This window comes from Oreochromis niloticus, linkage group LG1 (assembly GCF_001858045.2).
Source record: "Oreochromis niloticus isolate F11D_XX linkage group LG1, O_niloticus_UMD_NMBU, whole genome shotgun sequence".
Lineage (NCBI taxonomy): Eukaryota > Metazoa > Chordata > Actinopteri > Cichliformes > Cichlidae > Oreochromis > Oreochromis niloticus.
The window spans coordinates 292,272-565,011 of NC_031965.2; the positions used below are offsets into that span (position 1 = coordinate 292,272).

The 272,740-nt window shown below is 42.1% G+C and overlaps 5 protein-coding genes and 1 long non-coding RNA gene across 16 annotated transcripts; 4 read left to right on the forward strand and 2 right to left on the reverse strand.

The window, feature by feature from the left end:
- The first annotated feature begins 15,383 nt into the window (after window positions 1-15,383).
- LOC100695157 (nuclear receptor ROR-alpha) lies at window positions 15,384-201,492 on the forward strand. Of its 4 annotated transcripts, none has more exons than XM_025903100.1 (12): window positions 15,384-15,896; window positions 149,285-149,317; window positions 182,484-182,569; window positions 185,798-185,939; window positions 189,541-189,797; window positions 189,883-190,081; window positions 193,891-194,012; window positions 194,392-194,524; window positions 194,713-194,820; window positions 197,140-197,250; window positions 197,358-197,470; window positions 200,319-201,492. In XM_025903100.1, the coding sequence occupies exons 1-12, from the start codon at window positions 15,761-15,763 to the stop codon at window positions 200,481-200,483; spliced, it is 1,605 nt and encodes a 534-aa protein (XP_025758885.1). In that variant the 5' UTR covers window positions 15,384-15,760; the 3' UTR covers window positions 200,484-201,492. The 4 variants fall into 4 exon arrangements, with proteins under 4 accessions (XP_025758885.1, XP_025759431.1, XP_005457436.1 ...); XM_025903646.1 differs by lacking the exon at window positions 15,384-15,896 and adding an exon at window positions 146,500-146,616; XM_005457379.4 differs by lacking the exons at window positions 15,384-15,896; window positions 149,285-149,317 and adding an exon at window positions 158,707-158,884.
- On the forward strand, window positions 38,962-46,238 carry LOC112846004 (zinc finger protein with KRAB and SCAN domains 3). Its single transcript, XM_025905215.1, has 4 exons — window positions 38,962-41,319; window positions 41,770-42,125; window positions 43,578-43,635; window positions 43,726-46,238. Exons 1-4 carry the CDS (start codon window positions 41,123-41,125, stop codon window positions 43,727-43,729), a joined length of 615 nt encoding a protein of 204 aa, XP_025761000.1. The 5' UTR covers window positions 38,962-41,122; the 3' UTR covers window positions 43,730-46,238.
- LOC112844225 (uncharacterized) lies at window positions 50,824-68,769 on the reverse strand. 8 transcript variants are annotated; one of them, XM_025904846.1, is made up of 6 exons: window positions 64,187-68,769; window positions 61,279-61,396; window positions 59,697-59,805; window positions 54,018-54,857; window positions 53,701-53,889; window positions 50,824-50,935 (listed from the first exon to the last, which is right to left on the reverse strand). In XM_025904846.1, exon 1 carries the CDS (start codon window positions 67,749-67,751, stop codon window positions 66,669-66,671), a length of 1,083 nt encoding a protein of 360 aa, XP_025760631.1. In that variant the 5' UTR covers window positions 67,752-68,769; the 3' UTR covers window positions 50,824-50,935; window positions 53,701-53,889; window positions 54,018-54,857; window positions 59,697-59,805; window positions 61,279-61,396; window positions 64,187-66,668. The 8 variants fall into 8 exon arrangements, 6 of the variants coding, with proteins under 6 accessions (XP_025760631.1, XP_025760522.1, XP_025760359.1 ...); XR_003218464.1 differs by lacking the exons at window positions 50,824-50,935; window positions 53,701-53,889; window positions 54,018-54,857 and adding exons at window positions 56,827-57,240; window positions 57,327-57,690 and having other exon boundaries at window positions 64,187-64,323; window positions 67,640-68,769; XM_025904737.1 differs by lacking the exons at window positions 50,824-50,935; window positions 53,701-53,889; window positions 54,018-54,857 and adding exons at window positions 56,827-57,240; window positions 57,327-57,690 and having other exon boundaries at window positions 61,279-61,369; window positions 64,201-68,769.
- On the forward strand, window positions 81,395-82,098 carry LOC112846022 (uncharacterized). The gene is made up of 2 exons (XR_003218834.1): window positions 81,395-81,453; window positions 81,789-82,098. It is a non-coding gene; the product is annotated as an uncharacterized LOC112846022 (long non-coding RNA).
- Window positions 201,493-217,760: 16,268 nt separating the features above from the next.
- On the forward strand, window positions 217,761-235,009 carry LOC109202179 (uncharacterized). Its single transcript, XM_025908951.1, has 3 exons — window positions 217,761-218,102; window positions 218,439-218,508; window positions 229,138-235,009. The coding sequence occupies exon 3, from the start codon at window positions 229,892-229,894 to the stop codon at window positions 235,007-235,009; it is 5,118 nt and encodes a 1,705-aa protein (XP_025764736.1). The 5' UTR covers window positions 217,761-218,102; window positions 218,439-218,508; window positions 229,138-229,891.
- Window positions 223,288-237,472, reverse strand: LOC112845980 (uncharacterized). Its single transcript, XM_025905163.1, has 2 exons — window positions 237,468-237,472; window positions 223,288-224,058 (listed from the first exon to the last, which is right to left on the reverse strand). Exon 2 carries the CDS (start codon window positions 224,050-224,052, stop codon window positions 223,402-223,404), a length of 651 nt encoding a protein of 216 aa, XP_025760948.1. The 5' UTR covers window positions 224,053-224,058; window positions 237,468-237,472; the 3' UTR covers window positions 223,288-223,401.
- Between the last annotated feature and the right edge of the window lie 35,268 nt (window positions 237,473-272,740).

Below are 272,740 nucleotides of genomic sequence, written 5' to 3' on the forward strand. Positions count from 1 at the left end.
GGTCCTCTACCAGAGGCCTGGGAACTTGAGGGTCCTGCGCAGTATCTTAGCTGTTCCCAGGACTGCGCTCTTCTGGACAGAGATCTCCGATGTTGTTCCCGGGATCTGCTGGAGCCACTCGCCTAGCTTGGTAGTCACCGCACCTAGTGCTCCGATTACCACTGGGACCACCGTTACCTTCACCCTCCACATCCTCTCCAGCTCTTCTCTGAGCCCTTGGTATTTCTCCAGCTTCTCGTGTTCCTTCTTCCTGATGTTGCTGTCATTCGGAACCGCTACATCGATCACTGCGGCCGTCTTCTTCTGTTTGTCTACCACCACTATGTCCGGTTGGTTAGCCACCACCATTTTGTCCGTCTGTATCTGGAAGTCCCACAGGATCTTAGCTCGGTCATTCTCCACCACACTTGGGGGCGTCTCCCATTTTGACCTCGGGACTTCCAGGTTATACTCGGCACAGATGTTCCTGTACACTATGCCGAACACTTGGTTATGGCGTTCCATGTATGCCTTGCCTGCTAGCATCTTGCACCCTGCTGTTATGTGCTGGATTGTCTCAGGGGCATCTTTACACAGCCTGCACCTGGGGTCTTGCCTGGTGTGATAGACCCCAGCCTCTATGGATCTTGTACTCAGAGCTTGTTCTTGTGCTGCCATGATTAGTGCCTCTGTGCTGTCTTTCAGTCCAGCTTTGTCCAGCCACTGGTAGGATTTCTGGATATCAGCCACCTCCTCTATCTGCCGGTGGTGCATACCGTGCAGGGGCCTGTCCTTCCATGATGGTTCCTCGTCTCCCTCCTCATTTATGGGTTTCTGCTGCCTGAGGTATTCACTGAGCACTCGGTCAGTTGGGGCCATCTTCGTGATGTATTCGTGGATGTTTCTTGTCTCATCCTGGACTGTGGTGCTGACACTCACCAGTCCCCGGCCCCCTTCCTTCCGCTTAGCGTACAGCCTCAGGGTGCTGGACTTGGGGTGAAACCCTCCATGCATGGTCAGGAGCTTTCTTGTCTTGATGTCAGTGGCTTCTAGCTCCTCCTTTGGCCAGCCTATTACCCCAGCAGGGTACCTGATCACGGGCAGGGCGTAGGTGTTGATGGCCTGGATCTTGTTCTTACTGTTCAGCTGACTCCTCAGGACTTGCCTGACCCTCTACAGGTATTTGGTGGTTGCAGCCTTTCTAGCGGCCTCTTCATGGTTCCCATTCGCCTGCGGGATCCCCAGGTACTTGTAACTGTCCTCTATGTCTGCAATGTTGCCTTCTGGTAGTTCAATCCCCTCAGTCAGAACTGAGGGGATTGAACTAATGTATATATACATATATATATATATATATATATATATATATATATATATATATATTTACTGAATGACCAACAAAACATTTTTTCTCCTTAATTTATGTCACACAAGTCTGTATGAAACGTTTCTCGCGGTTAGTATCATGGTTGCTAGGCAACCTGAACAGCGCGACGAAGGCTAGACCGTCCCATTTCACAAGCCTCTCACTTCCGCACTTCTCGTACTTGTAGTACGCACCGTACGTAGTACGCGTAGTGTGCGTACTTCAAGCGTGCAGACCCTGAATTGGGACACAGCCAAAGTGTTAATAGACCTCTCTGCATTGCCACTGTCCTTGCTGCGTGGTTTTTGCCTCCTTGTATGAGCCATAATAAAGGCTCGCCTTTCGTTTAGAGGTCAGTTCCGTCTCCTCGCCTGTGTGTCCTCCTGGGTCCTCCTCACTCGACCCACGACCGTGACAGCCAGATATCTAAATGGAAGCTTTGTACAGCTAAACCCAATAATTAAATCAACTGATTGTATAACTAAAATTGAATTGAATAAACATCAGAATAAAGCTCAGCTAGGAAGATGCAATGAACACACATGTCCGTCTCGTCTGGTACATAACAGCCAGGCTGATAAAAAGCAGAAAGAAAAGGGAAAACTGAAACTCTTCTCAGAATAACAGTGTGTGAGTCATCACTGGACTAACAGCTCAGTTCAATAATTCAATGCTCCTCTGTAAGTATGAATTATTAAGCCTGGAGACGATGTCCTGTGCTGTGAAACCGTTCCAATGAATATTTCTCCTTTTATTGGGAACTGCTGCTTCTTCTTGCGTGATCGGCTTCTGGAGTCGCTGAACTTCAGTGAGTCTGGGAGTTTATAAAGCACATCACACGTCTTACATATGTTCACCACATAAACTGAACACAGACTTAATAAAAAAGATGACTGCGTTTTATCTGTGTGACATCCCAGATGGTTTAAGAAGTAGAAAATGTTAATGCTAGCATGCCACCACCAGGGGCAGCGCTAAACCTAACCAACAAATATGTTTTCAGTCGATACCGTGTGTGTGTGAATGGCTTGAACCACTTGCCAAGCAGACCTTTTTGTTTTTGAACCTTTTAATCCCTACACATGACAGCGGACAGACCGACAGTCTTCAGAGACACTGCCATCACACTCAGCTGTATATATTTTCCTAAATCCGAAGAACAAAAGATTGTCCAGAGGAAAATGATCATCTTTCTTTTAAATCTGCTCCTGGTACCACTGCCTAGTTTTCCACTTTCATCACACTTTTCTTCTGAGCACATTTTTGTCTCTTGTTCCTCTCCATCTTCACCCATGTTTCTCAGAATCATTAAGCGTCTCATTTAAATCTCTACTTCAGTCTTTTCTCCTCCTTCTCATCACATTGTCACCATAGACTGTATATAAAACATATGTAGCTTCCAAGCATAGACAGTAAAAACAAGGGTTTAGCTTTCAGGTTAAAAAAAACAAAGCTGGACGGAAATGCCTCGAGCCTGCTTTTTGAATTAAAGGTCACCAGATGGTGTTAGCTGTGGCTGGGAAAAAAAGACTTCCTGTCAAACAGAACTATGACTTGACCTCTTTAAACACTTTCCTTCTGAGTTTGTATATCAACTTTTTGGGATTTTGTAAATCTCAATGAGACCATTTTTGAAAATGAAGAATTATCTGGGATTATCTGTGAAACTGCACTTGCCAATCACAAAATAATTAACAGTATCAAGCAGTTGAAAAGAAGGAACAGTGCAGACAATGCAATCGACCCAAAGACTCAAGGGGGTCGCTGTACTGCTGTAAACAACATGAACACATAAAGCTTGCAGCTAACATTTCCCCATGCATGCAGAAAGTATAAATATGAAAAAATATATTTATTAATACAATAAATTAATGTAAAATTAAATAATAATACAAATCCCTTAAGGGGAGAGGCGAATGTTGTCCAAGATAAAGATGATGTTGGATAATACCTCCCACCCACTCCATGACATGATGGTTAGCCACAGGAGCAGTGAGAGACTGAGATTACCAAAAAGCACCACTGAACGACACAGGAAATCAGTCCTGCCCGTGGCCATCTCGCTGTACAACTCCTCCATCTAACACACTGTAAACACTGCAATAGTTACATCTTTTTACACACACGCTTTTCTACTCTGGAATATTCCTGTCAACATTCTTGATATTTATTTATAATCACCTCTGTCAATCCTTGATATTTATTATTGAGTGATCTGTATATATTAGTGCTATTTCCTAAATTTCTTAAACCTGTAACATGATGTATTGTTAGTCTGTTTCTGTTACTGTTATTTATACTGGAGCAACTGTACCCTCATAATTTTCTTAGGGATTAATAAAGTATGCTGACTCTGATTCTGAAATAATTATATACCTCTCTGCATTTAATTATTAGTTATTATTAATTTCTGTCTCTCTTCCACAGCATGTCTTTGTCCTGTTTTCCTCCTCACACACCATCCAATCATAGCAGATGGCCCCGCCCCTCCCTGAGCCTGGTTCTTCCTGTTAAAAGGGAGTTTTTCCTTCCCACTGTCGCCAAAGTGCTTGCTCATAGGGGGTCATATGATTGTTGGGTTTTTCTCTGTATGTATTATTGTAGGGTCTACCTTACAATATAAAGCACCTTGAGGAGACTGTTGTTGTGATTTGGTGCTGTATGAATAAAACTGCATTGAAACAAACAATTCTATTGTTTGTTAATTTTTTATTCATGATGAAAGGTGTATATTGAGGAAAATCTACTTAGACTGAAGAATGCATTGAAAATCTTGTGTTTTAACACTGAGTCCACTGTGACAAAGGTGGACTCCACTAGTGAAAATCTCACAAAGTGCAAAAAAACAGAGATAAATCTTAGACAGGGGTTTTAATGCAGTGCCTGCCATTGTTTTATTATTGAATTGTAACAGAGCAGCTGTTAATCTGACAGTGAGATTTTTAAAAAACAAAAAGAAAAAAAAAACTCTGACATTCCTGTAATGAAAGTGAATCATGTGCACACAGTATCTTCCTCTTATCTTCACATGAATCGCTAATAAAGTGTCACAATCATTTCATCACACCCGGCCCTGATGAAACACAAACTACAAAGGCAAGTTTTAAAATTATAATGCCGTGCATTAGCGCTCACTGAATATTTTCTTTCATTTTAGCCAGATGCATTTTAATAAGACACACTGCATAAATTTGCATTTTCTGCAAACTCCTCTCACTCAGTTTGTTGGAACATGGACGGCATTTCAGGAAGTTAGTCGCCAGTTTCAATGAAGACCCTCACAAAGGAACACTGTTCAGTATTCAGCAAAACATGTAAGACAGCACCGGTTAAAGTGAGAGTAGTTTTTACTACTTTGATGCAAATTTATTTCACACTAATGTGTACAAGGAGCAGCCACACACACAAGAGTTCTGCCAACTGAATTCAGGAATTTTTGTTTTTTCATAAAAAACAAATCAAACAAGTATCTAAAGAATCCTAAAACTCTGAGAATGCCTTAAGAAAGGAACACAACAGATCCTTTCTACACTACGGGGGAGCAACGCTAACATTCTGGAGCATTTCCTTAACTGATCTTGAAGAATCCCATGGATCAGGCTCCTGACATTGGGCCTTGTTTACTAATATTTGCATGGAAACTTGTGCAAAAAGATTAGTTCCCTGAAAATTGCAGCGCAATTGCAAAAAGTGATTTCCAGTATTTGCCAAAAAAATGATTGTTGGTATTTAAAAAACTGTAAATCACTTGTCGGCCTATAATCTGTGAAGAGAGAGCTGAACTTAAAAGTAAAGCTGCCGATTTACACCCCTTGAATCGGTCACTAACAACTTCTTGTCTTGAAGAAAGCCGTCTTCAGCCTCAGGCTGCTCTTCATTTAGGGTTTTGCTGAGGTGGGCTTTCTCCACTAGGGGGCAGTTTGCAGGGAGATGCATATTTGTTTTGTCAACGCAAACAAAACTACAAACAAAGTAAAATCTGAGCCATACTGATGACGCTCAGTTTGTAAAGTACAAATAAATAATCTGTATTCAAAGAAAAACACTGGACTGGATCTGATGCAGTCAGCTGATGGTTTTAGTGGAATATGCAAAAAATCACAGTTTATCCAAACTTCATTTTTAACGTTAGGAACTGCCAAAACAGACGCCAATATAGTATATTCTATAAAACAAACTGGTTGACAGCTTAGTTTTTAAGCTCTGTTAAGAACACATACACTGATACACATTTATTTATTTTAGTGGTCAAATAAAGTTAAAAAAAAGTGTATTTTTAATTTTATTTTGCAACTTGTAAAAATTGTAACAAAAATTGTAAATTGTAACAAATTGTAACTTTATTTGTTTTTTTTTAACCCAATTTCTTACACTCTATTACACACAACACAAATGTAACTAAATCTGAATGAAAATGCTTTTTTAAAAACAGCTGTAGATTTTACTGTGTGATTTGAAAAGCTCTGTAGGACTGATGGGGCTCTGAGACTTATGTTTACATTTTGTACTATTTCCAAAAAAGATTTTTGTTTTGGTTCATTTGAACCAAAAGTTGCTCTGGACAGCAGACATCCAGGGTGCTAAACAGGCCTTTAGGCGCAGTCACAGGTAGCATGACTAAAGCATGACTAACGCAGTCAACAGTTTCTCTTTTTTTTGCTGGAATTTGTTTTCAATGAACTATTTAGTGAATCCGTGTGGATTACAGCGCACTGTGGTGGATCTTTTTCGCACTATAAACAATCTTTGGCAGAGGTCAGAGTACAGACAGCTGTGTTGTGTGAAAGCCTCTTTGTGTTTATGAAGACTGTTTGACACACTGACCTTTACAACAACAACAGGCTTTTATTTTGTAGATGCTGCAGATTATCACATCAACTTTTACACTGAGAAAGTTGCTGTTACTGATACACTGATCTAATCTGTCACACTTGCACAGTTTTTACCTCTATTTGCAATCACAAAGTTTTCCAGTTATTTAGTATTTCATAATGTTGCAGCACCAGTTAAAAAAAAAATACCGTTTGCAGGTTATGAAGCACGTATGATTAAAGGAAACAACAGTTTGAAATGAAAAACAGTGACCTCCACATTTAAAGAGTCATTCATCAAGTCCAACCTCCTCTCTGTATCAGCCTGTTTGACTCTAATGCTGAACATTAAAACCAATCATGAATCAGCTTTGGTACAATCTTTGTATCTTGTTTCTAACGGGAGAACAGTCTGGCCTCTCTACATGACTTCAGTAAGGAGTTGATAGTTCTGAGTCAATGCTGAACCACACAATACCAATCAAATCTAAAAAAAAGAAATAGAAAAAATACCACTTGACCCTTCTGGGTTTTTTATTGAGTAACGTGTGTATTTAGCCAAGGTGTGCCAAACTTTCAAACTATGAATATTTCCCACGTTAAAGTCTCTCAGCGTCCATCTGTGGTGGGTCGAAATGAGCAGGGATCACGTTCTGGTTTGGAACAGTCTAATTCATGCAACACGAGAATCACTCAGTTCTTTGTTACGTCCAGTGATTTTAATGCCAACAGGATAAGGCTGACCAAATGGTTTAAATGCACAGTGTCTATTAACTATGGTCTTAATTATCATCAATACAAGAATCGGTACAATAATTCCAAAATAATCTTATTTAACAGTTTGGGAAATGCTAAAATATGACCTGTGGCTATATGGCAATAATACACTTTTTACAGCTTACTGAATTATCACAAACGGGATCAAACCCAAAGGTCTGGTTTAGATTGTGACATGTGGTCATGTGATCATTTTAAAACTTCTGCATGAAACTATCTAAAGTCATTGTTACAGGATAAAAATTGGCATCAAAGATATCACAATTACCTCATGCATCAAGTACATAATTTATAGGTGATTATACCAGATTAATAGTTAAAATGCAGAGCATCAGTGCAATAATCCAGGAGGTTCAAGAGAACTGCTGAATTGTTTCTTTATGAAGAGGAGTAAAATGTATGAGCGTTCCTGAGGCTTTTCACTCTGGGCTAAAAAAAACTGTCAGCCGCTTTTGTCCTCTAAATAATCATAATATTCAGCTTTTAAAAAAAAATTCATCTGAACTAATTAGAGTGATGAAATCTGTAGTAATATTCTCCCTTTAAAATCTTCCTGGCATTGTGAAGCTTTTGGCAGAAAGGAAATCAGTGATAGGAGAAGCTGATGATGATGAAAAGGCAAAGAGGAAGGCAGTAAGACAGCTGGAAGGGTTCACAGAGCGGAGCGAGGCTGCAGGAGGGTCCAGATGAAAGCCCGTCTGTGTTCAATGATCACTATGACCCGGGTCAGACGGCATGCAGTAAATATCCAGTCTATAATATACTGTACAACAATCCTCTTCTCTTGTCAGGGAGACGCTGTTTAGTGGTCATGTTTTTGTCCATCCCGTCTGCATGTACAGTACTTAGTAACTCCATAAAGAGAGACAGCAGATAAAATATAAATGAGATGGACGGACAGAGTCAGCTGGTGATCGCTCTTTTGAAGATGGGATATGAGGAGGTGTGCTCAAGCTTCAGGAGTGTCCATACTCCTTAACCTCCTTTAGAAGGTCTATGCCACCGTACCTGTCTGCCTGTTTGTTGGATCTCCAATTCAAAGGGAACAATAACGTTTTTGTCCCTGTTGTGGAAAACTGGAGCAGGTCTTTAACCTCACATGGATACCAGATGGTGACTGGGAGTTTGGTGGTCTTGAAGAAGGCAAATGATTGCATGCTGTGGTGTTTCTTCCTGAGTGTGGGGTATCGAGCACATTTTACAGCCTTTCTGTCACAGCTGCAGCCCGGTTTGATTTGCTGACAGTCAGATTTGTGCCGATGAGCGTTAGAGTTTGACAGGGCTGCTGGTTTTCACAGATTCGTTTTTTCAACTTTTATGGACAGAATTTGTTGGCAAAGAGTGAAGTTCTCTGGTTTGGTGGCCAAGTTTTAAAGGATAGGTTTCGCTTTTATCCAGGGGCGGATCTAGAGAAATTTTCTTAGGGTGGCATGAGGGTGGCAAAGAAATCAAATGGGGTGGCAAAATCAAGGCTTTTTTTCCCAAACACATATGCAGGTGGTTACATATGGTTAAAATGATTCAAATGCAGTAAGTATACACGTTTTTCATATAAATATAGTCTATAACTTAATTATTGTCTGTAGCCCACATAATTACACACCGTAGTTACATAAAACATGTGAGTTCTGATGTTATGTACTGTACAGCCTGTATAATAAATAAATATGTAGCCCAATAAGTATAAAATCCAGAAAGCTACACAACATGGGGCGGTTCATTTACAAACACAAGTCTAACTTAAGTTTCACTGTTTTTTGTTAGAAAACAATCACATTGTTACAGCTTAAATTACACAAAATGTCAGAAATCTGCACTGTCATGAACAAATATTTTAACCTAATTTTTCATGATTTGTTGGATTAACCCACTGAGGTCTGAAATACAACCGGCCATTTTTGACTAGTTTTGAGTTCACGTTTGTATTTCACCCTCAAATTGTTTCATTTTATTTTTCCCCTTTGCCTTATTTGGTATCATTCTTTTCAGCTCAACTGAATTTAGTTGTTTTTTTCACTGACATACTGCATTAGTATCACTGATCTAAAATCACACAAAGAACTTAAAATCCTAGTAGTATTTTTTACTGTAAAAAAAACAGACATGTTGAGTAAATTTTTATAACTTGAAATGCAAATATAAATTATACATTTTGTAAACATATACAACTATTTATCTAAAAATGCAGCCAATACACCTGCTGTTTTTTCATTTTGTACAACCATTTAAAAATATTACTAAAACTAAAATGAGAGAACAATCAGGTGTCGCAATAAGATGCCCCACAAATGATGTGTGCCAGTAAAAAAAAAAGACAGAGGAGAACAGCACAGGGATAAACCTGCAGGCCTGACAACAGGAGGTGTATCACTCCGCTGGTTTTCTACTTAGTGACAGTGTTTACGTTGCAAATGTGCCTTAGTGACATTCATTAGTGCCCTCACTGACACACAAAACAAAACGACTACACAACAGAACAACTACACAAGACAACACAACACACTAAGTATACACTCCACACTTAACGTCACAAATCTCCCACATCTAAAAACTCTCTCTCTCGCTCGCTCTGTCTCGCTGCCGTTACCATCACTCCCAAAACTTTTCCCTCTTCCTAAACAACCAAATCCCACGTGTTGACTTTTTTAAAAATTGGTCGACATGGTGCATTTTTCCACCGATAGGAAACAGGTGGCTTTTTTTCCTTTCTTTACTGTTTTCGCGCTTTCCTTAGAAAACGCTTAAAACCCACACACACAAAAACGTGACGACAGTATTTAGAAAAAAGCGTGGCTTATATATATTATCATAACTCTGGATTTACTGGCCTGTAATTAAAATTTAAAAACTTTGAAGTCCGAACTTTCAATGTGGGCTGAAATAGAGACTCAGCGTGGCTGCAGCTTTTTTGCTATGTCAGCTTAAAATAGTCATGTGATTTGGAGGTGCAGCGTCTGTGGACCACAGAGGGTTAATAACACTCACCTTCCTTCCATTTCCAGAGTGTAACATCCAACCACCTGTGTAAAATCCGAAATTCCCATGGTGTTATTCAAAATGTGCTCTGGCACAATCATAAGCATGGCTTGCTACTGAAAACAAGAAAAAAGCCGGTCCTGCTATGGGCTGAACCATTTGTTAATGGTGGAGGGGGGGGAACACTATCCAATATATTCAGTTTTAGCATTTATATTCACTGTTGACTGTAACTACGCTCAAATTGTTAATGCTATCTTATTTTAATAAACAACACTGTCATATGCAAAACTGGGGTGGCACTCGGGATGGCAAGGGATCATTTTAGGGTGGCACTTGCCACCCCATGCCACCCTTCTAGATCCACCCCTGCTTTTATCAAGTATGTATTACCCAAAAAAGGTCCCTCATTGCTCCATTTTAATGCAAGTGATAGGGAAGAAACTGCAGTGATATGTTCTGTGTCAGGCACTCCAGCATCCATGTGTGGCGCACTGACTCTTGGTGGCGCTGTCACTTGGTGTTCGCTCGCTTTGTGGTAGAGTATCACTTCCTGTTCCTGCTCAAACACAGTGGTGTTTCTGAGTAGCTTTTCTGCTTAGCAATTTAATTTAAATCTTTTGACACGTCCCTTTTTCATAGTATAATCTTAACGTGCTTCATCTGAATCACCCTTTCTGTGTACTCACTACCTAATTTATAGCCAAAGTATTCACTCACTGTCTCTTTACTGTTTCGCTAGCTTAGCTTAGCTCGTAGCCGACTCGTTAGCACCATGGCTACTTCACCTGTCCCTCCTGCACTTTCCTGCTCATTGTGTCAGATGTTTAGTTACTCCTCGGCCTCCTTTAGCAGTAATGATACCTGTAACAAATGTAGCATATTTGCAGCTCTGGAGGCCAGGATTACTGAATTGGAGACTCGGCTTCGCACCCTTCATTCACCCGTAGCTAGCCAGGCCCATGTAGCTGGTGCAGCCGAAGATAGCGCAGGCCCCGCTAGCTGTTCCCCGGCAGACCCCAAGCAGCTGGGGAAAGAGGGCGGCTGGGTGACGGTGAGGAGGAAGCATAGTCTTAAACAGAAGCCCCAGGTACACCACCAACCTGTTCATGTGTCTAACCGTTTTTCCCCACTCGGCAACACACCCGCCGGGGGTCAAACTCTGGTAATTGGTGATTCTGTTCTCAGACATGTGAAGCTAGAGACACCGGCAACCATAGTCAATTGTCTTCCAGGGGCCAGAGCAGGAGACACTGAAGGAAATTTAAAACTGCTGGCTAAGGGTAAACGTAAATACAGTAAAATCATAATTCACGTCGGCAGTAATGACACCCGGTTACGCCAATCGGAGGTCACTAAAATCAATACTGAATCGGTGTGAAACTTTGCCAAAACAATGTCGGACTCTGTAGTTTTCTATGGTCCCCTCCCCAATCAGACCAGGAGTGACATGTTTAGCCGCATGTTCTCCTTAAATTGCTGGCTGTCTGAGTGGTGTCCCAGAAACGATGTGGGCTTCATAGATAATTGGCAAACCTTCTGGAGGAAACCTGGTCTTGTTAGGAGAGACGGCATCCATCCCACTTTGGATGGAGCAGCTCTCATTTCTAGAAATATGGACCAATTTATTAAACCCCCCAAAATATGACTATCCAGAGTTGGGACCAGGAAGCAGAGTTGCAGTCTTACACGCCTCTCTGCAGCTTCTCTCCTCCTGCTACCCCCCAAAAACCCATCTCCATTGAGACTGTGTCAGCTCCCAAACAGACAAAAAACAAACTAAAAACCAGCAATAAACAACTTAAACATAAAAAATCACAAAGAAAGAACAATACAGTATCCACATCTGAACCAAAGAGTAAAACAGTGAAATGTGGATTATTAAATATTAGGTCTCTCTCCTCCAAGTCTCTGTTAGTACATGACTTAATAATTGATCAACAAATCGATTTACTCTGCCTTACAGAAACCTGGTTGCAGCAGGATGATTATGTTAGTTTAAATGAATCAACACCCCCGAGTCATTCTAACTACCAGAAATCTCGAAGCACAGGCCGAGGGGGCGGTGTGGCAGCAATTTTTCACACCAGCCTATTAATTAACCAAAGACCCAGACAGACTTTTAACTCATTTGAAAGCCTGATGCTTAGCCTCGTCCACCCCAGCTGTAAAACTCAGAAACCAGTCTTACTTGTTATCATCTATCGTCCACCTGGGCCTTACACAGAGTTTCTCTCTGATTTCTCAGACTTTTTATCTGATTTAGTGCTCAGCTCAGATAAAATAATTATTGTGGGTGATTTTAACATCCATGTAGATGCTAAAAATGACAGCCTCAACATGGCATTTAATCTGTTATTAGACTCAATTGGCTTCTCTCAAAATGTAAAAGAACCCACCCACCACTTTAATCACACTCTAGATCTTGTTTTAACATATGGCATAGAAACTGAACATTTAACAGTGTTTCCTGAAAACCCTCTGCTGTCTGATCATTTCCTGATAACATTTACATTTACAATAATTGATTACACAGCAGTGGAGAGTAGACTTTATCACAGTAGATGTCTTTCTGAAAGTGCTGTAACTAAGTTTAAGAATATAATCCACCCACTGTTATCATCTTCAATGCCCTGTACCAACATAGAGCAGAGCAGCTATCTGAACGCTACTCCAACAGAGGTCGATTATCTTGTTAATAATTTTACCTCCTCACTACGTACGACTCTGGATACTGTAGCTCCTGTGAAAACTAAGGCCTCAAATCAGAAGTACCTGACTCCGTGGTATAATTCTCAAACACGTAGCCTAAAGCAGATAACTCGTAAGCTGGAGAGGAAATGGCGTGTCACAAATTTAGAGGATCATCATTTAGCCTGGAGAAATAGTTTGCTGCTTTATAAGAAAGCCCTCCGCAAAGCCAGAACATCTTACTATTCGTCACTGATTGAAGAAAATAAGAACAACCCCAGGTTTCTCTTCAGCACTGTAGCCAGGCTGACAAACAGTCAGAGCTCTGCTGAGCCAACCATCCCTTTAACGTTAACTAGTAATGACTTCATGAACTTCTTCACAAATAAAATTTTTATCATTAGAGAAAAAATTACCAATAATCATCCCACAGATGTAATATTATCTACAGCTACTTTTAGTACCATTGATGTTAAGTTAGACTCTTTTTCTCCAATTGATCTTTCTGAGTTAACTTCAATAATTACTTCCTCCAAACCATCAACGTGTCTTTTAGACCCCATTCCTACAAAACTGCTCAAAGAAGTCCTGCCATTAATTAATTCTTCGATCTTAAATATGATCAACCTATCTCTAATAATCGGCTATGTACCACAGGCCTTCAAGCTGGCTGTAGTTAAACCTTTACTTAAAAAGCATCTCTAGACCCAGCTGTCTTAGCTAATTATAGGCCAATCTCCAACCTTCCTTTCATATCAAACATCCTTGAAAGAGTAGTTGTCAAACAGCTAACAGATCATCTGCAGAGGAATGGCTTATTTGAAGAGTTTCAGTCAGGTTTCAGAGCTCAGCACAGCACAGAAACAGCTTTAGTGAAGGTTACAAATGATCTTCTTATGGCCTCTGACAGTGGACTCATCTCTGTGCTTGTCCTGCTAGACCTCAGTGCTGCGTTCAATACTGTTGACCATAATATCCTATTAGAGCGATTAGAACATGCTGTAGGTATTACAGGTACTGTACTGCAGTGGTTTGTATCATATCTATCTAATAGACTCCAATTTGTACATGTAAATGGAGAGTCCTCTTCACACACTGAGGTCAATTATGGTGTTCCACAGGGTTCAGTGCTAGGACCAATTCTGTTTACATTATACATGCTTCCCTTAGGCAGCATCATTAGAAGACATAGCATAAATTTTCACTGCTATGCAGATGACACGCAGCTCTATCTGTCCATGAAGCCAGGTAACACACACCAATGAGTTAAACTGCAGGAATGTCTTAAAGACATAAAGACCTGGATGGCCGCTAACTTTCTGCTTCTTAATTCAGATCAAACTGAGGTTATTGTACTCGGCCCTGAAAATCTTAGAAATATGGTATCTAAGCAGATTCTTACTCTGGATGGCATTACCTTGGCCTCCAGTAACACTGTGAGGAACCTTGGAGTCATTTTTGACCAGGACATGTCCTTCAGTGCACATATTAAACAAATATGTAAGACTGCTTTCTTCCATTTGTGCAACATCTCTAAAATTAGAAATATCCTGTCTCAGAGTGACGCTGAAAAACTAGTTCATGCATTTATTACTTCCAGGCTGGACTACTGTAATTCTTTATTATCAGGATGTCCTAAAACCTCCCTGAAAAGCCTTCAGCTGATCCAAAATGCTGCAGCAAGAGTCCTGACAGGGACTAGAAAGAGAGAGCAGATTTCTCCTGTATTGGCTTCCCTTCATTGGCTTCCTGTTAAATCCAGAATTGAATTCAAAATCCTGCTCCTCACATACAAGGTCTTAAATAATCAGGCCCCATCTTATCTTAATGACCTTGTAGTGCCATATCACCCTATTAGAGCACTTCGCTCTCACACTGCAGGCCTACTTGTTGTTCCTAGAGTATTTAAAAGTAGAATGGGAGGCAGAGCCTTCAGTTTTCAGGCCCCTCTTCTGTTGAACCAGCTTCCAGTTTGGATTCAGGAGACAGACACTATCTCTACTTTCAAGATTAGGCTTCAAACTTTCCTTTTTGCTAAAGCATATAGTTAGGGCTGGACCAGGTGACCCTGAATCCTCCCTTAGTTATGCTGCAATAGACGTAGGCTGCCGGGGATTCCCATGATGCATTGAGTTTTTCCTTTCCAGTCACCTTTCTCACTCACTATGTGTTAACAGACCTCTCTGCACTGAATCATATCTGTTATTAATCTCTGTCTCTCTTCCACAGCATGTCTTTATCCTGTCTTCCTTCTCTCACCCAGATGGCCCCGCCCCTCCCTGAGCCTGGTTCTGCCGGAGGTTTCTTCCTGTTAAAAGGGAGTTTTTCCTTCCCACTGTCGCCAAAGTGCTTGCTCATAGGGGGTCATATGATTGTTGGCTTTTTCTCTGTATCTATTATTGTGCGATCTACTGCACAATATAAAGCACCTTGAGGCGACTTTTGTTGTGATTTGGCGCTATATAAATAAAATTGAATTGAATTGAATTGAATCCCTGTGGTTGTGTAGATATATACATTTCATACGAAAAGTTTTTGAGTTAAATCAAGTGGAAAACTGCTGATTCTTGAGTGACAGTGGGAAGATAGGTAGACATGAAAGGAAATCCTTCTTCTCTTTTACAGTTTTGCAGTAATTTTGGTTGGATTGAACTGTTTGAGGGGTTCTGGCCCCTGAGTTGTATGCTTGACACCATGGCTTTATAGCAACGAGGGCCTTTACGCGAATTTTCATATGTGGTCACAGCAAGAAAGAACCTTTACTTTGGGTGCTATTTTACTGATAAACGTATAACTTTACCGTTTCTGACAGTCAGGAACTTTTACATGGTTCACACAGTGTGCAGGAGCCCAGCTGTCTTTGCAGCAGAAACACTCCAACCTGCTCGCTACTTTGACACCGCTCGCTTCAAGACTGCAGCCTCCAGGGAGGGCAGCCGAGCTCTCTACAGCGCCGCCCTCCCTCTCTCTCAGCCCGGCTTCTTCTCCTCCAAACGGCGCTCATAGCAGCGACCTGACGGCTGCTCAGCAGCCGCGCTTCTTCCGCTGTTCAAACACCCCACCCCACCGGCCGTTCGTGAGGTTTTATATTTCAGTAGCAGGCACTGACCACAGGGGGAGATCCGGTTCATTTCAGGAAGTTTTTGCTTTCGGTCGATGGATGGAGTCGTCCCCGCAGGATTCAGCGAGCGAGGCGGGCAGGAGCGGCTCTGAGCCCGCTACATCAGCGAGCCTAGAGACTCCGCACCTCACACCGCCCAGGACACACAGCTCCTCCGGCTCCAGCTGCGGCAAAGGTAGGACTGCTAATTCTTAAATGATGATTATTATTATTGATCTCGGCTACATCTGTCACAGCTGTGAGTGTGTTTGAGCTGCAGCAACAACTTCAAACGGTTTGTGGAGCAGTTTGATGTGTCGGAGCGCAGACATCCACTGACTCGTGCACATTAACACCTCCGTGTGAGAACATCACTTTGATGTGAACGGAAACTGTCATGTTCAGTTGAAGGCATTTTATTTAACTTTAATTAATAAATAATAAAATAATCGACTTAAAAAGTGAAAGTGAATGAATGTAATACCCTTCCTGTTTGGCCGTTCTGCTATTTTTTTTTTTTTGGTTGCAGTAAAATGAAAAATGTTTTTACAAGACTTTAGTTTTTAAGACAAACGTGTTCTTACTGTGTCAGCAGCTTGTGTTCACCTTTCATGTCAACAATCACCCCGCTCCGAAAATGAATATTTTTTCTTTTTACAGGTGTAACAAAGAACATGAAGGCTAATGAACAAAAGTAGAAATTGTTTATTCATAACAGGAACACAGTGATTTGTGGCTCTTTTGTGGGGTGGCTGTGGCTCAGGTAGCAGAGCAGGTGGTGCTTCACCTGGTGGTTCTATCCCCGTGTGTCCGTCAGATATCTAACCCCACGTTGCATCCATCAGTGTGTGAGTGTTTGACAGAGAACATAGCAGAGATTTAAATCAGCGACAGTTAAAACAAACAGACTCAAAACATCCACAAAGTCTCAAAATAACCACAAAACAAGTACTAAGAGATTCAAAGTAACAGCTACAGTCTCACAACAGCTAAAACTACTAGAAAGACTTTGAAAACAAGCACAAAAAGACTGAAAACAGGAAAAAAAAGTTAGTGCCAGCTTTTATCTCTGGTTTTAAGAAAGACATTCAGAAACAAACATCTGTCTATAGATACATTTTAAAAAACCCCATTTAAACTAAAAGGATTACTCACATATATATTGATGGATATGTTTTGCAGCAGAATAATTTTTTACGTTTTTATTTATTTGATGGCCACCTAAACAGAGTGTCACGCTCTCACTCGCATGCAGTAATTAATACCAGTGAATGAAGTCATATGTCCCCTGTGAGCAGCTCACGGACCTGACATTAGATTTTCCTGCTGCTCATTATTGGTATGCAGCCTGAAGAGAGAGGGGGAGAGGCGGTCAGATCGAACTTCACTGAGTTTCTCGGAGCAGAGTTGGTTAAGTAACAGCTGTTTGAGGAGAAGGAGAAAAATCACAGTGAGTGTTTGAGCTGTGTTGAAATGGAGACGGGCAGATAGTGTGACTGTTTCTGAGACATGCAGTCAAAGCAGAGAGCCCCGAGGAGCTGGAACCAGAGTAAACAACGAAAGGTAAATAAAGCCAAGTCAGTGGGTCAGATGCTGTGTTCAAGTTCAACTTGTAAAAACCAAGAGGACTGTGGGGTGTGTGAATAAGAAAGGAAAGGTTCCAGGTAAGTCTGGCAGCAGAAGCTGTTGAGATGCAGAATCAGAGTCTTGATAAGGTGATGAAGCTGGTCCTCTATAAAAGAATAGCGACGGGTCCTTTTAGTGCTCAAAGTACAGTTTGTGACTGAATGTCAAACCTGAAATCAGGAGTGTGATTTCTGAATAATATGGATTTCTGGGACTCTCCTGCTGTCCAATCCGAGCACGTATTAATGGCTAAAAACTGGTGTCATAACATTTCACATTTGTTTTGGGAAATGAATAAGCATGTTTGGGATACAATTTAGACATTTTCTCCTGAGCAGCGCATACTGCATATTTTTTACATAAAAGTTTTGCACAGAGTCTTGCTGGTACGCTAGCGCAGCCTTATCCGCCCACAGCTCTGTGTGCATCAGTCAGTGTGTGGTGTACAGTAGGTCTTGGTGCAGCTCTCACTGCTTCAGCCTTCAGACACACCTCTTGCTTAGGCTTGACTGATTGTCAGTGAAAGCCTGGAATAATTCAATAACAACCATGCGGGATCACAACCAGAATCAGCGAGCACATTCTGGATGTACGGGTCAGCGCCTGTCAACAGCACTTACAATAGACTGACACCTTGACTCCTCTGTGCTCACTTCATATATACTGAATAGGCCATTAGAGGTGGCTGGTGATAAAAGCTTCATGCACCACAGGTCCCTGATGATGAGATCATTTTACACTGTGTGCTGAAAAAGATCATTGTTCCAGGTTTTTCCCATGGGTTATCAAATGTCTCTTCTGTGTAACATCACCAAATTATTTTATGTGTTTACTTTGTAATGTGTAGGTATGTCGAGTTTTTAAAAGACATCTTTAGGTTGAGATAAATGCACCTTGGAATTGCTGTCACTGTTTGAGATGCAACTTCTAAACCATAAGTATGTCTGTTTTTCTTTGCATTTCTTTGTCAGGTGGTTCTGTACTCTTGAAAAAAATATAGTTTCAATGCATTGAGGAAATATATTCAATTCAATTTTATTTATACAGCTCCAAATCACAACAACAGTCGCCTCAAGGCACTTTATATTGTACAGCAGATCGTTCAATAATAGATACAGAGAAAAAGCCAACAATCATATGACCCCCTATGAGCAAGCACTTTGGCGACAGTGGGAAGGAAAAACTCCCTCAAGGAGGGGCGGGGCCATCTGCTGCGACCGGTTGGGGTGAGAGAAAGAAGACGGGATAAAGTCTGTGAAGGTTCTCAGTCATCCAGCTCATCGGAATTTGCAAAGAAAAGCGTCTGGACTTCTTTAAGTTGCTTGAAGACGTTTCACCTCTCATCCGAGAAGCTTCTTCAGTTCTAAGGTCAAATGGCCGAGAGTCCCAGATTTAAACCCAGTGGGAGACGGGATAAAGACATGCTGTGGAAGAGAGACAGAGATTAATAACAAGTGTGATGCAGTGCAGAGAGGTCTGTTAGGCTTGACTGGTATACCATATATCTACACCATATTCAAAACCCCAAACTCAAAAATTTAACATCACTATGACAAAGATTCTTTGTGTGATTAAACACTTTAAGGAACCTTCTGTCGCTTTGTCGTCAGCTTCTATGTTAACTCCCTCTGTAAATTTTCTTACTCATTTATCCACAACAGGGTCTTTTGCCTCTTGTATTCACTGTGCAAGAGGCAGAGTACACCATGGACATGTCGCCAATACGACCCAGGGCACAGAGTTACATCCACAGACTCACCATGAACCTAATATGCCTCTGTTTGGACTTTGGAAGAAGCTGGTGTACCTGTAGAGAACCCACATACCCACAGGGAGAACATGTAAACTCCACACAGAAAGGCCTGTAACGGTGCTGACCAATCAGAAATGTCTGGTGAATTGTTCATTTATCAACTAGACAGCTTGGTTTGCAAACTGTAACTGCTAAACAGTGCTGAGTAACAGTCTAATAAAAACATGAATTTTACTCACCAGAACGGCTGCACAAACTTTGTGGATGGCCTGTAGCATGCAGCAGCACATTAACTGTGGTAGTCAGTGCAGCTCACGCCTGTAACTGACGCTTACATAATAACACATCAGTCATGAGATGGTGTGTTAGAGATGGATGATTAAAGCAACTGTGATTTTTAAGTGCGTTATGTGAAATGAATGAATAGCTGTGTTAAATAATTGACATCACAATTACTTGATTGTGGTTTTTGCTGTGTTATCGTGGCTCGTGAGGCGCTTTGACAGTCATTCTGTTCAGGATTCAGTCAGCATGCAAGGAAGAAGTGAAAATAACTCAAGCTGCTTTGGAAACCAAGAACACATGGATATGAGTTTCTTTAATGTGCAAGTTGTAATAGTATGGAATAGAAGTTTAGACATAAAACAATGAGTCTGGGTTTACTAAAAGTCACTTGAAGTTTTACTTGAAAGTTGACTAACAAAATAAAGAGTTAACTGTGTCCCTGGCTCTGGAGACATCTGACCTTTGACCCCAGAGGTGCTGGTAAAGAGACACACCTGCCCTGCAGCATATTTACACAAACACAGTCGAGGTGTGATGGTTCATTTGGGCAGGGTGTTGTTACACTGACTGACAACAAGTTTGACCTTCCACGGCAAAGTGTGAAGAGTTGCAGGGTTCGTATCATTTTCATTTCCTGTGTGGATGCTGATGTAGACTTCATGTCTGGCCTTCACTCCCTTGAAAGGACCTCACAGTATTTATCATACGTTACCATTTATACAGGCTCTGTAATCATTTTTACATTTCTTAATAAATAGTTTTCTTTTATTCTGAGCCTTCTGGCATGTGGGTACTGTGGTTAGCAGGAGTGGTTAGCAAGAAGGTCCTGGGTTTGAATCCAGGCTGGGGGCTTTCTGTGTGGAGCTTGCATGTTCTCCCAGTGTCTCCGTGGGTTCTCTCTGGGTACGCCTGCTTCCTTCCACAGTCCAAAAACATGCATGGGGTTTAGTTAACTGGTGATTCTAAAATTGAGCATAAGTGTGAATGTAGGCGTTAACGGTCGGTCGTGGGTGAAGCCTGCCTCTTGCTCTATGATACCTGGAATAGTTTCCTGGCAATCCTGAAATAACTGGATGGATGTTTTAATAAATGTCAATCACACAAAATCTCAAAATCTAGCTGTAGAGCATGTATGTACGGACATCTATGGAGAACATGTTGTGGATTATAGTGCTGCAGGAATGACCTCCTCTGTGCACACTGAAGACAAAAAGGTCAAATGTGGATTCTTTACTCCATAAACCCCGTTGCCACTAATTTTCAGTCAAGTTCTTGTGGAATATCAAATACATCAGCTTAGTCTTCCTGATTTCCTTCTTTACGGACAGCAGCTCCTCCACTGAGACCCTTTTTCATGTGAACAGCAGACAGACGGTCCTGCGTCAGGTCTTTGCTGAATTTCTTCCTATTCCTTAAGAAGATGACTTTCAGGTATTGTTGATAGCTGTAGATCAGTTTTTAGAACTGATACTGATAATTTGATGTAAATTATTGCAATGTTTTACAATACGTCACTGTAACAAAGTCTCTAAAGATACTATTTAACCCTAGAACACTATCGCTGTAAATAGTAACACAATCACTAATGCCGGGTGATTTTTACCCGATATAATATAACCAATAAAAAGTAATCAAATATATCAAAATATGACAACACATGACAAATTAGAGTGGTCTTCTTTTACTTTCAACTGTGCCGTGTCTAACAAAATGAAAAAAAAAACCTAAAACAAAATGATGACTCTGGAAAGCTGGTCTTTGGTCCACCCATTCCTGGGAAATTTGAGACTTCCCTGGTGAAGGCACAGGCTCCTCGACACGCAAACAGCTGCAGGAGAGAGAAATCATGTAAATGTATTTGCTCGGGTGTAAATCACCTGGCGATAGTGTTCTAGGGTTAAAATGTTTTTGTTGTTAGGTTGTCTGATTTTTTCAGTAGTTTGCCCTTGCATTAGACGCCTTTTTAATGCTTGAGTCCTGAGTCATAGGTCAGTGTTAAGTGGTTTAAAAATCTGAACTGAAAATGAGTGAAAATGCAGCCAAGGTGAAGAAAAAAACGTTGAAAGCCTGGAGAACTACTCCTCAAGACTAATTCAAAAAATACACAAAGGTCTGGCTGCTTGGAAGCAGAACATAAAGACTTGGGCAGTAAAGCAAGTTTAAACAGTTTTACACTCTCAGTCCCTCATCTCAAAGTCATTGTTTGTTGTTTCCTTTTTGTTTTTTTGAATGTCTGAAATAAAATCAGGATTTCTCCTACAAAATAAAACACATAAGCAAGTGCTCCTAAAATGTGAACCTTTTTCTTTTTGGTGTACAGTTTATCTGTTTTTGTTTAGTGTTTGTACAGTTCACTGAGCCCTGCTAATCATTCACAAGATCATACATTTGGCATTACTATTGAAAAAACATTAAAGCAAGTGATAACATATCCTTAAAAAAATGAAAAAATCTAACAAAAATACTGATCATAATATTAGGAAGCAGGCTCCCCCTCCTACCCCTGTCACCATCAGAGGGGCTGACGTGGAGATCGTTGAGGACTACCGGTACCTGGGGGTACACTTGGACTGTAACCTGGACTGGACCAAGAACACCAATGCTATCTTCAAAAAAGGGCAGAGTCGGCTTTTCCTACTGAGGCGACTCAGGTCCTTCAGTGTTGGTAGGAAAATGCTGACCATGTTCTATCACTCGGTGTTGGAGAGCGTTGTGTTGATTGCAGCTGTGAGCTGGGGAAGTGGGGTGAAGACAGCTGATGCCAACAGGCTGAACAAGCTGATTAAAAAGGCTGGTTCTGTCCTGGGTGTCAGACTTGAGAACCTGGAGGAGGTGTCTGAGAGGAGAATGCTAAAAAAGCTTCTTTCTATCATGTACAACCCCTCCCACCCCATGCACGCCCCCATGATGGACCATCGGAGCAAACGCAGCAAAAGACTCATCGCCCCGAAATGCAGAACTGACCGCCACAGTAAATCCTTTGTGCCGGTGGCAATAAGACTGTATAACTCTTCCTCACTCTGTAGGTGATTTTCCTGAGACTATTACCTATGTTATTCTGTTCCTTGTCAGACCGTGCAATATTACCCAACAGTACCTTATTGAATATTTGTTTCATCGCCCCATCACACGCTGCTACTCCCTTTATTCTATTGCACAATACTATCTCACTTTCTAGAACCGCCTGCACTGATAGTTAAGTTATTTATTCTCCAGGATACAGTCATTTATATTACTTCATTAGAGTTATTTGATACTATGTCTTGCACTATCCTACTACTGTATATTACTGTATACTACTATTCTTATTGTATATATTGTATATCTTATTTCTCTGTTCCTCTGTCTCTCCTGCTGCTTTGAGCATGTGCACGACAAAAGAATTTCCCTCGGGATAAATAAAGTTATTCTTATTCTTATTCTTAGACGCTGGCCGGGACATTTCTATGTGAGATGTCCTTTGTGACCCAAAGAGGATTTGTTGCTCCACTACAGTATGGAGGCAACAGCAAACTGTCAAAATCAAGGCCAAAATATTCATAAGATATATGGGAGGTTTCTGAAAAATATTAGTCACATTTAGAAAACAGTGTCTGGAAAATATCAATTTTGGAACCAAATAAACTTTCAGAAGAAACATACAAATTTAAGAAGATTTATGATAATTAAAATTAACTAAATATTTTCCCTTTGCACATAAACTGTGCAGGCCATGACTGGAACAACATAAAAAAATGTGCCCAAAATATGGTTGGAATAAAAAAATTAATTATAATCTTCAATGCCAAGTGAGTGTCCAAAAGTGTAAAGTGTTCAATGTTCAATTCATGTTTGAAAAAGTTAATTTACGTTTTGAAAAGGTCATAAAATGTTACGTATTGGTATAATCAAGGTGCTGCGAATCCAGAAAAGTAACTCAGCTGAAGCACATTTTTCTTATTTAAATCAACTCAAATGAAACTTATGCGTAGTTGAAATAGAAAGCACACACTGCTCAGTCGTACACTCTGGTGGCAGTACTGCTATTTCTGACTGTACTTGAAAGCAGCGGGCGTGTTACCTAACAGGTCACAGGGCACAGAACCAGAGCCTTCAGTGTGGGAGAGTGAAGGCTTCAAAAACAGAGCTGTGAAGAGCCTTAAAGCTGAACGCTAACTTGCTGACGCTCATTTGGGAGAAGAGGAGCAGACTGCAGGGAACCCAGAGCTCTCGTTCTGTGTCTTCTGTCACGTTGATTTCACTTTGTTTTGAGCACCTACTGCTCCTTTGGTCAAGTCCTTCCCAGCTTTTCTGTGTTTCCCTTATTTCTGATTACTTCACACTCATGGTGCTGTGTTTATGCTGTTTTCATGGCTTGTTCATTGGGGCGTCAGAAGGTAGAGCGAGTCGCGCACCAATCAGAAGGTTCGCTGGCTTTTCCGTCCAACATGTTAAAGTATGCTTGGGCAAGATGCTGAACCCCAAATTGCACCTGATGCATTCGTGTTTGTGTTAATGTTAGAAAACTCGCTTTGGTACAGGAAGGGGAAAGAGCTCATGTGATTGGGTGCATGCAGCTTGAGTGCTCAGTTAGAGCAGAAAGTGCTATTACAGTATCAGACTCTTTACCTTTTGTTAATAATGTTGTAGTGTCATACACTTTTTACTTTTTTACTTGTATGCGGTCTCACAAATGAGTAAAAGTGTGTCACTCATTCACTCATGGCCAAAGAGAATGCTGCGTTCGCCTACAGATGATAAAATGTATGTCACATAGACTCGAGTGGACCCTCGTCACGGGTGGGTAATGCAGACCAAGTGTGGGTGCCTGGTCTGAACTGACAAGGGCCTCTTCAGGTAACAGGTAACAGGCAGAATGACATATTCAACTCCTTGTCACAGTCGTTCTGAAACTGCAGGTTTAAAATTCTTAGCTCTCCTCACAAAGCTAGAGGCACACAAATAAAACCACATCTGTTCATAGTTTTGTACTTCTGTAGTTGTTTTGTCCTCATATTTTCAGTATTTGTGGCCACAGAGCTGTGGGACGAGTCAGGCGTCTCAGCCCTGTGACATTTCTGCTACGCCTACAAAACTCGCAAACCTTTCCAGTCGGGTTTAAGATCATTACAAACAATAAACCTGAACCTTCGTCTCCCGCCCTCTATATCTCATATTATATTTGAAGGTGTTTCACAACAACTTAGGGAACTGAACCTGTGCAACTTTTCTACATTGTGTCTACATTGTTATTCATTCATTCACACATTACCACAGTGATCTGGAAGTGGAAATTGATGTAGTGATGTAGTGAGAATATAAATGCTGCTGGGAAAATTCACCAAGCACAGCAGCTTTGTGGTGATGATGCTGAAGTAATGCGACCACAAAGTTTAGATTCACTTGTGTTTGCTATTTACAGTGAGGTCCATAATTATTTGGACAGAGATGACTTTTTTCGAATGTTGGTTCTTTACATCACCACAATCAATTTTAAATGAAACGACTCAGATGTAGTTGAAATGCAGACTTTCAGCTTTAATTTCAATGGGTTGAACAAAAAGTTTGGATAAAAATGTGAGTAACTAAAGTATTTTCTTTAGCACAACCCCTTCATTTTAGGGGCTCAAAAGTAATTGGATAAATTGAATAACTGAAAATAAAATGTTTATTTATAATAGTTGCTTGAAAACCGTTTGCTGGCAATCACAGCTGAAGTCTTTAACTTGGACATCACCAGATGCTGGTTTCCTCCTTTTTAATGCTCTGCCAGGCCTTTATTGCAGCGGGTTTTACTTCCTGTTTGTTTGTTTGTGGGCCTTTCTGTCCAAAGTTTAGTCTACAACAAGTAAAATCCTCAGTTGGGTTAAGATCAGCTGACTGACCTGGCCAATAAAGAATATTCCATTCTTTGCATTAATAAACTCCTGGGGTGCTTTGGCCGCATGTTTTGGCTCGTGGTCCGTCTGTAATATGAAACGCTGGCTAATCAGTCTGACTGAGTTTACCTGGATTTGAGCAGACAGTCTCTGAACACCTCAGAGTTCTTTCGTCTGTTTCTGTCCTGTGTGACATCATCAATAAACACTAATGTCCCAGTGTCACTGGCAGCCATGCACGCCCAAGCCATCACTGCTGACGCCGTGTTGTACAGATGATGTGGTGTGCTTTGCATTAGGGCTGGGCCATATCATACCGTTCACGGTAATACCGGTATAATGTTAGGCAATGGTAAGAAAATGAAATATTGCGATAGAATATGGGTAAAACGCGCATGCGCAGTGCCTTTGTTTACATACGCACATGGTGGGAAAAGCATGGCGGCGACGCAGAATGAGAAGGGCGAAAGCGGATCGTTGAATGAAACGGATGAACCAGAATTGGTTTGTAAAAATGGTGCAACTTCAGTGGTGTGGAACTGGTTTGGCTTTCGTCCGTCAGATACACAACAAAGCACATTTTTTGGTAGAGCATGCAAGTGGGCCGTTGTTATTACCGTGCTTTTCAGAAAATAAGGCACACTTAAAATCAATCCTTTGATTTTCTCAAAAAACGACAGTGCGCCTTATGTATGAATTCTGGTTGTGCTTACTGAAATCAAAAATCTGTCAAAAATGTTTTAGTACTACTTTGCTAAGCTACGAACCCGCACCGCTTGATGGATTGTCGGATCATTACAGCTACCATAGTCAGGAGCCTCGTGGAGTGATACGTACTGTGCTTCTACATAATATTACCGTATTGTGTGTGTATAACCTCTTTTTAAGTTTTGTGGATATTATAGATGGTTACGCTCAGGATATGTCAGCCCATTTCCACTGGAAGTGCCTTTTGGTTATCCCAGCTGGACTTTTGTCAAAGCTGGAAAGACACCTAAAGAAAGCTCCAGCCGATCCAGGAGAGAAGGACAACCGCTGCCTAAACAAAAACCTGTAGTGATCCCATATGTGTCAGGAGTATCGGAGCAGCTCAGACGGATTTTTTCTAAACACCGGGTCTCTGTGGCTTTTAAACCCCAAAACACACTGCGCCAAAAACTGGTCCACCCCAAGGATCGGGTCCCCCGACACAAACAGAGTAACATAGTGTACGCTGTTAAGTGCCAGGAGGATTGCCAGGATTTATACATCGGGGAAACCAAACAACCTCTGGCGAAGCGGATGGCACAACACAGCAGAGCTACCTCGTCAGGCCAGGACTCTGCAGTTTATTTACACCTACAGGCCAGTGGACACTCTTTCAATGATGAGGATGTACACATCCTGGACAGGGAGGAACGCTGGTTTGAGGGCGGAGTCAAGGAGGCCATTTACGTGAAAAGGGAAAGACCATCTCTGAATCGAGGAGGGGGGCCTAAGGGTACATCTGTCATGAAGCGAGATCGATCAACTGCAGATCAGACAACAAACGACGGAGGCTCCAGAAAAGTGCAATCGAACGATGAGTTTATTGACAACGGAGAACAATCATCAGCATATGGCTTATTTGCTCTGACAAAAAATACACTGGGTTCTGGTTTTATAGCATAGAGGATCACACCCCCACATACACGTCAATACAGGTCAAAAATACATTGTGTACAGTCATTGTTTACAGACAAGGGTACATCTTGTACATCTCTAATAACTATAAACAGACATATAACTTCTCTTTTTGATAACATCTTCCTTTTAAGGTAATAACTTCAAGCTTCAGGGCCTCTAAGGGCTAATAATGGACCCTCGTCATCAATCACTAAGTAGACTGAATTGGCGCAGGTCTCAAATAAGAAGCAGAAGACACTTGGGCCTTCGCTCAGGCCTGCTACTAGATTTATGTGTATTGTAAGCATGCATGCAATTAACCTGCTATGTTCTCATCTTCCCTCAACATGTATCACCTGGACACTCTCACCAGTGAAGCTTAAAATCCTCTTGGATGGAACATCAACTCTAAACAAGCACAGTTATGCATTGTGTATAGAATGAACTCAACCTGTAAATAGAAAGGTCAATGTAATGACAAACATATTCAATGCATTATGAACCCTGTAAGAAATATTACTGATAAAATAATACTATAAAACATGTTATTAATGCATTTATCATAAGGCAGAGTATATGGCAGCAATAAAAGAATCTCTGAATCCCAACATTCCCTCTTTTGACATTCCAACAAGGAATGTCACCACACTTCATGTTGTATCACTCCCTGCCCCACTCTATGGGTTCTAGGTTCATCTGGTAGATGGCCTCAACCCAGCCAGGGTTCGCAACCCTCGCCATTACTTTTACCAACAATCCTCGGACACAAGGAATGATACAACATCCAACAATGACCAGTATTCCCAAAAATACAGTCAAAGAAAACATCACTGACATAGCCACACCTTTCCATTGTCCAAACACAGATGTCATCCAGGACGCCAGCAGATTTTCGATACCTGAGTGTTCATGCATAGTTTTAGACAAAGTTTTCAGGCCCTCCAGAGCTCGGGTTACTGAGCCATCTGGGGCAGTATTATTAGGGATAAAAGTGCAGCACATGTCTCCGAACATGGCGCACACGCCTCCCTTCTCATGTCAAGGGCCATTCGATTTCCCATCAGCAAACTCGGACTCAATTGTTCTGCGAACCCCATCATGGCATCCCTGGTTAGGTTAGAGAGTCTCAGCAGATTGCAATGAACATAGTTAATGCGATCAACATTCTTATTAGGTGTCACCCAAAGAAATATACTTTCAAATCCTGCAACTATCGGATTTACCAGCTTGTACTCATCTGGAACTCCCCTGGGCACTCCTATGGAGTCTATCCAGGTCGGAGAGTTTAACCTAGGGTCATATGCATGTGTACCCTGGGTCCCTCTTTTGGCCAAAATATGTCTCTTACATCTGGCGGCTAAGGTACGTGTGTTATGTTGTGGAATAGCCTTTACCTGGTTCCCAATAAGCATGAGCGGAGCTCCCAATCGCACCATCACACATGTCCCTACGCTTCCCATAGGAACACGAACTAACAGAGTATTTTCCCCACAATAATAGTAGAGCCCACTTCTTGCCCATGTTCCAATTACCATGTTTGGGTCGCTTACATTATTGGTGGTTCATCCCTGGAGTGTGACAGCACACCCAGTTGGGTCGATCTCTCCCACCTTGTACTTTTCATTATCTGTAGAAAACTTAAAACATGTAATTATCTCGTTTTGGCATAAATGGTCCCACTGTTGTCTGCTTTGAAACAGGAGGGAAAAGTCTGGACAACAAAGTACAGTTGCCAGTACTCACTGCATTCCTTGTTAGCTGCAACATACAATCATAGCCCCGCTTATCTTCTAAATGCAACGGTGCGGGCTCTGTGAACAAACGTGGCCTAGCTGACGCACAGGCAACACAGTCAGATACATGTTGTTCTTTAGCATTTTGAGCCACCCAATCAAGCCAGAGGTTACTGTCCTTGAAACCGATGGCACGCTCAATCAAATCCTTAGGCTTCAGTCTAGAGTACTCTCCCTTTTGGTTCCTGTTCCTTTTGAGCTACTGTTCTCGAAGTTACCGTCTGATCAGTCAGAATGGTGATTAAGCTTTCTGCGAGCGGCTTAGGCTTTGCATCAACTAAATTTACCCTAAGCATATCACGGGGTGATTGCAGACCTGTACATCATACGCTCTCCAACTACTACTAGCTCCCGTACACTTAATAACGTCACACAAATCAAACGTGAATAAGCTGGTAGACCCTTTAACATAATTCAACTCTATGCCATTATTCATGCTGAGACACTCATCACCTTTACCTGACACCTCGCGCTTTTGTCTTTTTACCGATCCTGTTTTAGCAACTACAGTCTCAGGAAGTGCTGTGCTGGACTGGCCTCCGTGTTCAGACAAGTAGTCCGGAGTGCCCTGCAAAATATAGACAATAAACAACAGAGCCATAGTTAATATCATTGCATACAATAAACATGTAGTTGTAAGGAACATTCTCTGATTCGTGTGTTTGCATCATGTTATATAAACTTTATATCCTGGAATGAAACTCCCCTGCTTTTGTGGAGTCCTCAACTTGTCACCGCTCCTTTCTGCTGGCGTGGCGACCTTCTAAGCTGCTCCTCTTCTTTCTTCGGCCTTCCAGGTAGACTACTGGTTGGCCCGTTGCACAGGTGAGAGGATTTATTCTGCCTCTGCTCGTTACCACCTGTGTTGGGTGTAGAGGAGTTTTCCTCTACCAAACTCTCATGTGCTGGCGCACACTGCGACCAATGATACCAGGTATCGCCTTTCCCTTTTAGTTGAACTGCTGTAGTTGTTCTGGCAATGACCTCGTAAGGACCCGTCCAGCGTGGCTCCTTCCACTGCTGGAGTTCCTCATGGGCTCAAATTCAGTTCCTTGTTTGCAGACTATAGCATAGCCTGCTTTCGATCCTTCTTCATCACGATGACAGCAGCCATCTATGAACCAATCCTCAGCTCCAGGGATAGGTTCTGCTTTTAAATCTTCCCTGACTTTCCCTTCAACTTCTGCTTTCTTAGTACAATCATGAGGTTCTCCTGATCCCATTAAATCTGCCATATTGATTCCTTCATGTGTAAATGTCAGATTTGGAGCATCTAAAACTTTACTCAGTCTCTGTTGTGCTAATGATGTCATAGTGAACGCCTGCGAGTTCACATATGCCACCACACTATGTGTAGTCAGAACTTTTAGTGAGTGTTCTCTCACTACATGTGCTGTTTTCTATATTATTTTGGCAACCCCTGCTGCATGCTGTGCGCATGTAGGGTGCCTTGCTTCTGTTGGACTCCACCTTATGCTGACATACATAAGTACCTGTCTTTCTTTATTCAATCGTCTTCCGGGGGTGAGAGACCTCTGCACAGCTCAGACGCCAGTTGCAAGAGCTCTCTAACATTAGAATCATCAGCTGTAACTTATATGGTGTTATTTCGGTACTTTACACGTCACACAGGCTTGAACGTTGTTTATATGGGGAGTTCCTCTTTTTTGTGTCTATATCTATTAATATGCCTTGTGCACTAAAACTTCCTGTTTTTCAATCTGGCTGAGCACTTGTTTGTGAGTCAAAGGTGGCCTTGCTCTACAAGCCTTCATTATACACATTAAAAATATTTCTTTTATTCCTAACACCAGTCCCCCTTTTTCATTTCTCACTTGAGAAATGAACTAATTCCTAATTTATCACATTAAGTTTACTTCAATACAATCCAATTGAATTTTATTTATATAGCGCCAAATCACAACAAAAATTGCCTCCAGGCGCTTCATAGATACAGAGAAAAACCCAACAATCATGTGACCCCCTATTGAGCAAGCACTTTGGCAACAGTGGGAAGGAAAAACTCCCTTTTAACAGGAAGAAACCTCCGACAGAACCACGCTCAGGTACGGGCAGCCATCTGCTGCGACCGCTTGGCGTGAGCTAACAGAGGCTTTGAAGAGAGAGACCTAATATTTAATAATCCACATTTCACTGTTTTATTCTTCGGTTCAGATGTGGATTCTGTATTGTTCTTGCTTTGTTACTATTGATGTTTAAGTTGTTTATTGCTAGATTTGGTTTGTTGCTGTCTGTTTGGGAGCTGACATAGTCTCTATGGATAAGGGTCTTTGGCGGGGTAGCATCAGGAGAGAAGCTCCAGAGAGGCATGTTCCCTGTTAAAGCTAAAATATAACAAAAGAAATTATGCTAAACAAACAAAACCTTTCAATTCCCCAACCCTATCTGTCTCCTCAACGGGTTGTATGTTTTCAATGTTTCCTTATTATTTTGTCATAAAAATAAATCAAACAAATAACTTAAGCTGTGTGACAGCACCTTGCATTTACGCCAGGCTGTGAGCTGCCCTAAATCTACTTGCTACACCCCCTTTTCACCTAGTTTAATTCTTTCAATCCTAATTTAAACTATTCCTGACTTCCCTCAATGCACACTGTAAAGTGTAAAAGATACAATTAGCTTTCTCCTGGTAAAAGGTCCTACATTATTTTCTCAACCTTTGGAAACATCCTCTGTCGAGTTAACCCATTTCATTTTTCAAACTTAGGCCTGATTTCTTCGCCCCCTTTAACGGGTAGCGCATATCCGGTCTGAACACTGTGTTTGGGCAATTTACGAATTGTTGCAGGATTTTAATGTTATGTAAAGTTCCTCTCATCCCTTTTATGCTTCCATTATAACCTATGTCTAACAAGCTTTTGATCTTCTTTGTAATATAAACAACTAGATGTATTTGTGCTCTGTTTTTCTCCTTTCTCTGGTTGGTTCCGTTCGATCTCAGGCTTCCAGGATTCTTGCCACCCCTGTGGTTGCTGTGATCCTGAAATCTTCTCCTGTAAAGGATAGAAAACAAACAGCCTCTCTCTGCTACACCTCACTAATCTACTATGTTCATCTAAGGTTCCTTTAATCATTCAAAGTTGTTTCACCATATCATGTTCTGGACTCTGTCCTTTATATTAACTTTACTTAATCTCCATGCCCTTCATGTGTGTGAGCAACACTGTTAGCCTTGTTAAACACACCCAGGGTAAGATATAAACCATCACCATCTGAGCATAAAAACAGATCAAAAAGAACATGAGAATAACAATTTCTGCCTCAATTTTACCATATCTAAATTATCAAAAACCCCAAACGTCATCAAGTAACCCTAAAACCCATTTCAAATTAAACCTTAAATCCTGTAACTCCCCCCTTTTGTGACACATCTTATGTGTTACAAACTCAAAATGCTTCACTCGAGCTTAGGAAATTAAAAGAAAAAGGTTAGTTATATCATATTAGATATTCATGCTCCGGCCCTTCAAACCTGTGTTTAAGGAATGAAATCAAATTAATCATTATGTCAAATCTTTTCTTGGCTCCATCCACAGCCTGCATCCTTGGAACTTCCTAGAAACAAAACCTGTGTGTTAACCAGAAGTTCACATTTCATACTCAGTTTTTCCCCACTTATGATCCAACCTGCGTTATAAAAAGAAAACTTAAAACAGAACAGTTATCAGTCATGTGTCTAACCTTAGTCCAGTCTTTATGTCAGTGTCCAGTCGGTCCAACCTATGGTCTGCCTCGTCCGTCCAGTCACCATCCATTTACACACATTCACTCACATGCATTAACATCAGGTATTGCTGACAGTGGAGACTATCTCGCAAATAATCAGTCTTCACTCTCAGCAACATGCGCTCATTCATTTGTTTTATTTTATTTTTAGGAAAATAGTTCTTTCTGCTTTTGGACTGGATTGGCTCGCGGCAATCCTTTTAGACAGAGACTTAGCCTTCTCCTCTGCCCATTGTAATCTGGAGAAGGTCACCTTATATTTGTTCTCCCGAGAATTTTCAGCGCTGTTATTCACTCTTTTGCAGGCCTGCTTAGAACAAAAATGAGAAGAAGAGAGCTGATTATTAGCTCATCAAAACACAAAACAAAATCACCTGACAGGTTTTCTAAGTGCACTGTTACAAAAATGATGGACCCCCTTAGACATGTGCATGTTTGATAAAACTCCCTCTATTAAAATAAAAATAACAACCTCAAGAATCTTAAACAATCCTAAATTTCACCCGTTCAATATACTGAGAACCTCGTCAAAAGCTGCACCGTTTTGCACACAACAATGTTCCCCTCTAAACACTTTACCACACTTAGATTCAGCATAAGCCATAAACCCATTATAACAACGTATCATCACTACAGTATAAATTTCCTGTCCAAATCTGCACCTCTGGACAGACCTGACCACCATAAAGAATCATCCTGTTACTTTACCATTATATATTTCACCGAGTAATCCTCCTCAGTCACTACTCTGTGTCCTCAATTGAAAGCCTCAGTCACATAGACACACAGGAAGCTTCTTTGTCACCACTCACTCCAGCTAATTTACATACTGAATCATATCTCAACTTCAGGCTTTACATGTATTTTATTAAACATTCACACCATTCTATCACTCATAAAAGTAGCAAGCTGATTTTCATTGCATATGTTTGTGTTTTTAGCCAGGTTTAGTCAAGGTCTATATTAATCTTCATGAGCTTGTCTTGTTAATGCATTTTCTTTTGGTGTGTGTGCTTTTGTATATGTTTCTTTTTGTGGTTTTTCAGACCCTTCACAATTCTCCACTTAAACAGTCAGTTTTCTCTCTCCCAAATTTGCTAACCTCAATTTTGATTTCCCACCTTAAATAACAGCATTCCTTGTCCTCAGCCAGAAGTTAGAGCTTGCTTTTCAGGTTCAGGGAACAATTCACCCTGAAAGACAGTGAGTGTCTCCCCTCTTTGGCTCATCACTCGTCATTGTTAATGACATGTTTGTTTAGCATTTCCCCCTCTGCCTCAGCGGCTTTACCCTTGAAGCCCCGTCTCCACCAGTGAGTCCAAGCTCACTTAGGGACTTTAGGGAGCAGTCGTGACTGTGCCTGCCTTAGGTTGTCCCAGGGTTTCGAGGTGGGATCTTACCCGTCATGGGCTATCCAGCCTTCCATGCTCGCCTGATACGGGGGCCAAGTGGGCACGGGTGCTATGAGGGGAGGGGACGCACTGGCTCTGGAAATTAAAGGAGTGTAAGCTGCTTTCTTCATTGCCTGGGTATATTAAGCTATCCCACTTCTGATTGTTTCCAACAATAATTTCACCTGTAGCAATTTGTGTACGTGCGTTTTCTATTCATTAATGTAATTGTCAGTTCATGTATTTTATTTTCTCGGTCTTTCTCTTTTCTAAAACATGTAATTAATATAATTTTATTACTTTTTCTTAAGACATTCAGTCTCTGATTCCTCTGTTTTCATGTTGCAACGTCTTTCACCAGGTATAATCAGACTTCCTGTTTGACGCACACACACTCTCTCAGGCCTCCTCTATTCACGCACTCTCCTATGAGTTATTATTACTTATTTATTATTTTGTACAAATCACACAGAATCATTCAAATCAAGTACTCACAACATTCACACACTTAGAAGCACTCAAAATACGCTTTCCTAAGAGTATTTTATCAAACATGCTTGCTTAGAATCAGAAAGAGGAAGTAGACAACACTCAGTAACTGCGTTTGTCCTCTTAAAAAAGAAGAGAAATGAACACATATGGGACAATTCTCCCCATCTTAACAAAATGTGACCTTAAATGTCCGTTTCCAAGTCATGTTCTTCTCTACACACGACTCTTGGCCTCCAGGGCATAAAACTTTGAGCATAATCTTTTACTTTACCAGAACTAGTTTTTTACCAGAACCCTCATACGTGCAATAAGACTGCTATATGTGCAATTCTTTCTTTGACAAAGTTGTATTTTGTATTTTCTTACTCAGCTGTATATAGTATTGGTATTCTATTTTATTCTATTGTATATATTATTCTATTCTACTTTATCTTATTGCATTCCAGTGTTTTCTAATTTCTGCTGCATAACTTTGCACTTTTGCTTTAACAAAACAAATTTCCCACCTATGGGACTAATAAAAGTCATCTTTATCTTTAACTAGCCCTAATCTAAATCCTGTCTCATCCACTGCTGAAATTCTAGTTCAATGCACACATGTGTTGCAGTTTTAAAATTAAAAGAGGAAGTAACTCACACCCAAGAACTGTGTGTGTGTGTTAATGTCTGTGTCCCTTTAAATGAAAAAAGGTGAACACATGTGGTGAGTTTTCCTCAATTTACACAAAATATGACATTAAATATCCTTTTCTAATTCCTGTTCTTCTTTAAACACCATGAATGACCTCCAGGTCATAACCTTTGGACTTATAACTCTGATATAAGTCCACACAGCGCACCAAGCACAGAGAAAATTCAACCTCAGTGCTTCAGAATTCTCCTCAAAATTCAGAAACTGTTTCTGTCATTTACGTGCCCAAGAACTTCATCATATGGACCTCGCCGGGTCCAGTAATCTTCAGCACATGTACCTCACTGGGGCCAGTGCTGATTTGAAAACAGTTTCTTGTCTCAGTTTACCCAGTATTAACTTATCAGATGGACCGCAGCCGATCCATACATCTCAACACAATTGTGTGTCCACATGTACACAACTTATTATTCACTTGTGTCACAGCAGCACATCTAGTAATATCATCAGAATTACTTCAACATGGTAAACATTGATTTTCCTTTAAAATCAACTTACCCTTAAAACTCAAGATCACAGCTGACTCGATTCTCTGAAATCCTGAGTCAGTTAAACACCTTGCTCAACTCACGGTGTCTTTTTCTCGGACTCCCTCGTCTGAGCTCACTCTTTTTACCCCGGCATCTCAACCGGAATGTTACAAGATCTTCATAAACCCAAAAGTAAGCATATTATTTCCCTACTCAAAAGTGAAGCCGTTCTTCACACAGTAATTCTTAATCCAACAGCCTTTGTGTTTTGAAACTAAAAAGAGGAAGGAACAGCGCCCAATTTAAACTGTGCATGTTGTCACTGAACAACACACACACACAGACCCAGGGCAATTCTTCCTGGATCATTTACCAACACTCAAACCAACACAGTCCGCATTGATTATTTTCTGGACCTCAGCGGATCCACCAAAATTCATGTAAGTATATCAACCATTCACCGATTTATTTCTTTTCCTCAGACCACCAGATCTGTTACTTCAGCACAATAAACACTGATTTTCCTTCAAAATCAGTTTACCAAGAGCCACAAAACCATTTCTGACTCGATTTTCTGAACTTCTGTGTCACTTAAACATCCTGACAACACCAGGTGTTTTCTGTCGGACTTCCTCGTCCGAACTTAATCCTTTTACTTACAAATAAGCGTCTCCCAAAATGATCCTCTTGATCATTAGCTATTCACACTTATTAAACCATAAGCTGACCAATAACTCTTATATTCTTCTTTATTCTTAAACATGCATTGGTCTCTTTTACCATGAAATACCATATAACCTTTTAACTCAGTACTGTCTGTTTCTCAAAGTTTCATTATCCTCACTTCAAAGCTTCTCATTACTTCAAGTTACTCATTCATTACTTCGACGTTTTACTTTATTCTCAAGAATTCAGTTTTACCACTACTGCGCCAATAGTTAAGATCATCTACGCAGCGAACAGATAATTTAGAATTCAGCCAAATTGCACAAATTTGCTTATTGAACAGGTTTGTGCTTACCTTTTAATCTTTTTAGACTGGTCTTCTGTTCGCCTCATATCAGATCCAACCTTCAGCCACATTTGTTTTACTGATCGGCTCGCGGCTGACTTGAATTCTCTTAAAAACATGTATCAAATCCTCGGACCTTCTCGTCCGGTATTTATTCTCTTTCTCTTAATTAAGTGTCTCCCTCACAATGATCCTCTGCGATCACCAGGGCTATATCTGAGGCCACAACTCTCAGCGGGGCCCTCCCCCTAGTAAAATCCTAGGAAACGTCTTTCCTAGGGAGGGAATTCTTCAATTCCGTGACTTTAGACACTTATAATCTCTTTATTCCTTAATCACAACTCAGTCTCTTTTCTCTCCATTTCCTTAACACAACGTCTCTAGTTACTTTTAACTCAGTACTGCTTTTTCCGAGCTGACAGTGAATGCAACACTACTCTTAAGTTTCACTTTTCGTTGCAAACAAAGATTTTCGTTTCAAACAAAACTCAAAACAGAGATCAACGGATGACGACTTGACTACCTGTTTTAGAATTATAATCCACTATAGCACAATTTCTGTTTAAGAGGTTTGTGCCTTACCTTTTTGTGGGCCCAATAGTCAAGCCATCACCGTGACGTCTGCCGTTCGATCACCTGATCTGGCCTCGACCTCTGCCGACAACAAACACCTGTACTTCTTTCTGCTGATCTTTAGTTGCCCGCATCCTCCACCAAATGAAGCGAGATCGATCAATTGCAGATCAGACAACAAACGACGGAGGCTCCAGAAAAGTGCAATCGAACGATGAGTTTATTGACAACGGAGAACAATCATCAGCATATGGCTTATTTGCTCTGACAAAAATACACTGGGTTCTGGTTTTATAGCATAGAGGATCACACCCCCACATACACGTCAATACAGGTCAAAAATACATTGTGTACAGTCATTGTTTACAGACAAGGGTACATCTTGTACATCTCTAATAACTATAAACAGACATATAACTTCTCTTTTTGATAACACCTTCCTTTTAAGGTAATAACTTCAAGCTTCAGGGCCTCTAAGGGCTAATAATGGACCCTCGTCATCAATCACTAAGTAGACTGAATTGGCGCAGGTCTCAAATAAGAAGCAGAAGACACTTGGGCCTTCGCTCAGGCCTGCTACTAGATTTATGTGTATTGTAAGCATGCATGCAATTAACCTGCTATGTTCTCATCTTCCCTCAACATGTATCACCTGGACACTCTCACCAGTGAAGCTTAAAACCCTCTTGGATGGAACATCAACTCTAAACAAGTACAGTTATGCATTGTGTATAGAATGAACTCAACCTGTAAATAGAAAGGTCAATGTAATGACAAACATATTCAATGCATTATGAACCCTGTAAGAAATATTACTGATAAAATAATACTATAAAACATGTTATTAATGCATTTATCATAAGGCAGAGTATATGGCAGCAATAAAAGAATCTCTGAATCCCAACAGTCACCATCTTACAATGCTGTGATTGCAGCCATTCCCCAACTCTCTGTGAATGGGACTCATGGTCATTGATCAATGGTCATGAGAATTTGCAATGATCAAGGAACTGACCTCCCAGCCCATTGTTCCTTCAGTGGTGACAGTTTCAGTCATTGTACAAATGTCCTGTTTATAAGGTTGGGGAAACCTGCAGTCAGCTGAGACTGAAGGAGTCACTTGGATGAGTGACGAAACGTTTCTCCCACTGAAAACATCCAGATGATTGAGCACGCGTCAAGACATGAGTTTGATAATTGAAGGCTTACTTGCACGTGTGAGAAGGAAGGTTTCTGGGAGGGTGGCGGAGTGAGCATCTTGCTGAATATCAGGGTGCGTGGCGGAGAGTTGTGACCTTATATTTCCAACGATCCAAAGGAGAATTATGGGCAGGACGACCCGGGTGAGAAGAGTAGGTAGTTGCGTTTCCCAGGAGTGGGCTTGCAGACTGACACGGTGGGTCTTAACAACAGCGACCAGCATCCAGGAGACTGCACTGCAGGAGAGTCGAGTCGGAGTCTTGAAACTAAAGGCACAAAGAGTATAAGTAAGGTAAGTATAAGGCAAAAAAGACATGAAGGCCTGGTTACCACTGTGAGGTAGCTGAGGAACTGGTGGAGGGTGAAGGGCTAAGCTGGTCTTAAATGCCACTCTGCTGATTGCCAGAATCACAGGTGGAACAAGCAGATAAGGAAACAGGGCTCCACCCATATAGACGGATACAGGAAACTACAGAGCCCAAGTGGAAAAACACCAGACACATATCATAACACAATCATTCGTTTACTATCTATGGTTAACTTAATAAAGTGAAGACATTACACTCACCAGCCACACTTCTCTATTTACAATCCTGCTCTGTGTATAGTTGGGACCGTAGACAGTATAAAAGATGAACATTGTCCAAGTCTTAAAAGTGAAGCAAGCACACCTGCGTTCTTTGTAATGGCAAGCAGTCGGGAATAGCTGTGGTTGCAAAAGGCCTCCCAGTTCTATAGAAACGTACAGGAAAACTGCTGTCAGCCCTGACCTCTGTAAACATTTTCCTGATGAGTTTACAGCCTCAGCCAGACAATAAGTGTATTTTGTAAATTTTGGTTATCCCTATTTAAGAAAGCAGAATGATCAAAGTCAGAATCACACCTTGCTCTGTTATGGCAGTAACGAAAACACATCTCAGAGCTTCATAACAGTACTTTCCAAGTCAATCTGTGACATCTCAATAGCTACATTTTAAAAAAATATCGTTTATGGTTGAGTCATGCAAAGAACTGCTCTGCTCGTGCTCTACATTAGTTTAACCTTTGTTGAGTTTTATAGAAATTTTACACCACCACCATGTGAAGGGCATGGTTGTGTGTGTCTGTCCATGCATGAAGGTTACATTCACAACATCTGTTGTTCATGCTGGATGTGACGTTCAGTGTTTTTATGGAACTGAATGAAACTCCACAGGCAGCAGCTAATGACAACCACTAACTAGATTTAATTAGCCGTTTTGGGATGTTGTCACAGTCTGGCTGAGGCAGACTGTATGTGTTTGCAAGAGAGGACTCAAACGCAGACCAAAAACTGAGCGTGACATGGATTTAACAAAAAACAAGCTGTTTATTGAGGCTAGGAAACAAGGTACAAAGAAAGGGCATAGGTGGAACTAAACAATAACCTAAACTGGGTGAACTAAAACTAAACATGAAAAAACCTTAAACATGGTAAACTGACATGGATACCTGAAGTTGTGATGTGAATGAGCAGATGACCTGACAAGGAATGACTGAAGACACACGGACTAAATACACACAGGAGGATAATGAGGGAAATTGAAACACATGGGGAAACAGCTGATACACATGAACATAACGTCACACGAGGAGAGTAAAACTAAAAACATTGAACATAGGAACACAGGACCCCTTCAAAATAAAACAGGAAACATGTTGAGACGCAGACATGACAACATGAACTTGACAACATAAGACTCACAGACATGAAACACATGAAGGCCAAGGGAGACTTCACAGGGGTTGAAAACACAAGGGGGAACTAATAAGCAAATGAACATAGGAAACCTAATAAGCCTAAACATACACTATAAACATCAAAAAAACTAAAACTCAAAACACTGGGTCAAAAGACCCAGGATCGTGACAGATGTGACCAGCCGCCCTTTTTCCCCCCTTATTTCTACGAAGACGAATTGGGGTTTAAGTCTCTGAAGACTGTTGTGTTCTGGGAGCTTTTTTCAGGGATTTGATTGGCTCGGAGGTAGCTGTGATGGGTTGGTGGCAACAAGAAAACAAAGCTGTAAATTGGCATCCTCATCCTGGGTTAAAAGCATGAGACTGATATTGCTTCCATGTTTGAAAAGTGAAGCCAATGTAGAGATACCTTAAATTAGCATTTTTTAATGGCAAACAGGGGCTGACAGTTGTGTGATGGCATCAGCCACACAGGGGTAAATCAGTCCATTTTTTACTTTATTAGTTTGCTTTGCAGTTTTCTTCATTAATCTAATTCATTAATCATTTGGTTAAACCTAACACTGGTATTATGAGGCGCGCACATAGTAACATTGTATGGTTTTCTAAAATGTTTTGTTATATTAATTATGTTTCTCTCTCTTTGAGTTACCTGGGTTTGGGCGGTGGCTGTTTCCTGTCTGGGCAAAAGGCGTGGCTGAGGACTCTGGGAACAAAATGCCTGCTCAGCAGGACCAACCATGGGCTCACCAGGAGCAGGGGTGTTATGGTTTAGTTAGGTTATTCTGTGCTTAGTTAATATTAGTGTGTTTTGTTTCCTCCCCTATTGTGTGTAAATGGTTTGGCCAAATCATTATAAAAGCTACCCTCATGTGTCTTTGTAATTAGGTCAGTTGTGTCTCATTTTGTTTTGTTTAAGTTAGAGTTATATTTAGTTGACCTCTTTTATGGGCCTGCTAAGTATGTTTTTGAATTTTGTTAATTTTGGACTGTTTTGAGGGTTAAAATAAAGAAAACCCTTTTTGAAGATACTTTTTTGCCTGTGTCCTCTATGCTTTGGCTGCTTGGACCCTCACAAGTGGTGGCAGCAGTGGGATCTGCCAGTTGAGGACACAGTTTTGTTTTTTTTTATTTCTTTGAGGTTTTTTCACCCCCAGAAAAAAGGAAAATGCATCGGGGAGGAAAGGTGGACAAGAAGAAAGGAGTAACTGTTCAGAAGGAAGCTGATGCTGAGGAGGAAATTGGAGTCTCTGAAATGGTGGAGAGCACTGAGGTTGAGGAAAGGGAGCTATCTCTGTCAGATCTGATGTCAATATTGCAAGCTCATATGGGTCAACAGGAGGACAGGAAGCAAGGCAAGAAGAGGTAACTGCACGACAAGAACAAAAATTCAAAGCATTGCAACATCAATTTCAGCTTTTACAGTTAGAGGTGCAGTCCCGGACATCACCAGTACCAGAGCTACCATTACCTATCACAGAGTCACCAGAGTCAAGGGAGCTACCTCACATTTCTAGTTCTCCTCAAGCTCAAGCTGAATCCAGTCAGTTATTATCAGGTCAGTTTTCATTGCATGAACCCAGACTGGAAAAGTTGACTGATAGTGATGATATTGAGCATTTTTTGACTACATTTGAACGCATTGCCTTAGCATATCGTTGGGAAAAAAACAGACTGGGTTTTTCGATTAATACCACTGCTAATGGGCAAGGGAAGAGGGGCATACATTCATATGGATATTGATGACTCTCTCAGCTATGACAAAGTTAAAGCTGCAATTTTGTCCAAGTATGATGTTAACCCTGAGACCTACAGGCAGCGATTCCGTTCACTGGAAGTGAGGCCTGATGAGAACCCTAAGGAGTTGTATGCTCGTCTTAAAGATCTGTACAGAAAATTAATTCAACCAAAAGGTAAAACGAACCAAGAAATTGGTGAAATAATCATCCTTGAACAATATTTGAGAATGTTGTCTCCTGAGCTACAGGTTTGGATTCGAGAGCACAATCCGTCTTCTGCAGCGAAGGCAGCTGAACTGGCAGAAGTGTTTGTAGCTGCCAGGAGGAAAGGACAATCCTGGACCTGTAGTTCAAATAAAATGCCAAAGGAAGGCCCCAAATCAGCCCAGATGTACCATCAAAGGCCAGTGTCAGCTGATAAAACTCCTGCGGGTGAGAACCAGTTTGCTGGCAGACCATTAAAAAATTCAAAAAAGATCTTTTGTTATCTCTGTGGGTTAGAGGGCCACACAAAGCCAATGTGCCCAAAAACTTCAGCTAAGATAGTTCAAATGTGTTTCGTGCCACGTCCACATGCTGAACGTGGGCTCCAGTGTGACCAGACTGTTAAAATGATACAAATTGAAGCTAATGGAACAACTTTAAGAGCTTTACTTGATTCTGGCAGGTCTCGTACACTGATACAGAGATTTTGTGCCCCCCAATATTCTCCATGTTAGTGATACCATCCCCATTTGCTGACATGTACATTAAGGTGAAGGGACAGACTTACCTTTTAAATGATGGGGTGATTGATAACCTGCCTTATTCAGCTATTCTGGGATGAGATTTTCCAGTGCTTTTTGATTTGTTGGAGTCAGACCAGAATCATCAATGCAATGTGGCTGTTACTAGAGCCCAAGCTCAAAAATGTAGTGAAACCTCAGAAGTTTTCAGTGCCTTGCCATTTTTTTTTTTAATGAGGAATGGGAAGCTGCACCTGGGAAGCCTTGGAAAAGTTGCAGACAGAGGAGACAGGAGGAGTTCCAGCATACTATAGTACACCCAGAAATGCATACTGATCCAGACTTACCTTCGGGATTTCAAATTCCTGGCAATATAATAGAGTTGCAAAAAAATGATCCTAGTTTAGCTTCCTGTTTTCAGCGAGCGGTAGATAAGGACCAAGTAGAGGAGGTAGGCATTAACAAAAGTGACTATGTCTTGCAAAATGGCATACTTTACCATCAGGTGGGCTCACTTCTGAAGCTAGTGGTCTCCCAAGAAGTTAGAGAAACAGTGCTTAATTTGGGACACTATTCCCTGGGCTGGCCACCTGGGTAAGCACAAAACCACAGCTCGCATTAAACAACATTTTTTCTGGCCTGGCCTCCATAGAGATGTAGCCTACTTCTGCAAGAGCTGTCCTCAGTGCCAAATGACATCCTCCAAAGTCCCTTCCAAAGCTCCACTCCAACCACTGCCTATTATTGGTACCCCATTTGAGCACCTCGGAATGGATATTGTTGGACCCGTTGAGAAGAGTAAGTCAGGGAATCGCTATATGCTTATAATCACTGATTATGCAACTAAATATCCAGAGGTCTTCCCACTGAAATCCATCAAGGCAAAATCAGTTGCTTTCTGCCTTGTACAGCTCTTCTCAAGAGTAGGGTTCCCACAGGAAATACTGACTGATCAGGGGAGTAACTTTATGTCCAACTTGCTAAAACAGGTGTACAAGCTGCTGGGCATTAGAAGCCTGAGGACCACCCCATACCATCATCAGCCTGATGGGCTAACAGAACGGTTCAATCAGACTCTGAAGCAGATGCTCCGGAAGGTGGTAGATGAGAATGGTGTTGATTGGGATCAGTGGCTTCCTTATCTTCTCTTTGCCTACAGGGAAGTACCACAAGCCTCCACTGGTTTCTCTCCGTTTGAACCTTTGTATGGGTATGAGGTACAAGGACCTTTAGCCCTGTTAAGAAACATCTGGGAGGGAGGCAAGGAAAAGATGGACTCTGTTAACATTGTTTCCTATGTTTTGTAGATGAGGGAGCGACTGCAGAAAATGAGTGAGCTTACTCAGTTAAATATGACCAAAATCCAGCAGAAGCAGAAGTTTTGGAATGACAGAGCAGCTCGTCAGAGGTCTGTTAGTCCTGGACAAAAGGTGTTGGTGCTCCTCCCTACTGACAACAACAAGCTATTGGCTAAGTGGCAAGGGCCCTTTGAGGTTCAGAAGAAATTGGGGTCCACTACTTAATAGGTGTTCATCCCTGGAAAGCCACGCTCCAGCAGGGTTCTGCACATAAATCTTTTGAAGGAATGGGTGCAGCGCCCTGAAAAGACAGCAGAAGTGATGCTCATAAGGGGTGTGCCAGAGGAAGAAGAGGTTGGTGAGCAATACTTACCTTCTGCTGATGCAGCAGACTTTGACCTTAGTCATCTGCCGGATGATAAACGGCTTCAGGTGAGAGCTGCATGCAACCCTGAAGTGTTTAAAGTGAATCCTGGCCGAACAGATATTGTTGAGCATGACATTGTCATTAAAGAGGGTGTCTCAGTAAAGCGTTTGAGCTACAGGATTCCAGAACGTCTGCTGACATCCCTGAAGAAGGAAATTGACCTCATGTTGTCCTTGGGGATCATCGAGCCATCAAAGAGTGAGTGGTGTAATCCGGTGGTCCTGGTGCCAAAGAAGGATGAAAGCACGAGGTTCTGTATAGACTTCAGGTACATAAACTCAATATCACTGTTTGACTCATACGCCACGCCACACATTGATGATTTGCTGGAACGGCTGGGGAAGGCAAAGTATTTGACCACACTTGACCTGTGCAAGGGATATTGGCAGGTGCCACTCACGGAGCGATCAAAGAAGTTAACTGCCTTTCGAACACCTTGGGGGCTCTTCCAATTTACAGTGATGCCATTCTGGCTGCATGGGGCTCCAGCAACCTTTCAGAGATTAATGGACCAGGTACTATGTGGTCTCTCAGATTTTGCATCTGCATATCTTGATGATATTGTCATCTACAGCACCACATGGGAGGAACACTTGGAACATCTGCATGCTGTCTTCGACCGTCTTGGCGCTGCTGGGTTGATGGTGAACCCCTCAAAGTGTGTTTTTGCCTCTGCTGAGACTGAGTACCTGGGCCATGTGATCGGGAATGGGGTGATCAAGCCTCAGGTCAGTAAGATCCAAGCCATTGAGTCTTGTCCTCTCCCACAGACAAGGAAGCAACTAAGATCCTTTTTGGGCATGGCAGGTTTTTATCGTCGGTTCATACCACGATTCTCCACCAGGGCAGCTCCACTAATGGACTTGACAGGCATCAAGTGTCTTAATCAGATTAACTGGACAGAGGAGGCTATAGCAGCTTTCAAGGACATCAGTCAATCACTGAGTAGTGAACCAGTTTTGTACAGTCCATCTCATAGGGGTCTGGGAGCAGTGCTACTTCAAGGTTTGGAAGGAGAACGTCACCCTGTTGCTTACATCAGCCGAAAGCTGTTCCCAAGAGAGGTTCGGTATTCAACAGTGGAAAAGGAGGCCCTTGCCATCAAGTGGGCCCTTGATTCCTTCAGGTACTACCTTCTTGGAAGGGAATTCACCCTGGAGACAGATCACAGTGCACTTCAGTGGATGGAAAAGATGAAAGATAAGAACGGAAGGATCACAAGATGGTACCTTGCTCTGCAAGTCTGCAGTTTGTGAGTTAAGTTGTGTCTCACTTTGTTTTGTTTAAGTTTCTGGAAATTACTTTTCGTAGCGTTATATTTAGTTGACCTCTTTTATGGGCCTGCTAAGTATGTTTTTGAATTTTGTTAATTTTGGACTTTTTGAGGGTTAAAATAAAGAAAACCCTTTTTGAAGATACTTTTTTGCCTGTGTCCTCTATGCTTTGGCTGCTTGGTCCCTCACAAGTTGTATAAAAAGCTATATGAAAATGATCCTTTGCTTGCTCCATTGGTGGTTTTCTGATGGCCCTCTGTGGGCTGTCCACAGAAAACTGTAATGGGGCACCAATGTGGGGTAAAGCAGTTTTGACCTTTTGGGTCTCCATGATGAACATCCTGCCCACACAGCCCCATAGTTAGCATGGCCCATATCAGTATATTTGTGGGACATTATTTAGGGAAATGTGGCTGTTGTGGAGAAGCTGAAATCACAGAACATGTTTCCTTACACTGTCAGACATATTTGTCAGAGAAAAGTTAAACTGGATTTCATTGATACAAGAACTAAAGGAGAGAAAGATATCAGACCACCTTTTCTAAGACAGACTAACTTGTTTGATTCGATTTTTTTTAAATGTTAGTTTTTTTTATTTTATGCAGGAATGTGATCAGTGTTGGAGTAACAGAATATAAGAAGAATCTAGTGATTTCCAATTCCATCCTCATATCACTTATCAATCAGATTCTTCATTGACTGAAAGTCATCAAAGTTAAGCAGCAAATCAATGACATTACATTCCTGCAGATTAAATGTGTCTGTGTGGTCAAAAGGTAACAACACTACAGGTTGCTGTAGTTATAGCTATCAAATAAATATCTGAGTCAAAGAGAAGTACATTTCTTTTGGAAGAAAGTGAAATTTGGAAAGTTGGAAAAATTGCAAAGACTCAAATAACTCAAAACTGCACTTGAAATAAATGTACTTCTTGAGTTAAAAGTATTTAACACAGTGCTTGCACTCCAAGCACACCAATTTATTCATGTGAAACTGTATGTGTAATATGTAAACTCCTGCTTCACCACGCCCAGAGGCGCCCTGCATCAGTCACATCAGCACCACAAGCTCCACCAAACTCTTCTGTTAGCGCTCATTTTAGGCTTTTGTGTTTCACTGTCACTAATTTCACATCGTTGTGAAGTGAAATCTCTGGCTCAGTCTTTTTCACTTTTACAACTACATTTAAATTATCTGAAGGCTTTGTAACTTTCAGTATATGTACTATATGTTAGGCATTTTAATATAACTAGAAAAATAAAACCATGGTATTAGTTCTCAAACACTAATGATCCAGCCGTGAATTAAACCATTATCAAGACTTTAATTTACTTAAAAACCTGTAGTACAAACCTCTAAAATGATCCTGAAGGCATTTAAATTAACATCAGGCGAGTCCAGTTTCTCTGAGTACTCTCTCTGTGTTGTTGTTGTTTTACATTTGAAATATTTTGTTCTTCTCTTGCATGCTGTAAAATACAGGACGAACCTGAAGTAGAAGCTTCCATGAATCCATGGATCTACAATGCATGATGGGGAAGCAGCAGGACTTAACAGCACTTGTGCCTTTGCAGAGTTTTACATTTGATGTGCATTTGCAAGTAAAAATGTCCAAAGCTTATAAGTAACTACAGGAAACAGTTACTGATGCTAAACAGTGGTTCAGTGAGTCCCTCACTTTTTCCAGCATGCTCTATAAGGTTATTACTCTTTTTTGGTTTCATAAACATGTGAGCAGTACAATGTTTTTGGTTTGGTTAAAGTCTGATAATATTTCTCTATAATTAGAACTGAAATGATTCTGTATTGTTATTCAAATTCTCACTGTTTGGCTTTTAACTTACTAGAGTTAGGATCCCAATATCACATCAGGAAACTTAGTTCAAATGTTAATGAAGTTATGGGAGGTGTGCCGCTGTCTCTGTAAATTGCACTTCCTTTCAGTTTGGAGACGAATGCTTCCACTGTGAGATTGTCACAGACTATTATTAACGAGAATACATGTATGTAACTGTTTGACCGGTCAGTGAGTCACCGCATCTGAAAGGAGAGGTTCTGAGGTCAAAGTGTGAGAGCTGCAGCTCTTATTCAATAACAGTGCTGCTGCAGGGGATGTCCGAAGCTTCATGTGTGGGTGAAAATGAATGCATGAATTTGTAAAATAATTTGCAGACCCAGGCTCGCAAAATACACATCTGCAATCTGAAAGCTGTTCTCTCTCCTTATTAGTGAAGATGAGTGTACAAAATACAGCCTGTGCTGGTTATTACTTCAGGTTGTAAGGACAAACTTGTATGTGACGTTAACATCAGCAGCCTCTAACAATAGCTATTCTTAGTATTCTTCTTAGAAAGACAAAAATTACTCTTTGCTTCCTTTGGCCTTGACATCACGGAGGTATTACTTAGTAAATGTGGATGTCTTGTTTTTCAGTTCAGGTCCTGAATTTCACATTTTCAAGTAGTCTTTAAATCCCTGAAAAATGGATACATTTATTAATAGACAATATTGTCTATTGTCCTAATATACATAACCCTTGATATTACCAGTGCTGAAGCTGGTGGTGCTAATGTGGGGATCATACTTTCCCAGCCAGCATTTAAGAACAAAAATAGAAGAAGACATTGCTGTCAGGCAGGGCGGGTGAAAAACACAATTTTGAATTAAAATGTCACTTTATAGCGATGTTGCGATGAGGTCGGGAGGACTCGATTTGAAGGTTTTAGTTTTCATTACCTTAATTCAATGTGGTTACTGAGAGGATGTCAGAGATAATTAACCTGCTGAGGAGAAGCTTCATGACCATCGCTCACTGCCTCAGATACTGTCAGCCTGTAATGATAAAATAATGAGCCTGCTCTGTCTGAGTGATGGGCGACTGACAGCTGACAGATCAGAAACACGTCACACCGCCGGCTAATCCCAGAGGGTCTAACAGGACTCTGTGTGTTTCTGCCTCTATGTTTTCATTAGAGTAAGTTTTACTGGTTAATGAATTGAATTAATTAAAATGTCAAAATTGGGATGATTTCATTTTTGTCTTGCTGATAGCAGACTTAAACTAATTTGGAGCCTGTAGCAGTTTGATCTATTTTTAGAACACGGATTTTACTCCAAAGCATCAAAGTCATGACGTCTCTAGAAGTTCTGTGTTGTCATTGCTTGGGTCAGGATTCGCTGCCTGACTAAATTGAAAGGGCCCAGGCAATTCACCTGAGAGCGGATAAATCCTTATTGAACATTCGTGTATATAAACCTTTTATAGTGGCTGTTATGGAATTTTGTGAACACATAAAGGTCTGCAAAAGCATTTTAAAGTTGCTTGTATCAGGCAGGCGAAAATGAAAGTACCTTTACTCAGAATCTATAATTGTCATTGATGCTTGTCATGGAAAACTAAAGGAAGTGATGATTTGTGACTGACTGGGTAGCGGGCAGTTATTTGGTACATACCTTACTTGCCCTGGAGCAGGCTGGGTGTGCAGCATCACCATAACGATACATTCTGACAAGAAGCAAACCACCTTTTTAACTGACTTACGCCACACAGTGTTCATAGCAGCAGACTTACGATTAATTTACTGTTATGTGTGTTTGTGGAGATATTTGCCCATGGAGGGGTTTTCAACCACAGCTGGTCAAACTGTTCGTGGGGATCAAATACTACAGTATGAAGAACACAGACAGCGGCTCTAGTGGACACTTTGAATAGTTTTTAATACTCAGTTTCACTCCAGCTCTTTGTATATTATAACTTTGCTCTTCTCCACGGCTGAATGATAGAACAACAGCAGAAGCAGCAGTGACCCACTCACTGCTTGCACCACAGATTCTTGACACTGACCCTGCCTAACAGCAGAGCCTGTCTGCAGTTAGACGGGCTGCGTGTAGCTGCCCACAGACCGCAAATATGCCAATGTGATATGTTTTGATATTTGTCATATTCATGCTCTAATTATTAATAATTTCATGAATGACAAAACTTTCAGCTACAGAGCTGTTCGGGCATATTTCTGTATCGATTAGGAAATTGCAACATTGTCCTCTTAATTTGTATTTGTCCCGCGCAGAAAACGTAATCCCCGGTTACACCTTGGCTAACATTTTTTTCCATAATAAGTGCGTAAGTCAAACTGTTTGAAAAATAAAAGTATAGCAGCTGTCATATGCATATGTTCTTTGTTTAATTTGTCCATCACTTTGGTCTGAGATTAAATGTCCTAAGCCACGTGAACAAACACATTAACAGTGAGAAGCTGGTGCTGTGATGTTACCATCGGGCTGAGCGAACAGTCTCACAGAGCTGCTGGCACCGCTGTACACTCTTGTTTCTTAATGTCATTCTTACATAAAACAATGTCAGAAAAATTAATTCAGCACGTTATCAGCAGTTGACTTTTGGAGATTCCTAAAAATTTGTTAGCAACAGAACCACAGATGTATAAAAGACGAATGTAGCTATTGTGATGTCACCCATTGGTTGTAGACTTTGTAATCTAAACCTTTAACTGCAGCACAAACACACATAAGTCTGAATTAGTTCTAAGAAACAGATTCATAAAATACGAGAATTTTACTCACCAACATTTGGGCACGTTCTTGGATTTGTTACCTTTGAAATTGAATTATTAAAGTCAGATTGTGCAGACAGAGAAAACCACTGATTTTTCCTGGTCTTATTTTACTCTGGTAAAGTTAGTGGCTGTCTAGTGCAACGAACAGGTGACCACTGACACTGGAGATGTGACAGCGGTTAGTGTCTTAGTGGAGGTAAAGCCTAGAGGAAAGTGTCAGTCCTTCAGCTACGAACAGCGATCAGCTTCATGTGTGTGAGATGCACTTCATACACGTACACACACAGTTCTTTATTGCCAGATGCCACGTTTATTTTTAGTTTTCATTTGTTGTGACAGTCCGTAGTCTGGACAGCTCCGGTCTCAGCTGATCCCAGCTTCCCCTCCGCTGCTCTCCCGTCTAACTAAATAAGGGGAAGGAAACCGTCATCAGCCCAAACGCCATCAGCTGTTCTCACCTGCCTCTCCAGCACCGCCCCGTTGAGCTCACTGCACCACTCCTCCCCTGCTGCTGCGCCCGGGACCACACATCCGCCACACCCCCCCACCGCCCGACTGAGGCCGGGGAGCCATCCGGCCGAACCTACTCTCCCCCGCGAGCGAGAGAGGAAATCAGCCACAGCCATCTGCGCCCCCGGCCTATGGACCACCTTGAACTTAAAGGGCTGTAAAGCCAGATACCACCGGGTGATCCGGGCGTTGGCATCCTTCATGCGGTGGAGCCACTGCAGCGGGGCATGGTCCGAGCAGAGGGTGAATGAGTGCCCCAGGAGGTAATAGCGAAGGGAGTCGAGCGCCTACCGGATAGCCAAGCACTCCTTCTCCACGGTGCTGTACCATCTTTCACGCTCTGTCAGCTTCCGGCTGATGTAAAGAACGGGACGGTCGGCCCCCTTTACCTGCTGGGACAAAACGGCCCCCAGCCCTCTGTTCGAGGTGTCAGTCTGCAGAACAAAAGGGAGGGAAAAGTCAGGAGTGTGAAGCAGCGGGTCCCCACAGAGAGATTTTTTTATCTGCACAAACGCTGCCTGGCACGGCCCCGTCCACTGAACCAGATCTGGAGCACCCTTTCGGGTGAGATCGGTCAAGGGGCTGGTCAGCTGCGCAAACCCCGGCACGAAACGGCGGTAGTAACCTGCCAGCCCCAGAAACGGTCTCACCTCCTTTTTAGTCTTGGGGCGCGGGCAGGATGCGATAGCTACTGTCTTCTCCACCTGTGGGCGCACCTGCCCGCCTCCCAAGTGATACCCCAGATACTGTACCTCCCTCCGTCCAACCACACACTTTTTCGGGTTGGCCGTGAGCCCCGCCCTCCTAAGGGACTCCAGGACCGCGGCCACCCGCTGCACATGCTCCACCCAGGTGTCGCTGTGGATGATCACGTCATCCAGGTAGGCAGCAGCATATGCAGCGTGCGGACGCAGCACCCGGTCCATGAGGCGCTGAAAGGTGGCAGGGGCTCCGAACAAGCCGAACGGAAGCGTAATGAATTGGTACAAACTGTATGGAGTGGAGAAGGCGGTTTTTTTCCTTGGACTTGGCAGACAAGGGAATCTGCCAGTAGCCCTTGGTTAAATCCCGTGTCGTGAAAAAACGGGCCGTGCCCAACCGATCCAGGAGCTCGTCGACCCGGGGCATGGGATAAGCATCAAAGCGTGACACCTCATTCACTTTACGATAGTCGACAGAGAACAGTATAGACCCATCCTTCTTCACCACAAGAACTATGGGGCTACACCAGGCGCTGTGCGACTCTTCTATCACTCACATTTTCAGCATTTCAGCCAATTTGCTGTTTATGCTCGGGAAGCCTGTAGGGCCGTGAACGGACCGTCACGCCAGGCTGCGTTTCAAAATGATGCTCAATGAGAGACGTTCGGCCGGGCAGGGGGGAGAACACATCAGCAAAACGCTGTTGTAACGCGACAACGTCCGCTCTCTGGGCCTGTGTGAGATGGTCATCACAAGGGAGGGAGGCGGGGATGATGGAGTTTGGTACCTCCGGCGCCAACTCATCTCTCTCCTTAACCAGGCTCACCAGAGAAGCGGTTTCAGCCTCTCTCCATGCTTTAAGGAGATCTGCGGCGCTCCTCCCCTGTCTGACTGAGCGACCTCATAGTCAACGTCCCCAATTCGCCGTGTGACCACAAAGGGTCCTTGAAACTTGGCGAGCAACTTTGAGCTGGAAGAAGGGAGTAATACAAGCACTGCGTCTCCCGGTGAAAATTGCCTGAGTCTAGCCCCTCTGTCATACAGGCGTTGCTGACGCTGCTGAGCCTGGAGCAAATTCTCCCGTGACAACCTCCCCAAAGTGTGGAGTTTCGCTCTCAGGTCCAACACGTACTGAATCTCATTCTTGGCGGGGCTCGGACCTTCCTCCCAGCTTTCTTTAATCAGGTCGAGCACCCCACGTGGCTTCCTGCCGAACAGAAGTTCAAAGGGAGAAAATCCCGTGGAGGCCTGGGACACCTCCCGCACTGCAAATAACAGAGGGTCTAGCCAGCGATCCCAATTGCGTTCATCCTCGTTAATGAACTTACGAATCATGGACTTTAAAGTCTTATTCAGCCGCTCCACCAGCCCGTCCGTCTGAGGGTGGTAGATGCTGGTCCGAATAGATTTAATGCCCAGTAACTTGTACAGTTCCTGCAGTGTGCGAGACATGAACGAAGTGCCCTGGTCAGTCAGTATCTCTTTCGGGATTCCGACTCGGGAGATGACCTGAAACAGTGCCTGCGCCACACTCTTTGCAGAGATGTTGCGCAGTGGGACTGCTTCCGGATATCGCGTTGCATAATCCACCAGGACTAATACAAAGCGATAGCCGCGTGCACTCCGGTGAAACGGCCCGATGAGGTCCGTGCCAATGCGCTCAAACGGGACCTCCATGAGTGGGAGCGGGTGCAAAGGCGCTTTTGGTATGGCCGGCTGATTAACAAGTTGGCAGTCCGGGCAGGACACGCACCAGCGGCGCACATCCGCTCGGATAATAAAATCGGGCCGTTATTCGCTCCAGAGTTTTTCATATCCCATATGCCCTGCCATGGGGTTATAATGAGCCGCCTGGAAAATCATTTCCCGGCGGCCCCGTGCCACCAACAACTGGGCGTGTCTCCTCCGTGCGAGTGTCACGACTCACTCGATATAACCTATCTTTTAATAAAATGAAGCGTGGGTAGGTCCGCACGGCTTCAGGGCGCACCACGTGACCATCAATCTCAATCACCTGGTCAAAGGCTGAGCGTAGGGTGTCATCACGAGACTGCTCCAGTGGGAAATCACCCGTGGGGGGAATTTCCGGAGCCGGCGGGGCCTCCCATGAAGGACCCGTCGTCTCCCCCTCCTCGGAGTCAGTGTCGGACGACCCCGCATCACCGCTGTGCGCCGCGCAGACACTACACGCTACTAAAGGTCGTGATCGCATCCCCGCGTACTGCCCTAACAGATGATGAAACCCCGGCCAATTCGTGCCCAGAATTAGGGGATGCAACAGGCCCGGGCTAACCGCAGGTGTCATTCTATGCGTTTTGCCCTTATACTTTAATAACAGTGGCACTATGGGATACCTGTGAACATCACCATGAACACACTTCACCTCCACCCATTCTGCCTCCAGCAATGCCCCAGGGTGAACCAAGCTTTGGTGCACGAGGGTCTGCGTACAGCCCGTGTCCACCAAAGCATGGCGTATACCCCCTCGAGTCCTTACCGGAATGCTGTACGTCCCTCCTGGACCGGGAGAGAGTGCTGGGGCACCGGCGACGCGGAACATCTGCCCCACTTCCATCAGAGGACAGTCCCTCCTCAGGTGTCCCGGTTGCCTGCACTTCCAGCACTCCTGCCCTGGCGTTTGTGCCGCTCTCCGTGGCTCAGGGGTGGCACTGCTCATTTATGATCCCTGGGAAGGCACAAACGAAGCAAAAGGATTAGTGGGGCTCAGCGCCGGCGCCCTCTCTGCCTGTGCCGGCGCAGGTACCCGGCACCTTGGTGCCGGCACTGGGGCTTGTTTGCTCGGTTTCCGGCTACCTTCCCCGGGCTCCCCCGCTCTGGCGGCGAGATGGTCCTCCACCAATGTTACCGCGACCTCCAGACTCTCTCGCTGTCTCCACAGGCAGCCCCTCCACGAACTGCTCCAGCACCACCTTGTCCACCAGCAGCGTCTCTCCCTCTGATGATCCCGGCTGCAGCCAGCGCACCGCCGCATCGTGCAGCTTCTGGGCCCAAGCAAACGGCCGATCCTCTGCGGTCAGCCGACAGGCCCGGAACTGGCGGCAATGATCCTCAGGGGCGAGTCCCATCCTGTCCAACACCGCCCGGCTCACGTCCTCAAAGAGCCGCCATCTGAGCCTCCCCCGACAGCAGAGGAAGCAAACGCGGAGCCCACTCCACCTGTGGCCACTGGCAGGCCTCAGCCGTGGCGTGAAAAGTCTCCAGAAAAACCTGGGGGTCGTCCCCGTCGCCCATCCGGGGCATCGTCACCAACAGTGGAGGGGCCTTTGGCGGCACAGCGGCTCCAACCAGCCGCTCCAGAACCTGGGTCTGCCGGTCCGCCTGCTCCTGCAGCTTTGCCAGGTGATCGTGCTGGGCAGCCACCTGGTCTTGGCACATCTTCGCCATCTCCGCCAGCATTTGCGCCAGGAACTGCAAAGGCTGGGCAGGCGGCGCAGCATGTGGGTCAGACATCCCCACGCAGACAGGGTTTCGGCACCACTTGTGAGATGCACTTCACGCACGTACACACACACACAGTTCTTTATTGCCAGATGCCACCTTTATTTTTAGTTTTCATTTGTTGTGACAGTCCGTAGTCTGGACAGCTCCGGTCTCAGCTGATCCCAGCTTCCCCTCCGCTCCTCTCCCGTCTCACTAAAAAAGGGGAAGGAAACCGTCATCAGTCCAAACGCCATCAGCTGTTCTCACCTGCCTCTCCAGCACCGCCCCGTTGAGCTCACTGCACCACTCCTCCCCTGCTGCCGCGCCCGGGACCACACCTCCGCCACAATGTGTTAACACATCAGCCACACACCATGACGCCTTATCTGCTGTGATCAGGAAACCTATCCACAGTGGCCCAAACCAGTTTTGTTTCAGGCTGTGAACACGATCTTTGTTGCTGTAAAGCTGGGCCTTTTAACCTGGGAATGCCTCAGGTGGCCATTAGAGGAATTGCAGTTTTTACCACTTTGCTTTATTTCCATCCCGTGAGGTTACAACTTGGGCAGAGCATGTAACTTTCACTTATTGGCTGTGGCGGTTATCTGCACTATTCTACTATGGGTGAATCATTACTCTGACTTTGTGCCGGCACATTAAAGACCGTTTGATGTCTGAAGTGATTGAGTTGGACATTTGTATTTTTACAGCTTTGACAGCTATCCTGCATTCCCACATTTTCCCGCATTTCCCAAATACCACATAAATGCAGTATTAATATTACTCTGATGTTTATGATGTGTGAGCATGTATGTGCTGATGTTCAGGTGAAGTTTCCCTGTAGGATCAGAGTGAACCATTGTTTAACCGATCAGCCGTTTTCTGCGAGGCATGTCAGACGCTGCCTTTGATGTCAGTACATTTTTATTTCCAGCACTGTGGGGTGGTTGGTGGTGGTGGTGGTGGTGGGGGGGTGGAGATGATTTGCATACAAAGCCTCCTCTTTGTTCTTGGACTGAGTGTGGAAAGAGTCATTGTCTTCATTAGTCAGAAGTGTTTATCTCAGTTGTTGGGTGGAGATTTGGCGTGACGTTTGGCAACGCCTGGAAGTAAAGAATGGGAATAATTCTGGATCAGGATTAGTGTTGAAGACAGTCGTATTGTATGCTCAGATCGGTGCTGAATGTCTCACAGTGACGTAGAGAAGATGGCGTGCTAGCGGTGCTGACAGAGTCAGCTGAGGCTCCTCTGACTGAAGCTGCGTAATAACGGCACTACTGAGTTAATAAATCACTTCGCCACATAAATGATCCCTGCTTTCCGATCTTATTTGTGTCTTAGGTGGCCACCATTGGAGTTCTGCACATCTGTAATTCAAATATTTTATTCTAGGCTGCAGAGTGTTGTTTGAAGGAGACTCTTGAACTCATGAGTACCAGCTCCATTAGTTTCAACTAAGACTCTTTATCTAATGTATATCTGAACCTCTGCACAGTTTCGTAGCTATGTTTTCTGACCCACTGTCAGATGATCTTAGAGGTGTGTGTGTGTGTGTGTGTGTGTGTGTGTGTGTGTGTGGATCCCTGAAGACTCTGCAGCCAAGAGAAAAAAAGAAAAATAGAAAAATGTTTTTTGCTATGTGTCTCTGTTAGAAACCACCAGGGAGCAGCATATGATGCAAAGATGTTTGTTTTTCTCACTGAGTTCAAAAGAAAGCGCTTCTATTACTCACACTGTACCATCTGCAGTCTGTTCCAGCCATATGTTCAAGGTGACAAACTGTTATCATCCCAGTGTCTGTGGGTGTGGTTTGTAACGTATTCTGAATACGTTACAAACTATTTCTGAATACTTTGGATATTGTCATGCTTTTTACAACTACATGAATGTACTATTGCTGTGTGATTTATTACTATTATTGAAGGTTACTCACCATACCAATACCAACTAGATGTTTAAATCTTAATATAAAATGAGTAACAGTAGGGTGGACATTAGGTAAGGCTGCACTTTTTGCAGCAATCTCGTATAGAAAACTATTTCTAAATGGTAAATGGCCAGTATTTGTATAGCGCTTTACTAACCCCTAAGGACCCCAAAGCGCTTTACACATCCAGTCATCCACCCATTCACTCGCACATTCACACATTTCTGTATCAGTAATGTGTTTTCTTTCTGTCTGTTAATAATCATGTGGAACTGCGCATGATTATTTGCAGCTAACAGGTTTTTAAACCATCAAGTCTAAAAACAGCATGTTAATACGTGGAGATCCTGAAGGCTGCTCCAAAATGATCAAATTGGATTTTAAATATTTGTTCAGTTCTCTTCCAAAGCTGCTGTCTATTGTAAGTTTGTGTCACAAAACGGCTGGAGGCTGAGTACCAAAGATCAAACCCACGTGCAGAAAACCCAAAGCAGAGACTGAGGAAAGGGTTTAACAAAGGTTTATTAATCAGCACAAGAATGATGTTTACTATGGCACTTGACTTAAGGCTTGACACATGGGGCGTGAGGGTCTTGGCCAGGGGAGAGGGATAAAGAAAGGGGACAGGTCCAAGAAAGCAACAGCAGCTGGCTGGTGATTAGGTATGTACTGGAAGAGAGGAGAGCAGTGTTAAAGCGGTAGCCAATGAGGAGTTCTGGAGAGGGTGGAAGCTATAAAAAAAATCTTCGTCTTACTGTGCAGGTGGGAGATGGAAGCGTTGAAGGAGAGTTGGTGCGGTCCGGGTGGGTTTGGTGGTGTGTGTCAGCTGTCCTGAGCGGTGAAGATCCCGTGGTGGTGTAAGGGCAGGAGGGCAGGCAGGTGAGGCAAGGAGATGATGATGAGTTGTTCAGTGTGATGGAATTTCCAGGAGTAAATAGGGTAGTTGACAAACTGGCGAGGAAGCAGTGTCAGCAAGCAGCTTAAATCTCCAACCTAATTGCCTCAATCAGCTTCAGGTGAGGGAGGCTGTATGCCCTGCCCATGGGTGGATACCAGGGAGGTCCAGACCTTCAGCGGAATTTTACAGCCACACACCCAGACCATGACAGTTTGAGTGTACTAAAATAAAAATAAAAGCGTTCTAACATCTCACTTGTTTGTTTTTATTCAGGCAAACATGTGTAATGTTATTATTGAGACAGACTAAGCTTGTGTTTCTGTATGAAGCTTATTAGACATGAAACAGATGATAGGTAAAAGCGAATTTTGTCAAAGTGCTTAAGATACTCTTTTACATTATCTTTTTTTTCTTAAATAAATCTACTACATCATGTGTAATTTCCATTGCTAATATTAATCACAGTTAAATTAATGGGATGGAGCTGTGATGTCATCATGTACACTGCTGTTCCAATTGTGGAACAATCTCGGGAAGTCCGGACTCCCGTGTGAACTTATGAAGTTCGGACTAGCGAGAACGCGAGTACAAGCTTGCGAGCATGAGTATTTAAAAATGGCCCAACAGTCTGCAGTCTATGAACTAACCTCAGCTAACACCAGCTAACAATGTTAGCTCGGTGGCGAGTAGCCTTCAGTAATAGTAATAAATCACACAGCAATAGTACATCGAAGATACTGAAGTTTCGCCCATCCCATTCTTCTTTTTTTTTTTTTTTTTTTGTCTGTCCCATTTGGTTCTTAAGCCGTCAGAATTGTTGTCTGAAGACCAACAAGGATACCAAATGGATTTATTTTGCCAAATCCCATCCCATTGCCATCCCATTCTTCTTATGAAGTGGTGTCGGAAATGCATTCCTGCCCGTGCACCGCTGGCTCTGGCTCCATCGTGTAACGCCACCAACATTAACAGGACGCTTACATCAGAGCCTCTTATTACATGTTTTGTTTGTGTTTCCAGCAATCAGAATCAGAGAAACTGTATTAATCCCAGATGGAAATAGGGTTTAAAAAAAAAAAAGAAAGGGGCCGCGGGTCGGACTCAAACCCGGGCCGGCCGCTCTCAGCCATGTGATATATGACTACATGCTCAGCCAACTGAGGTAGACCTGCACCCGACTGCATTCAGTCACCAAAATTAGAGAAGGCATAGAGAGGGGACAGCCTAACATGAAACAGGAAATGATTATTGTGTATTCTATTTATTTCAACAAAGTAACTGTATTCTGAATATCACCTATTTAAACAGTAACTGTAACTTAAAACAGATTTTGTATTCTAAAGACGTAAAGCCAGTACATGTACTCCGTTACTCCCCAACACTGGTGGTGTTTGTCATAGCAACGTGTCCAAGCGTCCCAGGACGCAGCTAATATAGGACACGGACACTGAAACAAAGGTGGCCGTTGAGGCAAGAATATACCTGCTGCTCAGCCTGTGGCTTTGCGTCAGACCCGGGGACCGTGGCGTTGTTTTTTGTAGCCATTTCCATCTTTGCTGGGTTTCTAAAATGGCCGTGTTCATTTCAGTGAATGAGACACTATCATGACTCAGCGAGTGATGCTACTGACCAGCCAATCAGTGACATGCAGTCTGATGACATCACATTTTAGTACCTGCTCGGACTGCTTGGAAGCCTAACAGGCACGAAAGAAGTAGCAGGTACTATGAGCTGATGGAAAACCCTGAAAACCATGGCGACCAGCGCCAAATCGATGCAGGTGGGTAAAAATGGAAAGGGGGCTTTAGTTACCAGATATCTCGACTTTTAGCCCCTCTAACTGATCAGATGGGACCTTATCTCTCAACCTGCTGTAGCAGACTAAAATAACCTCCAAATGTATTTTTGCTACTGGCTCTGAGGTTTACTGCTCTTTGTGGATTTAGACAATCTGTAGTACAATAACCATTGTGGCCATTTGGCAACATTATAAAGCTAGTTCAAAGGTTCAATTTGGCAATTGATTTTTTTTCTTGTACTTATTTAAACTCTTTAGTCGTCTCATGTCATCAACACAGAATAATAACATTCAAATTGATTTAAAAAATGTCAGTGAAATAAGACAAGTTGAGGAACCCATGCACAGACACAGTGTCTGATTATGTTTAAATAATTGTCACATTCATTGGTAAGTTTTGATCTTCCAGTTTGATCATTGCTGACTTACCTTTAAAAATAATCTCGTCTGCCTCTCCTGTTCCAGTGATAGAAGACATGCTGGAGTGGAGGTAGATCCCTGGTCCTAACACAGCTGAATACTGTCATTTACCAGCCTGCTAAATGCACAAATACATCAGGCCAAGCTTTAGAAACCTTTGGCTACTGACCTTTAGTCCACTGACCTCCCATATTTTCTGTCATTGACGTTAAAATTATTCAGGGCCAGATTTACTAACGGCGTGCACCAATGTGAACGAAAATTTGGTGTGAAAAACCCCCAGACTGTCAGTATCTGCAAAGAGAACACAGTGACTAGATTGCATGTTTAAAGCTGTCAAACCTTTGCAACTGACACTGTCAAGTATGTATTTATGACAGTTTGGCTACGCTCAAAGCGGCCCGCATGCGCAAAAGAAGACGTCACACACAACGCGATCTGTTTAGACCCAGACCAAACAGTATTGTTTCACCGATGGCCTTAATATAAAGACTTGTTTCAGACTTTACGTTTCACAATTTTGCTTTAAGTTATAATGTTATTTTGTTATTTACATTTCACGTTGTCTTCCCAACAGTTTCACTGACAGCTACACTGGATGGCCAGGAAGCGCTCACGATGTCTTCTCGGGCGCTTCTCCGGCGCTGATAATTGGCGTCTGTCCTGTGTCAGTGACGTAAAAGACGGATTTAATGCGACATGACCGTTCAAACAGCAGTCGCTTTCTAAAACATCGGATATGTATCGGATTCAGTACCACATACGAAAGTGACCCAGATCGGATTTGTGCTGTTCACACTGTCATACCATGATTGGATATGGGTCGCACAGGGTCAAAGAAGTCAGATTTGCAGTGTGAACATAGTCTTTCTTTCTCGAGGCACAAAGTATAGGAGACTTTTGCAACATGCAATTTTATGCTAATTGCGCTGTTCTTTAACACTAAAAAAGCATTTCTTATTGTTTGAGCTTGATATTGACACTGACTGCTTTTGTTTGGAAAGTACAGCTGTTGTGAAACTAACCACGCCTTTGAGCCCTATAGTTCAGGATTGTGCTCACGCACTATTTTGCCCCATTTCATAAACCTGGCCTTCGATGTCCTTACACACCACAGGCTTAAAATCACTGGGAATATTTTTCAGTTTCTTCCTTTACTTGTTTAAAGAGCTCATCACCATTTGATACTGACTTTTCACAGCGCATTTTTCTAGGACAAATTTTCTGCAAAACGAATTGGTTTTGGTTTTTATTACACAACAAGTATAAAAAACTCTGAATTTTGCGTCTTTTTTTTGCAGAACTTTTGGTCTTTAGATTCAGATTTTAATTGTAATTGGTGGACTGCCCCTTTAAATGTAAACCATGATTAATTTAATGTGTAAATTGTTTTGTGAATCTCTCAATTATCTGATCAAATGTCGTTTACCATTTAAATAATTTACAGTTACTGTTGTTTTTCTCCACCTGCACAGTAAATCACCTGTAAACAGCTGATTAGGCATCCGTCTGCCTTTGGCTGTATTAACATTAAGCAGTCACAAGAAGACACTTTGGTCACGTTTTGCATTGATGGAATAAAATGACTGACCTGCATGCGTCCTTGCTAACTCGTCTGTGGGAATCGGTTAAAGGGTTAAAGCAGCGAGGGCCCAACCGCTGATCTCACCAGAGACATCTGTCTGTTTGATTTATATCACAGCACATACCTTCAGAGAGAGAAAGAGCTGAGGGCAAGATGTAACACACACACGTGCACGCACACACACACACGTCGTTCCCTGGGGGTCCGACAGCCTCGTGTCAGGTCACGGTTAGTCTGTTCATTACTGCACACTGAAAACACAGTTTGTTGTCTTCTTAAGAAAAGCAATTATTAGATTTTAGACAATAAAAAAAATACTGCCTTCTTAACCTGTGAAACACGACTCATGCTTCAGAGCAAAGACACCTAACCTAGCCTGTGTGAATAAATACGGTAGGCCATCCCCCCCCCCCGAAGTCTAACATCAAGATTCACAGATGATACAGAAACAGAGAAGCAGGGCTTTGATATTAGCTAAATCTGAACTGCCTAAAAAAATATACCATGTGATATATAAACTCTGAGAGCACATCCAGAATCAATTTATATTTTCATTTAACCCTGAAAACAATCTCAAAATTCTGTGATGTAAAATTGAAAGCTATTTTAGATGCACTGTTTCTGAGTCAGGAATAAAGTAAATTAGTGGTATTGACCACTAATGTGTCTCTGAATTGAGATAATGTTCAGATTTCCTCCATCTCAATAGCCTCCACGGCCAAAGAGCTTCCTTTTGACATGAACTGTTAGGGACACAGAAACATCTACTGCACTAGATTGCAACTCTGCTAACTTCTGCCAATCTTCAGGCAGTGGATCAAACACGAGTCAGAGAGATATGAGACAGACATAGCTCGTCTGCACGTGCGGCACTTTCTCCTTTTAGAAAGAAAGTGAGGATGACACAGATAACCGGACCAGCACAAGCAAATAAGTGAGATTCTGGAATGTGGGTATACATATATATATATATATATATGTATATATAAAGGCTCTGACACAGCAATGACAGATAATAAGGCACAGGTAAACTCTATCAAGACAATAACCGGGGCTGGAAAAAGGATCTAACCTTCATTAAAAAAAAAAAAAAAAAAAAAAAGAAAGCAGGCAGTAATCTAAGATTGAAAACAGAATCTAATGTGTACATTTGGTGCAGTGGCACACTATAAATCCACTTAAAGCTCCCCAGTATCATTTCATCTCTTCCTGGACTGTAGAGACTCCCAACCTCTGGCAGCCTGCAGCTCTTTAAAATGTAAAACTAAACCGCTCAGCTGAGATCAAAGCAGGTGTTTCCTGACAGCCTGATCTGATGTCAGCACGCAGCTCACCCTGCTGCTGCTGCTCCAAACAAGCTGCGCTTGAGTTTTGAGGCCTCGTCAGGCTCGTGACATCTCCTATGAAGAATAGAGTGAAGCGTCTGCAGCCACTAATGACAACATATGACTGCAATCTCATCTTTACAGGAGCCGTCATCGCACCCTGACACTGTAGCTCACAGGAATGCCATGTAAGAATCCCTGTGTGATCATTTAGTGCTCTTTAAATAAACTGGAGTGCATTCATTTTATTCTTTTCTGCAATAGTTCTTAGTAACAGCTGGGCAGCTGTGGCTCAGGAGGTAAAGTGGATTGTCTACTAATTTGAAGGTCAGTGGCTCGATCCCCAGCTGCTCCAGTCTGCCTGTATCAATATCCAGGGTTGGAGTGGAAGTATGTTTGCAAAGTAGAAAAAGTGCTATATAAGTACCAGTCCATTCTACAGCGAAAAGGTCATCAGTAACAACGTTGGGCCTTATGGTTGTAGAATGGCTAGAATAAGAAAATGAAAGAAAATAGTGGAAAAAAAGACTTACAGTGAAAAATAATGGTAAGTCACTGATAATGCAGTTTACAGAATTCTAAAATTCTCAGCTGTCTAGCTCTAAACTGTGATAAAACAGAAGTTAAGTGCAATAACGATAGACCTATGATATTATAGTAATAATAATCTTGCCAGGTCTACAGTGTGTCTTTTGTTGTGATTTGACATTACATAAACCTTGTTTATCGCCGTAGTTACGTTCTAAAAATAACCCTCGATAGGTGATATCTGCGAAGTAGCCAAATTTATTTTTTACAGTTATTATAGATGTTTTAAGGCTGTAAAACTCCTCAGTACACACTTTATACACATTTCTCAGACAGACATGAACATTTTCACACTTTTCTCTTGTGTTTAAACTCTCAAAGTTCAAAACTTCGTAGAAAAATAAGTCCAGCATTATAGAATGAAACCAAAGATCAAACCCTGTTTCAGGTCCAGAACATGGGAATAGAGCAGCTGCCAGAGAATTCAACATTAATGAATCAGTGGTACGGAAGTAGAGGAAGCAAGAAGAATGAGTTGAGTAAAGTTTGACTTATCTGACTGTTTGGTTTCACTTATTGCGCCTTATAATCCAGGAAATGCAGTAACTTCTACCGTCCTTTAGCATGTCCAGAAGTCTGACTTTTTGTGCGATGGTTAGCATCTTCCTCTGCCTTTTGGGAGCTACTGCAGGAGCCTCTGACGGTGCAAAACGTTTCGTCAACATTGTTGTTTGTTGGGGAGAAAACTTACAAACATACAGTGCAGCACTTCAGAGTCACACTGCTAGCATCGAAGATTTATGTAGATTTGACAAACTGAAAGCATTCTGTACTGGACAGGAGACACGGCACGAGATTGATTGACAATGGTCTACAGCCAATCAGGACGCAGAACACAATGTGTTGTAAAAAAAAAAAAAAAAAAAAAAAAAGCAAGCAAAATTGTGCAAAAAAAAATCCACGAAATAGCGAGACCGTGAAAGGTAAACCGCGTTATAGCGAGGGACCCCTGTATATAAATAAAATTGAATTGAACTGAATTAAGGCGGCGCAGTGATTACCACTGTTAGCTCACAGCAAGAAGCTCCTGAGTGTGATTCCACCACCTGGCCGGGTCCTCTCTGTGTGGAGTTCCCCGTGTTTGCGTGGGTTCTCTCCGGGTATGGTAGTTGGGATAGGCTCCAGCCCTCCTGCAATCCTGAAAAGGATAAGTGGAAGAGAATGGATGGATGGATGAACTGAATTTGCATCAGCTTTTTGCTAGTGCAAATGCTCCTACAGTTCCCAAAAGCAAACCGGCACTGAGGAAACTCTAAGGGTTAAAAATGTTCCAAATAAAATGAGTGTGGCTATTCTAAAAGGTTTTACAATAAAGTTCAATGTCCATTTGTGAAAAAGAGAACTTACAAAGTTGAAAAGAGTTACAAGATAGCAGTAAGTTAGTCATTTACATTCAAAACTATAACCCTAGATGTAAATATAGTTGAAAAAATAAATACCAGCAATATTTGGCAAGTTAATGAAGCTTGGCTAGTTGACAACAAGTGATACTAATTATGCTGCTTCGTGGCTAGCTACAGAGCCACACATGGCCTACTGTAAATATGTTCTCAATAAAGTATGTGTAGAGAGCCGCTGACCAGAAGAGAGAAATACATATGTCAGGAATAAGACAGAAAGGGAAAAGAGATGATCCCGTAGTTAGTCAACAACATTGTTATTGTTATTGTAACTTTATTTCAGACATATACAGAAACAAACAATATATACACAAGTACACATACTTGCATTTACAAATACAAATATATATGTAAATACACACACGTATGTGCTCAGACAAAACAAAAAAAAAGAAAATAAATAAAATAAAACAGAGTCTAAATGACATGAAATGACAATTATTAAGTCTGAAATGGAGTAGGAAGAAGTATAACATACTTATTAATCCCTACCCCATGCTCAACATTCTATTGAATCCCACTATTCATTGTTACCCCTAATTCCCATCATCACTTACCCCACACAATAAACAAGGAGGACATGTATAAACACAGCTACAGTGATAGATATAATTTAGATACAATTTAGCATAGTTATATATACAATGGGTGATCAACTTTGTCAGTTTCATATTCTTCCAAAAGCAGTTTTCGAAACATCTTTATGAACTGACTAATGCTTGAACATTGCTGTAGGTCCACAGGAAAACTGTTCCACAGTTTTAACATGATGCTGCATGATTTGAATTATTTCCAAAAAAATAAAATAAATCCTAAGCTTAATGTCCCTGTCCGAATGGCTCAGCTGTAATTCTTTCTAAAAACAGACATAGAGCAAACAAATAGTATGATGGGATACAGACTAATGCAATCTAAAGGTTTAAATAATAATAATAATAATAATAATAAACTTTATTTATAAAGCACACTTAAAAACCAAGGGTATGCCAAGGTGGTTAACAAGTAACATAAATAGAAGGAAGATAATAGAAATAGGACCAAAGCAAGTACTAGGTATGCAAGCAGGTAGCTGTCACTGACACATAGGAAGGCAACAGGTACAGAGCAAACAAGAAATTAAACGAGCATAAAAGTGCATAATATAAAATCATAAAAGAAATATTAACTAGAGGGAAAGGCAAGATTGAATAAGTGGGTTTTTAGTCGTGATTTGAACAGTGCAGTGGAATCAGATGTGCGGAGGTCGAGAGGAAGGGTATTCCACAGTACCAGGGCAGCCAGAGCAAACGCACGGTCACCCCGGGACTTCAGCCGAGATCTAGGTTGCGTCAGAAGTTGTTGAGTGGCAGATCTGAGTGTTCTAGCAGGAGTATGTGGTTTGAGAAGTTCACTGAGATAACCTGGCGCTAATTTATTAATAGTTTTGAATGTGAGGAGTAATATTTTAAATTGAATACGGTACTTTATGGGCAGCCAATGCAAGCTAGCTAGAACAGGAGTAATAGGGCAAAATTTCCTGGTACCAGTCAAGAGGCGGGCTGCTGCATTTTGGACTGTTTGCAGTCTAAGAAGAAGAGAAGAGGGAAGACCGTAGTACAAGGAGTTACAATAATCCAACCTGGAGGTCACAAAAGCGTGAATAAGCTTCTCCAGGTCCTCATGCAGAACATAATGCCTAGCCTTAGAGATAAGGCGCAGTTGGAAGCTAGATCTCACTACAGCAGACACTTGCTTATCGAGTTTTTGAGCGAGCTATCCAGCAGTACACCCAAGTTACTGACATAGTCACAGGAAGAGCTAGCAAAGGAACCCAGGGCAGCACCGAGTCGGGCACGAGGGATTTTACTGTTGAACACCACAATCTCAGTCTTCTTATCATTTAAAACAAGAGAATTGCTCAGGAACCATTCTTTGACCTCCCGCATGCATTCTTGAAAGTAGTGTAGGGACACAGCAAGGTCGTCAGTAAGTTCAAAATAGATCTGTATGTCATCGGCGTAACAGTGGAAGGCGATATTGTATTTTTCAAAGATTGCGCCTAGAGGGAGCAAATACAAGTTTCTTTTTTTAAGAATCGGGTGGACTACAGCATGGAGTTAAAAATTTTAAATAAGGTAGGGGGGTTATGGTCATTGGCCAGGATGATTTTGGACAAGAAAGACGCTTTGGCCGTTTTAGCAGCACTTTGGAATTTTAAGCGGCTAGTCCGTAGCATGTCGTAAGAAACCTGAAGCTTATCTTTTTTCCACCTTCTCTCAGCGCGCCAACACACGCGACGTAAAGCGCGCGTAGTGTCATTAAGCCAACACCGAGAGTAGGTTCTAGGGCGCTTCATTTTAATGGGGGCAACAGTATCAAGGATTGAAGAAAGTAGCGATAACAAGGTATTAGCACAGTCATCAACTGAGCGAAAAGAACAACAGTCGAGAGTGACAGATGCAGAATCCAAGAAAGACATAGAGAAGTTTGACACCGCTTCAGCATTAATTACACGTAGCAGGCGAAGGGGAGCCGCAGGATGTAGTTCATTAGTGCATAAGCCAGTATCAAATATAACTGGGAAATGATCCGAGATCCCAGCGTCACTTATATCCTTGATACAAATGTCCAGACCATGTGAGAGAACCAAGTCCAAAGTATGTCCTTTAACATGCGTTGGGTCATTAACCCACTGAGCCAGGATAAAAGAGTCCGTTAAAGCAAGGAAGTCTTTAGCAAATGGGTCATCCTTACAGCAAGTGTGTATGTTAAAATCACCAACAATGAGAACACAACCACACTTAAAAAGAACGGAGCCTAGGAGATCAGCAAAGTCCGTGATAAAATATTTGCTATATTTAGGCGGTCGGTAAACCACCACGCAGAGTGTGGTCGTGGATGCAGTCATCTTCAATAATTGGACTTCAAAGCTAGAGTAGGTAGGTGAGGGTAGCTGCCGAACCGCATATGAATTTTTAAAGACCGAGGCTACGCCACCACCCCTACCAGTAAGCCTTGGTGAGCTAAAAGCGACACAGTCCGATGGAAGAAGTTCGGTAAAAGGGATAAACTCACCAGGACGAATCCAGGTTTCAGTCAGGAATAAAGCATCAATCCCATTAGTGGAGAGGAAGTCATTTAAGAGAAAAGTCTTATTGACCAGCGACCTGACATTAAGCAATGCCATCCGTATCCTAGGGGCTAAGTTGCCACGGGTGGTGCGTCGTAGGACACTTAGGTTGCTTCGGCAAACGCCGCGTCGGAGCGATGTTATCCAAACCTGAGCAGGAAAACATGCCACAGGAATGGCAGGGTAGACTTCGTGGTCAGCCGAGCAGATCCAACAGTGGGTGAGCAACTTAGCATCAGAGCGCTCCTGGGAGGGAGGGAAAGAAGATTAAATATCCAGGCTGGCATGTGGGTAGCCTGTGGCTGGCTTTAAAGTAGACCCTGAGGCGAACGCGACGGCCGCTCCTTCTACCGCGTTTCCTATAGCGTTTCTTGTGTAGATTCGGAATAGGTAGGTGGAGGAAGCCGGTCGGAGGGTCTGGTCGGGGCGCGGTGGCGTCACCCAGGCTCCAGCAAGGATCAGCCCGAGAGGAATGAGAGAGTCTTAGATTTAAAAGTGTTTGCCTGTCGTAATCAGAGCACAGCCATTAGATGAGCATACAACTAAAAGGATAAAAAAAATACAATGCCAAGGTCCATAAAGAGCGTAGAGGGAGTAAAAAAACAGCGAAGCAGATACAGCCGAGGACGGCAAGCCACGTACACCGGCGCCATCTTAAACAAGTAACAACCAAGCAAACAATAAAGTTCACTGCTTACAGTGCCATATGCACTGCTTATACACATAAGTAATTAGGGAAATGGGAAACAGTAAGGTACACATCTGAACCTAATCAAGAAAAACAAGACAACCACCCAGCAAAACTAAAGAGAACGAAATAAGGAGCTATCAAAGCAAAACATGAAGTAATTAAACACGAGAAGATGCATAAAAAACAAAAATGTAGACTTAACAGAAATGGGGATCTCAGAAGGGCAGGAAAACTGAAACTCAGGGGATTAACTATAAACAATAACTACAATTACAGTTATTGTTTATAGCAGGCTCAGGGGCGATTCTAGGATCAGAGCTTTGGGGGTGCTGAGCACCCAGAGAGCTGCCCATCCAATCAAGGTAAACTTTACTCGTCACGATGAGACTTCTTCCCCGTCTCTGTCAGTCCCTGCATCCTTAAATGTCTCCAGTTGTCCTGAGTTCCCTCTGACTGTCTCCTTGGTGCATTTAAACCCCTGTTCCTCCCTGTCCTCATCCTCTGTTGTCTTCATCTCCCTTATCAGTCATCATAATTTTACCATCTCTGTGCAAGTCTGCAAATTTCTTTATTAAATCATAAGAGTATTAAATTCATCAAGTCTCTCTGTGCCTGGGTCCTCGTCACAAAACATGACATCACTGGTTTGTACATTTTAACACAATTTAATCCCCACATTTGTGAAAGAAAAGCAAAACACTTTTTTGAAAAGTCTGTAACAAAACCATCAAAACTGATAACGGTTATTTAAATGCTGCAAAAGAAGAATGGATTGGAATTTAAAAACAAAATACATATCCTAACCTTAATTGCTGCAGGAGAATAATGAATGATGCTCATAGTGAGTAAAAAGTAAACTGAGTGCATTTTTTGGACAGAGATTCACTTTTAAAGTATATTTATAATATAATACAGATACATAAAAAATACACTCCAAAAATAGAAGAGTTCTTGAAATGTACAAAATATTATTAAAAAATTAGAAAAATAGAGATACCTTGGCCTATGGTACAATGTATACAATGTATGAAAAGGTCTTTACTGCAGATACTACTATGGCTGCAGATTTTTTCTTTTCTTTTAACCTATGTCGCCTCACCTTGAGGTTGGCAAATCTGTCTATCACATTTTGGTGGTCAAATCTGATATCGGCATCAACATTTTTAAAAAAATCAAACTGCTCTTGTGTGAGGTTTCTTCTCCTTTGAATAAGCTCCACTAGTACCATTGCTGTATGTCAACACTGAGGGTGTTTTCACACCTGTGGGGTTTAGTTTAGGTATATGTTGCAAATCTAAACTAGTAAAATCTCCTGTAGCCACATATGCTTTGAATTCTAGCATGTAGCAAGGTACTATAGATGTGCAAAGATCTGTATGGGGTAGGAACTCTCTGTGAAATGAATATAAATTCTCCATGTTCCCCAACAGTACACAATACTGCACCTTCTTTCTGTATTTACTCTGGTTCCTCCTGCCCAGACACATCTGGCTATTAAGCAGATTTGTAGTGATGTGTTTTGATTTGCTTGAAGTTCACTTGGACTTTCCTTGATGTCAAAAAACCAAAAAAAACCAAACCAAAGCTGCAAGTTTACAGACGTATCAACTGATTTGGGCCAGACTAAACAAACTGTAAATGTTAAATTGTCCTTATACACACTTTTGAAGTTTCTTTCAGGGCTTTTTGGTTTTTAAATGCTTCTTTAGCTTGTTTGATACACTGTTAGCACTAGTCAGATTAGCCTTTCCTTTGACAAAGGTTTCCTGATATATAATTTGCCATTGTATAAACGAATGAACAATTTATTCAAATGCTTTTTCCCTCACATTTGAACATATCTCTCCTCGGTACAGCATTTCGAAACCATTTGGAAAAGGTGTTATGTCTTCAGTGTCTCTCAGCACCATGGACAGCTCCTTTCATAACCACTGAGTCATGATTGCTTATCAACATCATGATGCATTCATCATAATAGTGATAATACTAATGCTTTAAGTGCTGAAAGCTTGGTTTGTTTTAAACATCTCTTCTTAAACATGACAAACATCTAGCTTACTCAGAAACTCCAGAGAGCAGCAGGGAGTCTTTTAGCTAAAAGTTGAAATATAACAATAGATCAGGTTAAACCTTTATAGCAGTTACTGAGCACTTTGCCTTGTTTTCCCAGTGTTCACACACCTGGTGAGAGGTTGATGCAGTGCACATTACTCACACTAAGGCACAGCATGGCCTGCTTTCTGCTCTCTAAGCTTCAGGCCAAAACTGCAGAGATCACTTTGATCTACCGCTTTTGTGTCTTAGCTGATCAGGTGCCTGCCGCTGGAGTCAACCACTCACTGTTTCCCTGCTGGGAGAGAGCAGTGCAGGAGGGCCTATTTCATCTCCATCCTCCCATCCACTTCAAAAATATTTTCACATTTCACATCACCAATACCGAGTTTACGTGGATTCTTAGTTGCCTACTACATGTACAGGTGACAGCAGCCAGTATGATAAATTGACTGGTACCTTCATATCACTATTCACTCAATTGAATTCAATTTTATTTACACAGCACTAAATCACAACAACAGCTGCCTCAAAACGCTTTATATTATACAGTAGACCCTATAGAAAAACCCAACAATCATATGACCCCCTATGAGCAAGCACTTTGGCGACAGTGAGAAGGAAAAACTCCCTTTTAACAGGAAGAAACCTCCGGCAGAACCAGGCTCAGGGAGGGGCGGGGCCATCTGCTGTGATTGGTTGGGGTGAGAGAAGGAAGACAGGATAAAGACATGCTGTGGAAGAGAGACAGAGATTAATAACAGATATGATTCGATGCAGAGAGGTCTATTAACACATAGTGAGTGAGAAAGGTGACTGGAAAGGAAAAACCCAATGCATCGTGGGAATCCCCGGCAGCCTACGTCTATTGCAGCATAACTAAGGGAGGATTCAGGGTCACCTGGTCCAGCCCTAACTATATGCTTTAGCAAAAAGGAAAGTTTGAAGCCTAATCTTGAAAGTAGAGATAGTGTCTGTCTCCCGAATCCAAACTGGAAGCTGGTTCCACAGAAGAGGGGCCTGAAAACTGAAGGCTCTGCCTCCCATTCTACTTTTAAATACTCTAGGAACAACAAGTAGGCCTGCAGTGTGAGAGCGAAGTGCTCTAATAGGGTGATATGGTACTACAAGGTCATTAAGATAAGATGGGGCCTGATTATTTAAGACCTTGTATGTGAGGAGCAGGATTTTGAATTCAATTCTGGATTTAACAGGAAGCCAATGAAGGGAAGCCAATACAGGAGAAATCTGCTCTCTCTTTCTAGTCCCTGTCAGGACTCTTGCTGCAGCATTTTGGATCAGCTGAAGGCTTTTCAGGGAGTTTTTAGGACATCCTGATAATAAAGAATTACAGTAGTCCAGCCTGGAAGTAATAAATGCATGAACTAGGTTTTCAGCGTCACTCTGAGACAGGATATTTCTAATTTTAGAGATGCTGCTCAAATGGAAGAAAGCAGTCTTACATATTTGTTTAATATGTGCGTTGAAGGACATGTCCTGGTCAAAAATGACTCCAAGGTTCCTCACAGCATTACTGGAGGCCAAGGTAATGCCATCCAGAGTAAGAATCTGCTTAGATACCATATTTCTAAGATTTTCAGGGCCGAGTACAATAACCTCAGTTTGATCTGAATTAAGAAGCAGAAAGTTAGCGGCCATCCAGGTCTTTATGTCTTTAAGACATTCCTGCAGTTTAACTAATTGGTGTGTGTTACCTGGCTTCATGGATAGATAGAGCTGTGTGTCATCTGCATAGCAGTGAAAATTTATGCTATGTCTTCTAATGATGCTGCCTAAGGGAAGCATGTATAATGTAAACAGAATTGGTCCTAGCACTGAACCCTGTGGAACTCCATAATTGACCTTAGTGTGTGAAGAGGACTCTCCATTTACATGTACAAATTGGAGTCTATTAGATAGATATGATACAAACCACTGCAGTGCAGTACCTGTAATACCTACAGCATGTTCTAATCGCTCTAATAGGATATTATGGTCAACAGTATCGAACGCTGCACTGAGGTCTAGCAGGACAAGCACAGAGATGAGTCCACTGTCAGAGGCCATAAGAAGATCATTTGTAACCTTCACTAAAGCTGTTTCTGTGCTGTGATGAGCTCTGAAACCTGACTGAAACTCTTCAAATAAGCCATTCCTCTGCAGATGATCTGTTAGCTGTTTGACAACTACTCTTTCAAGGATGTTTGATATGAAAGGAAGGTTGGAGATTGGCCTATAATTAGCTAAGACAGCTGGGTCTAGAGATGCTTTTTAAGTAAAGGTTTAACTACAGCCAGCTTGAAGGCCTGTGGTACATAGCCGATTATTAGAGATAGGTTGATCATATTTAAGATTGAAGCATTAATTAATGGCAGGACTTCTTTGAGCAGTTTTGTAGGAATGGGGTCTAAAAGACACGTTGATGGTTTGGAGGAAGTAATTATTGAAGTTAACTCAGAAAGATCAATTGGAGAAAAAGAGTCTAACTTAACATTGATGGTACTAAAAGTAGCTGTAGATAATATTACATCTGTGGGATGATTATTGGTAATTTTTTCTCTAATGATAAAAATTTTATTTGTGAAGAAGTTCATGAAGTCATTACTAGTTAACGTTAAAGGGATTGTTGGCTCAGTAGAGCTCTGACTGTTTGTCAGCCTGGCTACAGTGCTGAAGAGAAACCTGGGGTTGTTCTTATTTTCTTCAATCAGTGATGAATAGTAAGATGTTCTGGCTTTGCGGAGGGCTTTCTTATAAAGCAGCAAACTATTTCTCCAGGCTAAATGATGATCCTCTAAATTTGTGACACGCCATTTCCTCTCCAGCTTACGAGTTATCTGCTTTAGGCTACGTGTTTGAGAATTATACCACGGAGTCAGGTACTTCGGATTTGAGGCCTTAGTTTTCACAGGAGCTACAGTATCCAGAGTCGTACGTAGTGAGGAGGTAAAATTATTAACAAGATAATCGACCTCTGTTGGAGTAGCGTTCAGATAGCTGCTCTGCTCTATGTTGGTACAGGGCATTGAAGATGATAACAGTGGGTGGATTACCTAAATGTGACACACTTCACGTCATTGAGTATCTTGGATGTTTGGAATCAAGTGAGAAAACAGTACTGTGACTCATTCTGTCGACCTTCTGATTGGTAGATGACAAACTAGATGTAGATGATAGGCCATACAAGTCTCCAAAGTCCACAAAACAATCCGTACTGTCATGCTGGCTACATCCATCTTTTATACTATTCTGTCATGATGAAGTGTGATGTGACTATAAGCACAGTTACACTGTGTCACAGAGAGGGAGAGGAGAAGATTCAGTGGGAGAAAGGCACAGAACATACAGGGGGAAAAGTAGATACTTCATACTATCATACGTGTATGGACAGCACTGTCCACATAATGTTATGATTTATGGTTTTGATAGGTTTTTTTTCTGTCCTATTTTGCATTCGGTTTTTCAAGGCACTTGGCAGATTGGTTGGGGTCAAGCATCTTGCAAAACTTGACACTTCTATGGATTCATGCAGTCTGACTGGCTCAGACTGAAAGAGGGTTAAACCCTGATGCTCACTGTGTTTTAGCTTTTCTCCTCTTTGGTTATTATTTGTTTTTATCCCCAAATTCCTGCAGTTTTTCTTTAATATATCTTCAATGACTGCTGGGATTTGGAGAAACAATATTTTTGAAATGCTCTGTTGGAACAACTTGTTTTGAGGGGAAACGTATCACACTTTAAGAAAGAAACAGGATTATGAATCTTTTTTTCATTAGTACTTTGAGAGCCTTAATGAGCGCTGAAGCATTTGAAGCATGCTTCCTCCATCAGGTCCCTCGATGGAGACTTTGCTCACCTTGACCCTGCTTGTGTTTGAGAATCTCTGTGAAGGACAGACGGCGGCCTTCTTATACTATGAAAGTGGGACAAAGTTTTAACAGCTGTTGATTGATGAGGAAGTTTCTCTCATCTTTTATACCAGCAGGTCTGAGCTGGTATTCTTAGACTGACCTGATACACACACACACGCACACACACACACACACACACACACACACACACACACACACACAGTGTCGTCTTGGTGTAATCATTTTTCTGAAGGAGGTCGGTGGGTCTTTTTACTGTGTCGTGATGGATCAACTTTTGATGCTTTATTTGTCTTTGGTAACTTTGAGCAAAGTTAACCGAAGTGAGTGAAAGTGATGTTTCACATTGCTGGAGGAGTTTTTTTTACTATTATTTTCATCTTCTTCTCTCTCGTTCACCTTGAGGAGCTTAGCAGCTTATCATAATGATTTACTTCTGTTTCCCAGATGAGATATTTAGGGAGAAAACCCGACATGCAGTCTCACAAAATGATTGACAGCACAAAGTGAAAACAAGCTCAGGTGTTTTTTTAAAAGACGCCAGGGAACTTTTCTCCTCAGGTGACAGAACTTTGTGGAATATTAAAGAGCATTAAAAGCAATTTGATTTTATCAGAAGACAAAGTTAGATATTTTTACTTCTCTGCGTCTTAGAGTTAACAGACTAAGATCAATTTGTAACTGTCTAAGACTGTCTTCTCCAAAAGTGCTTAATGTACCTTCAAAGTAAAAATTTTGAGTTGTTTAAGGCACACAGAAAAAAAAAAACATGAAAAGACCTAAGTACATGGTGGAGTTACACAGTTTTTCATAATTGTTGGTGAGAGCTTCCTCACCTCTCCATGGACGATGCCATCACCATCACCCTTCACAGAGCACTGAGCCATCTGGAGAACAGGAAGAGCTACGCGAGGATGCTCTTCATGGACTACAGCTCAGTTTTCAACACCATAATACCAGACATCCTCACCACTAATCCTGGATCCCTGTGTAGGGCTGCATTCTCTACGGTATGGCCTGTACACGTATGACTGTGCACCAACCCACCCAACCAACAGCATCACTAAGTATGCCAATAAAACCACTGTGGTTGGGCTCATATCTGATGGAGATGAGACAACATACAGGGCGGAGGTAGAGAACTCATCCCACTGGTGCTCAGAAAATAACCTGAAACTGAACGTCTTTAAAACAAATTATTATACTGGACTTCAGGAGCCACAGACAGGTCCACTCACCTCTTTTCTATCTACTCTATATGATTAGAGAACTGGCAGAATCTGTCTCCACCTTAAGATTTCTGGGCATCCACATCTCCGCTGATTTCACCAGGAACCACAACACCAACGCCCTGGTAAAGAAGGCCTAACCTCAGCTACATTTCCTCCGAGTCCTGAGGAAGAATAACCTGGACTAGAAACTGCTGCTGGCCTCCACAGCGTGCTCTCCTACTGCCTGGGTGTTTGCTACGTAGTTCGCTCTGTGTTGTAGCGTATGGATGATACCAAGTTTGTGCTCCATTGGATGATGAGAGTCAAACTTTTAATAGATCTGTATGTGTTAGTTTACGGTACACATCAACATTTAAATGTCCCCCATTACTGATAGGAATCTTCCAGTCTAAGAAGGCTAATCTGTCATTTTTCCTATCCTCCCGGGTGAACTTGATATGCTGGTTCAACTAGTTTATGTGGTCGGTGGTCGTTATTCCAGAGTGGACGGTTAGCACAAGTGCTACATGAGTTTGAGCGATACCCGTTGGACATCCTGGGCCTGAGCAAGGTAAGATGGACTGGAAGTGGGCAACAGCGACAAGAAGATCATACTCTACACATCACCGATCACATTAAAGGCGTGGGATTACTCCTATTGGAACGAGCGGCGGCCGCTCTGGCCAGTTGGCGACCAGGCTCTGAACGACTGATCGTGGCGAGATTTATTTCCGCCCATGCGAAAACCACCGTGATTATTGTTTATGCTCCGACCGAGGACGCTGATGACGTTTACAAGGACGCCTTCTACGATGAGCGTCAAACGGTCCTGGATGAGGTGACCTCGTCACACTCATGGGCAACTTCAATGCACAGATTGGACCTGATCGAGATGGCTTTGAGCAGGTTATTGGCCCGCATGGATCTGCCGCAAACACCAACGACAATGGCCTGCGATTGATTAGCTTCTGTGCGGCGAACAATCTTTGCATTGGGAACTCATACTTTCGTCATAAGCAAATTCATAAGACGATGTGGAGAAGCCCGGATGGTCAAACAACAAATGAGATCGACTATGTTTGCATATTGAGGCGATGGAGGTCAGCTACCGCTGACGTTGTCACTCGGCACGGCGCGGATGTTGGGTCTGACCACTATCTCATTATGGCAAAGATCCAGTTGCGGCTCAAACGAACAAGACAAGACGCTTGCCGCATGCGCCCTTTTAACATTGCCAAGCTCAAGGATTGCGATCTCTGCGACCAATATAGTGTCGAGATCTGAAATCGCTTTGCCGCCTTGGAAGAAGCCAAAGATCTGGAGGCGCACTGGGAGTGTCTTCGAACTGCCGTGGCAGTCAGCACCGAGAATGCCATCGGTCGGCGAAGAGGGGCCTTCAAGGAACGTTGGATCCAAGATTGAACATGGCAGCTAGTTGATGAATGACGAAGAGCGAAAATCGCCTGGGATAAGACGACATCAAATGAACCACAGCAAGGTGCAGAGGAGCAGTACCGACGCCTCGATCGGCAGGTGAAGCGAAGCTGTTGAAGGGATAAACGCGAATGGCTCGAGTGGAAAGCGGAGGATGCACAGGAAGCTGCTGATTGGAACGATACGAGAACGCTATTCTGGATCGTGCGCTTTTCGTTGAGCACTGCTGATGCTGAGCACAAGGGTTCATGTAGAGGTCCACGTGCCTGACTGTTTTTTGGGAAAGAGGGCTTGGGAAGAAGCGCTGTACAACAAATAAATGAGGCCAAGGCATGAGCCTGAATGAGCCACAACCCTCCTGTGGACTCATGATGAGCAAGATGGTGTTCCACAAACTGTGGCAGATTCAGTGGCTCTGGAGATAATGGCCAGAGTCCATATGGAGTAGGCCTGATTTCAATTAGCCAACATTTTATTTGGTTAAATCTCTTTGAAGTGATGTTTTTGTCTGCCTAACTTCAAATTAACTTTGTTCTACCCTTACCTAAAGTTAGCCCAATAATTCTAACTTGCACCCCAGTTTAAGACCCTCCATGGATTAGGATTAGGTTTAATTGATTTTAACCAAACCTAATCCTAATGCAATGTTAATCTAACCTTATGCTAAACGTACCTAATACTTAGCAAGTGTATTCTGGTCTACTCCCACTAACCCTTATTTGCATTTATGTGACTTGATTTTACAAAAAGGAGGCTGAGCCTCCAAAATCTGACTGTGCTAACGGATTTGTCCCCACAGTGTCAGTAATACAAGTGCTCACCAAGGCCAGTGCGTGTAAGTTATCTCCCAACCACATGTGAGAGCAGGAGGCTGGCATTTCCAACCCCATTTAAATTCCAATATCAGGTCTTGCAGCTTATCATTCACACCACAGTCTGACAGCTGTTTTCTGTATGTCGTTTATTCACAGAAACTAATTAGACCAAGTTGTTTGGTCAGATGTCAAAAAAACTTGTCATTACACCATGAAAGTGTGTGAGTTTTTAGTGGTTTATAGGGACATTTAAATAATAAACTTTTTTCAATTGAAAAATGTTTTACAAAATAAAAGCTTGTCCTCATTAATATTCTCAGTGTCACCTCTCCTCTGTCACCTCTCACTCCTGCCGAAATTAAACTCAGATTGGATGCTTGCCTCCCCGCTTGGAGGAGTAAATTAACTCGGGGAAATTGAATTTTTGGGGTCTGTAATATTTCTGGCCGATCAGTTGATGATTCGTAGGTAGGATGGGTGGTGCGGTATCAACTTCAGCTGTACAGCACCGGGAGAATCATTTGGTTCATTAACAGCCCAATATCACAGAGATTGTGATTAATCATTTAAAGGATAATGATAACCACTGATAACTATTTCATTCCACCTTAGTTATGTACTGCACAACAAAACATGCCCCCGTCAGGCAGTGGAATGTACTACAAGCAGGTTATATTTACATCATTAAAATTAGCTTAGAGGGAAATCTCAAAATCTCACAACATCTGTTGTTCTGTTCTTTATTTCTTTCTCTGTGTCCGTGCATGCGTGTGTGTGTCTGTGTGTGTTTTAAAGATTCTTCTTTCCTGTGCTTCCCGTTTTCCCTCAGTCATTGTTTCAATGTTGTTCTCTGTATTAGTTTATTCTTGTTCTAGCCCAGCCACTTGGGGGCACGGGCATGTGGGTGGTGGAAGTGGTCAGGCTCAGATAAATGTGGAGGGGTGTGTGAGGGAGAGGAAGATGAGAAGAGAAGGCAGTGAGAAGATGGAGGGGTACTTTAAGGAGTTCATGAATGTAGAAAATGAGAGAGAGAGAGAGGATGAAGCAGGAGGACAGTCAGTAGGAACAGCAGTCCCCAACCTTTTTTGTGCCACAGACCAGTTTATGTCCGACAATATTTTCATGGACCGGCTTTTAAGGTGTCGCAGATAAATACAACAAAATAAAACCAGTACTGGTACCAAAAAAAGAAGATTTATTCATAACATACGAGAAAAGACCCAGGGAAACAGAGTTAACAATAAAAAAATAATGATTAAAAACCCTGAAAACCATAAATTTCACACCCGAGCCTCAACTCTCGTGGCCCAATACCAAACGACTCACGAACTGGTACTGGTCTGTGGCCCGGGGGTTGGGGACCACTGAGTAAGAAGGAAGTGAGGACAGCTATGAAGAAGATGAAGAGTGGAAAGGCAGTCCAGATGACATACCTGTGGAAGTGTCTAGCAGATTGTGGAGAATGAGAGGAATGCCTGAGGAACAGAGAAGGTGTACCTGTGCCGATTTTTAAGAACAAGGAGGATATGCAGAGCTGTAGCAACTACAGAGGGATAAAGCTAACGAGGCATACCATGAAGCTAAGGGAAAGAGCTGCTGAAGCTATGAAAAACTATTTGCCCCCTTTGTTCTTATTTGTTTGAATATTTATTGTAAATTACAAACACATTTTAATATCAAACAAAGAAGAAGCTATCTAAACTGCCCCTACTGCAGTAGAAACCTAACTAATTGCTGTGCCAGCCTTGAGGCAAGAACTGCAATCAAGCATCTGCGACGACTGGCTGTGACTCTTTAATATCACTGTGAAGGAATTTTGGCCCACTCTTCCTCAGAGAATTGTTTTAATTCAGCCTCGTTGGTATGGAGGACCACAAGAGCCACGCGCATCGAAATAAAAAATTCTGTGCTTAATTTTAATAAACTGCATTTCAAAATCCTTTTTCGAATTCCACTTTAATAAAAACATTTTCGAATTGCACTTTAATAAACTGCATTTCAAAAAACATTTTCGAATTGCACTTTAATAAACTGCATTTCAAAAAACATTTTCGAATTCCACTTTAATAAACTGCATTTCAAAAACATTTTCGAATTCCACTTTAATAAACTGCATTTCAAAAACCTTTTTCGAATTCCACTTTAATAAAATCATTTTCGAATTGCACTTTAGTAAACTGCATTTCAAAAAACATTTTCGAATTCCACTTTAATAAACTGCATTTCAAAAAACATTTTCGAATTGCACTTTAATAAACTGCATTTCAAAAAACATTTTCGAATTCCACTTTAATAAACTGCATTTCAAAAACCTTTTTCGAATTGCACTTTAATAAACTGCATTTCAAAATCCATTTCCCTTTCCTGTTCGCTCAGGGATTAACATGTGGATTAGCAGTTGGATTAGCAGTTGGATTAACAACTTCATTTTAAAAATCCTGCTGCTATTCAAATTAGCCACACCGTGGGATGTAAGGAGCTCTCTGATTGGCTGGTCAGACAGGCTGTCTGCCAGCCTGGATTTTTCTAGCTCATAGCTTCGCCCTGCTACGAAGCGTGTGTGCTTGTACAAAGGCCGTTCAGCCTCGGGATTTACACTCGGCTCGACACGGATATGTGAAGAATGAAGGGAGCCTGCAGCGAAACGGAGAGCTAACCTCTGACTGAGTGCCCGTTTACTCAGTCTGACCACCTGTTGAAGGTAACGTGCTAACATGGCTAACGCTAGCATCACCACACGTAGCCCCGTTATTTTAAGGTCATTTTAGCTTATGAAAATTTTACGTCGCAGCTGTACGAGCTCGCTACGTGTTTTGTAAGCTGCTGTGCTCTTCACAAATAAAGCTGGAAGCAGCTCAGACTGTTAGAACCAGCACTGAGGCCTGTTACATTTATACAGTGTTAGAGCAATGGCTGCAACCTACAGCCTTTAAACTAGCGATTAAAATGCTGACAGTAAACTCGTCAGTCCAGGTGTTACCACATTACTTTGTGATACTTAGAGTTAAAACAACTGAGACAGGCTGATTAAAATAACAGCTGTCAGTTCTCTCATTCCTTATATCAAGACTGGAGATCACACTACTGATTTCAGTTCATTTAATATGTGAGTGCACAGATTCATTCTCAGCTAGACATAAATGATGATCAAAGGTTGTATATATGATGAATTCATCAAATCCCAGCCTCTAACACAGTGCGCTGAATCTTAGCTTTGAATGTCCAGTATATTCTAATCAGTGCAATTTAAGCATTCACTGAACCTACAATATCTACACCTGTGTGGCAAATATGTGGTAAAGATACAGATAATGAAGTTTAATTATTAATACAATATACATCATGAGAAACGAAAGCTGAAATTGATTCAGTTTAGTACTTTTCTCTGTATGTTCTGTGATTATAAAGGCCTTAAATTCTGTGATATATACTGTAAATGATTTTCACAGAGGTCTTAAAGTACTTAAATCACTGCTGATAGTCTGGTTGTTTATATTTTCATGTTTTTGTGTCTGTAGGGCTGTTTGATGACGATTTGGACTCCTCTGGGTGATGAGGACACACCCACATCTGTTCCATACTGCAGCCATGGATGGTGTTACAGCTCTGAGTCAGCTTTGGGCCATCAGATGCACACACTGGAAAACCAGCGCCTGTACTTCATGCAGGAGAGATGACCTCAGTGATGTAGGTTCATAAGCAAGTTCAAACATTTCTGGCCTCTTATCACTTAGATTTCTTAATCTTAAAAGTGAATGCATTTAAAGCAGGAACTGCACACCTAGCCATCAGAAGTTTGGCAGCATGAGTACTGTAAAGTTTTGTAGGGCCCTTGTTAAAAATTCCACAAGCACCACACCACATTTGTCATATACAGTTCCATTTTGTACAGTACATTGTTGAAATTATAAACTATATATTCTAGTTATCCACTTGTCAGTAATTTTTGAGTAAATGGATGTCACTGATAAATCAGTGGTGATTCACCTGCAAATGTTTTTAACAAACTTTGTTTTTTGTAGAATTCATCAGCAGCTGTGAAGAGATGTATTTGAATATCTTCTGGTTCCACTTTTCTTAACCTGGAAGCTGAGGATGGCTAATTCCTGACAAGGACACACACCTCAGCGCTTATCATGGGTGTTACATCCTCTGCGCAGCAATTCCAGAGAAAACGAGAGAGCAACGACCACACATTAAGACCAGACAGAAATCTGTCACTTTCTGGCAGCTGTGAAAACTTCCAATAAGAAAGTTTCTTAGAACAATGCTGGGTCATGTGTGATGTGTCATATGAGGATATTACATTTTGACTTAATTCTGCTCAATTAAGTGTTTTGTTCGTTGATCCAATATGGCAGCTTTTTTATTGTGCTCCAAGTTAAAACTCATTGTCCTCATGAGCACAGCATCTAACAACTCTCCTTAAAAAAGTCGATTGACTTTAACTGGACACAATGGTTTCCAGTGGGAGATACATTCATCACTCATCCGTGACACTGGAGAAGTCACCTGAGTGAGTGATAAAGCAATTTTCCATGGAAAATCCAGAGGAACTAAACTTTGTTGTTGTTTCTTTGGGCTCAATTTCAGCTCTAGCAGCATCTCTCAGAAGAAAACCGTTTTGCAAATAATCAGATAAAAAGATTGTTGAACTAGGTGGTATTCTCTGGAGTTTAAGACCAAAACTGAACTCAAACAGTGAATTGACATTAGACTGGAATTCATAAGATGAATAGAAATACTGCTGAAGCTGAATGATTCATTCATGTATATATATGACTTTTTTTCCCCCCAATTCACCAGGTCTGTAAAGTTCAGTATGACTGTGGTACATGATACAAAAGAATAAATACAGAAGAATAAAAACTTTGTGAATAACTTTACTCTTCTTAAAAATAACTCATAAAACAAGTAAAAGTACAAATGTGTACAAGTTAGAGACTTCCTCAGTAAGTTTACACTCTTTTGGAGTGATTTTAATTGTGTGTTAAAGAGAAAGAGATTAGGAGGTAAAGTAGAGGATGCAGAGTCAATCATCACTGAGGTCATCTCTCCTGCATGAAGTACAGGCGCTGGTTTTCCAGTGTGTGCATCTGATGGCCCAAAGCTGACTCAGAGCTGTAACACCATCCATGGCTGCAGTATGGAACAGATGTGGGTGTGTCCTCATCACCCAGAGGAGTCCAAATCGTCATCAAACAGCCCTACAGACACAAAAACATGAAAATATAAACAACCAGACTATCAGCAGTGATTTAAGTACTTTAAGACCTCTGTGAAAATCATTTACAGTATATATCACAGAATTTAAGGCCTTTATAATCACAGAACATACAGAGAAAAGTACTAAACTGAATCAATTTCAGCTTTCGTTTCTCATGATGTATATTGTATTAATAATTAAACTTCATTATCTGTATCTTTACCACATATTTGCCACACAGGTGTAGATATTGTAGGTTCAGTGAATGCTTAAATTGCACTGATTAGAATATACTGGACATTCAAAGCTAAGATTCAGCGCACTGTGTTAGAGGCTGGGATTTGATGAATTCATCATATATACAACCTTTGATCATCATTTATGTCTAGCTGAGAATGAATCTGTGCACTCACATATTAAATGAACTGAAATCAGTAGTGTGATCTCCAGTCTTGATATAAGGAATGAGAGAACTGACAGCTGTTATTTTAATCAGCCTGTCTCAGTTGTTTTAACTCTAAGTATCACAAAGTAATGTGGTAACACCTGGACTGACGAGTTTACTGTCAGCATTTTAATCGCTAGTTTAAAGGCTGTAGGTTGCAGCCATTGCTCTAACACTGTATAAATGTAACAGGCCTCAGTGCTGGTTCTAACAGTCTGAGCTGCTTCCAGCTTTATTGTGAAGAGCACAGCAGCTTACAAAACACGTAGCGAGCTCGTACAGCTGCGACGTAAAATTTTCATAAGCTAAAATGACCTTAAAATAACGGGGCTACGTGTGGTGATGCTAGCGTTAGCCATGTTAGCACGTTACCTTCAACAGGTGGTCAGACTGAGTAAACGGGCACTCAGTCAGAGGTTAGCTCTCCGTTTCGCTGCAGGCTCCCTTCATTCTTCACATATCCGTGTCGAGCCGAGTGTAAATCCCGAGGCTGAACGGCCTTTGTACAAGCACACACGCTTCGTAGCAGGGCGAAGCTATGAGCTAGAAAAATCCAGGCTGGCAGACAGCCTGTCTGACCAGCCAATCAGAGAGCTCCTTACATCCCACGGTGTGGCTAATTTGAATAGCAGCAGGATTTTTAAAATGAAGTTGTTAATCCAACTGCTAATCCACATGTTAATCCCTGAGCGAACAGGAAAGGGAAATGGATTTTGAAATGCAGTTTATTAAAGTGCAATTCGAAAAAGGTTTTTGAAATGCAGTTTATTAAAGTGGAATTCGAAAAAGGTTTTTGAAATGCAGTTTATTAAAGTGCAATTCGAAAATGTTTTTATTAAAGTGGAATTCGAAAAAGGTTTTTGAAATGCAGTTTATTAAAGTGGAATTCAAAAAAGGTTTTGAAATGCAGTTTATTAAAGTGCAATTCGAAAATGTTTTTTGAAATGCAGTTTATTAAAGTGGAATTTGAAAATGTTTTTGAAATGCAGTTTATTAAAGTGCAATTCGAAAATGTTTTTATTAAAGTGGAATTCGAAAAAGGTTTTTGAAATGCAGTTTATTAAAGTGGAATTCGAAAATGTTTTTTGAAATGCAGTTTATTAAAGTGGAATTCGAAAATGTTTTTTGAAATGCAGTTTATTAAAGTGCAATTCGAAAATGTTTTTATTAAAGTGGAATTCGAAAAAGGATTTTGAAATGCAGTTTATTAAAATTAAGCACAGAATTTTTTATTTCGATGCGCGTGGCTCTTGTGGTCCTCCATAGTTGGAGAGTCTTGTGTCATAGCCCAGCACAGATACTGTTTTGCTTGAAGGCTCTAACTCTGAGACCAGGATGGGTTTAGCGGACCTTTCTCCCCCCGTTGGGTCGATCAGGGACCTCCCACACTTCAGCCAGACCAACTGCACCTCAGAATGGACAGGATTAGAAATGAGTATGTAGCCCAGCTGGAGAAACGGGTTAAAATAAGATAAGCTTTATAAGGTATTTGTTTAGTTATACAATTGTTCTTTTATTTGTTTATTTTATTGTCACAAGAGGTGATAATGTGAAAAAATGTGTTTATTTCCACACTTTCTGCTGTGCCTAGCAGGAGCTTTTATTTTGGAGGTTCACAGGAAGTTGTGTGTTTACATGGCGTATCATTACCAGCCATTCGAGGAAAAAGAAAAATCCGACGCGATCTTGATTAGCAGCCGAAACTGTCTCGTTTACAGAAGCAGAGCTTCATGCAAGTTGTTAAAAAGTGTTCAGAAGTTATCGGCTAACATTTCAACAGTGAGGCGAATGACAGAGCTGCCGAAATCAGCAGAGGTGGCGGCTAAGTTAACGCTGTCTCGGTGAGCTAACTGACTTACCTTCTGTGTTCAGTGATCACAACGATGATGCTAATCATAGTAGTTGATGCATATTTTTCTACTGTATGGGTCATATAAATGATGTGTGTTTGTGTTATGAGGGAACAAATGCAATTCGATAGTTTTTGTGCCGAATTTAATGTAACATATGTTCTTAAGAAATCTTAAGTTTTAACATTTGTATTTTATTTGTCTAATAATTGTGTTACGTGTGTGTGTATTGCAACTATGTTGGTTAGACAGAAGTTCTAATACGAGTTACAATTTAATCTGTTAACTGAAGAGTGCCACACTTTTTCAGGATGTAAGTAATTGCAAATTGCAGTTATTGTTGTTGAGTTTATGATTAATTTGAATGCTGAAGAAAGTGATAGATCAGAGACTATAGACCTGTTTCTAAATACAGGTCAGGTCTTTTAGTGAGCTTTGAACTCCACGAGAAAAGACCAGTGATTCCAGTTGATGGCGAGCCTCCCAGTGTGATTTCCAGGATCCAGATCTGCACAACCAATCAGACGGCCAATGGTTTATCTGATTTGTGGTAGGATTCCACCAGTCACCCCAACTGGCAACAGTGAACAGACAAAAAGAGTGCACTCTAGACTATAAAAACACCAAGTGTGAAACTTCACTAGACTGTTTGCTGACTGACAGATCCTTACAGATCAGTCCCTCATCCGATCTGTGCTTTGACTTGACTGACCCTCTACTCTATAAACTCTGAGGTATAAACTGAACTATAAGGTTGCAACTAGAGATGGCACGATACCACTTTTTTATGTCCGATACCGATACCGATATCATAAATCTGAATATCTGCTGATACCGATATGAATCCGATATAGTGTGTTTTTTAATCAATAAAACTGTTTTTTTTAATATCTTGCTGCATTTTGTATAAGTTCATACTCAAGTTTAAATAAACAACAACACTAAAGCTATTCTGTTTTACCTGTATGTAAAAAAAATACACTGCACCCAAAATATTTCATAGTTCAGCAACACTGATCAATCTAATAAACTTAAACCTGCTCCATCCTCCCTATTCTGGTATTTTAAAGAGTACTTAGCAGAAATATTAAGCAACCTAACTAATAGGGTTGCAAACTCCCAGCAAAAAAAAAAATAGGGAACCCCCCACCCTCCACCTCATGATGCTTAATCGATGTAATCAACTTTAATTTGATGCAGGGTGAAAAAAAATGCACAGAAATAAATTATTTTTCAAGAATAATTAAATAGATTCAACATCTTTCTTCAACAGAATTGCAGACTGCACAGATGGTACCTTCCCAAAGGAAAAAGTACTATAGCTTACTAGGGTATATTAGACTTAACAGTTACTATATACAGTAATGGACTTCTATACATTTTACATCAGATTAAAACTTTGGGTGTAAGATTCAGATAATTATTTATTAAAAGCGAGACATTTTAAATGAGAATAAGAAAGAAAAGTATGTCTTTGTGCCCCCTTTTCCCTGTTCATGCCCTGTCGGCCCCCTGGCTACACTTTGCTAGATCCGCCCTGCACAGTTACCAGCCGTCAGCTACGTAGAAAAGGATCCTGGTGTAGAAAGTAATATTAAATACATTCTAACAACAGCTTATCAAGCTTAAACGTGCTGCTGTTGTTCAGCCGCTGGTTTCCTCTTTCTGGTGCAAAGTGGGCCAAAAACAAAGAAGAGAGACGGACTCGCGACAGAAAAGCCGATCAGCTGATCATTGATCAGTTTCACGATTGAATTAGCAGCAGGAGAGGGAGAGAGAGAGGCAGTCGCTCCATATATCGGTTGTTAAGCTTAACGCTGGAATGCTTTACTAACATTCAGAGATGAACTTACACACTTGCTTTACTTCTCTCTGGGATAACTTCCTCGGAGATGAAATGCTGGTTTGGTAGCGAGGCTACAAATACACACAGCCGCTCTATCACGTGAGGCACACTGCTCCGACGTGCTACGGTTATGAGCTGAGTTACGCCGTGTTGCAAGTTTTGTGAGGTGTTTTTTTGATATTTAATGGATCGGATTACATTTTTTATTTCTCGCCGATATCCGATCCAGCAATTTAGGTCAGTAGGGGAGACCGGGGATAGTTGTAATATTTTTGACATTTCTGTCTGTAAATTGGAGCTCTTTTAAGGTAGTTGATTCAAAATGTAATGCAAAGTATTTACATGTCTCTGCTATTAAATAGTGCAGCTATTTTCTCTGCAGCACAATTACCCATTGCATGGTATGCTCTCAAACACAAAGAGTGAAATGTTACAATTAACCCCATAGTCTGGGTTAGTTGTAACATACCCTGGGGTGAGATGTAATATTGAAATAAGGGTACTGACAAAATCTTAAGATGTAATCTTTTTTATTTAACACCTGAATGCACTTATAAACATTTATGTAGCTGTTTGTGAGTGTGTGTAGGAGTGTGTGACAGAGTGCAGAAATATAGATTTTGAACAATACTGTAACAAAAAAAAAGACAACTTTTCACCAACTGAATTTTTCAATAATTTTGGTTGGCCTTCATTGAGTCTTCATTGGCTCGGTGGGGATTATAACCGACAACTCTTGCCACATTTGAACATAATAATTAACCTGAAAAAATGTAGCTGTGCACCAGCTTCATCAAATGAACTGTATGTGTTTTTGTCAAGTTTTTAATCACCATCAGAATCACAGTGGTGACAGATGTATGGCTGTCCTGGAGTGCAGGCCTCATGAGCCCACAGTGCACAGGTCAGGCACTTAACCCAAGCTTCTTTTGGCTTTGAGTTATTGAAGTTTTCCATGCACACAATACAGAAATTCTCATCAGCATCTGAGGAATCTGTGTTGTCCTGTTCAGTGTTATTCATTTTCTGATTTTTCTTTCGTGATGTGGAAAGCTTGGATTGTTTTAGGTTTGTGGGAGTGGATTTGCCTTGTTTCTGGCACAGCCTCTTCTTTGGAAAACTTATTTTCCTGCTTCTCTGGTCTGCTTCAAGAGCCATCTTAACTGGTGTATCAGTGAGTATTGCTGTTTGTTTCCTTTTTCTTCCCGTTGAAGGGGTTTTTCTAGGTCCAGCTTTTGGTAAGGGTCGCACATCTTCTGGGTTAAAGCCCAAGGAGGTCTGTGGGTTTTCATCACAGCCTGATGAGGGAGCAGCTTGGAGGTCAGTTGGGAGACTGGAGACGTGAGCATCTGGAGGAGTGGTCATGTCGTCAGCTGTAGGACTGGTGAGATGAGCAGCAAGGGGAGTGGACTGTTGGTCAGCTGGAGAAATGTCCATATGGACTGCTGGAGAAGGACGATCTGTGACCTGTGATGGAGCAACGTCACTGTCCTCAAATATGTTTGGATTGTATGGCCAAATTCCACAGCACTGGAATCCAGCCTGTATATTCTTTGGTGTAGCTGCTGCTGGAAGTGCCGTCCTGACAAGACCTGGTATTTCATATATTGTCATGGTCTTTCCTGGATTCATTCTCATCCAGGAATCACTTGCACTGTTCACCATCTTTTTCAGTGGGCCATAAACACTCCTGTCAAGTGGTTGGAGTTTGTGACTGCAGTGAGGGGGAAATGTGAGCATCACAATTCCATTGCTCTTGCAGAAGTCAATGGCTGCAATTGACAGGTGTGAACTGTGGTTATCCATGAGAAGAATCACTTTTTTTTCATTGCTGACCTTGGTGTGGTTTGCAAAGTGCTTTAGAAAGATGAGGAACTCTGTTTCTTGCATCCATCCTGACTTATTTCCACTGCCAATACTTCCTACTGGCCCATCTCTGACAAAGTGGTCTGCATAACGTATGCGTGGGAACACAAACATTGGAGGAATTGTGTTGCCAATGGCATTAACTGCACATGCAAGGGTGACCAGTGAACCTCTCTCTGCTGATGTCATTGCTCCAACTTGTTTAGTGCCACGTTTTGCAATCACTCTGTCTGGGGTTTGCACAGTTGTTATGCCAGTCTCATTAATATTCCATATGTCATTTGCTGTTAAGGTGTGTCTCTTTAGCACTTCATCAAATTTTTTGAAAAACATTGCTACATTGTGTTGATTAAAACTGGTGGCCCGTGCCAGACTTGTAGCCTCAGCACTTCTAATGGACAAAGTTGGGTTTCATTTCATGTAGGCTGAGAACCAGTCTGGTCCAGCCCTTGAGAATTTGTCCCATGACTTTGGATATTTGCATCCATGTTTCACTGCAAGCTGATATGCCAGTTCTTTTACCTGTAATTTTAATCACGAAATATGTTAGTATTTCTGATATACTATATTTTTAATTGCTACCATTACAAATTTCTAACTTTCCCTTGTCTTATCCTTTATTGCTTCCTATCTGCTTACTTCACGTGGACATAGTCCATAAAATGCATCTGCAGCTTTCATCAGGTATTCTGTTAATTCCTTCTCTTGTTCATCAGTGAAGACCTTCTTTCCACTATGGTATCCTACACGTGGGAGTTCCATTGCTCCCTGCTCTTCCAGCTTCTTCCTCTCTTTACAAAATCGGTGCAAAGTGACATGGCAAATGCCATACAATTTTGCCACAGATCTGGTGGACTTTCCCTGATTTCTAACATCATTTGATGCTCTCTCCAAAATACTGAGAGGCACCCCTCGGTCAGTCTGTCTTTTCCATGACCTAGGCATACTGTAATTCAAAGAAAACAAAAAAATATGAGTTAAAGTAATAGTGGGGTAAGTTGTAACATTTGCATGGTTGTTACAACTAACCCAGGCTGTTGCTGTTACAACTGACCCAGACTCCTATAGCCACGATCTAGCTCGCATTACAGCTAACACCTAAAACATTAGCACTAAAGACATGCACAGAATATATCCCCATAGACATACAAATAACATAATTTAAGTTTGATGAGTTTAACTGCAAAGCAGTTAGTGCTATTAGAAAATGAAATAAAGTCAAAAAACTTACTTTTTGGCATACAAATTAGTTTTTTTCTTCTAAAATTGTCTGTGTTTGTCGAAGGATGCTGATTTTTCACCAGTGATAGAAGAACTGAATTGCGCATGTACAGAGTGAATCACATGATTTTAAACTTAGCCCTGATTGGAGAAATTAGAAGTGTTACAACTGACCCACGTTACAACTATCCCCGGTCTCCCCTATCAGACCGATACCGATACGTAATATCGGATCGGTCCATCTCTAGTTGCAACCTAACAAAATACTTTCAAAGGGACGATCTCGATAATTAAGGACAATGCATTTTATTTCTATTTTATTTTAAGAGCCCTAGTTGTTGTTTTGTTGTGAAATTGTTGTGAAACTGTTACCTGTTGAAACTAAAGTCACAGTTAACTGAAATTTCTGTGTGTTATGATTATTCGCACTCATGTCCAGCTCATCCACGAACCTAGAGTGAGGTGTACTTACCCAGGAGTGGGCTACAAGTACATCAGAGGACCGGCTCAGATTGAGTGCTTTGGAGGAAGTTAGAAGGAAAATTCCTCAACAAAGGAAACAAAAATTAAGATTTTTACCTATTAAACAAATTTCAGCTGCTCCCACATTCACTGTTGGTTGCCACACTGGATGGATCCACATGTGTAATTTAGAAGATTTTTTTTTTTTTTTTTTTTTTTTTTTACATTGGATGCTCATCCTGACGCATACTTCTCATGGTGCCTCCTAGTCTTAAACCACAGGGCTTTCACTTATTAGGTGATTGTGTGTGTAAATCACTACACTATGAAGTCATTATTCCACAAAGGAAACTACCTTGTGTTGTAATTTATCATTAATTTAAATTTATCATTTAATTGACTGAAAAATGATCATTTCTGTTAAATGCATGAAGCCAGTATTTACAGATTTACTCACTGTCATAGACCAGGTTAGCTGGGGTTAACGTTATGTAAATTAAAGGAAAATTAAAAGAGAGGAAATTAATTTTTCCTTACTTTCCTCAGTCTAATTCTAAGCTCTCATTCATCTTGTCTCATTTGAAAAGGAAATCTTATTTCGTCCTCCCTACTTAACTGGAAAGGATGCTTTGCTCATCCATGCTACCTAATTCAAATCCTTCCTATTTAATTCCTTCTTAAGTAGGAAAACTTCTTGCTTCCTGAACCTAAAAGCCTGTTTTTCTCTCTAATTTTTTTCTTTTTCTCGTTAAACCAGAAATCTTCTTTTCTGCTTGCATCGCAATACATTTCCCATTGCACTACGTCTGTTTTTACGTCCTACATTAGAGGGTTTCTTTCATGCTTCATACTATGTTCTCATACTATATTACTTAGCTTCTTTCTCTTCCTACCAGAGAATCTCCTGCCTGTGTATTAACGTTAAAGGCTTTGCAGTCCTTTTTGTCTTTGTCGTTTGTGTGTTTTCACACCAACTGTTTATGAAATTGTGTTAATGTCATGCTGTAGAAAGAAAATTCATGGACATGAAATGCGTAATTTTAGAGCATCGCAATTCTCAGTGTGAACATTTCTCTCTTTCCTCAGTTTTTTTGTAGCATTATATTTATTTGCAGCAGATTCAAAATTATTTACCATTCACATAAAGAAAATTAAAAACTATTAATGAGAGATACACAAAGGTACACAAAGACTAACATTTTTAAGGCGTGCTACATCAACAGAAGAGCATTCTGAAGTTTAGCAACAACCGCTTACGTGGTACAGGCTGCAGTAGATCTTTGATACATCATGAGAATCTGCAACTTTGAAGAGATCAGAACTTTTAAAAAGCTTTCATTTTCTAAGACAAGTGAACAAAACCTCTGCCTCTTTACTTTGCACATAGACTTTCTATACTGCATAGATGTACACATTAGCTAGTGAAGTCCCAGTGTGTGCGCTCGAGCTAAACGTTGTCACTGTCTTGAAACTGTGATGTGATAACTGAGATATTGATGGGAAATGCATTTCTCTACCTAATGTCAGTACGGACATATCAACCACAATGTAGTCTTACTGTGAGCACACCCTTACTGCACAGCACACCCTGCTTTATCCTTCATTTTTCACACTAAAGAGGGCTGTGGGGGTTTTTTTATTTAGTGGACCTTCAGATGCAATATTGTTCTGTAATTTCTCTTCCATTAAATTTCAGCTGTGAATTTTTAATACACACCTAGTAATGGATACTCTTATAGTACTTCTGTATCTCCAAGGTGTCTGCAATCCATTTAGGGGTGTTTTTTTTTTGTTGTTTTTTTTTAAATAAAAAACATAATTCAGCTGTGTGACCAGTTTATTGTGCACCCAAAATGCAGGAAATTATTAGGCAGTTTCATGGTCAGGTCGGCCATGAAACTGCTGTCTGTCTTTTTTTTCCTTTTCCTCCTGCACAGTGGGTGTGGAGCACCCATATTTTTGTTGTACTTGTACAATGACAATAAAGGGCTATTCTGCTCTGTTCTATGCTGGTCGTCACCACTCTATTCCTGGATGCATAAAGCTCAATAAAAAGTCCTTTTTTTTTTTTAATCAAGCTTTACATCTTAGATGTTCCCACTGTGCATCTGTTCTTGTAGTTCTTTATCAGTTTCTTGTGACAATAATTCAAATTGTAATCCTCAAACACAGCAATCTGCTCTCCACAAACTGAGGATCTGATTTCATTAACTAAATACGTAGAGGCCCATATGTTGTTAAAATCTCTACAGTGTGCAGCCATCTTTCTACTTGCAAAGCCACATATTTCATAAACTCATGTTGCAGTGCATTTACAGGGAAGCTGCTTTCACTGACACACTTGTATGTATGTACATTTTAATAGTTGTAAAAAGATAACAGGCAACAAAGTTTGAATCCTAATTTCACACTGACCTCTGCTTTATGCTGTCATTCAGGGTGGCTGTAGCTCAGGTGGTAGAGCAGATCATCTACTGCTACTGATCGGAAGGTTGGTGGTTCGATTCCTGGCTTCCCCTGGTCTGCATCCCAAATATTCTTGGGCAAGATACTAACCCCAAATTGCTCTCTGAGGCATCAATTGGAGTATAAATGTGTGTGAATGTTAGTTAGAAAGCACTTAGAAAAAAAAATGTGCTTGCGAATGGGTGAATGCACAAGTTGTATAAAGCGCTTTGAGTGCTGAGAAGAGTAGAAAAGCGCTATATAAAACCCAGTCCATTTACCGTTTGGTGTCTGAGTGGTTGTTGTTTGTTTCATTTGGTGACTTGATCCTGACTCTGATCCCGACAGCTCCTGATATTCCTGTTATGTATGAAGAGTATGAATGCCTACAAAGACTCCTCCTTATGTTATTTTCATGATGGTTAAAACCAGGATGATAATGGCTGCATACCAAGGTTATTATCGTTAACTAAAACTAACGAAATAACGAAAACTAGAAGTGAAAAAACATTTTCGTTAAATAAAAACAAAAGAAGGAAAACTAACTAAAACTGTAATGAGTGTTCACAAAACTAACTAAAATTAACTGAATTTATAGCAAAAATGCGTTTAGTTTTCGTTGATGTCTGCGTGTCATACAACAGTCAAGGGTGAAAATTAAGTTTAGTTTCCAGGTTTTTTTTCTTGCTGTGTCTCATTATGCCAGCAGGTGGCAGTACATTAGTCGAGTCGTCTGTGTCGCTGCTCCGTCCACGCGCAGAATCATGTCAGGAAAAGTCTGGAGAAAGCGCCAGAGTCCAGTTTGGGATTACTTTGAATATGACTGTGTTTTGGATAAAGCAAGTGTCTTGTAGTGGAACGAGACAAATTATGAGGGACATTTCTAAAGGGAAAAAAATCCCACAAACCTTAAAGTGCACTTGAAAAGCTCACACAAGAAGGCTAACCTAGCTTACCTGGAGAAGGTAAGGGAGCACGCCCAACCCTCATCCCCAGAAACAGAAGCTAACACCAGGCAAGGCAGCGTGATGCATCCCGAGACAACAGGACTGGGATATCTACATAACTGTGTGAGTCAATTGCCTTCAAAAGGTTTATCAATTCACTTGAACCAAAATTACGAACACCCGGTGCTGCAAGAGTTAATAGTCTCATTGCGGCCAAGATATACATTTTATAGTTGCCTGGTATCAACGGTTGTTCATCTGCCCTAATTTATTTATTTATTTATTTAAAGAACCCATAGGTGGGAATGTGAGTTGTCTGTCTCTGCATGTTAACCCTGTGACAGACAGGCGACCTGTCCAGGGTGCAGGGTATGGTAGCTGGAATAGCAACATACCCAAGGATAAGCAGAAGAGAATGACTGATATGATGAAACTGGGATTTTGTTACACTTTATTGCAAACACAACTAAAACTATAACTGAAACTAATCAAAACTAAACTGAAACTAAGGATTTTCCAAAAAATAAAAACTAAAATAAACTAGCAAACAATTGGTAAAAACCAATTAAAACTAATATAAAATTGAAAATCTGAAGTCAAAACTAAATAAAAATAAAAACTAATGAAAATTGCAAAACTATTAAAACCCTGCTGCATACATACTTGAATACTGGGCAAATACTTTTTCATTGCACTGTAGCTTCAACAGCTCTTTCCCGTAGCTTCATGATATGCCTGGTTACAGCTCTGCACATCCTTGTTCTTAAAGACGTGATGGTGTTTGATTTGTTATCCTGGCTCTCACCTTCTGACAGAGAGGTGGGCAGAGGGCCACCTTTTTACATTCTCAGTCTGCTGGGAGCAGATGGAGGAGGAGACACTGTCACCTCCTCTCACTCATACATACTGAGGTGACAGAGCCAGAGCAGATTATTCTCCACGGAATCACACTTTTCCCACACTGAACACACAACACTGCACACTGGGTTTGTTACAGATTGGAAATTAGAAGGAAGTTTATAAAGCATAGTCAAATAAACCATGCACCAAGGATGAGTTGCAGGTGGTTGAATGAAAAGGTTTTTGCGTGTCTGGGTTTGTGTGTGTCTTGTTTCCCTTCCTTGTGTTTCTTCCATGTTTCCCCATCTATCATGTTTATCCTACGTTTCCCCAGTCCGTCATGTTTCATGCCCTATTGTTACAGTCTACGTCTCATATGTTCCTGTTTTATTCATTCCATGTTCAGTGTGGTAAGTTTTGCTTCCTCTGTCTCGTTGTGTCTAATTTGTCTCAGCTGTGTTCCCCATGTGTTCCCTGTTCCCTCGTCATTCCTTGTGTATTTAAGCTTTCTGTTTCCCTTTGTCTAGCGTTGCATTCTCCCTCATTCCCCGCTGTGTGCTCTGCCTCCCTGCCTGTTTACTTTTATGTATATTCCAAGTTTAGTTAATTAAGTTGTATTTTTGAGTTCATTTTCACCTCCATGAGTCTGTGTTTGGGTCCTCTCCTGCCTGCTTCACATGGCCAGATCATGACAGATGAAGTGATTTATGAAAAACAAAATGAGTTAGATTTGGGAGCACAAGCTTTAATTTTATTGTCAGATACATAATTCATCCACTTCAAAAGGAAATAAATGCAAATATGGGCCTGGACTCTTTTGAAGTTTTGAAGGGGGCCCTTCAAAACTTCATTGAGGTATTTGTTGTAAAAACGTTGGTTTTGTAACAGGCGTTTTCTGTGAAACCTGCCAACAGATTATATTTTATTCTGAAAAGAACAGAGAAACAGTGAGACAGTCCACAGGTTGTGCGTTTTCCTCTCTTACCAACCTCACCAACATCAGAATAAAGTGGAATAGAAACCGATATAAACTCAAATAATATAAACAAAATCGCAAAAAATCATAATTCATGTGTGATTTTTATTACTTATGGGAGGTGCCACCTTGTGGCATAACTTGAGCACTTACACTACTCTCAATCTGTCACAAGATCAGAAAATTAAGGCCTTTATTTAACAAAGTTACACACAAAAACTCTACAAAACATACAAAAATTAATTACAAAATGCAACAACATATCACACGGTATCACTTGTCCCCTCCTTGATTTGTTTCTCACAGCAGGTTCAGGATTTCTGGCCTTTGGTGCTGATGTCTTGTTGGCTTGAACATGGACAGATCATGATTTCTCTAATGGGAATCAGCTGTGTTTGATTTGTCTGACTGGTGTTTGAACAGAAGTGTTTTGGCCTTTGATTTTTCTCTCTGACAGTTCAGAGCTGCAGAGGCAGCTGACGAACCAAAAGCTGTGTTCAGGCTCCAGAAACAGCTTTGTACTGTTGGTCTGTGATGTCAGGCTGATGAAATCTTGATGTAACAGGAACCCTCAGAGCTGTTTCTAAAGTATACAATAAACACCATCAAGACAAAACATGCAGTACACACCGAGGGGCCCACATGTCTGAGATCACTAATATGTCAGTTTTTCCTTGTTTGGAATTCAATACAAATGATCATGTCGGTGATTTGAGTAACACGTTGATCATCTGAGAAACTCAGTATTTGTTTGTCCTCGTTAGTGGCAAATGTCATCTGTAAAAAATGTCATTCTGCTCTTCTGATGGTGTGTGCTCGTTAATAAGGAGCTGCTGATACAAATACACATTAGCCAAAAAAATGGATCTGTTGGAAAATTTGCTATCTGTGATAAACAAAACCTTTACAAAGCTTATTTTATTTCCATTGACTGGGTTCAGGGTGACTGGAGCCTATCCCAGTTGTTGTAGGGTTTTATGTACTCCCCGGCAGGTTGCCAATAGAGATTGAAAATGTGACGTCATTCCGGGGTAAAACCGCAAAGGATTCTGGGAAGGAGTGGCAAGCGGTACTAGCGCACGCAGGCTTTCACATGAAAACAGTCACACAGAGATAAAAAGAAACACAAAAAATGGCAAGAAGCTGTTGTATTATTAACTGCAATAGCCGGTCGCATGACAGCCACGGGGAAGCCGACGGGTAAAGAGATCGGTTGTTATCGGATTACGTCGTGGAAGAGAAATTGTTCAAGCCATGTTTCTGAAGTAACAAAGAGCCGACGGATGACTTGGATTGTAGCCATTCGAAGACCAAATATAACGTTCCAGAACACTCCAGCTCACATGTTAGTCTGCTCCAAGCATTTCCACAAAGGTACGTCTTCTGTTGTAGTTATTACGTAATTTATCATAACATAATTGTTGATGTAGGTTACAAATAAGTCTTATATTGATTTGAATTGAATTCGTTGCGCTATGCTGCTTTGTTCACTGTGGCTTTGCGGGCTAATGTTGTGTTTTGTAAAACCAGCCTACAAAATGCAGGAATGCGATCCAGACTGGGCGCCTCTATCAGCCTGGGTCAGACCGAGTTTAAAGCTGCTACCACAGCGAGATTTGATCGGTTAAGAGAGAGAGCGAGATCAAAACAGCCATGAAACGTCCTGCACATATGTGCCCAAGGGTTGTATTGAAGCAATCAAGTGATGAATAACTGTTTTCCAGTATGTTGTTTTGCAATGTTTTGTTTTTTTTTTGCATTGTTGATTTGTTTTTCACCGAAGCAGCTAATAAAGCATGATGGAATACAATTTTGCCTCTTTCTTGTAAGATTCTATAATAGAATGAAACAATAATGCCAGTTATAAATAAAGACAATAAACTGAATGAATTATGAAACACTCATTTTATTTCTGTTGAATCTGAAAATGTTGTGTAATACTACAACGTGAAACGACAAATAGATGCGTTGGCCTGTACAGGAGATAAAGGAAAAGAATGTAACAACAGCTGTGAAATGGAATAGTCCAAATCACCAAAGTAAACTGGACCTGGGCTTGTTGCAGGGATCTGAAGTTAATAAACATCTTGTGAGTGTCTGCACTCACACTTAGGACCATATAATGATAAATATGTGTGTGATGAAAGTTGGGCAGCACGCTAACGTCCTTACTCCGCTCTGTATGCTCGTATGGGTCTGACCCTTTCACTCCTTTGATTTTTTTCCTCGTAATTTTTTTTTGCCTTTTCTTCAAGTCTGTCTTTGTACGGACCTGCTGTGTTCTCCGTCGTTTTAGTACATAACTGTTTTTGGGGCAAATAACATGCAAGTACGGATTAAAACCGCAGAATTAATGATTACCGGTGCTGGAAATACTAGCGCTTGATGCAGTGTTTGATTTTGTTGCCACTCGTACCCAACATGCAATGCACGAAAGTCACGTGGTCTGTCAATCTCTATATATCACACGGCTAACACAGACAGACAACCATGCATGTGGTTTGAACCCACTGTGACGGTTGCTGTGAGGCAGCAGTGTTAACCACCACCCTCTGGTTGCAAAGACAAGTTCAATTGTATAGAAGAACATGAAAAGGAGACTATTTACCTTTCCCAATTAGTTTAAGGTCTTGCAATACAGCATGTCGTAAGACCTGGATCTGGTAATCTTTACTCTTTTGCGAAGTTTAAAATCCACGATGAGTCAGGTAATGCTGTAGTCTACCTTCTGATTACAAGTCAGGATTAGACATTAGTAACCAACAGGTGACTTCACAGTGGCTGCCATCTTTTCTAATCGGTCCATGTAAGTGACACATAACTCAGTGTCTTGTGTCTCTTATACAGTCTAGGAGAAGGATCCTATAAACGGTGCTGCCTTCAGGGTTATTCTGTAAATGTCATCTGATTTGGTTTAATGCATCACTGATAATTACATCAGATGAGCCTTTAGGTGCATTCACTTTCACTTTACTCTTCATGCTCCTTCAAACATTGATTTTACATTGCAAACTCTTTTGATAAATGAAACCAGTCTGAACCCAGTGTGTGTGTGTGTGTGTGTGTGTGTGTGTGTGTGTGCGCAGACAGATTTTGGGCTACAATGCAGTAAACCAGGGACGGACTGTTAAAATGAAGTGAAAACTGTTTGGTTTACTCCTGGTGGATTTAGAAGATGGGGTAACATTCAGGTGATGGGAAGCCTTTGGAATACAAATGGGAGTGAGTGCAATGTCCCCTATAGAATACTAACGCTAACGCTGTGCTTACTCGTATAGTATGTGAACAGAAATGCAAGTCTTTATTTGAATTTTCCCCCCAAAGTCAAGCTGTTTGAGTCAGCTTAGTGTCATTGCATATACGGGCTGGGATTCATCCAGAAGGTCTGTAGCACAAAGACTAGACACACACTTTAGCTGTTGGCTGTACTAAACCAAAAGATAAGCCATTAGTTTTAGGCTTTGTTCAAATTGTAGGTGACATTTTAAGGGGTCTTAGAAAGAATCCCTCTCAGAGACTCTGGTGTTGACCTGATTGATACGTGGGTAATTTAGCAGGTACATATCAGCAGGTAGTGACTGCAGTTGCAAAAGCAAAAAACTTATGTTTAGCAGGAGAATAGATGGTGTCACTTTCACTGGCCGTGCTGTTGAGTGTTGGAAAGAGCACTTTGAAGAACTCCTGAATCTAAGGGACTCACTTTCTATGAAGAAGAATTTGTCAATGTCTGTTTTGTTGACTCTGTGAGGGCTTGTAATTGTTGTGTAATTGTTGAATTACATGGTGCTAGGGCCACGGCGTGTGTCTCTTAGCCCCGCACACTGGGAAAAGCTGTGTTTGCATGCTTGGAATAGCATCAGACTAGTCATTGGGCAGTGGGCTTCAACAAGGCAAGATCTTTTCTCCCCCTCTGTTTACTTTGTATCATACCTCTGTGTATGATTCTGTATCAATCATTCAGTACTCAATAATGATAAGTAATCAAAGTCAAATTCTGAAAACATTTGTCTTTAAGTTAATCAACTAAACGATAGCAAGAGATTCATTTGTGTCAACTTTTTGAGGTCTGCCAACATTTTGGTGTTTACATGTTATTAAAAGCAAGAAGCTGGCTTTCATTCTAAGAGTGACAAAGTCTTACAGTGTGACTCTGGTCATACGTGAAGAAGCAGCATCCACCATTTCCTCAGATTTCATAGTGATCTTCTTTTCACTTTCTCCTGCAGAGTAACTATGGAAGTGTCTAAGTGCTGGCCTTGTTCTTAAAGTTAGACATGAACTTCGTGTGTCACTGTGATATCTTCTTTGTTTCAAGTGTTTTTCTAGTTATTTTCCTGTTGTTCTCGGTCCCCTCTTTTTGTGTCTGTCTCAATCATCGGCCTCCTGTGGTGGCAGAGCAAACAGCCCATTCCTTCATTAGTCGGCTGTCGCTCTCCCGCAGGCTGAACTTCATCCTGAACTGAGGATGAGGAATAGAGCACGAGCTAATCAGACTGTTTGGGATCTCCCACCGTCTGTACATCCACGTCATCAGTCACAGGGCTTTATATGTTTATTGTTACAAACCTCCTATTATTTTTGACTGTTACATCACTTCAGGTAAGAGGTAAATGTAAGAACCTGTATGCAAGCAGGCAACTGAACATGACACACAATCACAATCAACACCTAGTGTTTAAGAAATATTAATGTTACAATTCTTAGAGAATACAGTTTTCAGTTTTTAAACAGCATCAGAATGACAGAATGATTATTTCCTGTTCCCTGATTTCTAAGACTTGAGAAAACATTTAACAAAACAAAATATATTACGATCACCAATGTCAACCTCAGAGGGTATCAGATACTACAAAATACTCTTATACTTCTAATTCTGTCAGATATCTTGATTCACTGGCTGTGGAAATACTAAACTGAGATAAAATTACCGTATTTTCCACATTCAAAAATCTGTTGAAAATGTTTTAGTATGACTTTAGTAAGTTACGAAGCCGCACCGCTTGATGGATTGTCGGAGCATTACGGCTACCGTAGTCAGGAGCCTCGCGGAGTAATCTGGGTCCTAAACTCCGTCCTCTTCAGGTCCCAAAGTCAAACGAACACTGCCGTTTGTAGGGTTACTGAAGTTGGGCTAGCTGGTATATAATGATGTGCTACATGATCGCTAGCGACACAGCTATGTTAGCATAACATAAACACAGTGAAGCTGGAGGATGAACGCCAACTTTTTTCCACTCGATAAAAGTTAACGTGAGGGTTCCCGATGGTTAGGGACAAATGCAATCGCATGGCAGGATGCTGTAAACGGACCAAACTTCAGTCAGGAGAACAATTGAGATAATCCATCCACAATACGAGGTTAGTCATGAATATACTGCAACAACATGGGAATAGAGCAGCTGTGAGAGAATTCAGCATTAATGAATCAATGGTACGGAAGTGGAGGAAGCAAGAAGAATGAGTTTGACTTATCTGACTGTTTTGTTTCGCTTAATGCACCTTATAATCAAGATATCAGAACTCTGCTGCTCGAGTCCTCACTAAGACCAAAAAAGTGGACCATATCAGTCCTGCTCTGAGGTCTTTACACTGGCTGCCTGGCCGTCAGAGGATAGACTTTAAAGTTCTGATGCTGGTCTATAAACCTCTGAATGGTTTAGGACCAAAATGCATCAGTGACCTCCTGACCCATTATGAACCTTCCAGATCCCTCAGGTCATCTGGATCCTGTTTTTTATCAGTTCCCAGAGTCAGAACCAGACACTGCATTTGAATAAAGCACCAAATCCACACTGTTTTACTTTTAAGCTTAAATTTTAAAACTTACTTTTTTCCCATTTTAAATCATGCTTTTTATTTGTTTTTTTAATGTCTCTGTAAAGCAGTTTGAATCACCTTGCTGTTGAATTGTGCTATATAAATAAACTTGCCCTGCCTTATAATCAGAAAAATACGGTATCCTTTTTCGAAGATCAACAAAATCTTTAGGCTTTCAGGGGTAGCTAAATGTAATCTTAGTTTGTGACCTTGCACTAAATTGTGGGCATGTCATATTAAAATGAACTGCTTGCATCTGTGTTTAGAAAAGGGCACAACTTTTGTGAGTCATCTAACAACACTTGGCAGCATTATTTGGGGTCTGCATTCACACGCTGTTTTGCCCCATTTGCCCCCATAAATCTGTTCATCTGTTACTTGCTCTTGTGGCCATCAAGAAAATCAACAAAACAAAAAATCCGTCAAAGAAACCAAGAACTGTTGAGCATCTAGAATCATGTCTTGTCAGCGTCGGTGTGTGGAGAGAGAAGAGAGGACCCAAATGCAGGACTTGCAGGCAGATTGAAGATGTGGATGGTGGTTATTATAAGCACATAATTTGAGTGAAACTGAATGACTGGCTGACTGAACTGAAGCGGGAAACACACACGTGGATCAGATGATGACAAAACAATGAACTGGAGGAAACTAAGGACTTAAATACACAGCCGAACTAAATCTAACTAATGACACAGGAAGTGGAACAGAACATAATGCACACAGAGAAAAGGCTAACACAATAAAACAGGAAACGCATCGAAAATAAACAGTGACAAAGTCTGAACTGAAAACACTGGGATAACAGCCCAGGAACCCTGACATCTCTGTCAAGAATGGGACACTGAGATGTGTGCAACCATCAAACTCAACATGACCTTATTTTTTTCTTAACATGAGTAACAACTTTTGTCATGTTTTCGATGTTCTATTGTGAATGAAATATTGGTTTATGAGATTAGAAAATTTATACAACCTCTCAACTTTTTCAAATTGGATTTTAAATACACACAAGTCAGACTACACTTTTAATGATATACAGAAATGCACAATACTTAACACACATTAACAAATATAAATAAAATCTGAAGTAAAATCCCCATGGATCAGAGCGTGTTGAAAGAGAACACACTGCTCTCTGTGTGTTTTCAAGTGTGTGTGTGTGTGTGTGATAGATGTAGTGTGGAGCCTCAGGTAATAATAGCCATGATGGATTCTCACCTGGCTCGGCGAGCTGCGGCTCACTCGAGGAAGATAAAGATGCGCTGCAGCCCCGAAGCTCCTCCTGGCTGCTTTGCTTCGAGTCGAGCACGAGCCCAGGGAGATATTAATGACATCCCCGCAAAGTCCCAATTTCCAGCAAGCTTCCCTGATTCCCATCACAGCATTGGTCATTGGCTAACAATACTTTTAGTCTAGTAAGAGCATCAATCTGGGCTGTACCAACTGAGGCAGTTAAATCCGCAGGGAAACCATGTAGAGGTGTGCATGTGAGTAATTAAGGAGAAATAACATCAACATGTTGGATGTTGCATTAGTTTCTGCGGTGCAACAGTAGCAGTTTCACTGCATCATGACACGGCAACAAAGTCTCTGCTGAAACAATAAATCAGTTAATAGAGTAGCAAAATTATTTTGGATACAAGTTTTGGACATTTGTCCAAAATCAAAGCAAGGCACCTTGGTAGAAACCACTTAAACACTCCCTAAATGGACCAGACTATAACAACGTGCCATTTCATGATTTATGCTGCTTGTTTGTCCTGTGTCGAACGTCTCTCTCTTGTATCTTGCTGCACCCTACCTGGACACCTCCACCTTTCTGCCTTCGGTCCTAACTGAACAACTGCCTCAAGTGTTATTTCTTTGAACTTCCTTAATGTTTAAAAGATGGAGTATAAAAATTAAATATCCTTAAATAAATTTTATAGTGATGATCAAAACATTTACTAGTAGCTGAAAATGAGCAGTAGTGGAGAAAATATGTTACTTTAGATCTCTTTTACTTTGATGTGGTTCTGACTGATGACTGTTTTTATATTTAACTGTTCAACCATGCAAGCCCATGATTCACACATTAGCAAAGGTTCTCAAACGCAACAATCATTTTTGGTCCTGTCAGAAGGTTAACGCAATCTTCGGGCACTTTTGTTTTTGAAAATATCCATAGTCTTTTTTCTGGAGTTTATCGTAGCTACTGTAAGGGAAGAGGCGGGTACACTCTACACAGATTGCCCATCTGACACTTGTCTAACACAGAGCGAGACAACCATTCACATTTATGGGCAATTTAGACCCCTAATTAACCCCTACTAATTGTATGTGCTTGGACTGTGGGAGGGAGAGAAACCGCGCAGACACAAGAGAACATGCAAACTCTGCATACAAAGTCAGGTGATGGAGTTGAACTCAGTGCTGCTGTGCTGCCCTTGGTTTTTATTTTTATTTTTGTAAATGACATTAAAACCAAATATTCTAAAATGGCTCAGAGAAAAGGACTGATTTGATGGATCACTGATCAGTTCCTCACTAAATCCAAAATGCTGCAGCAAGATTACAGGGACTAGAAAGAGAGAGCAGATTTCTGTATTGGCTTCCCTTCATCGGCTTCCTGTTAAATCCAGAATCTAATTTTAAATCCTGCTCCTCACATAGATCATCTTAAATACTCAGGCCCCATCTTATCTTAATGACCTCATAGTACTGTATCACCCCAATAGCGCACTTAGACTGGTTTACTTGTTGTTCCTAGAGTATTTAAAAGTAGAATGGGAGGCAGCGCCTTCAGTTTTCAGGCCCCTCTTCTGTGGAACCAGCTTCCAGTTTGGATTCAGGAGACAGACACTATCTCTACTTCAGCCTACACCTACAATAGGTGTAGGCTGCTGGGGGTCCCATGATGCACTGGGTGTTTCTTCTTTAATCACCTCTTTTCTTTTTCTTTTCTCTCTGTGTGTTAACACCATTCAGCATTAATCATCACTTTTGCCCCGTCTCCTTCCACTCAGCACCACCAGGTCACCACAGATGGATGAGCCTGGTTCTGCCAGATATTTCTTCCTGTTAAATGGGAGTTTTTCCTTCCCGCTGTTGCCAAGTGTTTCCTCATAGGAGTCATCTCATTGCTCTCTATTATTGTAGGGTTTTTACTTTACAATACAAAGCACGTTGAGGCAGCTGTTGTGATCTGACACTATATAAATAAAAACTGAATTGAATTGAAGTAAAACTTTAATGCTTCGATGGTACTCCTGTACTCTGACAGTGGTCCAAGAAGGGACAAACCACATTCCCACTAAGCAAGTGTAGCCCACAGTGGATCCATTTCATAACATATCATATGGTACCTCTGGTTTTGTCAGTTGTAGATCTTGGGTGGTTGGAGCCATTTGAGTAATATCTAATAGCACTGTAGGCGTGAAATATGTATAAACTAGTTACAAAAGAGTGCGTGTCACAGTAAAGACAGAGGTTAAGAAACTAAAAGTGCAACAGCAATGAACAGTCCAGTAAGTTATGTTGCTTTGCAGAGATCTTGTTCTGGGTCATTTGCTGGGGCAGCAGCAAGGACTTTAGATCCATTTTTCTCAGGATAGCCAGCAGCGCCACAGCCTGCGGCCTTTGCAGGGCAACAAAGATATTTCAGGTGTTGTACGACTCTCCTCGGGGACCAGCAAGCCTGCCTCTTTCTGTCTCTGCTGTCCTGCTTTTAGCTCCCATGATTTATTCAGTCTCTCCACAGCTGCTTTCACTGCTGCCGTTCAGGTGAGAGTCGACTGCACCATCAGGATGGATGAACAGCTGTTACACCTGCTTGCTGTTTTACTCACACACACAAGTTTCTTTCAGGCTGGAGGAAAAAGACGCTGTGGGTTTTTATAATTGTATGCTTTAAAAAACTGAAAACCATTTAAGGTTCAAAATAGCCTTGAATGTAAAGAAATGAAAACAAATGAAATGAAATGAAAAGCATCAAATGGAGTAACCTGGAATTTATTCTTCAGATGGAAATTCACACCGTAGCTTTGTTGTGAGTGCAGACCCCTCTGAAACCCTAACCTGCCTATACAGTAGCTTGCAAAAGTATTCGGCCCCCTTGAAGTTTTCCACATTTTGTCACATTACAGCCACAAACATGAATCAATGTTATTGGAATTCCAGGTGAAAGACCAATACAAAGTGGTGTACACGTGAGAAGTGGAACGAAAATCATACATGATTCCAAACATTTTTACAAATAAATAACTGCAAAGTGGGGTGTGCGTAATTATTCAGCCCCCTGAGTCAATACTTTGTAGAACCACCTTTTGCTGCAATTACAGCTGCCAGTCTTTTAGGGTATGTCTCTACCAGCTTTGCACATCTACAGACTGAAATCCTTGCCCATTCTTCTTTGCAAAACAGCTCCAGCTCAGTCAGATTAGATGGACAGCGTTTGTGAACAGCAGTTTTCAGATCTTGCCACAGATTCTCGATTGGATTGGAAGCACCCCCAGAGCATGATGCTGCCACCACCATATTTGACAGTGGGGATGGTGTGTTCAGAGTGATGTTCAGTGTTAGTTTTCCGCCACACATAGCGTTTTGCATTTTGGCCAAAAAGTTCCATTTTGGTCTCATCTGACCAGAGCACCTTCTTCCACATGTTTGCTGTGTCCCCCACATGGCTTGTGGCAAACTGCAAACGGGACTTCTTATGGTTTTCTGTTAACAATGGCTTTCTTCTTGCCACTCTTCCATAAAGGCCAACTTTGTGCAGTGCACGACTAATAGTTGTCCTATGGACAGATTCCCCCACCTGAGCTGTAGATCTCTGCAGCTCGTCCAGAGTCACCATGGGCCTCTTGGCTGCATTTCTGATTAGCGCTCTCCTTGTTCGGCCTGTGAGTTTAGGTGGACGGCCTTGTCTTGGTAGGTTTACAGTTGTGCCATATTCCTTCCATTTCTGAATGATGGCTTGAACAGTGCTCCGTGGGATGTTCAAGGCTTGGGAAATCTTTTTGTAGCCTAAGCCTGCTTTAAATTTCTCAATAACTTTATCCCTGACCTGTCTGGTGTGTTCTTTGGACTTCATGGTGTTGTTGCTCCCAATATTCTCTTAGACAACCTTTGAGGCCGTCACAGAGCAGTTGTGGAGCTGTTTTGCAAAGAAGAATGGGCAAGAATTTCAGTCTGTAGATGTGCAAAGCTGGTAGAGACATACCCTAAAAGACTGGCAGCTGTAATTGCAGCAAAAGGTGGTTCTACAAAGTATTGAGTCAGGGGGCTGAATAATTACGCACACCCCACTTTTCAGTTATTTATTTGTAAAACATGTTTGGAATCATGTATGACTTTCGTTCCACTTCTCACGTGTACACCACTTTGTGTTGGTCTTTCACCTGGAATTCCAATAACATTGATTCATGTTTGTGGCTGTAATGTGACAAAATGTGGAAAACTTCAAGGGGGCCGAATACTTTTGCAAGCCACTGTAAATGCATCTACACATCAGATCGACGCAGTCTATCGTGGTTGGCCTGTTCAGCACCGTCGATTTCTCCTGTGCACGTCTGGGCAGCTAACGGCGACACAGATTCATCAGCAAGAACATAACAATCATTGTCTCAAAATAAGAGAAAATAATTATCTCATCAGTATAAGGACTCATAAATCTTAGCAAATTCCTGGAGGGACAATGCTGAAACTGGACATGATGAAAGTTGTGAGACTAAAATGTTTGCCCCTGAAATAACCCGTGACCATGTAGATTACATAGATTATGTTGTGGGTTCTACAAAAATCAGGTGTCAGTGTGGAGAGGGTCATTTTAGGTATATAAAGGAAGTTGTCAGCAAATGTAACCACTTAAATCAATTAAAGTGTCAGTATGAGTTATAAAACAAGGGTCTTTACTGAAAAGTGAAAAAGTCGGTTTAAGTGTTGAAAGAGGACAAAGTGTACCTTTAAGTATTAAGGGTTGAAATGATGTCTAAGCAAAAATGTGATTTTACATTTAAAAGTCTGATATCATGAAAATATCTTTTTAATGCAGTTATGAGGTTTTTACAAACTTAGAGGTTTAAAGTAAAGTTAAAGTCAACTTACTGCGTTCATCCAAACATCCACAGTGCCCTCACTTTCTACATAGAAACTAAGCGTACTGGCTTATTGGCAATTTTATTTGTGTAGCACATTTCATTATACCTAAACTCAGTGTGCTTAACACAGAAGATAAAAGCCTGTGGAGGTTTTACAGTGCCTGACAGGAAGTGAAAACATACAAATAAAATACAGAAATGACACAGGTGTAGCTGATCTCAGGTCAGCAGGCAGCTTGTTCCAAAGCATTTGGCACACTGAGGAGCGTCAGGTGAAGAAACATGCTGACTTGGCTAAGAGCTAAGCTAATAGCTATAATAAGCTAGCAAATAAAGACACAATAAGTAATTACTAAAATATAATTTGCAAGCGATTTAGCGGAAAGTGTTCTTTGGATGAATCAGCTGTAGGTTACATTATGAAAGTTGTTATCTAAGGGTTTATAATTAAACGAGCTACACCGATGAAACTAATACCAAGCTAATACCTACTTCTGTCTACAGTCATTTACACTGTATTTTAATACATCTGAATTCTCTATAAATTGTGTTATCATATACATATTTTTCTTTTACAACATACCGATAATGCTGTATTTATATTAACGCTGCACATTAACTACATGGAAATGCTGTCGTTCAGATTTCGTAGTTAACTTTATCAGACACATTTCACTGTCCCTGAATCTTCCTGGAAGCAGTGCAGTCGATCTGTAGCTACAGAGGCTAGAAATGGGCTCCATGTTAGCTGCATACACGGACGTATTGATGCGATATTTTGAAGTAGAACTTGAACTCTACATTTTGGGGACCTAGAAATGTGACATTAAAATGTCTTCAGGTGTAAGTTGCAAAGCATTTTCAGCTTTCTAGCTGAAAACTATACAGCTCAAAGTTCACAAAAAGACTACTCAGTGTCAGCGCTGAAAATTTCATGACAAAAAAGTCAAAGTCATCTAAAGCAGCTTTCCATGTTTTCTATTTCCCTTTGTCCTCTTCTGTTCGGAGGATACACGAAACACCTTCTTTCTGAACTGAACATTCTGACCGAGCTAAGATCCTGTGGGACTTCCAGATACAGACGGACAAAATGGTGATGGCTAACCAACCGGATATAGTGGTGGTAGACAAGCAGAAGAAGACGGCTGCGGTGAAAGATGTAGTTATACCCAATGACAGCAACATCAGAAAGAAGGAACACGAGAAGCTGGAGAAATACCAAGGGCTCAGAGAAGAGCTGGAGAAGATGTGGAGGGTGAAGGTAACAGTGGTCCCAGTGGTAGTGACCCCCAAACTAGGCGAGTGGCTCCAGCAGATCCCGGGAACAACATCGGAGATCTCTGTCCAGAAGAGTGCAGTCCTAGGAACAGCTAAGATACTGCGCAGGACCCTCAAGCTCCCAGGCCTCTGGTAGAGGACTCGAGCTTGGAGGATAGACCGCCCACAGTGGCGAGCGGGGAATTGCTGAAAGAAAAACTCATTATATCATGTAAATGCCGTCCATATGGAAGAATACTGATCGCTTCAATGCAGTATTACAGTATCGGATTAACCACTTCACACCACAGATGCCTTGTGTAATCACATATTATGACTGCATCAAATTATACCTTGCACTGAGGAAATACTGAGGATTTTAGCCCAGAATCACCACATTCTTAAAAGCATCTGGTGTTTGAAAAAACCCTTTTTTCCCACATGAACTGACTTTAATATTCAAAGATTTTTAACTGTTAATTTCCAACTTTAGTGCAGGACACTCTCATCTCTGAATCCTAACCCCCTCTGCTCGCTTTATAACAATGTTTTTTACTCCAACAATTTTTTTCATTCACCTCTCATTCAAATAGAAACGAACTTGTCCTTCATCTTTATTAATTCCATCTGGTTTTTCCCTACACTGTACTTTCCCATTCCTTACTCTCCCATCACATCCTTTCTACTCTCTTCTTTCTCCAGATTTCTCTCAGCTCCCATTTCAGCATTTATTTGAGTCGCCCTGCAGCAAGGATTTGGATAAAAGGATTAACTTATCGTCTACCAGTTTAGGGCTCTTAAACTCAGCCTGACGGCCCCCCTGAAAATTGAAAAGATGGAAGCCATTCAATACATGTTAAATTCATTTCCCCTGTTTATTACACAGAAGGATTTTGGTGTCTAAAGCTGGAAGAGTTTGGAGGCAAGAAAGATGAAGAAAACGAAGCAGCAAATGTTCATCTGCAGAAATATGAGCAGGCAGCTCAGTATTCTGTTTTTTCCCTAAAATTATGGGTTGTTTGATAATTGTGAAAGGGGCCCAACTCCATAAAATTTTAATCATAATTAGGTGGAGAGCAGATTTGAGCCAAAAATTAGAAAAAACTGAAGTGAACAGTAGCCTTAGATTCATCAGTTGCACAAAACACTATCATTTTGACACCATTACCACATGACTCGGGAAGTACAACTGAAACGGTATCCTCTGGACAAGGAGACTTGGTGGTGAGATGACGAAGTAACAGAAAGCGTTCAGAAGAGGTCAAAATAGAAAAAATGAGAGGTTACAAGGAGGAAAAGGCTGATAGTGAATCTTCAATTTTGGAGAGACGTTGCAGAGAATTACGTGAAGTTGAATCAGGATGCCTACGAGGACAGAGAGGCAGTGGTGTTGTAAGAGTGACAGATGGGTTAAAGGTGGAGGTGATTACAGCAGTGTAGAAGTATCTTGGCACGAGTGAGTGTCTCTCACTAATTTTTCACTCTTTTGGCTAATTCAATTCAATTTTATTTATATAGCGCCAAATCACAACAAAAGTCGCCTCAAGGCGCTTTATATTGTATAGTATACTCTATAATAACAGATACAGAGAAAAACCCAACAATGATATGACCCCCTATGAGCAAGCACTTTGGCGACAGTGGGAAGGAAAAACTCCCTTTTAACAGGAAGAAACCTCCGGCAGAACCAGGCTCAGGGAGGGGCGGGGCCATCTGCTGCGACCGGTTGGGATGAGAGAAGGAAGACAGGATAAAGACATGCTGTGGAAGAGAGACAGAGATTAATAACAGATATGATTCGTCTATTAACACATAGTGAGTGAGAAAGGTGACTGGAAAGGAAAAACTCAATGCATCATGGGAATCCCCGGCAGCCTACGTCTATCGCAGCATAACTAAGGGAGGATTCAGGGTCACCTGGTCCAGCCCTAACTATATGCTTTAGCAAAAAGGAAAGTTTGAAGCCTAATCTTGAAAGTAGAGATAGTGTCTGTCTCCTGAATCCAAACTGGAAGCTGGTTCCACAGAAGAGGGGCCTGAAAACTGAAGGCTCTGCCTCCCATTCTACTTTTAAATACTCTAGGAACAACAAGTAAGCCTGCAGTGTGAGAGCGAAGTGCTCTAATAGGGTGATATGGTACTACAAGGTCATTAAGATGAGATGGGGCCTGATTATTTAAGACCTTGTATGTGAGGAGCAGGATTTTGAATTCAATTCTGGATTTAACAGGAAGCCAATGAAGGGAAGCCAAAACAGGAGAAATCTGCTCTCTCTTTCTAGTCCCTGTCAGTACTCTTGCTGCAGCATTTTGGATCAGCTGAAGGTTTTTCAGCGAGTTTTTAGGACATCCTGATAATAAAGAATTACAGTAGTCCAGCCTGGAAGTAATAAATGCATGAACTAGTTTTTCAGCGTCACTCTGAGACAGGATGTTTCTAATTTTAGAGATGTTGCACAAATGGAAGAAAGCAGTCTTACGTATTTGTTTAATATGTGCGTTGAAGGACATGTCCTGGTCAAAAATGACTCCAAGGTTCCTCACAGTGTTACTGGAGGCCAAGGTAATGCCATCCAGAGTAAGAATCTGCTTAGATACCATATTTCTAAGATTTTCAGGGCCGAGTACAATAACCTCAGTTTGATCTGAATTAAGAAGCAGAAAGTTAGCGGCCATCCAGGTCTTTATGTCTTTAAGACATTCCTGCAGTTTAACTCATTGGTGTGTGTTACCTGCCTTCATGGATAGATAGAGCTGCGTGTCATCTGCATAGCAGTGAAAATTTATGCTATGTCTTCTAATGATGCTGCCTAAGGGAAGCATGTATAATGTAAACAGAATTGGTCCTAGCACTGAACCCTGTGGAACACCATAATTGACCTTAGTGGGTGAAGAGGACTCTCCATTTACATGTACAAATTGGAGTCTATTAGATAGATATGATACAAACCACTGCAGTGCAGTACCTGTAATACCTACAGCATGTTCTAATCGCTCTAATAGGATATTATGGTCAACAGTATCGAACGCAGAACTGAGATCTAGCAGGACAAGCACAGAGATGAGTCCACTGTCAGAGGCCATAAGAAGATCATTTGTAACCTTCACTAAAGCTGTTTCTGTGCTGTGATGAGCTCTGAAACCTGACTGAAACTTCTTGATGCATTCTCAATCGTCCAGGAAAGTAAATCTCCAAAAGTTGAATCTGTTCATCTGGACGTAGCGTTTTGTGGGAGAAACGTTTCGTCACTCATCCAAGTGACTTCTTCAGTCTCATCTGACTGCAGGTTTCCCCAAACCTTATAAACAGTACATTTGCATAATGACTGAAACCAGCCCACTGAAGGAACAATGGGCTGTGAGGTCAGTTCCTTAATCATAATTATGCAAATTCCCATGACCATTGATCAACAATCACTGACCAAAACCCACTGATCAAAGAACACTGATCAATGGCCATGAGTCCCATTCACAGAGAGTTGGGGAATGGCTACAATCACAGCATTGTAAGATGGCGAAAGATGTACCCTTAGGCCCCCTCCTCGATTCAGAGATGGTCTTTCCCTTTTCACTTAAATGGCCTCCTTGACTCCGCCCTCAAACCAGCGTTCTTCCCTGTCCAGGATGTGTACATCCTCATCATTGAAAGAGTGTCCACTGGCCTGTAGGTGTAAATAGACTGCAGAGTCCTGGCCTGACGAGGTAGCTCTTCTGTGTTGTGCCATCCGCTTTGCTAGAGGTTGTTTGGTTTCCCCGATGTATAAATCCTGGCAATCCTCCTGGCACTTAACAGCGTACACTATGTTACTGTGTTTGTGTCGGGGGACCCGATCCTTGGGGTGGACCAGTTTTTGGGGTTTAAAAGCCACAGAGACGCGGTGTTTAGAAAAAATGCGTCTCAACTGTTCCGATACTCCTGACACGTACGGGATCACTACAGGTTTTCGCTTGGGCAGCGGTTGTCCTTCTCTCCTGGATTGGCTGGAGCTTTCTTTAGGAGCCTTTCCAGCTTTGACAAAAGTCCAGCTGGGATAACCACATTTACTCAGGGCCTTCTTGATGTGCTGTTCTTCTGCCTCCCTGGCCGCTGGATTACTCCTAAAAGTCTGCAAATGAGCTCTTCAGTTAAAGGCTTCCGGGCAACAAAAATCCTCCAGAAGGCACAGCATCAGTTGCTTAATGAACGGGTGAGGCAGACAAATTTTGTCATCGACATGCTAAAATCTCAAGAGGAGCGGATCCGACGGAGACTGACAATGCTTTTAGATGAGAATACTCTTAAAAAAGTGTTTGACTTCACTGAGAAGGCTCGTCTAGCACAGCACAAGAAGTCTAAGACCAGGCAACAAAGGAAGTTTGACTTACTTGTTGTACGTCGGAAACCACTGCAAAATACGGAGAGTGTCCTCAGTGGCCAGAAGAGAGAAGGATGTGACACGGAGGATGTGGACAAGTGGGTGAAGAATTTGTCTGACAGACAGCTCACCCAAACAGAGAAAAACATCCTTGCTAAAGGGTTGAATTTTGCTGTCACACCGAGACAAATCCCGCTAGTGGAGCTGATCACAGCCACAGAAACAGCAATTCGTAACAACAATATTGCAGAAGTGGAAGCAGAGCAACTACGGACGAAAGTTTCGGCCTGTCTCAGCAATGCAAAGCCCCCAGCATCCAACATCACCATGGAGGAGAGGAAGGCACTCACATCACTTAGTAATGACAACAACATTATCATCCTTCCGGCAGACAAGGGTAGGTGCACAGTATTGCTTAACCAGAAAGACTATCATGAGAAGATTTTGTCACTACTCAGTGATGAAAATACTTATGAGCCCCTGAAACGAGACCCAGGAAGTGGCTACAGGAAGAGGGTGAAAGACTGTCTGAAGCAGTTAGAACAAGACAAGGCTATCGACCGGACCTCATACCACAGGCTGTACCCAGGGGAGTCTACACCAAGTCTGTATGGTTTACCGAAAATACATAAACAGGGTGCACCTTTAAGACCAATTGTCTGCATGATCAACTCTGTCACCTATAACATCTCCAAGTTTCTGGCTTCGATCCTCAACCCGCTGGTGGGCAGCTCTGAACACCACATCCAGAACACCCTGGATTTTGTTGAGAAGGTGAGAGATGTCATTATGGAGGCAGATGAAACCATGGTCTCGTACGATGTTACATCTCTCTTCACTTGCATCCCAGTCACGGAAGCGTTGGAGGTAGTTCGTAAGAGATTACAGGATGACACCGACCTCAGCAACAGGACCACCCTCAGCATCGACCAAGTGTGTTTGCTTTTGGAACTGTGTCTTCATTCCACCTACTTCACATACAAGGGTCAGTTCTACAGGCAGAAACATGGGTGTGCCATGGGCTCCCCAGTTTCACCCATCGTGGCCAATTTGTACATGGAAGAAGTGGAAAAGAGGGCTTTGCTATCCTACCCTGGAACACCACCAAGCCATTGGTTCAGATATGTGGATGACACCTGGGTGAAAATCAAATCTCAGGACGTACTACATTTCACGGATCACATTAACTTGGTGGACCGACACATCAAATTCAGCAGGGAGGATATGAAAAGTGGCAGGTTAGCCTTCTTAGACTGTGAGATTTCCATCAGTAATGGGGGACATCTAAAAGCTGACGTGTACCGTAAACCTACGCATACGGATCAGTATCTAAGGTTTGACTCTCATCATCCACTGGAGCACAAACTGGGTGTCATCAGGACGCTACAACACAGAGCGAACACCATCCCCACTGACACAGCGGCCAGGGAGGCAGAAGAACAGCACATCAAGAAGGCCCTGAGTAAATGTGGTTATCCCAGCTGGACTTTTGTCAAAGCTGGGAAGGCACCTAAAGAAAGCTCCAGCCGATCCAGGAGAGAAGGACAACCGCTGCCCAAGCGAAAACCTGTAGTGATCCCATATGTGTCAGGAGTATCGGAACAGTTGAGACGCATTTTTTCTAAACACCGGGTCTCTGTGGCTTTTAAACCCCAAAACACGCTGCGCCAAAAACTGGTCCACCCCAAGGATCGGGTTCCCCGACACAAACAGAGCAACATAGTGTACGCTGTTAAGTGCCAGGAGGATTGCCAGGATTTATACATCGGGGAAACCAAACAACCTCTGGATAAGAGGATGGCACAACACAGAAGAGCTACCTTGTCAGGCCAGGACTCTGCAGTCTATTTACACCTACAGGCCAGTGGACACTCTTTCAACGATGAGGATGTAACATCCTGGACAGGGAGGAACGCTGGTTTGAGGGCGGAGTCAAGGAGGCCATTTACGTGAAAAGGGAAAGACCATCTCTGAATCGAGGAGGGGGCCTAAGGGTACATCTGTCACCATCTTACAATGCTGTGATTGCAGCCATTCCCCAACTCTCTGTGAATGGGACTCATGGCCATTGATCAGTGTTCTTTGATCAGTGGGTTTTGGTCAGTGATTGTTGATCAATGGTCATGGGAATTTGCATAATTATGATTAAGGAACTGACCTCACAGCCCATTGTTCCTTCAGTGGGCTGGTTTCAGTCATTATGCAAATGTACTGTTTATAAGGTTTGGGGAAACCTGCAGTCAGCTGAGACTGAAGAAGTCACTTGGATGAGTGACGAAACGTTTCTCCCACAAAACGCTACGTCCAGATGAACAGATTCAACTTTTGGAGACTGACTGAAACTCTTCAAATAAGCCATTCCTCTGCAGATGATCTGTTAGCTGTTTGACAACTACTCTTTCAAGGATGTTTGATATGAAAGGAAGGTTGGAGATTGGCCTATAATTAGCTAAGACAGCTGGGTCTAGAGATGCTTTTTAAGTAAAGGTTTAACTACAGCCAACTTGAAGGCCTGTGGTACATAGCCGATTATTAGAGATAGGTTGATCATATTTAAGATCGAAGAATTAATTAATGGCAGGACTTCTTTGAGCAGTTTTGTAGGAATGGGGTCTAAATCAGAATCAGAATCAGAAACTTTATTGTCATTTTCACAGGTACAACGAAATTAAGAAAGGTCCCCGATCATTGCGTCATCCCTAAGAATATCAAAATATAAATAAAACAATAAAATTTCAATAAATAAAGTAAACAAAATAATAAATAAAATAAACAAAATACTTAAAATACTAATAAGACATATCAGTAAACACTCACATACATTCCCACATACATGCTTCAGACCGCAAATGGATTAACACAAGAGTGGCGTGATGGACATTTTTTTGCAGTATTCAGATGTGTTATTGCGGTTGGATAAAAGCTGTGTTTGAGTCTATTAGTCCTTGAACTGATTGCCCTGAACCGTCTGCCTGAGGGCAACAGTTCAAACAGGGAGTGGCCAGGATGTGAGGTATCTTTTATGATGTTTTGGGCCTTTTTAAGACAGTGGATGTTGTGTAGAACTTCCAGTGTGGTGAGTGGGCAGCCAGTGATCTTTTGGGCGGTGTTAATGATCCCTCGTAGTGCTTTCCTCTGAGCTCCTGTGAAGCTAGTGTACCAAATGCAAATACAGTAGGTTAGAACACTCAATGGTGGCTCTGTAGAAGGACACCAGCAGTCTTTGTGTGATGTTATTCCTCCTGAGAATTCTCAGGAAGTACAGTCTCTGTTGGGCCTTTTTCAGCAGCTTGGAGGTGTTCACGCTCCAGGAAAGGTTCTCCTCTATATTGACTCCCAGGAAGCGGAAGCTTGCCACCCTTTCTACGCAGTCCCCATTAATGAATAGTGGTTGGATCTCTGCCTTTTTCTTTCTGAAGTCTAATATGAGTTCTTTGGGTTTTGAAGTGTTGAGGAGGAGGTTATTGGCCTTACACCATGACGTCAGCTGCTCCACCTCGTCTCTGTACATAGACTTGCCACCCTTGGAAATGAGCCCCACCACTGTGGTGTCGTCTGCGAATTTCACAAAGATGTTGCTGTGGTGGCAAGGAGTGCAGTCGTGTGTATATAGAGAGTGGACTGAGCACACAGCCCTGGGGTGAGCCAGTGCTGAGACTCAGGGCTGAGGATGTGTGATGGCCAACTCTGACTCTCTGTCTACGGCCTGAGAAGAAGCTATAGATCCACGTGCAGGTGCTGTATGGAAGCCCCAGGTCTTGTAGCTTCGCCACCAGTTTGTGTGGGAGGATGGTGTTAAAAGCTGAGCAGTAATCCACGAAGAGCACCCGCACATAGCTCCCATGCTCTTCCAGGTGTGTTATGGCAGCATGGAGTGCTGTGGCTACAGCGTCTTCCGTGGACCGGTTTGCTCTGTAGGCAAACTGGTGTGGATCCAGGCAGTGATGCTGTGATGTGTCTGCGGACCAGCTTCTCAAAGCATTTCATTACCACTGGGGTGAGTGCCACCAGTCTGTAGTCATTCAGGCTGGTGATGTGGGGCTTCTTAGGCAAGGGGACTATGGTGGGGACACGTTGATGACACGTTGATGGTTTGGAGGAAGTAATTATTGAAGTTAACTCAGAAAGATCAATTGGAGAAAAAGAGTCTAAATGAATATCACTGGTACTGAAAGTAGCTGTAGACGATATTACATCTGTGGGATGATTATTGGTAATTTTTTCTCTAGTGATAAGAATTAGCCAAAAGAGTCACAGGAATGCTAAATGAAGAGGTTAATACAGTAGCTAATCCAACAGTTAGTCTAGAGCTAATAGTAACAGCAAAAGGCTAAATGTATTTCTCTCTTTAAATTGTATTTTTTTTTAAAATATTTTGAAAATCGGATTTTTAATTATGATTCAGAAAAAGTTTAAATTTTTATTGAGAAATTGATTTTTTTCTTTAAATCTCTCTTTTTTTATGAAGCATTTATTAATGACTTAATCTTTCATTGAGAAATGTTTATTTATAATCCCCCTTTTTAAATATTAGTCATGAAATAATCAAATAATAAGCATGACAATGATCTCAATCACATTTGTACCCCAGTAGAAAAACACATAGTGGAACACTGTCAGTCATGGATTGGCCTCCTCAGAGCATCAGACCGCAGAATGATTTAAGTAATGTGGAATCATCTTGACAGAAAACAGAAGAAAAGCCAAAGAAGACTGGATGGTGGTTTTTAGTAGCAAATACCCTGATCTAATCTCATTTTCCTAGTTTGTGAGTGTGATAGATGTCATTCTTACAGTGGCTTGCAAAAGTATTCGGCCCCCTTGAACTTTTCCACATTTTGTCACATTACAGCCACAAACATGAATCAATGTTATTGGAATTCCAGGTGAAAGACCAATACAAAGTGGTGCACACGTGAGAAGTGGAACGAAAATCATACATGATTCCAAACATTTTTTACAAATAAATAACTGCAAAGTGGGGTGTGTGTAAGTATTCAGCCCCCTGAGTCAATACTTTGTAGAACCACCTTTTGCTGCAGTTACAGCTGCCAGTCTTTTAGGGTATGTCTCTACCAGCTTTGCACATCTACAGACTGAAATCCTTGCCCATTCTTCTTTGCAAAACAGCTCCAGCTCAGTCAGATTAGATGGACAGCGTTTGTGAACAGCAGTTTTCAGATCTTGCCACAGATTCTGGATTGGATTTAGATCTGGACTTTGACTGGGCCATTCTAACACATGGATATGTTTTGTTTTAAACCGTTCCATTGTTGCCCTGGCTTTATGTTTAGGGTCGTTGTCCTGCTGGAAGGTGAACCTCCGCCCCAGTCTCAAGTCTTTTGCAGACTCCAAGAGGTTTTCTTCCAAGATTGCCCTGTATTTGGCTCCATCCATCTTCCCATCAACTCTGACCAGCTTCCCTGTCCCTGCTGAAGAGAAGCACCCCCAGAGCATGATGCTGCCACCACCATATTTGACAGTGGGGATGGTGTGTTCAGAGTGATGTGCAGTGTTAGTTTTCCGCCACACATAGCGTTTTGCATTTTGGTCTCATCTGACCAGAGCACCTTCTTCCACATGTTTGCTGTGTCCCCCACATGGCTTGTGGCAAACTGCAAACGGGACTTCTTATGGTTTTCTGTTAACAATGGCTTTCTTCTTGCCACTCTTCCATAAAGGCCAACTTTGTGCCGTGCACGACTAATAGTTGTCCTATGGACAGATTCCCCCACCTGAGCTGTAGATCTCTGCAGCTCGTCCAGAGTCACCATGGGCCTCTTGGCTGCATTTCTGATCAGCGCTCTCCTTGTTCGGCCTGTGAGTTTAGGTGGACGGCCTTGTCTTGGTAGGTTTACAGTTGTGCCATACTCCTTCCATTTCTGAATGGTCGCTTGAACAGTGCTCCGTGGGATGTTCAAGGCTTGGGAAATCTGTTTGTAGCCTAAGCCTGCTTTAAATTTCTCAATAACTTTATCCCTGACCTGTCTGGTGTGTTCTTTGGACTTCATGGTGTTGTTGCTCCCAATATTCTCTTAGACAACCTCTGAGGCCGTCACAGAGCAGCTGTATTTGTCCTGACATTAGATTACACACAGGTGCACTCTATTTAGTCATTAGCACTCATCAGGCAATGTCTATGGGCAACTGACTGCACTCAGACCAAAGGGGGCTGAATAATTACGCACACCCCACTTTGCAGTTATTTATTTGTAAAAAATGTTTGGAATCATGTATGATTTTCGTTCCACTTCTCACGTGTACACCACTTTGTATTGGTCTTTCACCTGGAATTCCAATAACATTGATTCATGTTTGTGGCTGTAATGTGACAAAATGTGGGAAAGTTCAAGGGGGCCGAATACTTTTGCAAGCCACGGTACATGTCTCTGTATCCTGCACCGCTATCTATGTATTTATCTTTTATGTCCAAAAATTTTTATCTAATATTTTTCCTTTTGCATCCTTTAGAAAAAGCGTGATATAATGAGCACAAAATAATAATTTGTCAGTCGGGCTGTCACGTGTCTCCAGATGCTGGCTGGGTTGTTGTTTGACACCTGATAGGATTATATGAAAGAGATGTAGCTGTTTTGATGTTGCTCAGGTGTGTCACTGCGGACGGAGCTCGCTGCTAAAACAGCTACAAATGTGTATGTAGATATGTAAATGATTATGAAGAGCACCAAACAAACAAGCTAAACCCACAGGCACACACACACACACGTTCAGCTATCTTAGTGAGGACCTTCATCAACATAATGGTTTCCCTAGCCCCTTACCCTAAACCTAACCATAACCTAATTGTAACCCTGGCACTAAAACCACATTTTGAGCCTCAAAAAGGCCTTCAAATTTGTGAGGACCGGGTTGTGTGTCCTCACAAGTGACGGTTGGTTCTCACAAGTATAGTAGAATGCAGATTTCGGTCCTCACAAAGATAGCTAGACAGGAACACACACACACACACACACACACACGGGGCGCAACCATGAAGCTGCAGCCCATTACCATCACCCACTCTATTCCCAGCAGATGTCAGTGTTACATAATGACTCTCTGATGTAACACACACACACACACAGCATGTGTGCACTGGTGAGTTAACACAATGATTTCGGGAACAAGCACAGCCACAACACCTGAAAACATCAGGTAATCACTACACAGTTTGGTTTGATGGAGTAGAAAATCTTTAGGTGTTTCAACATAATGGATGCAATTCTTACTCCTGTCTTAATAAATTAGAAAAACCTTTTGCATACCTTTGCATTCCATGTTCATCTTTTTACTTTGACTGTATTTTAGCTGCTTTCTGGAGATTCACCTGGATTATTGACAAGTTTTATGTCACAATTTCTATTTTTGGGGAAAACCTCATGTTCTTGTTTCATATTTGTGGGTTTAGGTCACAGGTTAACATGAATAACATGACAAGAAGTGAAGCTCCATGGTTTCCCTCGACACACGTGAACAAACGGGGCATGAACCCAACTTAAAAACAATCAAAGGACACGTCAAATAAATGTTAGCCAAACATTAAAGCACTTAATATGATTGTTTGTTCAAGAGTTGATTCTGATCACTTTGTTTTGGTGGTTTGCCCTTTACAAAGTGTGTAGGTTGTCATAAATCATAGCTGTGGTCATGTTAATAGTAAAGATACCAATCGAAAGCTAAGAGCTCAATCTGTGGGGTAAGTATATAATATGTTGCCAGACAGCTTACAGTAACTACTATTTTTTCAGTCTATTACAACGGTCATAAAGTGAGACATAACCGAGACAGGTCACCATGAGAGAGATACTGAACAGCAGTCAGCGTGTGATTCTTTCACCCCGTGCACTTTGTGCTCCTTTGCAATGCAAGATAAGATTTATATTGCAGATAAAAATTGAGGGAGGTGTTGTTTCTGCAGTTGGTGTTGATTTAGTCAGTGACATTATAAGAATGTCACATTTACATGGCTCCATACACCACCGTACTTTTAAATAAGTTGGTGTTAACCTTGTGGGATGAAAATTGGCCTTCTGATTTATGTCAGTCCCATCTGTCATAAGGTAAGAGCAAAGTACTTACTGCACAGGAGGGAAGCCCATTGCAGGGAGATTTTTAGAATCATGGGTGAGAAGTGTTACAGCTGAAGTTTAGGATTTAGATTATTTCAGTGCAGATCATAAAAGTTTAATATATAATAGAATTAATAAAAAAGAGCACATCAAACACAATAATAACCAACAAATGTAAATAATTTAATTCTTCTAACATCAAAGAATGTTAAAATGGATAAGCTGTGGTTTTACTTACACCAAAAAAGAAGCTAGAAGCTGACTTAAACAGGCTTCACTTTAAAAGCAACCTCACAGCTGGGACCAAAACATAAAAAACACATTAAAATGTATTAACAACAAAAAAAGGTTGATTACCAGCAGCTGTCCACAGCTGTGCTCCTCAGGTCTGAAACCCGTCCAATTTAGATTCTCTGGACTCTTATCAGCGCTGCACAGTTTACGCCTGCTGCTCTGCATAGACATTCTCATCGATCGGCTCTAGCTAGCTCTGGCTCGTGTTTTAGTAGTGTTCATATTAAAATGTGTGTAGAAATTAATCTCAGTTGCTAAATTAATAACGATTTTTTAGGAAAAGTCACGAAATATGATGGGGTTTACATCAATTTTAAAAAGAGGTCAAAGTTTGCACGCTCACGTTTGGCTGAGCGCCGGAGCCTTATGCATGTCTTATACTTACAAGTACAGTTTGTGCATTCACATCACAGTAAAAATCTTAAAGGTATTACTATTATTACTATTATTATTAAAGCACTTATATCACATAGAGAAAACTGCTATCAGGAAAACTGTATATATGGCATAATGATATCTACGTTGTTACATGTATTAATGATTGATTAAATTAAATTACATTTTATTTTTATAGCACTAAATCACAACAACAGTCACCTCAGGGTGTTTTATATTGTGAGGTAAAGATGCTACAATAATGCAGAGAAAACATGACAGAGCAGTGTGCAAAGGAAGCTGTGTTTCTTTACAGGAAGCTGTAAAGTAAAAATATTTAAATCTGCTTTGAAATTTCTTCAAATGAATTGATATTTGTTTAAAGACTAGTTGAAGGGTTTACTTGGAAATCATCATAGACATTTGTAATTTGTAATATTTTTTTTAAACTTCCAGATTATGAAACAAGTGTTTGGACGTGTCTGATTTGTTGCCATAGGTTACAGAGACGAGCAGAAGAACAACCAGTGTGTGAGTCTTTTCCCTTGTGCACTTTGTGTTGTTTTGCAATGCAAGATAAGATTGCTGATAAGAGTTGAGTTGATTTCTGTAGTTTGTGACAGCTCACTAACATCACCAACACAGCAAGCAGTTCTCTGCCATCTCTGCACTCCGTTACATGTTCCATATGTATGGGGAATGAGCCCCCGTCTTGGTCATGGTGCTTGGATACTTCCTTAAACAGCCATCAGATCATCTGATTGTTGCTGTAGAGCCTTGTGTTGTGGATTAGTGAATGTCGCGTGTCAGTGATCTCACTGAGGGGGTTCAGGCCTATGCAGAGCAGCAGTAAAGACAGGGCACCTCCTTGGTGGTAGATCCTGCACTTAATGGTGACATGGTATATGCTTGAGGTTGGCCTCTAGTGTTGTTGATCCTACTGAGTTCCTGATGAAGGCTCTTAGGGTCCTGTTGATCTGTATAGTTTTTAGACAGTCCAAAATCCATGTGTGGGTCATCGAGTCATAGAACTCCTTGTAGTCAGTCCAGGCAGTGCACATCTTGGCTGCTTGGGGTAACCCTAAAATCAGTTGCATGGAGAAAAGAATCAGAACTCACAAAAATTTCTATTGAGAGCTGTGCAGGCTGTGATCAGATGATCGCTACTGCTGCTCTGAGGTTTGCTGCTTTTTGGTGATCTACACAACTAAATTCAACAAGATGTGAGCAGATGTTTCATGTTTTGTCCTGGCTGATTTTCATCCTGTACACTGACAGTACCCTGTTTATACTGTCTTTATATGAATGAATCTGAGCATTATCAGCTAAATCTCATATTAATCTCTGCTACTCTTTATGTAACCTAACCCTGACCATAAACACCACAGCTGCTGTGCAGCAGTCACACACACTCACAGGACAGCAAACTAACCTGTTTATCCTGCACTAACCTGTAAAGTATTTTCATGCAACCTTCAAATTACACAGTCTGCCTCAGTTTGTTTTGAAGGGCGTCTCACTATATGAAAAAACATAATGTCACATGAGGAGTTACATGTAAGCTTTAAATTTCCAGTCTATCAAACCCCACTGAGCAGTCCCCACCTTTAAATCTAAGCTCTCTTCTTCCTCTCCCATCCCGTCTTTCTTATCTTTCTCCATCTCTGAGTGAGGTTAGCTCTCTTTCTTTTCTCTCTCTGTGAAATAAAAAGCTCGACCTTTAGCTAGCAACACACAAAATGCACACATAAGCAGTTCGTGTGTTTGCTGATATTTGTTGAGCTGATAGAAATGTTTGAAATTATTTGCCACTTAAAAAAATATTACTCTCTCCATGCTCATTCGTCTTCTGTACCACAACCACAACTTATGGACACCTGCAGGGTCCTCTGGCGCTGTGACAAAAAAACAAAACAAAACACTGGCCCACTTTAAACCCTGACTGTGGCACATGTTTTTTTGCTTCTTTCATCTCTTATCATCCCACATTCCCTGGTGATTAATACATGAACAGGACTGCCTTTCATGTGTCTGACTGTTTAGGCTCAAATCAGTGTGATGTTTGAAGCCCGGCAGTGATGTAAAGTAAAAACTCTCCTCAAATGTTAAATCAAAAGTAACAAGCCTGTTTCGAAACTGTAAGAAGTAGAAAGTGCAGATATTTGTTTTAAAATGTAGGGAGTAAAAGTAACATTTTTCATTAAAAAACTTCTCAAGTAAAGTTTATTTATGCACAGTAACTAAGTATATATACTTACTTTCCACCTCTGAAAATGAGCATAGCAGATTCCTTAAAATGCATCTGACAGATACATTAGATTGTGCTCATCATCCTAAGACAGATACTCAGCACAGTGAAATGAGTCACATCCACAAAATCAAACTTTTGCTTCCACATAGTTATCTTGTAAACACAAAATGTCTTTCTGAGAATCACAGTGGAACGATATATTTAAAAAAATAAAAAACACTGCTGAAAAACATGATTGGGTTTATTGCAAATGTGGAGGGCATAAACATATAGAAGAACAAAGAGCGATGGAATCTCACACAGGCATGTATGCAGCTGGAGTATCGTCAGTCCCTGAGCATCTCATCTACCTGCACAACGGAACAGCTAGTGCAGATAGCACACACTGCACTGTCACAGAGCTGTTTACCCCCGAGGCCTCCCAACACGCAAACACACACACATGCACATAGATCTTGTCAAAAACCTAATAGCTTTAGCATGTCACTTGTCAGGATGTCTAAAAGGCAGATCTATTTACATATTAAGCCCAGTGTTTTCTGGAGTTCTTGAAACAGGCCTTCTTTTAACAATGCGGCTAAATGAAAAATGCATGTTCCAAGTTACATTCAGTGCCCTTGCGTTATTGTTCAGTCAGTCTGCATTTTCAATCAAATTTGTTGACTAGCTAACCCCACCCATCACATAAAACCCAACTTTTCCACACATTTGCAAAGAATGCGGCTGAGGTCTAATTTATTCATTTAACCCTCACTCCCTCCTCTTGATCTCACAAGTGAAGAATGTGTGGGTGGAAGTAAACAATCCTGAAACAACACTATTTACGACAACTGCGAAAGCTAGTGGGAGGCGAATAATACAGCAAAAATGACATTTTCACTGTTTTTCTATCTGCTCAGAGTGCACTGTCTGAGCAAGGCTGAATAATAATTGGTATTCTAATTTGAGCTAGCACTTCCAAATGAAACTGAAATCCTTCAATAGTGTTATGGCCAGGTGGCTAGAGAGAGAGAGAGAGAACGTGGACCCAAATGCGAAGGCAGGAATTGCTTGTCACTAGTTTATTGTGTATTTACAGTAATGGTGATGTGGTGTGAATCTGGGAGCTCTGGTCCATCTGCAGGGAAGTGGACGTGAGTGGAGGGAATCTGCGTGAGTGTCCAGGATAAAGCTACTTCCAACCTGATTTCCAGATGAAACTGAAACCGGTGGGCTGGAGTGAACTGGCTTGATCTGTGAGATGGGGAATGTAGGATGAATGCGAAGAGCTGTAGGTAATTTGAGTTTAACGGCTAGTGGGCTGATGACTGTCTCAATCTCAAAAGTGCCTATGTAACAGGGTGCGAGCTTGCGTGACAGTGCTTTAAGGGGGACGTCCTCGATAGCAAGCCAAACCCTTCAACCTAGTTCATACCTAGGGGCAGGCGTCCGGCACCGGTCATCATAATGATGCTGCCAGCAAAGGCATGCACCCAGATTTGTTGTGTGCATTCCATATGGTGTTGCACCGAAGGAACACCTAGGTCCAACTCATTTTCTGGGAATAGTGGTGGTTGGCATCCAAGAATTATTTCAAATGGACAAAAATCAGTGGCAGAGGAGGTGAGTGAATTCTGGGCGTATTCCACCCAAGAGAGGTGTGAGGACCAGGTGTCTGGCTTATGGGAGGTGACACTTCGGAGGATGGTCTAAAGCTCTTGATTTAACCTTTCGGTTTGACCGTTGTTTTGGGCGTGGAAACCAGAGCCTAAACTAACCTTGGCACCAATTGAGGTGCAGAAGGTCTTCCAGGTCTGAGAAGTGAAGGGGCCACAGTCAGAGATTATTTTTAGTCAAATTCCATGGAGCCTGAAAATATTATGGACAAGCAGGTTAGCTGTTTTTACTGGCAGTACTCAATTTCTCCAGAGCAACGAAATGTGCACATTTTGAGAACCTGTTTGGGGGGGGCGTCCTGTATTAGGGTCAGGTTCTTCCTGAAGGGCTTGGCAAATCACCTCCTCGATTCCCCAGGTGAAAGCTTGCAAGTGGTGGTGGTTGGGAGGATGTTGGCTGATTCAGATTGGTCGGTGTTCGGTAAAAATTGTAGGATAAAGTGTCTGGTTTAATGTTGGTTTAACCTGGGGGATAGGAAATAGAAAACTTAAACCTACTGAAAAACAGAGACCACGGGGCCTGACAAAGGTTGAGTCTCTTAGCAGTTCTTAAGTACACGAGGTTTTTATGATCCATCCAGATGATGAAAGGGTGCTCCACGCCCTCTAACCAATGGCGCCACTCCTCAAGGTCTAAGGCATGGTTTAAGGCACATGGTTGTAGCTTAACCTGTGGTGAGGTCCGGTGGGAAAGAATGGCTCCCACTTCTGTCTCTTCATGTCTGGGTGCACCAGGATTGGAGAGGTATTAAGAGTTGTTTCAGTTTGGTGAATGCCACTTGAGCTTCTGGGGACCAGAGAAATCGAACTTTTGTGGACATGAGGTGTGTCAATGTTGCGGCTACCTGGCTATAGTTCCAAATAAACCTTCTGTCGAATTTCGCAAAGCCAAAAAATGTCTGTAGGTCCTTCCGGGATGCAGGGGTGGGCCATTCCTCGACCCCTCTGATCTTTACTGGGTCTGTGTTCACCTGTCCCCCTGCCAATATATAGCCCAGGAAGGTGACAGATGAGGAGTGAAACTCGCACTTTTCAGCCTTAACATACAGACGGTTCTCCAGTAGTCGCTGCAGCACCCTTTGCACATGGACCCGATGCTCCTCCAGTGATCTTTAAAAGAATTAAAATGTCATCAAGATAAACGAAAGCAAAGATATTCAAGAAGTCCCTCAAAACGTCATTTACTAGGCCTTGGCGTTAGTGAGGCCAAAACATATTACTAGGTATTCAAAATGAAGCCAGGTAACACACACCAATTAGTTAAACTGCAGGAATGTCTTAAAGACATAAAGACCTGGATGGCCGCTAACTTTCTGCTTCTTAATTCAGATCAAACTGAGGTTATTGTACTCGGCCCTGAAAATCTTAGAAATATGGTATCTAAGCAGATTCTTACTCTGGATGGCATTACCTTGGCCTCCAGTAATGCTGTGAGGAACCTTGGAGTCATTTTTGACCAGGACATGTCCTTCAACGCACATATTAAACAAATATGTAAGACTGCTTTCTTCCATTTGTGCAACATCTCTAAAATTAGAAATATCCTGTCTCAGAGTGACGCTGAAAAACTAGTTCATGCATTTATTACTTCCAGGCTGGACTACTGTAATTCTTTATTATCAGGATGTCCTAAAAACTCCCTGAAAAGCCTTCAGCTGATCCAAAATGCTGCAGCAAGAGTCCTGACAGGGACTAGAAAGAGAGAGCAGATTTCTCCTGTTTTGGCTTCCCTTCATTGGCTTCCTGTTAAATCCAGAATTCAAAATCCTGCTCCTCACATACAAGGTCTTAAATAATCAGGCCCCATCTTATCTTAATGACCTTGTAGTACCATATCACCCTATTAGAGCACTTCGCTCTCACACTGCAGGCCTACTTCTTGTTCCTAGAGTATTTAAAAGTAGAATGGGAGGCAGAGCCTTCAGTTTTCAGGCCCCTCTTCTGTGGAACCAGCTTCCAGTTTGGATTCGGGAGACAGACACTATCTCTACTTTCAAGATTAGGCTTCAAACTTTCCTTTTTGCTAAAGCATATAGTTAGGGCTGGACCAGGTGACCCTGAATCCTCCCTTAGTTATGCTGCAATAGACATAGGCTGCCGGGGGATTCCTACGATGCAGGAAGACAGGATAAAGACATGCTGTGGAAGAGAGACAGAGATTAATAACAGGTATGATTCAGTGCAGAGAGTCATACTTGTTATTAAACTCTGGCTATGACCTCAGCAAACACTTTGCTGTTGAGTTTATGGGTTCAGTCAGTAGTTTCAAATATTACTGACTAGAACACAGTCAAGAATGTAGCTAAATCCATTTTCAGTTAGTATGTTTAATTATTTTATTTTAAAATATGTAATTTTTTAAGTCCATTGTTGGTTTTAATCTAGTTTAAACCAAACCACTCCACTGGATTTAGCTACATTCATCTGAACAAATATCTGCTGAAAATGTATCCTGTTTTTTCGCAGGCTGTGTTAACAGCTGCATTAAGATATTTTACGTGTCCGGTATGTTAAGGCCTTTTGGGTCGGCTTTAGGCCAGGACTAACTTCTAAGCCACCATGGCCATAGCAACACTCGGGCCATATGCCAATATATCACTTCAGTTTCAAAGGGTGGAAGGATTTTTGTCTAATTTGATCTAACAACAGTGTACAGATTGCCTTTATACCCACTGAGTTCCAAACACAATAACCAACTAAATATGTTAAGTCTAATTACCATGAATTCTCCTTGTGCAGTTCCAGTAGCATTTGAACTGAGGATATTCTCCTGCAAAGCTTTGGTGACCCTTACATCCATTATCGAATAGATTATAAGAATATATAGATTTAACATACAAAATATGTCTATTTATAGTCAAGAGAGCATTTAAAGCGACAGCCTTATATTATCTGACCTTCTAAATCAGTCATTGAAGCTGCATAGGCTCCATACTATCATGTTTGTCATGTGTAGGGCTCTCTGCTTATGTCTGAACAGCTTTCAATCAGATCATCCATCGGGTCCATATGGAGGCCTTGAGGGCACGATTTGGATATCGTATGTGTGTGCGTGTATATGTGAGTTTGGAGACGGGCACAGAAGGCTGAGCAGCATGTTTCTCTCTCAGACTGAAACCATCTATTTAATATATTTAATAAACACGGGAGGAGGTGGTTATAGTGTGTGTGTTGAGGAGACTACGAGGCTCTGTAGGTATGTTATGCTGTATTTTCATGTCATCAGTTCTGAACAGATACAAGCTAAAAATGAATGTGTCTTCTAGCAGGTGTGCATCAATACCTCACACATATCAAAAGGTTTTGACACACCTCTAAGCATTACTACGGAAGAGGATTAGGGCCACTGGGAAAAAAAACAAAAAGTGGGCACATGTTTTTTTTCTTCTTTTCCAGAATTCTGACTTTAATCTCAGAATTCTGGAAAAAAAGAAAGAAAAGACGTGCCCACTTTTTTTTTTCCAGTGGCCCTAATCCTCTTCCGTACATTACTGTTCAACCAACTAATGTGTCAATATTTCCCCCCTTTGTGTCAGGGTGACAAAAGAGGAAATCTTTATAGAAAAAAGCAATTGATATGTTTTCAACTTTTTCCGATGGTGGGCCTGAAAGATCAAACATCCTCCACTTCTTTTAAGGGTTCTTCACATGTTTTGGGTTCTGTTGCTTTAGTAGCTGTTCCGCCATGCTAATGTCTCCCCCACAGCAGTTCCACAGTGTTTTGTTTTTCCACTGTTGTGTTGTATTCAGTTTTCTGTTTGGTTTTCTTCAGTATCTGCTGTCTTTTCATAGCATTTTTCTATTTGCTGGTGTTCGTGTAGGTTTTAATATGTTTGAAATCTAAGGGCGACTGTCACCTACATCGCACAATTTTTGAACATTCATCCAGCAACTGATATCAGTGAATCAAATCTTATTATTCAAGCACCTCAAACCGCAAATAGTTCCAAGAGGCGGCTCCTGGTGTCCAAATAGGTCTGTAGCATCGGGTAGAATAGAAAAATGGCCCCTTCTACCATACGTTATGATTTTATTGAACACATTTTTTTCCCATAAATTTATGGGTTGCTACTTTAAAGTCTTATAGAATACAACATGATGTGTATTTTGTAAGTTATGGCACCCATTATACTTGAATCAGTACCACTAAAGTTGCCGCTCTAGTTCACTGTGTTTAAACAGCTAACTCAACCGATCACATCACCTGGTTCTCCTCGAGGTTTCTTCCTGTTAAAAGTGAGTTTTTCCTTCCCACTGTCACCAAAGTGCTTGCACATGGGGATCATCTGATTTTTGGGGTTTTGTTAGTTTTCTCTGTATTATTGTACTTTAATTTACAATATGAAGCACCTTCAGGCAACTGTATACATACAATTGATTTGAATTGAAAGGCTGCAGTGGCGTTGAACTGAGCCCGCCCCAGATCACTTCCTGTGTCATTCCCCCTCATTCTCTCTCTACTGTCTTAACAAAAATCAATAAAAAATAAAGGCTTAAACTCATAAAGTTGAAAAATTAAGCAAAAATGTTGTTGGCCAATGAGTTTGCAGTGTAAGTAGAAACTTGGAGGATTTATTTATTACAAGCTGCAATGGCCCATTCACACACAAACTCATACAGCACTGTATTCTAAGCACTTTCTAACTATACTGCATGCGCTCACACTCCTCCTTTGGGGTTCAGTGCCTTACCCAAGAAACCGAGGGTCTGTGCATGCATGGTGTCACTGTAGACGGCATAGACGACACCCACCATGATTTCCAGGCTATAATCTAGTATGTACAACTGTCTTGTAAAATGCTTCTAATACAGTCATCAATCCCTTAATTATTTAATCTATTCACACAGAATTAGTCTCAATACTCAGAACAAATCAGCTGATTCCAAATGATGTCCTACAGCAGTCTGCTGCACTCACACAGGTCTCTGTTTGTCAGCATCAGCGCTGCGTTCAAGAGAGTATTCCGAACATTCCAAGACTCCAAATGTGGAAGTTTAGCAGATATGTAGTGCCAGGCTCTTTCTAGTGATGGCATGTGTGAAACGGTGTTCAGATGTGCACAATATATTTTTTTTTTAAAAATGCCGTGGGAAAATAAAATGATTAATAATGGTTGCCATGCCATAAATCTATTGTAAACAACATTTCCTTATGTCTCTGACCCTCGATTACATCAATGTTGAAAATATTGCATGAACTGAAACGACTGCTTTTGTGACTTTTATGAAAAATTAAACAGGTTTTATTTTAGAGACGTGTTAAACAGCTGCTAGATCAAAGAAGAGCATCTCATGTCTGAGTGATTTTTAGCTCAGCCCCACATACAAAGTCCTTGAACTACACGAACACCAAAACTTCCATCTGTTAGTGCAAAGCTGCTGAACATTTTCCTGATTTTGAATGAATTGTTCTATTCTATTCTGTACTGAGACTGTTTAAGATGTTTTAGTCAGGTAACAAGCATGTCGAATAAAGCAGAGCTGTGACTATAAGCGACCACAGACACCTTTCTAATCATGTGTGACGGCTGCTTTGGTTGATCGGTGGCACTCGCCTGGGTTGTGTACCTGCGTCGGAGCAGCTTCAGTTGCAACAGCAGAGTGTCAGTTGTGTTTGGCTGCTGGTGATAAGCCGCTGCTCTTTCATGTGAGGCTGTCTGAGGTGGCAGCGAACGTTACTGCGGTTAAACAGGAAACAACTACCACAGGCTATGTGGGCCTGTGAGTGTGTTTGTACACTCATTATACTTTTGTCATTTACAGACTTTGTACATCTTCAGCTCAGGGAACTTTAGAGTGTATGTGGGCACATTAACTGATCACAAATTATGTTGCCAAACTATCGTACTTTACTAATGTTTTGAGCAACCTCATGTTGCTTTATATAATGCTGCGATAATGGGAAATATGTGCTGCCATTTATTGAAATGTGTGCAAACGTACAGGGAAATCCAATATATAAGGCAAAAACAGAATTTTTACATTTCCGAATAACTTGAAAGTCAATATTTGGTGTGACCACCTTTATTCTTCAACATAGTCTGAACTGCTTGAATAATGTTGAAGTCCAAGCTCTCGGGAGGCCAATCCATGGCTCATTGTGTTACACTGTGTGTGTTGTTATCCAGGTATGCTTTTACTGCTTTGGCAGTGTGTTTGGGTCTAAATGGTACTTTTGTGCATTCATAATTCCAATTTTTATAATTTTCCCAACACTACTGGCTGAATCTGCCCCAATCCATGACAAAAAAAAGGTGGTACACAAATAGAAAATGAAGTTATGACTATCATTTACTGAAGTTGTGTGTTTTATGTGTTTTATTTCTCTGTGTGGTGACTGGTCAGTAGGTGTTTGTTATCAGGTGCCAAATGAAAACTGGTGATGGAAAATTAACATCAAGTGAATCAGCAGCAGTGGAAATATTTGGAACTAGAAGTCTCTTTTGTTGATTAGAAATGTAATAAAAAAAAGTTCTGGTGGGTTACAAGATATTTTCAGATTACACAGTAGACCGTGGCAACACATTTAGGAATGGATGCTAGACTCTGGCCAGAAAAGTGAGTCACTGCCATGAATCCTTGTTACCTCAAACTTAAAAGTCGTGTTGACAGCCTGGTACAGAAAGTGGTTTGTGCTTCTAAGGAAAGCTTCTCACTTCAGTTCCTCACAATCATCTTAATAGTGAAGTGAGAGGTGTGGTTCCTGTGATTGACGTTACAGCCAGTCGGTGTTGGAGCTGTTTGTTGTTGGTACCTTTTAGAACATTTATATTAGAATTATCTAACAGATAACATGACTTGCTTTTGTATTTTTTTTAATTTAGCGTTGATTGGCAGTATGCCTGCACGTTGCATGTGTACAATTTATGAAACAGAAATGAATAAATTAAAAAAAACACTCAGACTGAGGCTTCAGAAACCAGCGGGTAATGTCATGGCCCTAGCTCCCATTCAAGGAGCTGCAGTTTTCGGCACTTGAGCCTGATATTTTCCAGAACGCACTTTTTGGCTGCTTGTCAGACAATGTTAATGTGTTGCCTTTTAAATTTCTTTGCTGACCAACATTACTAAAACAAAAGAGTAGTTAAGCTTTATTTGGTCCTGTAAGCAACTGCTACACAGACCTGCTGCTTACAGAAATTATGGTTTTTACATCAAACTGTCCCAATTTAACCTCAGATAATGACTGAGGACACGTCACAGTGGAGAGTCCGTGGTGCAAATTTAAGACACATTTGCATTTAATTAAATTATGTGAAGTAAATCTGGGCCGTTGATGATGTCATAGTGACGCCATCAGCCTCATTTTGAATTTAGAGACAAACAGTGCAGAACAGGAAGTGGATTGGGAAGAACTTGGGTGTGTAGCACTGCACATCCATGATCTGAGTTGAATTATGGGAATTGTTAACACACGACCGGGAGAAACTTCTGGATTTGTCCTCTGCTGCTTTAATTTGGACTTTTCTGCTTTCAGTCAGCAGCGACTCTGCTGTTGTGATGCACTTGAAATGAAAACGACAAAGGACATGGCTCTTCATCTTTCATGTCATTCAAAATGAATTTTAAATCCACAGACATACATGTTATCTTAGTGTTGTAGGTCCTGCCTCCCTGCTCAGTGTTGGCAGGTTAAATATGAAAGCTCATGTGAAAAATATGGCTGCATGAGTCATTAATATCCTTCGCAGACTGATTTATCCTTTTTTTTCAACATGAGGCGGTTTTATTTTAATCATCTTTGTTTGTTTCATTTCAGGAGATGTTTTGGCAGAAGCTCTACTTCCTCTTGTCATTTTTAAGCAAGTCACTGAAAGTTCACTCACATCTCTAATCCTTAAATCACATTTTATCACCACCATCTTAAACCCTCATTTCATTTGATGCTGCGGGCGACTGAAGGCAGCGAGACGAAGGGTGTTTCTTCTTCTTTCTTTTTGTTGTGAGCTCCCTGATGAGTGGCGGTGAAATGACTTTGGCGGCTGCTGCTAATGCGCTATAATTGGTACGAGGAGCCACTCGCTCTGAACAATTATAAGATGCAGGAGCTGCAATCTCTGTTGAGAGAGACAGAAACAGATTCCCTTCATCTTTGGTGTGTCAGCCTGCCGTGTTTTACATCCGTCAGAGCTTTAAAACAGATTTCAGACACAGCGTAGCAGCTCTGACTGTTTGACAGCACAGGTTGTACCTGCTGCAGCCTGGAGGGGTAAATTTGACTTTTTTGTGTGTCAGATATATTTTGGGGGAAGACGAACTGTCAGCTAGTCGACTGTAAGCTGACACAGTGACCTGACATGTCAGCTTACAGGTTTTCTTTAGGTTGTTAAATTGTCTCAAACATAGTCTGGTTAAGATCGGGCTTTAAAGGTGCCCTGCGGAGTTTTCCTGTAGACAAAGTTATTTTTACTTTACACCCACAAAACCACTTTGATGAAGAAGAAAATAGCATTTTCAAAACTCCCTCATACACTTATAAGATGCTTTCTTGTGTACAATTTCCACAAAATATAATGAAATGAAAATATATTTGTTTATTATCTAGCTGTTTTTATTTTATCAAAAAACAAAGCAAACAAGGGAGGCAGCAAAAACACTGGTAAGTACTAATAATCCCCAAATAACTATTTATGTAGCACCAAATCACCACAACAGTCACTACTTTATATTCTAAAAAGGGTAAAAAGGGTACAGAAAAACCCCCAAATTAGATGAGCTTCTATGAGTAAGCACTCAGTGACAGTGGGAAGGAAAAACTCCCTTTTAACAGGAAAAAAACTTTCGGGGGAAAGAGCCAGGCTCAGGGAGGGGCGGGGCCATCTGCTGCAATTGGTTAGAGGTGAGACATGCTGTGGAAGAGAGACAGAGGTTAATAATAACTAATGATTAAATGCAAAGTGGTGTATAAACACATAGTGAGTGGAAAGAGGTGAGTGAAGAAGAAACACTCTATGCACTTAAAAGTAGAGATACTGTCTGACTCCTGAATCCAAACTGGAAGGCCAGAAAACTGAAGGTTTAAATATCCTATTAGCACCAGTAAGTCCACAGTCTGAGAGGGAAGTGCTCTATCGAGGTGATATGGTACTATAAGGTCATTAAGATAAAACTGGACCTGATTATTCAAGAAGGATTTAACAGGGAGCCGGTGAAGATATTATTATTAAGCCTCATTGGCTACTTCACAAGGTAATTCTTCCCAACCAATAAGAGAATGGTCTGAAAAAAGAAAATATCCAATAAGCAGCACTACTCTAACTGAAAATTTCTGTCGATAAAACAGGACAGAGACATTGTTAGATTGCTTTGAGTTGATAGGAAGGCAGCAGTAAGTCAAACGACCGTCTCTGAATGAACAACACATTGAACACTGAAGCAGATGGGCTGCAGCAGCAGAAGACCACACCGGGCGCCAAACCCGTCAGCAAAGAACGGGAACAATTCACGTGAAAGATTGGAGGAACAATGATACCTGTGGTGATGAGCCTTAATTTCTGATGTGATATTCGGATGGCAGGGTTAATAATGTGGTCTAAACCACATGAAGCCATTGTGTTATCATGTTGATCTCTAGAGATTTTCTCCAGCACCTTGTTGAATCGATGCCAGGAAGCATAATGGTTGTTCTAATGGTAGAAAGGAGAAACCCAGTACTAGCAAGATGTACCCAATAAAGTGGTTGTTGAGTAAATTTTTAGAAATCTTGTTGCTTTAATCACATATTTAAGAAGTTAATACTTAGCTGCTAATAAATGACAATAAAGTATATGTCGTCTAAAAGGGGTAGTTTTCAGGGGCAACATGGGTGAGACAGGTTGATGACCATGACAGAGCCATCCATCCATCCATCCATCCATCCATCCATCTTCTTCTCCTTATCCGGGACCGGGTCGCGGGGGCAGCAGCCCAAGCAGAGAAGCCCAGACCTCCCACTCCCCAGCCAACTCCTCCAGCTTATCCGGGGAACGCCAAGGCATGGGACATGCCCAGAAGACCTAGCTCAGGAGGCACCCAGAAGACATCCTTGTCAGACCCCCTCTAATGGCTCAATGTGGAGGAGCAGCGGTCTACTCTGAGCCCCTCCCGGATGGCTGAACTCCTCACCCTATCGCTAAGGGAGAGGCCAGCCTCCCTTCGGAGGAAGCCCATTTCCGCCGCTTGTATCCGTGATCTCGTTCTTTCGGTCACTTCCCACAGCTCGTGACCATAGGTGAGGGTAGGGACGTAGATCAACCGGTAAATTGAGAGCTTCGCTTTTACACTGAGATCTTTCTTCACGACAACGGCATCTGCATCACTGATGCAGCAGCACCACTCTGTCTGTCTATCTCCTGCTCCCTTCTCCTGTCACTCGTGAACAAGACCCCGAGATACTTAAACTCCTCTACTTGGGGCAGGAACTCGTCCCGACCCGGAGTGGGCACTTTTCTGGCTGAAGACCATGGCCTCAGATTTGGAGGTGCTGATTCTCATTCCCACCGTTTCACACTCGGCTGCGAACCGTTCCTGTGCGAGCTGGAGGCCGTCACCCGATGAAGCCAACAGAACCACATCATCCGCAAAAAGCAGAGATGAAGCCTTCTGGCTTCATGACAGAGCCAGAAGGACAAAAAAGAGACAAAATTCTGATATCAGTATGTTTGTTTTACAAGAGTTCTTGCCACTTTCCCAACTAATTCAGAAACATTATTGCCTGTCCTTTTGGTTATCTGTCAGCTTCATCAAAGCCACATGAGGCTACATCAGGCTACAAACACAGGTTTGTGATGCATTTTGAATGTGCAGAAGGTTTTGAACATAAATAGAAATCTTGCTAATACAGATTCTGAGCAGTTAAAATGAGTGAATATGACTTAAGAGATCACTGAGGGGTCACAGTCACCAATTAAGCATCATCGGTGATGCTTTGCAGGGTAAGAGATGCGCTGGAATGTTCTGGAACAAACATGTTTAGTATCTCGTGTTGTTTGTGGCCAGAGACTTTCAATCAAATGTTGGTTTTAGACCAAACTTCATCACAATCCAGCTCAAAAAATATCCAGTGAAATGAAAGCATTGACTGGTGGGAATAGAATCAAAGTATACTTGTTTGTGTTATTAGTAAAGCTATTCTTCTTTATGAGGCTTCTGGTTCAGTAGATTGTTGTCAGAGCATTTTTAAAAATATTTTTCTCCCGCAGCCTGGAGCCTCAGCTCATTGTGAGCAAATGTTTCCCTGCTTCATCCATCAGAGCCCTGAGGGATCCTCTCACTCTGTCGCCAGCTTTTCTTCTTAAAGCCTCGTCTGTCCACCGGGGCATCCAGCTGGAAGAAGCTTCTACGTCCCTCATGTGTTTCCTTATGTCGCCGCTTTCTGCTCAGCTCTACAGATGAATTATGGAGGAGAGCAAGACGACAGAAACACGCCAGTACTGAGTGCATACTCTGTGTTTGATTGGATTCATTTAACTGTTTATTTTAATGCTTTTTGTTTGCTTTTTTTTCCAAAGCTCACATATTATTCCTGTCCACCTCAGCCTCTGAAGGACTGCCGGGCATGCCGGTAAAACACAAAGAAAAAGGTCTATTTGATAAAATCTACAATAATTCTGGAAAGGTGTGGTTGTCACTTACAGGTTTGAAGTTGTTCTTGTTGTTACATCATTCTGTAGTACACCAATCAAAAGCAGATAATCCTTTGTTTAGTTATAGTCAACCTTCAGAAGAAAATGTACCATCTTTTCTTCTGGAAAACAACATTTTTAAATTCATTTTTGTGTCCTGGATGATATCAAATAATATTTTGGGGGTTACTCAGGCAAAATGACACATTTAGGGGGTCACTGGGGGACGGATAATAAAACAAAAGAGGGTTTTAATTCTGTTTCACTCCTTCATGATTTCTTAGACCTTCCTCTGTAAGTTAAACACAACAAGAAGTTTAACGTCATGTCTGCTGTGGGGTTTGCGTTGGTTTTGTGCCAGCTGGCATTTGTACTCGCCTTAATGTTGTCCATAGTGAACCCCTGGCTGTCTTCTTTCTGCTAACAGGCAGTCAGAGTCGACTCCTCTCCTCCGTAAAGCTTTGAATATTTCAGCAGTGAGCTGCAGGTTTTGGGTCAGTGTGTCAGTGTGTGATCCGCTGTGACAGACTGCGAAAAGACTGATAGAGGAAGAGGGAGGAGCAGTCTGAGCAGACTGAAGAGGTGGAGAATGCCAGTCACTGAGGGAATCACTGGCTGTTCTTCACAAGCATGCACCAGTGTTGCAGACAGATGTTTATACGTATTTGTCAAACCAGACTTGTGTAATTGTGACAGCTGCAAACCTGTCGTTTCCACAGCTCAGGCTGGGCTGGACAGAAACTCTAATACATCGAGCCCACTGTACTCCTAAAGCCTTAGAAAGTAAACTATCCCTGTTATTCCTAATGTTTACTAAATCCTTCTGATCCAGATTCTGCTGGATAACAGGCCAAAATCAACACTTTGTCACCAGTGTTCATACTGAAGATCGAGTCTTGGAAAAGAAAATGAACATTAATCATCCTCAGAGAAAGATAGAAAATGACTACAAAGAAACACAAATCATCAGGAAAGAATGATTAGACTTCTTTTTTTCCCCCCCGCCTGTCCCGTTTGGCTCTTTTGCCATCAGAATTATTGTCTAAAGGCCAAGAAAGATGCCCAACGGATATACTTTACCAAATGGCCGTATTGGTCCATTTGATTGACCTTTGTTTATATTGTTTATTTTATTTTATTTTCACTTGCTACACACGGGACAGACATGACTGTGGGAAAGAAAAGGGAGAAAGAAAGAGAGGTAGGGAAAGAAAAACAGCGGGGAAGAGGAACGGTGATAAAGGGCAAAAAACAAAAACAAAGAAAACAGACAAAAAATCCAAATATCAATCACCTGGATCACCTGTTGAGAAAGAAAAAAGAGAAAACAAGCAAAAAAACAGAGCAACATAATAAACAACATCATCGCGATAATCTATGTGAATATAACAGTAAATATTAAACATTATTGTGCAGCACGTGAGATCGACAGTGCACAGTGTGCTTTGAGGTAGGAGCCAAAAAGGGTGTAGTTTGTGTGTGATCACCTGTGTGTACACCTGTGAGCATGAGCGCGCTTGTATTTAAAAGGTTCCTTCATGTAATGATCTGCTAGAGGGTGTGGGGGGCCACAGCCCCGTCCTCCAGGGCATGAAGCAGGTATGGAGGAGATCCAGGTCCCAGACATCCAGAGGCCCTCAGAACACGAGAGACCAAGGAAGACCAACAGAGGGGCAGCCGCGCCACTATCCCGGAAAGAGCTGAGGAGAGTCCCAGATGAGGGGTCACTCAGCAGCCGTGGAGCAAAAGCCAGGGGGGGTTGCAGTGACGTGCCCGTGAGCTCCGGGCTGTTACCCTCTTCCCTGGGGTAGAGAGAAGCAGACCGCCCCGACTCCCAGCAGCAGGGAGGCCCCACATCCCAGACCCCAATCGGGTGGCCAACTCCTCCTCCCAGCCCCCCCGCCCCAACAGGCTGCAGAGAACAGGGGTGTGAGAAGACTCCAAACCTCCCTCCGCCCGCTCATATGTAGTGTTGATGCATGTGTGTTCTAAGGTGCATTTAAAACTCAGGAGGGCATGGAGCTACCTGCCAGAGAGCAGCAGGTAAGCGCATAGCCCCTCCTGCTAGCCCTTAATGTATATGTGTATTTAAAATTGTGGGGGGGGGATGCCTCCTCTGCACCCTGGTGACACACCTTTACCCCAAGGCCCTGCATGTGTGGGTGATTGTGGTGGAGCGGGAAGAGGGAGGCAGCTGGAGATGCGGAGGGAAGGAAGGGAGGGGCAAGTGGCCCCTCCCTGGGGCCAGCTCCCCCGCTGACCCCAGTAGGCACCCCCATACTCTGGAACCCACCAGGGCAGGGGGGCCCAGGCCCATCCGGACCGGGGGCCCACAGCAGCAGCGCCGCCCGGCCCCACAGAGCCCGGGGAAGCCCACCCGACCCCACCACAGAGAAAACTGCACCCACCCCATCATCCACTCATCTCCCAGACCAGTTCTTCCTCCACCTTTCCTATATCTCTCCCCCACCTGCAGAGTGAGCTCCTGGAGAGAGGAGGAAATGATTCGACTTCAAAAAAGTTAGTTAGAGAGGACAAAATAACTTCTGAAACACAAATTTAATTCAATTTTAGTTCGATTACATATGTCATCAATTCACAGCAACAATTACCTCAAGGTGCTATATATTGCAAGTTAAAGACCCTACAGTAATAGCGTTATTGTACCAATAACACCACGAATTGAAAAGACCCACAAAATAGTTCAAAAAGAAATAAATGATCCAAAAACTGACAAAATCAGAAAGACAAAAAAATACACCAATCGTCAAAAAGAGATATCAGTTTATCCCCATCAGGGTCATGTGGGAAGCTGGAGCCTATCACAGCGACCACAGGGTGAGAGGGAGGGTACACCTTGGGCAGTGTTGGGACTAACGCGTTATTAAGTAACGCGTTACAGTAACTACGTTATTATTGTGGTAACGAGCACGGTAACTAGTTATTATGCCAAAACCAGGAACGCGTTACTCGTTACTGGGATTTAGATAGGCTCGTTACTCGTTACTTCGTGTGGTGGATATCGCGGAGCTTCCACAGATTCAGTAACATTAGCAAGTGGTGGAGGCCAGCAGGTGGATGAAGGAAAAGGGAGGCAAGAGGAGAGACCCGAAGCGGCCGCCGGTCCGAGTGTCAGGTGAACTGAACTTCAGGTAAGAAGTTATGACCTGCAGTCTATCTGGGTCAGATATAAACCAAGTTTAGGTGGAGTTTATTTTCGGTATGCTGACATTTTCGTACTGCGTGCTAGCTAGCATGACGGAGTTTCTATACAGCTGTGTGGGTGCTATGTTACTGATGTTGAACTTTATTTTGTTCATACGGTTAATTATTAGAGTTGCCAACCGTCCCGTAAAAAACAGAATCGTCTGGTATTCAGAGAAAATATTACGCGTTTCGTACTGAGGTGAAAAGGAACACAGTTTGTCCCGGACTTCAGCTACAATGAAAAAGACACAAAGCTGAAGCTGCACAGCTGCCTGTTCTTCTCTCATTCTCTCCTGTTTCTACTTCAATCACGAAACTGATCAATGATCAGCTGATCGGCTTTTCTCTCTTGTTTGTTTATCGCCCACTTTGCGCCAGAAAGAGGAAACCAGCGGATGTCGCGTTAAACAAGAGCAGCACGTTTAAGCTTGATCAGCTGTTGTTAGAATTTATTTAATATTAATTTCTAGTATCAGCTGATGTTTGCTGGAGCCACAGCTGTAAAGCTGCTGGTCATGATATCGGTTTGGTTATCTGGTGAGAGGGAAACATGCAGATGAAACCAGGAGATGTCCTTACTGAATCATCAGAGCTGAACAGGTGATGGAGAAACAGGTTTACCTTTTAGGTCACATGGATGAGTTGAAGGGAAGTTATGAGCTGTTTCTGAGAGACAAATAACACCAGGATCCTTTTCTACGTAGCTGACAGCTGGTAACTGTGCAGGGGCGGATCTAGCAAAGTGTTGCCAGGGGGCCAGGTAGGGCATTAACAGGGAAAGGGGGGCACAAGGAAATACTTTTCTTTATTATTCTCATTTAAAATGTCTCGCTTTTAAAAAAATAATTATCTGAGTCTTACAACAAACGATTGATAGACTGATACATATATACCATCAGAACAGTGTACATCACTGTCACAACAGTGTTTATTTTCATTCAAAGGCTTTATGATTTTTCCTATAATGGTGGGCCGGTCTCTAGTCAAAATGCCCGGGACGATTTTTTTGTCCCAGTCCAGCCCTGGATGCAGCTCATCTGCAGTCTGGTGTTACCTACATCTTCCTATTCAGAAGGCAGAATTTCCAAGTTCTGAGTACAATCAAAAGCACCACGACTGCAGTTTTTGTGTTGGATGTAAAAAGCAGGCTAGAATCATGGCGGCGGTCAACGACGGTCCAGGCGTGGGATTTCTCTCGTGGAAATGTGCACATTATTTTTTCCTTTCTATTGGTAGGTGGCACAGTGCACTTGTGGCAAGTAAGCAAGCTAGAAGACTGGCAGTCTGGCTGGGTATCCAGTTACGGAAGCAACACATTAACAAGAGAATTCTGAGTAAAACCAAAGTTACTTTCCCTAGTAACTAGTTACTTTGAAAGTAACGAGTAACTTGAAGTAACTGAGTTACTTTTTTAGAGAAGTAACTAGTAATGTAACTAAGTTACTAATTTAAAGTAACTTACCCAACACTGACCTTGGGTAAGGCTAACACAGAGAGGCAATAGTGCTAACCCCCATGCTGCCAAAGAGACAAATCAACTTCAATAAAGTTAAATGCAACTGGCTAAAACAAAGCCCAAGTAATCAACCAGGAGATACAAAGTAAATACAAAGTGGACAAAAAAGAGCTACAATGTCAACAACAGGCTAAGAGTGGAAATCAGTCGGACCCATGGCCCATGTCCTCCCCTCTCTCTGTCCGTCTTCACTGTACAGTCCAATAAAGCACAAAATTAATACAAATACACACAATGTCCACCAAGAAACACACAAGAGATTAATTACACAACAACAACAAAAAGACACTGACAAGTTCACACAGCTGTTGTGTTTTTCTCAGGTTGTTGTGTTGCTCTGTGTAAATTTGTCGCTCTTACAGCCTAAAATGTTTTGGGTTTCTGTTGGAGCTTCTCCTCTTCCTGCAGCCAGAGTTGAAAGGCCACAGCTAATGATATTCTAGCTTGACCCAGATTCTGTGATAAAGCCTTGTAGGTGCTTGAGGACAGCAGTTTTTACATGTCTTTGAAATATGAAATTGTGTGCCGGGTGTGTATTTGTGTTGGTGTGCAGGCAGGATTAATTTTCGGAGGAAGTCAAAGGTCACTGTAGATAAACGACGACAATGCTGGAAAGGGAGTAAGTGTATTTCTGCTGATGAGGCATTTTGTGGCCACATTAAATCAAGTTGTGTTCCAGGTCAGGGTTTGATGATCAATGAAATCATCTGAATCATTTGTTTTCACGTTTCCTCGCCTTTCTCTTTTCTTCTCTTTTTTCCTTTGCTGCATACATGACTTTGTGCACGTTCAGGTTTCCTCAGTAACACCACAGCATTTGTTCTGACTCATCTGATAGGAAGCAGATTGGATGGAGAGGATGTAAACTTTGGGTGTGAGTGTTATCAGACACCATCAGGAGCAAACTCGTGTACATCACTGTATACTGATGCTACTGTTGTTTGAGAACCACATTATTCTAGGCCTTAATGTAGAATAAATAATGTCTTTAAAGATAAAACTGACAATGAGATTGTTCTCTGCAGAACTCTAAAACCACCTCAAAGATAGTTCTGGATAGTATTTAGTTCATTCTTGTCATTATGTAAGATTAAAAAGAAAACAATAGAGCCACAAAATGTTACCATTCTTGAAAAGTGAGCTCTGCAGGAATAGCAGTCTGGGAACTACTCATGAGTACACATATTCCTTTCAGGATGGTAGCAGCTGTACACGGACCACCTTCATGTGAAGGTTGTATGCAGGCAAGATAGGACCCAAAGTGCAGACACTCACAGGTAAAAACTTGAACTCAAAACAGCTTTAACACTGAAGTCAAATGTTACAAAACTGAGACTACCAAATAAACCAAACACACAGCATAGGATAAGGGAGATCGCAACACAGACCAAAAAAAACACAGGGCTTAAATACACAGAGGGAGCAATCAGAGAATGAGAGACAGGAGGGAAACACAGCTGGGACAAATCAGGGCTAACGAGACAAGGGAAGCAAAACCAGCTACATTAACATGAGACACGGACTTTCAAAGTAAAACAGGAGACATAACAGAGAGATGCGGACTTGACAAGGGGAGACAGCAGACAGGGCAGAAGAGCAACTATGGAACACAGACAGAAACCAAAAGACTAGAAATGATAAATAATATCAAAATCAAAGTTCAATAATAATGTAAAACTGAAAACTCTGGGTCAACAACCCAGGCGCCCTATCAACCACTAAATTTGTCCACACTCTTGTCCAATCCTAGCTGAGACAGGATAAGGAGATCATGGATTTTTTTGAGCTTATGTTGTAGCCCACTTGTACAACAAGATGTGTTGTTTAGTCATATTTGAGCAATTTATATAGACAACAATAAACCATTTTCAAAAGTTTCTTTTTAAAAATCAAATTTTATTTTCCTCTGTTGTCTACATAGCAACAGTCCTGGTGGCTTTAGCAGAGCTCTAAAAAAGTCACGTATATCCTCTTTGATGGGCTTAGCGTGCCCTGCAAATTGACATACCAGCCTCAAGGTGTTTGATGAACTTTAGCAACAAATAGTCCTCCATAATGAAGACAGAAAGAGAGCTCATTTAACATGCTGGCAGTAACTTTGGCTTTTTATCTTTGCAGAATTATAAAGTATTTAAGTCAGAATTTGGGTTATAAACCTTCCCATCACATGTAGTCAGTCTGCTTGAAATGCCAATGGTCCACATGGCTACTAATTTTTGGGTGCACAGAGGGGTACATCAAGTAGATCATTGTCCATACTTTCTGCCATAAAGTCAAAAGGACGTAGAGTAGTGAAGTTACACTTCAGCAAAATTCGACCCAGAAACAGGACAAAATCGAAGCCTTTTACCCTCCTAATGCTCATCTGGAGTAAGACACAGGGCGCGGCGTGAAACAACAATGTGAAAAATTTCCAATTTTTCGGATGTGAACTTGTCGTGTAGTGTGTATACACACTGAAAGCTTTGTGTTCTTGTGAAAGATTTGCCCTCAAATGCAAGCAGCAGGGAGAATTTTATGGTTTGATCCAGGAACTGAATCATATTTCAGGATGTTAGTGGGTCAGTTTGAGCTCATGCTGGCAGAGTTGGGACTACATCTGAGGACTCTGAAATCATTTCAGAGAGCCGACGAACCAGGAGCAGGGTCTGGATGTGTGTCTGAGGTAAAACAGTATTATTTTAGTATTTCCATATGATTGTATTTTCAGTCCCTGAGCCCATTTTAACCAGTCAGCAAGTGTGCTGGTTGGTTAAAATGGGAACAGTCACACAGGAACAGTTCACACTGTGTTCACAATGCATTGTGAAATGCAGTGATTCATTTGTCAAAGCTGTTGTTTTGCATACAAAAACGTTTGAGCCCTTCCCCAAAAATAAATATTAAATTATGTGGTCGCTGTGAACGGCTCCATTAAGAATAGGTGAGTCCGAAAAATTTGAACACCAGAAATATTCACGTAAATCTAAGGCATCCAGTATAAAGAGAACATAAGGCCTTGTCTGGGAAACTAGACATCGTTAATATTCTGAAAATGCACCTTTTCTGTTAAAAGCTTTTCTGTTGTTCCAATGTAAGTAAACAATGTAAAAAATATAATAAATAAAGCTAAATAAGCCGAACTCTGCTTCTAATGCGAGGTGGGGGTTTAAAAGGAACTTACTGTAAAACATCCACAATAATAGAGTTGAATGAATATGGTTAATTTTCCCAATGAAATATTTAAAAAAATGTTTTGATACGTTCAGACAAGCGGAGAGACGATGGAGCCTGAGTGGCAGTTGGAGGGAATGTGGCAGGAGGACCGTGAGTGCCCAGGAAACACTGTTTAAAAATGTCATTTATCAATGGTTGTCAGTATGGTAATTACATTCATTTTTATATACAGTCTATGCACTGATGCTGCAGACACAGGCACCAGAGTTTCACCACAATCTCAAACAAACAGGAGGCAAGTTAAACGAGAGGGTAAGGCAGACAATGCAGACGTCCTGGTGTCAATCTTGCTTGTGAAGAACCAATCATACTCCGAATTTCCCCACGGCTGGATGTGGAAAGGTGACTTCCCTCTAAAAGGGGTCAGTTTTCTCCTTTCACTTTTAATAAGCTGTCAAGGTTGTTGCACTCTTTATTTTAAACTATCCTCTAGTAGATTAAGGACAAACTGCTGTCAGTCTCAATCACAAAGACACTATTTCCCACTTTAACACCACATCATCATTTTTGCCCTTCAGAAAGTAGCTGGAGGTAAAACAACAATTTAAAACTGAAATCTCGGTGCTGAAGAGGGTAGCAGCACTTTTTCTTCCAGTGTTCATGAAAATAAATGTGAACAGGACGGAGTAATGACATCGTCCACTGCTCTTAAATCCCTAATTACTCCGGCTTCAGAATGACTGTTTTTCCTCAGCCCCATTAGTTTTTCAACTTTATAACAGTATTATTGTCTGTCTGAAGAAAGGTTTGTGTAAACCCCGGGTGCATTCCCCCTGAAAAAACAAAGATAGCAGAAACAGACGTATCTGGTATGAAAACCTGCTGTTTGAACTTTGTCCAGAACATAAAATCTGAAAAACCAAAACCAAACATCTACATGGTATTAAAGGCTTCTTTAAATGCCCTTAGGTGACTGCAAGGACTGAACAAGGAGAGTCGGAGCTGTGTGCACACCTCCACAGGCTGTGCTGGACAGTGATTGACTGTCCTGTTGTGTTGTGTGTATGTGTGATGGTAGACGACCAGATGGCTGATGGGAGGACTTGACATCAGAGGTGAACTGTTCCTGCACTGAATGAAAAAATATGCATAGCACACACACATTTGTACCTATAATTTTGAAGTTTGATTTTAAACATTTACTTGCAGCACAAGCGTTCAGAGAACCACCACAATGCTTTTTCCCTCCGCCATGATGAACACAGCCACACCGAGTGTTTCATGTCTTTGTGTTATGACGGATAAACAACTACACAGGAACACTCAAGAAAAGCTCAATTAACACTCTGTCATACCAGTCGCTGGAGACTACATGTGATATAAGGTTTTACAATGATCATGACTTAAAACACGCCGACTGTTGGTTTGAAAGAACAATGACCTTTATTGTTAGGTCCAGTGTTTTACTGAGCCATCCATCCACCCTGACTTCCTCTATGCTGACACTATTTGTTTTAGAAGGCAGTCCTAAGAAACTCACACATTGTGAAGGTGAAAAAATTTTAAATAATTAAAGTTTGATCAGCAGAAAAAAGGCTGGTTTCCAAGCAGATATATTAAAAAAATACAGTATTGTGCAAAAGTTATAGACAGGTGTGAAAAATGCTGTAAACAAAGAACGCTTTCAGAAATATAAATGATTGTTTATTGGCCCCAAATGTATTCTGGACAACGACCCCAAACACACTGCCAACACCAATAGTTCTTAATGACTAAGAACTATCTTCAGCGTAAAGACTGGAAGTGACGGTCCGGCCCCCACAGAGCCCTGATCTCAACATCATGGAGTGTGTCTGGGATCACAGACAGAAGGATGTGAGGAAGCCTGCATCCACGGGAGATCTGTGCTTAGTTCTCCGAGATGTTTGGAACGACCTACCAGCCGAGCTCCTCCAAGGGTACCGAGAAGAAGGCAAAGGGTGGTCCCACCAAATATTAGATTTCTCTTTTGTTCATTTGCTGCATTTTGTTGATTGATGAAAAGAAAGATTAACACTTTTATTTTTGAAAGTATTCTTTGTTTACAGCATTTTTCTCACCTGCCTAAATCTGCACAGTACTGTGGAAAGTGGAAGCATAAAATAACAGAGTACAGAATAATATTAAAATTTCAGTCTAAAATTTGATTAATCCGTTTCAGTTTTGTACCAAACACATTTTTATAAGTGTAACCCATGTACGTAAAATACACACTGTTCCACTGATAAAACAGTGATGTGTGAGGAGTAAGTGTCATATTAAAAAGGAAATGGAAAAAAACCATCAAGTACACACCCTACTTGAGATGAGAACAACTGCATTTTTGCACATGGACATATGGGGGGAAGAAACAGTTCGGTTCAACTTTACAGTTTTAAAAGAAAAAACATCTTTAAAAAGCTGGTTACCTTTGTAAATTATTACAATAAAATAATTTAAGATCTCACAAAAATTTTGTAATCGAGGCTGAATATTCTAAAAATGTCGTAAAATCCACCTCGACCCTTCCCTGTCACACACACACACATACACTGCAGTGACCTCGTCCAGATGGGCAGAGCGAGCCTATCAGAGGGTCGAGTCACTGTGGCCCCAGAGCGTCTCCAACCACCACCCCGTCGCTCCCACAGCCCTCTGGAGGGAAGCTAGAGTATGAAGAGCTGTAGCAGCTTTGCATCATTCTGCTGCTGAGTGTCCACATTTACCCCAAAATAATGAGCCTCACTTTATGTTTGATGACACACTGAGATGCCTGTGGAAACTCAAAGGTCATTTCTTTCTTCGTTGTTATGGGTGTTAACTGTTCTTTGTGAGCCTCAAACCTCCATGGCAGCAGCAGATGTAATTATAAACAAATTTATAGGCTGTCAATTACCTCATGCTTGAAGGGCTGACAATGCAGTTAGGGAGGGGAAAAACTGTGGACCACCATCAAACTTTGGGTTTACTCACATTTAAAAAAATGAACCTCTATTCTTACTCAGATTGACAAAGGAGATAGAATAAGTAATATAACAGTAACATAACATACGTGATACTGTTGATTGAATGGCATACTATTCTACCTCTTAAACAATCAATTCGCTTTAAATTCACTCTAACTAAAAAGTAAATGCAAAGTAAATGTGACCGGACACAGCCGGGTGGTGAATGAGTTCAGGCTTCGGTGGAACAGCTAAAGCCAGAATAGTAAAGGAAAGGAACAGGATATGCTTTCAGGTTATAATGTCATGGTTAATAAGTCAGTATTGTACAGAAATGTACAACTAGTTGTAGGTAAGCCACCGCTGTAGACAGACTCCCGCGGAGGTAATTGTAGGGGATGGTGGATCAGTCACATCAGCTTCATAAATGTGGATGTGTATTTCAGCTTTGGGAAACTATAGGAGGTAAACATTTGTTTTGGGTTTGTTTTTTCGTTTTATTGTCAAAGTATGAAGCTTTCCCAAACACACGCTGTTGCCTCTAACATTCTGTGGAGCGACGTCTATGAGAAGAACAAAAATTCCCAGCATAAATCCAAAAGATGAGATATTTACATTTGCTCTTGCATCAACAGGGAGCAACATTAGCTAAGAGTCGCTCATTCTGCTGTCATTTGCAACAATAGCTACCACAATGCTGTGCACAACACAGACTCCAATGCAAAAACCACCAGAGACGAAAACATGAGATTGGAAAATCTGGATCTGTTCATTTGAAGAAAGGGGAAAAGCAACACTTTATCTCTGTTGTGTCTTTCAGGTTTGTCGGCAGCTGTGAAGAAGACACACTCATGTGAGTTCTCTTTTTGGATCACTGTGTATTGGTTGGTAAAACTGTTTTAGCGAGAAGTTGTATTAATAACATGAATGCTCCTCATTTTTAGGCACACTGGAGAATGTTGAGAATAGGTGAGACTAATCAGTATGAACAAGACAGGGAATGTAAAACTAAATCTGAAGCATGAGGGCCGAAAGACTATCAAAATAAAATAACACCACCACAGAGACAGAAACCCAGGGAAGGCAGCGATATAAACAAACTGTAACCATGAACAGAGGATGTATCATTAGGAAACCAACCAGGAGTTATCTGCTAAAGAACACAATACTCAAAATGCCAAAGTTACTCCATTTATGCTCCCCCTATTCTGTAGATTTATGTTAAAATACTGCAAAGAGGTGTTGTGACATTTGCAGCATGACAGGGATGGAAAGGAAAAGGAACGTGTGCATCAGAATTTTTGCATGAATAGATTTCCTTTTTTTGCAATCTGGCCGCTGTCCCCTGAACTAAGATTCTGAGGGTAGGTGGTCTAAGTCGATTCACTCGATGAGTTTTTAATGAAGTTTCCATTCACTGTGGAACACTGAAAGTGTTTTCCCCCCAACATTATAAGCAGTTTTTACTGTAAAACATGCAAGCACCGTGAGAGTGAAGGATAGATGAGGACAAATGTGTGACAGGGGACTTCTGCTAGAGTGGAGTCTCTCTCATTAGAGCTGATAAGGCTGGATAATGAATGTGAGATCCTCCTGCAGTCGTCTGTGCGTGGGACTGTCGGAGGGAGGAACGCTGATCCTCCAGGCGCTTCCCAAACAGCTCGTAACATGCTGCTGTGAATCTATTGACTGGGCCTGATGAGGGGAGGCGGAGAGCTCCGGCATCGGCCGAGCGGCTTTTCCAAACGTAAATCATCCCCGTGTTCTGCCAATTTGGAGGAAGAATGAAACTCCTGCTGCACCTCGGTTTCCTCTCTCTGCTGGCAGGAGACACTCTTGCCTACAGCACTTTGATATTTACTCAGCATGGCTGTTTTCAGGAAGCTTAATCGTTTTCAGTGATGCTCCACAGCTCAGTCGGGATTTCTTTTATGAAGCTGAGTGGGATGGTGGGTGAGGTGCCCTGTAAATATATCTTTAGCTTTATTTTATGAGGGAGGTTCTCTGTCACTGCACAGATTCACTGAGACAACATGAGAGGAGGAAAGACACTTAAACACCACACTGCTGTGTTAGAGGGGATATTACTGCAGGTCAACTGGAGGCATTTTGTAAAGTTCTTATAAGCTATGACCTAAAGCTAGGTGCTTTGTGAGACTTACTCATAGGTTCAGGTTGTTATTTTGAACTGTGTAAGTGCTTATTGCTTGAAAAGGGAAATCCTACAGCGATCAGAGTGCTATACAAAATAGTTTCCTCAAGCACTGATATTCAGTAGGAGTTTGAAGATTGGTCTTAGCTGAATGATTAGATGGAACGGACTGTTGTGGCACTTCTACGTTACAAGCCACATTTGCCCATTTATACATGGAGCATCTCGCTCATGGATATTTCAACATGTGAACTGTGGAACTCCCCTTTCTATCAGTGGAAATGAAGTTTAACTCAACAATGTATCCCTCTGAACATATTGGAGATAATTTATCAGAATTTTAGGAGTGGGACCAAACCTCTATCCATGCCCCTACCGGTTCTCTATCTTTATTTATTGGATTCTCTTTCAGGCGATCCAAGAAACCAAAACTCTCTGAACAACATGTCAGGTGCTTCAGAGAGACCAAACTCCGCTGGTCATTCTTGGGAACCTTATAGCAGTTTTTCTCACCGCTCGACAATCCGGTCGGCTACATCCATCTTTCCGTACATCAGAACTCCTCTCTTCGCTCCATCCAGATATAAAGTGACTTTTACCCAAAAAGCTGACACACTCAGACGGCATGCCGTTCCTATGTTCCGGGAAGGTCTCGTAAAAGTGTTCTTCTGTTGAGGATCCAGACTGGACTGTAGCTCGGTTACAATGTGTCCTAAAAGAGAGAGGCATTTCTTTTCATTGTTGTTCTAACTTTGTAGCTTCTTAACACTCGCATATCTAAAAGTCAGTTGCAAATATGACACTTCCGACAGCAGCTGCTGTGTGCCTTGCAGCTTGACCCACCCACCAGCGCCAGGTAGCATAGACAAGCTCTGGTAACAGAAAAAGAAGCATCCCATCCACAGTTCCATGCAGCCGACCCCTACCACCATTTCATACGCTGCTGGAAACCAGTCACTACTTCCATGCTCTGCCGCCCCTCCATTGCTGTTTATCTCAGATAGGCACCAGGAAGCCAGTTTTTCTGTTTTCTATCCCTGCTTCACAAAGTGCAGAAGCAACACTTTTGGCACTGGGTTGCCAGTTCCTCTCTTCTCTATGCTTCATTATCAAAATGTAGCAGCAAACCTTTCTGGCACCGGGTTGCCAGCTCCTCTGCAATCTATCTATTATTTGCAAAAAACTACAATAAACATTACTGGCACCGGGTTGCCAGTTTATTGCTCTACTATCCCTTCTTTGCAATATGCAACAGCAAACTTTTCTGGCACTGGAATGGCAGTTTCTCTCTCCTCTATCGGTCCTTTGCATCATGGTATGTAGTAGTATGAATTGGCTTGGAGGAGGTCCTTCACATTTTCCAGAACTGTCCACCGGACCAGATTGGAGTCTTTTCTGGTCCATTTTTGGTCTAGTCTATGTCTTAGTAATTATTCCCACGTCCTGTTTTGGTTTGGTAAATGTCTTTGCTCATGGGTTCCTCTCTTGATGGTTTCCACCTTTGTCTTGTCTCCATTGGTGTCTGTTTTCCCTCCTTTGTGATTGCCTGTCCCTCCTTCATTGCTTTCATTTGTGGACAGTGTGTCCTGGGTGTGTCAATAGGTATGTTTCTTCCATTGTCTGATGGCCATTCATCTGTTTTTCCTCCCATTCTAACAGTGTATGTATCTGAGTTCATCCTCTTCTGCTTAGTTTGGTTTTGTATGTTTCTCATATTGACTCTGGGTTTTTAACTTGTGTTGCTTAATTTAATAATCTTCTTTTTTTAAAGACGTTAGGAACTTCTTTGAAAAAAAAGTGCTGAGCAGAATTTTGGATACACAATCCATCCATTGCCTGAAAATGTTCAAAGGATTTATTTGTGATATCTTCAAAGGCTTAGCTTTTTTTCCTAGAACCTTCTTAAATGTTCAGTGGTGTTGAAGTTGGGTAACTGTGTATGAAAGTCCATGACTAGCAGGACTCCTTGGTCCTCTTTGGTCTTCAAGTAGTTCTCAGATCTTTGAGGTGTGTTTTGGCTCATTATCTTGCTGTAGTATGAATTTTTCTCCATAAAGATGAAAACTGTTGGTGGTTTTAGTTTTCTGAAAACCTGTGAACACGATAACTTGAGAAGGATGCCACCTAGGATTTTGAAATTGATAATGTAATGTTTGAATCTCAGGAGATCAAATTTTCTGGAAATCTTGTGAATGTGAGGCAGCACTAGCAATAACTTAATTAAGAAAATCTCAACCTTCATGTCAGTTTTATTGTGAATTGTGTGTGTAATATATGAACCGGTTTTAAGACAAATAAGACGTGCTAGTCCTTTGTTCTCTGCACTCCAAACCCGAGTTTGGTGGATATCTTTAGGCTGGTGCTGCTGGAGGCCTGGATGTAACTGGCTGACAGATTTCTGCTGAAGCTGCGTCTCTCAGCGGTTTCTTGCTGCGTCGTCCTCTGTTATCTTCCTCTTTGCTTAGTTTTTGTTGTTCGTTCTGTCTGTCTTTGCATTGTGCTCTCTTCCTTCCTTTTCATGTCTCTCCTACCTCTTGTTTCTTTGAACTGTTTGTTTTGTCAACCACAGCGATGGAGGGCGGCAGCACGACACCACACGACTGTGTGCTTTTTTCTTTGTCACGTTCCTCTGCGTCTCTCCTGAAAGGGAAAAGTGTTTTTTTTTTTCTTTGCAGCAATACAACTCTAAATCCAACTCCAACTGAACATGAACTCCACCATCTTTTCTGCTAATCACTTTCAGGGCTTTTGTGCCTTTATTTTCATTTCTTTATTTTATTATTCTGTTTTTTCTTTGTGTTATTTCCTGTCTCTATTATGTCATTTTCCACGTTGTTGTGGACAAATGCATCATTTTTTTCTCTGTTTGTTTCAAATGAAAAACTGTGATTGGGTGTTCTTTTGTGTTTGTTTGACATAATCTTGCTATTTTTAGGCATTATTCTGCATCTCATTTGTCTCTTTGTGATGTATCTGTCTCTGCACTGCTGCTGATCTAATGCCAGGGTTTCATTACCAAAAACTATCTGAACTAATTGACCTGCGACATGACAGGTTTTTTTTTCTTTTTAAATTATGTTGTTTTCTTCAATTTGACCTAACGATAGCAGTGCAGTCTCACTGCTATAATGACCAAAATGCAAAGATAGCACAATAATGAGAAAGCCCGTTTAGTAACTTATTGGGAGAACCAATAAGTTATTAAACGGGAGAACCAGTCAAACATCTCTGGCATGTGGTAAAAAGTGAAACTGGCAGCATTAATCTGCAGCTGACAAATCGGTAAAAATGATGCACCACGGTTATGTTGACATCTCAAAGGAAACTTTCCAACGTCTCAGTTAGAGCTGAGGCTGTTTGAGAGGAAAAAGGGGCCCCATTTCATTTTAGCTGTTATTTTTAAGAGATCTGATAAACCCAGTTATTCCCATCTAAGTGAAACCTCCCGCCTCACCAGGAAGCCAAATGGAAGAAAATATGTGAATATAAATAAATAAAACCAAAATATTTACTTATTTTATTTAATTTAATTTATGTGCCCTTATTTTTAATAGTGTAAGAGACTCTGCTGCATTTTGTAGTCATTTTGTGCTCATGCTGGTTTGTGTGTGTGAGGTGGAGAGGAGGGGAATGATGCAACACTAAAAATGACTTAAAATTATACTCGGCGTAGAATCTGGCTTCCTTCTTCAGTGTTTCTCGAGTGTTCGGTTAAGGCTTGGTGTAAAAGCCTGTTCGTTTCCATACACTCTCCTGTTTTAATGTCCAACTGTACAACATTAAAAATCATGTTTGTACTGCAACGAATTTTTGAATCGTTGACTTTGGAATCAGTCTGGATTACCTCACTGACGTTACTGTTTAGTATTTCAGATTGCAACATTATAATTATCATATTGATCAGCACCATAATGCCATTGCTTTACCAGCGAATAACTGGTTAGGTCAAATAAAAACTGTTCTAAAAGTGTGACTGGAGTCATTTAAAAGCATCTCTTCTTGAGATTTTATTTTTTCTTTGCTGGATCAGCACCTCACAGGTGGTACAAGACTACTAGGCTGCCTGACTACGGTCTACCTGATATTCCTGTGCTGGTGTTGTTCATGCGTCATCATAATGTTTGTCCAGGGTCAACATTGCAACTGGCCTCTCACCTCGTTGCGATGTCATATCTTTGGAATGTGGAAGAAGGAGAAAAAACATGTCTTTGTTTATGTAAAACTCTCTTCTAGAACAAGTGCTCAGCATTTCAGGGGTTTTTAAAAAAAAGTTCTTATTAAGTATTATCAAGTTAGGTTTGCTATTAACCAAATTTAGGTTACTCATGTTCTTTTGCTAGTAATAGTTTTTCATAGCTTTAGCTAACTTCTTGGCTAATGCTAAGTGCTTATACAATGTGATTGGTCAGTTGCAATGTTGATTCTGGACAAACATCATGATGACGACGTAAAGAACAACACCAAAATAAGAATATCAGATGGTGCTGACTACAATAATGTTGCAGATTGGTCATTTTGTTTGATTTTGTGTCCCTTTGTGGTAACTTTGTGACTTCCGGCGCCGCTCCGAGCTGGCAGCCAGTATCAGCAGCTCCGACCTGACCGTCCTTTTTTTCTCTTTAATATATGTTTCTTTTTGTTTTTGTGTTTATTGTTTTTGTTTTTCTATTGTGGACTGCTGTCCCCCACAATGGAGCTCAGAAATCTATGGGCAATGGTGTTCTTTATTACATTTTTTACGGCGTCTTTGTCCGGAGAGCGCGTGGAGGTCCGACCTCCCATTGTTTACAGCAGGGATCAGTTGTTAGCCCTCGGAGCCTCCGCTGCCCTGCCTACCGCCGAGCGAGCCAACATCCCCCGCGATCAGGCGTCGCAGTAGAGTTAGGAGGTACCGGCCAGTGATCCCATCTATTATTATGGGGAACGTGAGATCTCTCCCCAATAAAGTAGACGAACTGGCGGCCCTTACCCGACATCAGAGGAGCTACAGGGAGTGCAGCCTGATGTGCTTCACAGAGTCGTGGCTAACTGCGCTAACTCCGGACTCACACATAAACATGGATGGTTTTCATCAACAACGGAGAGTGGTAAGAAGAGAGGAGGGGGTCTGGCTGTGTTTGTGAACGATAGATGGTGTAACTCTGGGCATTTATCTATCAAAGAGACGCTATGCTGTAAGGACATCGAGCTGCTAGCAGTTAGGATGAGACCGTACTATCTACCGCGAGAGTTTACACACGTGATTATGATAGCTGTGTATGTCCCGCCCTCTGCTAGTGCTGCAGCAGCCTGTGAGGTCCTGCACACTGTAACCAGCAGACTCCAAACACAGCACCCTCAGGCCCTTTTCCTGATCTCTGGGGACTTTAATCACATCTCCCTGTCCTCCACTCTCCCCACCTTCACCCAGTATTTCACCTGCCACACCAGAGACAATAAAACATTGGACTTAATGTATGCCAACACCAAGGAGGCATACAGCTCATCACCTCTTCCTCCCCTGGGGGGCTCAGATCACAATCTGGTTCATCTCCAGCCTGTGTATAAACCTCTAGTACACAGAGAACCAGTTGTGAAACGCACAGTAAGGAAATGGTCGGCAGAGACTGAAGAGGCCCTGAGGGACTGTTTCCGTTCTACTGTGTGGGACAACCTCTGCAGCCCCCTGGAGGATGACCTCAACAGCATCACAGACTGCATTAAGGATTACATGAACTTCTGTGTGGACAACACCGTACCCATCAAAAAGGTACGGTGTTTTTCTAACAACAAGCCATGGATAAATCCTGAAATTAAGGCTCTCCTCAAGGAGAAGAAGAGAGTCTTTAGATCTGGAGACAAACAGGAGCTGAGAGCTGTTCAGAAGAAGCTGAAATGGAAGATAAGGCAAGGAAAGGAAAACTACAGGAGGAAGATGGAAGAGCAGCTGCAACAGGACAACATCAGAGGGGTTTGGAACAGCCTGAAGACAATCTCAGGACAAAAACCAACCCCCCAGGCTGCAAGAGACTTGGGGTGGGTGAATGACCTAAATAAATATTTTAATAGGTTTGATCAACCACCCACCCCTCCCCCAGCATCGCCCCCCCTGCTGCAATCTCCTTCATCTTCAGGGACTGCCTGTCCTTCATCTCAGGACTTCACACCTCTCAGCTTCACACCTCCCAGCTCCCAGTCATTACACCCACCCCCGGCTTCTGTGGACTCCAACATACACCCCCCTTCCCCAAAATCCACTCTTTCTATCTCAGCACTTCAAGTGAGGAACGAGCTTCGCAAGATCAAGGTAGGCTGCAGGTCCAGATGGCGTCAGCTCCAGGCTCCTGAGATGCTGCGCAGATGAACTGTGTGGCATCCTAGGTCATCTGTTCAACCTGAGCCTGTCACTGGGGAAAGTACCACAGCTGTGGAAGACCTCCTGTGTGGTACCGGTACCAAAGACCTCCCATCCCAAGGACCTCAGCAGCTACAGGCCGGTAGCCCTGACATCCCATCTGATGAAGACCCTCGAGAGGTTGGTTCTAAACCATCTGCACCCCCTGGTGGGGTCTTCATTGGATCCACTACAGTTTGCTTACCAGCCTGGCATCGGGGTGGAGGACGCCATCATCTACCTCCTGCACCGAGCTCTGACTCACCTGGAGAAGCCTGGAAGCACTGTGAGGATCATGTTCTTTGATTTCTCCAGTGCTTTCAACACCATCCAGCCACGACTTCTGAGGGACAAGCTGGAGCTATCGGGAGTGGACCACCACATGTCCCAGTGGATACTGGACTACCTCACAGAACGTCCACAGTACGTGAGGTCACAGGGCTGTGTCTCTGACACGCTGGTCTGCAGTACGGGGGCCCCACAGGGAACTGTGCTGGCACCGTTCCTCTTCACCCTCTACACTACAGACTTCATCAACTCCCCACGCTGCCACCTACAGAAGTTCTCTGACGACTCTGCCATAGTCGGCCTCATCACAGGTGAGGACGACTCAGAGTACAGACAGTGGACTCTGGACTTTGTAGACTCGTGCCAGCAGAACCACCTGCTGATCAACGCTGGGAAAACCAAGGAGTTGGTGGTGGATTTCCGGAGACGCAGACCCACCACACCGACACCGGTGAACATCCAGGGAGTGGACATTGAGATAGTGGACTCTTATAGGTACCTGGGTGTTCACCTGAATAATAAACTGGACTGGAGCCACAACACTGATGCTCTTTACAGGAAGGGTCAGAGCAGACTCTACCTGCTGAGGCGGCTGAGGTCATTTGGAGTACAGGGAGCGCTTTTAAAGACCTTCTAGGACTCTGTGGTGGCATCTGTCAGTTTTTACAGTGTGGTATGTTGGAGCAGCAGTTTATCGACAGCTGAGAGGAAGAGGTTGGATAAACTCATCAGGAAGGCCAGCTCTGTTCTGGGATGCACCCTGGACCCAGTGCAGGAGGTGGGAGACAGAAGGACTCTGGCCAAAATAACATCTCTGATGGACAGAGTCTCCCACCCCATGCATGGAAATGTTGCTGAACTGAAGAGCTCCTTCAGTGACAGACTGCTACATCCTCGATGCATGAAGGAGCGTTTCCGCAGGTCCTTCCTCCCTGCAGCTGTCAGACTGTACAATCAGAACTGCTCCCAACAATCATAGATGTTTACATCTGCGCTGTAACTGCAATAAGTTAATCAACTGATTCGCACTACAACCTGGTTTGCCTCTTTTCTGTAGTTATTTATATATAATTTAATAACTGTACAGTACTCTGTTTATAGTAACCATTGTCCTTAATGTAAATATGTAAGAAAAATTGTGTATGTTTCTGTTCTGTGTCCTGTGTACTGTTTGTTTGTATATGTGTCTTTTTGGCTGCTGTTACAACCAAATTTCCCCTTGTGGGACAATTAAAGGATTATTCTATTCTATTCTATTCTATTCTATTCTATTTCTTTGGTGTCATTTTGCGTTCCTTCTCATCAGTGGTTCATATTTTTGTGTTGGTTTTTTTGGTGGTTTTATATAATTTTGAGCTCGTACTCTCACGGTGTCTTAAAAGTGTCCTCTCATTGGCTGAAAGCTGTGTCAATAAGAGGGGCAGGTAAGTGATGGGGCGGGGCCAGATCGATGACGTTGCAGTCACATGTACCCTCATGCTGTGCCGAGCAGCCGGAGGATGACAGTGCTGAGAGAGCTGCCGCTGGTCTCACACAGGGAGCGGTGTTACTGTTTTCTCCACGAGCCTGGATTATAACTATGTATTTTGTCATTTCTGCCATGAAAGGTGAGTCTAAAAAGTGTGTGTGTCATTTTACTTTGGGTTTAGAGTTTTCTTTCAGCGCTTCAACGTGATTGTTGGTCCACGGAGAAGCTCCACTCTGCTTTTTGTTTTGTACGGTTTCCCTGGGTTGTGTGCGCTCATCCTCACCGAGCTGTCAGCGCTGCTCTACATGTGTTGTTGTGTCTGATAACTGTTGGAGCGCAGAAACGCAACACCCTCACTGATCGTGGAACTGCTATTTTGGGAAATGTGAGTCAAGTTAGTGGGACTTTAAAGGATGGGAGGTGAAGGATGAGGCGGACAGCAGACGGGGTGTGCGTGAAAGTTGACGATATGGTCCTGAGATGCGCTCCGTGTAAATGAAAGTTGCGGGGAGGAGGAACTATTTCTTTTTTAAAGCTTGTGGCATTGCTCCAGGTTTCTCCATGTGCTTTTGTTTGTGGAGCGCTTTGCTTCACATCGAAATGGAAAAGAAAATCGAGGTGTGGGCAGGGGCGGACCACAAGATGGTGTGTTCCTGGGCGGTAGCGCACAAAAGCCCCCCAACCAACTTAGACTTGCTGGATGTGCATGTTCTCCTCTGTTAGATAAAAATGGGACAGAGTTAAAAAGCTCCACTATATTTGTGGCTCTGTCTCATGACCAAAGCCCAAGTTTATGTATGCAGTATACATTCTGAAACATTTGGATGGCTGATGGGCATGCTGGGAAATCCACTGCTTGTATTTCCTGACTTGTGTTTTTGTCAAGAACTGAAAGGCTGTTCCGACTTATATGCTGAAAATATGCAGTCATACGTATGTATGTGTGGACTTGTGTGTGTTTGATTTATGTAGAAATTAGTCCAGTGGAAACAGTTATTGAATGAGTAACTCAATGAATGAGTGTGCTTGTTTGGTACAATCCCCCGTCCACTCAGCCTGTGAGGACCTGTGGTTTATGGGCTTCGCTCATCTGTTCCATGCTTACAGACTTTACACTCGTCTTCAGGTTACAATAGCAAGGCTCAATCTGTAGCCAAGTAGTCGATTCAGTGTGAGCTTATAGCATAAACTTAGATAAATGTGTCCATTCGCCTGACCTCTAACTGCAGTTGTTGTCCATGGTACTGATCAGAAGCTGGAAAGATGCTGTTGGTATTATTGATTATTGCTATAAGATATTATTTTTCAGTTTCTCTGTGTGTGTGTGTGTGTGTGGATGTGTGTGAGAGAGCGAGTAAGTGAGTTAGCAATGTAACAATAAGGGCTCAAAACAATGATCTGCCCTGGGGTTGATCACAGACGTGTTAAGCTGGTGGCACACTCCGGTCTCATTTTACATATTACAGGGTTGTTTTTGTTCCACTTGTAGTGGTCAGTCATCTAATTTGATATAATTTAGCAAAACTGTTGTTTGTTTGTTTTTTTTCCTTTTAGTTCTTTGCTTTATTTCTTGTGTAGAGATGTAACAATGCTTATATTCTGACATTATACACGGTATAAAAATGAAGTGCCTTAAACCTGCATTCTGTTTAATGGTTACTGGAAGGCCAAACCCTGTGGTTGCACTTTGGGTGTATAGAGGTTTATGGGAAATGGACCTTCAGCTCCCTTGCTTTGTGTGTTTCGGGTCTCAGTGAATCAAAAATGAAGTGCACTTTGTAAATTACTTTGGTCTTCTGAATGCAGAGTGAAATATCTTGCTACAGGCTTCAGCACTTTTACTGCGGTAAAAGTTTTCCCATCAAATACAAACTCCGGAGGTCTGGCTGATCACTTCTTCCCCACTGAGAGCAAGACCTAGAGCCGCACTGCCCTTTGTAAGGAGATTTGTGGGGTAAATTCCCTGAAGGGTTGTTGAACTGGAAGTGCAAACTCAGGTCTTTCATAATCTTTTAAAAAGCCTCTATCTGCAGAGTTCATCTAGAGTTTAGCTTCAAGCTAAATTTTTAAACCCAGCTGTTGATGTCACTGTGATGCGTCGGCGCTTCTGATACGAGGCCAGACTGTCATGTTTAATGTGTCTGCATTAAGCCATGCAGACATGATTCTTTAATTGAGTTCAAACTGTCAGTGCTTTAGTCTGCCCAGCAGATTCAAAACAGTCATTTTTCTTTATTTCTTGAACGATTTGAAACGCATGCCTACATTTGGCTTTAATCATCATTCGTGTAGCCAACACCCAGGTGCTTCTCCTTTAGTAAGAAACTTTACAGTTGTTCAAGCTGATTTTTATTTTCTTGATAATTGCAAAGTGTGTGTGTGTGTGTGTGTGTGTGTGTGTGTGTGTGTGTGGTTTAATGCTGTCTGTTCCAGATTGCCAATCTGTGAGAAAACACTGCAGGAGGCATTTAGCCAGCCTGTTATGTCAGAGGATTACAACAGCCAGGAGATTATTTAACTGTTTCTTAGGGGGAGGGGGAGTGTGGTGACATCACTGGTGACATTGTGATCAAAAAGTGCGCGCAGTTGTTTACATAAACAGAAAAGACAGACAAAAGTATCATATTTAAAACAGTTGGGAAATATTGTAGATTATGGCAGAAAGGATTTTTAAATTCTGCACAACAATTCTAATCTCAGCGATTAAAAAAAAAAAGAAGAAGAAGAAGAAGAAGATGATGCTTGGGCTCCTCGCTGATTTCCCAAAAGGGCATGTTGATTTCCTTGAACTTCAAATATAAATTATGATAAAAATAACAAAGTGCCGTCTGGTGGCTGGAGCTTGATGTGACTCTTAGCCCGTGTATCCTACACTGCTGTTGTCAGCAGGTCCAATTGTGGCCTGTACCCGGCTCAGGCTACACATCTCAGGAAACCTGCGCTGTACGCATGCAGGGAGTGATTTAGAGCTGCGAACGAGGTGACAGACCCTTCGTGATCCAGAACAGAAGACTTTTAATAGCTTTTAGTTCCTCTTGATAGATCTAGTTGGCCAAAGACTTTTTTGTTTTCAAATGGTAAATGGCCTGTATTTGTATAGTGCTTTACTAGTCCCTAAGGACCCCAAAGCGCTTTACACAGCCAGTCATCCACCCATTCACACACACATTCACACACTGGTGATGGCAAGCTACGTTGTAGCCACAGCCACCCTGGGGCGCACTGACAGAGGCGAGGCTGCCGGACACTGGCACCACCGGGCCCTCTGACCACCACCAGTAGGGAACGGGTGAAGTGTCTTGCCCAAGGACACAACGACCGAGACTGTCCAAGCCGGGGCTCGAACCAGCAATCTTCCGATTACAAGGCGAGCTCCCAACTCTTGAGCCACGATCGCCCCGTCATCTTGTCATCTTTTCAGTCATCTTTTTCTGTTGGAAGCCAGAATGGAAATTTCAGTTCAGTCCCATTAATTCGTCAGCCGTAGCTCCAAGTGCACGTCAGATGAAATTACATGGACCTGATGATGTCATTGTTTCTGAACCAGCAACGTGTTACACAAACTCGTTAGCAACATTTTGTGAATGCACCACATGACTCTGCTGCATGTGCTGCACACTCAAACTGTCTCTGCATTCATGTGCAGGATACATTAACTATTAAAATACCTACGAGGACAGTGCTGGCTATCTGATGTGTTGGTCTGGCAGGAGATTTGTTAGAGATATCCAGGAGTTATCCATGAGCACATGACTGAGTCTTAGGAACTGTCAGCTGTCATTTATAAATCAGCATGCTACAACTGACCCTGAATTATGCTCTGCGCTGTATGAATCAGCCTGTAGCAGAATATAGGACTGATGTAGTTTTTCAGGAGTGCGATAACCATAAGTAACCATAAGTTACTGTCCATTACAGTTTGGCCTTGTATATAAATGGCAGCTGCCTGTTTTATATTTCCTGTAGGAAATAGTTGTCTTTTTTCTTAAGACATAGAATGAATTCATCCAGTTTTCTGGTGGATCCAAGTCTGGCCTGGATTTTTCACTCTGCATTTAGTAGCAGCTTTTCCCCCCAAACAACTAAGTTGGTCACAGTAAATGATAAAACGTCACAAAAACAAAACACATTTTGTAAAAATAAAGATGAAAATAATCCTTCAGTAAAGCAGAATGTAAAACCACGCATCCATTTCAACAGAAGACAAAGCAGAAGGGCTTTTTATTAACCACCAAACAAACCTTGACACATTTCTGAGGCTGAGCGGCGTCTGCTCGGCCCTCCTCTCTCCTGCTGCTTTGATCCAGTGTCTGAGAAACGCTATTTTTTTTCTTTCTTTAGAGCTCAGTTTCAGATAATTTATCCATTAGGGATTTGTTTTGCTCAGGCTTTAGCATTTTTGGAGTAAACAGCAGTGGCTCTTGTGATATTCTTTCTCGCTCATTAGCCTTCACTTAGTGCTGCTATCTTGCTAATTACACATTATACTGTGGTATCTGTACAGTAAGCAAATGCAGCATCCCGAGGGAAAACTCTGGAAGTTCATCTGGATTCCTGGTTCAAAGTGAAAGTAAGATATTTGTTGTGTACTGTTAAATAAAGTAAAAAAGCAGTGCAGCGTTAGAGGAGGTGTGGGGAAAAAGAAAATGATTTCTTCCAAAAATATATTTGAATTTTGTGTGTTTGATTTTCTTTCTGTTTTTCTGTTTTTAACCTTTTTGTATAATTCTGATATTTTTATTTGCTTTTTTGTTTTTTAGACATTTTTTTTGCTATGTTCAGTCTGAGAAGAAGGAGCATTTCAAATTAATAATTTAAAAATGAAATCTTCTTTCATGTTTATTTATTACTAAACTGTTCATTTTAATTTTTAATTTTTGTATGTTTTCCCCCATTGTTAAAATTTTCCATGTTTATAGTTATTTGGGCATTATTTCACATGGTTCCCTTTTCTCTGTTTTCAAAAAAAAGGGTTAAATATCTTTTTTCTTCATTGTGTCTGCATGACAGTGACAGACACGGGGTCATTGTGGCTTCTCATGTGCAGAAATGTGGCTTCTGTCGGTTCATTTAAGGCCCCTGTATGAACCAGTGCAGTCCAAATCAGCAGTGAGGTCTTTGAAACAGAAATGTGGATGGTTATGCATGCGGAGGTGAAGCAGAGACTCGCGGTTTGGCGATTAGTGTGCCGACCTGCTAGAGAGGTGACTAATCGAACCACCAACTGTGGCTGATGAACAAGCTGCTGCTTCATCTGCTCACAGCCTGAATGAGCGTGTTGGTGCTCCATGTGTGGCGCCATATGTCTGCCGTTTTTACATCCACTCTGAGAATTTGGAAGCTGGACGAGGAGATTAAAGAACGGAGCCTGTTAGCAACGTCTGAGCAAGAGCAGTTGAGGCGAGATCTTGGGTCCTCCTGTGAGTGAGCATGGCCTTTGCAGTGTGGTGGACTGGGGACGAAACTCACGCTGGCAGCAGCTGCATTTCATCTGTCACTCACGTAATACAGTGATTCAGTTTTGCAAGCTAAATCATCGAGGACAGAATTTTTAACTTTGTATACCAGCCAGAGGCCAGCTGAGAAAAGTGTCCTATGATATGCTCAACAGCATAATGAGCAATGGGACGGATCTGCACCGGAAAGCTGACACAAATCTGAAAAAAAAAAAAAAAAATTATTTTGAACTTGAACCTCTGGATCTTGTCCAAGGATATTTAGGCATGCAGACTGACTGGAGAAACAAGGGGTCAAACGACCACCAACCCTCCCATGCTCTGCTTCCTGAGCTGTGCCCACCCCAGGCTCAGAGTGCTGAAACCTATTTTAGGGACATGTTCCACATCTTGGATCAGCATCACCTGCCAACCCAACGAGGTGGAGTTGGACTCTTTCCAAGGATAGGTAGGCTGTGACATCATTTTTGGGGAAGTAGCTGGATGTTAAGACCTACCACAATAACAGCCTGGCCTATGAGACAGCTGGTGGGGGAAAGACGAAGTCCGGAAAGGTCTGGGGCTGGTTCCTTAGCAGTGACCAACCTTTTGAAGGAAAGGTAAGTAAATCAATTGTGGGTCGTGTGTTCGTCTCAGATGAATAACAAATGCAAAGAAGTTACCCTAAAATGCCCGTCCATGTCCATGTACACTCGTATTACTGTTAGTTTACCTGGGTCATCCACCCAAGTCCACATGTGGGAGATGCAGATATCTAGGACTGAGCTGAACGCCTTCAGTGTCCAAATCAGGATTCATCTTTCAGGAAAAAGAGATGCCAACATTATTCATTATCCATCATTTAGAATTATTATCACTAATCACCACTCGTCTAGCCCTGACACGAGGACAGGAATTCATAACCACGTGACCAACTTTTCTTTGATCAGGCTGTTGGAAAAGTCAAACATCTGGAATTAGTCTATGGTCTGGAGTAATAAGTACTACTGTATTTTTGCCTTTAGCATTTTTTTCATAGATTCAATTAAAGAAATGTCAACAAACTATGTTTTTCTTTTGTTGTCTTTTTTTGACAACCTGAAAGAAATAAAGTGCCTAAAGATGCATTTTAATGCGTTTTGCATGATTATTTCCTATGTGTAGGCACAATGTGGGTTCATCCCTTGAATTACACCCAGCAGGCAGATCATTATGAACACCTGCCTAATGCTGTGTTTGGTCCCCCTTTTGCTGCTGTTAACAGCTCTGACCCATCAAACCATGGACTCCACTAGACCCCTGTCCAGGTGTTCCCCAGGGAATCGGTGCACACAGTCAGCAATCCACGTAAAAGAAAATGGGATTTATCAGACCAGGCCACCTTCTTTCATTGCACCATGATCCAATTCTGATGCTCAGGTGCCCATTGTTGGCTCTTTTGGTAGTCCACAGGGTTAGCGTGAGCATCCTGCTTCATCTGTATGTGTATTCTGACGCCTGCCATCAGAACCAACATGAACTTTTTCAGCAGTTTGAGCTACAGTAGCTTGTCTGTTGGCTCAAACCACTACCACTGTACGTCAGTGAGCCTTGGACACTTATGTCTCTGATTCACCATTGTTCCTTTCTATGATGACTTTTGATAGATCCTGGCCACTGCGGACCAGCAACACCCCACCAGAGCAGCATCTTCTGAAATGCTCTGACCGAGTCATCTAGCCATTACAATTCAGCCTTTGTTGAACTTGCTCAAGTCCTTACGCCTGCTTGTTTTTCGTGATTCCACACATCAACTTTGAGGACCAAATGTTCACTTGCTCTCTAGAAGTGCCACCATGACGAGACGATCAGTGTTATTCACTTCACCTGTCAGTGATCACCTGATCGGTGGACATAACGTTTTGTGCTTCAGTGGCTTAGCAAATAAAAAGTATTGCTCTTATTGTTGAGATAAAAGGACTGGACTGAAAATGATGAAGATGACATCATAATTGGTCTTTAAGTAGTGGAAATTCATATGTTGAGTGGTACCCAAGTTTATCTTTGTTCCAAGTGGTCTTTTCACTATGTTATATTAAAAACCACCGATGCAAGCATGTTATTCATCAAGTAACTTAAAAATATGTAGAAGCTCGGGCACAATGTATAATACGAAGAGCAGTGCTGGGTACATGTTAGGGCCACTGAAGGTAGGAAAAAATAAGGGTCAAAATTTTTGATGTTAAAGTGGCAGATATGTGAAAAAAACCTCTGTACAACAACCCAAGCACAACGCTTCAAATATAAGAGTCAGCAACAACCTTGTTATCGTTATTTGTTTTTGATGACTCCATCCAACAATGGAAACCATCAATGCATCCATGAATCCCTATACCATAAGGTTTATCCTAAGAGTCCATCTGCCAAATAGCGTTTGGAACTTTAGTGCTGTTGCCTAAGATGTTGGTTTAATAATCAGTCAGATTGTGTCCTGCGGTACCACAAGTCCCATTTGAATAGCTCAAAGATGTAACCAGTGATATCCTTGCATCTGTTCATTGTGCTGTTGTTCTTGATACACAAAGACAATCACCTCGTCCAAAACAATCTGCTCTTTTCTTTTGGATAGACCCAGGTCACGACAGCATCTCTGCAAAGTCTGCATGCTTATGATAATATGGTGATTCTCAGCTAAAATCACAACCATTTCCTTGTTGCTAAATCCAATTCAAAAGCATAATTTTAATTAGGTCATCAATATTGGCGTGGTGCATAGCAAACCTGATGCTCAAAGCGATGCGTTTCCTCGACCAAAAAACACTATTTTCCAAGTTATCCATTACAAATGTGACACGTTTTTCTCAAAACTTTGAAACTTCAGTGTCAAAGTTTTTCCTTCCTTTAGTGAGCTTCATATGCCGTCGTAGTACATTAGAAGATAAGACACATTAATTAATGTGAGCTTACATCACCTTCACTTTGGCCATTTAGTGAGGAAAAGCTGCTAATTTCAGTCTTTCAGTGCCTCCAACATGATCATTTTCTGCTTTTTTCTGTATTATTTTTTAAATTAAATTGGTGTAAACTGATCGTATATAAGTCCAGGGCTAAGCAATGAAAAAGCATCATCTTGGGTTCTGTGAAATTTTGATGCTCTGACATTGTAATGATGTAAAAAAAAAAAAAGAGCAAGAAAATGTAACAAATGGCAATAATAGTAGTTGGTGGAAATAAATTCCCGAATGATCAGGATGAAATAGCCTTTATGTGACCTTGGGTTTGAATAAAATTACAGAGTGATAATTATCATGATATTGATTTTTACCCTGCAGCTTAAGTTGACCTTTGGTTTTGATAAGTAAGCTGTGACAACGTGCCACCCCCACCTTCTTCTTCTCACTCTTTACATCAGTAACCCTCGGAGGAAATTGTTTTAATGACTCATCAGCTGTCATAGATGCAGCCATCAAACTTTCACAAAGCTTTAATGTTTGTCAGCGTCTGCTCAAGTGTCTGCCTTGAAAACACCCGTCAACCTGCAGAGCATGTGGCAAAGCCTCTGTTTGTGAATCGGTTTAAGCAGTACAGAGTTAGACCTGTGTATGAAGCTCCCTCAGAGAGAGCTCAGCTTCTGCTTCACCCTTTTTCTACCCTTCATCTTCTCTGCTCCTCTCAGATAAAACAGTGTTCATGCTCTCTCTCATCCTTAGTGCAGTCTAAGCGAGAAGAGATTTCTGACAACATTTCACCAAATACCAAGGTGGAAGGAGGAAGACGAGGTCTGACTCCTAACACTCGTAACAGCAACAAATGAATTGAGAGACCAACATTTGTGCATTTCTAATCCATCTTCCAATGGGATGATGATCAAGGATTAGGATTGTGTTGATGGGTGATGAAATCTGGGATACATTATGTTTAAAGTGATAGCCATGTTTTCCTAATAATGGAAGAAGTCCCCACTGACTTTGTTATTAGATTCAGATCTAAATCTGCCTGACTATGGTTTCATGTCAGCAAGCATGAATATGACCAGTGCTGTTGACACAGACGTGTTTGGGCAAGTTCATGTGGTGTTTGTGCACTCTTTGAAATGAATTTGAGTGCATGAAACAATTCTACTGATCTGTCGTCACCTCAAAACAGGAGAAACCAGAAGAGTCATGTTTCTGTCTAATGTTTTGATTTTGGAAGTCCAAGTACCGTATTTATGAAGAAATGCTATTCAGCTGTTTGTTTTACTGAATGTCCTGTTCCTGCTCAAACACAGTGGTGTTTCTGAGTAGCTTTTCTGCTTAGCAATTTAATTAAAAAGTTTTAGATTACATTCTTTTTTTCATAGTATAATCTTCACGTGCTTCATCCGAAGCACACTCTCTGTGTACTCACTACCTAATTTATAGCCAAAGTATTCACTCACGGTCTCTGTACTGTTTCGCTAGCTTAGCTTAGCTCGTAGCCGACTCGTTAGCACTATGGCTACTTCACCTGTCCCTCCTGCACTTTCCTGCTCATTGTGTCAGATGTTTAGCTACTCCTCGGCCTCCTTTAGCAGTAATGATACCTGTAACAAATGTAGCATATTTGCAGCTCTGGAGGCCAGGATTACTGAATTGGAGACTCGGCTTCGCACCCTTCATTCACCCGTAGCTAGCCAGGCCCCTGTAGCTGGTGCAGCCGAAGATAGCGCAGGCCCCGCTAGCTGTTCCCCGGCAGACCCCAAGCAGCTGGGGAAAGAGGGCGGCTGGGTGACGGTGAGGAGGAAGCATAGTCCTAAACAGAAGCCCCAGGTACACCACCAACCTGTTCATGTGTCTAACCGTTTTTCCCCACTCGGCGACACACCCGCCGGGGGTCAAACTCTGGTAATTGGTGATTCTGTTCTCAGACATGTGAAGCTAGAGACACCGGCAACCATAGTCAATTGTCTTCCAGGGGCCAGAGCAGGAGACACTGAAGGAAATTTAAAACTGCTGGCTAAGGGTAAACGTAAATACAGTAAGATCATAATTCATGTCGGCAGTAATGACACCCGGTTACGCCAATCGGAGGTCACTAAAATCAATATTGAATCGGTGTGAAACTTTGCCAAAACAATGTGGGAGTCTGTAGTTTTCTCTGGTCCCCTCCCCAATCAGACCAGGAGTGACATGTTTAGCCGCATGTTCTCCTTAAATTGCTGGCTGTCTGAGTGGTGTCCCAGAAACGATGTGGGCTTCATAGATAATTGGCAAACCTTCTGGAGGAAACCTGGTCTTGTTAGGAGAGACGGCATCCATCCCACTTTGGATGGAACCGCTCTCATTTCTAGAAATATGGACCAATTTATTAAACCCCCCAAAATATGACTATCCAGAGTTGGGACCAGGAAGCAGAGTTGCAGTCTTACACGCCTCTCTGCAGCTTCTCTCCTCCTGCTACCCCCCCAAAAATCCATCTCCATTGAGACTGTGTCAGCTCCCAAACAGACAAAAAACAAACTAAAAACCAGCAATAAACAACTTAAACACAAAAAATCACAAAGAAAGAACAATACAGTATCCACATCTGAACCAAAGAGTAAAACGGTGAGACCCCATTCCTACAAAACTGCTCAAAGAAGTCCTGCCATTAATTAATTCTTCAATCTTAAATATGATCAACCTATCTCTAATAATCGGCTATGTACCACAGGCCTTCAAGCTGGCTGTAGTTAAACCTTTACTTAAAAAGCATCTCTAGACCCAGCAGTCTTAGCTAATTATAGGCCAATCTCCAACCTTTCTTTCATATCAAACATCCTTGAAAGAGTAGTTGTCAAACAGCTAACAGATCATCTGCAGAGGAATGGCTTATTTGAAGAGTTTCAGTCAGGTTTCAGAGCTCATCACAGCACAGAAACAGCTTTAGTGAAGGTTACAAATGATCTTCTTATGGCCTCTGACAGTGGACTCATCTCTGTGCTTGTCCTGCTAGACCTCAGTGCTGCATTCGATACTGTTGACTAGGGATGGGTATTGATAAGATTTTCACGATTCTCTTATCGATTCTTATTTTTAAAAAAGGAGAACACTAAGGTCGATTAGCTTAGAACTTTGTTTTATATGTTCTCTTTGAACAAGATAGAAATTTAGGAGTAACATGGCCTTACAAACCCAACAGTGAGATCTTAAGCGATCCACAGCCTACAGCTCTTCAATGGGCTGTCACAGGGTCCCCAGGAAAAAAAATTGTAAATGTAAAATAATAAAATAAATATTCTTCTGTAGCAATAACAAAGTATAACATAAATTATTCTGTAGCAATTACACAAGAATATCCAGTAATGTCCCTGCCTACAATTAAACACATTCACTTACCGAAAATCGGGGGCATCTGTTGTGGCAAATGGGTGCAAGCCTTTGACCACAAACTTAGTCACTGCTCGGTGACATTCATCTATCCTGGCCTGAAAGGAGACGCTACCCGTAGACTGCAGCGAGAACTGCCAGCCAGACTCTGTCTGTCTCATCATGGTCACCTAAATGCACAGTAATGGCAGGTTTTGTAATAAGGCAGATCGCGCTAACATAATATGCACTGTTAGCTGATTATTTACCTGCCGCATTAACGGGAGAGGACGTGCAAACGTTACCGCTGCTGCTGGGTTGAGATTCACGAGTCCGGAGCGGAATTAAAAACACGACATTCATTTAAGGTCATCGCGTGTTTTGTGAGCAAATGCTTTTGCATATTCGTAGTGTTTCCTCCTTTAAATGAAATATCTACTTTGCAAGTATTGCAAGTTGCCCCGTTGTCATCCGTTCTCGTAAAGTATAACCAAACTTTTGAGCGTTTGAGCCGCTTAGGCGCCCTGCCAGGTAAATGACGCTCCGCAACGTGGTGACGTCATTCGGGGCGACTGGAATCGATAAGGGAATCGTTTGCAAAAATGGCAAACAATTCCAAGGAATTGAAACAGTGGGAACCGGTTCTCAACAAGAACCGGGATTCGATACCCATCCCTACTGTTGACCATAATATCCTATTAGAGCGATTAGAACATGCTGTAGGTATTACAGGTACTGCACTGCAGTGGTTTGTATCATATCTATCTAATAGACTCCAATTTATACATGTAAATGGAGAGTCCTCTTCACACACTGAGGTCAATTATGGTGTTCCACAGGGTTCAGTGCTAGGACCAATTCTGTTTACATTATACATGCTTCCCTTAGGCAGCATCATTAGAAGACATAGCATACATTTTCACTGCTATGCAGATGACACGCAGCTCTATCTATCCATGAAGCCAGGTAACACACACCAATTAGTTAAACTGCAGGAATGTCTTAAAGACATAAAGACCTGGATGGCCGCTAACTTTCTGCTTCTTAATTCAGATCAAACTGAGGTTATTGTACTCGGCCCTGAAAATCTTAGAAATATGGTATCTAAGCAGATTCTTACTCTGGATGGCATTACCTTGGCCTCCAGTAATGCTGTGAGGAACCTTGGAGTCATTTTTGACCAGGACATGTCCTTCAACGCACATATTAAACAAATATGTAAGACTGCTTTCTTCCATTTGTGCAACATCTCTAAAGTTAGAAATATCCTGTCTCAGAGTGACGCTGAAAAACTAGTTCATGCATTTATTACTTCCAGGCTGGACTACTGTAATTCTTTATTATCAGGATGTCCTAAAAGCTCCCTGAAAAGCCTTCAGCTGATCCAAAATGCTGCAGCAAGAGTCCTGACAGGGACTAGAAAGAGAGAGCAGATTTCTCCTGTTTTGGCTTCCCTTCATTGGCTTCCTGTTAAATCCAGAATTGAATTCAAAATCCTGCTCCTCACATACAAGGTCTTAAATAATCAGGCCCCATCTTATCTTAATGACCTTGTAGTGCCATATCACCCTATTAGAGCACTTCGCTCTCGCACTGCAGGCTTACTTGTTGTTCCTAGAGTATTTAAAAGTAGAATGGGAGGCAGAGCCTTCAGTTTTCAGGCCCCTCTTCTGTGGAACCAGCTTCCAGTTTGGATTCAGGAGACAGACACTATCTCTACTTTTAAGATTAGGCTTCAAACTTTCCTTTTTGCTAAAGCATATAGTTAGGGCTGGACCAGGTGACCCTGAATCCTCCCTTAGTTATGCTGCAATAGACGTAGGCTGCCGGGGATTCCCATGATGCATTGAGTTTTTCCTTTCCAGTCACCTTTCTCACTCAGTATGTGTTAATAGACCTCTCTGCATTGAATCATATCTGTTATTAACCTCTGTCTCTCTTCCACAGCATGTCTTTCATACTGTTTTCCTTCTCTCACCCCAACCAGTCGCAGCAGATGGCCCCGCCCCTCCCTGAGCCTGGTTCTGTCGGAGGTTTCTTCTTGTTAAAACGGAGTTTTTCCTTCCCACTGTCGCCAAAGTGCTTGCTCATAGAATAGAATAGAATTCAACTTTATTGTCATTGCACATGTCACAGGTACAGGGCAATGAAATGCAGTTTGCATCCATCCAGAAGTGCTTTAGCCATGATATAGATATATTACAATATATATTAGCAATAATATAGATATGCAAGTATATTACAGAAATGGGTCTATTATGGTATGTTATAATGTACACGGTATGAAGTATGTTATGAATATGCTATAAGTATGTACAGGCTGTAGTGAGTACAAGCTATGTACAGGCTATGAACAGGATATAAATATGAAATAAAAAAAACTATACAGAAATATGAGATATACAGTTATACAGAAATATGAACTATGCAAGTTATAAACAGTTGTAGGATTAAAAATTATCGTATGTACAGAATGATTATTTACACAGAACTATACAGTAGTGCAGTTAAGATAAGTGAGATATGTGGATAATTTCTACAGAGGCTATATAAAGTGCTAGTGGTTGTGAGTGGTGGTTCAGTCCATGTTATTATTGTGTGTTTGAGGGTACAGTTGTCCATTGTGTGTGTGTGTAGGTGGTTGTGGGTGTGTGTATGTTCAGTCCATGAGTTTAACGTGGGTCAGATGTCAGGAGGCAGAGTTCAGGAGTCTGACAGCTGTGGGGAAGAAGCTGTTCCGGTACCTGGTGGTCTTAGTCCGGAGGCTCCTGTAGCGCCTCCCAGAGGGCAGGAGGGTGAAGAGTCTATGTGATGGGTGACTGGGGTCTTTGATGATTTTCCCAGCCCTTTTCAGACAGCGCTTCCTGTAGATGTCCTTTATGGCAGGAAGTGGTGCTCCGGCGATGTGCTGGGCAGTTTTCACGACCCTCTGCAACGCCTTCCGGTCCGAGGCAGAGCAGTTCCCGTACCAGACTGTTACACAGTTGGTCAGGATGCTTTTGATGGTACAGCGGTAGAAGTTCACCAGGATGTCTGAGGACAGGTGGTTCTTCCTCAGAGTCCTCAAGAAGAAGAGGCGCTGGTGAGCCTTCTAGACCAGCTTGGAGCAGTTGGTCGTCCAGATGAGATCCTCGGAGATGTGGACTCCCAGGAACTTGAAGCTGCTCACACGCTCCACAGCCGTCCCCTTAATGTAGATGGGTGGATGTGGGTCAGCATTCCTCCTGTAGTCCACGATGAGCTCCTTGGTCTTCTCAGTGTTAAGCAGCAGGTTGTTTGTGTCGCACCACTCAGCCAGACGATCCACCTCCTCCCTGTAGGCGGTCTCATCGTTGTCACTGATGAGGCCAATCACCGTGGTGTCATCTGCAAACTTAATGATGGTGTTTGAACCATTGGCAGGTCTGCAGTTGTGGGTGAAGAGGGAGTAGAGGAAAGGGCTCATAACACAGCCTTGTGGTACACCGGTGTTCATTGTGATTGTTGATGAGCAGCGGTTATCCAGCCGGACATGTTGGGGGCGGTTGGTCAGGAAGTCCAGTAACCATTTGCAGATGAGGGAACTGATGCCCAGGTCTGTCAGTTTCCTGATGAGTTGTGAGGGGTGGATTGTGTTGAATGCTGAACTGAAGTCTATAAACAGCATTCTGGCGTAGGTGTTGTTGTTGTCCAGGTGTGAGAGGACAGAGTGCAGTGCGATGGAGACTGCATCCTCTGTGCTCCTGTTCTGGCGGTATGCGAATTGGTGGGGGTCCAGGGTGGGGGGGAGACAGGATTTGAAGTGTGCTAAGACCAGCTGCTCTAAGCACTTAGTGATGATGGGGGTGAGTGCTACTGGGCGGTAGTCATTGAGGCTAGATGGGTTGGAGTTTTTGGGTATCTGGACGATGGAGGTGGATTTGAAGCAGGCCGGTACCACAGCGTGGGCCAAGGACAGGTTGAATATGTCTGTCAGGACTCCTGCAAGCTCCCCCAGAATATGCTCTGAGAACACGCCCGGGGATGCCATCAGGACCTGCAGCCTTGTGGACATTGATCCTGCTCAGCACCGCTCCTACATCGGTGGGGGAGAGAGTCAGAGGTTGGTGGTCTGGCGTCATGTCTGTTTTGGTTGTGGTTGTGGGGATCCCTCGCTCAAAACGAGCATAAAAGTTGTTGAGCTCGTTGAGGAAGGAGACATCAGAGGATGCGGGGGAGGGTTTGGTGGTCCTGTAGCCTGTAATGGTCTGGAGTCCTTGCCACATGCGTCGGGGGTTGGAGTTGGAGAAGTGTTCTTCTACCTTCTTTTTGTAATGGTGTTTACCTTTTTTGATGCCCTTCTTTAGATTAGCCCTGGCTGTACTGTAGGCGTGTGCATCTCCTGACCTAAAGGCGGTGTTGCGGGCCTTCAGGAGGAGATGAACATCCCGGTTCATCCAAGGCTTCTGGTTGGGGTACATGGTGATCCGTTTCTGGGTGGTGACACTGTCTGTGGTTTTGGAGATGTAATCCAGTACAGATGAGGCGTACTGGTCCAGGTCTGTCTGGGTGAACATATTCCAGTCTGTGTTTTTAAATCTGTCCTGGAGCACTGCGTCTGTCCCCTCTGGCCACATTTTAATTGTCCTCACAGCAGGTTTCACACGTTGGATGAGTGGTGAATACCTAGGTGTGAGGAACAGGGAGAGATGGTCCGATTGTCCAATGTGGGGGAGGGGTGTTGCTTTGTAGGCTCCAGCCAAGTTGGAATAAACATGGTCTAAAGTCTTGTCTCCTCTGGTGTGGCAGGAGACATGTTGGTGGAATCTGGGGAGGACTGTCTTTAAGTTGGTGTGGTTGAAGTCGCCAGCAATAGGGGGTCATATGATTGTTGGGTTTTGTCTGTTGTATTATCGTATGGTCTATCTTACAATATAAAGCACCTTGAGGTGACTGTTGTTGTGATTTGGCGCTATATAAATATAATTGAATTGAATTGAATTGATTGTAGAACTCGGCTTAAAGAAAAAAAAATCACGTAGACTTGAATAAAAAGCCTTGAGCACATGCTCGTGGACAGTTATGTTACAGTCCGAGTCATCATTTGTAATGCAGGTGGTTTGTCATTAAGCTGTTGTCACATTTTGGCACATTTTAACCCCTTATATTACCTGTACTTGTTTATTGTAACTCAGATATAATGGTGCCACAGTTGGGCTCTGATTCATTCAGTGTGTAGCTGACTTCGCTAGCTTGCCAAACATGGTTTGCCAGCCAACATGATCATGGCAGATAATCTGTGTTATCAATGATGTTGATTCTAAGCAAAAAATAAGTAGTATAAGCGAACAGTCGCTTTCTCAAATAATAACGAAGAGCAGTGTTAGCCAAATTAGTTGTGCAGCATGTATCTGGTAGCTTGGTAGCTTTGTCATGTCCATATCAGCTTTGTTGCCTTTGTATTGTGTTACCGTATATACTCATGAAGGATACACACTGGCCTCCCAGTTGTACTATACGATACATATAATACATACAAGGATGTAAAATAACAGTGCTGGGCAGTCTTGTGTATGTCATAGCTAATTTGTCTGATGCTAGCTTGTACCAATATAAAATATAACCAGCAGAAGTGAATGATTGTACTGTAACACATGAAGTTATAGTAATTAGTTTGTACTAATCCTGAAATCTTAGGTTGCTTCACACTATACTACAGGTAACCTCTTCCTGTGGTCTCTTAGAAAAAGAAGAAAAACACTTCACAGTTGAGTCTGAGGGGAAGGCTGATGGAAATGAAAACAACACAGATGTTTGTGTTTACTTAAATGGGTGCACATAAAGTAAAACACCAATTTTCTAAAGTAAGAATGCTTCAAAAAATACAGTAAAGAAGGAGTGATTTCAAATGATAGTCAAGATTTACCTTTATAGCACATTTAAAGCTGTTGCCCAAAGTGCTGTGCTGCTAAAATAACATAAAAAAGAACAAGAAAAGGAAACAAAGGGAAAACATGACTTAAAACAACATAAATATTAAAGTTTAAGAGCAGTTACCAGTACTCACTCTTACCTCGCAAGGCTACTTGTCAGGTAGGTTGTTCCAGTTTACTACGTTTCTTCAGACGAGTCTTCTCTCTTGTAAACCAGTGTTTCCCAACCACTGTGCCGTGGTGTACCGTGAGAGATCCTCAGGTGTGCCATGGGAAATTATTTAATTTCACTTAATAGGTCCAAAAAATACAATTTAATAATTACTGGAAATAATAAAATCATTTCTGGGCATCTGTGCTTTCAGTGAGGTGACTGGTAGAGTAATTACTCTTTCATGTCAGTGGGTGGGGGTGGCTAGCACAATATGACCTTGTTAAGTTAAGCCAATAGAATTAGTGATGTGCACGCTACATGGTAATTGCAAGACGTACAACAAAGATGGATAAATATTTGACTGCAGACTCCGAACTGGGGCCTGGACAAAATTCTAATCCAGAAGAGCCGAGTACGAGCGGTGGTCAAAAGAAAGCAAAAACGGTGAGCTTGAGGCAATACAGCGAAAGTTATCTGTCGTTTGGATTTACTTTCACTGGAGATCTGACTGCACTGACTCCGTTATGTTTGGTGTGTGGGGAAAAGCCCTCAAACAGTGCCGCGGTCCCAAGCAGGCTTAAACATCATCTTCGTACAAAACATCCCTCAAACAAGAACACAGACTATTTTGTTCGCTTACGTGAACAAGCTGAGAATTGGGTAACTTTAATGAGAAAAAACACAAAGGTGTCAAATAAAAAAAATAAAAAAAACCCACACACCGCAGCAGAGACGTTATTACTACCTGCCTGCAATGCCATTGTGAATGAGATGCTCGGCCGTGATGTGGTTAAAGAAATTGCCAAAGTCCCGCTCTCAGACGTATTGATGACACGTCTGGAGACATTGAAAGTGTCTGCAGACGTTTTGGAGAAGATACGCTTCAGTGGGAAGTTTGCAGTGCAACTTGATGAGTCTACGGACATTAGTGGACATTCCCAACTCTTGGCCAATGTGCGTTTTGTGGATGGAGACCCCATCAGAGAAAACTTTCTATTTTGCAAGTCTCTGCCAGAAAAAACAACAGGAGAGGAAATTTTTCGGGTTACATCCAAATATTTTGAACAAAGAGGACTGAAGTGGGAAAACTGCACGGGTGTCTGCGCTGATGGAGCAGCATACACCCAGATGTTATTTTTACACACTGTTTTCTGCACCGTGAGGTGCTTGCTGCCAAGACTTTACCAGCAGACCTAGCTCCTGTGTTGGATGATGGTAAACTTCGTCAAAACTTCGTTAAATTTGGATCTAAAATTCCTGCCAGAATATAATCTTTGTGTTCAACTAGTCAGGACCAGGTTTCACACTGAGTATAAACAAACTGAGGACTAACTTGCCATTATATGTACTGTACGCTACAGTGTGTGATTTTGGACCAAGTTTGGTTGGTGGTGTGCCACAGGATATTTTTAATCTATAAAATGGTTGAAAAACACTGTTGTAAACCATGATGTTGAGCTCTGGGGTCTACACAGCGCCACGATCTACTTCAACACGGCTTATTTAATCTGTGGTTGATGGTACATATTTATGCTTCTGTCTGGATATTTAAGCATATTGGAGAAAAACTTCAGACCAATCAGAGAAGTCTACCTTTACTCCCAGTATTAACTCTATTAACTGTGGCTAAACCACCTGCTCTGCTTTCATAAGTGCAGTGAACAGAGAACATCTGTAATGAGTCACAGTGTGAATAGGAGACACTTTAATGTGGATGAGTGTCTCCTATGTGAACATAAGGTAGAACACTGCGAGGCTTAACCTGAGCCGAGGCTCAGAAAATGCAGATGTGCCAGATTCGAACCAACTATTCCTTCCTCTTCGAGAGTTTTCTGTAACCTGTTGCGATACCCTTTGTTCAGCCCTTTTCCATCCCCATGTAGCCCTCCGCTCAATGATATTTCCCAGCATTGCGAGTTACATCTGGTATAAAACCTTTACCTGTGAAATTTGACCCTCTAAATATTATCAGTGCTTTATTTAATTTTGCTATTAGCAATGCTGCCACATGTTTTAAACATTTAATCAGTACTGCAAATTAAAAAAATAACCCTTCTGCATAGCATTATAATAATTAGCTCTTAATTTGTCCTACTTTCCTCTAATCCCAGCTGTATGGACAGAGTGGCGTTAATCTAGAAAAAGTGAAGATGGAAATGATTAATTAGCTCAGCCGTGATTCAGACTGAATATTCATTGCGATCACTGGTCCACCCTGTTATGTGCTTCAAGTTATGTGTTTTCTAAATGTATTGTATATTTGAAAGCACATCATACCTCCTGTAGAGTTAGCTCACTCTGACTAAACGTAGCAAAGTTCAGTTATTAAAACCAGCGAGTTACATGACAAGTGTTTGTTTTTATTTTTCACAAAAGTGCCTCGATGGACTTTAAACACTTAAAAGGCACAAACAGCTTGCAGTGTTGTGTGGTCACAGAGTAACATCTTGTTCACACTACATTGATGCGTCTGCTCACGCTAACCACCACTTTATGAGCTGCTGAGCTTACCACATATAACATCTGGTTTGAGGGCTTCCTGTGCATTTCCAAGGACTTGAGAAGCGCTAACTCTGGGCTTCAAAGAATCATGTGGTTGGTCTACTGTTTGGGGAGCGCTGACAGCTGTATGCATTCTGAACTGAAGCTGTTGATCGGGTGTGATCAATGGGTGGTAAGCCCATCCATTGAACTGTGGGTTTTGAGATTGTCCCTTTCTATGGCGACCTTACCACACTGATTGTGTTTGTGCTGGATTTGATTTGATTTGTATAAAGATGATGAAGGATGAATGCTGCTCATAAAAGTTGTCTTAATACATAAGTGAGAACTTTACAGCAGTTCCAGCTACAGTAAAGGAAATATGACGTGTGTGTAGACACATTAAGTTTCACCCGTTTTAATACCATGCAGATGGGCAATGAACTTGTCTCTGTCAGCCTTCAATTCCGCCTGCATCAACCCAAACCTGACCACATTGTTTATTTGACTTGTAATCAATTTGTTTTATGTAGCGCCAAAGCAAAACAACAGTCACCTCAAGGCGCTTAATATTGTAAAGTAAACCCTACTATAATATAGGGAAAGCCCAAAAATTAGACAGCTCCCAGTGAGTAAGGATTTTGGTGAAAGTGGGAAGGAAAAACTCCCTTTTAACAGGAAGAAACCTGCAGCAGAACCAGGCTCAGGGAAGGGCGGGGCCATCTGCTGCGACCGGTTGTGTATTGAGGGGAGGGACAAAAAGACATGCTGACAACCAGGGATTAATAATAATTCTTAATTAATTACAGAGTGGTATAGAAACACATGGTCAGTGAAAAAGGAAGGCTCGGTGCATGATGGGAATTCCTCAGCAGACTGGGCCTATTGTACAATAATTAAGGGAGGATTCAGGGTCACCTGATCCAGCCCTAACTATAAGCTTTACCAAAAAAGGAAAGTCTTTATCCAAACTGGAAGCTGGTTCCACAGAAGAGGGGCCTGAAAACTGAAGGCTCTGCCTCCCATTCTACTTTTAAATACTCTAGGAACAGCAAGTAGGCCTGCAGTGTGAGAGCGAAGTGCTCTAATAGGGTGATATGGTACTACAAGGTCATTAAGATAAGATGGGGCCTGATTATTTAAGACCTTGTATGTGAGGAGCAGGATTTTGAATTCAATTCTGGATTTAACAGGAAGGCAGTGTGGGAGAAATGTGCTCTCTCTTTCTAGTCCCTGTCAGTAATCTCTGCCAGGCTAAAGGCCTGTGGTACGTAGTCGACTCATAAAGACTGAAGCATTAATTAATGGTAGGACTTCATTAAAGTAAAAATTGTTTTAAAAAATAACCATTGTAACATTCTTTCTGTGCTGCTTTCTGTTCTATATTACTTAAATTGAAAAACCTGCATATGCATGCTGGGTTTACAAAGGATATAAATCTCATTTATCAATGAATACACACTCATGCAGATTATAAAATCATTTGAAATACATTTAAACTCATCTACTAACGAATGTGTCATTTGCATTTTAAGTATTTGCATGGAGTCTTTGTTTTGTTGTTTTTTTGTTTTTTTTTGTGGAAATGACCAAACTATCCAAACCCCACTTGTCCTCTGAGTGGCTTCTGCTAAGGAGGGCTGTTGGAGATTTTCCTAATCTGACTCCCGCTGTGGTCGACTGGGGGCGAGAGACTGCAGCGCCACACAGGTGTAAAGGGAGGAAGCAGAGTGAAGTCACGCCATACAAGCTGGGTGTGTGTGCGTGTGTGTGTATGTGTGTGTGTGTTTGTGTGACTGGAAGAAACTAACAAATGTGCAACAGCTTTAATATTGATGTTGTTTTATGGTCATTTCTTTCTTTGTTTCTTTGTACTGAACTGACTATTTTGGGGTTGTTCAAGCAAAAGACATTTGAAGAAGTCGCCTTAGTAAATATGCAAAACTGTACATATCAATTAAGAATTCATGTTTTTTTTAATTGATTGAAATATAATAAAAATAATGTTTCTTGCACTCCTAGTTTCATCCTTGCAGACTAGTGAGGCATTCTTTATGCCTTTTATTAATTTGGGGGTTTATGATAAGTAAATAAATCTTTTTTATTATTTCAAATAAATTCAGCGTGAAGAACAAACTGATTCAAATACTTAAACCAAACCTGATGATTTCCATCTTCTATAATTGTAGTTGAATAATTGTACAAAGGCGGTTCTTCTTTGCGTCTTGTTTGTTGTGTCTCTACGTGAAGAAAGCTTGTGATTGTGTGTGTGTGTGTGTGTGTGTGTGTGTGTGCTAATGTGGCTGCTCACTTACATAACTTCGCTCTGCTAAAAATAGCATCTCAGAGCTGAGCTGTCACTCTGTTCCAAAGTGCTGGGAGTATAAATACATGCAGTGAGTGAGTTTTCAGCTGTGCTGCTGTCTGAAAGATGAGCTCCTACAGTTTAATCAGTGCTGCATGTACCCGCTCTCTACAGTAAACCTGTAAAATGCTTAAGAACTCCTCACCTAATATTAGGGGCTAACTTTGGCTGGAGCCTGAGTGATATTAGACAATATTTGCCAATATTTTTGTATCGGTAAGTGAAAGAAGTAAAGAACAGACAAGAGAAACACCCTTCAACCCTTCATAGCTCCTCCAGAGGGCGCTCTGTAACTAACTCTGTAACTTCCATGTTAGCAGCTAGTGTTTGGCACAAATACATCCAGCCGAGCCCAGCAGAGTAAAACAAAATGTTGAAACTACATTATCATAGTTCGGACTACACATTACAAATGTTCAGAAAATCTGTTTGTTTGATTTGTCCCAGAGGATATATAATTGAGGTAATATGAAAATATCATCACACAGAGGCAGACATTTTGCTGAATAATGTTTGACACAGACTGTTTTAACTTCATAGAGTTACATCCACCAAACACAGCACAGTGATTACCAAGCACACTGTCCTGATTACTGCAGAGAGCACGCTCTGTTCTACACCTGGATGGACAGATGAGTCAACTCCAGCATTTTTTCAGGGAGATTTTCAAAGTCTCCTTTAGGTTTGGAAATGGTGGCACCTCTTTCTTTTTTTCCAGTTGTGACCACAGAAGCTTAAGGCTTGTGTTTGCTAAGGTCTTACAGTCTTTCATATGAAGCTAATTGGGCCTATTTTTTTGTCCTGAACTTCTTCCAGTATCATAGAAATGCTGTTCTGCACTAGACCTGATGCCCAGGGGTTGCATGATGTTACTGTGGCAGTAAATCACACTGGTACATTTTGTTGTTATTGTGTCTGGTTTCGACATTGTAACAGCTGGACAACTTTGAAATTAAACAATTCATATACCGCATGTAACAAGGTGTAGTGACAGCTGGACGGTTAAATGGGGCCAGTGGAAAACGCCTTTATTTGCACATAGATGAAACCTACATGACAAACTGTGATATATCAGCTGTTCTGATGTCCTGTGTGTGACCTACTGTCTTCATTTTCCCTTTGCAGCTCAGATTGAAATAATCCCCTGTAAGATTTGTGGAGATAAATCATCAGGGATCCACTACGGGGTCATCACCTGTGAAGGCTGTAAGGTAAGCTCCTCCTCCTCCTCCCTCCTGTTGTCTGCTAAAGTAAATTTGAGCATATTATAACCTCAGTTAAACCTAACTCTAGAATACAGGAAAGGGTCCAAAATGTACGGCCTCCTTCTCATCGTCCAAAATTATCCAATGAGTCAGTTTGGATTCTGGCCCACGGTGCTTATGTTTGACGTCCCTGCTTTAAATGATAAGCCTTTCCAAGTCTTTTACTTAAGTTTTCCCAGTCGTTCAAGCACAGACTGATCTTTGTTACATCTGTGCAACAATTAATGTTTGAGAATAGTTTGCACTTTGAACCCTCCGTATTTTGTCTTTTTTTCTTTAACCAGGAAAAGGCCTCTGCGATCATCCATCGCTGGCGTTTTTATGTGGCACAGCTCACCAGTGCATTTATTGTGGTGTTAAACCAGTTTTCACTGACAATGTAGTTGATCATTTGAGTTTAAAGTATTTACACGTATTGCAATATCATTTTAGACCGATACCTGACCAGGCACATTTGTATGTTTTGTACAGAATTTGGTCTGAAACATCAGTCACGAGCATCGGGCTCTAAACCATATTCTACCTGGTGAGAGCGGTTCTGTGAACAGGCAGGTGTGTTCAGCCACAGCAGCTGCTGATGTGACAGCTGGAGGCTTATTTCACAGCCAGCATGCAGCTGAAGCAGCCTCCAAACAAACCACAACATCTGCACTGAGTCGCACGTTAGATGTAAATGATCTGCTGCTAATATGACATAATGTCATTTGAGAGAAATCAGTGTTTTCCCTTCAGTGTTACTACTGTTCTCTTGAGCTTGACACAGAGTGGCATCATTTGTTAATTTAACTAGGATTTGAATTACAGACATTTTCACATTTTATAATTTTGATGCATTTCCATTCAGATCTATACAGGCTACAGTGGTTCTATGAGAAGAAGGGTTATAGGCCATCTGTGATGCGTCTATAAACTAGTGTGATCAGGAAACGTGAGCAGGTGCTATAAACGTACCGGGGTGGTGATCGTGGGCTGAACCCCAGTTTGCTTCGTGTATTTCTTCACACTTTCAAAGTGAAAACAAATCAGCTGTGAACATTTCTTTTTCACTGCATGGTGCTGAATATAATGTTGACTTTTATTCTTTAACTATGATGCTGACATCTCTAAAGCATTCTCACACATGTTTTATGTGGTTCCCACATTTCTTGAGGTAGAATGCAATAGAATAGAAAAGAACAGAATAGAATAGGATAGAATAGGCCTTTATTGTCATCGTGCATATACAATGAAATTCTGCTTTTTTTCCCCATCAGGTTGATGAACAGTTAACAGCTCCTTTGTGCTCTGCATGGCACATGGTCTCCATTCTTTGCCTTGTGATTACATTCACATTTCTGCATTGCCTGTTAGATATTCACCGACTGCTTGTGAGAGTGAGCTGCTGGCCAGCAGACTGAAGCTAGCAGAAATAACTTTCATGTGTTTGTCATCTGATAGCCTTTGTGCTCCAGTGTCTCTGTATATGCTAATAGGCCAGTCGTCCATTACTCTGTAAACTCATACAGAGGTACACGGGTGGATACAGTTTGTTTGTTGTTGTTACTGTTGTCGGACATCCAATAGACACTATATTGTGAAGCATTTGCTCATCTGCCTTCACAGTGACATTCATTTCTTAATCCAAAGGGTTTAACGGGATGGGCCTCATCCTTTGCAGCTGTAACAGCTTCAACTCTTTTGGAAAGGCTTTCCACAATGTTTAGGAGTGTTTATGGGAATTTTTGACCATTCTTCTGGAATCGAAAGGAGGAATGCTACATCAGGTTAGACACTGATGTAGCATGACAAGGCCTGGCTCACAGTCTACACTCTAATTCATCCCAAAGGTTTTCTATCGGGTTTAGGTCAGGACTCTGTGCAGGCCAGTCAAGTTCTTCTTCGTCCATGTCTTTGGGGACCTTGCTTTGTGTACTTGTACACAGTCATGTTGGAACAGGAAGGGGCCGTCCCTACACTTTTCTAACAATTGTCTAACTCGGATGTCTTGGCCAAGATGTCGTCATCATCAGTGATGATGTCAACCCCAACCTCAGCTCCAGTTCCAGCTCCAAAGCCTAATCCTTTGTCTTTTAAAAAAAAAAAGCATAGGTTTGAAAGAGTAACAAATTAATATTAAAGATGAATTTAAAAAATAGGGTTAGGATTAGGATGACTCTAAATCAACCAGTGGCCATTAGTTGGAGCCTGGAAGCGGCAACTTTAAGCTGAGTTTTGACAAGATAACTGGCTTTGATGAAGAGGAGCCGTGGCTCTTGATATGATTGGAGACTGATGCGACTGCCTTCGCTCCACATACTTCCATATTTCAACCAGCCCGTGCTCTGTGTATGTTTCAGAGAGTGAAATGTAGTGTTGTGTGAACAAGTGTTTTAAGTCTAGGAATGCTAGATTAGTAACTTTGTACATATTGCAAATATTCTAAGTATATTGTAAATACTAAAAAGCAGTCCTAGGGAGGCAGTTTAGAGGTCTGTAATTTAGTTCAGTTTTTATGCTGGTAGGTTATTTAGTTTTGTTCTATTTTTTTTCTACAAAATCTCACAGTAGCTCCAGTCCTTGTGTGGGAGTCACATTTGCATTGTGCTCCAGAGTGCAACACAAGACAATCCCCTAGACCCCAGACAGTCACCCAGATTCTGATGATAGTCTGAAGCATTTGTCTCTTTGGTCATTTCAGTCTGGATTAGTTTATCATTGCAGAAAAATGTAAAAAAAAAAAAAGTCTATTTTTTCAAATTTCATTTTTTCTTATTACTTTTTGTTATGAAGAATATTTTTGTCATTCAGTACACGTGTTTGTGAAAGACTTGATTTTATGGGGGGGGTTTCAGTATGTTTTTGTTTCCAGTAAGAATTAGAATAGAAATGAAAACTTTCACATGAAGAAATGAAATGGTAAGCGATAGTGGGGCTGTGCATCCTTCAGGAAATTCATTTTGAATTGTAGCTCCATCAGCGCACTGAAGATGCCAAAAGATTGTAAAGCAAAGAGTAACCAGATTTGATGTTTTATACTGGGGGAGGTCTCACAGTGACGCACATTTCATCCTTTGCCTCTATGATCTCAGACATGAGCACAAACATGAAGGCTTGACTGCTGTTTCAGTGACCTGTCATAGAGATATTTTTGTATGAAAACAATGATTTTAATAGAACTCTTTCTTGCTCTCTCAGGGTTTCTTCAGGCGTAGTCAGCAGAGTAACGCCACCTACTCGTGTCCTCGCCAGAAAAACTGTCTGATCGACCGAACGAGCCGAAACCGCTGCCAGCACTGCCGTCTGCAGAAATGTCTCGCTGTGGGCATGTCCCGAGACGGTGAGGCAAACACATGCACAGCAGATCTACACGTTACGAACATATCGAACCTACCTCTATGTCCAGAATCACCGCGAAATACAACGACTGTGTGCTGTATGTGTATGTTAACCCTAACCCTGACTCTGATCCAGTGAATTCATAAAATGTAAATAAAAAATATATGTTTGATATAGGGATGCAACGATACCAAATTGTTCAAACCGATACTTGGATCGAAGTAGTTGGCGATACTTCTACTACACACACACAAAAAATGCAATGAATTGGATGACAGTTTTTATTTTATTCTCTAAAATAATAATAAAAATGACCACAAAAATAACATTTCAAGTGAAAAATAAACACTTCTGTTAAATTATTGAATTACAAGTGTCCACATTATAATTCAACAAAATATCAGTGAACTATTTGGCACTGTCTCCAGCTTTCAGAATAATAAATACACACTTCTGTTTGGAATAAAAACAATAATTCGTCGCTTTTCCAAACCCTGAGTTAAAGTTGGCTGTTCTGGTCTTGCGTTAGCTTTAGCAAACTCGGTGCATGATGTGCCCTCAGATGTTTTATTAAATTGCTTGTATTGAACGATTCCCTCCCCTGGACATCTTACCGGTACACAGTTTGCACTCGGCCTTGCTTCTGTCATCTTCACATATTATAGGTAAGTCCACACTGCTGACATTTTGTTTAGCGTAGCTACAGCAGCCTCCAGTTTGTTTTTTTATCTGGAGCCGCCAGTCTCACTCGCCTAACCCTGTTCTTGTTTAGCGCGACATGTCCTCCCAGTGGCCAATCTAAAAAATTACAAACGAAATGACAAGCCACCCTCTGACTCATGAAATAAGTTGGTATCGGTTCATGGTATCGGTTAACTTTTACAAGTATGAGTACACACGCATTTTAGGGTACCGGCCTGATACCTGATACCAGTATTGATATCAGTGCATCCCTAATTTGATATAATATAGATTTTTTATGTTGTTATTACATGAAAAATATACCAAAAATTGCTAACTTTTGTTTTAGACTAGAAAAGCACTACATATGAACCAGTGTAGGATCTGATATACAGGGTGGGCCATTTATATGGATACACCGTAATAACATGGGAATGGTTGGTGATATTAAAGTCCTGTTTGTGGCACATTAGTATATGTGAGGGGGAAAACTCCTCAAGATGGGTGGTGACCATGGTGGCCATTTAGAAGTCGGCCATCTTGGATACAACTTTTGTTTTTTCAATAGGAAGAGGGCCATGTGACACATCAAACTTATTGGTAATGTCACAAGAAAAACAATGGTGTGCTTGGTTTCAACGTAACTTTATTCTTTCATGAGTTATTTACAAGTTTCTCTTTGTTCACAGCCATTGACATGTCGAAGAGGTTAACACGTGAGGAGCGGATTGAAATTGTGTTGATATCTGGTGAACGCAGTAACCGGGTCACTGCAGCAGATTTCAATGCAAGACACCCTACGAGACCACCCATCTCCCATGCTACAGTTAGCAAACTGCTTGCTAAGTTTCCTGAAACTGGTTCAGTGTTGGATTTGCCAAAATGTGGACGCAAGAAAACTGTCACTAATGAAGAAACATCAGTGGCTGTCCTAGCTTCATTCAGCAAGAGCCCACAGCGTAGCACTCGCCACATGTCACTGGAGAGTGGCATTAGTCGAACATCCCTTCGGCGGATATTAGCTACTCACAAATGGCACCCTTACAAACTCCAGCTACTGCAGCATCTCAACGAGGATGACCCAGATCGGCGCACAGAATTTGCAGAATGGGCAAAACAAAAATTGGAACAGGACCCTCAGTTCACACAGAAGATTTTGTTCAGTGATGAGGCAAACTTTTATGTGAATGGTGAAGTTAACAAACAAAACCACCGCTATTGGTCTGACACTAACCCACATTGGATGGATCCCTCCAAGACTGTTGGAACAACAAAAGTGATGGTTTGGTGTGGTATATGGGGTACAACGATAGTGGGTCCATTCTTCATCAATGGAAACCTCAAGGCCACTGGATATTTGAAATTGCTACATGATGATGTGTTTCCCTCTTTATGCACTGAAGCTGGCACGTTCCCTGAGTTTTTCCAGCAAGATGGTGCACCACCACATTATGGGTGCCAGGTCCGAGCATTCCTAGATGAACAGTTTCCTGGAAAGTGGATTGGTCGTCGTGGGCCAGTTGAACGGCCCCCAAGGTTTCCCGATCTGACCCCCTTAGACTTTTATCTTTGGGGTCATCTGAAGGCAATTGTCTATGGTGTGAAGATACGAGATGTGCAGCACCTGAAACTACGGATACTGGATGCCTGTGCTGGCATTTCTCCTGCGGTGTTGCTATCAGTGTGTGAAGAGTGGGAGAAGAGGGTTGGATTGACAATCCAACACAATGGGCAGCACATTGAACACATTTTATAAGTAATAATAATAATAATAATAATAATGCATTGGATTTATATAGCGCTTTTCAAGGCACCCAAAGCGCTTTACAATGCCATTATTCATTCACGCTCACATTCATACACTGGTGGAGGCAAGCTACGGTTGTAGCCACAGCTGCCCTGGGGCAGACTGACAGAAGCGAGGCTGCCATATCGCGCCATCGGCCCCTCTGGCCAACACCAGTAGGCGGTAGGGTAAAGTGTCTTGCCCAAGGACACAACGACCAGGACAGAGAGGCCGGGGATCGAACCGGCGACCTTCAGGTTACAGGTGCCCTTCCCAACCCCCTGAGCCACGGTCGCCCCGTGGTCAGAAACTTGTGGTCAGAAACTTGTAAATAACTCATGAAAGAATAAAGTTACGTTGAAACCAAGCACACCATTGTTTTTCTTGTGACATTACCAATAAGTTTGATGTGTCACATGGCCCTCTTCCTATTGAAAAAACAAAAGTTGTATCCAAGATGGCCGACTTCTAAATGGCCACCATGGTCACCACCCATCTTGAGGAGTTTGCCCCCTCACATATACTAATGTGCCACAAACAGGACTTTAATATCACCAACCATTCCCATGTTATTACGGTGTATCCATATAAATGGCCCACCCTGTACTTTCAGTGTCTGTTATAATTTCTTTCTGTTTTCTACAATGAGATGTTCTGTAATGTTGGACTCGTGTCTGCAGCATAAAGGTGTTGATTTGCAGACGGCTGTTGGATCAAAGATGACACGCCCCTAACTTCAATATTTAGGTGAATGAGAAATTTCAAACAATCCCATCTGGACTATTACTCAAGGCTGACACTATCCACAGTTAACATGGGCGTCTGTTGGGTCTGACTTGCTCTCACGAGGTCTCTGCTGGATTGTAAATGAAATCCTACCTTTCTGTCAGCTTGGTGATCTAGTATGAAGGCAGATAAGGAGGCTAATCAGTGTCAGCTGCTAAGGGGCTCTACTTGAACACTGGTGGTGAGTCTTGTTAAGCGTATGAGTGCTCCGCCTCTGAAACCATAACGGCTAGCTTTCACTTTGGCTGAACTGTCACTCAGACAGAAATCAGCACGTTTTTGTTTCATTGTTCCCAGGTCTTCATTCTCTGTCAGGTGGCTAACTGAAATCATTTCCTTCTCTCCTCAGCTGTAAAGTTTGGTCGCATGTCTAAAAAGCAGCGGGACAGTCTGTACGCGGAGGTGCAGAAGCACCGCCTCCAGCAGCAGCAGCAGCAAGGTCACCACCTCTTGTCCCATCCCAGCCTCGGCAGCCCGAGTCCAGTCGAGTCCGAGTCGCTGTCCTCTCACTACACCCTGTCCTCCACCGGCCTCACAGAGCTGCCTGATGAGGGGGGGCACTACGTGGAACAGAACTCACCTGAAGGCGGATCTTTGTCATCTAAGGTTTGTTGTCTCTATTTTCAGGATGGCTGATAAACTCGATGATATTTCCTTTGTTTTCTACGTCAGTCTTTTCCTCCACAAACAGGGAGACTCTGCAGGAGGAGGGGAAGGAGGTGGTGGGGGGTTCTACTTGGATATCCAGCCGTCTCCGGATCAATCCGGACTTGATATTAATGGCATCAAACCGGAGCCCCTGTGCGACTATGGATCCAGTAACGGCTTTTTTCCATATTGCTCCTTCAGCAACAGAGACGTGCCACCCACGGTGCCCATGGCTGAGCTCGGTGAGTGGAGGACTCAGGAAAGTGAGACGTTTGTGCACATTTTACTGAAGATTGTCTGTAACCTGCCTCTTTAGCTCCTTTCAGACCTGCTTCCTTTACTTAAACTTGTCTGGCTTTTCCATTAAAGTCATCGACGTGGCTCAGTAGGCACAGAGTTGTCCACCTATCGAAGGATGGATGGGGTAATCGTCAACAAACATGCTTTGCATAAATACAATCAAACCATAATTTCTTCCTTTTTTTAGGTCAGCTGTCAGTCAGTTTGTGTTCCTCCAGATTAACATAATTAAAAACCACTGAAACTAACGTAAAAATAAAAGATTTAGAGAACAAATTCAAAGAAACTCTGTACCTGAAAAATATTGTCAATTGTCTGTTACATATAGCAAAAGAACAGGAGGCAACACACCAAGGAAGGAGCACAGGACTCGTATCGATGGCCTATTCATGAGATGGAGCCGGAAAGGTTGTGCAGCAGGTTGGGAGGATTAAGCAAGGAGATGGAAATGTACCAAAGAGTGAAAGGGGAGTGTTGAGAAGATGAATGGAGCTGATGGAAGACAGTGGAGGACGGATGGAGGGCAGTTAGTGAATCAGGAAGTGTAGGTGAAGGTTAGGAGTTGCACTTTGGGGATCTACAGGAAGCGTGTTAGGATGCCAACAGAGGGACTGTGTAATTGTATGAGGAGGTCAGTAGTGGCAGAGACGTACAGTGGCTTGCAAAAGTATTCGGCCCCCTTGAACTTTTCCACATTTTGTCACATTACAGCCACAAACATGAATCAATGTTATTGGAATTCCAGGTGAAAGACCAATACAAAGTGGTGTACACGTGAGAAGTGGAACGAAAATCATACATGATTCCAAACATTTTTTACAAATAAATAACTGCAAAGTGGGGTGTGCGTAATTATTCAGCCCCCTTTGGTCTGAGTGCAGTCAGGTGCCCATAGACATTGCCTGATGAGTGCTAATGACTAAATAGAGTGCACCTGTGTGTAATCTAATGTCAGTACAAATACAGCTGCTCTGTGACGGCCTCAGAGGTTGTCTAAGAGAATATTGGGAGCAACAACACCATGAAGTCCAAAGAACACACCAGACAGGTCAGGGATAAAGTTATTGAGAAATTTAAAGCAGGCTTAGGCTACAAAAAGATTTCCCAAGCCTTGAACACTTTTGCAAGCCACTGTATGTTAGACTGGTGCATGACATGTATGATTTTTATCAATATCAAAACCCACTTTTTCAGATGAAGGGCACACCTGAAAAGAAGTGAAGAGGAGTTATTTGCATTGTTTTAATCCTACAAAGCTGCTCAGCGGCTTGAGCTTCAGTTTCACGTTTGATTTCCATTACAGCCTCTCATCATGGATTTAAAAAAAAAAAAAGTCCTCCACTTCTGACTGTGCAGTGCTGAGAACAAGACAAAATAAATACAGTAATAAAAAGACTCACCATTTGGTCGAATGTTGTCGGCAGCTACACACAGATGAGGAAATATCTTGAAATAGGTGAAGCAAAAAGAAAAGAAGGGGAGAGATGGAACGAGAGGCTACAAAGGGAGTCAGACAAAGAGAGAGAGAGAAGTAAGGGGCAAGCGGAGACAGAAAGGTGGTTTAAAATAGCAGGAGGTTGGAAACTCATCTTCAGAGCTCATTAAAATCTCTGTGTGGTAATTAGCTGTCTGTTAATTAGGGCCAATTGGGACGTGGCAGGGCACTCGTTGGGGGAAATCATCTTTTTTTTGTCCTGGGAGATTTTGTGATTCACTCTTTATTGTAATAACCCCCACCCTCATCCGGTGAGTCTTTGTTATGTGAATGTATTATTTTTTTTTTAGCATGTATTGAGTTGTTTTGGTTTCTCGTGTTGTTTTATTTTTGCTTATGATAAACAACAGCACAGCGGGACAGTCAGTGTTTATTCTGGGTTTGAGCTGCATTCACAAACATTTTGTCAACAGTTTTAGACTTTACAGTAAAAAGTTCAACATACAGCTGGGAGTTCAGGATATTAGTGTTAGCTTGATGTAGAAGGAAGTTTGTGATTGGAATTATCCTCACTTATACATGGACTGACTTTCATTTTGGTCACAGTTAAAGACGGGCTGGGCTAATGTCATAAACAGTTTCACTCTTCACGTTATCTCAGTGGTTCTCAAAGTGTGTGGCGCTCTGACCGGGGGGACACAAGTTACCTGGCAGAGAAGTCATGCAGAACTAATGTTTAACATCAAATCATGTTTACGGTGGAACAAAGAAATTCGTGGCAGTTACGTTAATAATATGTCGACAGCCGCAATAAAGAAGTGTAGTGAAAAGTGCGAACACGTGGTCGGGTCTGTCGTGCATCGTTTACAGTGGTGCTGAAACCCAGGATTGGGGCACGAGTGACCCGACCACCTGTTCGCACTTCTTTATTGCGGCTGTCAACTTACACACGCGGCTACAGCCAACACACATCATTATCATCATCATCATCATCAACAGCAACAGCAACAACAACAGAACCCAGTTCATTCTGTTTTAAGCCAGTGTTCTGGAAATCCATCCTACCTGACAAACCATCCTACCCATTGTTTTTGTGCATGCGCACAACACGAAATTTAGTGGCAAATCGTCCTACCTTTGTTAATCTGAGCTAGAAACATACTCTGATGGGTAAAATGAAGTGCCAAACCATGCTACCTTTGTGAATGTTACCTACAAGCATACTTTAACGGGCAAAGTTACGTGGCAAACCGTCATACCTACTGAAATTTGTGCTGGAATTACTCTGTGACAGCAGAAATGTGCATTGTCTCATGTCTCACCTTTTTATAGAATTTTCACCCCTTTTACACTCTCATGCTTCATGGGATCCGGTTAAAATGAAACCCTGAGCCTAGATATGCTGCTGGGCGTTACCGTTTCGAAGCACACTGTCTGAGGCCGCTTGACATGGCAACATATCAGAGCAATGGCACTTGCTAGGATCCAATATTGAGACCAATCTGATGTAAAATATTGTACGTGACAGCTTCTTAAAGTTATTGTGCGCCTCGCTACAGCGCATTCGTTTATGCTCCTGCCACCCATTGAATTAAGGAAAACTGGGAACTGCACTCAGAGATGGTGCCTGGTCTTTTGACTGAAAATTACTTCCAGTCAAACCGTAAAATTCCTTTTTGCTGAAATTCTGTTTCCGTCACACATCTGGCACCTACTCTGCTCAACTTGGCTTTTAGGGTTTTCCATTAGGCGGTAATACCTGGTACAGGGTACTTTTTTGGAGCGCTGATTGGCCAGGCAGTGACATCGCTGTAGTCATGAGAGCCACTCCTTCACAAGAATCAAACCCACTAACAAGGGAAGTGGCTGCAAACAAACTTCCTTTACCCCGAGTCTGACAACAGCTGAGCAGCAGGTATATCATCACCTTGTGATGATATGCCACAAATGATGTCACGGGCCCTGCTGTAACAACCCCACCCACAGTGAGGTGGTATTCATTCATAATGGAAAGGACCAAAATTAGAGTCCATGCGAGTTGAAATGAGGAGGTGCTAATGGAAAAGAGGCTCGAGTTCTTCCTCATTGTGTCGGTATGTAAACTCTAAAAACCAAAAGTCCTTTCTGAGTGAGAAATGTAAAACTTGACCTTATCAGAGGTTGATCGTGTCTTGTTTACAGGTTTCCAGACTTTTCTTTTAGAGTTGTTGTCTCTCACACTCGAGTCTCCCGTGACTCTAAAATTTGCAGGAATCCGAGTAGGCCTAAAACTCGTGAGCAGCTTTACGTTCAGCTACTGCGTTTGCTTTGTTTCAGATCACTTGGCCCAGATCATCTCCAAGTCTCACCTGGAGACATGTCAGTACCTCAGGGAGGAGCTGCAGCAGATGAGCTGGCAGAGCTTCCTTCAGGATGAAGTGGAAAGCTACCAGAGCAAGGTGCGCTTAATATGTCCACCCATGAATCCCTAAAGCCAAATGCCTAGTGTCAGGTGATGGTGGCAGCAGGATAAGCCAGGTAGTTTATCCATTTGTCTCCTCAGCACCTTTATTTAGGTCCCCCTGGAGAATCCTGCTGCGGTCCCTTTAGATATAAAATAATTTAGCATGTTCTTAACTCCACGCAGAAAATATCCAAAACACATCTGAACTGGATTCTTTGACCTACATCTAGGCGCAGCAGTAATACTTTGCTCCAGAATATTTTTATTATTTTAAGCCCATTTATATTTTCTAGAGATGGTTAGATGTTCCACTTTGACAAATTCTTAATTCCCTTTTGTTGAGCTTGTTAAACTCTTGCTGCTCTGGTGCGCAGCCTCAGGAGGTGATGTGGCAGCTCTGTGCTGTGAAGATCACAGAGGCCATTCAGTATGTGGTGGAGTTTGCTAAACGCATCGACGGCTTCATGGATCTGTGCCAGAATGACCAGATCGTACTGCTGAAAGCTGGTGAGAGCACAGATTGGATTCATTTTCATTTATTATTTTTTTTAAACTTGTGAAAAGCACAACAGCGACATCTCAATAATCCAGATAAGGAATTCCCAGCAAGTCGATTTAATCCGCCGGGTGTTTTCAGCTGGAGGAGCCTTTCCTCTCAGTTTGTGTCCTCAGCATCTCCTTGTTTTCTCTGCCAGGCTCTCTGGAGGTCGTCTTTCTACGAATGTGCCGAGTGTTTGACTCGCAGAACAACACTGTCTTCTTCGATGGGAAGTTTGCAGGTCCTGAAGTCTTCAAAGCTTTAGGTGAGCAGAGTTCATTTTCTATTAGAGGTGGATATCATCGATAAAAACCCTACATAAGCTCCAATTACAAATTAAAACCCAAAATGTATAAATTTAGGGTTAAAATAAATTAAAAGTATAAATTAAAAGTATAGGTGTTTGTGTGGGCAGTGCTACTTTCTAACAGCTGATAATAATCTGTGCTAGTATAGAAAGTCTGATCGGATCTACTTATAACTGAGATGTGTCAAAAAACTCTACAGGTGTGCACCTATAGCACAGTCAGCTGACTGGACACAGTCACTCAAACTACTTCTATATCTAAACATGAGGATTTTCTAACGGTGCGCACACACCGAACGCGAAAGAGGCGGCCAGAGCGTCAGGTTCACATGTAAAGTCAATGGAAAGAGCGCGATGACACGCGATTGCGCGTCCGGCGAAAATGCGGAGGCAGATTTGCGTCGGGAAAACGCCAAAACCCGTGAAATGCGCGTCAGTGTACCGCGTGGGGCGCGTGTGACTCGCGAAAGAAAACCACGCGCGTCAGGTTGTGTGTTGCATTTTGTGCACACGCTGAGTTGGAAAATATGAACTCCGGTGTCAAATCACGCCCCGACAACCAATCAGGAGCCTGGTGACGTGGCTGTAACTAGGTCAAAGGGGCAGATCCAGTCACTCCGTATGGAGGAAAAGCTCATCTGTGCCGTGGCGAATCATCCAGAGCTAAATGATGCATGTTGCTACTTCTACCGAGACAGGAATAAAACGGACCTAGCTTGGAGGCACATTAGTGAGGAGATTGGGCAACCTGGTAAGTTCATTCATTCTGCTTTTTAATTTCCAGACTGACCCGATGAAACCGTGCAAAAGCTAGCAAGCCCACCTACTGTCCTGATATTTTCCCACTGATGTCCAAATACCTTTCCGCTAACAAGATAATGTGTTTATTCAGAGGACATCTGCAGCACAACACATCTGGCACAACTTCCTCCCACATTTCCGGTTCACGCGCGTGGAAACATGCAATTTTGAGGCGCGGTGGATTTTCCCTGGACACGCGTTGAGGTGCAAATGTGCACGCGTGACATTAGGGGCGTTTGGGCGTTTTCGCTCGCCTCTTTCGCGTCCGGTGTGAACGCACCGTAAGAGCCAGTGCAGCTCACCGGTCTGGGCCGGTATCCACACACATTCTGAGAATCCTTTCAGAGAGTTTCTAATGTGGGCACGGTGGTGCAGTGGTTAGCACTGTCACCTCACAGCAAGACCAAGTGAATAGTTCAAAAAGTCAGCCGTCTCTCCATCTCTAACTGTCTGCAGGTGGAGAAGGACCATCCTCTGAAGCTTAAACACTGCAGATATTCTTCTTCCCCCAGTACCGTTACACTTGGTTCTTCTGACATTTTTTCTCTCCTAAAGAAACTCTTAAGCCTCCTAAAAGTCTTCCTCACCCCTCCTAACAGTTTTTCACTTTAGGAACTCTCTTAAGGGCTCAGATGCTTTGTGAATAACTTTTATCTCTACCAAGATTCAGTGCTAACTTTCAGGGGAAATATTTTCTTGGAATTTCATCACTACAGGCTTCTCTTAGTACTTGGAAGCTTTATCTGTTCCTGTATTGATTCCTGAGAGTCGGGTGAGGTCGTGTAACGCAGAAACGGAGTTGGAAAAAAGCCTCAGGTGTGCAAAAGCTGGTGCTGTCCTTGTTTTTCACTGATGAAAGGGGTTTGTAAGGTTGGACCAGGGGGCTTGTTTGGTTCAGGTTCCTGGTTTTTATGCGTGGAAAAGTTGGCGTAGCATGTGACCCGAGCAATTAACCCTGCTCAGAGTAATACAGGAAGTAATGTCACATCTCCATCAGGTTTTCTTCCTGATTTTTCATCCTTTCCTGTGCGCCCTCTGAACAGAGAGGAGTCAGATGCCTGCTTTTCTTTCTTTCTCAGACTAAAGTTTGAACGCTCGTGCAGCTGCTTTGACTCGCAGCCTGCCACAGAGGAAGACCATGCCTCAAAATAACATGTCCTCCTTCTCTTTAGTGCTTCTCTTTGACTGAAGATGCGTTTTTTAACATTTTTTAATTACTCCAAACATCTTGAGATGCATCAGAAAAAAAGCCACCCAAAAAAAAGTAACAGGGAATGTTTGGCTGCTTCTTTGGATCATCGATCACAAAAGCACAGGAATGATGTTGCAGTTCTTGTCTGTTGGGTTGTCTTAAATAATAAAATATGTGTTGATGTGATAAGTACATTTTCTACAATGCTACTGATGCAATCTGACGTTTCTGTTGGCCTCTGTAAGTCACTGAGCATGTTTCCGGTGTTTTCCGTGTTCTCCCAGGCTGTGATGATTTCATCACGGCGGTGTTCGACTTTGCTAAGAGCATGTGCTCGCTGCACCTATCAGAGGACGAGCTTGCTCTCTTCTCAGCGTTCATTCTGCTTTCTGCAGGTACGTCCTTCCTTCACCACCTGATCAGATGTTCTACACCGACTTGTTAAGTTAAATAACTGTGTGTGTGTGTGTGTGTGTGTGTGTGTGTGTGTGTGTGTGTTTAGACCGGTCGTGGCTGCAGGAGAAGCTGCAGGTGGAGAAGCTGCAGCAGAAGACTCAGCTTGCTCTGCAACATGTGCTGCAGAAGAACCAGAGAGAGGACGAAGTGCTGAACAAGGTACCCGGGCTGTATGCAAACCTGTCAGCGACACACACACACACACAGAGTACTTGCATGGAGCGTAAACATGCAGACGGGAATTAAACTAAAAGTTATACACAAATTTGAGCCACACAGACTTTTCTGAAAAGTCAGATCAAGCTTAACATCCAAAAAAGTAAAACAGTAAATTTGAAAACGAATAGATAACAATGATAACTAAACATTTAAATATGATTTTGATTAAAGTCCTTGAGCAGACTGTTAGATTCATGATTACAGAAACATACACAGCGATGTCTGCAGTGAACGCTTTGTAGTGTGCATCCAAATGTTTCAACTTATATTCTTTACAAAGGTCAAATGCAGAACGACCCAACTATTCATAATGTTTGAGTTTTGTCAGATGCTTCGTTTATTGATGATGATGTGCTTGTCAACTCGAGTTTGACACACAACTAAAAGTTTTTGGAGTTACAGACTTTTGTGGTTATCTGTATTCTTTTGTTGCAATGAGCTGGTTGGAGATGCAAAAAATCATAATAATGTGCCGACAGAGAAAACGAACCAAAAACATGATAAACCTAGGCCTAGCAGCCTGACGGCTGCAGACAGGAAGATACTGCCAATACCGGAAACGTGCTCATCATCTCCAAGCATGACGTGAGGAGAGCCTTCAAGAGAGTGAACACCAGGAAAGCAGCAGGACCAGACGGCATCTCAGGTCGTATCCTCAGAGTCTGCACATACCAGCTAGCTCCTGTGTTCACTGAGATATTCAACATCTCTTTATCTCAGTCGGTGATCCCCACATGCTTCAAGGAGTCCATCATTGTTCCTGTCCCGAAGAAACCCCAACCTGCTTCTCTCAATGACTATCGCCCTGTAGCCCTCACCTCAGTAGTGATGAAGTGCTTTGAACGCCTGGTCAGAGACTTCATCATTTCTTCACTACCAGACACACTGGACCCACTACAGTTCGCTTACCATCCAAATCGTTCCACAGACGATGCCATCTCTCATCTCCTCCACACATCACTCACTCACTTGGACACTAGAAGGTGGAATTATGTTAAAATGCTCTTCATCGACTACAGCTCTGCATTTAATACCATAATTCCCTCCACACTCACCACCAAGCTGGAGCACCTGGGACTCAGCTCATCTGTGTGTCAGTGGATCTCCAACTTCCTAACTGGCAGACCACAGGCAGTAAGGATGGGCGGACATGTCTCAGCCTCCACCACTCTCAGCACTGGAGCCCCCCAGGGGTGTGTTCTGAGCCCCCTGCTGTACTCTTTGTACACATATGACTGTGTGGCCACTACCAGCTCCACCACCATCATTAAGTTTGCTGACGACACCGTGGTGGGCCTGATCTCTGACAACAATGAGACGGCCTACCTGAAGGAGATTAGGAATCTGGAGAACTGGTGCCAGAGGAACAACCTCCTTCTAAACGTTAGTAAGCCAAAGGAGCTGATAGTGGACTTCAGCACTAAGCAGGAGAGGAACTACCGGACCCCTGTCATCAACGAGTGCCCAGTGGAGAGAGTGGACAGCTTCAAATACCTCGGGGTTCACATCACGCAGGACCTGTCATGGTCTTGTCACATCAACACCGTAGTGAAAAAGGCCCGACAGCGTCTCTACCACCTCAGACGCTTGAGAGACTTCCGACTGCCCTCCAAGGTGCTCAGGAACTTCTACTCCTGCACCATAGAGAGCATCCTGACGGGAAACATCTCAACCTGGTTCGGGAACAGCACCATGCAGGACAGACGAGCTCTACAGAGGGTTGTGCGATCAGCTGAGCGCACCATCCGCTCCGAGCTCCCTGACCTGCAGTCAATCTACAGCAGGCGGTGCTGGACCAAGGCCAGGAGGATCGTGAAGGACCTCAGCCATCCCAACAACAGACTGTTCTCTCTGTTGAGGTCAGGAAAGTGATTCCGCTCCCTGAAGACCAACACAGAGAGACTGAGGAGGAGCTTCTTCCCGCAGGCGATACGGTCTCTCAATCACACCACCACATAGTACTGACCCACACATATGGTTCTTACACACACACTGGACATTCTGGACGTTGTTTACACTAGTGGCCACTGCACAACTACACTGCATGGTCATCTAATCAAATCACTTTATCACTTAAATCACTTTAAGCATATTTGCACTGCACAAGACACTTACACATGTGGATTGCACAACCCTGGACATTACATTTCTTCATTTCCATTTAATACTTGTACAGCTGCTGTTATTGTTCTATATTTCATCATATATTCTTATATAGTTCTATATTGTGTATTTGTGTATTGTGTATTTTGTTGTACAGTTATTTTATTTTCGACTTTAATTTTTACATTTTATTTTATTCCTTCCTAGTTAAATTTACCCTTTTTAATTTTCATATTTATTTCCTATCCTACTCATAGTCTTTTATTTTAGGTCACGAGCAGTTGTCTAAGCATTTCACTGCATATCGTACTGAGTATGACTGTGTATGTGACAAATAAAATTTGAATTTGAATTTGATATAATCCAGCAGGGCATGCCTAATGGAGAAATAGCTCTATAGTGCCCTGTTGTGGACAAGTGTGGAAGTACAACTCTATAACTCATATTTCTCCACTGAGCACCAGTGAAGTTAAGGGTGTAGAATACTGTGTGGCAGACTCTTTGTGATCACATTATTCTAAAGAGCTAAACATTAATTTATTCCCACTTCCTTTCTTCATCTTCCCTTTTCCCTTCTCCGCTTCTATCCTAACTTCTCTTTACTGTCTCCTCTTGTCTATTCTTGTTTCCTTGTCATCACCTCTCCTCCCTTTCCTTGCTTCTTTCTTCTCCTTTCTCCCATCAGCTCAGATGTAAGGCGTCAGCGTTGCGTTCGCTGTGCAGTCGACACACGGAGAAGCTGTGCACATTCAGAGCCGTTTACCCGGACATCGTTCGAACGCACTTCCCTCCTCTTTATAAGGAGCTGTTCGGTGCTGACCTTGAACTGACCCTGCAGAGCAGCAACTGAACTGTGACTGGCACCAAAGCCGGTGTCTCCAGACAGACTGCGCCCAGTTTCCATAGACACTGCGGACGGGGCGGCGTCTCACACAGCCGAAGATGGCGACTGTGCGGCTGCTGTACTTCATCTCCTGGACACCTGACACAGACACAGGGAGACATCTTCATCTTCTCCTCAGTTTGTTTTTCCTCCTCCTCGTCCTCCTCTCGTGTCTGTGAGTTTGCTCTGAGGAGTCAGGTGGTCTCATTAACCCACGTCGTGTATCCAGGCTTCTGAACCTGGATCAGACTCACCTCTAACAGTACTCAAACTGAAACTTGTTTTTGTTTTGTTTACCTGATTGTTAAAGCTTTGAGTTTTCTGCGTTGTTTTTTTCACTGTTTGTTGGAGAGGATGATGTTGGATCCATTTACTTGTCCACAGACAGTTTTACTTGATGATCAAAAGATTAAAAGGTAGCAGAAATAATTTCCTAATTTTAATTTGCAAAGTAAAATTGTTCTTATCCTTTGTGAGAGTGAGTGCATATAAAAAGCACCACATTCACACAGCTGCTTCTACAACTTTGGATACTTTGTGGAAATGTTATTGATTGTCATTGATCATAGTGTCAGCTGATATTAGAGCAAAATGATCAAATAATCCCAACGTCCTCTTGAGTTCCATCCAGTGACATGAGTTGCACCATTTTCAGTGCTATTTGTAACTGAAGATACTATGAGTCATTGCTCAGATACATAGCACAGCACCACAGCCGGGATCTCCAGCGTGGAAACAGGAAGCCAGTTCCAAAGTGACAAAAACTGCAGTTCCTGTAATCACCACTTGAGGCTAGAAAGTGAGTCGGTGCACAGAGACTCCTATGTTGGAATGCCAAACTTACAAAACAATACAAACATTTATTTTGGAATCTGTAGTTTTTTTTCCCATCCATTTAGCTTAAAGTCATTCAATTCAATTTTATTTATACAGCGCCAAACAAGTCGTCTCAAGGCGCTTTATATTGTAAGGTAGATCCTACAATAATAGGTACAGAGAAAAACCCAACAATCATATGACCCCCTATGAGCAAGCACTTTGGCGACAGTGGGAAGGAAAAACTCCCTTTTAACAGGAAGAAACCTCCGGCAGAACCAGGCTCAGGGAGGGGCGGGGCCATCTGCTGCGACCGGTTGGGGTGAGAGAAGGAAGACAGGATAAAGACATGCTGTGGAAGAGAGACACAGATTAATAACAGATATGATTCAGTGCAGAGGTCTGTTAAAACAAGTCCCATGATGCATTGAAGAAATACTCAGTGCATCATGGGAATCTCCCAGCAGCCTATGCCAGCATAACTAAGGGAGGATTCAGGGTCACGTGATCCAGCCCTAACTATATCCTACTGTCATGGCTGCTTAATTGATGGCTGTCTGCCTTTAATTTAAATTATGTGACAATTAGTATGTGCTGCTGTGAGGTGCAAACCGTACAAGCTTTGTGATTTGTTTTTGGTGAGTGAAATTATAGTAATTTATACGTCTATTACTAACTAGCAGATGGCACGTGTTTCTGTGCATTGCATCCATAGCAGCTTGCTAACCAAGCTTGCTACCATCAGCTGATACCTCATACGCAGGTTCAAAAGGTTCAAAAACGATGGGTAATGTCATGCTGGTCGTCCATCTTTTATATACAGTCTACTAGGCCCACTAAGGAAATATCAAATCAGTAACTGAGAAAAGAAGAAAACTCAAATGAATCCATGTGTTAAATTAAAGTTAAATTAAAGCTGTTCCTGTTTCTGCAGTGGTCTGGGACCAGTCTGCGTTTGTTTCCAGTGTCTGTGAGGCGCACAGTGCAAAATCTGGTTCTGTTTGTGTGCCACGATGTTCGTACTGCCATCAAAACAACTCGGCGGTTGCACACCACACTTTTGTACCAGGGTGACGTGTTCTGGTGTACATGTGTGGGCCCCCTGTGTATGCAAACCTTATATTTGATGTTATTTTTAGCTCGAGCTGTCTGCCGTGTCGAAGAGTTGTAGAGCTTTTACGTCATGTTGTATCCGCCCTGTGTGACTGTCATTAACTCCGTCCTAACTTTCACTGCAGGGCCCAGGGTGGAGCTGATGAAACAACACAGGATAAACACAGATTCTGCTTCATCAGTCACTATTTCTTTGAATTTACCTGAAGATGAGTTGTTTCTTTTGTTTTTTTAATCTGATTTGATGATTAATGAACTGCTGTGCAGTGCTGTCAGCAGGATTATATTGGGGCCTCATCCTTCCTGAGGCATCAAATCCCCAAAGTTCTCTGTTTTAGATGTTAATGTTGTGTTTTCTTGTAGCCAAGGAGACAAATTAAATAGTAAACATGAGGAAGACAGCTGATTAATTTTACCCATTATAACGAAGGATTTTTATCAGTTAAATTTTGTGTAATTAAAACACCCATGCGGCAGGTCCTCCTCCCTTCAGCAGCAGAGATTTAACAGCCATAGATCCAGTCTCTATGATTTCACCGTGACCCCCCCCATCCTCCCTCGCATTCACCCAGCCGCCACCGCCTCCTCAGCTGCCCATCTGTTGCATCTGTGTCCAGGCACCTCTTGCAGATATTCACAGCAGTAAATCTTTAGCACCACCTGGTGGCTGTGACACTGAGGAGCTGTATATTTTACTTTGTGTGTACTTTTTACTCTGTTAGATGCTGGAAAAAGAATGCAACATTTAAACTGCAGCTTTCCCTTCCCTGTAAAGTAAGAATATGCAGCAAGCCTCCACTCAGGTTAGCAGACACACTTTACAAATTACACAGAGGATTACAAAAGTAAAAACCAAGAAACAATTAAACATGTGTTATCCCTCCTGTATTTTCAAAAAGAAAAATCATGTTAACATGTAGTCAGGTAGAATTCTACATAATAAGAGCAATACTACAAAAAACAAGCTTTGAGGAGCAATACTGACCCTGCCTCATAGGAAGAAACAACAACTATGCAGTGTGAAGAAAGGGATGTTGCACTAAAGGCAGTCTCTCCACTGCCTAGTGTGTGTGTGTGTGTGTGTGTGTGTGTGTGACTGAGTGAGTGACTGAGTGAGTGAGAGAGAGAGAAAATGTTCAGCCATATTCAGTGTTTGGATCACCGAGCCCTGGAAGAAGTATTTCCATCATCCACTTTGTGTTTGAGAGCAGGATTAGCGTTTGATTAAGGTCCACCCCTGTTTATGGAATTTTTACCCATGTGAAGCATCACAACAGAAGAAAGTCACAGTGAATGAATCCACGAGACTTGCTGTCAAATATCTTCTGTTTGGTTGTTTTTGTGCCTCTTAGGCAGCAAAAACACACCAGTCACAGGTCCCAGACTGTGGAAGTGGGCTCCTCTGAATCTTAATAAAAAAAACCCACTAGAAACACAACGCATGGCTTCAGACTTTAGGAAGTCACAGACAGCATTACACCAAAGAGCAGAAGTTACCAAGACTACTGATTTTACTTTGGAAACGGGATGATTCAACAGGTCAGTCAAGCCTGACTCTAAAAGAGAGTTTTCCATTTGCCAGAAACTGATTTTTAACTTGAGAAATGTCTCGTTCGATCTAATGAGAATTCTTTTTTTTTTTTTTTGTAAGTTCATTATATATAAATATTCTTATTTACATATTAAAATAAATGTTTTATGATACATAAGATACTGGCAAGCGAAAAATCCAGGTTTCAGTCTCTGTGATCAAAGTCACAGAGATGTAGAGTTTGATGGATTCCTTTGACATCCTGTTGGACTCGGCCGGTGCAGGATTGTCCAACATCCTCCACTCTCTTCCTCCAGAGTCGAGCTCTACGCCCACATCACCGATCTATGACGAGTTACATGTCAGAGGGTTAATTATATTTTTACTAATGACCTAGTAAAACTAAATTTCACCTTATTTGAAAGAAAACTACCTGGATGATGATCATCACTGGATAATCTGCTGGGTGGTAGGATCGTCTGTATGTTTTGTGCTGTAATTTAAAGAAATGTATACATTTATTTTAAGGCTGAAACAGTGTAGAGATGCAGAATCATACATGATTTATTACCTGCACCACCTCCCAGGTGGCTCGCTCTGTGGCCGTTCCTGGTTGATTCTTTGTCAAGTGTGTCATCGAAACATCTAAAACTGAGATTAATGCTGATACTTCGAATTTAATTTGCAATCTTTACACAAAGTGATATTTTTGTAGCTCAGGATGCTTTTCTGTTAAAACAGGATGTGTTTGTGTTGGTTACCTTCATTGGTTACATTTTCAGAATGTACCTGCTTTACCTGCTGGTCAAGTTTTATTGTAAAAGCACATTACAGATGATTGATTTTGTTTAATGGGTCACAAAGCTTGCAGGCTTCTCCACCTACAGACTCGACTCTTTCAGTCAGTTCTATCATAGTCCTAATCATATCAGTCCACCTATGTTGGCTGCCATCCCTATTGCTATTGTACAATCTGCTTCATCTCATCACGTCTCAGTCTTTAGCCCAGTAACAGTAAGTATTTCTATACCTAACTTTAGCCATAAATTATGTAAAGCAATAATGTAAATCTTGCCATTTTATGCTTTGTCTATAGGTTAGAGTACAAAAAACCATGTCAATGCAAATTTTAATTGATAAGTTGGGAGCAGGCCTAGACTCCACTGTGGACACAGGAGCTGACGGCGAAGTAGTGTTTTTGTTATCTGGTTGTTAAGTGATGACGTATTAATCCTGCTTCCAGGTCCAAGCTCCTACTACGTTCATCAAGGGTCTTTCCTTTTTAACGTGTTGTGTTACTTTGTATCTCGTTTTATTTAATATAAAAAAAGCCACTAATAACCCGTAGTCATTGTCAGCTTCTGTGGGGTTGTGTTTTTTTTGTTATTTTTTTAGTGCTATTCACGTGCAGCACCTTTTTATGCTCATATTTAAAAATGTTACTATAGCCCATTTGCTCACAGCTTGCCAGAAACCAATTATTATTAAGAAATAGGTGTTTAAGTTTTACTATTGGAACGCTTCAGAAAAGAGTCACTCTGTGCAGAAGATTTCAACGGGTACATGGAGCTTAGGATCAGGAATTTTCCTCGTGTCTTCCAAACCAGCATAATAAAGTGGACATGAAATGTATTAAGGCTAATTTACACCATAGAGCCCTACTCTAAATTGACTTTCAGGGTTGTCCAACTCCAGTCCTTGAAAGCTATACCGCCCTGCAGCTTTAAGACGCATCCTTGTTCCGACACGCCTGAATCACATGAATGGCTTGTTATCAGGCCTTTGCCAAACTTGATGCATGCTGAAGAGGTAATCCAACCATTTGATTCAGCTGCACTGGAGTAGGGATAGAGCTAAAAGCTGCAGGACAGCAGCTCTCGAGGACTGGACTGTGACACCCCTGCTGTACGTGAAGCTGGATTTAAGAAATACGTGTTTAAGTTTTTAGAGCATGTTTAGTGCCATCTTGTGGCAGTACAGAACGTGACATTACTGGGTTGGTTGCAGCTAATAGACTTACATTACTTTATGGTAGATAACTCAGCAAACTAAAGGGTCACTTTTGTACTGCCTCTGACTATAACAGTGTCTTTTATCTTAAAAAACCAAGTATATGATGTCCACTTTTACTCTCTCCCACTGGGTCTTCGTTGTTGGCTAGCTTAGCTGAATCAGGAAAATCCACCTGTTAGCCAGGATGTTAGAGTTTGAGCATTTTATGAATGAAAGCAGTGCGGAGGAGAGCTTGTTTGAGTCTGGTGGATCACAAATTTGAGTTTATTGAGCAATGTAACCAGATGATGTCCAAAGACGTGATCAGACCTGTTTTATACAGTACAGTAGTCTTTCTTTTACTTAGCACATCACAGCAGTTTACAGATATAACAGCTTACTTACATGCACATCAAACCACAAACATAACTACCCTTCATACTCAACCCAACAAGGAAAAATCTCTTGTGTCAGTGCTGTACTGGCACAAAATGGCGCTAACCATGTGTTTCAGTTTAATGACTAACCTTGCAGATGAATCAACCAGATGAATCGGGTGTTCTGGCTCGTTTTCCAAGTCTTTTTCCCTGCCGTAAGGTTTCCTTTGTCCCTGCCCATCGGGGATGCTCACATGAACTTTTATCGAGGGGAAAAAAGTTGTCATTCATCCCCTTTACCTTTACTGTGTTAATATTATCCTAACGGTAGCTCTGTAGCTAGCCACCAGCTAGCCCAACTTCAAAAAACCCTGCAAACATTGCTGCTGTTTAGTTTTCTGTCTTCATTTATGTCCAAAGTGACAGAGGAGTCTGAACATGGTTTATCATCTTTAGATGGAGAGTAGTGAGCTAACTTCCCGTCATCTTCAGCTCTATTTGTAAATCTTCTTTTTCATGGATGTTAAACTTTATAGCAGCCACAGGTAAACATTTCATTGAAGATGAACATATTTGGGCCATTCTTAACTCTCAGTATTTGAGTTAGGAAACCAGGGAAGAGTCTGGACCCTGAAATGGCTAATGATGCCAGACTTAAGAGGTGGATACGTCTTTGAAGTGTGCCACCTGGGCCACATGCTAGTCGGTGTGTTGTAATATGAATTCTCTGCCGATGAGTCGACGCAGATGTCCTTACTCAGGCTCATTGTTTAATGATGAATCTGACCGTAGCAGACTCACAGACATGAAAATTCTTCATTTATCTATTGAATACTTCTGTGTTATCACTTTACGTTTTTTGTTGTCATTATCCATCACCTAAATGCATACCCTCCATGTCCGCCCCTCGTTCTGTAAGTAACGTCATCGATTTCTCTGTACAGGCCACAAGAAAATACTGCTATAGATGCTGCTGAGCATCAGTCTTTTTAGAGTACATGCTGATTTATATGCATCATAATGTATGATACATGGTTTGATATGCACAGCTCTATCTTTAGTAACAGTTGTTTTTGTGCTTTTGAAATGCGTAAGGTGCTAGGTTAACAGGGTCTCAATTTTACCAGCTTTGCTACATGTATGTTTCCTCACAGGGGGACACATTAAAGGAAACCCATGTTTTACTGTCCATTTATTATAACTGTCCAACAGTGACAGTTAGACAGGTCGCCATGTTCAACTTTTTAACTGATCAAAATTTTCCATTCAGTTTATATAATGTGAGCTTTCACAAAACTTTCACTGTCAGAAATAAAATGTGCAATCTGACGATATGTTCCTTCTAAGAAATATGCACCTGTTTACTGTCCTTAGTTGTACAAAAAATGAATTTTCCTTTAAATTATCAAATGTAATTATGATTATGAAATATCATAGTACAGTAATGTTATTTCCCAGCCTGTACCTGTATCAGTGTGTTAGGCCTGGGGCTGTCAGTTTCTCATTTCAACTGGTCAAACATGACTGCTTTTGATACAAACAGAGCTGCTGTATGTGAAATGTAAAAAAAAATAAAACTGGGAAAGAGATTTTTTGGCTTTTTTTTTTTTTTTTTAATTCCTTTTATTTTTGCTGGGGGTGAAAAATAAATCCCCAACAGTTGGTCGCACTGTTTTGGATTTATTCAAAATTAAAGGCACACTGAACCATCATGGCTACCACAGCATCCTGCAGCGACATGCCATCCCATCATTTATTTTTCAACAGCACAATGACCCCAAACACACCTCCAGGCTGTGTGAGGGCTGTTTGACCAAGAAGGAGACTAATGGAGTGCTGATGGCCTCCACAGTCACCTGACCTAAACCCAGTGGAGATGGTTTGGGTTGAGATGGAGCGCAGAGTGAAGGCAAAGGACCAATCAGAGTTCAGCATCTCTGGGAACTCCTTCAACACTGTTGGAAACCATTTCAGGTGACGACCTCATGAAGCTCATGGAGAGAATGCCAAGAGTGTGCAAAGCAGTAATCAAAGCAAAGGGTGGATATTAGGAAGAATCTCAAATATAAAACATTTCACACTTTTTTGTTTATTACATAATTCCACATGTGTTCATTCATAGTTTGGATGCCTTCAGAGATAATCTGCCATGTAAATAGTCATGGAAATAAAGAAAAACCATTAAATGAGAAGCTGTGTCCAAACTTTGACTGGCAGTGCATATGTGTATATTTCTTGGTGAAATTGCATCAGGTCATGCAAAGCAATGATGATTGTAAAGGTGATGAAGAAATGGAGTTCACTGCAACAGTTGCACAGATCAGGAGTGGCAGCGTCCGTTTAAGCTGGGTGGAGTACCTCAGTATTTGTAAATTCCAAACAATGACAGGAACACTTTGTGCTTCTGCACTGTAAAATATAACTTGTTGTTTCAACTTAAAAATATGAGGTAAAGGGCTGCCTTAAAATTTTAAGTTAAGTCAAGAAATAGAGTTTGTTCTTATAACACAACCAATTGTTATCTTAATGAAAAATTACATGTTGTCTAAACTTTCGTCTTAGTTTAGTTGACTGAGATTTGTTAGTCAGTTCAACTCCTTTAATTGTCATTTTTACTTGGGAAAACCCTTTCAGCTAAATTAAAATAATCTATTGTTTAAACTCTTGTCCTAGTTCAGTTGACTTGGGTTTTTTAGTTAATTCAAATACTTTAGTAGTTCTTTTAACTTAGGAATCTATTTTAGCTTAACTAACATAATTTGTTAGCTAAGTTGATTTAAGTGTATTAATTAACTGAGCTCCTTAAGGTAGCTGAGTGAACTTGTAAATCAGTTTCATTTTAATTATCAGAGTTGATTGACTGGATGTAAAGAAAAATGTGTATTAAACATCTTAAGTTTTGTTTTGTTTTTTTAGCTTTCTAACATCCATTTCAGCAAAACTACCTGTTAGGTTTATCTTAGATCTCAGGTTTAAATATCTACATTCCTTTAAATAAATTTTCTGTTGTTTACAGAAAAAAAAATAAAACCCCACAGATTCCATTAAAGTCTATCTGATCATTTCATACAAGCATAGTACATAAGTTTGTTTTAAGAACATGACAAGACAATTACTCATGAGCGCCCAACATTCACCATTTATTGTGCCATCTTAGTCATCTGAGAAACAGAAAAATCAGTGACGTAGCTCATCTTTCTCACAATCCATCAAAACTCAAAGGCTGCTCCCTGTGAAACAATAAATTTGAACTTGGTCTTGAGCCCAGTTTGGGTGAAGATTAAATTCTGACCAATACTCTCGGAGCAGTAGTGATTCTTGTGAAGTAACAACATAAAGTCTGCATTAATGTAATGTATCAACAGGACACTTGCTATTTTAGAAAAGTTATTCTTTACATTTACAAAATTTTTAAACTTCATTGTGCTCAGTCACACCTGTTAGCATAAAACTTGAAATATTAAAATAGTACAAAACCTTTGATAAGTGACAGTAAAGATCAGTTTATAACAAGTAAGACATCAAACTCTTGTATTTGTCTTCGTTTACAATTGCAACAAATTCCACAGAACCAATATCTCTGAAAATGAGTGCATGCTTCTGAAACATTTGATAATATGGATATTTCAGAAACATCAGTTTGAGTCTGCTCAATTGCAAAACAAAGGAAAAACTACTGACTTGCATGAGATAAGCATCTGCAGAGTCCACCATTATATTGTTGTTCACATAAGTTTCTTAAACCATGAACAAATGAGTAATTGTCTAATCTGGAATGTAAAGTGTAGTCATTTAGTGACATACAAAAGTGAGAATGAGAACTTGCAAGAATAAAAAAACAAACAGTAAAATAAAAACTGTCCTTAACACTAAGGATCATACAATTACAGTTCTGCATGGCTTTCTGCAAGAGTCTGTTTCTTAGACCATGCACTAGTGAGATGCACTGCCTTCCACCAATGTTCATTAGGATGTTCTGAATGACTTCAAAGATGTCCTTAAGTTCCTTTGGATAGTCTATGTTGAGGGCAAAAAGAAGGCCCATCAGCATGGAAATGGCACTTGAGACATCCCTCAGATTAGACAGGATTACTGCCGCCTCAAGGACAACCAACACATCGATGATGTCTTCTTCTTTCACCATCGCAATGCCAACTTTCATCCTCTTAGAAAACGTGTCTTCAATACCTGTCGGCTATAAAAGGGTTCAAAGACAAAAAAAAAAAAAAAAAATTACACAATTACAATTACACAATATCCCTTGTGCTTAACAATTCATGTCTTTCCAAAGAAGAGCCATACTGATGCTTTGGATGATGGTGATTGGCTTTGGGTAACACTTATTAGTTGTTAAAGTTTTTTCAGAATGAGATATGCACCCCCATGTTACAAATCCATTTCTTGCTTTAAACAAAGACCATGTTCATAAATAACTGAGCATGTCTTCAATTACAGAATTCAAACAAAATTTTCAATTTAAATGGTAAATGGCCTGTATTTGTATAGCGCTTTACTAGTCCCCCAAGGACTCCAAAGTGCTTTACACATTCAGTCATTCACACACATGGGTGGATGACTGAATCGTGACTCAAGAGTTGACAGTTCGTCTTATAATCGGAATGTTGCCGGTTCGAGCCCCGGCTCCGACAGTTTCAGTCGTTGTGTCCTTGGGCAAGACACTTCACCTGTTGCCTACTGGTGGTGGTCAGAGGGCCCGGTAGTGCCAGTGTCCGGCAGCCTCGCCTCTGTCAGTGCGCCCCAGGGTGGCTGTGGCTACAATGTAGCTTGCCATCACCAGTGTGTGAATTTAAATCTACTTATGCTAAATATTGGCTGTGCTCTAAACCAAATCTGGCTGAGAATACATGAAATGTGCAAACTGCAGCTACACTACAGGATCAGATTGTGGCTCCATAGACAATGCTTCTTTAATCAGTTTATTGATTAAAGTTTATTTTTTCCCCCTATATTAACAGCATGAAAAAAGAGCATATAGACATGGCTGAACAGGTTGCATAATTGGCACTGAATATCAACATCCACCTTTACCCAGCTGCCCAATGACTCTCGGCCAGTAACCTTTAATTGCTTACCCAGTCTACACAGTCTCTTTTCCAGGGTCCAAGACATTTCACCAAAGTATTGCCCCCCACAGCTGTAGCAGCCACTGCAGCCCCTTAAATATCCTAATATCTCTGCCATTACAATATACAATGTGAGAAATCAAACGTAAAGCTGAAGTGAACAGTACAGCAGCGAAATGTCAAAGACCCTGGTGAAGACATGAATAAACACAAGACACTAATAATCTCAATGCTAGCTTGCCAGTTAGTTACTCTGAAACCTAGACCAAATCCAGTGTCAAAGATCTTGTAATAATACATTTGGTGAGGAAAAAGTACACATGTTATCATGTGGCATCTATTGTTTCATAGATGCCATATGTTTCATTTAAAATCCACTGTGGTGCTGTCATTATTAAATTTACTAAAAGAAACAATGCTAACCTTCACAGTCTTGAAAGTGTGTGAGGGATCTTCCTTTAGAAAATGAGGTCCTCTGTCCTCTTCCTTTGTGTAGGGCTCTGGTCAAAGAAGTCAAAAAGAAAACAAAAACACTTTTTAAACAGTGTTTATGAAGCATGTAGACAGCTCCAAATTCACAGCTTTTTGATACATAATTCCATCAATATATGATTATCATTGGAGATTTTGAATCAGGCTTATCAGGACATTCAAGTAGAATATGATATCCAACCTGCCACCAATATACACAGATTCTGTAAAAGTTACCACACTAAATGTCCGGTTGTGAAATATGATCACAGACTTTACTTATCAGCTTTCTTTCAATGAGTTCATCAGTTGAAGTGGATAACCTAAAACTTAAACAAAGGATTAGATTTCGCAGTTGAACACTTACATCATCACCGAAGCATTTTATGAGCCTAGTTAGCCCTCCTATGCCGCTCTTGATTTTGTACAGCTCCACGAACCTCTCCATAATGGTCAAGCACAGCAAAAAGGAACCCTTTCAGGTCAACAGATGTAAGACGGGCAAATTCTGCTTCAACCTGAGCAATAGAAGAAGAGGGGTGGAGAGTACAGGCAGAATAAAAAAAAGATTCTTTGAGACCCAAATTTAAGCAAACAGTCATCTGAGGCCCATTAGAGAAAACACAAACACACAAAAGCAAACAAACAAAAAGATGCACTTTACCTGCCGTTCAGCAAACAAGGAAGTTCAGAGAACAATAAGCTCTGTCTCGAAATCTTTTAAAGTAGAATGATTGTGAAAATGACTTATGTGATGTAAAACTTTAGTAAACGTGCGATTAAAAGAACACTGAGTAAAAGGACAAGTAACAATTTCCTTATTCCTCAGATGTTTACCTTGTGAGCAATACTGTTTTAGTCCAACTGTCTCATTAAAGTTACACAACAGGCTTTTTACATTAAAGCCAGCAAGTCCATTACATACTCCCTTTTTAGATCTGAAATACTGTGCACATTCTGTGTATATGTAGTGGACAGCAATTTACCCCCAAAAAGTGCAAAGTTTGCAAGTCCACCTCATTTAAATGACAAAGTCAGACGTGATCATCTAGACCTGTGAAAATAAATTAATGACAAACTTGCAGTTATGGATGTTATTACAGCCACAAGAACCTAAACAGTCTGCTCCATTGCTTTTGTTAATGAATCATTTGTTGGTAGCACGTCTGAATATTTAGTTTATGCCACCTGCATGTGATCATCAATAGTGCCATATTACTTCTTAAGAAGTACCCTGACACTACAATCTTTATATCATTTGTTCTACAGAGCTATTAAGTTACAATATAATCTGTGGTGTTTCCAGTATGACAAAATGCACAAATTGCAACTTACCATTTGACTCCACTGACAAAAATAAATCCCCAGCATCAAGTTTGGCTTCACAGACCTAAAATAAGTAAAATAAAAATATATGTTATAATTATATTGTTTTCGCCATTTATTAATGTTTGCTAATTTTCTGACATATAAACAATATTAGTTTTGTTACAATACAGGGAATGCAGTTTAATTAAAAGGTAAATTATGCAAAAAAACAAAAAAACAAAAACTTCTGCAGTATACCATGCCAAAAATCAGTGTCTCTGATGCCAATTATTTTATCACTACAGCTCTTTTAGTATGGAAACTCACACAATCTAGTCATACTAGTCACAAGAGTTCAAAAATAAGTTAAAATAGTGAGCTGTTGTTAAGCATCAAGCATTTCAGGGTAACAAATAACTGCACAATAGAATTAAAGCAAAAAATAAACACACTGGAGGACTATCTGATAAAAACTAATATAATGCTGGTTTGTAGACCATATTTTGTCTCAGTCCTCAGTGCACTCTTGCAGCTTAGCATGCAGCAGTTAATAACAACTTAAGTGATTACATAGGGGTAAACAGATGACAACAAGCATCCGAGTCCTGCCAAAAAGTTCTTTTTGAACCCAGTCAGTTATTGGAAATATTGCCAAAATGAACTTCCACCAAAATACAACAGCCTGTGAACTTGAAAGAAATTTACAAGTACAAAGACAATATGAAATAAGCTTTATTAATTAGCTGAGTTAGCTTGCTAATATCGCAACAGTGGTTGAGTGCACAACCTTAAAGCTAGCGGCACAATACTTGTGATTTGGTCAGTGCCACATTAAACCCATAAAAAAGGCCATGTGTCAGTTTATTAGGTCAAGTTTGGTCATGACACACAAGCTGGACCTTGTCGGCTAAAGTTACATTAGCTAAAGCAAACATTTCGGTAAAAGAGAAAACCCACGTCATGCCATAAATTCAAAACATGTTCCAACTTTTGTAGCTCTCTTTCCTTATAGTTATAACCAATGTTACTCACCTTGAAAGCAGATTCCAAAGAAGACGATTAGAAAACGTCCAAGTAAAGTGAGCATGTCGTTAACCGCCAATTCCCCATGATGCACCTCGGTAGGAGTCACGTGAGGCAGTTTTGAATCCTGCTGTGCTCAACTTACCCACATTGTCAAGTTCACATAAGTTTCTGATTTAGCTGGACATGAGTTTTCAAGTTAGCTTTTTTTGGTGTAATTGGGACGTTTTTAACTTGTAATTCTATGTTATAACAACAACTTCAGTCATCTATCGTCAAACTGATATAGAATAATATGTTGAAATAACAAACATCTAGAATTACATTTTACAGTGTGTCTGTGTTGCCGACCAGTAGCGGTTACTGATACGGGCGACACGGGCGGCATCACGGGCATCGGCAAAAAAAAGAAAAAAAAAAAATTGTCCATACTCATGCTGCCCCGACATCAGCAATCGCATACTGGGGATGGCAGGGGCACCGATCGGTTTTCTATCGCCCATTTGCTGGGAGTAAGGGCGCCCTCCGCTTGCGAGGTGCGCCTGCTGCTTGCTGCACAGGGAGGAGAGGGCGGGGCGGCGGGGGATTCTCTGGCTGGCTGGAGCAGCATCTAATAATCAACCCGCAAAATAAAACAAAATAAAAACAAACCAACAAACACGAAAACAGCAGACATCATGATACAGACTTTTAATTTGCACCGATGTTTTTTCGAAATTCTATACGCGAAAAGTGAGCGCGAGAGTCCTCGGTGCGCCTGCTTCAGGGGCGGATCTAGAGAAATTTTCTTAGGGTGGCATGAGGGTGGCAAAGAAATCAAATGGGGTGGCAAAATCAAAGCCTTTTTTTCCCAAACACATATGCAGGTGGTTACATATGGTTAAAATGATTCAAATGCAGGAATACACGTTTTTCATATAAATATAGTCTATAACTTAATTATTGTCTGTAGCCCACATAATTAAACACTTTAGTTACATAAAACATGTGAGTTTTGATCTTATGTACTGTACAGCCTGTATAATAAATAAATATGTAGCCCAATAAGTATAAAATCCAGAAAGCTACACAACATGGGGCGGTTCATTTACAAACACAGGTCTAACTTAAGTTTCACTGTTTTTTGTTAGAAATCAATCACATTGTTACAGCTTAAATTACACAAAATGTCAGAAATCTGCACTGTCATGAACAAATATTTCAACCTAATTTTTCATGATTTGTTGGATTAACCCACTGAGGTCTGAAATACAACCGGCCATTTTTGACTCCTTTTGAGTTCACGTTTGTATTTCACCCTCAAATTGTTTCATTTAATTTCTTCCCCCTTGCCTTGTTTGGTATCATTCTTTTCAGCTCAACTGAATTTAGTTGTTTTTTTCACTGACATACTGCATTAGTATCACTGATCTGAAATCACACAAAGAACTTAAAATCCTAGTAGTATTTTTTTACTGTAAAAAAACCCACAGACATGTTGAGTAAATTTTTATAACTTGAAATGCAAATATAAATTATACATTTTGTAAACATATACAACTATTTATCTAAAAATGCAGCCAATACACCTGCCGTTTTTTCATTTTGTACAACCATTTAAAAATATTACTAAAACTAAAATGAGAGAACAATCAGGTGTCGCAATAAGATGCCCCACAAATGATGTGTGCCAGTAAAAAAAAAGGTTTTCCACCAAAAGACAGAGGAGAACAGCACAGGGATAAACCTGCAGGCCTGACAACAGGAGGTGTATCACTCCGCTGGTTTTCTACTTAGTGACAGTGTTTACGTTGCAAATGTGCCTTTGTGACATTTATTAGTGCCCTCACTGACACACAAAACAAAACGACTACACAACAGAACAGCTACACAAGACAACACAACACACTAACTATACACTCCACACTAAACGTCACAAATCTCCCACATCTAAAAACTCTCTCTCTCTCACTCCCAAAACTTTTCCCTCTTCCTAAATAACCAAATCCCACGTGTTGACTTTTTTTTAAATTGGTCGACATGGTGCATTTTTCCACCGATAGGAAACAGGTGGCTTTTTTCCCTTTCTTTACTGTTTTCGCGCTTTCCTTAGAAAACGCTTAAAACCCACACACACAAAAAACGTGACGACAGTATTTAGTAAAAAGCGTGGCTTATATATATATTATCATAACTCTGGATTTACTGGCCTGTAATTAAAATTTAAAAACTTTGAAGTCCGAACTTTCAATGTGGGCTGAAATAGAGACTCAGCGTGGCTGCAGCTTGTTGCTATGTCAGCTTAAAATAGTCATGTGATTTGGAGGTGCAGCGTGTCCGTGGACCACGGAGGGTTAATAACACTCACCTTCCTTCCATTTCCAGAGTGTAACATCCAACCATCTGTGTAAAATCCGAAATTCCCATGGTGTTGTTCAAAATGTGCTCTGGCACAATCATAAGCATCGCTCGCTACTGATAACAAGAAAAAAGCCGGTCCTGCTATGGGCTGAACCATTTGTTAATGGTGGAGGGGGGGGAACACTATCCAATATATTCAGTTTTAGCATTTATATTCACTGTTGACTGTAACTACGCTCAAATTGTTAATGCTATCTTATTTTAATAAACAACACTGTCATATGCAAAACTGGGGTGGCACTTGGGGTGGCAAGGGATCATTTTAGGGTGGCACTTGCCACCCCATGCCACCCTTCTAGATCCGCCCGTGGCCTGCTTGCTGCTGAAGTCAAAGTAAACTTTATTGTCATCTCCGCTACATACAGTCCAGCATATAGAGAGACGAGACGACGAGGCTCCAGTTACAGCAGTGCAAGTAAACAAACAATAAATATAAGAAGAGTAACAAAATAAATATACACTTTAGGACTCGGGGTAAAGGGATCAATAACAATTTAAAATTTATAATTTACAGTTTGATGATTTAAAGTCTCACACACAACCCGTTGGGGGGGGGGGCTGCTTTCAAATACAGCACATTTCATTCACAATGTTGTAAATCCAAGCCCATTATGTATTCATGATTTGAATCCTGGGTTGTGTGAAATCTCAGAAATGCACCCTAGACAAAGTTAATCTGTGAACTAAGGTGTAGGTCTGTTAGGTTATGTTGTGGTGATCCTCGAGTTGGGGGATTTGTGTTCATACTGGAGTGCAAAATTAAAACTGATAGAAGATGAACAAGAAAAGTTCAAAGCCATCAGGTGCTCAGTTTAGAAAAAAGAGAAAAGAAGAGGAGGAGAAACGAGCCAAAGATACAGGTAAGCAGATGTGTCATTGTGGCAGGTCATCCTGAAACAATCAGAATCAGAATACTTTATTAATCCCTAAGGAAATTATGTGGGTTACAGTTCCTCCAAGAAGAAATGGTAAAAATAGTAACAGTAACCTACTAAACTCCAAACAATACATTATGTTACAGATTTTAATATTAATTAGTCAGCGTCAATTTGTCCTGTTCTCATTGTATGATGAATTAAGATGGCTGTTTGGTAGCTGTTTGCATACTATGCATACTCTCTCTGTTATGCCTTTTGGTCAAAAGTCAGTAGTTAGTGCATAATCTGATTAAGTTACGTAACTAAGGTGATAAATAAGTTCAAAGTTAAGAAATATAAGTAATTCATGCTAAAAACAGTTAAGATGTGTGTGTTTGAAATTTGCTCAGAGTGAGACATCGTTATCACAAGCGATCTTTGTATTGTATGTGCGGAAATTGGAGCGAGGGAGCGCTCTGATCATTCACCTATCTTTGACGTATTTTCTCCGTTAATGTTGTGAAAAGTGCTTCGGCAGTATTAAAACTGTGAATAAGCTCATGTACACGCTAAAAGTGCTCTACACGCTTGTACCTTGGGAAACGTTCGTCTTTGTGAGTATTAATGTGTTCAGAAACAACTTTTATATGTGTTTACATGGAGTTAACTGTGATGCTAATGTAACGCACGTGTTAAGCTAGGCTAATCATTAAGTTTGTCATTAAGATGTGTATTAGCTAGCAATTTATTTTCACTTTTTGTATATTTCAGTTACAAATAAGAAATAGCAAGGAGAAGCCTTGAGAGAGATAAGGCTTTGAAGGATCTTAATTAAAAGCAAGAAAAGCAAGCCTTGTGAGCACACTCTCTCTCTTCATATGTGTGTGTGTTTCTCTGGTGAAATTCAGTATGGTTCCGACAACAGTTTTATGTTAATGTACAATCCTTAGAGGGAGTGTTCGCCCGGGGCGCCAAACAGGCTAGGACCGCCACTGTTGCCGACTCATCTAATCCTTCCAGGTGAGGAGCAGAACCAGCTGCATAGCTGTATGTGTGGTGATGCTGAGGCTACAAAACAGGTTGTATCGATGAAGTATGGCACTTTCCCAATAAGACAGACATGCTGTTTAAAAATTACATCAAAACTTTTTTACAGTATAAGCAGGAGGCATCCAGTTTCTCATTCCCAGCATACCGATGATTTGTCACGTCCCGAGGCATCTTGTAGTAAGGCAAAAGGTACCCTTCGGTGTCCTTATGATCCGCTCCGGATTCATAATTGAATCCAGTAGAATGCTGCTCGTGGCGGTAACACACGCTCCAGCTGTCTATTCCAGCTCTAACCCAAACCTTAACCCTATCAGACAGTGTTTTCCAAAGCGATCATGATCGGAGCGTAAAACACATTGACATGTATAGATTCATTCCAAGTGGCTCTCATGGCACCAAAGGCGTAACATACAGACGATTGGTCCCATAGCGTCGGTGTTGTGGATGGGTGTAGCTTTGGGTCACGTGGTGTCGGTAATAGTGATCGCTATATCACCTGTTCACGGCCCGAGGGAATTTTTGTGAATGAGTGGGTGATGGGGGAAGTCGACTTTTGCTGACCGCTCAAGCTTAGAATGTTTTTTGATCACTGTTTTTCTACGGATTTTAAGGATTTGATAACAAATAAAGGAGTTTTTAAGTCTAGAAATTTGACTTACGTTTTAAACAGCGGGCGCGTCAACATTATTCCCCTATTCAGCTGCTCGGCAACTCAAAGGCTTGACAGTCGCCAATATTTGTCAGCAGAAAGTGCGACGGCAATGGAGCCTCCCGCAATCAGCGCTGAATAAACGCCGACGCGAGCCCACACACCGCCGCCACTACATCCATAAAAGCAGCTAGTCTGACAGATGAGGAGAAGACGACGGTAAACTGTAAACTGTGTTTTTGTGCTGCGTATTGTTTGTTTGAACGCAGTTTGGATTCTGACCATACGAAGATGTTTTTGTGACACGCCCACCGCTACGTTTGCTGTTGGATTTGGTGTATGTGTGTGTTGTGGCTCTGCAGGCGTTCAACTGAGTTTGAAGGAATTGCTGTTGCCTTTGTTTTGGATTTGGAATGCTGCTTATGTTGAATGCTTAAAATGAGTGGATCACAGGCTGCATCTGTTGTTGGAAAAACTGAAAAGGATAAAAGATTAATTTCTCTCACTGAGAAAGCTCTTGCAAACAAAATTGAAACCATCCAAACAGATCGGAAAAGGCATGTAAACAAAATGAAAAGTGTTATTATGTCTCTTAAAGAGCTCATGAAAGATGATAAAAATTATTCACAAGTCAAATCACAGTTTGATGAGTTAACACACCTGTTTAAGGATGCCAGTGCATTGCATGAATCTTTACTTTCTCTAATCTCATTTGATGAGAAAGATAAACAAAATACATGGTTCTCAAGCATCGCTAAATACAATAAAGGGTTTATGGAGGATGTTAAGATCTGGCTTTCTGAAACTGATAAACGTACGGGGAGGCCATCATCCGACAAAGCACAATCACAGGAAAATTCCCTGGGAGGAGAAATGGAGGTGCGAGAGCACCCTGGAAAACAACCTCAATCATCTCTTAATCCCCAGAATGATGTTAATGATGACGTGTTGCCATCCGACAGTGTGTCAAATCAAGGCAGTAGCTCAAGAGTATCATCTACTTCATCTGCACGTCTCAGGGCAGAAGCTGAAATGGCCGCCTTGCTCGCACGTCAACATATGCTGAAAGAAAAACACTCTCTTGAAAAACAAGAGGAACAATTGAGGAGAAAGAAAGAACAACTTCAGCTTGAAGCAGATATAGCTGCAACTGTTGCAAAGGTTAACGTGCTGAGAACTGGATCCACTATGGGGAGCGTCGCTTCACGGAAATCTAATGTAATGGAATCATATTTTAAAACAAAGGGAAACAGCCTTGAAATTCTTAATGCAGATGCAGATACTTTTGTTCCACAGACACTTACAAAAGGAAATGCAATCACTGGGAATGCAGAGCTTCAAGTAAAAACAGTGCAACAGAATATGAAAAGGGAAAGGCCTGCACCCGCTCTAATGGGGCCTTCTGATGCTTTTGGATCAATTCCACCTTTGCCTAAGCCACAAGCTGCTCATCCAGTAGCCAGTGAAAATCTGTTGTCCATTATGGAAAAACAAAATGAATTAACTTGTATGTTGGTCCATCAGCAAAGTCTTTCTTCACTGCCCAAAAGGGAGATTCAAACCTTTGATGGTGACCCTTTACATTTTCAGGCTTTTATGCGCTCGTTTGAACAGGTCATAGAAGCAAAGACTGGCGATGCTGGCGACTGCCTGCATTATCTTGCACAGTACACCAAGGGGCAGCCTAATGAACTTGTTAAAAGCTGTCAACACATGTCTGAGAGTGCTGGATATGTAAAGGCAAAGACTCTGCTGTATGAACACTTTGGGAATGGACATGTGATTGCATCTGCTTATTTGAACAAAGTTCACTCATGGCCACTGATTAGATCGGAAGATGGAAAAGCTCTTCAGGCATATTGTTTGTTCCTGCGTGGATGCTGCAATGCAATGGAAGAGATTAATAATCTCTCTGAATTAAATACACCTTCCAATATGCTTGCTGTGATTAGAAGACTGCCATATAAGTTAAAAGACAAATGGCGAACAGTAGCATGTGACATTCAGGAGAGGCAACATCGCAGAGCCGCATTCATTGACATTGTTTCCTTCCTTGAGCGTCAAGTTAAAATTGCTACAGATCCCGTCTTTGGAAATCTATGTGACGTTCCAGCAACACATCTAGCAGCCAAGGGCAGCAATGGAGGGAAACGTTCTCCGCATCTAAGAGCTAAAGGAAGTAGCTTCGCCACAACAGTCTCTGATGTCGAGAGACAGAATCAAACAGGGGCTCAAGATCGTCACAGCACTGTGAAGGCTTGTTTTTTCTGCAAAGGCGGACACACACTGGAGTCATGTGCTCTGCTTGATAAGAAACCTCATAATGAGAAGATTTCTTTTCTTAAAAAGAACAGCATCTGTTTTGGCTGTTTGTGTACTAGGCACATAAGCAAAGAATGCAGAAAACGCCTTTCATGTAAAATCTGTGGTCTCCGACATGCAAGTATACTCCATATCCACCATAAAGAGAAGAATGAAGTCAAACCTAATAATGAGGGAGATAACATTCCTGTTACGATCCAGACTAGTGGTCTTACTGGGGCCGGTGAACAAGACTGTAAGCTTGCCATTGTGCCAGTTAAAGTAAAATCAAAGAGAGGTCAAAGAATAGTGGAAACGTATGCCTTTCTGGACCAAGGGAGTTCAGCATCCTTTTGTACAGTGGGTCTTATGGACAAGCTGAATATTGCTGGGAGGAGGACAAAGATTCTCCTGCGCACCATGGGACTGTCATGATCCTGGGTCTATGACCCAGCGTTTTGAGTTTATTGTTATTATTTTCCAGTTTCTGCTGTTTTGTATTTGTTCTTAGGGTTTGAGTTGTGTTTCTATCATCCCTACCTGTGTTCCTCCTCCGTGTTACCCTGCATACTCTGTACTCTGCATTACTCTGTCTCCTCTATGTGCTCTCCCTGCAGTTCTCCTCTCGTGTTTCAGGTTTGCTACTCTTTGGTTTAGTTTCTCCCAGTTTAGTTCATCCTTGGTTCTGTTTTGCCATCCCCACTTTATGTTCAGTATTCTTAATAAATCACCCTCACGTCTTAATAAGTGCTGCATTTGAGTCCTCCTTCCTCACCTCACACGGCCGCTGCCCCGAGCCGTGACAGTACGACGCGACCACAAGATGGACCCAGCAGCACTTAACCCGTCTAAGGAGCTACGGGAGAATCTCATCGATGCCACACGAGAACTCATCGACCTGTGGCTGGAAAACCCGGATGACAAGTCCCAACGCGCTATAGAGAGACGGCTACAGCGTCTGGTGACCGGTCTCCCATGGCTTCTGGGCTCGCTATATCCGTGGGAGCAGGAATTTCTTCTTTTGGATTTAAGACTTCATCCCCCGTCTGCATTCACTTTCGAGCAGCCAGATGCGGTGAGTGAGCGGGATACTTTGGCTCCCCCAGATTCCGGGACTTTGTTTTCTGGGGCTATTCAGAGTGGGATGAGAGACAGTCTGTGTAGATTACCTACCTTTGTGGTAATGGACCCTTCCCAAGTGGGTGTCTATAAACCTTCTGCCGCTCCATCCGAGCCTGGACTTTATTGCCACTCTCCAGCTCAGTTTTGTGTTCAGCCGTTAGCTCCCCAGTCAGTAGCACAGCCATTTGCTTCCCATTCTGTAGCTCAACCGTTAGCCTCCCTAGGAGCACAATTACCTGTTCTGCCAGCCACTCAGCTACCATCACCACTAGCATCACTGCAACCCACATTTCAGTCCATGGCTCAGTCACGATCTTTACTCGCCCCTCTAAAGGAAGCTATGCCCATGCACCCCTTAAAGGACTGTTTTTCCACCGCTGTTTCTGAGCAGGGAGACAAACTGTTTCAAAATGGACCTGTTCCTCTAAAGCTGACAACATTAGAGACTGTTACTCGCTCCAGGGCTTCCCCAGAGGCTGGGTTACAACCCTCAGCTAACTCTGGACCCCTGGAGGCCAAGTTGCCAGCTGTGGACTGCACCCGGCTGTCACTGCCTGAGCAGGGTCAGGGCTCTGTGCAGCTACAGCCCTCCTCGTGTGTGCCTACTGGTTTTGTTTCACGTGTACCAGAGGGCCACGAGCCTGCTGGTTTTGTTTTGTGTATGCCAGGGGCTTCCATGCCTACTGGTTTTGAGCCTGTTTTCGCTGGGGGGACCGGGGAGCCCATCCAGCCTTCGCCATCATCAGCAGCTTCCGCTGAGGGGTCTCGGGAACCGCTTCAGCCTGCTGCTTTCACTGGGGGGACCGAGGAGCCCATCCAGCTATCACCATTGCCTGCAGCGCCACCGTCTCCGGCTCCCACGCCGCCGCCGCCTGCAGCGCCTCCGTCTCCGGCTTCCATGCTTCCGCCTGCAGTGACATTTTCATCTGGTCCTGCTTCAGAGCCTTCAGCTTCGCCTGGTCCAGCTTCAGCCTCAGCTTCGCCTTCGCCCGGTCGAGCCTCGTCATCATCCACGCCTGCAGCGTCCTCATCATCACCACCCACGCCTGCAGCGTCAGCTTTATCCTTGCCTGGGCTAGCTTCAGCTTCATTGGCTTCCGCAGCTGCCACGCTGCTACCCGGTCCTGCCTCGCCTGGTCCGGCCTCTGCATCAGCTTCAGCGTTGCCTGGTGCAGCTTCATCATCCTCACCTGCGGCTGCAGCTTCACCCACGCCTGCAACAGCAGCCTCACCTTCATCATCATCGTCGCCTGGTCCAGCTTCGTCTTCGCCTTCGCCTGGTCCAGCTTCAGCTTCGCCTGGTCTGCCCTCCGCTTCAGCTTCTGCCTCACCGGGCGGCCCAGCTCTGGCTTCATCCTCGCCGGGTCCAGCTCTGGCTTCATCCTCGTCTGGTCCAGCCTCCGTGTCTGCATCCTCGTCTGGTCCAGCCTCCGTGTCTGCATCCTCGTCTGCAGCAGCAGCTTCGGCCTCAGATGCGGCTTCAGCCTCATTCTCCTCCTCATCCTCACCTGGTACTGCTGCTGGCATGCCACCATCCAGTCCGCATTGGGCGCCTCAACATTGCTGGCAATTTTCTAGGCCGCTGGCTGGTTATCATTGCCATCGAGGACGCCCTCCTGAACAGGGTTGTCGCCGCCACTGCCTTCCACGTGGCCGGCCTCCGGACTTCCATTGCCGCCACTGCCTTCTTCAAGGCCTTCCACCTGATTGGGACCTTTTGTTTGGGACTCTGGGGCCTCCGTTTTGGTCCTGGTCCGGACCCTCCGTCCTGGGCCTCCCACCGCCCACCCGGGCTTGGCGGTTCATTTGTGTTTTGGGGCTGTCGGGAGCCAGCCCTTGAGGGGGGGGTACTATCATGATCCTGGGTCTATGACCCAGCGTTTTGAGTTTGTTATTTTTTTTCCAGTTTCTGCTGTTTTGTATTTGTTCTTAGGGTTTGAGTTGTGTTTCTATCATCCCTACCTGTGTTCCTCCTCCGTGTTACCCTGCGTACTCTGTACTCTGCATTACTCTGTCTCCTCTATGTGCTCTCCCTGCAGTTCTCCTCTTGTGTTTCAGGTTTGCTACTCTTTGGTTTAGTTTCTCCCAGTTTAGTTCATCCTTGGTTCTGTTTTGCCATCCCCACTTTATGTTCAGTATTCTTAATAAATCACCCTCACGTCTTAATAAGTGCTGCATTTGAGTCCTCCTTCCTCACCTCACACGGCCGCTGCCCCGAGCCGTGACAGGGACAGGAAAGTGGTGGACAGTTTCATTGTACCTGAACTTGAAGTTGCTGGATTGGACAGTGACATGTACTGTGATATGCCTAACCTCTTCACTCAGCATCAAATGCCTGTAGATCTTGGTAACATGCCATATCAACAGGACCTGGATGACTGGCCACATTTGAAGCATGTTCATTTGCCAGAAATTAAGGCCAATGTGGAGCTTTTGATTGGCATGAATATGCCCAGAGCTCTAGAACCTTTGGAGGTCATCCGGAGTGTAGGTGATGGACCTTTTGCCATTAGGACTGTGCTTGGCTGGACAGTGAATGGGCCACTTAATCAAGAATGCTGTGGAAGGCCAGGATGTTTGGCAACAGTTACTGCCAACAGAGTTTCTGCTGTCACACTGGACAAGCTATGGAAACAGCAGTTCAAGATGGACTTTTCTGAGAGCAGCAATGATGAACAGATGGGGCTGTCAAAGGAAGACTTGAAGTTCCTGGAATTGGCCAGCAAGACGTTGACTTTGAGGGATGGGCCACTACAGTATTGCCCTGGCACTGAAAGACCGAGACATAAGAATGCCTGACAACCGTGCAATTGCTGAGCAACGAGCCTTAGGTTTGAAGAAAAGGTTCATCAGAGATACAGAACTTCCACATGAAGATCCTGAAGTTAAGGCGTCTGCTGCCATCAACGTTTCACAAGTACACGATGATGATCATCCTCTGAACCTTTTAATCCATCGTGCCTCATCCTGGACTCGCCTCATCAGGGTGATGGGTTGGATTTTGAGGTTCAAGACATTGCTATTGCATCGCAGGAAGATACATTTCCAGTCTGCATCTGATACAATTCAGTCTGAAGATGCTAAACATAAGGTTGATTTCCGGCATGGCTTTCTTTCATTGGGAGAGATTGAGGATGCTGAGATGCAAATAATTAAGTTCTGTCAGAGGAAGAGTTACGCTGAAGAAATTTCTTGTCTCCAAAGGGGAGAGTCTGTGAAACGAAGCAGCCACATATATAAGTTGAATCCTGTTTTGGAGGATGATGTGCTGCGGGTTGGCGGATGTCTCAGTAGGGCTGTCATGTCAGAAGATTCCAAGCATCCTGTCATAATCGCTAAAGAGCTTCACATTTCTAATCTCATTCTACAGCATATTCATAAAGAGGTGGGTCATGGTGGAAGGAACCACATACTCTCAAAGCTGCATCAAAAATACTGGATTCCTGGTGCTGGTACTTTGATTCGAAGTATCATGTCGAGGTGTGTGACCTGTAGAAGGTTTCATGGAGCTGCAGGCCAGCAGCAGATGGCTGAGTTGCCTGAAAGCAGAGTGACCCCTGAGAAACCCCCGTTTAGCTTTGTTGGAGTGGACTATTTTGGTCCATTTGAAGTGAAGCGTGGGAGAAGTCTTGTGAAGCGGTATGGTGTTATTTTTACTTGTTTGGCAATTAGAACAGTACATATTGAGGTTGCCTCATCTCTTGACACTGACTCTTTCATTAACGCCTTACGACGTTTCATCACAAGATGAGGTCAGGTACAAGAACTGCGCTCAGACAATGGGACTAACTTTGTGGGCGCAGAGCGCGAGCTGAGACGAGCTATGGAAGAGTGGAATCAGGAAAAGATCTCTGATGCTCTGTCTTTGAAGGGAGTGAAATGGATCTTTAATCCTCCAACTGGATCGCATCATGGCTGAGCATGGGAGTGGTTGATTCGTTCTGTCAGAAAGGTCCTTAATTCTACTCTCCAAACACAGCATTTGGACGCGGAAGGGCTCCAAACTGCTCTTTGTGAAGTGGAGTCAATCCTCAACAGTAGACCCATTACGCTGGAATCCACCGATCCAAATGATTTGGAAGCCTTAACACCAAACCATCTCCTTCTTCTCAAGTCCAACCCGTCTTTACCACCTGGCCTGTTCCGGAGGGACGATCTCTACGCACGTAAACGATGGAGGCAAGTTCAATATATATCTGACCTGTTTTGGAAAAGATGGACTAAAGAATACTTGCCACAACTTCAGCAGCGCCAGAAATGGGGAAGGATTAAACGCAACTTTGTTCCTGGAGATGTGGTCCTTATAGTGGATGATTCTGCACCTCGTGGTTCCTGGATCATTGGGAGAGTCACCGGAGCTGCACCAGATGAAAAGGGGCTTGTGCGTCAGGTCTGGATTAAGACCCCAACCAGCCATGTGTGCAGACCCGTCACCAAGATATGCCTTCTTCAGGAGGCCTCTGATCCATGATGATGACATCTTTGACACAGTGTGACATAACTAACCTTGAATTGACTTTAATGTTATGAGATGTACATCACAGACTGACTATATTTAGGCTAAGTGCTGGTAACCTCTGGCCTATGACTGACTGATCTTGTGTAGACAGAAGAAAAGAAGAGAAGAAATGAGAAAACAACTTTGGTGGACGGATGTCGGATGTGTAATTATTACTGTGAGAATGTAATAATTAGGGGCCGGAATGTTGTGGATAGGCGTAGCTTTGGGTCACGTGGTGTCGGTGATAGTAATAGTGATTGCTATATCACCTGTTCACGGCCCGAGGGAATTTTTGTGAATGAGTGGGTGATGGGGGAAGTCGACTTTTGCTAACCGCTCAAGCTTAGAATGTTTTTTGATCACTGTTTTTCTACGGATTTTAAGGATTTGATAACAAATAAAGGAGTTTTTAAGTCTAGAACTTTGACTTACGTTTTAAACAGCGAGCGCGTCAACATTATTCCCCTATTCAGCTGCTCGGCGACTCAAAGGCTTGACAGTCGCCAATAGTCGGTGTGTTGGGATGAGAACGTGTTGGTTATCCAGAAAATGTGAAAGCTCCTGAGGACCAACAGAAGCACATCGATGACTATTATGAGAAAGACGGTGTCAGAGGAGATCCTGCAAACATATTTATATTTACCTCACAACCAGGTGAGTGCATTCCACCTTTAGGACTCTTCCTGGGTGATCTCACCAGTGAATTAGATTGTGGAGAGAGAGAGAGGAGAACAGGCACACACCCGGTTGCTGTCTCTGATACCGTCGAGTGTGATGAAAAGAAGTTTCATCTGAAGAAGGGTGCAACTGTGAAAAAAGTCCAAGTGGTTTACAACAAATGCAGAGTGCTGCCTGATTACATAACACTACCAGACTACAGCATCCATACTTAGTAGTGGGGTCTGGTAATTTTGGTCGACAGTGTTATTGAAAATGCATCTAGAGTTATTTCACAATTTCATAATTTAATAAATGATTTTGCCAATAATTTAGAAGTACAACAAGTTTTCGCCACATATGTCCATCATAAGAATTTAAGTTGTATTTATTTAGTTCAAAACTTGTTTATTCAGGTAAAATCTAGCAGAACATTGACTAATTGTGTTGAATAAACCCAGACTGAGGAGGTGAAAGGATGTTGGAGAGTATGCAGATGAACCTGGCACTGCTGGAGCTGATATACAAATCATCATCAAGTGTGAGCAGGATTATTATCAGTAATGCAAACATAGATTTTATTAATGCAATGCATTAAAAAAAAGTACTAAAAAGTACTCCAGTATTCTTCAGAGATGCCTGTCACTTGTGAGATGGGGCGAGCGTGAAGAGAATGCGCTGACTTATGCATCTGTGCATCGAGCTGATGACAGTGCCAAACATACAGGAAGGAAAAATGTTTTATCAGCCGTGACCAGATCAGCAGATGTGACGTGGAATGATTGTTATTGACAGACAACAAGAGCGTTACAGCCACTGCAGGGTGGCATTTATTTTTACAAACCCTCGCAGGTTTAAACACACTTGTAACTGTCCCTGAGACGGTTAAAATAAAGTTGTTTATTTCATATGTTTCTGTGATAGAGAGATGCTTAATAATTACAAGATAAGTTGATAAAAGTGTAAAATTGATTAAAAAACATGTCTAAAATATGTGACAAAATATGGGTTTGTAAAGTGCTGTAAAGTTTGTATGAGGTAGAGTTTGTAATGGTCACATGACCAGAGTTTGGTTGAGAGCGCAACCATGGCATGGTGAAGCTAGCATGGATACAGAGCTACAGATGCATCTACAGTCGCAACGTTAATGTCATTCTGCATGTGGTCCAAGAGGCGCACACGGTATGGTTTCATGTATAATGTTTGTATAATGTTGCATACGTGTTCTACACTTGTAATGAGAGGACATTTTTGTGATATACATTATTGTGCATTTTTTCTGTTCTGCTTGCACAAGACTGTTTATGGACAATGATATGAGAGACTGATAAGCTCAAACAGTTATGTTGTAAACTTTGTGTTTCTTCAGTTTTCACGGTGTCTGAAGACAATAAGAGTGAGAGAGAGAGAGAAATAAATTTCCGAAGACATCAGTATGATGCGTGGCCATTCTTTGTTGGACCCCTGTAGTTACAGTGAAAACGTACCGCCAACGTGGCTGGAAGTTCGACGTTAGAAGCAATGTATGTTCCAGAATAAGAAAAGAAGAAACGTTCTTGACGGCGCAGTGTGTGTGGTTCGAGAACACAGCGGAAAAGAGGCTTGCAAACTCAAAAAGAGGAAACACCATTATTGGCGCTTTGGACGGCAACGACCACGACTTCACCAATAGAGGGCGACATTGACCATCATAAACTACAGCTCTGCAAATCTCTGCCGCTGCACACAGGAAGAACTGTATAATCCCTGGCGGTCTTCAAGGAAAAGATAACGGCTCTGCAGTCAGCGCCACGTTGGGCTGTGATATATCCACAACTTCATGTATGTTAGTAAAGTTTGGAGAGGTCTATTAAAATAATAATTTATTTTGTATGAGAAATGTTTTGAGTTAAAGGTAACCAACCTGTCATTATAGCTAAACCGTTCCTTTTTATTTTACAAGTGGTGTTGTTTAAAGTATTCTAATAATGTTTAAGAGTTCAACTTAAAAGAAGACTAACAAGGGGTGTAGTTAAGCAAACTGTTGCAAGAATCAGATTGTATTGAGAATTATATGTTTGCCAGGATCGCATGTACATATAGCAACAACTTGTTTATGCAGCAGGTTTGGTGAAACATGTACAATGTCAGTAAACACAGAAAAATCACATATTGAAGAATGCAGAGAACAAATTGATTCCCTTAAGGGAGAGCTGAGTAGATTGAATGAACAATTGAAATTACAGACTGATGATGTTGAAAGGGAGAAATTGGAGTTACTCATAGGTGATATTCATGCTAAAATAGAAATCAAGCAGAAGCCTGCCTCTAATACTTCAAGACTAGAGCCCAGGAAATCCTCAAGGGAGCGAAAGTTAAGGCCCAAAATGCTAGAACTTAAGCAACAAGAGTTTTCTCAGAAGGAGAGTAAATTTATCAAACTATATGAAAGCTGGAAAGAACAAGTTAAAGCTACACGTTCCAAACTTAAAGAAGAGTGCTCTGACCAGGAATTAGCTGACATGATGGATACTGTCGAAGGGCTGGAGACACAAGTGAAAAATACATACGAAGATATAAGATCGCAGTCAGCCCCTTCTACTGAGACTAGAAGAAAAATTGATTCCTGCACAGCAGTTACAGCGGACTTGATGAGAATACTTAAAGTACGTATGAGTGAAGTGGGGCAAGAAGAGTTTGATGCTAAGGCAGAAAATGCGAGACTTCACATGGTGCTAGACAGAGAATATGCTCAGTCAATATTTGGGACTACAATCTCCCGACCTTCTGTACGTAGCTACCGCTCAAGCTGTTTATCGGAGCAGCAAAGCATCAATGTAAAAAAGGCAGAGTGTGCTGCACAGCTTGCCACGAAGCAGGCCGAGATAGAGATGGAGGAGGCTATTGCTACACAAAGGCAAGAGCTTAAAAGACTAGAAAATCAGCGAGATCTTCAGGTAATAACTGCAAAGCTAAAAGCTTATTCTCAAGCAGATTCAAGTGAAGCCTGTGGAGAAGACAAAAGCGCACGCATTGAGGTAGTCAGTTGCCCTCCATTAGCTCCTGAAGAAATCATACCAGAGAAAACCTACAAGAATAATAACAATGAACAACCAAACAATAATAACAATGAGTCATTGTTAATGCAAGCCTTGCATGACACAATGGTCCTCACCAGACTTCCTGCACCTGAGCCCCCAGTCTTCTCAGGGGACCCACTTAAGTTCTTAGAGTGGAGCACTAGTTTCAAAGCTTTGATAGAACGGCGATGCACAAATCCAGCTGACAGGTTGTTCTACCTACGCAAATACATCAGTGGAGAAGCACGGTCTGTATTGGAGGGAAGCTTTTACAGAAAAGATGACCAAGCATATGACCAAGCTTGGGAAGCTTTGAATGCTCGGTATGGCCACCCCTTTGTAATTCAGCGTGCATTTAGGGAAAAACTGAACAACTGGCCAAAGATTGGTTCAAGAGAGTCGCTTAAACTGAGACAGTTCAGTGATTTTCTGACAGCCTGCAGCAATGCTATGCCATACATCAAAGAACTGCAGGTGTTAAATGACTGTGAAGAGAATCAAAAATTGCTCCAAAAACTTCCTGACTGGGTGACTTCTCGTTGGAATCGTCATGTCACAGTGCAGTTACGGCAAACAGAAGAATATCCAAGCTTCAAACAATTCGCTGACTTTGTTGCACAAGACGCGGAAGTTGCATGCAATCCCGTAACATCATTTCATGCCTTGAAACACACTGAAGAAAGGTCAGCTAGAGACATAAAGCGTCCAAAGGCTAATGCATACATCACAAATGTGAAAGCATCAGACAGAACAACCACAGGATACAGCGGAGTGGAGAACAATTCAAATGAGGCTGATATAGAAAGAAAAGCACATGCTTTGCCATCAAACTCAGTCACATGTATTTGCTGTGGAGAAAGCCATTCTATTCACAAATGCCAGACCTTTGTTAAAATGTCCGTGGAGAACAAGAGAAAGTTCATACTCGACAATAACCTGTGCTTTGGCTGTCTCAGAAGAGGACACAATTCAAAAGACTGTAAGCGCAAGGCGACTTGTGGGGTTTGTAAAAAACATCATCCAACAGCTCTTCACGAAGACCGTCCAACGACTGCAGTGAACACATCATCACATAGAATGCAGGCAGAAGAAAACATCTCTGCACTTTCTTGTTGCATGGACAGAGGAGATGGTGGGAGCACATCCATGATAGTGCCTGTGTGGGTTTCTTCAACCACCACTCCAGAGAGAGAGACCTTAGTGTATGCTCTATTAGATACACAGAGTAGCAACACTTTTGTAGATCAAGGGGTATGTGAGGAGATGGGGATGAGTTTAGAGCCAGTGAAGTTAAAGCTAACCACTATGATGGGAAGAGATTCCATTGTTCAGAGCGAAAGAGTGAGTGGGCTCAGAGTTAGAGGGTTTTCCTCCAAAAGCTTTATCAACTTGCCACTTGCCTATACCAGAGACTTCATCCCACTTGAACGTTCACACATTCCCACCTCTGAAACTGCCAAAAGATGGAAACATCTAATCAGAATAGCACAGGAGATGCCCGAGTTAATGGATTGCAAGGTCGGACTGTTAATAGGCTATGACTGTCCTAGAGCACTGGCACCACGGCAGGTAATCGCGGGAGGTGACGAAGAGCCATATGCAATCAAGACAGACCTGGGCTGGAGCATTGTTGGCAGTTCACAAAAAATGGCAACATCAGCAGAAGTGACAGGCCTGTGCCATCGCTTATCTGTTGAGGAACTTCCACCCTTGACACCAGCAACCATCATCAGAGTACTTGAGTCAGATTTCAAAGACACAGCTCCTGGAGAAAAGAGCATATCACAAGATGACATACAGTTCATGCATCTTTTAAATGAGAAAATACACCAGAATGCTGATGGGCATCTAGAGATGCCACTTCCCTTTAAGGCACGCCCTCAGCTGCCAGAAAATAAGCGTCTGGCTCTGGTGCGGCTTAAGCACCTGAAAGGGAAGTTTGAGAAAAACCCCAAATTTAAGGACGATTATGTAAGGTTCATGGACAATGTGTTCAAGGAAGGTGATGCTGAAAGAGCTGAAGATGATCCCAAAGAAGGAAATATGTGGTATATTCCACATCAAGGCATCTATCACCCAAGAAAACCAGAAAAAATCAGGGTTGTGTTTGACTGCTCTGCAAAGTACAGTGGCACAGCTCTGAATGATCACCTCTTGACTGGGCCTGACCTCATCAACAGTTTGACTGGAGTACTCTGCCAATTTCGCCAACATCCAATTGCAATCATCTGTGATGTAGAGAAGATGTTTCACAGATTTCATGTAAACAGAGAGGACAGAAATTACTTGCGATTCCTGTGGTGGGAAAATGGCGAAACAAACACAGAGCCAAAAGAATATCGCATGAAAGTCCATCTTTTCGGGGCCGCAGCAAATTATGCAATGAAGTATATTGCGAGCCAAAATGAAAGGGAACATCCCACAGCAGCCAACTTCATCAGAAGTAGTTTCTATGTTGATGATGGGCTAATCAGTGTAAAAACTGTGAATGCAGCCATTGAACTAGTGAGAGATGTGCGGAAGGTGTGTGCAAAGGCAAGACTACGGCTCCACAAGTTCATATCCAACAACAGAGAAGTCCTGGAGTCAATTCCAGATAGTGAACGAGCTAGTGGAGCCCAGGATGTGGACATCAGTCATCATGAACTCCCAGTTCAGACTGTGTTGGGAGTAAGGTGGAGTGTAAGCAGTGACACATTCTCCTTTAAAGTTGCCCTGGAGGAGAAATCAGTAACACGACGGGGAATTCTGTCCATTATAGCCTCTGTGTTTGACCCATTAGGCTTCTTGGCTCCTTTCCTTCTAATAGGAAAGAAAATTCTACAGGAAATGTGTCTAAAGAGCATTGGATGGGATGAGCCACTGCCTGGTGAATTGAAGCCACAATGGGAGAGTTGGGTCACTGATCTGAAAAACCTGCAGAGGCTCCAAATCCCAAGATGCTTTGTACCTGAAAGCCTTGGGAAAGTCCAGAGAATAGAACTCCACCACTTTTCAGATGCGAGCAATCGCGGGTATGGTCAGTGCTCATATATCCGGGTGGTGAGTGAAGACAGAGTGTATTGCTCCTTAGTCATGGGCAAAGCAAGAGTTGCACCCACGAGAGTTGTAACCATACCAAGGCTGGAATTAACAGCAGCAGTGGTGTCCTCAGCAGTCAGCAGAATGCTAAAAGAGGAACTGGAGCTCAAAATTGACCAAGAGTATTTCTGGACTGATTCACAGGTGGTTTTGGGCTACATTAACAACGAAGCCCGCAGATTTCACGTTTTTGTTGCTAATAGAGTGCAAAGAATCAGAGAAGCAACTGATCCAGCACAGTGGCACTATGTTGACACCAATCAAAATCCAGCGGATCACGCTTCCAGAGGCCTCACAGTAGCGGAACTGATCAGTTCAAATTGGCTCATTGGACCTCATTTCCTGTGGGAAAGAGAGTTTGTCACACCAGACTCAACTCCAGACCTTCTGGTAGGTGATCCAGAGGTCAAAACGACACAAATACTACAAACAAAGGTAGTAGAGGACGGGAACTTCCTGGAGAGACTCAAAAGGTTCTCAAAATGGCATACAGTAGTAAATGTAGTTGCTAGGATCCAGCAACTAGCCAAAAGAGCCAATGCAACAAAGGGTATAAATGTGGAAGACAGGAGAAAAGCAAGTCATGTGCTTATAAAATTAGCACAAGAAGATGCTTTCAAGGAGGAAATACAAACACTGAGCCATGGTAAATTACCACAGAGCCATCCTTTGTTCCAACTTGACTCAATAGTGCAAGACGGTGTTCTCAGAGTAGGAGGGCGGTTAAGGAAGGCTTCCTTACCGCTTGACTTGAGGCATCCAATAATCCTACCCAAACATGGCATAATTACACACCTGATTTTAGATCAGTGCCATGAGAAAACCCAGCATCAAGGCAGAGGACAGACACTTAATGAGCTGAGAGCAAATGGCTTCTGGGTTGTTGGTGGGAGCAAAGTTGTGGCTAATCACATTAAGCAATGTGTTACATGCAGGAGAGCTCGCAGGCCAACAGAAACACAAAGGATGGCTGATTTACCGGCCGCTCGTGTTGACCCCTCACCACCATTTTCCTATTGCGGGATGGATTGCTTTGGACCTTTCCATACTAAGCAAAACCGCAAGGACTGTAAGAGGTACGGTCTTATATTCTCTTGTTAGTCCTCTAGAGCAGTCCACATAGAAATGTTGGAAGATCTCACGACAGATGCCTTCATAAATGCTTTACGGTGTTTTATAGCTATTCGTGGAGCCATCAGACAAATCAGATCTGATCAAGGAACAAACTTTGTTGGGGCAAAAAATGAACTGACAAAGGCCTTAAAGGAAGTAGATAAGGACAGACTGTCTGCTTACCTGGCCAGGAAACAGTGTGACTTTGTTATGAATGTGCCCGACGCCAGCCACATGGGAGGTGTTTGGGAACGGCAGATAAGGACAGTCAGGGGTGTCTTAACCAAGGTCCTTTCACAGAGTGCTGGAAGATTAGATGATGCTTCTTTGAGAACATTTTTCTATGAAGCCATGTCGATTGTTAATAGCCGTCCTCTCACCACCGACAGCATCAGTGATCCCAAAGGCTTAGAGCCACTCACCCCAAACCATTTACTCACCATGAAAACCTCTGTACCACTGCCTCCGCCTGGAAAATTTGTGCCAGAAGATCTGTATGCCAGGAAAAGGTGGCGCAGAGTTCAATATTTGGCAGAGCAATTCTGGAGTAGATGGAGGAATGAGTACCTCTCAAATATCACACTAAGACAACGCTGGCACTCTCCAAGACGAAATGTTAGAATAGACGACATTGTCATTGTGAAAGAAGAAGGAATCCCTCGGAGTGAATGGAAGCTTGGGAGAGTACTGGATGTTTGCAAAGATGAAGACGGTCTGGTTCGAAAAGCCAGAATACAACTAGGAAATAGAAAACTATCGAAAGAGGGTGAAAGGCTCAATAAACCATCCACTCTTGAACGCCCTATACATAAATTAGTGGTCCTAATAGAAAGTAATTAGAATGTTCCAGTGGAACTTCTGTAAATGTGTATGGGATGGTTAAAGTATTAGACTTGACTTGCAAGTTGGTCACACTTAAGTACTGTTTGGTTCTGTAAATTCCTAGATTTATTCAAATTACTCACATTTCATAAATCATAGTAATTTGGTGGGAGTGTAACTGTCCCTGAGACGGTTAAAATAAAGTTGTTTATTTCATATGTTTCTGTGATAGAGAGATGCTTAATAATTACAAGATAAGTTGATAAAAGTGTAAAATTGATTAAAAAACATGTCTAAAATATGTGACAAAATATGGGTTTGTAAAGTGCTGTAAAGTTTGTATGAGGTAGAGTTTGTAATGGTCACATGACCAGAGTTTGGTTGAGAGCGCAACCATGGCATGGTGAAGCTAGCATGGATACAGAGCTACAGATGCATCTACAGTCGCAACGTTAATGTCATTCTGCATGTGGTCCAAGAGGCGCACACGGTATGGTTTCATGTATAATGTTTGTATAATGTTGCATACGTGTTCTACACTTGTAATGAGAGGACATTTTTGTGATATACATTATTGTGCATTTTTTCTGTTCTGCTTGCACAAGACTGTTTATGGACAATGATATGAGAGACTGATAAGCTCAAACAGTTATGTTGTAAACTTTGTGTTTCTTCAGTTTTCACGGTGTCTGAAGACAATAAGAGTGAGAGAGAGAGAGAAATAAATTTCCGAAGACATCAGTATGATGCGTGGCCATTCTTTGTTGGACCCCTGTAGTTACAACACTGGTACGTACAGTTATCGGTCCATATATCAATGTTTTTTTCTTATTACTGCTAAAAGATAACAGAACAAATGTTTTATCAGTTTGTAATGCTAAAGATGAGAGGATTTTCTGTTATTGTTAAAATATGTCAAAATGAATGTTTTTCCTATTATTGCTCAAGGTTACCTCAATGTTTCTTTTTTCTATTATCATTGCTAAAAGATGTCCTGTTTTATTTGCACTAAAGTTCTTAATTTCATTGAGCAATAACTATTTATTATTTACTTGTATCGTTTTTATCTGCACTGTACACGTGCACAGTTATAGTTATGACATACACAAACATATAGTCTGTTAAAAATATAACAAACCATAGCATAATTACAAGCAAGATTAGTCCCATACATGTTCAATTCAATTCAATTCAATTCAATTTTATTTATATAGCGCCAAATCACAACAACAGTCGCCTCAAGGCGCTTTATACTCTAAGGTAGACCCTACAATAATACATACAGAGAAAAACCCAACAATCATATGACGCCCTATGAGCAAGCACTTTGGCGACAGTGGGAAGGAAAAACTCCCTTTTAACAGGAAGAAACCTCCGGCAGAACCAGGCTCAGGGAGGGGCGGGGCCATCTGCTGCGACCGGTTGGGGTGAGAGAAGGAAGACAGGATAAAGACATGCTGTGGAAGAGAGACAGAGATTAATAACAGATATGATTCGATGCAGAGAGGTCTATTAACACATAGTGAGTGAGAAAGGTGACTGGAAAGGAAAAACTCAATGCATCATGGGAATCCCCGGCAGCCTACGTCTATTGCAGCATAACTAAGGGAGGATTCAGGGTCACCTGGTCCAGCCCTAACTATATGCTTTAGCAAAAAGGAAAGTTTTGAGCCTAATCTTGAAAGTAGAGATAGTGTCTGTCTCCCGAATCCAAACTGGAAGCTGGTTCCACAGAAGAGGGGCCTGAAAACTGAAGGCTCTGCCTCCCATTCTACTTTTAAATACTCTAGGAACAACAAGTAGGCCTGCAGAGCGAGAGCGAAGTGCTCTAATAGGGTGATATGGTACTACAAGGTCATTAAGATAAGATGGGGCCTGATTATTTAAGACCTTGTATGTGAGGAGCAGGATTTTGAATTCAATTCTGGATTTAACAGGAAGCCAATGAAGGGAAGCCAAAACAGGAGAAATCTGCTCTCTCTTTCTAGTCCCTGTCAGGACTCTTGCTGCAGCATTTTGGACCATATTTCTAAGATTTTCAGGGCCGAGTACAATAACCTCAGTTTGATCTGAATTAAGAAGCAGAAAGTTAGCGGCCATCCAGGTCTTTATGTCTTTAAGACATTCCTGCAGTTTAACTAATTGGTGTGTGTTACCTGGCTTCATGGACAGATAGAGCTGCGTGTCATCTGCATAGCAGTGAAAATTTATGCTATGTCTTCTAATGATGCTGCCTAAGGGAAGCATGTATAATGTAAATAGAATTGGTCCTAGCACCGAACCCTGTGGAACTCCATAACTGACCTCAGTGTGTGAAGAGGACTCTCCATTTACATGTACAAATTGGAGTCTATTAGATAGATATGATACAAACCACTGCAGCACAGTACCTGTAATACCTACAGCATGTTCTAATCGCTCTAATAGGATATTATGGTCGACAGTATCGAACGCTGCACTGAGACGCACAGAGATGAGTCCACTGTCAGAGGCCATAAGAAAATCATTTGTAACCTTCACTAAAGCTGTTTTTGTGTTAACCATATGTTAAAAGCATAAGGCCTGTATGTACATGACACAGAGAAAACAGTGCTGGCCGCAGGTTGATGGTGCTTGATGCTGAGAAGTGCCCTTCATCGGCCTCCAGGTTCAGGCAGAACAATGTGTTGCCTGCACCAAAACCCTCACATGTTATAGCAAGTTGTGCAGGTGTGCTCTTCACTTACTGATAACTTCACTATCACAGTTTTCAAAGTAAAACAGGTTACGTGAGGTGGGGTAAATTCCCTATAAGCATGTGGTCACTAGTGGACGTTCTGGTTGCCCTCAGGATCAAGAGTGTTTTTAAAGATACTCTTTTTCTGTGGTATTTAGCATTAGTGTGATGTTGAGTATGTTCAATCTTTATGCATGTAAAAATATGAGTCATTCAAATCCAGATAATCTTCACTGCCAGAGGATCTGTAGACGGCTACAGTGAAATGCTGCTTTATAATAATGCAAAACCCTAATGGTACGTAAAATACCGTACAGCAAGAGATATCATTCTGCAGCGAGCACTTACTCTTAAAAATACTAGTATTTTCAATCCAGGTGTTCTACATGTACAAGAATATTCTCACAATATGGTGTCATTGTTTCACCCCTGAAGGGGAGAAGTAATCACAAAAGTGACAAGTTGGTGTTTCTTCACTGATGATAGAGGTGGTCAGATCGATACATCACTGGTATCAGTCTCAGATCGATACTAATGCAACTGGATCAATACTTTTTGCTGTCCTCACTTTCCAGTTTGAATGCCACTGAGCTGTGTTAAATACATATTTATTATCACGCAAACTCCACACAGAAAGACCCCGACCCGATGGTGGCGCTGAACAGTTCTTGCTGTGAGGCAACAGTGCGAACCACTGCACCACCATTAGGGTCGGGTTGGTCCACAGGTGTGAATGGTTTTCAGTCTCCATGTGTCAGCTCTGCGACTGAATGGTGACCTGTCCAGGCTGTACGCAGCCTCTCGTCCTAAGACAGGTGGGATAGGCTCCAAACCCATGGGTGCAGACAAAAGCAATCGATCTCAGGTGACCTGATTCAGGCCACTTTGTAGATCACAGAAAAAAACTTATTAAAGCAATACTTAACAACAAAGGATGAATGTGTTTTTAGTATTTTTAAACAATTCTTATATTGTCTTTATGCTGTCTTCCTTCTCTCACTCCAACCGGTCGCAGCAGATGGCCCCGCCCCTCCCTGAGCCTGGTTCTGCCGGAGGTTTCTTCCTGTTAAAAGGGAGTTTTTCCTTCCCACTGTCACCAAAGTGCTTGCTCATAGGGGGTCATATGATCGTTGGGTTTTTCTCTTTATCTATTATTGTACGGTCTACTGTGTAATATAAAGCATCTTGAGGCGACTGTTGTTGTGATTTGGCGCTGTGTAAATAAAACTGAATTGAATTGAATAAAACATGTCCTGTGTGATGTAGTTAATGAATTTACCGAAGATCAGTACTAAAACCAGTTGTCAGATCATTAATTTTACTTAAATAAAGGACCTAAATGTATACAGCACTGCTGCTTCTGCATCTGCCTGCCATCTTCTTTCTGTCCAGTAGATGGCAGTAGTGTACAGGTGTAGTTATTCTCACCTGCAGTCGAAGGAAAGCAGCATTTTCAGCCTCAAACAGGGAGATTAAACCAATTTTCTTGCTGACATTCTCCGCAGAGCTCATCACGGTCCCGATGCTTGTATCACACACTGTTTGAATCACATTGCTTTGCAACCAACAGAGGTTGCGTCTATGTTTTTCTCAATTACAGGATATGTTTTTCAGTGTTTTACACAGCAGGAATGTCACTTGTCATGGAGCACAGTTTCTCTTCTGCTTATTTTGTATTTCTCCCCCGCTGCTCACATTTCAAGCTTTGAGATTTGATCCAGGTTTTGAAGGTAGAAGTAGCCTTTTGTGAGCTCCTGTCTGAGGATTTTTCAGTTCTCTGTCAGACACTTTGTTTTCACTTCTTACTTCAGGTCTTCCATCCACACATTGTCACATTTTAGGGCAAAGAAACAACTAAAAATAAACAAAGGCATAAATGAGGATTTCAGGGTTTTGGATGACATCTTTATTTTCTGATTCCCAAAGAACAACACTGCAGTCAAGGTGAAATAGTACCCACTGTGTCAGATCATTACTTTTACTTAAATAAAGGACCTAAATGTGTGTCCTCCATGAACAAACACATATATCGAACACACACTGTGAACACAGCAGAAGCTGCTTTCATCGAGCAGACCTTAAATTACAGGTCACAGGGAACAGGTGACGTCGTCCTCATCCAATCAGAAAGTCTAAAATGAACTGGAATGAATAACACGCGTTTGAAGTGTGACTACGACTCATGCGAGCTGAGAATCTTGTAGTTAGGTTTAGTGTAGCAGTATGTGGGTGTAGCCACCAGCCAGCTGGCTGTGTTAGCGTAGCATGCAGGTTCTTCTCTCTCTGAATCATTTTGTTTGATAGTTAGCATTTTCCAGGCTGTATCTCTGAGTCATCATCAGTGACAGTCGTAATTCTTGGATGCTTGATATGATTTGGACCTTTTCCCTTTCTACAGAGAAAATGATGGGAGATGTCCAACTCATTTTAACTTTCTGTGGATTTGTTTTCTCCATAGCAAATGTAGGGAACCTGTAGGGAACACAGCTGCAGCTGAGACTAAACTAACCAAGGCTTTGTAGGACTGAGTCTGAAAGATCAACTCATCCTAATGCCAGGACGGAAGATACACCTTGGTTCTTTAATGCAGGGATCCCTGCAGTACCAGCCACAAGGAGTTTATGGTCCTGATGGAGGACTGGCGGTCGCATAAATCACAGGTTTGGTGACCCAGGTGATTCCTGTTCGTGTCCACTTGGAGCCACAAAGTGGACCAAAGTTGGCCGTCATGCATATCAACTTGTGTGAATTTCCATAAATCTTATAGATTTTTCATCATTGCCATTGCTTGTGTGCGTAGCTGAAACAAAGCTGATGAAAACAAAGCTCACACATCCAGTGACAGTGTGCAAGTGTGCAAGTGAACCAAACAGTGGGCACTGTGGGTGCTCCATGAGGACCAGCTTTGTCTTTCAGTTCAGCAGTACAAACAAGATGACAGGATGTGTCAAAGTTTAGGCGAGTCCACGGGACACACGAGTAGCAGCATGCTGTGTAGCAGTCTGCCCTGCTGCAGAGGGAAAAACAACTGAGACGGACATTGATGATGGAGTCAGTGTGTGTGTGAAAGGTCCCAACAGTCATAGACTACATGTTTCTGTCCAAAATCTCTGTCTTTATCATTACCCTTTGGTTGCCTTGAGCAGCTGCTGCCAAGCTCTAAAAACTGTTCCACATCCAAAAACACCAAGATGGCGAAGATAAAACATCTCAGCATGAGGCTTTGTAACACCATCTTTTATTTACAGTCTATGGGAAAATCCTATAGAGACGCTGCACACATGTGTACTTCAAACCTCATCAGGAGATCAGTAGATAGATTTTTAAAGAGACAGGCTTTTATATTAGACAAGCTGACAGATAATCAGTTAGTGCTGACAGCAGAACTTTATCTCTTGTACACTTCCTGATAAACGCACTCCTTATAACACTGCTCATGTTTACCGACTGTACCAAACTCTGAGCTAAAATGCACCGTCGCAGATCTGACGAATATTCACACAGTTTGGTCATGCCTCTTTAAATCTGTTTGGGAGAGATGAGGCCATGCCACGTTTTGAGCCAGTCCCACATTAGATCTTTTGCTTTGAATTGCATGTAATTGGATTGGACTTGCTTGGTGCTTGGGCTTAATTAAGTCCATATTCTACATCCACCTCTCATGCTGTGTGGGTTAAGAATATATCCAAAGATGATGTTTCCATAAATGTGTCGACACATTTACCAAGGCATGGAAGCCCTCTGCTCTGCAACAGGCATACATTTAATTTTGATATGCTACCCTTTGTTATCCTTATAGAGTTATTAAACCATTAGGTTATTTCTATTTAGAGGTCAAGTGCACATACTTGGTGAGAAAAGACTTCTGTAAGTTATTCATGTCTTCTTCTTTTCCTTTGTTTTATCCTTGTCCAATTCTTACTTCACTGCCTGGATATGTGATGCTGGTGCAGAGATTTTGGCACATTGGCAGATGCGATTAATGTAATTGCTTTATGCTGTGACAGTTTATCACAAGCCTTGAAAACAGACAGGAAGATAAAGTAACTATGGACTCACAAAGGATGAGTTGTAGTTTGGCACCATTGCTGATTTTCAAAATTGGATTGAATCCACGCTCCTCAAAATGTTCTGCTGTCTGTATCAATTTTTCAGTAATGATGATTTGGCGCTGATGGTGGCTGATTGTTAGCTGGCAACTGTTTGGCAGCTGTTCAACACAAATGAATACTGATTCATGTGGACTGAGGCAAGGCAATGAATAAGAGTGAAAAGTTCATGTCAGTGAAATCATACCAACTGGTGACAAGGCGAGCAGCAGGAAAGGTGTGCGGGGGCGGAGGGTGGGGTGGGGGGGTTAAAGTTAGCCATCCATAATTGGAATTCCTTTGGCAAATTAGTGCCTCACTAATGAACTCGCATCAGAAGATGTAAATGGATTTTAATGAAACAGGAAGTTTTAAACAGGTTATATCAACATCAGCTCACACTTTTAATCTGCTGCTCATTTACTTCATTATCACTTGTTTAGCCACACACAGCATAAAGAACATCACTGTGTATTAAAAACATTGTAAAAACCATGTCCCTACATGCAAACTAACAGGACCATAATCCTTGGAGTGCATACATGTGTATTTTGCTACTCATTGACAGACTTTTAAGAAAATTTCACACACAACTAAAAAGCTTTTACAAACTCTAATCCAACCTTTACCCAGACCATTAAAAAGCTTCTGTACGTAACAGAAAAGGATCAGTTTAAAGTTTTGCTGAATGCTGTGATTATGGCAACTCTACCTATTGTTGAGATAAAATAATTTGCAGTGCCTCAATAATGCTATGCTTTTTTATTAATAAGTGTTATAAAGTTATATAGTGTAGTATTAAGTGGACACAGCCCTGAAAAATAAAGGCATGAGACCATGTGTCCTTGGGGAGTAGAAAGCTGCAGACTCTCGCTCACGCTTGCCTGGGAAAAAGTAGATTAGAGGGGACCATCTCTAGTGGAAAGTTACTGAGACACTGTTGTTTAGACTAGAATGAGAGCGCTTCTGTAATAAAACTGTCAGGGGCACACCAACACCACCATTTTGAGATCCGCTGCAGCGTGTCATGCAGGACGCATCTCCCTTCTAGAAGTAATATGGAAGAGAAATAAAGAGTTAAATGGTCTACTGAGCAGTGTTTTGTCTTCCCTCGGATGCCTCTGAGGAATCAAAAGAACTCGGTGAAGTGTTGATATTTACACTATAAAGACGTAGTAATAATGTTAATTGTCAACCTGTCAGTACCAGATGTATGTCGTGCTGGCTAACTGCCTCCACCATTACATAAAGCTATACATCTTAGCTTTGTACAATTAGCTGGTTTATTTCACACAATAGCACCAAGAATCACTTTGACAGATGCAATTAAATTAGCAAACTAGCCATCTAGAATTTGGACTCACTCAGGTATGATTTTGCTACCAATAATAAGGTAATATTAGCCCCTTAGCTAGATGTAGATCAGGGGTCGGCAACCTTTCAGATGATGAGTGTGCCATGTCAACCATTGCATTAGCAATACATTTAATAATCTATATCTATATCTATATGCAGGGGTGCACATAAGTGGTCCGCAGGTGCGCATTTGCTATCAAAATAAAAGACGCGCACCAGATAAGAAGTTGCAGCGCGCGTTTGCGTGCATATAAAAGGCGCTGTTTTTTAGAGTGGGATTTTCACGGCACATTCTGCACCACATCTCTGTGCGTTCATCATTTGTTTGAAGCCAGCTCACCTCCTGCAACCACTTTTCCGAGAATATGCGCTTCTTTTCCGTTTCGTACTCCTTCTGACATTTCTTTGGAGGTGGAGGAACACCAAAGTAACTGCTTAAAGGAGCTTGCTTCTTCGACATCTTTAAGAGCTCTAAACAAATGTGTCCTCCTCCAGAAAATCTTATGTACGCAAACGCGCGTTGCAATTTCTTATCTGGTGCGCGTCTTTTATTTTGACAGCAAATGTGCACCTGCGGACCACTTATGTGCACCCCTGACTATATCAACAGTTACACATTATATAGAAAAACTTTACAGAACTATTTATTTTTTAGATGTTGGCAAAGTGCAGATCAGCTATTTTGAAGAAAAAAAAAAGACACTTTTTATCCATAACAGCAAATGAACTGTACAACAGAAAATACAAATGCTATTTATGGTCTCCTCACAACAATGATAGGAAAAATAAACTGGGCCAATATGGTATGTTTGTTAATACAGAGATCACATGTTAATGTGATCTCTGGTCTCCCACTCAGAGACACAGGTCTCCGAGTGTCCAGCATTCAGACGGCTACCTGAGGACACTCATGTGAGAGAAAATCTGCTCACACAGATATGTAGAGCCAAATCCTGTCAATAAGGCCTCTGCAATGTTCTGAAGACAGTTAAACTTGTCAGGTAGTGATGTCCAGCAGGTGAAAATGCAGCTCCATGAACACGCACAGCTGTGGATTCCAGCTGCGTTCGTAGTTCTGCAAACTTTGACCCCACAGAGTCGAGCTTTTCAGTTCAATCAGCTGCATTTTGATGTCGCATTAACTGCCATTAACTCAGTCAGTTAATGCGAGAAAAATCCAGCTGCTCATTAAAGCTTTCTGGTTTGATCAGAACAGAAAACATTGGTCCACACACCTGAAAGTCCTGAAAATACATTGTGAATTCTGTCTTGAGTCTTCAGATGTATCCATGTATTTCCGTGGTGCTGATGCTGCGCTGAGCAGGCAGCTCCTGAAGCATCTGAAGTGTTGGAATGTGGAAATTTCAACATCGCTTGAAAAAGCTGCCAGCTAGCAACGTCCCTCTCACCGGTAGGCTAAGTTATTTTTAGCAAATTACAAGTTGAATCTGGCAGTTGGGGTTGTTAGATAAGATACCGTCATTACGAAGCAGCACAACTGATGTGTCTATGTGAGCTAATTTCCGGCCGTAGATATTTATTTTTTAATGCACCTTCACGGAGTAATTCAAGTGTGTCGTGCCAGCTGTGGCAGGGTTGCCGACCCCTGATGTAGATAAACTGAATGAACATTATGATGGCTAACTGTCAATTTCAGTTGATAGTCATATGAAGTAGGCAAGCTAATCAAACAGATCAGCCCAAGAAATTTTGTTGAATTAACAGACTTTATCTGCTCAAGACAGTGTTTGTGTAATGTGAGGTGGCTTTCAACAATAACCTGGCAATTCTTTTCATAAACCTTCAAGCTGAGCTTCACATGAACAGTGCTCAAGAGAAGTTGCAGATGGAAAAACTGATAAATAAATTGTTTTCTGGGACCTAGCCACAACAGCAGAGTAGAAAAATAGGGTCAGTATGGCATGCTTAACGAAGGATAGCGTGTTCGATAAGCATATACAATCTTTGCATTTCGTTCTGGTAACAGGGACGTTAGCAGCCTGCTAGAATAACTGCACATGTTTGTGTGAAGCCACACAGATCGACAGATACATCAACAGAAGATTTTTCTGGCTATAATGAACTGAACTGACAGAGTACGTGATGTGTTCATGATTAATTGTCTAAATTCTTTACCCTCTGAGCTCTAAGTTGTCATCAATAAAGACCCCGCCCCTAGCCCCAAACCCTATGTTTTGGAGACAAGACAGCCAATGATACTCAGACCTCAGAAGGTTCATTTCTAAAACATGCCTTAAAGAGTTGGTATGACGCTCCATAAATGGGAGATATCAAAAAAATACATATAAATCTGTGAAAACACAGGATGACTGACTCAGCTGAAGAGTGGCAGAAACATGAAATGAATCATATCCCACATCTGTCCTGTTTCAGAAACACCAGCTTATGTAGAGGGTAGCAGTGTGTCATGATTTCTGAGCTCAATCATTAATTTGCATATTCTGAACACACTTTAACGACCACTAAATCACTGTGATTTTTACATTCCACAGTAATTAATACGATAAAACACAGCTTTCAGCATCTCGTGTATTTTGAAACTGTGTTTTCTGGGGACCTGGAATGTAAATGTGCCTGTGTCTAAAGCAGCTTCTGTTGTTCACATGTGCTATGCGCTATAAATAAGTTCAGACATTTTTCATTTTCATTTCCAAAAAACTATTTATTTAATATAATTCAGTGGGCTAGATGATGAACGTGGAGGATAGAAACAAAGTATCAGTACTACTGTGCTGTAGTATCGATCTGATACTAGTGATGTGCCATACCACTGATTTCCTTTCTGATCCGATACCAAGTCAAATTCAGGATGGGATCGACGATACTGAGCCGATACGATACTTTGTACAAAAACTTAATGTGTAATTGTATTTCAAATCATAGCTTCATAATGATTGCAGGTCATCATACTACTTGTTCTTATTGTTTAATAATGAAGAATTATATAGAAATAAAAAACCTGAAGTTGTGTGTTCATTGATGTTATTTGAACACGTATATCTTGTCATTTAACATGTGTATACTCGCCTCGACATGTTCAGCATAAACATTCAACATTCACACTCTCCCTCATTCACAGTAGTGCTGTGCCACACCACACACTCTGGTATCTAGTAAATACAGGGTGACTATTGCTAATATCAGTACCAATAATTTGAAGTTATTCAGGCAGCTGATTGGAGGAGAGTAGTGCGCCACAACCTATGAACTGAATTCTCAATTTGCAAATACTGAACACATTTTATCACAGTAATTATTACTTTCCACAATAATTAGTTAACACTTTCAGCTTTTCATGTGTTTTGAAACTGGGTTCTTGGAGACCTGGAACGTAAATTTTTCTGTCTCTAAAGCACAAAATGATTCAGACATTTTTCATATTCCATGTTTCAGGTTCATTTTTTTCCAAAGAAATAATTAGCACAGTTCAGCAGGCTACATACTGAACTTGAAGGATAAAAGCAAAGTATCGATCCAACCGTGCTAGTATCGATCCGATCGATATTTGGATCGATCCATCCACCTCTACCACCTCAGCTCTGAGCACGTTCCCAATGACTCACCATGTTAAGGGCTTGTAATGATAAAAGAAATCAGCCCAACAGTTGCTGTGGGGTTAATTTTCTTTTAATCCTACTGAAACTGAGCCTCGTGCTTTTTTGCTTTGTTTTTCTTGACAGAATATTTAACAGGTCTAAATCACAATCCTTTGCACGCAGCTTTTCACAGTTGCATGTAAAATATGCGAAATGGCTGGTAAATTGCTCAGTGAGCCAACTTTCTTAACCGCATTAGTGTTCCCCGCCCCCCTCTGTGTTTGCAGCGTACGAAAAGCAACGGTTTACATTAAGCAGCTGCCTCTCGTCTCCTTTGTCTTCGTCATGGCTGTAGACAAATTCTATTAAATCCTGTGAGAGACCGTATTAGCACAATGAGGATACAAGGCACAGCCAACAGGGCTCAGCAGCGCCTGTCCGTTCATGCTGGAATGACCAAACACTCCCTCCATCCCCCGAATGAGGCTTTGATTCACACAAACAACTTACACGAGCCTCCTCTGCGTTTACCTCTTTACCGCTTCATCCAGCCCTCCGGCTCTAATTACCCGGACGCTCAGGAGGATGTCACCAACAGACTAACGGAACGAAGAGAGGAAAGGGGGAGTCTCCTGGGAGGGCTGTTTGTTAATGAGATGTATCAAACTTGGCAGGCGACAGAGCCTGGCAGCAAAGTGTGGGCCGAGAGAGACGGACGTCCAAATCTGAGAACTGCACTCGCACTTTACCAAACAAATCTGGAGCAACAGCAAAGACCTGGACTGTAAACAGCCTTGGAGCAATGTTTTAGACTCTGGGAATTATCTGGAATTTTGGTATGGCACATGATTTCACGGTGAGGGGATCAGAGCTCTACTTATCAGAAGCAGGAATAATCTCACTGAATAATCAGACAGAAAAACAGAGCTGTTCTGTGTGTTTATCACATCAGACCACACCCCTACCTATGATGTCAGAGCAGGCGTTTTTACGGGAAACATGGTAGCAGTACCCATATTAACACACTGTTTAGTTTACCTTATCCATAGCATGTTAACACTGGGATGGCTTGCTTCATCCAGTTGCAGAATGAAGGCTTCCTTTCTAACCCCCGGACCTCAGCCCAGTGCGAAATACATCAAATCATTGATCTGCGTCTCTCGTAATGGAAGTTATTTAGCAATCATAACCAGCTACATAGTGTTCTTCTTACTTACATTTTTGGTAAATATGTTTGTACAGACGTATGCGTGCAGGACATTACAAAACCTGCTACCTCTGGGAGCCAAAAGCTTCGTGTTGCAGTTTGTGTCTGAAATGCTTTTCTTCCAAAACAACATCACACAACTTTAGAAAGAACAGAGTGAGGCTGATGGCAGGAGGATGAGTGGCATAAGAACACAGAGCTGCAGGACAGACACCCTCTGGCTGCCATTCACCTCAGCTGGATAGCATTTAAACAGCTTTCACCCCTCGACATTTCTTTCTCCGCTCTCCATTTTCCTGTCTCCCTCTGCCTTCATACACACTCACACTCAGCATCCATTTCTGTCCATCATATTATCCTCTCAGCAAGGCCACATCTCCTGTCTGCCTGCCTTCCATGTCTTCAGCAGTTTATCACTACATCAGCCCACTCAGGGCTGATCGCCTGACGAAATCACCAGACCTTCTGTCCAGCGGCATGCCTCAAAGTGCTTCGGGGCAAAGCTATTAGCCACACTTCCTGGAATTTTTCTTTCAGGTCCTCGTGCGCCTCTACCACTGACTCCAGTTATTTTACTCTCACGAGCTTCTGGCATAAATGAAATATAATTTCTGTTTCAGAGGTTAGTTTTCACACTTTTCTTACATGTAGTGCACAGCAGGTGATGCTAACGAAAATGCAGAAGATATGACACAGGTAGAACACCTGCTGGTGTAAATATGTCGGCCTTTACGTGCACCTCTCTCACACCGCTGCAATCCGACTTATAGACGAGTTCTAGGGAACTGCTGGTTAAATACTTTTTAACATCCAGTTTGCTGTGCCAGACCATTTATATTCCCAGGGCTAATGCTGCCAGTTTTATCACAGCTTATATATTTTTTTCACAGAACACGTGCAAAAATCATTAATGTCCTAACAGAAAACATAGATTGTAGCAGATTTAGCGGTGGTGATGCAGAGAGACTGCTGTCACAAAGAACCTCTTTCATTACATCCAGACACACTAGGTGAGCATCATCTTTGACATGCATGGCTAATGGTGTGTGTGGACGTGTTTAACCTACAATGGATTTATTTTGTTAAACCTAAGCAAATAAGTTAGTAAATATGAGGGAATGGGGTCAATTTATTAGTTTGATAATAGTAAAATAGTAAAATGTAGCTCTTTGAAGTACAAATCTAACAGCTATTTTTGTGCAAGGCTAAATGTGCCTCTTGCTACAGTAATATAATAACATTAGTAGATAGAAATACAAACTTTCTTTGACTTTTCATCCAACCCTAAATAGAAAAATGAGTACAGTCGGGAGTTAAAGTGAGGTTGTAGGGAGGTGGACCCCACGACTGGGTGTAGTGGTTCAGCGTGGGAAAAGACTCACAACTCACAATCGTTTCTATTGAGAGCTCCAGTAGATGTGATTTTGTGTGCAGGCTGTGATCAGTTGACAGTGTACAGTTGGAGTAAAGGTGGTTCATTAAGCGTTGTGAATTAAAGATTCATCCCTACATCACTTTATGTAACTCAGAGCCTCTCAGTGGAAGATTGGAAGAGTCACATGACCTTTGTTCACTCCAGTGGAGCTTCTGTTTTACAGCAATGGCAGACGTCTGTGTGTTATCAGCACAGATTCCAGCAGCCCGCTAAGCACTTGCAGTAACGTCATGACCCACATGACAACCCTGAATTACTCAATTGTAATCAGAGTAACAGCTAACCTGTGCATTCTGCACTGAAGTGCCAAGTATCCACATCTGAACCAAAGAGTAAAACAGTGAAATGTGGATTATTAAATATTAGGTCTCTCTCCTCCAAGTCTCTGTTAGTACATGACTTAATAATTGATCAACAAATCGATTTACTCTGCCTTACAGAAACCTGGTTGCAGCAGGATGATTATGTTAGTTTAAATGAATCAACACCCCCGAGTCATTCTAACTACCAGAAACCTCGAAGCACAGGCCGAGGGGGCGGTGTGGCAGCAATTTTTCACACCAGCCTATTAATTAACCAAAGACCAAGACAGACTTTTAATTCATTTGAAAGCCTGATGCTTAGCCTCGTCCACCCCAGCTGTAAAACTCAGAAACCAGTCTTACTTGTTACCATCTATCGTCCACCTGGGCCTTACACAGAGTTTCTCTCTGATTTCTCAGACGTTTTATCTGATTTAGTGCTCAGCTCAGATAAAATAATTATTGTGGGTGATTTTAACATCCATGTAGATGCTAAAAATGACAGCCTCAACATCGCATTTAATCTGTTATTAGACTCAATTGGCTTCTCTCAAAATGTAAAAGAACCCACCCACCACTTTAATCACACTCTAGATCTTGTTTTAACATATGGCATAGAAACTGAACATTTAACAGTGTTTCCTGAAAACCCTCTGCTGTCTGATCATTTCCTGATAACATTTACATTTACAATTGTAGCACCCAACTCAAGTAGCTCATGATTAACCCTCAGTTAAGGTGGTGATAGTACTATGAGCGGGGCCCTGGGTACGTTACTTAATTTTACTGGTAAACAGGAGAAGCAATAATTAACCAGTTTTAACCTTTGTACTTAGAAGTTTTAATATTGGCGGTGCCTCCACTTAGTGAAAATAATATGAGTTCTGTTTGGTCTTCACTAAGAATAATGAATTTATCTAACATGTTAAATCTTTTTTTTTTTTATTTTTTTTTTTACCTTTTTAGTAACCCTTATCACTTATAAACTCTGTAAATAATAATTATGACACAACACAAAACTTTAAATTCAAGATGTAAAATTTAGTCAAAATAAAATATGATTTAAACAAAAGAAATACAATATTCCAAGTTCTGAAGTGTTTCCTTACAATTAAATTGGATGTTTTTTCTTCACAACTCACATTCAATGTTTTAGAAAACACATTTATCCAAAATACTCCCCTTTAAGTTCAGTTCAAATTTGTAACCTTTGTGAGCTCATTTACTGAAACCGTTGCAGGCCTGATCGTTGCTCGGGCTCGTTGGGCCAGAAAACACACAAATGGCCGCTTCACTTGTTAAACAAGCAGAAAACATAACGCACGTGCTCAGGTCTACTCACAAATCCTTTGGGCTAAGTGCGCGGGCAAGCTGAGGGGCAGGCTCGGTTTGTGACCATGCGGCCTCCACTTGGCAACGTGGTTGGAATTAGCGGCATACCCGGGCTGCTGAGTACACTGGGACAAAGCCACAGAAATCCTATCCACAGCAGAAGGGTCCAGAGAATTCCTCTCGGTCCACTGTGCATTAGAAATTACTATTTAGTTCCATAGAGTAATCTGTAGCTTACATACTCGGCATACATAGCTATTACTGGTTCTAAAATGCTACCATGCTAACTCGCGATTAACATTATACATTTTAAGTGCTTCCACATTCCGTTTAAGCTCAACACTAACTCTACACTCAGTACTCACTCATCACAGAGTAAAACAGTCCATAACAGGAACGTAGACTCTGCATCCACGGCTATTGTTTGACTATTCTCCCGTTAGCTCTGGTATAGAGATTGAAAATGTGACGTCATTCCAGGGTAAAACCATAAAGGATTCTGGGAACGAGTGGCAAGCGGTACTAGCGCACGCAGGCTTTCACATGAAAACAGTCACACAACGATAAAAAGAAACACAAAAAATGGCAAGAAGCTGTTGTATTATTAACTGCAATAGCCGGTCGCATGACAGCCACGGGAAGCCGATGGGTAAAGAAATCGGTTGTTATCGGATTACGTCGTGGAAGAGAAATTGTTCAAGCCATGTTTCCGAAGTAACAAAGAGCCGACGGATGACCTGGATTGCAGCCATTCGAAGACCAAATATAACGTTCCAGAACACTCCAGCTCACATGTTAGTCTGCTCCAAGCATTTCCACAAAGGTACGTCTTCTGTTGTAGTTATTACGTAATTTATCATAACATAATTGTTGATGTAGGTTACAAATAAGTCTTATATTGATTTGAATTGAATTCGTTGCGCTATGCTGCTTTGTTCACTGTGGCTTTGCAGGCTAATGTTGTGTTTTGTAGGAAAACCAGCCTACAAAATGCAGGAATGCGATCCAGACTGGGCGCCTCTATCAGCCTGGGTCATACCGAGTTTAAAGCTGCTACCACAGCCAGATTTGATCGGTTAAGAGAGAGAGCGAGATCAAAACAGCCATGAAACGTCCTGCACATATGTGCCCAAGGGTTGTATTGATGCAATCAAGTGATGAATAACTGTTTTCCAGTATGTTGTTTCGCAATGGGTTTTTTTTTTGCATTGTTGATTTGTTTTTGTTGAGGTGTTCCGGGCATGTCCCACCGGGAGGAGGCCCCGGGGCAGACCCAGGACACGCTGGAGAGATTATATCTCTCGGCTGGCCTGGGAACGCCTTGGTGTTCCGCCGGATAAGCTGGAGGAGGTGGCTGGGGAGAGGGATGTCTGGGCTTCTCTGCTTAGGCTGCTGCCCCCGCGACCCGGTCTCGGATAAAGCGGATGAAGATGGATGGATGGATGGATTTGTTTTTCACCGAAGCAGCTAATAAAGCATGATGGAATACAATTTTGCCTCTTTCTTGTAAGATTCTATAATACAATGAAACAATAATGCCAGTTATAAATAAAGACAATAAACTGAATGAATTATGAAACACTCATTTTATTTCTGTTGAATCTCAAAATGTTGTGTAATACTACAACGTGAAACGACAAATAGATGCGTTTGCCTGTACAGGAGATAAAGGAAAAGAATTTAACAACAGTAAAACCAAAGTAAACTGGACCTGGGCTTGTTGCAGGGATCTGAAGTTCAGGCACGTGCACAGGGGGGGCTGGAGGGGCTTGAGCACCCGCACCCTCCTGATGGGTGCCCAAAGTGCCCTTTTGTTGAGGCAATGCTTATTCATAGCAGTAAAATTATTGTATCTCTACAGTTTAAAAATGTAATAAGCTTTCTCCCTGCACAGAGTGGATAGTGAAACAAATGGAATCATCATAAATACATTATTTCATATTTATTACTTTTTTCCCCTCAGTGGATCCCTCAGCAGCTGGATTACAAAGAGCACAGGTAACATTAACACATGTACCAGTTGTTGGAGAGGTATTCCAGTATAAAAATAATAATAAGCACAACTGGAATGTTTTGCTTCTATAACATTTTTCTGTCATCATTTTATTATAGATTAAGTGTAAGAGTTGTTAAGTGTGGATAATTAAATAATAGTTTATTGCAAAAGCAAGTTGTGCCTTGTTCTCAGATGGACAGCAAGTGGAGAGTGATAGATGAGATGAGGGGATGGAAGGAGGGAGAGAAGCAGAGTGATTCACAGGCAGGGTCTAGTTTATTTCTCACAGTTTTTTGTTGCCTTATGGTTCCAAGTGCTGTCACCAATCTTTGCATTTTGTTATTATCTCATGACACTTGTTTAATCAGCTACCATCTCTCCTATGAACTTTTTAATGTCTACAGTCTCAGATCAACACAGCCCTGCCCTCCAGCACTATCAGCAGCAGGAGCAGCAGCAACCCCTCAACAGCAACATTGTACCCATCAGGTAAAACATAGGCTATGTTTGCTTTGCCTCACAACAGTGATATAGTATGATGCGATCCCATATTAGATTCCTGATGAATGTGTGTTGTTGTTATTCAGCCTGGTTAAATGTGCGCCTTTTTAACTTTGAGCACCCGCCCCTTTAAACGTCTCTGCACGGCCCTGCTGAAGTTAATAAACATCTTGTGAGTGTATGCACTCACAGTTAGGACCATATAATAATAAATATGTGAGTGATGAAAGTTGACTTTTTCCTCATACTTTTTTTTTTTTTTTTTTGCCTTTTCTTCAAGTCTGTCTTTGTACGGACCTGCCGTGTTCTCCGTCGTTTTGTACATAACTGTTTTTGGGGCAAATAACATGTAAGTAGGGATTAAAACCGCAGAATTAATGATTACCAGTGCTGGAAATACTAGTGCTTGATGCAGTGTTTGATTTTGTTGCCACGCGTACCCAACATGCAATGCACAAAAGTCACGTGGTCTGTCAATCTCGCGGATCAGGCCAAAATCCTTTCCACGCCCACCCCCGTGACATCACGCTCCAAAGCCCTATACAGCCTCCTCCGGTAATGTGCAGCTGCCAACTCTCATAGCTTAGTTAGTGTTTTTTTCTTTCCCGCCTTCCTTACGTCTGATTGGACAATAGGTTTACATCAACCAATGTTGAATACAAAGTTTTTTTTTCTTGTTTCACATTAGATAACAAACCTTTGGTTTTCTTGCAACTTTTGACTCCATGAACGCTTAAATTATGACTGACTTCTATTTATTGTGATTTCAACCACGTTTTTAATGCATTTGAACTCTTTTTTATTTTTAAACACATTTATGAAATATTTACAATAAAGTCTTTACATGACAATATTTATATCTTTTTAACCTGTAGGGTCTAAAATAGACATTTGAGACCAGGCTACACAATAATAGATTACACAGCAGTGGAGAGTAGACTTTATCACAGTAGATGTCTTTCTGAAAGTGCTGTAACTAAGTTAAAGAATATAATCCACCCACTGTTATCATCTTCAATGCCCTGTACCAACATAGAGCAGAGCAGCTATCTGAACGCTACTCCAACAGAGGTCGATTATCTTGTTAATAATTTTCCCTCCTCACTACGTACGACTCTGGATACTGTAGCTCCTGTGAAAACTAAGGCCTCAAATCAGAAGTACCTGACTCCGTGGTATAATTCTCAAACACGTAGCCTAAAGCAGATAACTCGTAAGCTGGAGAGGAAATGGCGTGTCACAAATTTAGAGGACCATCATTTAGCCTGGAGAAATAGTTTGCTGCTTTATAAGAAAGCCCTCCGCAAAGCCAGAACATCTTACTATTCATCACTGATTGAAGAAAATAAGAACAACCCCAGGTTTCTCTTCAGCACTGTAGCCAGGCTGACAAACAGTCAGAGCTCTACTGAGCCAACAATCCCTTTAACGTTAACTAGTAATGACTTCATGAACTTCTTCACAAATAAAATTTTTATCATTAGAGAAAAAATTACCAATAATCATCCCACAGATGTAATATTATCTACAGCTACTTTTAGTACCATTGATGTTAAGTTAGACTCTTTTTCTCCAATTGATCTTTCTGAGTTAACTTCAATAATTAATTCCTCCAAACCATCAACGTGTCTTTTAGACCCCATTCCTACAAAACTGCTCAAAGAAGTCCTGCCATTAATTAATGCTTCAATCTTAAATATAATCAACCTATCTCTAATAATCAGCTATGTACCACAGGCCTTCAAGCTGGCTGTAGTTAAACCTTTACTTAAAAAGCATCTCTAGACCCAGCTGTCTTAGCTAATTATAGGCCAATCTCCAACCTTCCTTTCATATCAAACATCCTTGAAAGAGTAGTTGTCAAACAGCTAACAGATCATCTGCAGAGGAATGGCTTATTTGAAGAGTTTCAGTCAGGTTTCAGAGCTCATCACAGCACAGAAACAGCTTTAGTGAAGGTTACAAATGATCTTCTTATGGCCTCTGACAGTGGACTCATCTCTGTGCTTGTCCTGCTAGACCTCAGTGAAGCGTTCGATACTGTCGACCATAATATCCTATTAGAGCGATTAGAACATGCTGTAGGTATTACAGGTACTGCACTGCAGTGGTTTGTATCATATCTATCTAATAGACTCCAATTTGTTCAAGTAAATGGAGAGTCCTCTTCACACACTAAGATCAATTATGGTGTTCCACAGGGTTCAGTGCTAGGACCAATTCTATTTACATTGTACATGCTTCCCTTAGGCAGCATCATTAGAAGACATAGCATAAATTTTCACTGCTATGCAGATGACACGCAGCTCTATCTGTCCATGAAGCCAGGTAACACACACCAATTAGTTAAACTGCAGGAATGTCTTAAAGACATAAAGACCTGGATGGCCGCTAACTTTCTGCTTCTTAATTCAGATCAAACTGAGGTTATTGTACTCGGCCCTGAAAATCTTAGAAATTATTATTATAACCTTTATTTAACCAGGAAAAATAATCCCATTGAGATTAAGAACCTCTTTTTCAAGGGAGTCCTGGCCAAGAGGCGACAACACGTTAAAAATTACAAAGTTACATACATATTGAAATATGGTATCTAAGCAGATTCTTACTCTGGATGGCATTACCTTGGCCTCCAGTAATGCTGTGAGGAACCTTGGAGTCATTTTTGACCAGGACATGTCCTTCAACGCACATATTAAACAAATATGTAAGACTGCTTTCTTCCACTTGCGCAACATCTCTAAAATTAGAAATATCCTGTCTCAGAGTGATGCTTAAAAACTAGTTCATGCATTTATTACTTCCAGGCTGGACTACTGTAATTCATTATTATCAGGATGTCCTAAAAACTCACTGAAAAGTCTTCAGTTAATCCAAAATGCTGCAGCAAGAGTCCTGACAGGGACTAGAAAGAGAGAGCAGATTTCTCCTGTTTTGGCTTCCCTTCATTGGCTTCCTGTTAAATCCAGAATTCAAAATCCTGCTCCTCACATACAAGGTCTTAAATAATCAGGCCCCATCTTATCTTAATGACCTTGTAGTACCATATCACCCTATTAGGTCTGTGAAGGTTCTCAGTCATCCAGGTCATCGTAGTCTAAGGAGCTTGGAAAGAAAAGTGTCTGGACTTCTTTAAGTTGCTTGAAGACGTTTCACCTCTCATCCGAGAAACTTCTTCAGTTCTAAGGTCAAATGGCCGAGAGTCCCAGATTTAAACCCAGTGGGAGTATCCCCCCAAAGAGGGACAAAGGACCCCCTGGTGATCCTCTAATCACATGAGCCAAGGTGTGAAAGCGGGTGTGGGACCCAATCAGCCAGGGTTTCGGGTGAGCTCATTGTGAAACCTGGCCCCACCTTGTCATGTGAATTCCTGAGGTCAGATGGCCCAGGATGTGAGTGGGCATTAAGGCGTCTGGGGAGGGAACTCAAAACTGGATTATAGATGGCAGACAGTTGGTGTCGTAAACCACCGCCTCTGTTCAAAGATGGTCGCTCACAGTGGACATAGATGGCCTCTTTCACTCCTCTTTCAAACCATCTGTCCTCTCTGTCCAAAATGTGAACATTGGCATCCTCGAAAGAGTGACCTTTATCCTTAAGATGCAGATGGACTGCTGAGTCTTGTCCTGTGGAGGTGGCTCTTCTATGTTGTGCCATGCGCTTGTGAAGTGGCTGTTTGGTCTCTCCAATTTGGTCTCTCCAATGTAAATCTGGGACTCTCGGCCATTTGACCTTAGAACTGAAGAAGCTTCTCGGATGAGAGGTGAAACGTCTTCAGGCAACTGAAAGAAGTGCAGACGCTTTTCTTTGCAAACTCCTTTGATCAGCCTATTAGAGCACTTCGCTCTCGCACTGCAGGCTTACTTGTTGTTCCTAGAGTATTTAAAAGTAGAATGGGAGGCAGAGCCTTCAGTTTTCAGGCCCCTCTTCTGTGGAACCAGCTTCCAGTTTGGATTCAGGAGACAGACACTATCTCTACTTTCAAGATTAGGCTTCAAACTTTCCTTTTTGCTAAAGCATATAGTTAGGGCTGGACCAGGTGACCCTGAATCCTCCCTTAGTTACGCTGCAATAGACGTAGGCTGCCAGGGATTCCCATGATGCATTGAGTTTTTCCTTTCCAGTCACCTTTCTCACTCACTATGTGTTAATAGACCTCTCTGCATCGAATCATATCTGTTATTAATCTCTGTCTCTCTTCCACAGCATGTCTTTATCCTGTCTTCCTTCTCTCACCCCAACCGGTCGCAGCAGATGGCCCCGCCCCTCCCTGAGCCTGGTTCTGTCGGAGGTTTCTTCCTGTTAAAAGGGAGTTTTTCCTTCCCACTGTCGCTCATAGGGGGCCATATGATTGTTGAGTTTTTCTCTGTATGTACTGTGCAATATAAAACGCCTTGAGGCGCTATATAAATAAAATTGAATTGAATTGAATTATTTGAATGAAACCAGTTTAGTATACATCAGTTTGTTTGGCACAAAATTTTACAACATGAAAAAACACAAGTTCACATCACACACTCATCCAAATGAGCTTATTTTAAATTCCCTGCATATGAAATACCTCTGAGCAGCCCTGACCTTCACGTTACAGTGAAGGTCAGGGCTGCTCTTTTGTTTTTCTTACATCTTTCTTCATCTCTGAGTGAAGTCATCTCACACTCTTCTCTTTCTCTGGGTAATACAGCAGCTGCATCTGTAGCTAGCAGATACACTGTGTGACAAGCTGCAAACAAACAGTTTGTGTGTTTACTGATGTTTGTTGAGCTGTTACAGACCTTGCATGTTAAATTACCTGCAACTGTAAAAAAGGTATAAATCATGCATAAATTATATGGTTTTGCATCTTTCATCTCTTGGTGTGCAACAATCACTGTTGATTGATATAGTAATAGGACTGTCTTTATGTGTTACTGCTCCCTATATTTGGGTTCAGAGCGGCTCGATGTGGTGCACAGTGCTCAAACGAACCTAAATGTAAGAAGTAGAAAGAACAGATATTTGTGTTAAAATGTAGAGAATGAAAGTAAAAAGTTGCCAGAAAGAGAAATACTCAGGTAAAGCAGTAACAAAGTATTTGTATTTTATTTCTTCTTCTTCCTTTTATTTCTGTTATGTAAGGGCTCTTATCCTGCAGGACACCTTGTGCATCTCTCGGTGACACCAGCAGCATCTGACAGAATAACAGTATTTGATGAAAGCTGTATTTGGCTTCTGCTGCAATCAGATATTCCAAAACTTTGAAAGTGTCTCTCAGGAGAAATCCCCAATAAAACAGGATAAAGAGTCTGCTGCAGGAGACGAATGGCTCCCAACTTCAAACAGATCTCAAGATCAACTTTTTGGTCACAGTGAAAATGCAAAGACAATCAGGACAAACAGCTTATAGTGCAGGAGTCCTTTTATTTAACAGGCGTCACAGTGGTTGTCTTATGAGGTAACTGAAGTTTTAGGAGATGTAGATTATTATGTTACATCACTGCACGCACACGGAGACAGTTTGGCTTTACTAGTCAAGATTTCACCGTTCTGCAGAGTCATGGAGTGATGTCGTTTTCTGTAATTCACAGACAAACGTTTCAGTTTTCATCTCCTCCTCAGACACCCTTTAACCCCCTACCTTAAATGTTATCTTCTTCTTTCCTCTTACTATCTGTCATTATGCATCTTTTTTCCCCTCTTGCTGTGTTTCTGTCTCAGTCATGTTGTGGCCGGGGTGCGGTCTTTGGCTCCGCTGCAGGGGAGGGGTGGTGCAGCGGGTTCAAGAGGCAGTGCCTGATGGGGCAGGTGGAGAGAATCGGGGTAATGAGGGTTTTCCTTCTTTAGTGACGCCAGGACAGGAGAGCAGGACTCAGCTGGATAGCTGAGAAAGCTGTAGGATGTTGGTACCAAATACTGAATTATTCTAATATGGCTTTCTTACCAATTACATGTTTGTCATTGTCATGTGTTCATATTCCTGTATATTGGCCAACGACACAAACTCTAGGTCTGTCTTCTCAGCCAGAAATGTCTCGTTCTACTTACCTTGTCGAGTCTTGATTGTTATTCAAGTTACTTTAGAAGTTGTTGATGAGGATTTTAACTGAATGTTTCTTCACATTCTTCATGCAACGTGAGAATTTATTTTCTATGATTTGTTAACCCAACAACGTTTTTTTCTTGAACTTTTATTAAACAGGAGGATTATTTAATTTGATACAAATTCTCAACAAGTTTTTTGAACATTGTATTAAAGTGTTTTCTTGAGAGAAACATTGTTACAACATTCACCAGTGTTTTGTTAACACTCACAGTTTCAGATGCTCGAAGACATTTGAGGGCTTTAAGTATATAACAAAGAATACGAAGCTATAATGCTACCAACGTATAGAAGCATAGAGATAAAATCCCTTTGTATTTACTGTAACTTATCAATGCTTTGTATAATGAGTCCTAATGCCTGTGGCCTAGTTTTATATGTTATGGTTTTGTGTGTATGTGTATGTGTGTGTGGGTGAAATGTGGCAGGCTGTATTTAGCATGCATACAGGTGTCTTCTGCTGCAGTGCTTGATGAGCTGAATACAAATACTTATTAATTAGGGGCTAATTTTCCACTCCATTGATTCCAGCTCCCACATAGCTTTGGTCCTCTCCTCACTGGATCAATGAGTGCACAGACCAGCCTCCCAAGATACGTACTGTACATGCATGCAGACTGCTCTGCCAGTATTTCTCTTAAGCTGAGGATTGTTTTCACTGTCATGGATTTTTAGAGTACAGTCAATAAAGTAGGAGCTTCCAAATACTCCTGATATCAGGGGAGAAAGGTATAGCCTCAAGGTTTTTTGAAGGTGGGGTCAAAATGCAAGAAAAACACCCCACTAGGTCAGAATACCAATCAGAATTTGCCTTTTGTCACGGCTGGGGCAGCAGTCGTGTTGTGGAATGAATGAGGACCCAAGATGCAGACGGCGGTGGAGATGCGAATGAGGATTTATTTACAGTGAGAAATAACCAAAGCCAGGGCAGAACTAAACATAAACCTAGACTGGGAAAACTAATCACAAAAGGAGGCCACGGGGCGAGGAACAGAGAGACACGGAGTAACACTGATGATTCACAGAGGACGAACACAGACGACGCCACCAGGAGCACAGGCAGACACACAGTATAAATACACACACCAGGTAATCAGGAAATGACACACAGGAGGGGGCACAGCTGGAACTAAATGAGTATAACGAGACACAGACCTACAAAGTAAAACAGGAAACACACAGACTGTTTTACAACACAAACTCAAGGACCCGAACAGAGCACAGAGGACAGGCACAGGTAGGGCTGATACAACACTCAAGCACAAGAACCAAATCCAAGAACTAATACCAATATCAGAATAACTAGAACAGAGGAAAATAATCACAGTAAACACAAAATGCTGGGTCAACGACCCAGGACCATGACAGCACCCCCCCTCCAAGGGCTGGCTCCAGACAGCCCAAAACAAAAACAGACGACCACCCCAGGGCGGGCGGTGGGGGTCCAGGACGGAGGGACCAAAACCAAACAAAAACAAGCTCCAGCGAACCAAAAGAATTTTCCAAAACACAAACACACATGCTGGAGTCCTCGAACAGGGTCCCAAAACACAGTTCAGGAGGCCGGCCCGGAGGCTGACAACTCAGGAGTCTGAAACAGTTCACCTCCGGAGGCCGGCCACGTTGGCGACACAAATCCAAAAGCCAACCGTGCGGAAGGCAGCGGTGGCGAAGTGGAAACAGTTCAGGGGGCCGTCCGTGCACACGGCAACGGGCAAACAGTTCAGGGGGCCGTCCGTGCACACGGCAACGGCGGCAACGGGCAAACAGTTCAGGTGGCCGACCGTGCGCACGGCAACGGCGGTGGCAGAGCAGGTCCGGAGGTTGGCCGCGAAGCCAGCGGTGGCGGCGAGTTCTTTCAGGAGGCCGCCCTCGACGGCCATGATGCCAGCTTAGAGGCCTGGAAAGCGGCCAACAAGGATGAGGTGGCACAGGGCGAGCTGGCTCTGACGGCAGTGTTGACGAGGCTGAGGCTGACTCGGAGGCTGCAGCCGGAGCTGGACCAGGCGAGGCAGGAACGGAGGCTGCAGCCGGAGCTGGACCAGGCGAGGCAGGAACAGATGCTGAGGCCGGACCAGGCGGCGAGGATGAAGGCGCGGAGGCTGCAGCTGGCGAGGATGAAGGCTCGGAGGCTGCAGCTGGCGAGGATGAAGGCTCGGAGGCTGCAGCTGGCGAGGATGAAGGCTCGGAGGCTGCAGCTGGCGAGGATGAAGGCGTTGCGGGGGCTGGGCCAGGCGACGCTGAAGACGAAGCGGACTCGGAGGCTGGACCAGACGAGGATGAAGCCGGAGCTGGACCAGGCGAGGATGAAGCCGGAGCTGGACCAGACGACGGCGTGGGTGAAGCTGATGAGGATGAAGCTGCTGGTGGAACAGCTGGTGGCTGGACAGGCTCCTCGGGCCCCCCAGCAGACGAGGAAGGAGGCTGGAGCGGTCCCTCGGACCCTCCAGCTGACGAGTCAGGAGGCTGGACGGGCTCCTCGGGCTCTCCAGCTGATGACGAAGGAGGCTGGAGCGGTCCCTCGGACCCTCCAGCTGACGAGTCAGGAAGCTGGACGGGCTCCTCGGGCCCTCCAGCTGACGAGTCAGGAGGCTGGACGGGCTCCTCGGGCCCTCCAGCGGAGACAGGAGGCCGGAGCGGTCCCTCGGACCCTCCAGCTGACGAGGCAGGTTGCTGGACGGGCTCCTCGGGCCCTCCAGCGGAGACAGGAGGCCGGAGCGGTCCCTCGGACCCTCCAGCTGACGAGGCAGGTTGCTGGACGGGCTCCTCGGGCCCTCCAGCGGAGACAGGAGGCCGGAGCGGTCCCTCGGACCCTCCAGCTGACGAGTCAGGAGGCTGGACGGGCTCCTCAGGCCCTCCAGCGGAGACAGGAGGCCGGAGCGGTCCCTCGGACCCTCCAGCTGACGAGGCAGGTTGCTGGACGGGCTCCTCGGGCCCTCCAGCGGAGACAGGAGGCCGGAGCGGTCCCTCGGACCCTCCAGCTGACGAGTCAGGAGGCTGGACGGGCTCCTCGGACCCTCCAGCGGAGACAGGAGGCCGGAGCGGTCCCTCGGACCCTCCAGCGGAGACAGGCTGCTGAACGGGCCCCTCGGACCCTCCAGCGGAGACAGGAGGCCGGAGCGGTCCCTCGGACCCTCCAGCCGAAACAATCACTGAACCAGCAGGCACAGAGGCCCCTGGCACACACTTGATCGACTGCAGCTGCGCGGAGCACTGGCCCTGCTCAGGCAGCGACAGCTGGGTGCAGTCCTCAGCTGGGTTCTTAGCCTTCAGGGGTCCAGGGTGCGCTGAGGGTTGAAACTCAGCCTCTGGGGAGGCCCTGAAGTGCATCACAGTCTCTGAAATGGCCAGCTTTTGAGGACCGTTAACAATACTGTGTTGTTTGTCTCTCTGCTTAAACTGAACAGATGAAAAACAGTTCCTTTCGGGTTGGATAGACATAGCTAGCTGCACCGGAGGAGTAGATGGAGATGATGGCTGAATAGGTGGCTGAGCTGTGGGTTGTGAGGCTGAGTGTGATGGAGGTGACGACTGGGCGGCTAACTGAGCTAGTGGCGGCTGCTGGGCAGCTAACTGAGCTACTGGAGGCTGCTGGGCAGCTAACTGAGCTACTGGAGGCTGCTGGGCAGCTAACTGAGCTACTGGAGGCTGCTGGGCAGCTAACTGAGCTACTGGAGGCTGCTGGGCAGCTAACTCAATAAACACAGCCCCGGTATAAACAGTCATAAGGTCCGGCGAAACAGAAAAAGTGTCTTTTCCACTCACCACAGCCGGCAGTTCTGAAGTCCCAACATCCGGCTGTGGGGTGACGCGCCGGCGGCGCGATCGTCGCTTCCTCTCTGCAGACGACTCCGACGGGCCGGGCAAAACCTCCGGCAGGAGAAGTTGACGCGACTGTTCTGGGGTGGCTGTAGTCCGCTGCTGCTGGACAAGGTCTGAGGATTCCCGAGCTTGCACCACCTCCCGGGCTTTATGCAGGTTGGAAATTAAGTCTGAGACTCCCCTTAGCTGGCGGAGGTAGGGATTCCCCTCCAGGATCGCCTCGATGGCTTTTATCCCCACCACTTTCGCCCTTGCGTTGGTGGTGTGGGTTACCCAGTCCATCAGGCGTAGGATGCGTGTGAGATCGTTCTCCCCCGACAAAACTGCTGGATCCATCTTATGGTGGCGTCGTACTGTCACGGCTGGGGCAGCAGTCGTGTTGTGGAATGAATGAGGACCCAAGATGCAGACGGCGGTGGAGATGCGAATGAGGATTTATTTACAGTGAGAAATAACCAAAGCCAGGGCAGAACTAAACATAAACCTAGACTGGGAAAACTAATCACAAAAGGAGGCCACGGGGCGAGGAACAGAGAGACACGGAGTAACACTGATGATTCACAGAGGACGAACACAGACGACGCCACCAGGAGCACAGGCAGACACACAGTATAAATACACACACCAGGTAATCAGGAAATGACACACAGGAGGGGGCACAGCTGGAACTAAATGAGTATAACGAGACACAGACCTACAAAGTAAAACAGGAAACACACAGACTGTTTTACAACACAAACTCAAGGACCCGAACAGAGCACAGAGGACAGGCACAGGTAGGGCTGATACAACACTCAAGCACAAGAACCAAATCCAAGAACTAATACCAATATCAGAATAACTAGAACAGAGGAAAATAATCACAGTAAACACAAAATGCTGGGTCAACGACCCAGGACCATGACACCTTTTCCTTGGAATACTTCTTTAAGAAGATACATGTCTTGTAATATATACAGAAAAATAAATGGCATGGTTTTCACGTCTCTTTTTTACTTGAATGGCTACTTTGGGCAACCATTCTTAAAGCAAACAGCAGTTAATTAGTATATTAATTAATTAATACTTTTTAAACATTTGCAAATCCTCAAGTAGGAAAAATGTTTTAAACTCAAGGGATGAAGTCAGTGTTTTATAAATCACTTTGACCTTGATGGAAAACAATCAGACAGGAGGAGGTGAGGAAGGACATATGGAAATACTTTTTAGAGTATAATACCAACTATTCTGTATACTGTACTATTTATTTATTATTTCTTAGATGAAAAAATGATCCTGAAATTCTAACTTGAGTTTAATAACACTTTCATTTTCATTTACATTTATACAGCACCAAATCACAACAACAGTCAACAACAATGGTGACAGTGGGAAGGAAAAACTCCCCTTTAACAGGAAGAAACCTCCAGCAGAACCAGGCGAGGAAGACGTGCTGTGGAAGAGAGCCAGAGATTAATAACAAGTATGATAATTATTATGATATTACACTTTGAGTGTAATAAAACTTTATTAACATAAACGCATTGACAAGAACCGAAACACCCAGCACCTTTAAACTATCAAACCATTTCAAAACATCAAAATAAAAACATTGAGACTTCCAGCGCCAAAGTCAACGTCCCTCCGTTCTCTCTGTTCTTCAGACATTTCACTTTGATCCACACTGAACAAGCTTTGAAATTCCTGCCACAGTATAGTGAAAAGAACTCAACACCAAAAACTGAAGAGTCGTAAGACGTTTTGTTGCCGCTGGTACTGTGTGACTCCTTTTGGTTGGAGGTTCCGGGCCATCTCTGAGCTCTTGAGCAAATTTATAATTAGCAGGTTTGTTAATGTATATGTATGTGGGATCCCAAATAAACTGACATATATCACTCTTCAAGCATGCACTCTCACATCGCTCCAACGCCTCCTCTGCGCACCATAACTCAATAAACTCAAGCAGAAAAAATAAGATGCTTTTACTCCGTGTTAAATATCAGCACAATTATCAGTAAATTGTGCTGCACATATGTTCATAAACCAGTTTCTCTCTATATATTTTCCTTCTTTAGTAAGCAAAACCCAGAAATGCACAATCAAGAGGGCTCAGTTGCAAAAATCAGATTTCTCCCCTTCAGTGCTCTCACTGTGCACTTATTGGAAATATGACAGTATGTATTTTTAGGGCAAATTCGAGTTTTCTGCTGGTGCAATGCATTAGTAAGTCTTGCCCAACATAGAAGCCTAGAAACTCATGCTTTATGAATAAAACTGAACTGAGATTGAATGGAACACATTCAGTGCAAATGATCTAATGTACAAAACGGCAACTCCTAATTCTGTTCTAATTCTCTAAACGTGGTCTGAATGTTCTCATTTTATCGCTACTGCAGCAGAACTCATTGATGTATTATATGTTAAAACCAGTTAGCAAATGTAGACATAATCTGCACAGCATATTTCAAACTGTTTGTGCACAAGGAGACAAAAGTGTCCTTAGCCGCAGAGCCTCACATAGGGGATATTTTAAATGTCACATGTCTGAAACATCTTGATAAAAATAAAAACACAAAGAATTTGTCACTGCTGAGATCAACCTGAAATTGAAATCAATTGAAACATACAGCTAAAATTGGACTTGTTCTTTAGAAACAGTGAAGCCAAACAAGCCCGACACAAAAACACAACTTTTCCACTTCAGCTCTGACCAAAGAGGACCCGCTCTGATTTGATTTATTGCAGCATGTTGTGCACCAGACGAGAAAGCAATTCTTTTTTCTTTTTTTGTAAGTTTAAAGGCTTTCCACTCCCTGACACGCTACAGCTCTATCACTTAGGCGCTGTCAGTTTGTGGACAGGCAGCCCACAGAAGGTTCCTACGAGCAATCAGCAGGTGGGATCAGTGTGCTCATGGTAACTAGATGCCAGTCAGAGTAAAAGGATCACGCCATTCTTCCGTGAGGGGAAAAAAACCAAACTGTTCAGTCACAACTCAAACTCAATTAGCTTTAAAAGAGCTGCGTGCTGATTAAGTGATCAAGCGGGACCATCTCTGTGAAAGCTGAATTTCTGGCCATTTTCAGGTATGAAGGGTTCGTGTGTTTTAACATGATGTCACGTTTTCCCTGGAGTGGATCTCCTAGGAAGTTTACCCAAGATCAGACAATGCTCTGACCCAAACAACATAAAATAAATTTTAAAAAAATCCCAACATCTCAGACTCTACAGCTCTCGGTTAGCATATTAAATATAAAAATTCATGACATCACAGTTAGAAAGGCTGAACATACATGGCCTGTTTGCAAGGTTTGTGAGAAGAAAGCCTCTTCTCTCTAAAAAGAGCATGGCGCCAAACATTATGTGTGCAAACATGAATGATTCTGCATGGCTGTAATAGCCTTTTAACGTCACAGGACATACGTTTGGGAGTATTTCACAAACTGCTGTGAGATTTTGACATTGGTTGGCATGAAAAAAAACCCAAGTTGTTATAACAGACTTAAACATAGGGAACTTCTTTAGTTGTAGTATGTATCATATGTGTCATACACACAAGGTAGTGGGCAAAAGACAAAATCCAAAAGCATGCCAAAGAGTTTGACTGCAACCATACATGACCTGGTAAACAGTTGGTGGTACATTTACTGAAGGGGGTGTTAAACCGATTGAACACAAGTGTGACACAAAAAGCGTTGGCAAACATGTAGATGGAGGACTTTAAAAAGCAGTAAATGATAAATATCAGAACCAAAATCCAGAATCATAACAGATATGTTTTATCAGGGGTAAACAAATTTGTCTTTATCAAGTTGCAACTTAAATTTGTGACATGTGTAATGAACAAACTGACTTTGTAACCTTTTTATCAGACAGCAGTCTGAAAGCAGGATTAACTGGATGAGGATATCATCATCTGTGATAAAGTAAATGAACAGCATTGAATCTGCTTAGCAAAAACATCCTTCCTATACTTTTAAATCTTGAGAATCTTAAAACTTTAAAGGTTTTTGTTATTTTGACATTAATCAAGTTGTCTTTACATCAATAGTTACCTAATTTCAGACAGCACATGCTAATAGCTAAATTAGCATTGCTTTGTTGAATTCAATTCAATTCAGTTTTATTTACACAGCGAAAAATCACAACAACAGTCGCCTCAAGGTGCTTTATATTTTAAGGTAGACCCTACAGTAATACATACAGAGAAAAACCCAACAATCAGACCCCCTATGAGCAAGCACTTTGGCGACAGTGGGAAGGAAAAACTCCCTTTTAACAGGAAGAAACCTCCAGCAGAACCAGGCTCAGAGAGGGGCGGGGCCATCTGCTGCGACCGGTTGGGGTGAAAGAAGGAAGGCAGGATAAAGACATGCAATATCTGTGCTGTAAATAAATACAGAAAAAACTCATCAGCAACAAAAACATAACCTCTGAGCATCCACTGAGTCACCAGCAGCCCATCTCAGATTATGGGCAGCGTTTGGATCACATTTGGTATTTTTTTTGTAAATTTGCAGAAAGTTATTACAAAAAGTGGCCTTTTTGCATCAAATTTTCATCAGTGTGGAGCAATCACACAGAAAACCTGTACAACCAAAATAAATATATGAGACTTAATTTGAAAGGTAATATCTTCTAGTTTCTGAATATGTGCCTATATGAAATATGTGGTTAAACTCAGTATGTGGATATTAGGAGGTTAATGCCTATAAACTGATCTTTTTTTGTCTTATATTTACAGTGGATCCTTTGGTTCGATTCAACACCTGCTGGGTCTTGTACTGCTCAGCGCCAAAGTGATAAAGACGACAGTGACGACCTGGTTGTACGTGTTTCTCAGCTCTCTGTGTGCTGAAATGTAGCTTATCTATGTGCACATTTGTCTCTGTGAGTCTGGAAAAGAAGGTTTCCCGTCACCGAGAACAGACAGCCTGTCTGACAGTGATGCGAGCTGTATTGAGAAATCTGAGCTGTTGTCACTTTTCTTTCATGCTTGTTATCTTCTATATTTCCTGCCTGATCACAGTGAAACAGCATTATGCTCAGAGAAACCCACCAAGCTTATCAACACTGTTACCATCTTGTAATGTGTTTATCCGGCTTCCTGGACTTTAAAGTAGCTTTGTGCTGCTCGGATTTATCTCAAATGAAAGTTCTTATCTTGCTGTGCACGCTGCAGGAATAGTAAAAAAATAAATAAAAAAAGTTAGATATATTATAACTGTCAACATTATCTTGCTGTAAACACACTTTTTTGCAGCATGAGTACACAGGCATTCATACTAACACGTGTAACTGTCCAAAGTTCTTAAGAACTTTAATCTGTGCTGTCAGTTTGCACACACACATACACACACACACACGCACACACACACACGCACACACACACACACACACACATGCACACACACACGCACACACACATGCACACACACACACACACACACATGCACACACACACACACGCACACACACGCACACACACACACACACACACACATATATGATTTGCCTGGAATCTGGTGAAACCAGTCTTCCAGTTTGGGGATTACTGGTCCCAATGGTCCTGTTACCACTGGGACCACTTTGATGTTCCACATCTACTCCAATTGTTCGTTCAGCCTGTGGTACTTCTCTGGTTTCTCATGCTCCTTCCTGTTGTTGGTGTCCAATGGGACTGCCATATCTATCCCAGCTGGAATTTGCTTGTCAACCACCAGTATGCCTGCTTGTCTGTTTGGAGCTCCTATAGGACCTTAGTCCTGTTGTTGTCAACCACATTTGGTGGTGTTTCCCATTCAGAGTTGGGGACTTTTTATGCATATGTGGCAGCTGTTTCTGTACACTATACCAGCCACTAGGTTGTGCCTCTCAGTGTACACTGTCCCACCTTGCATCTTAAATCCCGCTACTAGGTCTTGGATAATCTCCGGTGCATCTTTGCAGAGGCAGCAACTTGCATAGGGTTAGGGTTAGATTAGGGTTGGATTCTGCCAGCTGTTGTTGAGCCCTGCCTTTATGGATTTGGTGCTTAGGGCGTGTTTATGATTAGGAGAAAAGAACTTAACATCAGCGGCATTTACCTCCTCCTGTGGTCATCTTATTATTCCAGCTGGGTACTGATACAGCATATGTACTGATGGAGAACTTCATTATCTATATCACTGATTCACAGGATTTCTTGTACAAAATCCTGCCTGTGCTCAGGTTGGTCTGCCTGGTTTTAGAGTCCCGGTTGACAGAGTGTGCAGCTCTGCCAACCAGGAGCTGGTGCTTTGACCCTTGAACCTAAATGTGTTCAAGTTTAAACGCTGGAGCAGAGTGCACTTACTTCTGTTTCTCTGGGAGGTTTGAGATTGCCGTAGCTATTTTTCCTCTGACATGATAATATCTGTGCCATCAGAAACTGAATTTGAATAAGTTAAATTTGAATTTGAATTGCTCAGATTGAATCTGAATTGTAACTTGAATAAATGCTTTTGAAAACTGAATTTGAATTAGTCTAATTTGAAATTGAATTTATGGTTTGAAAATGATCATCACTAAATTGAAATTGAATTTTATATATTGAAAATGAATTCATTTGCTTTGAAACTGCATTTTATCCTTTAAAAATTCAGCTCTCGAATAATTTCAGTTTCACTCTCACCATTCAGTTTCAGTTCCAAAATTCAGTTTATTGGAACTTACATCCGGTTCCGGTTCAAGAGTAAACGAGCGCAGATTAATAGAACTACGTTTTACTAGCGGACCGAAAGTGTTACTGACGGGAATCTACAGCGTCTTGAGCTGAATTAAGACTTCAGAAGTCATTCGTCATGTCGAATGACCAGCGGATAAACTCTCAGGTTGGTAATAAATGTATTACATGTATAAGAACAAGCGTCATGTTAACAATTGATAGCCGTACAGTAACTTTTATGCTTATTGTAGCTGTTAGCTAAAAACGCTAATTTAGCCTAGTTTGCCCTGGATTCAGCTTTGACAAACAACTATGATCGACTGTTTCTAGTAGAATTCCAAAGTTGTCATCTTGTACCCTGTCAGAGCCCTGTATGCTTGCAGAGACCCCTACAGTAGGGAAACATGCAAAACAGTGTCCAAACCTTTGTATTTGAGCTTTATTTATGTCTTACACAGCATCCCAACTCTTTAGCTAACTTAATAACTTTAGCTAAAGTGAATAGTTAGTCTAATTCATTAGTGCAGCATTACGGGATCACCTCTGTTTGAAGTGATATGATATGTGACTATCACTGTGTTTAACTATCATAATAATTCTTAGGGTACTGAGTGCATGCTTAATTAGTTGTTTTTTTTAAACATACTGCTCCATTGCTATGTTTGACAGGCTGAAGTTGTCGGGTCACCTCCTAAATCGACCATCTTTTACAGGTGTTTTGTGCCAGAAATGGAGTGTCCACTGAAGCCTGAAGATACTGAATCTCTACGCCGTGCCATTGATCCCTCTTGTGCCTTCATCTAGACAAGAGACATCAACTTAACCACTCTCACATGCTCTGTACCTACATCACCTTCCCTGACAGTCGTAGCTTGGCTCATCTGAGGGTGAAATTATAAGAATGTGTTATTTTGCAAAGTGCTCTCTAGGGTTCCTAAATAAAATATGGCATTGAGGTCATTTCGTTTGAATTAATCCCTTCTTCTGAAATATAAGAACCTCTCCTGGTTTTAATGGCACTTTGGATTTCCTTACTTTCTGTTCCACTCCCAACCCCAAATAGATGCTGACACAGTAACATGGAAGAGGGAAAGAAGTTGGAAAGGACTTCTACAAATAAACCTAATGCCTAACAATGAAAAATGCAAAATAAGAACAACAATAATAATAAAGATAAAAGATGAAGTAACAAGTTTTTAGTTTTTTGTTTATTCCAAATGATCATCCAGATGTCTGTGACATGTGATGACAAACACCATAATGGAAGGCCTTTGTCATCACATGCTTAAACTCATATATTTTTGCATATGCTGAACAGGCAGTCAGACATGCTGTAACTGTGGGGTAGAAAACTGCATGAACACCATACGGCAGGGGTCTCAAACTCCAGTCCTCGAGGGCCGCTGTCCTGCAACTTTTCCATGTGTCCCTGTTGCAACACACCTAGTAGGTCATTAGCAAGAGTATAGAACTTGACTGCATGCTGAGTTGGAAATTCAAGTCAAGTCAAGTCAAGTCAAGTTGGCTTTATTGTCACTTCAGCCATATACAGTTTGTACACAGTGAGGCGAAACAGCGTTCCTCCATTTGATTCATGTTACAGCAGCTCATGAGTGAATGAACATGGTGCAATAAAAGTATTTTAGAAGTATATGTTTCCAAATACATATATTTACTTAAATTTACTTGAGTAGGTAGGGTTAGGGGTTGCCACCTCAGCATGCAGTCAAGTTCTATACTCTTGATAATGACCTACTAATTGTATTCAGGTGTGTTGCACCAGGGACACATGGACAAGTTGCATGACACCGGCCCTCGAGGACTGGAGTTTGAGACCCCTGT

Excerpts from the sequence above, each read along its gene's own strand:
- LOC112845980 (XM_025905163.1), bottom strand. The coding sequence starts at position 224,052 with ATGCAGACACGGAGGCTGGACCAGACGAGGATGCAGACACGGAGGCTG.
- LOC112844225 (XM_025904846.1), bottom strand. The coding sequence starts at position 67,751 with ATGGCATTGCTTAATGTCAGGTCGCTGGTCAATAAGACTTTTCTCTTA.
- LOC112846004 (XM_025905215.1), top strand. The coding sequence starts at position 41,123 with ATGCATCGGGGAGGAAAGGTGGACAAGAAGAAAGGAGTAACTGTTCAG. Across the intron at positions 41,320-41,769 it reads AGGAAGCAAGGCAAGAAGAG|GCAGCGATTCCGTTCACTGG; the intron begins GTAACTGCACGA and ends TGAGACCTACAG. Across the intron at positions 42,126-43,577 it reads AGCTGATAAAACTCCTGCGG|GGAAGTACCACAAGCCTCCA; the intron begins GTGAGAACCAGT and ends CTTTGCCTACAG.
- LOC100695157 (XM_025903100.1), top strand. The coding sequence starts at position 15,761 with ATGGAGTCGTCCCCGCAGGATTCAGCGAGCGAGGCGGGCAGGAGCGGC. Across the intron at positions 149,318-182,483 it reads TGTGAAGAAGACACACTCAT|CTCAGATTGAAATAATCCCC; the intron begins GTGAGTTCTCTT and ends TTCCCTTTGCAG. Across the intron at positions 197,251-197,357 it reads GTTCATTCTGCTTTCTGCAG|ACCGGTCGTGGCTGCAGGAG; the intron begins GTACGTCCTTCC and ends GTGTGTGTTTAG.
- LOC109202179 (XM_025908951.1), top strand. The coding sequence starts at position 229,892 with ATGTCAGTAAACACAGAAAAATCACATATTGAAGAATGCAGAGAACAA.